The 288,358-nt window shown below is 38.5% G+C and overlaps 5 protein-coding genes across 12 annotated transcripts in view; 3 read left to right on the top strand and 2 right to left on the bottom strand.

The window, feature by feature from the left end:
• ablim1b (actin binding LIM protein 1b) overlaps positions 1 to 61,761 on the bottom strand; it is a 65,567-nt gene extending 3,806 nt beyond the window's left edge. The window contains exons 1-26 of one of the 2 annotated variants that reach the window (XR_013795788.1): positions 61,487 to 61,761; positions 42,035 to 42,169; positions 29,927 to 30,110; positions 29,279 to 29,388; positions 24,905 to 25,031; positions 24,637 to 24,730; positions 16,037 to 16,124; positions 15,184 to 15,242; positions 14,730 to 14,858; positions 13,678 to 13,722; positions 12,022 to 12,099; positions 11,367 to 11,525; positions 8,494 to 8,538; positions 7,903 to 7,941; positions 6,532 to 6,567; positions 6,287 to 6,416; positions 5,974 to 6,066; positions 5,650 to 5,664; positions 4,283 to 4,375; positions 3,958 to 4,005; positions 2,425 to 2,571; positions 1,916 to 2,001; positions 1,687 to 1,810; positions 1,537 to 1,595; positions 488 to 548; positions 1 to 380 (exon numbers count right to left, since the gene is read on the bottom strand). The exon at positions 1 to 380 is cut by the window's left edge and continues 77 nt beyond it. Coding sequence is in view for 1 of the 2 variants with exons in the window: in XM_079596218.1 (XP_079452344.1) it covers positions 483 to 548; positions 1,537 to 1,595; positions 1,687 to 1,810; positions 1,916 to 2,001; positions 2,425 to 2,571; positions 3,958 to 4,005; positions 4,283 to 4,375; positions 5,650 to 5,664; positions 5,974 to 6,066; positions 6,287 to 6,416; positions 6,532 to 6,567; positions 7,903 to 7,941; positions 8,494 to 8,538; positions 11,367 to 11,525; positions 12,022 to 12,099; positions 13,678 to 13,722; positions 14,730 to 14,858; positions 15,184 to 15,242; positions 16,037 to 16,124; positions 24,637 to 24,730; positions 24,905 to 25,031; positions 29,279 to 29,388; positions 29,927 to 30,110; positions 42,035 to 42,169; positions 61,487 to 61,733 (2,436 nt within the window). In the remaining variant the exon portion in view is untranslated. Of the gene's footprint in view, positions 381 to 482; positions 549 to 1,536; positions 1,596 to 1,686; positions 1,811 to 1,915; positions 2,002 to 2,424; positions 2,572 to 3,957; positions 4,006 to 4,282; positions 4,376 to 5,649; positions 5,665 to 5,973; positions 6,067 to 6,286; positions 6,417 to 6,531; positions 6,568 to 7,902; positions 7,942 to 8,493; positions 8,539 to 11,366; positions 11,526 to 12,021; positions 12,100 to 13,677; positions 13,723 to 14,729; positions 14,859 to 15,183; positions 15,243 to 16,036; positions 16,125 to 24,636; positions 24,731 to 24,904; positions 25,032 to 29,278; positions 29,389 to 29,926; positions 30,111 to 42,034; positions 42,170 to 61,486 lie in introns of both variants that reach the window. The other variant, XM_079596218.1, reaches the window with a different exon arrangement.
• A 21,709-nt stretch (positions 61,762 to 83,470) lies between these two features.
• Positions 83,471 to 88,204, top strand: trub1 (TruB pseudouridine (psi) synthase family member 1). 3 transcript variants are annotated; one of them, XM_079596221.1, is made up of 9 exons: positions 83,471 to 83,596; positions 84,611 to 84,890; positions 85,034 to 85,132; positions 85,382 to 85,437; positions 85,538 to 85,619; positions 85,707 to 85,779; positions 85,880 to 86,019; positions 86,589 to 86,645; positions 86,782 to 88,204. In XM_079596221.1, the coding sequence occupies exons 2-9, from the start codon at positions 84,755 to 84,757 to the stop codon at positions 87,012 to 87,014; spliced, it is 876 nt and encodes a 291-aa protein (XP_079452347.1). In that variant the 5' UTR covers positions 83,471 to 83,596; positions 84,611 to 84,754; the 3' UTR covers positions 87,015 to 88,204. The 3 variants fall into 3 exon arrangements, with proteins under 3 accessions (XP_079452347.1, XP_079452346.1, XP_079452345.1); XM_079596220.1 differs by lacking the exon at positions 83,471 to 83,596 and adding an exon at positions 84,235 to 84,396; XM_079596219.1 differs by lacking the exon at positions 83,471 to 83,596 and adding an exon at positions 84,289 to 84,376.
• A 1,853-nt stretch (positions 88,205 to 90,057) lies between these two features.
• On the top strand, positions 90,058 to 177,050 carry atrnl1b (attractin-like 1b). The gene is made up of 29 exons (XM_079595268.1): positions 90,058 to 91,182; positions 99,497 to 99,580; positions 99,861 to 99,974; positions 101,154 to 101,282; positions 101,525 to 101,733; positions 103,511 to 103,685; positions 104,127 to 104,214; positions 105,051 to 105,306; positions 105,850 to 106,033; positions 106,145 to 106,299; positions 107,223 to 107,307; positions 107,402 to 107,613; positions 109,016 to 109,134; positions 109,234 to 109,366; positions 110,405 to 110,592; positions 112,436 to 112,649; positions 112,767 to 112,955; positions 116,133 to 116,351; positions 117,305 to 117,442; positions 119,301 to 119,394; positions 124,327 to 124,379; positions 127,629 to 127,723; positions 128,007 to 128,085; positions 131,124 to 131,281; positions 137,465 to 137,526; positions 146,079 to 146,157; positions 162,404 to 162,511; positions 171,443 to 171,557; positions 174,879 to 177,050. The coding sequence occupies exons 1-29, from the start codon at positions 90,947 to 90,949 to the stop codon at positions 175,001 to 175,003; spliced, it is 4,095 nt and encodes a 1,364-aa protein (XP_079451394.1). The 5' UTR covers positions 90,058 to 90,946; the 3' UTR covers positions 175,004 to 177,050.
• Positions 177,051 to 185,237: 8,187 nt separating this feature from the next.
• Positions 185,238 to 214,080, bottom strand: gfra1b (gdnf family receptor alpha 1b). Of its 2 annotated transcripts, XM_079595362.1 has the most exons (9): positions 213,566 to 214,080; positions 212,880 to 213,188; positions 212,565 to 212,648; positions 195,041 to 195,392; positions 194,700 to 194,809; positions 193,304 to 193,438; positions 190,267 to 190,466; positions 187,467 to 187,508; positions 185,238 to 186,497 (listed from the first exon to the last, which is right to left on the bottom strand). In XM_079595362.1, exons 1-9 carry the CDS (start codon positions 213,624 to 213,626, stop codon positions 186,357 to 186,359), a joined length of 1,434 nt encoding a protein of 477 aa, XP_079451488.1. In that variant the 5' UTR covers positions 213,627 to 214,080; the 3' UTR covers positions 185,238 to 186,356. The 2 variants fall into 2 exon arrangements, with proteins under 2 accessions (XP_079451488.1, XP_079451487.1); XM_079595361.1 differs by lacking the exon at positions 187,467 to 187,508 and having other exon boundaries at positions 185,244 to 186,497; positions 213,566 to 214,025.
• Positions 214,081 to 282,478: 68,398 nt separating this feature from the next.
• nrg3b (neuregulin 3b) overlaps positions 282,479 to 288,358 on the top strand; it is a 136,966-nt gene continuing 131,086 nt past the window's right edge. For 2 of the 4 annotated variants that reach the window (XR_013795576.1, XM_079594432.1), the window contains exon 1: positions 282,799 to 284,601. Coding sequence is in view for 3 of the 4 variants with exons in the window: in XM_079594432.1 (XP_079450558.1) it covers positions 283,758 to 284,601 (844 nt within the window). In the remaining variant the exon portion in view is untranslated. Of the gene's footprint in view, positions 284,602 to 288,358 lie in introns of all 4 variants that reach the window. The other 2 variants (XM_079594433.1, XM_079594431.1) reach the window with 2 other exon arrangements.

Raw genomic sequence — 288,358 nt, forward strand, 5'->3', positions numbered from 1 at the left:
ATAGAACAGAACACATACACGTGATGCGAATGATAAGAAAAGAAAGCAGAAACTGTTTTCAGGAACTCAGAACCATGGGAAATAGTCTGAATCTAATTCCTAACAGCTATCAAATTATCTCGAGGGAGGTGGAAACTCAACTATTCATGTGACGTGTTCTTAAGGGTGTGTGTGTGTGTGGGGGGGGCTTTCAACATATCAAACCCTTGACTGTGCTCTTGACTTTCCCCATGGCAATGGCTCAAACTCAGACACAAGCATAGCAAATGAGGGCATGAGTGCCATTCCGGTTACATGTAGCATGATTTGACTTCCATATGTGCATGACTGCAGATGCACATGCTCAGTAAACACTGCATGTCAGTCACATACCTTGAAATCTGTATGAATCAGAAAGAGACAAAGTTCCCAAATATTACTATATTATTAGAATAGCTTTTTTTTCAGTTGTTAGATGTGTTTTCAGTATTAAAACATCGCACTTTACCTCTTTGTCCTCCACACACGTCCCCATAACTGTTATACTGAGAGAGTTCTGTAGACTGGGGCTGGAAGCACAGACAAGATGCGCTTCAGTTTATGTTACACTGGCTGATATGACCATTTATTCTACACGCTCAAGTGTTACAAAACAGAGGGTTGTAGAAATAATTCACTGATATTTCACACACTTTGTGTGTACATTTTTTAAATGAGAGAAACATTATCTTACAAATTAAATCACATATTAAGATATATATTTTTTTAGTTTTTGAATGAAGACTCTTACTGTATGCTCACCAAGGCTGCATTTATTTGATCAAAAATACAGTAAAAATGTTTTTAATAATATTGTGAAATATTATTACAATTTAAGATAATGGTTTTCTTTTTTGATATATTTTAAAATGAAATTCCTGTGATGGTAAAGCTTTCAGCTTTTCAGCAGCCGTCAGTGTCACATGATCCTTCAGAAATCATTCTAATATGCTGACAACAGTTTTTGCACCTTAATATTTTTGTGGAAACTGTGATACATTTTTCTTTGATGTATAGAAAGTGTAATGAACTGCATTTACTTGAAATATAAATCTTTTGAAACATTATAAATGTATTTACTGTACCCTTTTGATCAGTTTAATGCATCCTTGCTGAATAAAAGTATTAATTAATTTACTTTTCTTTAAATCTTACCCCACACTTTTGAATTGTAGTGTATCATGGTTTCCACAAAAACATTAAGCAACATAAACTGTAACATCAACATTGATAATAATGAATATCATAAGGATAATAATAGAAATGTTTCTTGAGCAGCAAATCAGCATATTAGAATGATTTCTGAAGGATCATGTGACACTAAATACTGGAGTAATGATGCTGAAAATTCAGCTTTTTATCACCACAGGAATAAAATACATTTTAATAAAATTCCACAATATTGCTGATTTTACCGCATTTTATTTTCAAATCAATGCAGCCTGTGGTGAGTCTTGGGTAGTTTTGCATCCATATATTAAATAAAAGTAAATAACAGAATGAATGGCTAAGACTTACCCGATGGAGGCCATTTCGTCCGTATCCTGGCAGGGATGATGTTTTAACGGTTTGGGAGTCTACAGTAGAGGACACAATTCTTTTTTTAGACTGATGCCGGAGTAAAGCTTTATTTGTTGTGCTTGCTTTCAAAGTTATGTGGCATTTTACCTGTGGTACAGTTAGCGTATTGGGAGTCAAAGCGCTGGGCGGTCACACTTCGTACATATTTCTCTCTGTTCATCTCCTTTTCCATCTCCTCCTTCAGAATGAGCTTCCCAAGTCCAGACTGGATCTGCAGTTAAATACAAGACTTAAAATAAGAATCTCATTTTGAATCTCAAGTAAATGTATCCTGATTTAATGTAAATCGATGTAAAAGTATTAATACGCTCTTGACCTTGCTGAGATGTTCCTCCTGAAGTTGTCTGCGTTTCAGTTGCTCGTCCTCTTCTTCGTCCCGTGACGAACTCCTCCCATCTGAGCCTGTACGTCCCAGGAAAGGATTTTCAAATAAAACCATAAAGAAGGAAATAAAAAAAATTAAGATGATTGCAATATTGTAAACAAAAATGACAGCATGAGTTAAATAAATTATAATATAAAAACAAATCATGAATAAAAATAACAATAAAAACGTGATCAGATTGAGTGGTGTAATGATTTGTTGATTGGAAACGTATTGGATTTTTTAGCGTTGGCAAATCTATCTACTGTATAGCGTTCTTTGGATTTACTATCACCACAACTGGGTCTAGCCAGACGGAAATAAATTTACCAGCAGGAATCCAAGAGTTCTCAATATACATTGTTTTCGAGAGCATTCACAAAAGGCTTCCATTAGTTGTTGGTTGCTGTAGGGTTTTATTTGTGCCGTTGGGCCAGGAGGAGGCAGCAGCAGGACCGTACCTAAAGCAGCGAGGGACGGCGGACACGGCCAGTAGTCGGTCTCGATCTTTGCGGTTTCGTCTGGCCGAGGGGCGTGGGCCGCAGGGAACTTGGATGATTTGATGATGTCATCAGCGGACTTGCTTTGGGCTGCCAGGGCAGCTGAATCTGAATCGGTATTTTGGGGGAACTGCACTATCAGTGACGGCCTCTCAAAGGGTTTTAATAAGTGCAGTGCTGGACAATCAGTTCAAAGCATGACATTTCAGGATTTTTATATTTAAACATGTACATAAATATTACAAACATTTTTAAATATATATTTTTTCATTTCTTGCTCGTTTTTTCATAAAAAAATAAAATAAAAAAAATTCAGAGACAGTATCAAATGCTTTGAATGTCAATGGCCAGTACTGCATCTTATAAAGGACTGTATAAAGTGGATAGAGCACACATGCTTCTGTTTGCATGTTTATAGATTTTTATAATGTTAAGCAAGCAGAAAATGTAGATATATAATCTGTATTTTGAAACCAGTAAATGGCACAACTGTTCAAATGGTACCATTCAGTTTATTGAAACTAGCTTGATGTGTAGATTTACAGAGTATGCAAGATAGAGACCAAAGCAGAGTCATCTGAGGTGCCAGTGCATTTGTTATGGGATCTGGCAGGCTGTAACTCCATGCAGTTAAAAGGCAGAATCAAAGTTTTACGGCGGCTGTTAAAGAAGATAGTATTTTGGTTTCTTGTTGTGAGCGAGTCAGTTGTGAGGAAGCAATAAAGAAAGAAAAAGACTCAGAGATGAAAGAAAAGTTTATGATATCAAATGGTACTTACATGTGAACATGTGATGTGATCATAGCATCATTACCAAAAATTAATGGATGGATGGAGTCAACACACATAAACAAACATATATAAATAATAAAAATAACAGTCAGAAATAATGCTTGCGCACACACCATATTGACTGTCACCAAAATGTTTTACGGGATAGATTAGATAGATAGATTAGATAGATAGATAGATAGATAGATAGATAGATAGATAGATAGAGAGATAGATAGAGAGATAGATAGAGAGATAGATGGATGAATCGATGGAAACACAGATGACTGACAGATAGATAGATAGATGGATGGATGGATGGAAAGACAGATGACTGACAGATAGATAGATAGATAGATGGATAGATAGATGGATGGATGGAAAGACAGATGACTGACAGATAGATAGATAGATAGATGGATAGATAGATGGATGGATGGAAAGACAGATGACTGACAGATAGATAGATAGATAGATAGATAGATAGATAGATAGATGGATGGATGGAAAGACAGATGACTGACAGATAGATAGATAGATAGATAGATAGATAGATAGATAGATAGATAGATAGATAGATGGATGGATGGATGGATGGATGGAAAGACAGATGACGGATGGATGGATGGATGGATAGATAGATAGATAGATAGATAGATAGATAGATAGATAGATAGATAGATAGATAGATAGATAGATAGATAGATAAATAAAACAACCATACCATGCTGTTTGTAGATTGGTGGTTTTCTATACATGTTAATGCCTTGGTCTGTAAATTAGAAAATAAAAATCTATTTTTTAATGCAGTCACAAATAAGATGCTCCAATCAACCAGTTATGATAATGATTTGGGGAAAAGCAAGCCGTATGTGGCAGTACATGTACTCAGCATAAGATGTCATTAAGATCTACCATTAAAACAATAAATAGATAAAAGCATAAATGCATCATGGGGGGGAGAAAGATTTAAATTAAAGAATGGAGGGGAAGAGACAGAGCAGGAAAAACTCTAGAGAAGAAAAAAGAGATGATGCTCCAGCTCCTACCTGGGATGTGGAAATGTTTAGGGGTCAGAGAGAGGGTCGGGGTGGCCGGCCGAGAGGAAAGGGGAGAACTCCGGCCACTGGATGGCTCAGTGCCTCCAAACAAGAAGAGCAGAATAAGCGGGAGAAAGAAAAGAACAAAAACAAAAGAAGAAAAGAAAGAGAGAATAATGCCGGAATAAATCTTCACTGACGGAAAGATGGAAAAACAGAAAAGGGCTTCAACAGAGAGGTGACAGAGAGACGGATTGGACCAGCGTGGGACGGCCCCACGAAAGAGAACAGGTTTTGAAGGACAGACAGATTGGAAAGAGAGGAATGGTTTAGGAAATCAGCATGCAAATACTTCACAGTCAAGAACATGGTATCATTCACCAGCACAGTCGTAAGGTACACATAACATTCACACTGTTAGGAAGCCGTTGTGTCTGATGGTAATATGACTGAATATCCTTCAGGGCGGTTGCCTATGAGGAAACTAATGTAAGCATGCGACATATACACGTTCCAAAAAATAGCGGGCTGCCTACATAGACAGCATTTTAAGGCATCACATGTGCTCTCCTGCTGTTATAAAAAGGTAGGAATCTATGTTGCCCTTCACGGAGAAGGCAATCCCACAATGCACTCCAAATAGCTCCTTAAGTTCAAAATGGTGAAAAAAGCAAGAGAAATGTTGACTCTAAATGTATAGTATATATTATAATTGTATTTATTCAATACTAAAGTGATTTGATAAAAAATATTAATTAAAAATGGACTATGTTTTGCAATAATAAAAAAAGAATGGTAACACTTTACAATAATGGTTTGTTTGTTTGTTTATGCTAGTTCACAGTGACAACTTTTGATTTTAAAAATGTATTAGTGAATGTTGAAATTTAATGATGATAATAATACTTATTGTTATTTTTATTGCTTTTATTATTATTCATTTTTATGCAATTATCAAATTTTCTTGACAGATTTGAATATTTACTCATCTACCAACTTGCCTATGATATATTTAGCATGTCTGTCAGTAATATATTTTCAGGACAATCAAGCATATCCTCGATAACAACAATAATAATACCGGTAATAATAATAACCAGAATGACTAAATTCCATTTCGGTTAGGATGCCACCTTAGTAGACAGCTGCCTATGTAGGCACGAAACTGCAAGGCAGCTCACTAGATTTTGGAACAGAGTTATTAGTATAAGAGTATTAGTGATGTCACAGTGACTTGGTTTAATGTTGGTTAATTGACAAATGAATCGAATTCTGAATAGTCAAAACAAAGGACCAGCATGCATCTGAACTTCCACGGGCACCAAATCGCTCTACACAGTCAACAACAGCCACGAAGCCACGAAGCCAAGACATACCTATGCAGAAAGAATCTGTGGAGAGGACAGAGGGACATACACACATGAGCATGTGATTAGTAAACTGTGCATTAGCTTCAGTTGCATCTACAAATGCAGCCCTTGACCTCATAAGAGCGCCATTCAAGCATTTCCAAGACTTGTGAATTCCTCAAACAGAGCCGCCAAAAGCACAGCTTTACAAGCTAAAAAAATCAATCATCACATTCAAGACATTTCAGCAGGCCTGAATCAGAGGAGGGAGGTGGATGTGTGTCTACAGAACGATACTGAAAACTGAGAACGAGGCGAAGAGGTCGGGCAACCGGGGTGGAGAGGCCTTACCTTTGTTATGGGGGAGGAAGTGATGTCGGAAGGGGGAGGTAGGGCGCGTGTCGCTGTTGCTGGAGCGCAAAGAGGAGCAGAGCTTCAGCATTCCTGCCAGCCGCTCAGGGAAGAGGAACGGAGGAGTAGAACGAAGGGAGAAAAAGAGGATGGAAGGAGCACACATGAGCAGAGGAGGAAGGAAAAAAAAAGCTCAGGAGGAAACGGAAAGCAAGAAAAGGCCACGCGAGGCCAAAATGTGGCGATTTCGCTTATCCGTACACTCTGCTGGAATCCTACGGAGGCAGGATTGGGAATGGTTCATTTGACTCACCTGGTCTGTGGAAGTGCTGGGGAGACTTGGATAGAGGGGGTATGTAGTTATGGCGGTGGTAGACCGGAGAGCCGATGGAGCCCTGACTGGTGGATCTCTGAATGATGCGTTCCCTCATGTCATAGCAACCCTACCGCACACACAACATCACATATGGGAAGGTTCAACATATACACGTTCACATTTCTAAATGTATGGTTTAATGACATGTACTATAGGCTCTACTCAATGAACTAGCCTCTAACCTCAGCAGATGGAGTGGGAGACAGTGTCCTCGGAGACTGAAACAGAACAGGAACAAGAGCTCTATGTAAGGATGCATCAGAATAAGCACTAAAAGCTGGAGAGGAGACTCTATGCTGGATAGAGCAGGCCAGAAAAGCAAAAAATGTTGGATTAGGAACAGGAAGTTAAATCATGCCTACTGTTGGTATACTTCTTAAGGTCTGTGTGGCTTTGTATATTTGGTAAGTTGTTAGATATGAGTGAATATCACAAAACTTAAAAGAACAAAATAAGAAATTAGATGCATTACATACACAAATGAACTTATTTAAATAAAATTATTCATTTAATAATAATTATTATAAGATATTATATATGTAGTATCATAGTATAAGTAGCCTACCATTCAAAAGTTTGGGGTATGTAAGATTTTTTAAAATGTTTTAGTCTCCTATGCGTTTATTTGATCAAAAATACAATAAAAACAGCACTATTGTGAATTATTATTTACATTTAAAAAACAGTTTTCTGTATTTTACAGGTATTTTCCTGTAAAAGCAAAACTGAATATTCAGCAGTCATTACTCCAGTCTTCAGTGTCACAAGATCCTTCAGAAATCATTTTTAGTATTCTGATTCTGAGCTTTTCCCAGAGTTGATGCAATTTATGACTTTTCTTTCTATTGCCAATGTTGAAGGAAATTGTCCTGCGTAATTGTTCTGTGTTTTCAGTCCCAAAAGAACAGCATTTATTTAAAATATAGGCTACTTTTTATAATATTGCAATTTGAAACAAGTCATTACTGTCACTTTTGATCAATTTAAAGCATCCTTGTTGAATAAAAATAATATTAATTTCTTTCAAAGCATTACTGACCCCAAACTTTCGAACACACACACACACCCGTACACGCACGCACACACACACACACACACACACACACACACACACACACACACACACACACACACACACACACACACACACACACACACACACACACACACACACACACACACACACACACACACACACACACACACACACACACACACACACACACACACACACACACACACACACAATATCTTAATAACTTTCTTTAAACAATATGTAATTTCCTTGTTATGATTTGGGAAATTTCTTTGTGAGATTCACCCAGCTGTAGCAAGGATAAAGACAGACAGTAAGACAAACAAGACAAGCATTACAAACATAAGCACACACTCCAACAGGACACTCTTGCTTCTTTGTAGCCATTAATTATACAGAGGACTTCTTCCCGTGCTCAAGGGGCAGCTGAAGGTCAGTACCATCTCCATCAAAAGCACATTTGGAGAGAGAGAGAAGTGCGGTGTCAGGGTTCGGAGGGAGGTCACTGAAAACTTACTGTTTCTGCTGACAGTGAGGAGGGGTCTTGTGGCAGGGTCTGGGAATGTGGACACAGAATTACAATCACTAAAAATAACGTATTATGTCATACGTCATGGAAACAGTTGCGTTTTCTGTGACCCTGCATGCAGTGCATGATGTTTAAAATGAAATGAATGTGATGAAGGAATCGCACAGAAGCGCTTGCAGTGTTTGTCTTGGATGTTAGATGCTGTCTATGTCTAATGTCACGATAAAGCCTGAATTGATACTTGACACAGATCAGTTAATTGAGAATAAGACTGCATCTACATTGCCATGGCACATATAGAAGCTTCTTCAGTTTTCCACTGGGTTTTTGAGTACACACTTCAAGTGACTGTCACTTGCAAAGTCTACTTACTTAGAGAGGAGCTATTCAGATGAGACTGAGAGAACAGACAACAGCCAGTGAGATGAGTGAAACTAGGTGTGAGAGGCATTATATATTCATGCTTATTAGATCAGGTTAGGTTTTATAAATCAATATGTTAGTTGTGTTCTTATTAGTTTGGGTTGGTAATCCACAAACTAACTGGTCATGTCTTATTTCTATCCTGCTTCCACTTACTGTGGCTCTGCCTCTGGGAGGGCTGCCACCTGAGGCTTTGACAGGCTGTAGGGGAGGAAAGGGTTGAGTTTGGTTACTCTAAAAGCTTCTCAGTGACTCAAGAAAACATTACGCATTAAAGGAATATTCTTGGTCATTTTTAACTGGTCGGTTACCACAGGTAATGTTGTTAACAGTAATACACTTACAATGAAAGGCTAGCTGGCTAGTGGGTCGCACTACAAAAAAAAATACACTACTGTGCTTTTTCGAAAGTATAACTTGATGTGTTAGCTTAAAACTAGTGTGATAGAATTGCTTGCTTCCTTTCTGTGGAGTTATAGCTGCTATCATTCATGTCAAATCAAACTCATGTCATGAGTGTATAACCGGGGACTCGAACCAGCGTCTCTGGCATGGGAGGCGGGCACGCTAACAAGGATGCTAAAGGAGTCTCTAGCGTCAGTCGCCTCTTGAGATTAGAGGAGTGAGGTTTAACTGCACAGCTCTCGCTATCTGGCCTCCGTTACACTCAGCCCCCTAAACCTCACTCCCATCCGGGTCACGGCACCAATGCAACATTTCCGGTCCTATACTCGCCCCAGTCCGACCTACATTTCCGGCATGGGAGCTAGGCATGCTAACAAGGAGCCTAAGACTGCAGTCTCAGTCGCTAGTCTGCCTCTTGCTCTCACTAGCTGGCCTCTGTTACATGAACAGCTAATAAAGCAAACCCCGCTACTTTTGCTAAACCTGTATGTGGGTCTTGTTTTCCAGTGAATTTATACTTATTTTGTATTTTAAAACAGAATAAAATATTTGTCATTGGGGTAGGAAAAACACTAGTCCCATTTGGGTTAGTAAGACTTTTTATTTATTTTGAAAGAAATTAAAACTTTTATTGATGCAATGATGCATTAAATTGATCAAAAGCGTTAGGTATAGTGTAACGATACCCTCATGTCACGATTTGATACATATCACGATACTGAGCTCACGATACAATATTATTGCGACACTCATATGACATATAAGACATATGATAAAACGTTACACTCACTAGATATATTTTAAATAATTTAGGCCACTTTTTACAGGTAACATAAGACATTTGGCATTATCAGGAGGACCCACAAATATTCCCCCATTGCATTAGTATACATTATATGTAACATCATAACATTTTATATAGTGGTTTAATGTAGTAATGACACTAAAGTTCTGAAAACGTGATTTTTTTTTCTCATACAGTGAATTTTATTTTGGGTGAACTGTGCACAATAAATATTGACACTATCCACAAAACATTTTGTTGCATTTTTGTATTGCGATATATTGTGACACGATCTGATTCTGAAGCATCATGTGACAATGAAGACTAGAGTAAGACTCAGCTTGGCAACACAAAAATAAATTACATTTTAAAATTAAAATAGAAAACTGTTATTTTAAATTGTAATATGATTTCAAAATATTATTGTATTTTTACATACCAAATAAATGCATACCAAATGAGAGCCTGAGATACTTCTTTCTAAAACGTTTTATATACCATCCCAAACTTTTGAACGGTAGAGTAAATGCTACGAATTATTATTATTTTTTTTTTTGGTAGTGCATAACCAGATTTTCCAACACCTAAATAAGTAGTCCCAACTCATAAGGACGATTTAGGCAACTTTAAACTTTATAGTAAAAAAAAAAAAAACATTTTTGAGTTAAGTATTGATTCAAGTAAGTGCTAACAACAATGTGAGCTTCATATTTCTGCTAAAAACACTTTGACCCACTTGCTTGATAGGCTTCCATTGTAAATATTTGACTGTAAATGCATTTCCGGTTTGTTTATACACAGTCAAAGACATGTCTAAATTATTGTATGTGGTAATCAAACACTGATGCAGGTGAAACCCCTCCAGGAATATTCCTTTAACATGCATCTTCACCACCATAGACTGTCTGAAATATTGATTATGGTCATTAGGGGGCGCTGCGACACTGCTATCTCTACACAGAGAATGCGCACAGGCGTTTTCAGGTACAGAAGAGCAATGTTTAATAGACAATGGGAACCCAAGAGCAGTCACAGAGAATAAATAAAAAAACACATCTCTCATACATTCTTTTCATGCATAGACATAGCTAACATGTTGACAGGAATACATGCAATGTACATGATCACATACAGAGAAATGAGCAAAAGCACACACTTGCTCACATCTGCTCTGTCCGCGGCCTGAGAGCCTCAACCAATAGTGCTTTTTGGAAAACTAATAGAATAATGGGGTCAGAGAGCTATTATGGTTACTGTGACAAAGTAGGGATCTGAGGATGGGACGGTATTATCACCACTATGGAGCATTGGCAGGGTTGGGTCATAGGGGTAGTCTGGTAGTGTTTGGGCCAGATGGCTAAGGTGGCCTAAACCCAAGTGCAGGTTTGATAATGGAAACTAGACCAGTGGCTCTCAAACAGGGGGTCGGGGCCCACTAGGGGGCCTCAGCAAACTTCCAAGGAGGCTGAAGGATGACTTTAAAATATTGAAATGAATAAATGATTATTACTATATTCAAATAATCAAACTAAATTGTAATGCTAAAAATAAAGACTAGACCGTTCACATCTCCAAATTGAAGAACAGGAATGCTTAATGTATAGAGCATGGCTGTTCAAACATTTTTAGGCAGGTACACTGTCTGATTTGAGGTAAAATGGCTTGAGTTTCATTTTTATGAAAGCCACACCTAGTCCAAAAAAATATGAGAATATATATAAACATAAATCTGTGACATCATGTCTACTCAGCCATATAGTGGCTATATCTATCATTTTAGGTCATAATAGCACATTGTTTGTTAATCAGAAAGACACTAAAAGTTTACGATTCAGATTACCTCTCCGGGGCTGTGCCTTCCTTGTCTTTCCATGGTGGAGGAGGTGGAATGGAGAGACTCATAGGATATCATGTCTGGACGCTCTATGTCATAAATGGCCTTGACTCTGGGAATGGCTGCTAGGTCCTTGTAATCAATAATCTCATTGTCTACTTTTGCCTGGAGGAAGGAGAGGATGAGGGACAGGGGAAGGGGACACATAGGTGGAGAAACACAGGGAGAAAAGGTGTTGATGAGGAAGAGGTCAGGGCACACAGGTCAAAGGTCATCCACATCACATCCAACCAAAGCTACAGCTCTCACAAAGGTCATCACACGGGGTAAATGCACACTGTGGAAAGATGAACGCTGTTGTTGGAGGCATGCTTATGTGGAAAGCTTTACATTTGCTTAACAGACTTTCAGTGTTAATGTAAATGATCCTCTAAATCCGTTTACATGCAAAAACGAAGCTACAGATGTCAAATACAAGGCGAAGGCAAAGAGTGGAGAGAAGATGAAGGAAACTCCTGTGCTTTTCCTGCATGTCCAGGAGTTTTTATTTTTTATTTTTTTACATTGACCCTGAAGTATACCAGCATCAGAATCCGTTGTGGACTGAGTGATATGGAACAGACTCAGGAAACGATTGTGGGCGCCGTTGAGTGGGACTCACATAGATGGTGTGACCTGGAGATCCAGGTATGCTCGAGCCAGGTCTCGAACAGATACTCTCAGACGATGACCTTGTGGGCTGCGGGAGAACGAGATGTTGTATTAGCAATAAGCTGAAGATAACAGACACACATATTCCTGAACACACTCATAGATGCCAGTGCGTATAGCTTAGCTACAAATGAGCATTTTGTCATCAGTCACTCACACTCATGTCCTTCGAAAACTGTATGACTTTTTCCATGGAACACAAAAGGACAAGGTCTGAAGAATGTTCACGCTGCTCTTTTTCATACAGTGAAAGTGAATGGGGACCAGTCTTTTAAGCTCCAAAAGAGCACCGTAAAAGCATTGTAAAGTAACTCTATACACTATATGCACTATATTGTAAGTCTTCTGAAGTCATACAATAGCTTTGTGAGAGGATAGTTATTCTTAAAATCTTGCTGGTCATCTTTCACTTTCATTGTATTGAAAAGTGCAGCTTGGACATAGAGCTAAATATCTCTGTTTGTGTTCCATACAGGAAATAACCTACAGTATGTAAAAGACTATATACTTTAAAGGAATGTTCTTATGTCTCATTTGAAAAATGTATTGTTTTTGGAAACTTGATTGCATGTTAATCGCAATTAAATGAAAATGTATTGTAGTTTAAATGTATATTAAATGCTGAACTTAAGTAGTACATGATTGTGTGTAATTTCATAATTACTTCTATTTTCTTTGAAACATGGTTAAAGTGTACTGCCAAATGAACTGACAGCTAAAATATACTTAAATGTAATTTCTATTGAAACTTTAATTTCAACACTACAGTTGAAATTATAATCAATGCTTTAAAATGTTACACGTTACACATTAAAATAAGTGTACTTCTTTAAAGCATGATAAAAGATTATTAAAACTGAGTTAAAATGTAAATCTTTTAATTTCACATTATTACAAAGTGCACTTTTTGTGACAAAATAATATCTTTGGCCTTTTATTTCATTAATATTATATTATATATATATAACGTTACATGCAAGTACGGTCTTTTTTTAAATACACAGTTTTATAAATTAAGCACAATTATGAGCACTTCTTTTTCACATAGGAAGTCGTACTGGTTTCAAAAGAGACGGAGGAGTATACATAACGAGAGAAACTGATGACAACATTTTTATTTTGTGAAGTAAGCACATTCTTGAGCTTTCATTCAGCACAAATTAGAAAACCACCGGATTTCCAGCTCATATTGCCTCAACCAATGCAAGCCTTCCCAAGATGCATTAGGTTTCATATCATACAATCAGTGCAGCCAGTGCAGCCAATCCCTCAGATATGGACTCTTGGTCAAATGTCACCAAAAATACCCAAATTGGACGACCTTTAGGAACAGTTTTCCGTTTGAGAGACCAGTTATGCTACACGTTGAGATGAGCTCATATCTGAGACCGTTCTGCATTAGGAGTCTAACAGCCGTCATTCCTGTAATGGTGAATGCAGCCCTGGAGGGCTTGAGCCACATGCCTGCAGCGGTGAAAAGCGTAATGATTCACACACAGGCTGTTAAGGGGCAGAAAACCCTCTGCTGGTCGGTGACTGCAAACGCAAGAGCTGCGAAACACATTCGGGGTTCCCCCACTCTGCTGCCAGAAGCAGAATACAGTACCTGCCTTTCTGATTGGTGCAGAGAGGTTACTGAGGGTGGGAGGGGCTGTGAAGGGAGGAAAAGGATATGACATCACACTCAACAAAACACTTGAATCATTCACCTTAGCCAGCGGCCATCTAACTCAAGCACATCCATAGTCATCTACTCGCAGCCTTGCTTGCTATCCTATGCATGCGGGCAGATCCTAATTTCAGGTTTTGTGGGATATAAGGTTATTTTTGTGAAATTACAACAACTCCATGAGGATTATGACCTAACTTACAGTAGGAGAGAGCAAGCATATTCTTATGTGTGCTGGTTCACTCTGGCGGAGGGGTGTATTGGAATATTATTTTGGAATACCAAATTTTGGAATATTTTTTTTTTCATGTTTTTGAAAGAAGTTTCTTATACTCATCAATGCTGTATTAATTTGATCAAAATACAGTAAGAACAGTAATATTATTAAATATTATTACAATTTAAAGAACTGCTTTCTATTTGAATGTATTTTCAAATAAAATGTATTTCTTTGATGGAAAAGCTGAATTTTTAGCAGCAATAACTTCAGTTTTCAGTCACAATTATTATCAATTGTTAGTGGTGTTCAATTACTTGACACATTTTTAATCATAATTTTTAGATAAATAAATAAAGTAAAAAAAATGCATGTATTTAATTTTATTTGTAACATTGTAAATGTTAAATTCAATGCACCCTTTCTGAATAAAACTATTAATTTTCCACCAAAGGAATAAAGTGCATTTGAAAATACATTAAAATAGAAAATTGTTATTTTAAATTCTAATGATATTTTATAATATTACCATTTTACTGTATTTTTGTTCAAATAAACACAGCCTTTGTAAGGATGAGAGACTTCCTTCAAAAACATTAAAACATTTGAATTATTCCAAACGTTTGACTGGTAGTGCAAGTTAACTAATATGAAGCTAATAAAACACACAGCAGTTCAGTCTTGCTTCGGAGTGAAGCAGGACGGTTGGAGGGAGCTGTGTTAGCTGGAAGCATTGCAGTTTGGAGGGAGTGCAGAGCAGAAGACTGCAAACCTCACGACTGCCCAGGGGACGCCGGCCCAGTTGAGACAGAGAGCCACCTGGGCCCCGGCTCTGAATCTGAGACTGGGGGTAATAGATATCAAACGGACTGGGTTTTCCTTTAGGATGTTGCCAAGCTGCCTAAGGAGGAGAATCACAACAAAATGGACAAAATACTCATCGACAAACACACACATACACTCTCTTTTAGTGATTCAGACGCTTCGGCAAGAGCACCTGAGCCGCAATTTTAACCTTGGAGTCACTGGGGGAAGTTTTGAAAAGAATGTGTGCATTTCAAACTCAAACATTTCCCAGGGGTTCGTAGACTGTTGTTTCTGGGATGTAGATGTTGTTTCTGGGAACAATATGAGGGAGGAGCTCAGCTAAGTTTTCTCTTCCAGAGAGAGAGAGACAGACAGGGCTGGCTGACTGACAGTAAGTGTTTAGAAAGATAGATACTCACTCTGTACTTCTCTTCCACTCTACTGTTGTTCTTACAGTCTGGATGCCATACTGTAGAACCTTTGGGAGATAGAAATCAAGACAAAATATGAGGGTGGGGTATATCAGAATTATATTACCACATGATTTCCCCCTATATTACAAATGGAACATTCCAACACTTTTTCCTAATTTGTATACACATTGTAGTGTGATCTCATTCATCCAGCTCAACCAGTCAACCCTGTCATCAAAAGATCAAACAAATATTTGTTCCTTAATTTATTGGGGAATAATACTATTTTTATTTTATGTTTTCTTTTTTTTTTGTTAAAACATCAAAATAAGTATTTAGACAGAATTATGGCAACAGGTGAACAGAAAATAAACATAGCTCGACTTTCAACCCTGTTACCACAGTTCTATCATAAATCTATCATAAATATATAATTTTCCTTCATTTATAGGGAAAATAAATATATAAATAACTATTTTATTTTATGTAGCTAAAATAACAAAATCAATTGTATTTAGACATGTCCCAAAATATGGGAACAGGTTTGCAAAAAAAAAGAAAAAAAAGAAAAAAAAAGAAAACATGAACAATGAAAAAAAAAATGAAAACAACTTAGTTTGACTTCAACTTCCACCCTGTTACCAGTTAACATAAGAAAACATTTCCTTAATATATGGGAAAATGAAATATATAACTACTATCTTATTTGATTTGATTGATATTTTACTAAAATAACAAAATAGCTGTATCTACCCTAGTTCCAAGAGTTTCAAGGGTCATTTTGTAGACTTTTTCATGGAAAGTTCCAGCAATGCTTCAATCCTCTGCACTAAATGTAGCATGAAAGATGTGTGCTCACCCTGTAGGTACATCTCCTCTCCCTCCGTGAACATTTGATTGCACCTGCTGCATCGTGCACAGCTCGGATGGTAGTGCTTATCTCCTGCCTGTGAGGGGCAAAGGTCGACATTCAGAGGTCAACAGATTTCACGAGAAAAAACATTCAGTGAGACATACTGGGCAAAACAGACTGGAATACATATTCCTTAACATCTGTGGCAAAGCGAAACAGTCTGTGGGGTGTGCTGTCATTTCATTGCACTTCACTTATTTTAAAAGAAGGCGTGTGTGTTCTCAATGAATGAAGCTCTGTTAAGATCTACAGAGTCACTGTTTGCACAGGACACTATCCCATATTACCACATAAAAATACCCTCCTGACCTTCGGATGCTTCCAGGTCAAGAGAACAATACCAGCATAAAGACATTCACAATTTCACACATACACGCTGGCTTGACTTACACACATTAATGAAGATTTTATTTGATAGTTTTAGACAGCTGTGTAATGTTGCATACGGGATATCACCCTGCTCAACATTTCAGATGCACATGCGCTAACCACCGCAACACGGTCCGTCAGCCACAGCTATGAGCTGGAATGCTGATATCGGAGAGCTGGGCGGTTCACTAGGGAGCATATGGAAGGGCTGAGAAACACTGCAGTCTGTCAGTCTTTTCACTTCTGGAAGGTCATTCTCAACCACAAGCAGAAACATTGAAAGATGATCACACGGAGCCCCTCTTAGGCTAAGATTGAGGGGGTTCAGATACTGGTAGATATACACTACTGTTCAAAATTTTGGGGTCAGTAAGATTTTTTATTCAAAGAAACTGAAGGGTTAGTTCACCCAAAAATGTAAACTGTCATTAATTACTAAGACTTTCAGTTATCTTCAGAACACACATCTGAGAGCTTTCTGTCCCTCCATTAACCGAACTACGCAACTACTTACAAGGTAGTAAAGACATCATTAAAGTAATCATTGTAATTCCAGGGGTTTAACCTCAATTTTATGAAGTGACCAAGTGCTTTGTTTGTGAAAAACAAACAAACATAATTGACCACTTTATTTACAAAATATGAATCTTCAACATACGTTCACATAACACGCATGCGTGAAAATGTTTTGTAGATAAAGTGGGAATTTTTTATTTTCTTCTCTCAAACAAAGCACTCGCGTCATTTCATAAAATTGAGGTTAAACCACTGGAGTCACATGGGTTACGGTATTTTATTGCATTGATATTGCATTTCTGTCAACAGATCCTCCTAAATATTACACAATGAACCTTTAAATTAAACTGTAATAATATTTCAAAATATTTTTTTTTACCGTATTTTCGATCAAATAAATGCAGCCTTAGTGAGCACAGGAGACATATTTCAAAAACATTCAATAAAATTTTACCAGCCCTGAACTTTTGAATGGTAGTGTAAACAGTATACCAGTCATAGCTCAAGGTACTGTACATTCCACATAATATTCATATGATTGTGTATGTGTGTGAGATCATCACGCTAGGTCATGTAGCACACAGCTGTAAGTCATCTGCAGTACTGTTTCATCATTCTGCTGCTTTCAGTTAGCTCAGGGAATGCTGATGAGCCCTGCAGTTCTGACATCTCTCTCTCTCTCTCTCTCTCTCTCTCTCTCTCTCTCTCAAACACTTTTTTCCCTTTTTGATTTCCTTGTCTGTTATTTATTCTCTCTTTCTTTATTGCTTTCACTCCTTAAAAGCATAGTTTACAACACATTTTATATACTTTATTTGATTCCACATTACAAGTTAATTTCATTAGGAATCAAATTTTTTGAATAGTCCAACAGATTGACACAGGTCAGCACATTGCTAAAAGATTAAGCAGTTCTAAGGATACAGAAAGCATCGCCTTTTCCACACACACATGCTTCCTATAATGGAAGAGATGGAACAGTACTTTGCCAGTTGTTTGGCCCTTGTCTTAGCAATCCCCCCAATGCAAAGTCCGCGGACCGCTAGCCTGTGTACATGACCTAGACTACCGAACACCAGCACAATAAGACGACATTTATACCCAAGGTTCTCAATGGTTGTTATCAATGACTGATACTTTAGAGTCTTAGAACAGTACGAATCCTCCATAAATAAGTCAAATGCACATGACACTTCAAATAGTGTCACTCTTTTTCCATTCTGAGAGATGTTAATGATATCTGGTGTATTAGCCAACCCTACGAAAGTGTTTGTAGGCGAGTTAAACCAGTCACATTGCACAGTAGTGTGTTTAAAAATCTGCTCATCACCCACACAGGGAATCTGAGCAGCAATGAGGTCCACAAGTCTATCATGTCGGGCGATATATAGTCCTTTAAATGATGGGCAACTGTTCATGATGTGAGCTACTGACTCGAGGTGTTGAGGGGGGTCATGCAGCATGCAGAGGGGCGAGTGTGTGGAGGGAAACCACACTGATAAGTTGTATTTTGTAGGAAGCACTTGCAGGCGTGCTTTTACGCAGAAAGTCAGGATCTCCTCACTGATGCTGGCATTGGTATAGATGGTGTGTGATACAGAGTGGTCAGCACAGTGGAGTTTTGCCAACTTTCCCTGGAGTTTCAGACCGGACCAGTACTCCATATTTTGGGCTCTTTGAGTAGATAAGAGGGTTTGCCTTGATGTTCTGGGCTGGAGCAGGAGAACAGTGTTGTTATGGTGCAGTCTAGCCTCCACGATGACAGATGGGTCCTCTACGACCGCATCAGAGACCTCTACAGGCAGGCAGTGCGAGGTCCACTTCAGGTCAGTGCCAGTCCTCCAGCATAAGTCGTGTGTTCACACACACACACACACACACACACACACACACACACACACACACACACACACACACACACACACACACACACACACACACACACACACACACACACACACACACACACACACACACACACACACACACACACACACACACACACACACACACACACACACACACACACACACACACACACACACACACACACACACACACACACACACACACACACACACACACACACACACACACACAATATATAATTTACTGAACCTCATGTTATTCAAAACCTTTCTTTCTTCTGTGGAACACACACACAAAAAAAATGTTTAAAGAATATTTTGAACTCTCTTTTCCATATAATGAGAGTGAATGAGCAGTGGATCTTTTTTTGACACCAAACGTCATTGATTCTCGCATTTATCATGGCCAAATGATACTGACCCAATATTTCATAATTCACAAATTAAATTACAATATTTTATCACACAAATATATTGATGGACTTCAGATAAATTGGAATATATTGTTGGACTACTTTTATAACATTTTTATGGTGCATTTTGTAGCTTAACCCTCACCAAAATATCTCCCTCTGTTTCATAGAAAAAAGAACAATAAAAAGGCTTGGAAAGACATGAGTGAAATTATTAATTCCCACTCAAAAAAATGTGCTCTTTTACTCTTTTCTGCTCTTTTATAAAATGAATATCATACATTCACAGGAGGTACACTGCACCAAAAAACCTAAAGCTTTGTTTATCTTGCTTATCATACAGGCACACAATTCAATTGTTTTGTTGTTCCTCTATCAGCTGGAGCTCTGCACGCTGAAGAGGGAGTCGCCCATTTGGCTCCTCTGAGGGGAAACATCCCATGGTCCTCGGCTGTCTTGAACTATGAGGCAATGCAGCTGAAACGCATGATTTCACACAGATGTGACCCCTCGGCTCCCGGGTCTCCTTGCCATGGCAACAAGGCCATGCAACAGTTTTCCAGTCAACAAACCAGAGTGACAACATGTTCTACCTCTCTGAGTAGCGCTCTGTCAGAGAGAGACGGCTGCCAGTCGTTTCCTATTGCATCACAAGAAGCAAACACAGAAAACATAGAGCACCGAACTCTGGGGCCAAGAACAGTCCACGCCTCTACTTCAGCCCAGATGGACGGGTGTGGACAGAAGACAGAGCCAGAGAGAGGGAGGAACACAGGGATAAAGAGAAAACAGCAAGGGGAATAACGACTGAGGGACGCAAAGGAGAAAGGAAAGAGAGAAAGTGCTTGGATTTAGAACTATTATTTTAGATGGGATGTTGATGTGTGACTGACTTTACTAGGTTTATTATTTATTACAACTTAAAATTCAACATTAAAGTAAGAAAAAAATTGTTGTTTCAACTTAAAAAAGTATGTGTTCGTGCTTGACTTAAAATATTAAGTTTAGTTAACTTCGGTTCAGTTTAGTTAGTTATCTCAACAAATTTTAAGTTGTTATAACAAAAAATAAAAAATGTGTGTTGTTTATCAATCTTAACCAGCAAGACTTTATTAATCTATTAATTGAGCAATATATAGGTGTAAATTTAAGATTTATGTATTTGAATTGCATATAAAATTTCCATCCATTTGGATTACACAGTTTTAACGAACTAGCGCATCGCATTTGTCAGTCATACAAAAATGAAACGTTTAAGAAAGATGTCATTAGTACTAATAAATACACACCAGGTTTATATATTTATCATCAATAAATCCAATTGTTATGTACAGGTATCTCATACATTTTGACTAATTGATTATTGTTAAATAAATTGTTAAATTGGGTTTCACAATTAACAAATTTATGCTGATTCTAAGCTATTTGAATAAAACATTTTCAAAATATGATTATTTCAATAAAATAAAATAGTTAATAATAAACTATGCCATGATTTTAGTGCAGAAATATGTTCTGTTTCATTTATGTATGACTGACAAATATACATCACATGAACTTTATTAGTTCGTTGATGTTAAAATGATTTAGGTTATATGCTACTCAAATACATAAATCATAAATTTAGGCCTAAACATTTTTTCAGTGTGCATCAAAAGCAACATGCTGAAAAACAATGAAATAAAAATATAATAGCAGCTTAAGTGGCCTTTCACACAGAACGCATTTTACCGTTACACTGCACTACGTTTTTATATTTTTTCCACTGTAAACGTGCTAGACGGTCTTTAACCGTTGCGCTCGCGTCTTTTGCAGTGTCTCGTGTATGACACCCGGCATTCTAAAAACACAGCGCTCAAGTTAAAAGTAGTTCAACTTTTGAAAAACTCTAGATCGTGTGTGTATGAATGCCAGTAAGAGTCATTTATCTGTATTCAGTAACATAGCCCAGTATTGTGTTGCCAGACTCACAGTATGTATTGTTGTGTATGTTCTCCCTCAGCTGAACTAAAACACTTCACTCTACAAACCTGCCCAGTGAGGGAAGAGTCAGACCAGTGAATCTGACAAGGTGCAGTTTGCTGAGATATTGGATACTATTACAGCTTACAGCAAACAGAAAAACTAAACTCTCCAAAAAAGACCCAACAGTCACAAAGCGCAAAAAAAAAGACAAAAAGAGAACATCCAAAAGAAAAAGAACAACACAAATGAGATGTCTTTGATATAACGATTATTTTGCCTAGACAGCAATGAGATGAAATGGAGACCAAATAAAACTTTACTTGAGTTTCTCAGATAATTCTATATACCATTGCAATTTAATGTCTCTAAAGGTTCAGAAAAGATCACAAATTGTGCTCATTTAATACTTGTGAAAAAAAGTTTGGGATCAAGTAAGATTTTTAAATGTTTTTTTTAAAGAAGTGTCTAATGCTCACCAAGAATGCATCTGTATGATCAAAAATACAGGAAGAACAGTACTATTATAAAATATTATTACAATTTAAAATAACTACTTTCTATTCATATATATTGTAAAATGTAACTTATTCCTGTGATGTCAAATCTGAATTTTCAGCATTATTATGTCAGTCTTCAGTGTCACATGATCCTTCAGAAATAATTCTAATATGCTGATTTGGTGCACAAAACATTTATTATTATTATTATTATCAACGTTGAATCAGTTGTGCTGCTTAGTATTTTTGTGAAAAACTTGATACATTTATTTCAGGATACTGTGTTGCAAATACACAGTTCAAAAGAAGGCTTTTATTTAAAACAGAATTGTCTTTACTGTCACTTTTGATGAATTTAATGCATCCTTGCAGTAAATAAGTATAAAAAAAGTATAAAAGTATTTTGAGTCTGCACTCAAAAGTCAGTCAGAACTCTTCACATAAAATTCTTCTGTAAAAAATTATGTGAGCTATGCTATCCATATTCATTTGATAGCTATGCAGTCCTACTCTGTCATCTATTTTTATTTCTCATTTTTAGAAAAAATCTCTGAGAAAAAGTCACCTAAATTAAGCACAACTGAGAACTCCAACCTCTGAGCAATTTCCCTCAGGGCATCTGGTACTGGTACACTTTGTGTGTGTGTGTGTGTGTGTGTGTGTGTGTGTGTGTGTGTGTGTGTGTGTGTGTGTGTGTGTGGTGAGATAATGCAGGGCCAGCTGGTGCGGCAGACTTGTCATTTTCAGATAGTCTCATTAGACACTTATTGGTGAGGTTTAATGAGAGTGAAACTTCACTGCAGTTAAATAACTTATCCACGGTTGACATATAGAAGCTGACAGCCCGGAGTAATCTAATAGCATGTGTGACTGTCTGTTCCCAACACAAATGTTTAATAGTACAGAAAACAAACTGCTGACTGCAAAGTCTCGATTCTAGACATAACCAAAGCTAAAATAACAGCGTTCCACAGCAATATTTATAAGCGCTATTCGTCCCTCATTAAATCTGAATGGCCTCCCTGGCACAAACGCGATGCCATCTGCACACCAGCGGCATCTGTTGCTTTCAACATCACACTGAGATTCTACACATATCTGCCTGGATTTTTATAGATGGCGAGCTGGTTTTGATCTCCTACGGTCACACATGCATAAGTGCACTTCCTTTCCACCATCTGCGGCTGCACAGATCCCCATAAATACAACTAGTCTACTTGAGTGTATACTGTAAGTGCAAACAGACTGTGTGTGATAGAGGACAGATGAGAACCAGTAACTAATAGACTGTTGACAGGTCAGTATAATCAGGATGACAAAGCTTGACCGTGATCACCTAAACAGTAAAGAAAAAGGCTCTGAAGTATACACTGTTGATAAACACCATTAACACGCTTATATTACATGCAGCTCCTAAAACTGTGAACACACATCATGACATAACTGCAAACATGTTTGTCAAGTGCTTTAAAAAATTAGAAAACCGTCTTAAAGAGTTTAGGAAGTTTACCTCTGGCAGGCTGCTCGTGTGGCACCCCAGACCTGCGACCTTGCAGTTAAAATCACTTTTGTCACTTACAAGAGTATTCCTATATTCCCCTTCAGTTCCTTACGTTTCCCCTTTGACTTTTCTTGAGAATTTTCCTAAATTCCCCCCCCCAGCACACCCCTCTCTATCTCACTCCAATCCCAACCTATCAGAGGGGCCCGGCCTCAAAGGGGCCGTCCCGCGTACAATAGCTGGGCGGGGTCTTGGAATCCACCCATCAGCGCTGCTTTGCTCTATTCCCCGCGGGGTTTGTGTCGGCTCTAAAATGTTTGATGAATAGCGCAATGATGTAAGTTCAGCTGTGTTCGTGATTGTTGAGATTTGTGTGTGTGTGTGGACGGGGGTCAGACTAACGACTCCACTCTTAGGGGATCCAGATGTTTAGTGGGAACGGATGTGTAAGATTCTGAAACACTGACACATACCGACATGACACCGAACAGGAAAGAAAAAAAAAATCCACAAGAGAACATTGTTAATATCCGTAAGGCAAGAAAAATCACAATAGTGATCTCATTAATATCTCAAATGTTTCTTTTACACAGCAATAGGAGAGCGAATTGAGTCTTCAGCTCTTCTGATTTTTCTCCTGAGTGAAAAAATAACACGTCTCCTCTAGATTATCAGAAAAAACTGTTTCAAACTGTACTTAAGATTTCCCAAGATACCAAAGTCTGCAAACAAGAGTTCAATATGAACTAAAAAGTTTCTTATCAAATTCTTCCGAAACCAAATGATGTGATCCACATTCATTTTATAGTTCTATACTGTAACAAGCATACTAAGCAGCACAACTGTTTTGAACATTGATGATAAATGTTTATTGAGCACCAAATCAGCATATTATAATATTTTCTGAAGGATCATGTGACACTTTTTAAAATAATTACATTTAAAAATATATTCAAATAGACAATTATTTTAAATTGTGAAAATATTTCACAATATTAATGTTTTTACTGTATTTTTGATCAAATAAATGCAGCTCTGATGAGCATAAGAGAGAGAGAAAAAATGTAATGGTAGTGTATTTCTCGGTAGGAAATTGAATGAGAAGCATCTATGATTTCATATTTAAATCATAAATGAAATCTACTTTAAGTCTCCAGAGCAATGAAAGAACTACATCTAATGAAAAAGATCTACTGGCTTTAAACAGTCAACAAATCATTCAAAAATCTATAGGTACATCTTTTAATAATATACAAAAATATATTTTTTATAATAATTTAGAATTATATTTTTAATCAATACTAGGTAAAGTCTAAATAGATTTATAATCAACATTTCTATTGCTTTATACACAATACATTATTATGAAATGGGACATTTATAATTCTCAGTCAATATACGCATACTCAAAACTCACCTCCAAAACTTTCCCCGTGATAAACTGATGACAGGCCTCACACTGCACGCCAAAATGGATCTGGTAGTCTTTCTCGCAGTACGGAGAACCATCCCTTAAAAGAGAGGGAAGGGCAGGAAGAAAGATTTATGCTTTTACTGTATTCTATTTCACCTCAATGAAACCAGGATAAAAATTGAATGCTATTAGAAAAGAAGACAGATCAGAGAGGGGGAATTATAGAGGCACGAGATGGCGAAAGATAAAAAATAATGAAGGCATAGCTCACTTGCTGATGTACTCCCCGCTCAGCACTTTCCCACAGGCCTTGCACTTGAAGCAGCCGAGGTGCCACTGTCTGTCCAAGGCCAGAAGAGCCTGGCCATTCTTTATATCCCTGCCACATCCCGCACAGTCTGTAAGAGAACACACACAGATCCGCCTGATCACACACACGTACTGAAGAGCAGCCTGAAAATGACACGCATCTTGATGAGAAAGAGGACAAGACATATTAAAGAGCTCCTTTTTTACTGTAGTTTATCATGTAATTAACTCGCAATTGGTAGTCACAAGCAGCCTTAGATATTTGATGTACTGCTTTACATTGTGGTCTTTTAGTATCATTTATATAGTACTGAAATTCGACATGAATTTTTTTTTTTGCAATAGTCATTTCTATCCTATTGTGATGTAGTATATCTGAGTAAAATAGCTTCTCAAGCTACAAATGTAGGATGGGACTTTATTATTATTATGGGACTTTTATTTTGTCCACCGAGAATTGATTGGATTGTTGGATTATTGTGGTTTGCTATTGCCATGTCATCAGAGAAGAGAAGAGAGGAGAGGAGAGGAGAGGAGAGGAGAGGAGAGGAGAGGAGAGGAGAGGAGAGGAGAGGAGAAGAGAAGAGAAGAGAAGAGAAGAGTCGTTGAGGGATGGGAAGTTATTTTGATAAAAGATTACAAGGGCAAATTAATTTTAATAAAATAATTATGTGCAAGGCTAAATCAATATATACTATACTATATACAATAAATACTGCAATATTCCATTAAAGTATTTCAGTTTTCATTTGACTTAATTTTACATTTTAGTTATTTATTTTAGTAATTTATCATTTTTATTTAAATAATTCTATTTACAGAATAGTTTTTAATTAAATAAAGACAAATATATATTTTTTTACACATTTCCATTAATAGTAAAATTCCATTAAATTGAATCGAATAATCCTCATGTAAAAAATATGTAAGGATTATTTAATTAAAATATGCAAGGATTATTCAATTCTATTTGATAGAATTTTACTATTAACTGAAATGCGTAGGCTAAATCTTGAAAAAAGGCTCATTATTTTTTTGAGTGTAGCTTTCATTTATTTTTTATTTCATTTGACTACTTTTATCATTCAACAAGGTAACATTTCAAATTTTCAATGTTTTTTTAAGTTTAGGTTCTTCATCTAATATTCATATTTTATTTCAGCTAAGATGTAATTTTCAAAATCGATTTTTATAGTTTTAGTTAATGATAACAATGGTACACAGTAGAGAAGCAGACATATTTAGATGCAAATGCCATGCAATGAATGGCATGCATAAACATTTTTTATACTTTTTGGGGCCAACAAACAATTCCCTCCACTAGATGTCAGTGTTAAACAAAAAACTCTCCTTTAGTTTGAGGCCTGTTGATTAAAAACCTCCAGCACTGATTATTCAAGCTTTTAAAAGTGATTTCAAGCAAATAATATCCATAAAAATTCATGCAGCGATCATCATTATATTGCATGACTCATGGAATAAGGTACAACAAGGACATTTCCATCCTCCCTCCACATGTGAGGGAATTTAGTTAATACATGTGTAACGTTTGTAAAAGGTTGAGGGATAAAAATAGCTCAGGGTTGTCATCTTCTATTTATGTTCTTTGGCTGAAATCCCAAAAGGTTTTTAAAAAAACGTAGGGGCGGATGTGGCGGGGTGGGGAGCTCCCAGACGCTGCTGATGTTGCTCCAGGCACAATGGCAACCATTGACAGTGAGGAGAGTATATAATGCACTGCATCTAGTGCTCTAATGCATCATTTAAGCCTTCTCAACCTCCACTTGCACTGTGTGTGCTACAGAGAGACAGAGAGTGTGTGTGTGTGTGTGCAAGAATATGTGTGAAGAGAAAGAGAAGGGCACGTTTCAAAGAGACCTGTGTTCAATCCACCTGTCATGAGGTTTATCAAACCCTCAGTGCAGATTTTTAGAAGTGTCATGTGCTAAAAGCTTTGTGGGGTTTGCCAAAGCAGCGCTACTATTGCTCGAACAAACAGTGCCTTCCAAAAAACGAAACACTTATCCTGGCTAAAGACTTTCATCAGCCTTAAATCATTTCCTGGGGCTCGTGAATGACAAATGATCAGCCGAGCATGACACAAAGAGATATTCAGCAGTGTTCCTGTGTGTGTGTACAGATGCGTGTACATATAGGGGTGGGACAGAAAGATAACTGAGAAAGAGTGAAAGAAAGAGGAACTGCATTGACACATGGGAAGATCATGAACGTGAATAAAACAAATAAAATGCATGATTGTGACTAAACTATTATCTGATTAATATCTTAAAACATCAGATTTATGCATTGTTGTACATTGTTGTGATGTCTAAATTCAATTGCAGCATGTAAAACAATAAATTGGACTTTTTAGTGATTTGCCTTTAATTTATTTAAACAAAGTACTATATCATTTTTAATGTAAACTGTTTTTGGTTATCTGCCATTTCAATATTGTTGCACCCATATATTTGTATATAATATGTATACATGGTCGGTAAGAGTTTTTAATGTTTTTGAAAGTCTCTTATGCGTACCAAGGCTGCATTTATTTGATCAAAAATACAATAATATCAGCAATATTTTAAAATATTACAACAAATAAAAATAACTAAAATAACGTCAATTTTCTGAAAATATTCCCATGATGGTGAAGCTGAATTGTCAGCAGCCAATACTGTATTGTAAATGTCACATGATCCAGATTATTCTAATATGCTGATTTACTTTTGTTATGTTGAAAATGGATACATTTTTTCCCTTTTCCCTTCTTTGATGAATAGAAAGTTTAAAACATAAAGCGTAAAACATGTCTTTATATACTGTCACTTTTGGTCAAATTAATTTGTCCTTGAAATAGAAGTATCTCAAACTTTTGAAAGGCACTCTGCCCCCTTTTCCCACCGAAGCAAAAGTCTACAAAATGTTTTCTCAATCAACAAAATCCCATGACGCAATGCTTACAATTACATCAATTCGCTCCTCTGCAACACAGCAGCTATTCATTGCTAAATTGCTTCTGTAATTGTCCATCACCTGATGTTGTTACATAACAATGATTCCCTGCATTATGACAATTTGATTCTAATGACTAGAGCCATTTACTATAAGAAAACCCTGAGCCTCAGGAAATCGGCACATTCTGTCAAATCTGTCAGTATCCATCAGTCTAGAATGTGTCAGGAAGCGGAAGGTCAGAGAATGCAAGTGAGAGAGAATGGGTCACCCAGCAGGCACAGCAGCGCTCTGAGCGTTTTCATTGGCTCTGAGCCTCCCTCATTCTCTGCGCTTGTCTGCTTGACTCCAGGGGCCCCGGAGCTTAAATTACACCAAGAGGACCCCTAATCTACCGGAAGAGGATGAAGAACTTCCTCTAAGTGAGATAAAAGAGTGAGAGAAATCAAAGAGAGAAACATATATAAGGAGATCAGCTTTTCCCTGGTTGACAGCACAGGAATTGGTCACCTGTCAACTCAAGTAACCCTAGACGAGTCTGAAAAGAAGAAGGGAATCTTATTGAAATGCTATTTCAGAATAAATATTTGCCTGTGTAAAAGCCATCATAGTGCTAGGGTGCTGTGGATGGTTGTCAGGACATTCCTATGTGGTTGATAATGTAGAGCACATACATCTGTGGTGGCTATTAGGGTGTTGCTATGTGGTTTCCAATGTATTTTGAGTGGATTACAGACCTTATGTAGCTCCGCCCCTTTTCAGCACTGTGCTCAATGTGTTCCTCCTGTTTTCACAGAATGAAGCTAAGATCTTATGGATTAATGAATGATACAGCTCTCCCGGAATACTGACATTTATGACATCCGATTCAAACATTACAATGCCCCAGATAACTTTCATTAACTCTACAATAAGTAAGTAAACCCGCTTTACTAGCTAATTACTCTTTGACAGCGATGCCATAGAAATATAAAAGAACATCCAATAAACAACCGATGGATTGAACCAAGACCCAGCCCTACATTTTTTTTTCTTTGTAATAGTCAATTTCACAATACGAAAGAAAAAGAGTTACTTTGAGAATTTTGACTTCAGTTTTTCCAAAATGCTTCACAGCATTGTTCCTGCTTTTCTAAATAGTGGATTTAGATGCAGAAAAAACCCCCAAGGCATTTAACTTCTGGTGGGATGAAGAGACAGTGAGCTTCCAGATAGCTATGACCTTGAATCCTGAGGGGTATAAGGCCTGTCAACACATGCAAACACTACACAATCTAACACATCTATAAAAGCGGGATGATTGTGGCAAGCTGAAATCTGAGTAGGACACTAAAACATAACCATTAAGCACAAACACACGTGTGTGGGAGAGCAAACTCACTGCTAGATGTGCTGATGTCTTTGGGAGTTGGGGACACTGGCTGGACGCAGTGCTGGCAGAGACAGTCTTTTCCATTAAACGTGACTCGATCACCAGCGGGAAACGGCCGTCTGGCAACAGAAGATAGATGAGAAGATGACATTTAGGTATATACACTACCATTCAATTTATTTTTTTTAGTAACAGTAAACTATGGAAGCATGTTTCCGCCACAGAATAAAACATTTTAAAAGATAATTGCAACTTTTTATCTCACAATTGCGACTTTATATCACGCAATTCTGACTTTATATCTCGCAATTCTGAGAATTGGATGATATAGTCCTAATTGTGTGTTATAAAGTCAGACATGCGAGATATAAACTCACAATTGCATGTTATAAAGTCAGAACTGCGAGATATAAACTCGGAATTGCGAGAAATAAACTTGCAATTCTGACTTTTTTTCTCGCAATTCTGACATCTTTTCTCAGAATTGTTTATATCTCACAATGCTGACTTCCTAACACGCAATTGCGACTTTTTATCATGCAATTCCGACTTTATATCTCCCAATTGCGTGTTATATGATATGTGTATATGACACAAAGTTAAATGATATATCTTTTAACATAGGGCCTGAAATGGGCCTGCTTTCATGTAACTTACTTGCAAACAGTGCAAACAAAACATGTGGGGTGGTAGGTCTTCCCGAGGGCAGTGACCACCTCTCCTTCAACAAAGTCTCCGCAGCCATTACAGCGAGTGCCATGAAGCCTCTGGTAGTCCAGTGTGCATAGATACTCCCCGTTCTTCATGAAGAAACCACCTTGGGCCAGGTCACAACCGCACACTGAATGTACAAAAACAGAGAAATAGGAAATTAGAATATATCGTTTAAAGGGTCATAAAACCCCAAAACTAATTTTTTGAAATGTTATCAGATGTGCAGATCATCAATGAAAGAAACAATAGAACTCATTACTGGTATGTTTATTATTCAGAGTTATTTCATTCTTCCGGAGGGTTTAAAAAGCAAAAAGCGTGCTCGCGCAGACCGAACAGTGTATGACATCAAAATATCGCCATAGCGATTAGAATGCAGACAGCACTGTATGTTTTCGAATCGCTCTCGCGGTACTTCACCGCGGTACTCACGGTACGTCATACACCAGTCTGAGATTGGCTGCGTCCAAAATCACATACTTTCTTGAGTCTTTTTTTTAAATATGAAATGTGAACGACTAGGATAAAACAGGGGGGTTTCATGACACTTTAATGAGATCTTACAGTGCAAAACACTCTTGAGTGAAATCTGAAACACTGTTAAATCAGACGTTCAAAATAAATGACACTTAGTTTGGCTCTCATTGAGTGTTGAAACACAACCCAGTAGTTGTGTTACACTACTAGTGCATCTTTTGCACAGAGATTTACACATCTTGGCTGCCAGCAAACACAAGGTCAGGGGGCTTATGCTCATCTTGGCCAGTGTGTCTGAGGACAACGGCGTATAAAGAGAGAGTTTGGTTCGCTGAAGATTTCCTGAGCTTTCAAGATGATTTCAAGACTCTGGCACAAGTTCAGACACTTTATATAGGTCCGCGTGAATAGGTGTGTTGGGTCTGTGTCCTCTTGGCAAGCGTCACACATGCCAGATCTGTCTGAAAGCTCCTTGGCAGGCGGGACTGATATTTAACAGCTTGTTTAGCGTCACACGATACCCCCTTCTCAACAAGCCCCCTTTTCTCTCACTTCCTCTCGTTCCTTCTTTCTCTCTCTATCTGTTTTTCTCTATCCTCCAACATTCCGACCTGTAAAACTATAAGGGCCACAATGTTTTTCACCATTTTATGCAGTTTACATTTGGAAATTATGGACAAAAGGAGAAGAAACATCATATGATGCAGACCACATTCTCACACCACTGCTAAAATATTTACTTAAAGTACCCCTTGATATTATTTAATAATTTAACACCACATTCGCCTGTTCACAGTTCTCTGATGTCAGTTAATGATCACATGACTTGCAGGTATTATTTTAATTGATATTTTTATGATTTAATTAATGATTATCTTTTCATTAAAGCGCATGTGAGCAACCTTCTGAATCATTATACCTCCCAGTTTCATGAACTTTATGAATGCGTGACCTTTAGAACTAGATATATCATCTGCAGGAATAACAAAAACAATTGAACACATATTAGTATACATCTCTTGACAAATACAGCACGGCTGATAATAACATAGCTCAGTAGATTCATTCCAGTCTTTGCCAAATTAATAAACTGACTTAAAATTGTCATTTGTTGTTCTAAAATGTTATTTGTACTCCCATCTCCACATTTGTTATATAACATATCTTTTGCTTCATTGAATCTGTCTTCTGGCTTGGGAAGATTAGGTCCACTCAGGCAAATGGGACAAGCAGGTGGCTGTGGCGACAGTAGTGATTAGCAGTAGAGAGAGAGAGCCAGTGCCCAAATTGTGTCTGGCATTTGGGTAACCTTCACTGACAGGGTACAGAATGCCAGGATGCCAGTTTAGAAAATGTCATACGCATTAATGTTGATCAACGCACATCTTGTAACTACAGACCACAGGGACACAACAACTGCAATTCGCTTCACTACTATCCTGGGCCGTGTGCAATCATATATTTTCAAGTTGTGTTGTCCTATCCCATCTAACAGGGGACGTCCTCAAGACTTTAGCTAAGGTTCTAGCAGAGTTCTGAACAAATGTTTTTTCAAAAGTTAGCACAAAAATATTTTCTGAAACGTTTCAGTTTTTTAAAAATGGTACTATTTCTTTAAGACTGTTCAGAGAACATTCAAAAGTAATGTTTGCAAAATTATAAAAGGGAATGTTCACACATAACCAAGAAAAAAAAAAGTGTTTAAAATTTAAAAGAACTACGGTATGTTTTGAATGTTCAGAAAACATTCAGAAATAAGGTTTTTATAACTTAAAGCTGCAGTCCGTCGTTTTTCCTCTTTGTCGCCATCTCTGTTAGAAATCTGCAATTGCAGTTATTCGCGGAATTATTAACTGTGCGTGGGTAGTAAATCGGCATGAAACAGCGCGGATGAACACAATGTATTGAGGAGAACCTGTCGCGTCGCTGTGGATACTGTACTGTCATCAGCAATGTCAGAGTATACCTTTTGAAAGTGTCAACATTAGAGTTTTCATCGGTAAATGTCATCTGAACAAGTAAGTAACATTCACTTTTGTTCTGACCAAATTCGGGGGGTGGGGGGAAGCATTGCAGTAACGTTAGGCTATATCATGCTGATTAAATCTAACGATTGCTTATATCACGTCAAAACGTGAAAAATATATTTTTTCTGTAGCCACTCTGAAGTCCGAAGTCTTTGGGTTTTACAACTGGTGAATCTCCAGTTGTCACTGGTGATTGTCGCTTTAAACTTTCGGGATCCGCCATACCAAGTGCTAAGCTAAATCCTATGGCTAAATCTCCACCATCATCCACACACGGTAGCCGGGGACTCCTTCTCTATGTGTACAGAAGTGACGTAATGACGCAAAGACATGCTCGAAATTCCCGCGGAAATCCACCAGTACCACTGGAATTAAAATCATTATTACAAGATTACCGTTTTGAATCGAGGTAAGGCAAGCAGATCGTTTTGAACACTGGATGGTTACGTTTTTTTTCAAAAATGTCTTTTTTGATATTTTTAAACCCAAAAAAGTGCCGGACTGCAGCTTTAATGAGAACATTAGCAAAACGTTTAAAAAAATGTTTTCGTTAGCTGGGATCTTAAGACTAGAACAGAACAGTCAAATTCTAGAAAAAGGCTTATTATTTGATCATTTTTGTCATGCTTTGCTAAACGTGGTGTGTGAAAGAGCACAATGAAGAAGATTAACATTAAAATACTTTATTAAAGGAAGACGTACCTAACCAAACTCAGTGTTAGCATAAATGACAACCGACAGCAAGACAAAAGAGCAAAGTATACTTCACTTTTTATGCGTATTGGCATACCAATTTGGTGCATTACCACCACCAACTGTTTGGGGTGTGGAGCTTCAATGCGGATTTAGACGCTTATATATAAATTTTTTTTATTCTTGGTTGTTCTTAATATTCTTTATGTCTAAAACACAGATAGATTTATACTGGGAGAAAACAAAAAGAACTAATAGCCAACAGCTGAAACCAATGATTAATCAAATTAGTAACCATGGTGACAAATTAATGAACTAACTCAGGCAGAGAGAGACGTGAAAACAAAGTCCAAGCACAATGGAACTGTTACAATTTTAACTAGATTATAATAGATTGTTGTTGGGTTTTTTTCATAGTTGCAGCGTGGTCTAAAGATGGAATAACACAACTTTTTTTGTTAAGAAAATATTTACTTAAAAAAGTAAAAGGGCACTCGATCGGGCACCTGAGCAGCTGGCTCACAGCACAGCCTACTGGTCAAAACTAGTACCAGTGAAATGGCTTGTATATCTGCTTCATCAAGACTATCCTCACTGCAGCCTGTAGTGCAATGACATTTTGGATTAAATCCAATACACTTGGACGCGTGATGCCCCCCCAAACCAGTTGAGTGCAAACTCCGCCCCGCAGCTGATTCAAAACATTTCATTATTGATGTCAATCACAGTCCTGATTGCCAACACAATGCTACAACTAATACTATCCCCTAACCTATCCTACACCCTAACCTTAACCTGGTTTTGAAACAACAAAACAAAACAAAATCACCTGTCCACAACGTATTGGATTTAATCCAGCGAGTACATCTAGGCGACATCTGCTAGGAGTAATTACAGGGGCTGGAGTGACTGGGAATTCAACAGTGTGTGTGAGGGTGTGCAAGTGATGAACAATGACGCAAGTGTAATGACGCTTTTGAATTTCTGTCAGAACCTTCCTCAAAAGAACAGCCTGTTAACTCCTCCCCGAACAAACATCCATCCACACTCTCAATCACTGAGCCAACTCCTCCATCCACACACTCTGTCTTACTACCTCCGTATGAATGGACACCGGAAAAAAAAGCTATTCATTAACTAATGAAAATATTTCAGAAGAGCAGGGACATTTGATTCAGTTCAAATGTGACTTTTTTCAGTTCAGATTCTATCATGTCAGTCCAGATAATTCGACAAAAAGAGCCTCAGAAACAAAGCCAAGTTGCAATCCGCACAGACTGCAGAAGCGTAGAAAGTCCCGGGTTTCCCATACACTATATGCAGACATCAAACAAGCTTTCACAGACTTCATCTATATTTTAATGAGTTTCCCAGCATGCTGCTTTCTCCCTGCACTTTAGTGGGTAGCAGCCTTTCAGCATGGGTTTCCTCTACACTTTGTTTGAGACTTATTCTAGTTTCTCCTGCACAGAGAGACGTCTCTCCCTGAAATATAGCAGCAGTGGGATGTTATAGGGAAACACAGTCATCACTTTCTCTGTTGAGTCTTTTCTCATCTTTTTACCATGATGTCGTTTTATACTTCATTTTTACGCACTTAATCCCTCTGTGAGATCAGCCAGTGGAGCAGAAAAAAATTATTCCCAAACAAGAACCCTGGCAGCATGAAAGGTCTCTTGGCATGAGTCTGAATGTGAAACTACAACACCATTGTTATGAAAAAGAAAGGTTATCATTTTGTACACCAGGCCTGTCCAGCCTCATTACCAGAATACTGAATATGAGGGAGAGAGTTAAAAGAATATTTCAGACAAAAACGCCATTCATTAAACAAGTAACAATGCATGATTTGTGAGTATCTTTACAATGAATAGGTTGATCCGGTTCACAAAACAGTCTGAATTATTTATTCATAAATTGGACAGATCAGTGTTTTAAAGTCAACATGAAACCAAAATTGGCAATTCTCGTTTTTTTTTTTTTTTTACATATGGCTTGTGAAGATCATACTGACCAGTTTTATTATGTTTGTATTATGTTTTTAAAGCTCCTTTCCCCATTCTGTGTAATTGCATGGAGAAACAATCAGTACTTTTTTTTTTTTTTTTTAATTCTATTTTTGAGTTCCACAGAAGAAAATCATATGGGTTTGGAGTAAATGATGACAGAGTTCATTTTTGATGAACTATTCCTTTAACAAACTCCACTGAGCTATATGGAGATCATAAACATCGATAAGTTGCACTCATTTATTCACTTATATTGCTGAGCCGTCCTAATTGAAGACGTGGCGTGACTTTCTGTATTGACAGAGTGAGCGGATCCTAATGGCAAGACATCATTCATGCCTCTTGTGTCGAGGTGTGTATGTACATTGAGCAAAGCTGCAAAATAAAATGCAGAGATCGTTAAAATGACCGCTGAGTCTACATAACACTAATGTATGATTCGCCTGGGACTGGAATTCTGAGTCTGACCTCAGCAAGGAATGCAGGTGGTATACTGAAATTATTTAAACCCTTAAACACATATGTTTCAGATCAATTTCCCATGAGGTACTGTAAGGGTGACTCATATAGTTTGCGTGGCAGTGCACAGCCAATTTAATAAAGTGCACCGGACAGTATGAAAAATTCATGACAGCTAGAAAAATGTCAACTTTATAAAATTGAAAAATAAAAGAAAATGGTGTATATTGTTACAAATGCAATTTTTTTGGTTTCGTTTCACAATATAGCCACCAACCGTTACATATATACACTACCATTCCAAAGTTTTGGGTCAAGAAGATTTTCTTTTAAAGAAATTTAAAGGGATAGTTCACCCCAAACTGAACATTTTGTCATCACTTACTCACCCTCAAGTTGTTCCAAATCTGTTTAGAGTTTCTTTCTTCTGTTGAACACAAAAGAAGACATTATAAAGAATGTTGGTAATCAAACTTGGTAAAATTCCATAGTAGGAAAAAAAAATTCTATGGAAGTCAATGTCTACTGTCAACTGTCAGGTTACCAACATTCTTTAAAATGTTTTCTTTTCTGTTCAACAGAAGAAAGAAACACAAAGTTTTGGAACAACATAAGGGTGAGTAAATGATAACAACATTTTCATTTTAGGATGAACTATCCCTTTAATACGATGCATTAAATTGATCAAGTGTGACAGTTGTCACATCAGAGAAAAGAAGAAGAAAGCTAAATGTAAAACTCAAAATAATCGTATACTCATGAGTCACAGAATTATCAAAACCATGAACAAAACAACCACCCAGGGCCTGTGTCAAGGGGTGGTGGGTTGTGTGTCTGGGGGGGTGGGGGGGTAGCCTCCCCTATGATGATCTGAAGACCACCCTGCGATGATCCTTTTTACAATGCCAACTTGAATCTTGAAATATCTAACAACATTTCAGACATTTGATAGCCAGATAAATCACATAGCTCATAGCTTTTGCAAAAAAAAAAAAAAAAATCGACTCTGAGAATGAAACTGTTATGCTAAATCACTCATTTTCAAACAGAACAGCCTATTTTCTAAAATAATTTCTTAGGATGACCTCTGGTTGAACTGATCGTTGGTCCCAGTCCCAGCTGCATGTGTGAAGCCATAGTATTACAGGGTTCGGTCTGACATTACAGGACTAGTTTCAGGCACACGTCACGGCATAATAGTTCGTGTTTTGTATCCGAGGCAACTTGCTGACTTAATGCTGGGTTTAGAGAGAGCCGTAAATTATTTGTTGCTTTCATGATGGCTTACTGTGTTATGAGTTATAATGGCTTTTATGAGTGTCCACTTCAGAGACTGACAGAGAAAGATTGGGTGGGAGATGTGGCCGAGGGTGTGTGTGTGTGTGTACGGTTGCATAAACTAGAGAGGTTGTTTTACATGACAACTGTTTGGTAAATAGAAGGAGCGGAAGGAGTATTTGTGTGTATGAGTCTGGGTGGTTGGTAATGTGTGTCTTTGACAGTGACAGGTGCCAGAAAAATCCTCTCCACACTATTTAAGTAAGGACTGCCTGAACTTCTCTGGCTCCACATTTGTCTAAACAAAGAATCTCATTAGCACTTACCACACACAGATACACACACAACAGATTTCTAAATATTCACCACAGGATGACCTTGCTCTTCCTGTTGCTAAAACATACTCTGTTAAACTCTTAAAGCTATAATACAAATTAAACACAAGTTAAGCTCAACTTATTATTAAAAAAATATTATTTAAATTAACTAAACTCTTAGTTTGTAAAAACAACAAAAACCAGTTGACAGGCTATGCACTTACACTGAAATCTATGGGAAGATTTTACTATATGTCTGAAGCTAAAATGTTAAGCTCAGTTTTTTTATAGTGCATATTCTTTCAGTAAAAAGTAAAAAATATTTGATCTGTAAAGTCTAAATCCTCTTTTTGAGAATGATTTCTAAAGATGAATGTGACACTGAACGCTGGAGTAATAGGTGACAGGAATAAATTCAATTGTATTTGTAATAATATTTCACAATATTACTGTTCAACAGTATTTGTAATCAAACAAATGCAGCCTTGATGATCATGAGACAATTAAAAATCTTACCAACCCCACAAATTTAAACGATGATGTGAAGGCCTATTCACACTTATAACTATAACAATAAAGATCTAGTTCTGAATTTTTTTCTAAATATAAAAGAATAGCAGAGTCCACACCACAACTATAATGGCACAGAGAAGCGTCATCATTGGAATCACTTTAAAAAAAAAAATGTTTCCCCCAGCAGATTAATGATAACAACACTGACAGCCAATCAGAATCCATCTTGCTTTAAAGAACTCAAGCATTTAAAGCGGCAGATGTCAAACTGTAGCAAGCGCTTAGAATAAGCAGAATGATATTGTCCTCCGGTGTAAACTCTAATATAGTTATCATTCTTAACAAAAAATAACAAAAAATTGCATCTTACTCTTTAAATACTACAAATACAACAGAAAAAAATACTATTTGAAATAGTGTGATATTTGTATTGCCACTCTTATACTTAGACTTTTATTGATGAATCTAAAATTTTCCTTTAGCATTAGACTTTCAATTCTGCTTACTCATTTCTTTAACTGCATCCACGGAATTAGTGATTCACTTTCCTCCAATTCAATAGGAACAATTTTACATGATCTGGTTCTCGCAGAGAAAAACTCATAAACCGAGAGCAATAAAACCAGCAGTAACTTCATCAAAGCATAAATAAAATGCTCAAATGCATAAATCGAATCAGTTGCGTTGAGGTCAGCCAGTGACATCATCTTCTTGGCTGTGAGAATGACATCCTGAAATGACATGTTTAGGCACGTAACCCTTGACCCCCGAGGGGCGTCTGCCACTCCTCATTAATGCAAACCCACAGCTGTGGAGTGACTGGCACACACACACACACACACACACAAGCACACATGTTCACAGACAGACTGGCGGTCTCTAAAGAGGTGTGTGCGGACCCCTCCTCTGCCGTCTTATCCTCCCAATGGGGATCAGCAGAGCTATTTCCAGCATTGCAGCGCTTTAACAGCTCCTGGAGACTATGCCTGAAATAGCACACACAGGCTCTCTGACTGACACAGCATTCACACACAGAGCTGAGCGAGAGAAGGAGAGGGAGGGAGAATGTGCAGAAAGACAGTGTGAGACATGGAGAGGAATATAAAGTGATCACCGAAGAGAAAAGAGGGGGGGAGCGGAGCAGTATATGTTGACTGCACATGCTCACTGTAATGGTTTAAGTGAGCCTGCTTAAAGAGAACAAATGAAACTAATAGAGCAAAGCAAGGCTCATTAGCTTACAACCGAGCTGTAAAGCCACTGCATCTTCTATTGTCAGAGTTCAGGTATTGGCAGGTCACCCCAGCAGAAGCACTCCTGCCAGGTGTCCACAGAGAAAGGCACTGTATGCAACAGTCTGAATCCCGCTTTCTAGGAAAGGAACTGATTCAAGACAGGATATCCATTAGATTATGGATTCCTTGTAAGTGGACAAGTCACTGGCCTGCTTAACCTGAGCCCTTGTGCTGCCCTCTTCTGTTTTTAAGAACTACATTGCTAGTAAAGACTAATATAGAACGTATTACTGTTAATCCATCGACTAACATAATCTAACAATGAGAAGTACATTTTTCAGCATGTATTAACCTTTATTCATGTTAGCTCACATTAACTAATATTAAGATTGAATCGTAAAAATGATGAGATTAGCATTCATAAATTCTGTAGAAGTATTGTTCGTTCTTAGTTCATGTTAACTAATATAGTTAACTACTGTTAACAAATGAAACATTACTGTAAATGTAAAAGTCTTGTTCTATATTTGACAATCTAGGAAAGATTAGGGATTAATACGACTCATTATCTATTCAGGAAAACTTAAAAATTATGTGATGACACTTTGAGTATGTACTGTATAATGGTGATGAATGATTACAATAGTCATACGGCATGATAGTCACATGGTACTCAAAATGTACAGTGTTGCCCAAAAGTCTGAGACCATTTGTGAAAATGTTTCTTTATTGCATTTTACTGCAAAAACATTTACTGGTATGGCAAATGAGTCTACTATATTAGCATCAGTTTGAGTGAAAAGTTGAATGAAACAATCAACAGGAATTTCAGAATGTATTTAGTTTGTCCATCTTTTGCTTCAATGACAGCAGCACTCGAGCTGCTTGAACTCCACAAGTATGTGTAAAATCGGATGATCGTGTTCTCCAGCATGATTTGAGGATCTTGAGTTTAATAGCAAGAACATCTGACCGCACAAGCAAAGTCACCTGATCTTTATCACGAATTTGATTATTTGATTAGTGACCTAAAAATAGTGCAGAATCTAATTTCTTATTCATTTTACATAAGTTTCTTTGTTTACATTTATCCAAGTCCAAAATGCTAAACTTTTCTATCTACAAAATTAGGTTTAAACGAGATTCTGAATCCCATATTTTCAATGACAGATTTTAGACCTCCCATTGTTCTTCAAATAATACCATACAAGTGAAATACCATGTGACAGATGTTTGTGTGAATTAACACTGGGCCCCTTTTTTATTCCATCTGTCCATCTGTGCTTTTAAATGAATTCTTGTGATGATTCATATACTTGCATAGAAAATGCATACAAATCAGATTTTTTTTAAAAATCCAATCTTCAGGACTTAATGTCTGCACTGTCATTTTGCAAGTGAGGAAATCTGATCTGTTTGTTCAGACAGGGTCACCAATATCCAATGTCTCTGCTTTTAGTTGCTATAGTAATGATGTAAGTTTCTGCTCATATGCTCATCATATTTCACTGTGGCGCTGATCTCACAAGGTACTCGAGAGAATGTAAAAGACAGAGATTATTCTGTCTAAATCACTGATTTGTTCTTAAAATAAAAGCTAAATTATCCTTAAAAGCTACTGTAATTGAAAAAGAAAGAAAGAAAGAAAGGCTGTGTTCAAAATCTCCCACTATACCCTCATTCACTATTCCCTACATTACTCCATTAATATAGAAAGAGTGAATGAAAACGAGTGAGTGAATTCATTCAGCGCAATTGTCACATAGTATTATGGGTATTCTCTAGCTGTTGAGTGTACATCAGTTTTACACTCGTTATTACGGTGCATTATGGGATTGAATGAGTGAACTCGATGATGCCCACTATGGTTTCGGACACCACTACAAATGGCTGTCCCCTCAAATAGATCCCTATTTAAGGGTATAGGGGCCAATTTCGGACACAGCCCTTGTTTTAGGAGACTAATGCGGCGTCTACGATTAGTGACTAATGCGGGACTACAGGTGAAGTGAATTGCTCAGGTGAGATTAAAGAAGAAAACCTGGAGAGACCTCAGCTTCAGAGAGCTTTTCAAAGCTGCAGGAGCTTATGGATGCACTGACAATTACTGTCAAGACCCCTCATACAGTGTTTTTACAGCCAGACACAGACACCTGGTATTATGGTTGCCATGGCAATGACATTCAAACAGCTGAAGACAGTTATCTATCAACATAGTAGTTACACATATTGAAGTGCTGCACATTAATCAGGAATTCAGAAACTGACCGTTATTCTTTGGTACATTGAGTGCTGTCTTCCACGTGAGCAAAGGCATATTGAGTGATTGAGCTCTCTGTGTGGTTTCCAGGAGGAAATGAGTTGTCTGCTCTTTGAGACTGGCAACACGCCACCACATAAACCTCACATTCTGTTATACGACCTGAGGGTCAATCCATATAGAGCGCGAAGAATGAAAATAAGCTTTTAGACAGAGAACCACACACAACTGAACTGAATAAAGAGGGTCAGAACTTCAACCATAACAGACCAAAAAGAAAGTGTGATGACAAACTATATCTACTTCTTGACAACACCGTCTGCCTATCGTTTCAAGCAGGACTCACCAAGAAGTTCAGTCACAGATTTTCCATCATTCCTGCCAAATCATGTCAGTAAAGCAGGTATAAACAAAGAAGACCACAGAAGACTGGGTAAAGAGTGAGAGGCCCATTTAATCAAATTACCGTGGTAGTGATACAGCTTTGGACTAACTTTGGTTTCATTCATCGGGTAATATAGTTCTGAGTTCCTCTTTATTCAACCCCACAGCCATCTGCCTTATCAGAGCCAGCTTTGTTCATCTATCCTTTGGTCACATATTTGACTGGGATGAAGCAATGTCTAAATGTAATTACATTACTTTCCTTAATAACACTCCGGCTAAAAGGAATTTGATGCTACTATACTCACAGTTATTCTTGACTTGAGAAATGAGCCAACAAAAGATTTCACATTATTTTTAAACAGATTAACATGCCAATGAGTGGTAAATAAATCTTACCTTTGCATGTGAAACATTTTATATGGAAGTGCTTGGATTGCACCCGGAGAACCTCTCCCTTGCATGGCTCCCCACACTTATAGCACTGGATAACCAGTTTTCCTGGTGGATGGTGCGATTCCTGAGGATGGGCCACTGTTAAGGAACACAGAGACATAGGTTAGCAAAGGCCTCCCTTTTATATAAAGCAGACGATGCTGATAAAGAGGATAGTATTATGTCATATAATGAGTTTCAAACCCAAAACAATAACATCACAACCGACATTAGCAAGTATATAAACAACTGATGTATGGCTAACTAAAAGACAATAAAACCTAGTACAACTTACAACTTTACTAAAAAAATAACTAGTAATTTGATCATGACTGAAAACTGGCCAGTGATGGATTCACATAAACATTCAACAAATCTGTAAATGCTAATGCTAATCTTAGAATAAGTTGACAAAACTCCATCACAAACAGACCATTTTAACGCTTTACAATGAGGTCTCATTTGTTAACATTAGTTAATGCATTAACAATGATAAATACATTATAAATGTAAATATCACCAGGCCCAGATGGTGTCTCACCAGCCTGTCTAAAAACCTGTGCTGTCCAGCTGGCCTTCATCTTCTCACAGATCTTCAGCAGATCGCTGGAGTTGTGCAAAGTCCCTTCCTGCTTCAAACGCTCCACCATCAGCCCATCATGGACTAAATGACTACAGACCTGTCACTCTCACGTCTGAGGTCATGAAGTAATTTGAAAGATTGGTGTTAGCCTACCAGTTACATTACAGGACAATACAGGACCCATTATAGGAACTGCATTATAACCTGCAACATCTGGACAAACCAAGGACTTGGCTTGCGAGGATCCTGTTTGTGGACCTCGGCCTTCAAGAGCATCATCCCAGCACTCCTCCAGACTAAGTTAACCCAGCTCTCTGTTCCTAGCTCTATTTGTCAGTGGATCACCAGCTTTCTGACAGATAGGCAACTATTAGTGAGAATGGGGAAATTCTCATCCAACACCTGGGCACCACCATCTCTCAGGACCTGAAGTAGGGACAATCATATTTGCTCTTTGGCAAAAAAAGGGGCCTAGCAGGGGTTGTACTTCGCCAGCTGAAGAAGTTCAATCTGCCACAGGTGCTGCTGATGCAGTTCTACTCTGCAGTCATTAAGTCTGTCCTCTGCACTTCCATAACTGTCTGGTTTGGCTCAGCTACAAACTCAGACATCAAAAGACTACAGAGGACGGTTCGGACTGCTGAGAGGATTATTGGTGCTCCCCCTGCCCTACCCTCCAAGAACTGTATACATCCAGAGTGAGGAAAAGGGCTCAGAAGAGTCTGGATCCCTCTCATCCAAGTCACTTTCTTTTTGAACTGTTGCCGTCCGGCCGACGCTACAGAGCACTGAGCACTAGAACAGCCAGGCACAAGAAAAGTTTCTTCCCCCATTAATCTACCCTATGAACAATTAAATGTTCTCCCCCCCCCCCCACTGTGCAATGATAAATATGTGCAATGTCACTTATATTTATTTGACAATAACCTAACTCTTTTATTCCATTCCCTGTAAATTATATTATATTCTAGCACACCTGAAAAAAGTATAGCTAATTATAAGGGTGATCATTTACACACTCTGAACTCTCTAGGGCAGGATGAGACAGGGGAGCATCCAGGAGAAACAATTTCTCTTTCTCTTTAATCCCCGAAAGGTTGCAGATTTTTATTCACGTTGGGCCCGACCCCCTCATCTTTATCCAGGTCCCTAAGCAGGTCAGCCTGGTATGCCAAGAGTATAGTGAGCAGGCATGCACCTGCCTGACCCGCTGGTATATAAGCCTTGCCCACCAAAGATGATGTTGTTCTACAGGGCTTGGTGGGGGTCTTGAGGGACAATGCAGCCTCAGAGGAGAGATAGCATGCCAGCGTCTCTTCAACCCTGGGCATCGTCCCATAGCCATGATCCTTCATCCCCACGATCAGTTGCATAGTTTGAATAGTTGGAAATCGTGGGGCTATAGACGCGAGAGCAGAATGGCTTAATCCAGGACCTCCACACACCTCATGGACCAGGACTGAAATAGTTGCACACCTGCTTCAGACACAATCACAACGCAGCATGGAGTTCCCTCAAAAGGGAACCAATTACTGTAGTTATCAGTGCGAGAAGATTGACTGACATACAAGTGAAAAAAAAAAGCTATAAATGTTTAGAAAATAGGTACAGGGTAAGGTATAGTTCATCCAAAAATTAAAACTCTGTCATCATTTAATCACTTTCATGTCATTTCAAACTGGTATGACTTTCTTTCTTCTGCAGAACACAAAAGAAGATATTCTGAAAAATTTTGATAACCTCTAAGAGTATAATAATTAAATCATTATTAAAATGGCAACAGTTTAAACATTTTGTAATGTCTAACTACATTTCACAAAGCAAATGGCACTGTTATAAAAAACTGAAACCTTAATTGTTTTGATAATTGGCTGCACTGTTCCTACATATAAGCCCTGCTGCAATTTCCCTAGTTGACTTTCATTAAAAAGCAATAAACATGCATGTAGATGCACAAACTAATAAACATGAGGCTGAACCTCAACTAGGCAGCATTTCATAATGCTTGCAACTGGCCAGAAAGTGTTTCAACGGGCCAATGCCCGCATTTCGGGTGCTATCACACAGTGAGTGGGTGTGAGAGGAGTGTTAGTAGGTGTTTGGAGGTTTTTTTGGAGTGATCTGTAGGACAAGCTGGCTGCCACGCAGTGGTTATCACAGCCACACGGAGAGGTGCTCGCACTCTCTCGCACGAGTCATGTTGTTTACATTTCTGTACTGCTCATCACAAGTGTCATTTAGAGTCGGAACAGTTGCATAATGAAGGTCATGAGTCATTTGTGCTTCGCTGTTAACTAACTTTTGACATGTTAGCCTGCGGACACAACCGCCAAAAACCGCACTATTCCTTTAAAACAAACACCAAACAGACATTTGTCACGACACACACAGGAAAAGGTAAGATCCAAAAGCAGTTTATTAGGGAAATCCGTACTCACAATCCAGCCAGGCAAATGGTCAAAATCCAGTAAATCAATCCGACAAGACAAGAACAAGTAACAGGAACGGAAGTGTGGGGACATTAAACAAGGACTCCGTGACAAACACTGAAACTGACAGGGTATATATACACAAGTACTAACGAGGTGACGAGAGACAGCTGAAGGAAATGTACAATCAGTGACAGACAGGATTATGGGAAGTGTAGTGAAAATGCCTAGACACCGTGAAAACTGAGACCTCTAATGTTAAACCCAGGGAACCACCAGACACTGTGACATAACCTCCCCTCTACGGAGCGGCTACCAGACGCTCCAAGACCACAAGAAACAAACAAAACAAGAGTCCAGGCGGGAGGTGGAAAGGCGGAGGATCAGGGGGTGGGATGGGGGGCCAGGTCCATGGAGGGGAACAGGAACAAGGGGGAACGGCTTAAGCGGCGGCCAGGGCGAAGCAGACAATCCATCGGGCGGCCAGGGCGAAGCAGACAGTCCATCGGGCGGCCAGGGCGAAGCAGACAGTCCATCGGGCGGCCAGGGCGGTGAAGACCCCTCGGGCGGCCAGGGCGGTGAAGACCCCTCGGGCGGCCAGGGCGGTGAAGACCCCTCGGGCGGCCAGGGCGGTGAAGACCCCTCGGGCGGCCAGGGCGGTGAAGACCCCTCGGGCGGCCAGGGCGGTGAAGACCCCTCGGGCGGCCAGGGCGGTGAAGACCCCTCGGGCGGCCACGGCGGTGAAGACCCCTCGGGCGGCCACGGCGGTGAAGACCCCTCGGGCGGCCACGGCGGTGAAGACCCCTCGGGCGGCCACGGCGGTGAAGACCCCTCGGGCGGCCACGGCGGTGAAGACCCCTCGGGCGGCCACGGCGGTGAAGACCCCTCGGGCGGCCACGGCGGTGAAGACCCCTCGGGCGGCCACGGCGGTGAAGACCCCTCGGGCGGCCACGGCGGAGACGACCAGGGTGAAGACGACCACTCGGGCGGCCATGGCGGTGAAGACCAAGGCGGGACAGGGACAGACCCTGGCTCAGGAACTGGAACAGGAACTGCAACAGACACCACCGGCTCAGGAACTGCAACAGTCACCACCGGCTCAGGAACTGCAACAGACACCACCGGCTCAGGAACTGCAACAGACAGCGGCTCAGGAACTGCAACAGACACCACCGGCTCAGGAACTGCAACAGTCACCACCGGCTCAGGAACTGCAACAGACACCACCGGCTCAGGAACTGCAACAGACACCACCGGCTCAGGAACTGCAACAGACACCACCGGCTCAGGAACTGCAACAGACACCACCGGCTCAGGAACTGCAACAGACACCACCGGCTCAGGAACTGCAACAGACACCACCGGCTCAGGAACTGCAACAGACACCACCGGCTCAGGAACTGCAACAGACACCACCGGCTCAGGAACTGCAACAGACACCACCGGCTCAGGAACTGCAACAGACAGCGGCTCAGACACCGGCTCAGGAACCAGGGCGAGTAACTGGGACGGTCCCGGCAAGGCGAGCAGCTCGGGCGGGGCCGGCAGGGCGAGCAGCTCGGGCGGGGCCGGCAGGGCGAGCAGCTCGGGCGGGGCCGGCAGGGCGAGCAGCTCGGGCGGGGCCGGCAGGGCGAGCAGCTCGGGCGGGGCCGGCAGGGCGAGCAGCTCGGGCGGGGCCGGCAGGGCGAGCAGCTCGGGCGGGGCCGGCAGGGCGAGCAGCTTGGGCGGCGCGGCAAGGATGGCAGTTACCTCCGGGCTGGTCTCTGGGTTAGAACCCACCAGACGACCCGATGAAGAGGCTCCTCTCCTTCTCCTCCTCCGTCTCCGGACCACCGAAATCGGAACAGCAGACACTGGCTCCGACTCAGGAACAGCAGACACTGGCTCCGACTCAGGAACAGCAGACACTGGCTCCGACTCAGGAACAGCAGACACTGGCTCCGACTCAGGAACAGCAGACACTGGCTCCGACTCAGGAACAGCAGACACTGGCTCCGACTCAGGAACAGCAGACACTGGCTCCGACTCAGGAACAGCAGACACTGGCTCCGACTCAGGAACAGCAGACACTGACACTGGCTCCGACTCAGGAACAGCAGACACTGGCTCCGACTCAGGAACAGCAGACACTGGCTCCGACTCAGGAACAGCAGACACTGGCTCCGACTCAGGAACAGCAGACACTGGCTCCGACTCAGGAACAGCAGACACTGGCTCCGACTCAGGAACAGCAGACACTGGCTCCGACTCAGGAACAGCAGACACTGGCTCCGACTCAGGAACAGCAGACACTGGCTCCGACTCAGGGACTGGAACAGACACGGGCACCGGCTCAGGCTCGGCAGGCGTGACGTGAAGCTCAGGCTCTAGCTCAGCAGTCTCAGCGGAGGGAGATTCTGGCCTGGCGGTCTGGGAAATAGATAGCACTGAGACTTGTGAAAATCTCAGACTATAGGCTGCTCGGACTGATCTCAGTGGCTGATGGGCCAGCTTGGACACCAGTCCATTCCACCCTTGGATGGTTCCAATGGGAGTGATTGTGCTGGCTGATGGTGCGATCTGCGATGGGCCACGCTCCGCGGCCGACGGAGACATTGGCTCGGCGATGGACATCCTGTCCGGGAACACAGGTGCAGGGTCAGTCCTCCCATCAGGAGACGCAGGCATATCCCACTGACTACGATGACGAAGATAATCTGTGAACCCCCAAAAGTCCAGAATTTCCAGCCCCTTCAATTCCCACTGAGGCAAAGGGTCATCCAGACAGACATTGAATAAATCCTTCAATGCTGCCTCATTGTAGTCCATACCTCTAGAGAGTGTCCAAAAAGTCTGAGCCAGACAATCCACCGTCTGGCCCTGCTGGCGTAGGGCCATCAAATCTTGGACTCGTCCCCTCCTCTCCTTCTCCGTCTTGGGGGAAGAGATACGAAACCCCATAATGCTGGATCTTTAATGTGACGGAGTCCTTCTGTCACGACACACACAGGAAAAGGTAAGATCCAAAAGCAGTTTATTAGGGAAATCCGTACTCACAATCCAGCCAGGCAAATGGTCAAAATCCAGTAAATCAATCCGACAAGACAAGAACAAGTAACAGGAACGGAAGTGTGGGGACATTAAACAAGGACTCCGTGACAAACACTGAAACTGACAGGGTATATATACACAAGTACTAACGAGGTGACGAGAGACAGCTGAAGGAAATGTACAATCAGTGACAGACAGGATTATGGGAAGTGTAGTGAAAATGCCTAGACACCGTGAAAACTGAGACCTCTAATGTTAAACCCAGGGAACCACCAGACACTGTGACAACATTAAAACAATCAAGTACACTCTTTAGTTGTTTATAATCTTGATAATTACATGCCCTGAAGGAGAGCACACGTCCCACACACAGTCAGAAATGAGTGAGCTGTGTGCTAAAACTCACAATACTTCAATTGGTTTTCTTCAGAATCTCTGTGTTTATGTGCTGTTTCACGGCCTCACTGTAGCATATTTGTTCAAGGTCATCAGGCCAAGAAGTTGTCCACTCAAAGCTGCTGTTCTAAACCTGGCGGCAAGTTAATTTGAACGAAAAGATCTCTGAACCTTTCAGAGTGGTTTCTCATTAGCGTGACTATGAATATTTCCCCTCACTCACGCTATCCCTGCTCCTTCAGACATTTACTACTACTCTTAAAATCACAGGAGCCCATACTCTTTCCTCTCTCTCCAGAATGACACCTCTCCACTTTATATCACTCTTTCCCTATTGGAGAGTTAACGCATGCCTCTCTAATCTAATCGCTGGCCACTTGAAAGGCTTGAGCAAGATTAACAGGAAAGAATCTCCCTCCCACCGTAACTCGCCACTCTTTATCAGGCCATAAACGTACATAATATTGCCACACAAAAGTGTCTCCACAAGCTAAACCACTTTGGGGACTTTCTATGAGAAGTGTTGTATATTATATATAAAATTCATATCATATTTCTATTATGAATTTTTGTTATTATTCCCATGTACGTTTATATAGACATCATATGTACAACCAGTTGGTCAATAGAATTATTTAAATCTTGCAATGGTTTCCAGTTAATTTTGAATCAGACATAACAGAAAAATGAATGAGTGAGTCTAATTCAAATCGTTAAATCACAAGCGAACTTACGTTAAAAAGTAGCATTCCTAAGAGTAATTTGATCATGAATCTGACATCAAGGCATGTGGTTTCCGCAAAAAACACAACTGCACACTCTAAAGCCGCGGCCGCACTAGACTTTGGACACACAAAATATTCTACGGACGTGATGTGACGTCACTCTGCTGAGTCTTTTTAAAAACAAATGTAACATACAAACTGTAAAAATATATCCTATAATTTTATCACCCTCAAGCCATCCTAGGTGTATATATGACTTTCTTCTTTCAAACAAACACAATCCGAGTTATATTAAAAAAATATCCTGGCTCTTCCGAGCTTTATAATGTGAGTGAATAGTAACTGAGATTTTGAAGCTCAAAGAAGCACATCCATCCATCATAAAAGTAATCCATATACAGCTCCATGGAATTAATAAAGGCCTTCTGAAGCGAAGAGATGTGTTTTTGTAAGAAAAATATCCATATCTATAACTTTATAAACTATAATCACTGGCTTCCGGTGAAGCCCATATACATGTCTAGTTCTGGCAGAAGAGTGACCTTAAAAAATAATAAAATGTGATAATAAAAAACGCACACAAAACATTACTGACATTTGTGGTAATTTTAATCACAGTATGGAGCCCTGATATGTGGCATAAAGTAAAGAAATGGATGGCGTCCCTTATTATCTCTCTGCTGAAGTTGCCATGCATGACAAAAATGTCCCCTTTGTCTGGACGAGTTGGTGAGCAAGCAACTAATCAGTAACGACAAGATTCTGCCAGGGTTTTGTGCTCAAGAATGTTCCTACCGGCCCTCGAAACTGAAGCACAGGATTTTGTCTTAAACTAGCCCCCCCAACCCGAGACAGCTGTTGCTATAGTAACCAGCTCTACCAGGGCGGCAACAGTATAACACCGGGAGCTTATACGGTGGAACCCCAGAGTGAAGCCGCAATGTCAACAGACAACGCCAAGCCAACAATGTACTGTCTTGTTTCAATCATGCAGATGGACTAAACTAGGAGAGTTTCCTAACATATGCTGTAACTAATACAACAGCTCACACTGTAGCTATATTAAGCAGACACACAAAAGGCACATTTGGACTCTGCTACAGTATGTGTTCTCTGCTTTCAGCCAAAGGCAGAGTCTGCTACCACTACTGTCACGCTCCACGCAGATGTGAGGGAATGTAGGCAGGTGGTGAAGAACAGCACAGCTAAACACTGAGGCATCCTGAAACACACACACGAGGAGCCTCATTCATGAAACATGTGCAAGACTTATTAATATGTAAATTGTCAACAAAACCATCCTTGCATAAACTGTTACATGCAATATATAGTGTATATATATATATTTAAAAAAAAACAGTACACAGAAATGTGATTGGCTCGTTATTTTATGGATCAGATAAAAAATCTTATATTACCCTCATGGCACGCTATAAGTACACCTAGACATCACAGCATTGCAATGTACATTGTACAGTAAAAAAAGTGATATTCATTTTTAGATTTGTTAAAGATTACATTTACTGTTACTACATGATTAGTGTTTTTAAAAGATGAACTTGACCACAAATGTAATCTGAATGCACAAATAAATATCCAATATTTTTTTTTCTTTTTTAAAATATTTTTTAAATGTAATTTATTCCTGTGGTGACAGCGCTGAATTTTCAGCAACCATTATTCCAGTCTATAGTGTCACATGACCCTTCAGAAATCATTATAACTTAATTTTAGTGCTCAAGAAATATCTCTTATTATTATGTTTTATACAGTTCAACAGTGCTGATTAAAATATTTTTCAGGATTCTTTGATAAATAGAGAGTACTAAAGAACAGCTTTTATAACAATGTAAAAGTCGTTCCTGTCACTTTTGATCAAGTTAGCATGTCCTTGATGAATAAAAGTACTATTATTTCTGTCAGGAACACTATCGTAATATGATTGACAATTAGCATAGTTTGGATTGGCGGTATGGTTCCGTTCTGGGCGAGAACTCCCTGCGCATCCATGCAGCCTAGCGTGGGTAAGAGCAGGCAGAGCAGCAATAACCCCCCTTAGAGTAAAGAACCGGATCAGAACCAACATGAATGTATGCAAATATATTTAATTCAAGATTTTAAAGTACACCATAATTCGAGAATTGATTCTGATTCAAGGGGAATCAGAATGCCAAATCCTGACTGGGCGAGAGGAGGAGCTGGGGATGGAGGAGGGTAATTCGCTCCTGAGAAACGCGATGGCTGCTGTTAAATTAATACTGAAGGAGCTTATATATGTATACGGTGATAGGCGTCGCATTCCTATAGGTAGATGTGGATCAGCTGATTCGAGCTTGACTAACGTGACCTGCCAGAACGCTACGCTTGATTATTATTATTGTTAACCTTACTAAACCCAAACTTATGATAACAGTGGTGTCTATCCAATAAACAGCTTCAAATTATGTAATAATCAAAACAGTAAAACTAATATTATTAAAAACAGGCAGTACTGATTCTTAATTCTGATTGGTGTGTGATTGGATGAGCCACATTCAAAGTCCGTGTACAATAGCAGATATCTACATCAAAATAATATTATATTATTTAGTACAGTAAGTTATGACATGGCGGCAGATATTTCTACCACAGTATAACAAAATCTGACATGGTATATTCTGTCATACCATAGTACTGTGCAAAACCTAATGAAAACACTGAACCACAGTGATTTAATGTATCTGTCCATTAATGCACACAGATACATATGAACACATTTAGAAAGCTTATGATGGTGTTAAGTAGAGTTAAACACTGAATTATTCCAGGCTGTGTAACTGGATAGGGTTATTCAGTCCTGAGGCAAAAGGGTTTTTTGAGCTGAACTGGCGTTCTGACTCAGAATGAGTGTGTGTTTGTGTGTGAATCGTGTGAGTCAATGTTTTACTCCTCACCACTGCCTCCAGTAGCCATTTTCAAACCACACAGACTGATACATTCCTCCTACAAGTCAGACTATAAAGGTCTAAACCTCTTTTCATCTGAGAGACTGTTTCACCTCTACTTTTAGGACTTTTGAGTTTAACCTTAAGACAAACCCTGCACTAATCGCAGTATTAGCTCACCTCTCAACTCAATACGCTGACTCCTGATGACCTTCTGTGCTTTGGCCAAGTACAAACGACCGGTCAATCCGCATATGTCAGGGTTGGATACTAAAGCGAGCTTGTTTTAGACAGACGATTGCTATTGGCTACAGGTAATGCATTCAAGGTGAAATACTCATTCCTCACAATCATTTTGTATTAGATTGATATTATATTTGTATTGTGATGAGCATCTGGCTCCCCTCCAGTCATCGTCATGCCAGCCCTCACATTGCTGGCCCACGTCCAGCCTCACAAACAGGGTCTGTGGCCAAGAGGAGGGGCAAGAAAACGAAACAGTGTTGCCAGCACCTGATGAATATTGTCTCCAATGACTACTGCCATAAATTCATTTTACAATATATAGACATAGAACAGATTTCCTAATGCATGTGCACCCCATTCTCTAGGACCGAGAAATACATACTATAGTCAGTTTGTTTTTATGGAAGTGTTTAAAACAAAATTCACTTCTGTTCAAAAGTTTAGGTTGGTGAGATGGTTTCTTATGTGTCTCTTATGTTCAAAAAGGCTGCATTTATTTGATCAAAAATACAGTAAAAACAGTAATTTTGAGAAATATTATTTAATATTTTGATAATATGTTATTATTAAAGAACTGTTTTCTATTTTAATTTATTTCAAAGAGTAATTGATTTCTGTGAATTTTCAGCATCATTACTCCAGTCTTCAGTGTCACATGATCCTTCAGAAATCATTCTTTTATGCTGATTAGGTGCTCGAGAAACTTCACAGTTGAAAACAAAACTTCATATCTTTGTGGAAATCATGATATATATATATATATTTAAGAATACTTTAATGAATAGAAAGTTCAAAAGAACAACATTTATTTGAAATAGAAATATTTTGTAACATTAGAAATGTCTTTACTGTCACTTTTGGTCAATTTAATACGTTCTTGCTAAACAAACGTTTTTTTTTTTTTTAAGTCTTACTGACCCCAAACTTTTAAAAGGTAGTGTATGCCTTAGAAAGTGTCACTGCACAATGATTGAAATTAGTACATTTTGCCAGGTATCATGTATTGCTCTAGTGCAATATTATCAGTATTATTCATCATATTTTAGCTGTGGAAACCTTTGCTGAATCTGATGAAGATCGATATATATATCCTAATATATAATCTCATAGTTTCAGTCAGCAATGTGTCATATACTGGGCCTTTGGGTTATGTGCATGGGAATCAATCCCCTTAGACTGAATTAAATTATTTTACCTGAAATTAAATAAGCAAAACAAAGACTGCAGCAGACTTATATATTTATATGTGTGATTCAACAACAGTGGTGGGCATTTTTATTGCTTATTTAATTAAATTAAAAAGCAAATAACATGCTAACTAGGGGGTCTCAGCCCCTCAAGCCACTCTACCACAACATGGACCAGGTAAAGAATGAACTGATATGTTAAATCAATGCTAACCGTCAAAACAGATAGACAGTATATATCTAATGGATATAAACCTTATTCAAAATTTTGACAGGTTAAGATATTATTATTATTAAGGATTAAAGTTATAAATTCTCGGTGGCATGCTCTCCTAAAGCTAACTTAGCATGCAAGCAAAGGACACATAACTTTATGCAAATGTGATATGCATATCTGTACAGACAGAGATCAGTGACTGATGTAATGTACATATATAATAGCCAAGGGATAATTTCAGGCTATTTCCAAAGAACATAAAATTCATCCAACCAAATGTTGGGACACACCGACACAAAAATAATTGACTGACATTAAATGCCTTTTTTGCCATTGAATGCAGTGTAACTGAAAATAAAGTGATTTTTTGCACACTATTGAGTATTTCCTTTAATAATGGTTATAAATGATAAAAATGACCACCGTGAAGTACCAGTGGACAAGTACCAGTTAAAATGAATACAAACTTGATTGAAATCTAATGAAATCTAATTTGCATGAAGGGGTAGATCACATTTACATCCAAATGGTATTTACACACAACGGCACCCAAACTGTAGCTTCTTCAAAGCCTATATTACCAAAGTTTATGTCGATAAATACGTTTATAGCATTTAAGATCAATGTGCTCTGTGGGCAAAAAAATTGGCTAAAAGACTGAAATTATTTTTGGAGCTTCGCTTCTGCTATGTAGCAGATATTATAATAACATGTTGCTTATGCATACAGTGAATACTAGCTATAGCCCTTTAATATGGGTAGTGAGATAAATATGTGCAGTCAGAAACAGTCGGCAATGTCTTTTGTCTGTCTTTGGCAAACTATCATTATCCTAAAATATCTTGTCCTAAAATACAGGTCTACAAAAACGGCATATCCATTCCTCTGGTACAGAGTAACTATGTAATGTACCATAGCACATTTTTTTAGACCAACGGGCCCATTTACAATCATGTGAAGCTCTCCTTGACCATTTATGGAAAGGTTATCAGAGTTATGTGCCTTTGACGTGAGTCCAACTGAGCATTCTCATATAACCGCTGATAGTACAGAGACTGAGGGTATGCAAGCAAATGTTGAGAGGAGTTTGGTTGTATACAGTATGTGTGTGAATGTGATTTCATTGCAAGTCAGGCCCAGATACTTCTCAGCTGCATGCATGGAGGAAATGGATCATTTGTATTTTTGGGACAGTGGAGACAGAGATTGGCCACAACTTTAATGAAAGTTGAAAATAGAATACACTCAAAATTGTAGGTCTTCTTCAGTTTTTCTGATAAATAAAGTCTGCAGTGGTTAAATTACAAAAGAAACATACAACTGTGTAGTTTAATATTTTATTAATTATTATAATGAATTCATATAATAATTCTTATAATACATTTAAAATCATGTAAATAACATTAATATATTATTGAAATTATTAAACAATATTTTCAAATGATATTGCGGGATAATATTAAATAATATTTAGGTCTGGTCTCAATGTGAATGCAATGAGAACATGAATCTGTAGACACATCTATTATGTATTATAGTATGTATTATTGTTTTTAATGGTTTAATAATTACTATTACAGTACAATAATTAGCTTAAATTCAAAAATATGTATATATTATATTTTAAATAATATTAATGTGTTATTTAAAATATGTTCTACTATGTCTATTATAGTTTTGTTTGTGAGCTTGTGGCACAGAATAAATGTTTAAAAGACTCTACACATGCATGTATGAATGCACCAACGTACACTTGTTTGTGTGTGAATACAGGTGTGTGAAGTGGGATTGCAGTGTGTTGTGCTGTGATTCACACGGGGTACGGCCTCAGCAACAAACCAGTCATCGCTCGGTTGCCATGGCTACAGCGATAGGCTAAATGCATTATTGAGTTCATTCTCTCTCAGTCTCTCTCTGTTCTCATCTCTCTTTCCCTCGCTCCCCCTCCCTCATCCTGCGCAGACCGCTATTAGCTTTTACTAAACCATGGTCTACTTTTCAAAACACACGCACACCTCTGGCACGGAACACCCTTTACCTCTGTCTCCGAGCCGTGACAAGGGCTTTCTTCGGGAAACAACCCCATTTCCTGAGAAATCCCAAACAGGAACGCACTGTGCACTGCCTGCATTCTGTAAATAATTCAATAGCCTGCTAAATTCCTACATAGTATTACACAACATCGCTGGGGGAAACTGTGCCATCTGAAGTCACTTTTGTTGGATAACAGTCTGTTTTCTGTCCTGTATTGGGTGTTTTCACTGTATTGTTTAAATCAGGCAGTTTGGTCCTGAGCGAACATGTTAATGAAGCATTTAAGATTCACCAGATGTTCCTGCTATAATGCGGCTTCCCTCATCAGATAACTTCTGAAGTTACTGCCACCCACTTTGTATTCGCAAAAAATTCTGCACAAACCAGTCAGACAGTTATGCATATTCACACACATTTACCATCATGCATTCTAATGCACTTGCGTCAATGAATAGTTAGTATTCATTGTATATTTTTTATGCTAGAATATGTGCCAGATCATACAAATGGTGATACCTAAACACACAAATGTCTATTAAATGGTCTTCTGAATAATAAAAAACACACATTACGTTTGTACAGCACAATGTGCAGCCCGCATGCTGAGCAGCGAATTAGAGGTAAAGTAATTGCCATCAATACCAACCCAAGACACACACACACACACACACACACACACACACACACACACACACACACACACACACACACACACACACACACACACACACACACACACACACACACACACACACACACACACACACTACAATCTATGATTACATGTGTTAAATGAACTGCAAGCTTTAGAACAACAAACAAATACAAAAACAAAAGCGTTATAATTTTTTACACCAGTTTGTGGTCGACCGAGTTTTTTTCAACGCCCAATATACAGATATCTGGAGAGCAGGGTGGCTAATATGCAAAGGAAATACTGGTTTAATTAATAAATAAATTGTACACAATATATACACGAAATTAACTAAAAAGTGCACTATTTATTGTTTTACAAGTAATTTACACAATGTATACTCAAAATTAATAAAAAATATTGAAAACGAAATAAAATGCTTTCAGTTACACTTAGTTTACATATAGGAAATGTGCATTACTGTATTATTTACAAAATATATACTCAACATTAACTTAAATAACATGCAGTATTTAGTTTTACACATTTTCGTAAAACAACAACAACAACAACAACAAAAATAAACAGAAAAGGCTCACTATCCATTTTTTTATACACTTAATTTACACATTTATTATATATATATATATAAATAAAAATAAAATAAAAACGCACAATGTCCATTGACAATATTGTCAGTAGATTTCCAAACTAATATTAGGCGGAATATTATTTCTGTTGCAAAATCAACCAAGCACAGTTACCGATAATCTCAAGACAGCCAAAGGGCGACCAATTAAACAACCCTTCCGATACTAGCTTATCACCAATACCACTATGATCCCTTCTTTTTCATACACCGCAATCCTTCTAAAACACCAAACTGCCCTCCCTAGTCCCTACATCCAACATGCACACAAATCTCCCACACGCTGGCCTGGTTTTCTCCCTCTGCATGAGCTCTCTCTCTCCTGGTCCCCACCCAGTGCTGTGCAAAGCCATGCTACCTTTCTCCTTCACCATGACCATTGGCTCCTCAGTGTCTGCTGGAGCTCTGACGAGGAGGATCTTCCTCGGCTTCTCCTGCTTTATTCCCCCACTGAATCCAAAACGTGAGGAGGAGACGACGGAAGAAAGAGCGAGAGAGAGAAAGAGAGAGAGAGAGATAGCAAGGCAACGGCAAGATGACAGCAGAGGAACGGACAGAAAGGAGCTTGCACTCTCAAACTAAGCAGCCGCTCAGCAACTGCTGGCTTGGTCTTCGTTTCTCAAGCCCCCCCCCCCCCCCCCCCCCCCCTCCCCTCATACACACGCATACCGTGTGTATGTGTGTGTGTGTTTGTGGACTCTGCCCTGGCTCTTCTGAAATAACCAGGTTGCAGCTGCCGTGTGTGACAAATGCAGATTCCACAGCCGTAATCCCTCCCAGTCTGAGACACCACCTTAAATTCCTCAAACAGAGATGGAGGGGATAGACGACGGGCACATGTGATTCGTATATACTGCACATATCTATCCCTTCCTGTTCTCGCTCTCTCTCACACACACACATACTGTCTCCCTCCCATTGTTCATCACATGCTCTGATGAGCTGTGTTTACTTCAGTGAAGTGCTGACTGCTGCTTTTACCCCTCAAACCTGGTTGTTGTGAATGAATTAGCAGGAAAATAACGCCTGTTCATTGACCCATGTATCTATCAGATAATACAGTAACACTTTTGAACTGAAGGGTGACATGGTACGAGAAACAAAACAAAGTTGCTGGTCTTTGAGGGATCAGTCTCTCTTCGGGCTATCCGCACGTCATGCCGGTAGATTATAGGATTACTAGGCCGACAATTGAATCGGGGAGTTTATTGAGAGGCGTAATTAATATTCACACTGGTGCAGTGGCGTCACTAAGGGGCAACATGTACTGTACTGAGAGAATTGGGCTGCTCTGACAAATTACCCAGAAGCCTTGGTGCTCACAGAAAAGTTGTTTACGTATACATTTATTTAGCTCCCTATGTTGTATGCGACTGAGACGTAACACTACCGTTCAAACGTTTTGGGCTCAGCAATATGTTTTATTGTTTTTGAAAGAAGTCTGTAATGCTGCATTTATTTGATCAAAAATGCAGAAATAATTCTAATAAGCTGATTTGGTGATCAAGAAAAAATTCTTATTATTATCAAAGGTGAAAATGGTTGTTCTGCTTAATATTTTGGTGGACACTAAAAACTGAATTAATTTGAAATAGAAATCTTGTGTAACATTGTAAAGGTATTTGTCTCATTTGTGTCCTTGCTGAATGAAATATTATTATACTTTTTTTTTAAGTTACTTAACCCAAACTTTTGAACGGTAGTGTGTTTTATCTTTGGATTTAAATGCATGGGTGTTTCTAACTACAAAACTACAAGCACTCTTAAGATCGTGAGGTCGATTTATATATATATTATATTTAAAGTATTTATTTTTTAAATATATATTTTATTATTTTACTCTTGTCCCAAAACCCAGTTTTTCTAAAAAATGTATTTAAATATATATATTTTTTACGCTATAATAATCTAACCAAACTGTGAAATAACTGTGTAAAGTATGACTGTCCCTCAGTTCATTTCCAAACAAAACTGTAATTTAGTCAAATTATACAAAATAAAAAGTTAAAACAATATTTAAATGTATGTATTTAGGACATATGCTAGCTACAAAATTAGCCTCATCAAGACAAAAGACTGGCATATTTTCCAAAACTGTAATTTCCTCCAGAGAAGGTTATCAAACACAATACATAATCTGAGATATGATAATTCAGAAATTGCACCTGTTGGTGAAAAATAATAATCTGACATTGTTAGCAGACCAATTAGTCCACAGAGCCAAATTTGTCGATATCTTAAGAAACACCCATATATGGGTTGCTATGGTTAAAGGAGATTAGCTGAATTTTAAATGAGGGGAGGATGTGTGTCTGCTGGGTGTCAGCATGGGGACGGCCCAAACAGCAGGTGTTGAATAAATAGAGGAACTTGAATTCTATATCATTAGAAAGAAGAAAACAGCTGAATCTTTTGTCACCAAGTGAGAGAAAAGAGAAGAAACAGAGCCAAAGCAACAAGGATACATAGAGCACTGCCATTATTATCCATTTATATGTGCAATGGAATGGGATTTTATACTTTCAAAGCTAGCTTGCTACTGCTAGCCTCTACAAAATTGCCTACCCTATTATAGACATTAAATAAAAGCGAATAACAGTGTATAAACTACTACGGTGTTATTGGGGGGAGTGGGGGCGGGGGGGAGGGGGGGGGGGGGGTAGCGTGTTTCTATGTGGTTCCTAACCTCTTCTGTATGGTTACAAGAGTGTTTCGATGATTTTTCCCACCAGTTTAAGGTGAACAACAAATTGCAATTGGATTTATGTAATGTAGCTGGAGCACAGTAATGCTATGGAAAAGCAGCAAATGTCAGTGGAATAACGGTATGATACTTTTGGTTTTGGCAAAAGGGTATATGATTTCCCCTTCCTGGGGGGCTACACAGGGGGGATCCAGTCTTTCTCTTGCCTCGGCTGTGAATGATTGATTGGTTGAGTGAAGCCACAATTACTATGCACTGGTTTCTTTCCATGAGCCGGCACTCTCTGAGAACAACCGCCAAACATTAACAGTCAGGCTTACACATCCATTTGAATCTCTGCAGATGAGGAACCCCTCTCCAATCTCTCAGATCAATTCAAAACTATTCCAAATATACAGCACAGCACACATTTCCTTCCAAAAAGCCACACAACAACCCAGTATCACCACATACTGTATGTCAGCATCATCTAGAAATCACTGCATTATGCAAGCATACAATGAACATCCTGACAATAACTCATTTATATAGCCAATATTCTAGAAAATAAGTGTTGCAAAAACATCTGCAGAATGTTGTTGTAACATTTTAGAGCCATATTGCAGATTAAATTACATATTCAAGATGAAAATGCACATGATATGTGTTTGCTAAGACACAAGTGACATCCAAAGACAGTAATTTGTAATTTGTTTGCTACTCTGGGATGCAATGGCAAACCCACTGAAATCTACATTATGACTCATTTACAATACCAGCAGGGCATTTTACGGGGTGTAAGGATGAGTTATTGTATAAAAAGAGACCACAGCAGACTAATGGAAAGATTTGTCAGGAATGTGTCCAGCGTTTCAGACATAATCCTGCCAGCGGGATAGTGCTGTGATCCAGCTCAGACTTTAGATTAGCCTCACATCCCACTGCCTTATAAACACAAATACCAGCATTTCTGTTGATCTCTTCAATTATATTGCTTACAAATATGCAAACTTTTTTGGCTATATGCTATCCGAAATTCTGCACCTCTACAGATCTCACTTGTGGACTTGGAACTTCTGCTCGGCTACAATCTAACATTTTCCTTGACAGAAATATTCCTTTGGAAGCTATAAAGGCTTTTTTTGGCCATTAAAGTTCAACAAAAATATCTTAAATAATTTCACTGCAAAAAAAAAGAAAGAATTTATATATATATATATATATATATATATATATATATATATCTTGTTATTTAAACATATATAAAACAAAATAATTTTTCTACAAATAAAATGATGTACATCCTAAAATTAAGTTGTACTAAATACAGAATAAATAAAATAAAATAAATCTAACCAATATAGTATTTTTTGTTTATGCTTGAAAAATAGTGAGGTTCAATTTCAACCAAGACCAAAGTTAAGATTATCTTTCAAATTATCTTAACATTTTCACGACAAATAAAATTACATGAACAAAATTACATGTACATACTAAAATGAATTTAATCATAAATATATTCATTTGAAATTAATTACATTTTGTACTAAATACAAGATAAAATAAAATCTTAATAAAATAAAAATAAAATAAAAAGACAGTTGCAAATTGAAATACGTTCTGTGATAGCAAATGAGTCTAGCATAAATCCAGCATCTCTACTCTCTATCCTCCCTTACCGGGTCCCATGTCAAGAGGTGCCATTTTCTCCAGGATGACATACTCGTTAGGGTTAAGAAAGGGCAGCTGCTCCATCATGGACTGTTTGGGAATGAGGTAGAGCACCTCGGCCACATTCCCATCTTCAATAATGGACATTCTCCGAACTGAGTTCTTGCGCTTCACCCGGTCCAGGACCACAGAGTCGTCGCTGCGGCTCGTGCCGCACAGTTTGCCAAAGCTGTTAAGATTGGGTAAGTTGGGCATGGCGGTACCCTCAGCTCACTACGACGAGCTACAGAATGAAGTGAGAGGAGATAACATAAAAAATCGGCTGGTCACACAATAGTGTGTTGTGTTGAACAACTGAACCCCAGGTACAAGATTAAACGACCAGATCGCAAGGGTTTATTTGTGTTGTTGGTGAAGCAGCACTGAGCCCCTGCTGTGAGCTCCTTCCTGGTTTACTTAAGAAGATTACGGCCGATGTATTTTTAGTGTTTATCTTCACTAGAAAAGGAAAAAGAACACCTGCATCAGACAGTCCGAGTCATGATATTATCACCAGATAACCTGCAGATGAAAGTTACAATATCAAAAACAAACGCATCACAGCCTAATCCTCTGTGATTGGATGCATCTTCTAAAAGATTGTAAAGTTTTACATTGACTGGCATTGCAGCCGTATATTGCAGTTTAAATCGTATCTAAATCAAATCAGGTGACTGGCTTTCACTGAGTCTTTTACGTAATACAAGGCAAGGCATCAACGTCCTTATGCTGGAAATACTAGGAAATAAAACACAATAATGCATCGGCTTGATTAAACTGACATTTCTTATTAAAATAAAGATCCTCTTTAACCAAACATGCCTTCATCCGAGCTCAAAAACCCACGCCGAACAAGCGTCTGTCCGCATTTAAACTGGCATGTCACCAAAGCTGCTGAAGGGGACCTTGTCTGTGGTACTTTTAGAATCATAAACCCTGTTGCCGTGTCTGATGCGCAGACGCTTACTCACGTCTATGTTTATGTGTGCGCCAATTATTTTGCAAGACCATAAGGTTATATCAAAATGCCAATTGTCATTGAGGTTGTTACAATGGTCATTTATTTAAATGATCGCATCACCAGAAAGTTTGCGATAGGCTAGTTGTTTGTTCCAAACATTGAAATCAAAGTTTATGATTCCTAACTCTCTCTCTCTAACACACACACACACACACACACACACACACACACACACACACACACACACACACACACACACACACACACACACACACACACACACACACACACACACACACACACACACACACACACACACACACACACACACACACACACACACACACACACAACACAACAAAGAAACGCATACAACACACATTTACACACACTTTAGTTCATGGCAGCACTGAACTGAGAACAGGATGTGAATTACAGGGGCGTTTGGGGAGTCTGACCCCAAATTTGTGGCTTTTAGTCCATGTTTGTTAGCTTTGAGGTCGTTTATATGATTGTTGTATACTCCTAAATATTGACAGACACAGATACATTTTAGAATATATAAACATTTAAAATTTGTCTCTCTTCTCTATGGAAGCAGGGCAAAAATATTGATGGCCCATATTGCACTACACAGATTTTTGTCCAATCAAATGTTCTCAAGGATAAGCATGTCATACTAGCGAGTTAAAATGAAATGTACCATTCATACATGCACACTAATATCAACATATCAATTAAACAGTGGTGTGCTGCCATTCAGCCAGTCATTCACACTAAGTCAGTCATATTCACAAAAAGCTACTCAAATTCATTTAAAATGTTCGCGTTCGCTAGTCAAATTTGTGTGTTTCCCCAAAAACGTTGTATTCTCATGAAAAACGTTTGCACTCCCCCAAGAAACATTGCATTCTCTTGAAAAAGTATTCCTGGGAAACGTGTGCTAAATTGTATAAGCATTCAAATATATTCTCCTTCCACCTCATAATGTTTCTATTAGCGGTTTTGTGTTTGCAAATCATCATAGGGTAAAGCACTGGAAGAACATTTTTCCATCAGATTTTTTCTTGTTAATAAATATGACCTTGTTAAAGTATCTTGGTAAACTAGATCTGCTACACACACTGCTGTTGCAGAGCAAGTATGGATTTGCTACTGCCAACAGATACACAGACACATTGCTGTTAGCATGTAAGATGCTGCTGCATGAATAGGCCTACATAAATTCAGATCTAGACAGGTGGAGCTGGGGGAGGTAGAGGGCTTCAGAGGAAGTCTGATCTACAGCAAACACTGAACCAGACTATTTAAATATTGAGCAAGCAGAATCAGCTTTTGCCGTATAGTGATGTGATTGCTAGCAGATTGCATGTAAAGGACCTGGACCAATATTTCATGACTAAATATATAATTTGCACACTAGGATGTCACAGCAGTTACATAAATCATCACTGTGGATTAAAAATAACATTACTACACAGACTGCTAATGGAAGACATAGAGCGAACATGACCAGATATGCTGCGTGTCACAACGTTGTTGGCTCTCATGTGATACTATCATTCATTCCAATTTCTGTGACAGCTCATTTTTCACTTAAAGCTTTTTATCTAAATCTCCTCACCGGGGCATTGTGCATTAAGATAATAACTGTGGAATTACAGATGCAGCTCGCCAGTGCCTTGTGTGATCCAGGTGGAGGTTATGTGAGCAAGGACTCGGGAGACAATGGAATATATAATGACTGTTAATGATAGAGTACAATCCAGGAAGTGCCCAGGCCACCTATGTCTATGTCGCCTTATAGGGAAGTCACATAATCACCACTTTAGCATGAGGGAGATAGTCTACGGGCCAAAAAGCCTTTGTCAGCTGTGCTAAAGCACACTTATCATAGACTCATGACCATAGAAACAATCTGAAAAGTGTGTGTCGGGGCACTTTAAAGGTGCAGTGTGTAATTTCAGCGAGACTAGCGGCTATGATTATCTCACAGAATGTTCTGGGGCAAAGGTAATGCCTACACCCAACCACACACACTCAAAATGTATTGCTATAGTTTGTTTTGCTATACTTGTGAGGACATTCCATAGGCGTGGTTTTTATACTGTACAAACTGTATATTCTATCCCCTTACACTGCCCCTATCCCTAAACCAATCACAAGAAACATTCTGCATTTAATTTTTTTTTACAAGACATTGTTTTTTAAGCTATTTGAATAAGGACTCATTAAATGTCCTCATAAACCACGTTTAAGTTGTAATACCAGTGTAACACATGTCATTATACAAATTTGTGTCCTCATAAATCACATAAACAAGAGCACACACACACACACACACATACTCTCTACAAGACAATATTAAGCTCCACATGGTCTATTTTAAGATAAGGAAACTGCCATGATCTCAGTGATGGCTTAAAACACATAGACAAAACTATTTAAATTAATCCAATTTTAGATTAGCAGCAGTACGGCATTCAAACAAAAATAAGTTTCCATAATTTGAGTATTTAAATCCTTTCATGTTACAAGCGCTCAAATGCTTGAAATGCCTCACATGGCAGAGCAGAGAGGCAGATTAAGTCCTGCTGACATGATTTCGCAGTGTTGTCATTCAGTCTCTGCTGTGCTGAACAACACCACGGTGTATCCATTACCTCTGTCACACCCTTCACAGTCCCTCACATGAAGGTTAAACCAATACACAGCTATGAGACAAATCTGGGCGAGAGGTGAAGAAGTGAATGCTAAACTCTAATCATCTTTCTTTTTCCTTCATTCTTAGGTAATATGCTTTTGGCTTTTATAATACAGCAAAGGTTTTTACGCTGGAGGTCAAATGTAAGAAAACGTCTCGGGTTACGACTGTAACCCTTGTTCCCTGAGGAGGGAACGAGACACTGCGTCGTTGAAAACGACTCTTTGGGGACGCTCCCTAAGCGTACGCCTCTGAAGTATGAATGAAACTAATCCAATCCTGATTGGTGTTGCGTCGTGACGTAACATGTGACGGCATAACCGGATGCATAAAAGTGTCGCCGGCGCACACACACATTAGCCTCGCGATGAAGCAAGCCGCTCCCAGGCGTTAAGGGGCGTGGCAAGACGACGCAGTGTCTCGTTCCCTCCTCAGGGAACAAGGGTTACAGTCGTAACCCGAGACGTTCCCTTTCGTAGGGAACTCGCACTGCGTCGTTGAAAACGACTCTTTGGGGAACGAATACCCACTAGGCCACGCACCGAAAAAGCCTGTCCTAGAGTGAAGTTGATCTCAGGCACTTAAGCTAGGACGAGAGCACTCGTGCGCCAGACGCACTAAGGAGGTGAAGACAATAAAACCTGATGAAAATGTGCAGGGTAGCCCAACCGGCTGCCTCACAGATCTCCTGGAGGGGCATTCCCGAACGGAGGGCCCTAGAGGACGCCATGCCTCTGTTAAAATGAGCCCTTACGGCCAAAGGTGAAGGCAAATTGCGCACCTTGTAGGCCTACTTATGGTTTGTTTGGATGCCGGGAGCCCCTTATTAGGTGACCCAAAACACACTAACAGTAGGTCCGACCTCCTCGAAGAAGAGGACCCCTCAAGGTAAATACTTGGAACCCTGACTGGCAGAGCAAAGGAACCTCTCTTCTTCTGCCGACACATGAGGTGGAGGATGAAATGCTCGCAGGACCATGGACCTAGCCATGTTAGAATGCACTTAAGGCACATAGCCGGGTCTCGGGTGCAGGATGGCCTTAACTCTGCCGGGGGCAAAACCCCAAGCAAGCTGGCGTTAGTGCCAGGGCTTGGAGATCTCCCACTCTCTTAATAATTTTAAGAAACAGCTAAGAGAAAGGCTATCTTGAACGTGAGGTCCTAGGCGAAGCAGACTGGAGGGATTCGAAGGGAGCCAGGGATAGCCCTTCGAGAACCACCACCAGGTCCCAGGAAGGACCTGACCTCCATGTACCATGGAGAAATAGTATGACCCGTTGGTGCCTCCCCAAAGGCCCATCACTCAGTGGTGCATGGACCGCCGAACTGGCAGCCACGTACACCTTGAGTGTGGACGGGGAGAGACCCGCAGAGAAACGATCTTGAAGAAACTCCAGAACTGAAGCCACTGGGCAGTTAACTGGATCTAACTCATGTTCTCTACTCCAAGTGGAAAAACCTACCACTTGAGGCCATATAATCTCATAGTAGACGGAGCCCTAGAGCTAAGTATGGTTTTGACCATCCCAGCTGATAGACCGGCATCTAGGTACTGGACCCCCTCAGGGGCCAGACCCACAATCTCCACAGCTCCGGGCGAGGGTGGAATATTGTGCCCTCCGCCTGAGACAACAGATCCCTCCTCAGAGGAATCTGCCACGGCGGAGCTATCAGAAGTGAAAATATGTCTGAAAACCATACTTGGGCCGGCCACAACGGGGCTATCAGAAGAAGACTGATGCCCTCCTGACGGACCCTCTCCAGGACTCCCGGGAGCAGAGCGATCGGGGGAAAAGCATACAGGCGAAGCCTCAGCCAAGCCTGTACCATGGCATCCAACCCCAGTGGGGCTGGATGAGTGAGGGAGAACCAAAGTGGACAGTGGGACGTCTCTCGAGACGCAAACAGATCCACTTCCATTGGTCCAACCTCTGCCATATCAACTTCACCACCTCTGGGTGAAGTCTCCATTCCCCGGGCCTCAGCCCCTGCCTCGACAGGATGTCTGCTCCCTGATTCTGAACCCTCGGGACATATATTGCTCTAATAGATAATAATTTCCCCTGGGACCATAGATTAATCTGATGCGCCAGTCTGGATAGAGGGCGCGATCTGAGTCCCCCTTGTCGGTTCAGATAAATTGATGTCTGGGAGGAAGCTCCTCGGAGCCCTGAACACAGCCAACATCTCTAGGCAAAATATATGCCAAACATGTTGATGGTTCTGCCACAGACCCCTGGCAAAGCGGCCATCCATGACCGCGCACACGCCAGTGAAGGAGGCGCCTGTCGAAACGGTTTTCCGGCGACATGACGCTGCTAACACTGGCCCTTGGGACAGGAACCAAGGTTTCTTCCATATTAATTAGGGAAACGAAGGCATCGGCGCGTAACCCTGATTGTTCGGAACGGATTCCCCCTTGGGGAAATCCCCTTGGCTATCAGCCACCACTGAAGGAGCCTCATGTGTAGAAGGTCCAAAAGGTATTATGTTGGACACAGCTGCCATGAGGCCCAGCAGTCTTAGAAATTGCTTTACAGTGATGGCCTGGCCTAGCTTTATCCCGGATGCCATGGCCCAGATGGACTCGATACACGCGGAAGACATATGTGCCCACATTGTATCTGAGTTCCATACCACGCCCAGAAACGTAGTTTTCTGAGCTGGTACCAACACGCTTTTCTTCGTGTTGAGTCTCACCCTCAAGCTCGGGAATACGGCCAAGGACGACATCTCGATGCCGAACTGCCATTGCTCGAGACTGAGCCAGAATGGGCCAGTCGTCGATTCAATTAAGTGTGAGGATGTCCTGAAGCCTCAGTAGGACCAGAGCTGCATCCATACACTTGGAGCTTTTGTGAGGGGAGAGTGCTAGGCCAAACGGAAGAACCCGAATTTGGTACGCTTCGCCCCCGAAAGCGAACCTCAGGAACCTCCTGTATATTGGAAGGATGGAGCACGGAAGTATGCGTCTTTTAGACCTATCGTGATAAACCAGTCCTCGGACCTGATTTGATTCACGATGAGCATCTTGAACCTGAAGCTCCTCAGAGAACGATTTAAGTGACTCAGATCTAAAATCGGCAGGAACCCTCCATCCTTCTTTGGAACTATAAAGTACCGGCTGAGAAATCCGGACTCCCTGTCTGGAGGAGGAACCCATCATATGGCCTCTCTGACCAGTAAAGAGTATACTTTTTGTTCCATCACCCAATCCTGCTTATACGCAGGACCCATGCAGATATGTTGGGTAAGCGTTTGACACGCTTCAACAAAATCTATTACAGGAACCAGCCCCTTGAGGCTGGTTTCGGGTATTCTTTGAGCATTGTTCTCGACCCCCTGAAGCAGATGACCGGCAGGGATTAGTCGAGACCGATTTTGTAACCATAGTCAATGCCCTTTTTCAAGCTTTTTGGAGCGAACACAACAGTATGCGTTCGCTGGAAACTGATGTGGCCCGAAGCGTCTTGGACGGCGGGCAACCACATAGTTTTCCTGAGGGCTCCGCTGTGAGAACAACCAGTTGCTCTACAACGGGGGGGGGAGGGAAAGGGTCTAATTTTTATTTCAGGTAGAACCTCTTTCCTGAAGCCCTCTTGCCTGAAGGACGGCCCTCAGGTCATCCTTCTGATCAAAAGAGCGAGATAAATTTATCTGTTGCCAAACTCCAGAGGGAGGGGCTCTAGAGGAAGGAGTGGGGTTTATCCCATGACTTAGATAATTATACAAGTCAGGAAAAATAAATAAATAAATAAAAATGGTAAGCTCCGGCGCTGATGTTGTGATTGTTGCTGCAGGAAGTGTTCACTTATTTCCTTTCTGAGTTATTTATTAAGCGCTTCCTGTCTAACATGTGGCCAGTTAATTTTCATCTGGCCACAGCACGGATCACAACACGCTATTAAGCCTCGATGTTGAAGATTTTTTATTTTAACATCGGGTGCTTGTCATGGGCAGAAGAAGCCGCATCGCGGGCTTAGAACCATTCGAATGAGAAAGTGCCGCAGCAGTCTCACTCTCATCAGCAAAATTCATATTTTATTTTTTATTTTATTTACGAACCCCACGACCTGAGTCGCGGACCTGAACAACGGAGAACGTGAGCTGGCGAGTCTAATTCACGTTCATCCGCCTCGATGCTGAACACACCCACTCCCTCAGAAGCAGATAGTTCAAACATCAGGTTCTCATCACGGGCAGAAGAAGCCGCAGCGCGGGCTTCTGCACCATGAACGGGAGCCCCAGAACCTTTAAATAGGGAATGAGAAAGTGCCGCAGCAGTCTCATTCTCATCTGCAAGATCCTATCGCGAACCCCGCGATCTGATTCGCCGCGCGCGAGCTGTGTGAATTTAACTCACGCTCACCCGCCTTAATGCTGAACACATCCACTCCCTCAGAAGTGTATAGTTCAAACATCATGTTCTCATCACGGGCAGAAGAAGCCGCAGCGCGGGCTTCTGCACCATGAAAGGGAGCCACAGAACCTTCAAATAGGGAATGAGAATGTGCCGCAGCAGTCTCATTCTCATTGGCAAGATCCCCGTGAACCCCGCGATCTGAGTCGACGCGCCGCCTCAACGGACGCGGGACCCGAACCGCGGGGAACGCGAGCTGGTGAATTTAACTCACGCTCCTCCGGCCGCCTCGATGCTGAACACATCCACTCCCTCGGAAGCAGATAGTTCAAACATCGAGGTCTCGTCACGGGCAGAAGAAGCCGCAGCGCGGGCTTCTGCACCATGAACGAGAGCCTTAGAACCTTCAGATGAAGAATGAGAAAGTGCCGCAGCAGTCTCATCCTCATCTGCAAGATCCCTTTGCGAACCCCGCGATCTGAGTCACCGCGCCGCCTCAACGGACGCGGGACTGAACCACGGGGAACGCGAGCGCAGTACTGATAGGGAGTGTTTCAGAGATCACAGACAGCCCCCTCGAGAGCTGCCCGTGCGTGTTACACTCCAAAACAATTCACACACAACTGATGCGTGTCCCCACTCGTAATATATTTAGGGCAGGGGTGCACACATCTAATGAATTGCTCACTCGCCATAATAAAGTGACTGGATCAGACAGACAACACCAAATAAGACAGACAAAAACAGAGAGCGCTTGCTGAAGAGCGAAAGCTAATGTGTGTGTGCGCCGGCGACACTTTTATGCATCCGGTTATGCCGTCACATGTTACGTCACGACGCAACACCAATCAGGATTGGATTAGTTTCATTCATACTTCAGAGGCGTACGCTTAGGGAGCGTCCCCAAAGAGTCGTTTTCAACGACGCAGTGCGAGTTCCCTACGAAAGGGAACTAAATTTTCCTCTACACTTTAGAACTTTCATTAACATTTATAAACATTATTGTAGCATATAATGCATATTATTATGAAATTATTTAGATTTGTCAATTTTCATTCACATTTTTGTCTACGTAACTAGACTGTAGTTATAAAACAGATTAAACATATTTAGATACAAAATTTGATATTTCATAGTTTTAAAGAAGATTATGTTTTATATATGAATTGTATATATTTATAAATATATGTTTTATATATTTATATATAGAATATTAATTATTTACACTGTTCCATAGTTTGGGATTAGTATGTTAAAGATTTTGTTATGCTCACCAAGGCTGCATTTATTTGAATATAAATACAGTAATGTCAGATATTACTAGAATTTTAAATAACAGTTTTCTATTTTAACATATTTAAAATGTTATTTATTCCAGTGATGGAAAAACTGGATTTTCAGGAAAAAAAAATCTTCTAGTAATTAATCCATCCATATTAATTGTCCATGTTATCAACAAGCCAAGAAGACCAGTATCCAGTATTGAATATATAATGTATATCATTATCAATCAAACATCAAAATAATGCAAATCTGTTCTATGTACAGTATACTTACTATGTATACTTACTGTGTACTGAAAACACAATACTGATCTTGGCTTTTTGGTAACATGGACAATTCGTATCACTGACAGAACACCAGTATTATCTGCAAGTTAAACTTTTTTTTTTTTTAAATAAAGTATGAAGTATGAAATATAAAGGCACTGACTGCATTAAGCTGCACATATTATATCATGTTCAGTCAACCTTGTGCAATGTGTGTGTCCACCCTATGGCCTATTACACATATGTTCTGATCCAGGCAAGGTCAACACAATCAAGCAACTAATCTGCACAGAGAAGTGCACAGGCGCTTGTCCACACACACTTGGAAGCTGGACCTCCTTAACAATGCTACCGGTCCGTCAAATGGGGCGTAGTTCTGGATTGGTCCTCTTTTTGGAGGAAGGTTATTAAACCACGCACGGCTGGTCGTTGGACAAAACATCAAACAATCCTCCTTTTCATCACCACTCGGGCCCACATTTCATTGCATAACATTTCTCCATGTGGCGTATAGAATTTCTCATGGCAAGAGTGAATCACTTCATAGATGAATGCAGGCAATGTAAAGTGCATCATGACAACGAGCGCCGGCATTATATAACGTCTCTACTATTCACAATGCATTGAAATCTCAGTCTCTCTATTTTGAGACTCAAATGCAGTCATCAAAATCCTTAGATGCACAAGTATCACTATATATGCCTATATGAATTGCGGAGCCATGCAAATCTGATTAAATACATTAATATGATAGAGTAAGATCATGATGCCACAGATAATACAATGTCACAGATCACTATTTTCCAGAGAAAATTTCAAATGAAATTTTTCATATTCAGATGAAATTACAAAAATTAAGAATGTTTTAAGAGGATATTTTGAGCCATCTATGATCAATGAAAAACATTAAGGTATACTATAAGATAGTTAGGCCAGGCTAAAAATGCAACACTCAAAAGGGGATCCCTGCTGCATTTCTATATCCACTAAGAGGTCCTTAGTGTGAAGATGGCAAAGGCCCCAGGTCTATGTTAAGTTCTAGGCTGTGAAATTTTGTGTGTTGCTCCACCTAGCTGCACTATTGAAAAGTGCAAGAAAAAGAACTTGTTACACATGAAACCCTGGGCCAAAAACACAGCAAATCTAATCCAATCACACACAGTCCACTGCACACCATGGCAATTACCAGCTCAAGATCCACTTCACAGCGTGAAGTATAAGCATGCACACCATAAAAAGGACACACACAAGCTAACAGTGCAGTTATCATAAGCCCAATATCGCAAGTACGGTTTCATAAACTTAACATTTAGATGTCTTATCATAATTTGACGCGTCCTTATTTATGTGACCTAAAAACATTCAAATATGGTGCGGTGGTTTATGTCTCAAGCATAACGAATGAAGTCAAAAACATTGGAGTACAACATCTGTTTTTTTTTTCTGGTTGTGTGACCCTAATTCAACATCCCTGAAGGAATTTCACTCCAGAAGAATTGTGTGGTTGAGTTCAAGAAATGTAAGAGACAGACACATCCATCTTCGTTGAGAAATCTAGAACAAGGTGCTTTTGACATTTTACGACATGGATCTAGACATGTTTCCACACACTGTGAGGATTAGGCGAGCGCATCCCTGCTTTGTTTCTCACACACACGCTTGCGAACAGATGCACGCTCTCCAGGAGCAATAAAGGTGAAGTGTTATGTTCAGCTCCACCCACTGGCTGTCAAGACACTGAACCTGATTAAACAGACTCATCGTGAAACGCCCTACGACACAGTAGGCATGTGCCACATCTGCTCCGTGGTTCAAAATGCAAAAACACACACACTTACGAACACCCACAGAGAGAGACTGTGAGAAAGTCGAATCAACCTAGCATTAAATGTTACACTTGAGACTGAGAGTAACAACTAAACGTCCTGCTCTTTGTCTTCAATAACTGGCTGTGCTCATTGGACTCACTTGAAGAGGAAATGTTGGGGAAATTCTTTCATGATGTTGTAATCCTTTCCAGTTAAGAGGAGTTTTTTTTTTTTTTTTTTTCTCTGTATTTTACGTGAAGCTGGTTTGAGTTATATTCCTGGCGATTATGGTCTACCACGCAAACAGACCGGCCCGCGATATCAGAGGTTGCTCGGAAACATTGTGGGGGTGTTTGTTTGTTTGGACGACCTTCAGACCTTGAGCCAACATCAGAATCAAACCTTAAGAGCCCTCGCACCCCTTAAGAGAGTCCCATTACAAAACCACGAGCACCAGAGCAAACGGCACCAAAGTCTCTGAGGAGAACAAGGTGCAAGCAAGCAAGACAAAAACAAATCTAACACTGTGTCCTAACCAGTTGCGATACCACAAGCAACAAGCGAAGCTCTTACCATTTACAAATTATTTATTTATATTATTTAGTGTCACATTAATTTTTTAAACAAGCTTTAAATGTGTCTAGCCAATGTATTTGTCACTTTGAAAAGTGATTTATTCATTTACATTTTTTTTAAAAAATACATTGATAATTGATTCCTTCAGTTTATCCATAAAGGGATAGTTCACCCAAAAATTAAACATCTGTCATAATTTACTCACCCTCAAGTTGTTCCAAACCTGTATGGATTTCTTTCTCCTGCTGAACACAAAATAAGTTATTCGGAAGAGTATGGGGAACCAAACAGTTTATGGACCCCATTGACTTCCATAGTACGGAAAACTCATGGAAGTCAATGGGGCACATCAACTGCTTGGTTATTTAAATTCTTCAAAATATCTTATTTTGTGTTCAGCAGAAGAAAGAAACTCATACAGGAATGGAATAACTTGAGGGTGAGTAAATGATGACACAATTTTCATCTTTGGGTGATAAATTCTCTACATTCGCTAGTTTGGAAAAAATTTTTTTTATAAAAATATATTTTTTTAACCTCTTGCCACTTTATTACTTTGTGCCTGTTTAGAACACCATATAAAAGCATCCAATTGTGTCTGTAATGTGTCTTAACATTTGAGCATTATGCTTTTAATGGGTTCCTAACTCAAAAATCTACATTGCTGCTAAAAGCGGTGTTTATAAAACTGCTTATAATGTTTACAGTGTTTATAAAAACGTATAATATTGTGTGCAGAATATATAGTGAGTGTGACAGAGAAGAGAAAGCTCTCTCAGCGTTTAATAACACAAAGAGATTGCATGTTAGCTGCAGCTCTAAAATGATGTCATGTAGCCATTGGCGATGGCCTTGTCGCATGCAAAGCACTATTTATCCGCTGTCATGCTCTCCTTTCACTAATGTAAGCATAACATTAGCCGACTATCAGATCTGCAGATTTGAAAAGCAGATACATAGATAATACAAAATTTGTAAAGGATTTTGTAAGCATATCGCTTAGTTGTGCTTGGAGTAAATTGTTTCATTTGTGATGACAAAATTAAATATGCCAAGTGTGTTTAGTGTTTTGTTATTCACTCATATTTAAAATATACAAATATATATATAAATTAGGATCATTAAATCAAATACCCTCTCCTGACATCACTTTTGGCCATATAATCATTTTTTTTTCTTATTTTAAATATGATCAAATTCAGTAGTAAAACATATTTATCACGTTAACTTCCCTGGACCCCAGTTTAAAAAGCCCCTGGCTTATGGCCTATATTCATTAACCCTTATAGACCCGGGACGTCGTTCACTTCCCTTCCTCTCATCAACCAACTTAGTATTCCTCAATATATACTCAAAGATTACGAGTTAGATATAGATCCAGGTCGCTAAAGACCCGAATATGTAATAATGACTGGCATAAATTCATGCATTTAAGGGATAAAAGGTCATATAATGAAAATGAAGGGTTAAAAAGAAGGTGAAAATGGTCAAATCTGATGAAAAAATCTTTAATAACATTATAAGTGGACTTCAAGGAGAAAAATTTAAAAAAAAAATGACCCATTTAAAAAAAAAAGCCCTGACTGTGCCATGTCAGTGTGCATCATTCAGACAGGCCTGATCATCCTCTGAGCTGGCGGGTTAAAATAACTCATCCAGACACCGCAAGCAAGTGAAAATGCCTTGACAAATGCTCCAAATATCTCAAATTTGGCTTTAGGAGATTCCCCTGAGCACTAGCTGTGGTATCACTGTATCAGAAGGTCAGTTTCTATATCCTGCGGGTTGACAGAATGCTGGGTAAACACGAGAGTCCAAAACAGTGCTAGAAACACACAGGGCACTGGCCTGGGGAACAAAACGGATGCTACTGTTTCAGTAATGTCTGATCCTGTTAGGAGTCCGTGTGCTGCTCCTGAGCCACAGCCTGTAGAGCTGTTATTAATGCAACTGTGCCCGGCTAAGATGTAATTAATGTGATTGCTTCTGCTCTTACTGCAGGTGGTCTTCCTGGATGCAGCAATACTGCTGTGACCTTATAGATGACCTACAAACACACTTTACCAGGAAAACTGCAAACATTGTGTTCAATATTGCTCAAAGGATTACAAGATCTTGCCAGTCTAATCAGATTCTGTCTTCGGTTTATCCTAAGTGGACGTCCATGCATCAATATTTATAAGTGGATCAATTAGGAGTACAGGATTATTACTGAGTTTGTCCTAAGGCTGTTGAACTTAGAGTTCCTGTTCCTGAACATTATAACCTTGACGTTGTACAAGTACAATGCATTTTACACGCACAAAAGCCTCTCCTGAAAGACGAAGGCATTCCCATTTTGTCCGGACAATCTGTTGTTTATGGATCACAACTTATTTGTAGTTGTGTTTTCTATTAACAGTTCCAATAATACGTTTTACGTAGTTGCTTTAAACGAAGTGCAAAGTTTCCCTCCGCTAGTCTGCTAACTAACTTACAGTATTGTAGTCTTTACTTTAGCTTTTAAAAGCTCTTGCTTTTGTGAGACTGTTATCCGCCCCTTAGGAAAATTATCCATGATTTTGTGATCGATTACTGTTTGTATTACCATAGTTTTCTGACAAATATGATTAAATGCTGGATAACATCATGTCTATAAGAAAATTACAACAACAATAAAAAACATACCACTCTGAAATTTGCACACACTTTGACTTTCCATTGACTTATGGTTTTAGTACTGAGTTAATTACACTTTCTATCATTCTAACCTCAGAAACATTTAATTTTATTAATCCATTTTCCTCACAGTGAAGATTTTCTCAGGTTTTACTGTCTTTGTGCGGACCCCAACACATGTAGTCAAAATCGGACACATAGAGTCAGACACAAAAAAGTAAAAAAGTTGGCTCCTTCAATATTTTCACAAGGTCACTAACAAGAGGCAAGGAGGCAAAAAAGGATCAAATACACTATGGCTTTTGTGATTAATATTTTTTTACTACAGTGTAAATCATAAGGATCCTTTGTTTTGAGAGGGATCTGTAGGTTTACTTTTAGCCACATCTTTTACAATAACACAGGAAATAATTGGGACAAAAGTCGGCAGGTAGCCAGTAATATCAGCAGCCCTTTCTCCCACTGGTCTGTGACTGGACTTCTGTCCACAGAGAGAGATAAACTAAAGGAAATCGAACTGGCTCTGTCATGAAACAGGCCTCAGGAAAATGTGGCCTGATACATTTGAGAAAACTCCATGTAAGATAAATTCCCAATTGAAGCTGAGCATTTATTCTGTAGGCTCTCAAGCGGCTGTGGAGCTGAGCGCAGATGAAGCATTCATCAGGATGGCTTTTTTTTTTTTTTTTTAGCGCAGAAGCACAGAATCAGCAGCCCACGGGGAATACAGAGCTCAGGAGTGTGTGGTCAGCTGGAATCAGAATGATGGGTTCCATCTGGTCCTCACACACCTGCCTATATATATATATATATATATTCATATTAAATATATACAAAAATTTAAACAGATTTTATAACGTACTTTAAAATGTATTACAATGTATTTTGCATTCTGCAACATTTTATGAAATATTTGTGACAGATCATATGACTGAAAAAAAAAAGGTCAGATGTTCTTGCTTCTACCAAAGCACAAGATGCCCATTGGAGCATTCTCAAATCAGGCTAAATTTACACAATAATTTAAAATTTATTTTTTGTAGCAAAAGGGTTTTTCATTTTCAGATGTCTAACTGGATAGATAGAGTGACGGACGGACAGGCAGACAGACAGACAGACAGACAGACAGGCAGATGTGTACAAACACAATCTGAGTTATATTAAAAAAATATCCTGACTCTTCCAAGCTTTATAATGGGAGTGAATAGTACCTTAGATTTTGAAGCCCAAAAAAGCGCATTAATCCATCATAAAAGTAATCCATGCGGCTCCAAGGGGTTAATAAAGATCGTCTGAAGTGAAGCCATGGGTTTTTGTAAGAAAAGTATCCATATTTATAACTTTATAAACTATAATCACTGGGTTCTGGTAACGACTGTACGCGAGTCGAGTTCCGGCGGCGGAAGAGACCTCTGACCCAACGCATGACGTATTGACGGACGCGAAATAAAACAAACACCGGTCATGAATTAGAAGTCTAAACCAATCATTTTTTACACAGAAATGTAGAGGGCCTTCAGAAGGCCTTTATTAACCCCCTGGAGCCACATGGATTACTTTTATGACGGATGGATGCGCTTTTTTGGGCTTCAAAATGTAAGGTACCATTCTCTCCCACTATAAAGCTTGGAAGAGCCAGGATATTTTTAGTATAACTCCGATTGTGTTCGGCTGAAAGAAGAAAGTCATATACACCTAGGATGGCTTGAGGGTGAGTAAATTCATTTTCGGGTGAACTAACCTTTTAAATGTCAATGAAATATTTCGTGCTGTCTTTCTTCATAGAATTATTTATAAAACTGCTGGTGTTTTTGGCTAGAGTGCATTGAGATGTCAGTCTCCACTGCTACACGAGGCCTGGACTAAATCAAACGGAGGTTATCTTATAAGCACATGGTGGTGTAGAACATGTCTAAAACAAAGCCCACTGAACTGAACACATGGGAATGTTTCTAACTCTCATTCCCCTGGCTCCTGCCCAGCTCCTGCCATTGTTTTAGGGGCAGCTTGATGTGACTTCATACAGGATCTCAGTGGAACCTCTAAACAATATGCACCTCACCAACCCTCACAAGTGGAATGGACATAGAAAGAGGAACAAATGCAAAATGCCAAAGTACGCGTCCTACATGGGTTCATTGAGTTTGAGATGGTGACATAACCCAGGACCGCAAGTTCAAGTCCTGCCACTGGTTCTTCCATCACCCCTTCCCCCTCTCCACTTGACCAGCTCATCCAAAGAGAAGTGACATCCTAGTTATAGGAATGTAGTGGGTCCGGGCTCTGCCGGCTGAGGGCGGCTTGGGAACAGAGAGAGGCAGAGGGGCAGCTTCCTGGTGGGATCAAGCTTAATTAAGCCTAGAACAACAATTAAAGCCCTGTGGCTTTCATGAGGCTGAAACCCCAGCAATCAGCAAGCATGCTCCACTTCCCCTGGTCATTCTAACTGTGGCAGGTCTGCAGAGCATTGCACCACCAAGTCCACACAAAGAAACAGAGCCAACGGCTAAAGGTCAGCATCTTGCCGTTCAAAGACTTAAAATAAGAATAAGATTAAGGCTTCGTAAACATCCAATTTTTAAACTTTTACATTTGGACAGTTTTTGTACATCAAAATTTTGATGACCAGTAGGTCTTGAATCAAGTGAGTCATTGAATCATTTTGTCAACCGATTCATTCAAAACCATTGATTCATTGAGAATAAAAACTACTGCTGCGTCCCGATTCGCATACTAACCGTCCTAAATAGTATCCGAAATTTGAAATGAGTATTCCAAAGATACCCAGATGGTCTACTTTTCCAGTTAGAATCCAAAGTGCAGATCCGTGCACACTCTAACAGCTTATATTGCCCACAACCCATTCGATTCGGATTCCATTAGAACTACAAACAAATAAAAAGTGTTAAGATATTTATTCAATGTTATACACATTATATTTCATCAGCAACGACATTGTAACTTTTGTAAAGATATGTTTGGTTTGCTGATGATACATTAGATTCTAGAGAGCATTTGATTGGACAGAAGTCCGTGGTGATGTAATAAAAATCTGTGATCCATTTTAGCGGAAGTGAAAGACTAAGTTTTGAATGCTTATATCTCCTAAATGCAAATTTTGTTTTTGTTTTGTAACCAGCTTATTCATAACCTTAAGGCTAACATATTCATGCTAAAAGCTAAAAAACTTACATTTTGATTTCAGGAGGCCTTTAACTTTAACTAAATACATGAGGAGAGCTCACCGCATGAAAGACCCACGACTGGAAGATCAACGTGCTAATGTATTCTTCTCCGAATTGGTAGGAAATTTAATTAAATTGATTGATTGATTGACAAGGCAGTGACAGGATATGTAACTAAGCGACAGAAAGGTCGCTAAAGACACAATTATCACAAAGTAGCTTCACTCAAACACTCAACACATCTGCTACACTCAAAAGAATGTACTTTTTCGTTTTCATTAAATTTACTTATTTATATAATATATAATATTTGTATTTAGTCACTATTGCTGTGGTTCGATATTCAAAGCTAGCACAAGAACAAGAGGACTGCCGTTGGTTATTTGATCATAAAGTAGAGACTCGAATACCAAAATAATGTTGCATGAACAAGACAGTTTGAGAGTCAACGTTAAGTCTGTCAATCCCAAACATTCAATGGTGTAGCATGTGATAAAGATTATTGAATGACTCACCCAAAATACTGATTCATTCATGAACAAAACGGCACTGTAAATGATCATTTTCATTTTTCCGTACACATCATTTTTTGACATCTTTAAACAAAATAACTTCCCCTCCCTCTTGCAACGACATCTCTTCTCTTTTCTGATGACGTGTTTTTCGGTGAGGGTAGGACAACTTCACATGAGATCATCACAGCAATAGCAAACCACAACAATCCAACGATCCAATTGACCCTTCGCAGGGAGCTTGATTGACAGGTGATCTGACTAATCATACTTCGCCATCCGCCATTTTGTCCGACAAAGCAGTCAGGAGAGTTATTAATATGGGAGGATTGATTACCCCATTGGCAGATATTTTTTCTTGGTTTAAGCATGAGGTCACTAAACTTTGTTTAATGTTTCAGAAAAAAAGACTAAGGGCCAGATTTACTAAACATGGCAAATTAGCGTGAGAGCGCAATTGACCGCGATCTGTCACGACACATTAAAGAGCCACAAAACGGTATTTATTGTTTAAATTTCTTTTAAAAAATTACCAAATTTGAAACGTGAGACTTTGTTTAATGTTTAATTACAAAATTAACCTGGTCTGTCCTGTCTGTCAGCGTGTTGTCAGTCTCCTCTCTGCTCCGCGATGTATTTTTCACTGCGTGAGAACATGGTGTGGCGTGAGAGCGGCGTAACTTGTCGGGCACAGCGACAGTAACTAAGGGGGGCAGGTCTTTGCGAACGGTCTATTGACTGCCGATGGACAAAATCAAGAAGAAAAGACTATCTCACCTTCATTTTCATTCCCGACTTGAACCACTTGTTCACAGAACTGTTGCATAAAAGCTTCATAGAAGTGCCATATCGCAAAAACAGTACATCCTAGGCTAGTTATTTGCAGGATCCACTTATTTATCTTAATTGACTGTTTTGAAGCTATGTGCAAGAATGATTCATACTATTAATACAGCGAATGCAATTCTGACTAAACTCGAGTGAATGAGCAGGGCACAAAGAAAGTGTAGCAGTGAGCTGGACAGCAGGAATTATGATGTGTCATCCCGCTGAAGTTAAGTGATTGTGTTTCTGTGTGTGAGGCAAAGCTAAACAGTGTAGGTTCTATTGCAGCAAAACTACAAGTGCTCTGGCGTCCATCCTCCTCACCCCATCAAGAGACAAGTCTCAGAGTCTGACAGCCACTTAAAGCAATGATAAGAGACATATCTTACAGGGGAATGGATGACCTGAATTTGGACAGTGATAAATAGAGCACACCTCTCACAATCCTCAGTCTAATCAGTCTGGAAATAACTCACAAGTTATAATTTAGTTTCATAATTTAGAATGATTTGAGAAACACACTAGCATGAGGTTGTTTTTCCTTCTCAAAAACTCTGAATAAGGCGGTCACAAATTCATTCCTGGGGAATTTATGTTAGGGCTGTTGGGAAAGAAAACAGTGGTATCACTGCTCTGATGAAAAAAACCCCAAAGAAAAGCAAGTCTTGAGAGATTCTATACTCGCTGGATGTTGTTGGAGACGATTTACTTTTCAGATTCTCACACTGATTTCAGCTGACAGGTTTAACTGGGCTTCCCTAGGGGCCGACAATGATCTTGGTTCTGAGAAATGGAGATACAGGGAAAGAGAGAAAATGTACCATGGATATATGAACCCGTTAGTATTTACTCGTTTGTTCTTTTGAATAAGGGAGATCGGAGCCGTCACACTTTTTACACCAGTGAATATCTATATAGTTACATACCTTAAAGTTACAAAAAAGTCATTGAATATGTCCACCATTATTGGCCAAAGAAAAATGTACAGTTCTTTTAACAGACGTGACAACGTGCCCCATAGCAGGGCAATTTCTTTGCGATTAAGCCACAATTGAACTTGCCATTGAAGAAGCTTCTCAGCTAAAACTAAACGGCAAACAATTATAGAATGCAAAACAATTAATGAAATACAAACATTTTCATTACAAATTTGTGCAATTGTAGGCCTACATTTTTAACACAAAAATTTAAATATAATGAAATACAGCCCTTCTGAAAACCTCCCTGTGTGACAACTAGCGCCCAGTCTCCCATGCACTCTTTCTCGGTCAAACAAATTCCATACTTTTGCAGATGTTTGGTGTTATAACTGCACTCACTGATTAAAATTAAATTACTGGACACCTTGCTGATCTCAAGTGCAAAGGTTAAAACAGACTATATTACCCCTGGCTACTAGGGGTTATGGGGGCATGGTAAGAAAAACATGGACTAGCACTTGCAAGACAGCGGTATGAATGGGGCTTCACCAAAAATGCAACCGTCTGAAAGCAAACTCAAGACCAAAGTTAAACTCTCTTCCAGCCCTGTCTGATGCCAAAAACCACCACAGAACTATACAGACGCATTCTGCATCTAATTCAGTTTTAAGTATGGCAGTTTTGGTCATTTAGATTTTGGCCTATTTCAAAAAGAGGACTACAAGCTAATAATAACTGTACCATTTTGAAGAAGAAGCATCATTCTTGAGAACAACTATACAACTAAAAAAAAAAACTATATGAACTATCACTGGCCAGTGGTAATGGCATTTATCCACTGCTTCTCTGGTCACACTCAAGTCACAAAAGTTAAATGAATAATGTTGCAACACTTTTTAAGAATAATTTAGTGGACATGCAACTTTTTAAACACATGCTGTAATTATAGCATGGTAGAGGCTTCTGACTGTGGCTCGTGGCAGCAGTATCCTGATTCTTTAAATAGACTAGGCACCACAAATCATCTGCAGTGCTTGCGGTGAGTCTAATTGAAGTCCAGAAACCATTTGAACTGTCAGTGTCAAAGCAAGAATAATAAAAAGAAGCATTCAGTGGGCGTAAACACAGCATAATCTCGCATGACGCTGATATGAAAGGAAGAGCATCCAATGCTGAGAGGCAAAATGCTAATAATACAGTCTAATGGGCATCTTGCTTGGTTTCTTCTCTGTGTACTTTCTTGAACTCAAGGTAATTGCTGTCTTTAACTCTTGTTTTCTTCAGGTCATTTTTAAGTCTGTAAAAATACGCAATAAATACCACGTCCCCATTATAATTAATCAGCACACATATCAATATGAAATTGTAGGAATCAAAGTTTGATGACAAATGTTATCAAATATATTATACAGGTGCTAATATAGTAACTAATGTTCTTATTCTTTATAATGCGCAGCTTAATAATGTTTTTATTTTTTTATAAGTTATATGATACTGGCTGCATGTAGCATTAGTTTAACTCAGGTTGAGTGTGTTTTCAGTAGCCTAAACATATGCAAAAACAGACAGGTGAAGAGAGAGACGTGACAGTCTCACTGCGTCCCAAGTTCAGAAGTGGCTTAATGTTCAGCAGAAACAAACGTTTCAAACGGTTTTATATCGACCTTTCTTGAGTAGGCAACATATGAATACAATTTTGTCCTCACAAATGAAAATGAGACTTTAAAACTACATAAAAACTGGTTACCTCTCGTTGACATGATGCAGTAGGAAAAGCTGTGGATTTTCTTCCTGAAATAATGATGGTCGGCAATGTGCCTTTCGGATCAAAATAGGCTATAGTCCTCCGACTTCAGATAAACAGAAGGTGTGCGAGCTCTGTGTCCGTGAGCAGCGGAGCAGCTCGTGCGCTCGGCATCAGTGATCACCACCACAGCACGAGACGAGGCGAGGCGAGAGAATAACGGGAACCAGAGGCACACAATGGGCGTGTCCTGTGTGATGGACCGACTGCTGCACGGTATGTGGCTTCAGTTTGAGCTGAAGCAGAACATATTTTGAATAGCCACTGCTGTTTTTGAATATTGTTTTACTGACTTTAATCATTTGTAATGGGTTATATATAAGTTTTATAGGCATTTTATACATTTTCGACATTCTTTTCGACGATAGCCTAAATGTCACTGTGGTCAAGATCACATGCTGGTTAATTACACTAGACCTACGAATCTCATTAAAAAACAAACAAACAAACAAACAAACAAACAAACAAACATAATAATTAAAACAACTACAACGACGTAATAACAATAGCCCTAAGCCAAGATAAAAATAGCCTAGTCTATAAGAGATTTTTCTTAAATTCTGTAATATTGAACACAGAATTCAATATATTCTGTTCTTGTTTATCCTATCTAAAAACTGATACAGTAGCCTATATAGTGGTTAAATATCGCCATCATGTGGTAATTTAATATTTTACTGTGTCTATAAATTATAAGTAGGCCTCAGACCTATTAATAATTGACGATACACTGCTAGATTTTCCCCCCAATACGAGTTAGTAAAATACGAAGGGCAAAAATCTTTATAGACCCAAAGAAGCAGAAAATTAGGCTACATATTTTATGGAGAAGGCCCAGTTTTCCCTGCATGCGCGCACGCAGGCAGCACGCGATGTGATATGTAGTCAGCCGCAACTGATCTAGAGTCAGTTTTCGTAGATTTACATGCGGCTATGGGAATCAGATCCTGGCATTTGCAGTCCGTCCGGGGCAGGAATCAGTACGCAGTGGATTGAGTGAGATATTTCGATCTGAGGTCAAAAATAAAATAGGCTACTTCTTTTATATGCCTCTCTATTTGGAGGCGTCGTAATAGTCCTCGCGCCTGCAAGTTAAAAGAGTTTGCAGGAATATGCTCGATTATTTGTGCTGCAGCTGGGTTTTTGTCTGGGATATCATTGATTGAAATGTACTCCGGCAATATCAGCAATTGCAATTCTAACTGAGTGTTCTTTAATGTCTATTTGAAGGTGCTTACCAGAAACAGGTCAAAGATGACACAAACACAAACGATCTGCTGCTGATGTCGTCGGTCACTCTTGAAAGAACTACAAATACCGACACGTGAATGACGTCATCATTTTGCGCCGCGAAAAATCAAGAACAAAACAAGCATGGCTGGTGTGTCAACTTTACAGAACGGTTCATTATCCAAACTGCAGTCTCTGAATGGTATATTTGCCATCTATAAGAAAGAGGGTCCCACCTCAGCTGACGTGTTAAACGCACTGAAGAAGGCGCTTTTAAAAGGTAGGTGCGTATTTATGTTTTTGGACATCTTGTGTTGTTGTGATACATCCAGTTCATGTCACTCCTCTGTATTTGGGGATAAGATAGTCATAAGACAATTATCAGAATACTTTTTATTGTATAACGAGTTTATTCTTACACAGAGGCAGGTGTTGCAAATCCCAACCCTCGGAAAAGGAAGAAGCAACCTTTAAAAATTGGCCATGGCGGCACCCTGGACAGCAATGCTTCTGGCGTACTTGGTAAATATTATATAATCAAGTATCTTCTTCCGTTGTGAAACATGCAACAAATAAAAAAATACACCTAGAGCACCTATGAAGTCGAAGCAGCTGTTTTCACAGAAATGACGTATAAGAAAATATATGTCTTGTTGAAAAAGTGTATTTAGGATGTTTTCTTTCTAGTTTTTCTACTAGTCATATTACATAATATACAAAACAATATGATGTAATATAAAATATATACATCTTAAAAATAATGTTTTGCAGTGGTTGGAATTGGTGAAGGAACAAAGATGCTCACCACTATGCTTGCAGGATCAAAGGTAAGCATTTTCTGGGTTACATTTTGTTTACATGTCTTTCTACACTTGTCATTCCCATCTTTGATTACTGTTACATTTAATTCTATGGCATTTTTCATAGAAATACAGAGCTGTTGGAGAATTAGGCAAAGCAACTGACACTCTTGACGTCACTGGAAATGTTGTTGAAGAGAAGAGTTATGGTAAGAATCGTAATTTTGTGGCTGTTATGAGGGAATGTATCTAACAGAAGTCAATGTATAAAGCTAAGTAATAGGTTTTTTTTCCAGATCACATCACAAAAGAGGCTTTTGAGGAGAAACTGAAGCAGTTTACGGGTGAAATTATGCAGGTTCCACCTCTGTAAGTCAATTCATTCTGCTTGATATATAAAACACTCCTCATTGAGGTCTGAAAGAGTTGTTTCTTGATCTCATAGACATTCTGATATTTGCATTTAAAGATATTCAGCACTGAAGAAGGATGGCAAGCGCATGTCTGTCCTTCTCAAGCAAGGTCAAGAGGTTGAGGCTAAACCTGCACGTCCAGTTACAGTGTACAGTCTCTCTTTACAAGACTTCAGCCCCCCACTTTTCACCCTAGGTTAGTCATTTGGAAATATTTGATTGATTGTAGTACATGTATGTACTTTCTTATACACATAGCAATTCCATAACTACAGTATTTTAAGTCAGCATGAAACAGAAGTTGGATAGTGTTTTCTTCCATATTTTGATATGCGAGTGAAACAACTTCTCGAACAAGAATAATTGGACTTGATTTTGTCCATTGGGAACTGATTGGATCGTTGTGTTTTGCTATTGCTGTGATCTCTGATCTATTGATGTGAGTGACTGACAAGTTGCCCCGTCCTCATGCCAGTAAACGCATCAGAGAAGAGAACAGCTGTCACTGCAAGAGGGAGGGGATGTTATTTTGATTACAGATTGAGGACAAATGAAAAAAAAAATGTGCATGAATAAATCATTTATAATAAAAACTGCAGTATTCCATTAAAAATAAGAATTATACATTTTTATTTCATTATATTCATGACTTTAAGAGAGTTTTTTGAATATATTTTGTTGATAAAAAAAAATCATTTTATGTCATGCTAATCAGCCTGATTTAAACCTTTTCTTTTAATTTAAATGTACTATTTGCATTTACAGATGTGGAGTGTGGAGGCGGGTTTTATGTCAGAAGTCTGGTTGATGATCTGGCCAAAGGTAGAACTCTAAAGATTTTTTTATTCCTACATCCTAAATCATTTTTAATATTACAAAATGTTAATATTCCCCTCAAATGTTCATAAATGTTCTTAACTTGACATTTACTGTATAATCTTGAGTTTTACCCCTGCAGGTCTGTTGTCCTGTGCTCACATTAAAGAACTGTCCCGGACGAAGCAGGGTCAATTCACATTGGAAGAACACGCATTGAAGGAAGAATGTTGGACGTTGGCAGATATATCACAGGCTCTGCAGCCCTGCCCAAAGCCATCAGGGCAACAAAAGAATGCCAAGAAAGAAAAATCAAAGCAAACGCCTGGCCCATCTGAATCTAAGGGTGATGATGGAGATCACAACAGTGACTAAAGGTGATGAAATTGCCCATCTGATATACAAATGACATTCTCAGTGAGAGAATTGTAGGAAACTGCCTGGTCCGCTCTGATTCGATCTGGTCTCATTCAAATCCCTGTGCATCCATTTGCATGGCCATATATGGTTCTTGTAAATATGGATAAAACAGGTGGTGTCAATGTGTTGAAGTTGATGAAATTTTCTACAGTGCAAAAACCATTATCAAAGCCATTTTTGTTTTGTTATATTGTTTCAATTAAAAAAAAATACTAGTCCTTATGGTACCAAAATAAATAAATGATCATTATTTAGATTTTCAGATTAAGTTAAAGCTGCACTGATATCGTTTTGACAAACACCAGTTGGCACTCATTATTTAACTATGTAAGCCCAAAAGTGATGTAAGTACTAGGCTTTTCTTTTCTTTATATTGTTTTCATCACATATTGACAAGCTATTAAAGTTGATAGCGGGTTAGTGCGTCTTTTCACTTAATGAAAAATATATATATATTCTTGAAAATACAGTTATTTTGGTTTGCTAATAAATAAAATCTCATTTAATGTGTTTGTTCTGGGTCCAGCAAATGTTCCATTCTTATACATGATGTTTTCATGTTAGGTACAAAATTGAAAATCAAAGCAATATTTTTAATAGAAAATGTGACATGGAGTATTGCAAAGATTTTGATGTGTTGGGAAATAGCAATAAATTATTGATGCTATTTTCAGCATCATTACTCCAGTGTTCAGTGTATTTCACAGTTGAAAACAGTTCAGTACCTCTAATGTTTTTTGTTTTTTTTGGACACCATGATACATATTTTTCAGAACTATGTGATGAATATAAAGTTCAATAGAACAACGCTAATTCTGTTTATTGATATAGAAATCCTTTGTAACAATGTAAAAGTCTTTATTGTCACTTTTGATCAATAGAATGCATAATTGCTGAATGAAAGTATTAATTTCCTTTTTAAAAAATCTTAGAATACTGTCAAAAGTTTTTTCATTTTTAATAGTATTTTTATGTTCCTATCCATAAGGGAAAGTAATAATTTAGTGTTTTTGTAATTGTACACCTAAACCAAACCTAAACACATTAATAAAAATGTATAATTAAAATTGATTTCAGATTGGAAAGAAATATGCACCATTACACACACTGAGATTTATCTAAAGCAATATGATCATAGTCTCTTGCCGAATTGACAAATCTGTTTTTAGACTGTTTTTATGTTCGCAATGAGTGTACTTGGATACTAATCCTTCTTAGTCAGGGATTAAGATTCAACTCCTCTGCTCCCAGACTCTTGTCCACCCATACTTTAACCGCTTTAAGAACAAAGAGAAATCATGAGAAACCACTGTGTGAAATACAAACCCCACCTCCTCAGAGTCAATACAGACATCTGCATTGCCAAGGATTAACTAATAATGAATTACCTTCTGCTCATAATATAATTTTTCACTATAGCCATTGAACAGATGAAGAACATAAGAATGTAACAGTGCATTATAGCGCTGACTTAAGAAACAGAGCTGTGTCATAGCATGAGTAGCTTTCATTCACAGAGAACAGTACAGCTATACCGTATATTTAAAGGTTTACCACCTGGGGGCACTATAGTGCTTGGCTTATAGAAGGATTTATGGCATGCCTGAAGTGCAGGGCAATCGATCGTAAATCACCTGTGTTTTTGCACTTGACAATACATTATTTTACTATAGCGGGTCACTGGACAGTTGTGCCACATGTGCTCTCTGACAGGCCGGGACATGCATGTGCAGTTAATGTGGTGATCAGCTAATAGCCTGAGGATCTGATTCTTTCATTCCTGAAGGTCTGAGGATAAAGTGTCATGTTGCTCAGTGGGGCCATGAAAGAATGTAGAGCAGTGAATGTGTGAGGCAGCAATGTTCATAGACAGGAATATTGTGTAAATGTGAAAGTTAACATTTCTGCACATATTAAATAGGTGAAGCACATCAAATTAATATTGTTTATGATAAAGTGTTAAATGCCGTTCTTTTTACTTTAAATGTGCTTTTTAGCTTAATAGCATGGATACCCTTGTATTTTAACCACACAGCTCTCTTCCTAAAGTCAGCGATATAATGCAGTGTTACATTCTTCTGTTATTCATCTGTTCAGTGCCTGACTGAATGGGGCTGTTGTGACGGGAATTATGTAAAAAGAGAAGTCTGAGGTGTGAGAATCATCGCAAGAGGCAGTAATTATCTGTGGAATATCAAATTCCCAGCTGAATTGTGTGTTTTATTATGTGCATGTATAACAACTGGCAGATTTACAGTCGCATGAATATGTTATATATTTTTTTCATGGTGAAAATAAGACCCACCCTAGTATCTACACACGCACGCACGCACACGCACACACACACACACACACACACACACACACACACACACACACACACACACACACACACACACACACACACACACACACACACACACACACACACACACACACACACACACACACACACAAAAGATGGTTATCACACTGCATGAGATACATCCATGCTTTTTATTGCTTATATGCAATATCATATGTTTGTGGTACACCTAAACGCTTAAGAGAAGAACAAAGTCCATATTTAAGATGGAGGGAATCTGGGTCATAAAATCTAGTTAGTGGGGATGTAGAATCCTAATTTAGAATTAGGATGAAGTAGGCTACTCATTTAGCAAAGTGTTAGCAACATACGTTTTTACATTTAGTGCACTCAATATACTGGAGCATACGGGACTGTCCTTAGCAATTGTTACATTGTAGGTAAAATTAATAATCTTGTATCTTAGAAGTGCTTGCCATCTTGTTGTCTTGACTGGCTGTCAATGTTCCACATAATATACAATACAATCAACTTTATTTACATTGGAAATGTATGTTGGGGTTTCACACATTTCCTGAAAAATATTACACAATGCTTCTCAAGTACTGCAATGGACATTCTTAATGATGCACACACAGTTCCTCTGTCTCTTTAAATGTATCCCCTTCCCATTGCGCATGCGCGGACATCTCCGTGTTGAGTTTGCTCCAACCTGAGGAGCAGCCAGCCAGCGCGAGCTGCTCGTACTATGGGAGATTAAACGGTGGTCGAGGGGGCCAAAATTCGCACGCTGAGGGGTTTTCGGCGACCTGGGACGAAGAGGATATATATCTATATTGAGGGGCGACACTTTTGTCAAGGAGTTTATCACGTTGAGCCTAAGAAATAGCGAACAAAATGCGGATAACGGATAGTTGCCCAGGTTTTCCAAATCCCTCAGCGCAACGGACAACAGCAGAAACAACATCCATGTTACTCACTGCTGCGATCATAAAGGATGCCTTTTCCTCAGAAGCCTTCTCCATTTAGCTTGTTTTCACGTGGCATATGAACGTTTAGCCACGAAAAGCTCAAGGTTTGAAGGCTTGAAAGCACACCAGCAGTGTATTTGAGCAGCCAGCTGAATGTTTACGCTTTAAAATGGCTGCGGACGGGATCAGAATAAGACCGTTGAATAATATGATGCTTTAAAACTGGAAATACCCCATCTCTTGAGTTATGGTAATGATCTGTGAGGAAAGGTTTTTTTCAATGTTATGGGGAATTATTTTCCAGCCCTGTAACTGCAGGAGGTAACGTAGGAAATTCCTGCTCTTGTTCAGAAACACAATGAGGCGAGACAGTTGATTTAATATGTCTGTGTTTATGCTGATTTTATCTTATCACGCTCGGATCTGGAGGATTTCCTTTAAACGATTGCCTGCATTTCGGGATACGATCGCTGATGTTTAAGGAGTATTCATGATCTATAAGTGAACGGTTCCCCCTGCTGTTATAATTGAAACAATCTGGCCACCAGCAAGCACTGAAGGAAGGCCCTAAGATATTGATACCCAATTCAACAGGGCAGCATCCTTAAACCATGAATGCTGGGAAGAGGATGCTCAGACCTGAGCTGTTTCTGGTCAGACAGAGACTGCAGGGCATGCAGAGATATTTATGGCTCTGTGTGCTGTTCTCCCTGGTGCTGATATCAGACTGCTCTCCATCTAAACCCTGTGAGAAGAACTGTCTGTCAGGCAGGTGTGTGAACGGATCTTGTGTCTGTGATCGTGGATGGGTTGGTGACCAATGTCAACACTGCCAGGGAAGATTCAAGTGAGTATTTACTAAATCATTTAAGAGCATTAAATGAGGCATTTGTACCGGTTTTTAACTCTGGAAAACAGGGAAACATGATTGTTTTAAATAGGCAACATATATGTGATTTCTTTAATAGCTATTTTATTAAAATAACAAAGTTTTGTTATTGTAATTCTTTGGAACAAAGTTTTATTGTATGTTACTGATTGCTGGATTTTCATATTCTAGATAACTTGAAAGGGATTTTTCACACATGCACACCATCTGGTTAAAAACTGATATTAATATTTGCATTTGTTGTTTACACTTACTTTTACACACTGTTGTATATTTGTATTTTTTTTAAAATATTTTTTTTAAATAATTGTACAAACATGATCTGATGAGCGTTTTCAAACATTTACTATTGTCATTATTAATTCTGTGTTTTTTGTCTTCAAAAAAGGATGTCAAAGTTACTCTGGGCAGACATGATTTAGTTTTAAACGATCGTAGTGTGACAGCTGTATGATAAATGAAACTCTTGAACAAAGCTCCTGCACTCCTGTATCTTAAAATAGCATCCCGCTCTCATTGGGTGCAACAAAGATCTCCCTCTTCACTCCATCTTAGAAGCAGCTGAGAGGATGCTATTGGCATTTATAAGTGCTGTCACTCAAACTAAACTTCATACTGACACCCGGCCCTGTGTGACGATGGTTGAACGCAACAATAGCTGGATGAAAGGAAGTGGTCTCCGTTGATGCTTGGCCATTGTTTGCCTTTAATGCTGGTCCAGGTGACCAGGAAATACTAGGAAGACCAGGGAGTTAAATGACATTGTCATACTGCCCATTAGCTCTTGCTCCACGAGATGCATGAACAACAAAGGCTGTCACATAGACAAATAACAGTAAGTTGTTATAAAGATTGTCTGAATGGATACACGGGATATAAATTGTGCCTGGTGCACACCACTCTATTGTTTTGAACATGGCTTGCATGTTCAGATGTTGTTTATGAGGATGCAGAATTATTAATGAGATGTGTTAGGTTTCAGGCTCATAAACAACAATCTCCTTGCCATGATAGTGCTTTAATAATGTATAGAGACCGGTCTGTGTCTGTTCAAAGTTAAAATATAGCAACCTGCCTTGAAACTATGAATAAGTCTTTTAATTTATTTCTTGGGGGGGAAAAACACTTAAATGGACATATTGATCAAAGTGAAATATTAGCCATGTTTTTTCAATACCAATTATCAATGTCTAACCAATGAGACGTTCATTTTCAAATAGAGTCAACTTTGTGGTTAAAAGTTGGTGCTTGGGAAATTTCTAGAGCAGTAACTATGACGTTGCCTAAACTTCTTCTTGCTTAGAGATTGGTGGGGTTTCTGTGGTTGTGCCATCTAATGATGTAACTTCCTTCAGTTATTTTCCTGTATTGAAGTGGATTTAGACTGAAGATGAAACTACGTTAGTTTAAATTCCTGCAGATTATACTTAAAGTTATAGCAATTGCATATATATATATTTTGTAAAACATATATATATAAAATTGATTATGAAAATGTTTAAATGTTTTTCAAATTTGGTTGGTTTTGTCCTTAAATTATTATATAATAATTATAATAATATATTGTCTGTGTAAATAATTTTGAGTACTTTATAGTGCAATTATCTCCTATACTTGAGGTGCAATGGCTGTGTACCGGTACATGGCTTTTTTTTATATAACCTGTCATGTAGGTTTAGTTTCTCTTGAAATCTTTATAATAATTTGAGGATAGTTGAGGGGTTTGTGGTTATGCAATAGTTGCAACTCTGGTGGCTTTCTTAGTTGCACAGGTTAAATTATGATGCATGTCGGTGGAAGTTAACAAAATCATTGATGTAAAAAATGCAAAGGTGTAAAGAGTACCTGAAAACCAAGTAAAAGTACAGATGGATTCCATCATTGCTGTCAGGTGTGCCATGGAGATTTTTAAGAATATATCCTCATATCTCTATATTTCGTTTTCGTCGTTTTGTTTTATTTTATTTTTTTAAAAGCATTGCAATGCTATTGGTCATTATTCATGCCTTTACAAATAATTAACTTTTATGTCACAGTGTTTATTTGAGAAATATAAGGTTTTCTGCCTGACAGCAATGATATGTAGCCTAAATTTGTTTTATAATCACCAATAACATCATATAGCTTCCTAATCCTATATGACCGTATTGTTTCAACCTGACTTAAGCTGAAGTTTTACCTTAAACTAGCCTACTTTTAACATAATATCCAGTTTTAATATGCCCATTTCAAACAATTTCATTATTTTAGTGCTAAGTAGTGTCGTGGGATTTTTTTATGTGCGTGGCAAGAAAAAGGTTGGGATACACTGGCCTAAGGTCATTAGGCTATAATCACAATCTTAAGTAAATGTTAGCAAAACAAAGAGTCGCTCGCTGGATATATTTATGTGATAAATTCGATTGGGATCGACATCTTGAATAATAATGAAGATCTCACTATCTTCCATAATCATCTCTGCTGTAATGTTCTGTCTGTGTGTTTCAATACTAGAAAGTAGGCTATTCACTTTCTAGTAGAGAGGCGTCCTGATAAGCGTACGAGGAACCTGATTGGTTAAGCACAAAACAGGCCTAAACCTTTTTTTTCTTAATAATAAAAAAAAACTGTCTTTCAGAGTACTTTTATGTTTCAACAAAAGTGCTGAGATGGGTTGATTACTGATTTCCCAAACAGATTCTAGGCTATGTGTGTTTCAGACGTGTCACATAACAGAGTTTTGTCACATCCAAAACGTTGGTTTTTCCTCATTATACTTTACACAATTTTTTTTATATTTTAAACATTGATATTTGAATGTTCAGTTAAGACCCCTTCATCATGTTGATATCAATATTTATTAGGGGTGTCACGATTCTCCAAATCCTCGATTCGATTACATTTTCGATTCTAAGGTCACAGTTCGATTCGATTCTCGGTTTTTACTTTTTTTTTTTTAAAGCACAGGTTGCTATGCCATTTTTAGACCAAACTTTTATGCATAATATCTGACCTTTGTTCGCAATGTACCACACTACATTGTCAAATTTTAAACATTTATTAAGAACATAATGTAACAATACTTATATCTTCAGTCAATTGGAAACTTAAGCAAAATAACCTGCGATCTAGTTTCTCTTTTGTAACTGCAGTCTTCTTCACAGAAGATGACATTCAAGTTCACAACAAAACAAACAAACAAACAAACAGTTTAACAGATAAATCTATGCGTCGCGCAGAGCCACGTCTTTAAAATTATAACACTTTATTCTCTGAGTGTACACACACAAACACACACACACACACCGGCGGCGCCATTCGCCGTCTGTCCGCGGCGCCAGCAACGGCTCAGGACCTTGTTCAAAATTAATCCTGCCGCACCAGAGAGCGCCATTCACATAGTTTTATATTAGCCTACATTTATTATAAATGAATACATTTTATTTACATTTATTTGTCTCAAATCGTCGTTATGACTTTGCTGCAATATACATGTTTAACATTCATTTACAGAAATCAGCTGGTTGAATGAAAATGGCTGATGTTATCGGATTTTCAGGATACATTCAGTTAACGGACGCTCTCTGAGATAAAGTGCAGACTAAGCAACGTTGTACAGTAGCCTCATAAGATAGACATGATCTTAATTCCATAATGTCCTTAAACATAATATTGCAGGCCACATGAAAGTGCGCGTCCGGTGTACGATACCTCGAGTTGTCATAGACGCGCCGCGGCGCTTCTCGACCGGTGTGTGCGATACCTCGAGTTGTCAAAGACGCGGCGCTTCTTGTCCGGTGTGTGCGTGACTCGCAGCATTTCAACACGCGTTTTTTTCTGCTTGACAAGCCGACCGAACGTGACATGGGGGCGTGGCAGCATCGACGATTCCATTTTTTAATTCGATGATCGAGATTGTGACTTAATTTCGATCGATTTCGATTTAAAATCGAAATCGTGACACCCTTAATATTTATACATTAGACATAAAAGTTCACAGACTTTAAAGAAAATGTACAGTCTTCTGAAAATTATTGACTTCCATATTATTCCATTTCATAGTATAAAAAAATTATGATTTGGTTATTCTTCAAAATATCTTCTTTTGTGTTCAGAAGAAAGAAATTCATACAGGTTTGGAACAACTTGAGGGAACGTAGGCTAAATGATGACATACTTTTTTGGCGGAACTGTCTCTAGTAACTAATTACATTTACTCAGATACTTTACATCACTGATAAAATAAAATACAAGAAAAATTACTTTTTCTTGTATTATTTTTCTTTTCTTGTTTTTAACCTTTTCACCCTCTTCATTTTTGAAACGGTCCTGCTGTGATAAATGCATTTTCAAAGTACAAATATTATATTTAGTATCTCCATCAATATGAAGTCATACAAGATGAATGCATAATAATTATAAAATAATTAACTAAATGTTTTCAAATGGTTTTAGAATGAGTATAATATTTAACACCACAGGACGTGTCAGTTTCCCAAACGTACGGCAACTACCCCTGAGAACATCTGAGATATGTCTGTGGTGTCTAGACTGCTGTAAAGTTGTTGGTGAAATGACTTGGTATTTGGATTAAGCAAAGCCCGTCGACATGATCTGTGCACTATTTTTAGCTTGATCTTTATAGATGACTATCTGAGGTGCTATGTAAGCTACATCATCTTCATCAAACAAGCCTCAGATTGCTTGACTTAGGCCAAACTCAATTTTTACCTTGTTTTAATTTCATGTGCTCATGTTTTTTGAAAGGCTGCTATAATTATATTATATATAAGTCAGTATAAGAGTAAGTTACTATTAATTTCCAACATATCTCAGTTTCTTTTCATTTTCCTGTAATAGCTTTTAGTTTCCAGTTTATATAGATTACCATTCAGGATCAAGCTAATGTGCTATATTGGTAAAATGTAGGCTGGGCAAAGGTGAGTCCACTGGAGGCAACATATGAAATATTCAGTCATGTAATACTGAGCGCTCAGTCATTCACCCACTGTGTGGATGCTTGCCCTGTATCACACTTCACCCAAACATCCCGGACAATAACAAGAAGTGTTTAAATCCTATGAAATAGTGCTTCCACTTTGTCATTAAAAGTGTCTTGCAGCTGTTAGTCACTTTCTCAACTTGTGAATAGATCTTGCTGTTGTACATTTGATCTTGCTTGCTCAGTGTGAGGGTAAATATAGCTCAGTGTTTTTGATCGAATCGTAAGTCGAATGCGGTAGAATCACTTTTACACGTTTAGAATGCTAATATATTCCTGATCTGTAGGTAAACGGTTGTTCAGTGGAGAAAATACGGGCTAGATGATACCACGACTTTAAATAAATGAACAGACCTAAATTGTTTAGCAGTCCTATCCTAGTGTCCTTGCCTCCACAATCAAACTGACAAAACAGCTTTCCTGTTGCACAACAGCTAAACGAACAAGTGGTGGGAGGCAACACACCGACGACAGGAAGGCGAGGGCTGTGAGGATAGGCACGTTCAGGAAGTGATCGGCAGATATCAGTGGACTCTTATTCAGGTGGCAGGAAACGGGGCTTGAGTTAGCTGACAAAGAGGCCCTCTCTAATTGGACTTCGCCAAGTGTCAACATTTGATTATGGCTGACTATAGTACTGAGTTGTACCTTTCAGACCCTATTTACCTTCAGCGCACAAGTCTTTATAATCTTGCTTTGGCATTTCTGCAGATCTTTATGTGTGGTAACTCCCTTCCCGTCCTCTGAATGCCTAAGGCCAGCCTTTGAGCGAGGCTGAGTGAACCTTGTCCGGTGGTGGTTTCAAAGCCGTTGGGATTGCCTAGGTATTAGTCCTGCCTGTTCGTGGATGTATTTGCTTTGGAACCGGGCTATTAAAGATGCATGAAAACCTGGTGAATATTTTAAATGTTGACTCACCTACAGTTGCCTTTTTTGCCTCTCTTCTGGGCCGCTGAGTGTGTTCCCACACAAAGAATCATCCCTCTCGCCAGCATTCAGCCTGAGGGGTGTCCTCCCCGGCACAGGAAGTGGTGCACCGTGATTACTGTTTTTAACCGCTCTTAAAATCTCACTGTCTGATTATAGAGAACACGGAGTGGAGAAATAGCTTGTTAATAGGCTACGATTTAACTTGCAGCAAGAATGTTGCAAGCCAAGAATGCTTGGTTTTTAGAGTTCACATTAGGTTGGCTATATGTCACATAGGCTAGGCCTACATTTTGTTATGAGGAAAATGAGGAATGATTCACAGACTGAAAGAACTTATTATCAAAAATCAATGATGACTTGTTTTCACTTTGCTGTGCACAGATGAATATCATTTATGAATTTAGGTTTTATTGACAGATTTACAGAGTTTTGATATGTTCAGACTAGCACCCTAAAACTTTTTTAATATGTCATATGAAAAGTGAGATTCTGGACAAAATCAGAATCTTTATAATTCTGTGATGATTTTGCATGGATAAGGGAACACAAACTATTAAAGTATATTTTATAAAAATTCAAAACAGAAAAATGTATAATCCGTCTAAAGCGTGTTCTAATTGGTCTGTTGTGATGTGATTCAAATTAATACTTTTATTCAGCAAGAATGCATTTTGATTCAAAAGTGACATTAAAGACTTTTTATATTTTCACAAATATTCACAAACATCAATATTGTTACAAAAAAAAAATTATATTTCTTTCTATTTATCAAAGAATTATGGGAAAAAAAACATCATGATTTCCACAAAAATATTAAGCAGCACAACTGTTTTCACCATTGATAATAAGAAATGTTTCTTATCCTAAAAAATAATAATAAAAAAACGTTAGCCTATTTAATGGTGGCAATATTTCACTGTTTTTACTGTATTTTTGATCAAATAAATGCAGTCTTGGTGTGCTTATGAGACTTCTAACTTTTGAATAGTGTATAGCTATTTAAAGTAATAAGAAATAGTCATTGCTTTAAATAATTGCTTCAATAAGTGAATTCATTTGCGCCAAGAAATAAAAAGAATTTGTTGACATTGTCCAAAAACCCCACTTTGCCTAGACTGATTCCCAACTTTTGATGGGCATTATGTTGTGACCTCATTGAAAACTAAATTAAGCCAAAAAAATTTGTTTCGAGAAACCTTCTTGTATTAATCATAATTCTGATATGATGTGATGTAATACTTTATTTGGATCTAATATCCGCTGTAATGGAAAATTCACAAAATGAACTTTTTAGCCTTCCATAAAAGGTAGATGATAAAATATACAGTACCAGTCAGCTAGATTGTTGATACAGGAAGTTAAAAGTCTAGGAAGAAACACATTTGTCAACGTGAGGAAGAGACAGATTTAATTACATTAAACATTAAAAGAAATGAACGGATAAATATACAGACAGGCAAACGCGCACTCAATGACATTCTCTTGTGCGCTGTTGTCAGGGACATGAATGAGAATTAATGAGCTGATTCAATTACTGTGCAGAATTACAAAACTGCGACTTGATAGACGGATAGCGAGCATCTCCAGTTTTATCAGTAGAGAATAGCAGTTAATGAACCTGCATGTCTTTTACATTTTATTCCGAATGTACTAATCACCATGTATACAGGAATATTTCTTTAGGTGCAGTTCCATTTGGCATAGAAATGACACATTTTACTTTTAAGTATCATAGTAATGCTAAGATATCATGTGAATATTGATGCGTGTTGGCTGGCTTCCTCTACTCCAAGATGCTAGTGCAACCCCAGCTCGGTTCTCTTAAAGATGAGCGGGACAGAAGCTCTCGGCAATGTCACTTAGATTGATGACCTTGTAGAATTCAGCCAGAGAAGTGTTTGGCTTTTGCGAGCCGCAATAACGTGTTCAATTAAAAGTGTGTCTGTTGGATATTGAGGTCATTGTTTAGAACGACGCATCCCTTTAAGTCGGCATCTACAAACAATAGGCCTTGTCTGGGCAAACAATGCCGCCAGCTTGATGCGGTTAATGTGGTCCGTGACACAGACAGGCCCTGAGTGTTCCATGATGATGCAATATGGATCCAAGCGCTGTCACTCCATGGGCCGATGGCTCTGTTGCAGTCCGGAGGGAGAGGCGACTGATTGGTTAGGCCTGTGTCATGATCATGAGCACATTTACAGCAGTGAATCATTGTGGGTCTGCTCCCACACAAGCCTGTGTCAATAAGTAACCACAGAAACCATATTCATCGTTGTGCATAGTTGCACTTCTTTTCTCACGCATCACATTGTTCTGTTTTGATTGGATGTGAACGGCAACTCTGATCTTATTTTTCAGGTTGACTGAGCCGTCTGGGTACCTAACAGATGGCCCCATCAACTACAAGTACAAAACAAAGTGCACCTGGCTGATTGAGGGCTAGTAAGTGTTATTCTGTCATCCTCTCTCTTTCTCACCAGAGTTCGGTTTTTGTTGTGCCCACACTTCTCTCTTGCATAACTCCCTATTTAAATAGACTTCAGCAGCCCTTACAAGGGTGTTTTCTTCTGTGTTGGGTTACCAGAAAAGGCTTGGACGAGCGCATTCCGCCTTGCACCCTTCAGACTTGGCAGAAATGAGTCTGCTGTAATATGTTCTCATAATGGATTATGCAGCCAGCAACACATTCTTAAGCATTATGTCATCACCTTTGTTTTTGCAGCCCAAACGCAGTCCTGAGGTTACGGTTTAACCATTTTGCGACCGAATGTAGCTGGGACCACATGTACGTCTATGATGGAGACTCTATTTATGCTCCCTTAGTTGCTGTCTTCAGGTTAGTGTGTTTTCTAAAACTGAAAACGTTTTTTTTTTGGTGCGATGTACCCCCTTCCTAAAATATAATTGCAGCTATGTATCATGCATAAACACTAAATGTATACTGTGTGAGAGAAATATTGAATGTGTTTTTATAAAGACAACATGCTGTTTTAACAATTACTATAAATAATTGGATTTTATATTGTCACTAAACTAATGCCAAAGGCAATTATCAAAATATTAGATGTTTATTTTGTATTAATTTGACAGAATTTCTGTACACGAATGTTAGATCTACACCATACTGTTCAATTTTATGACTTTTTTTTAGCAAGCATGCATTAAATTGATCAAAACAGTGACAGTAAGATCAGTAATTAATACTGTTCTTTTGAATTTAATTGCTCTTTATTTGTAATTGTTATAAATAACAACGAAATAACATCAGAGAATCCTACAGTATAAAGTACAAACTACCAGACAGATACATAAAAAATATTGTCCATATGAAAGAAATAAAATAAAAACTTTCTATTTATCAACTAATCCTGAAGTCTCGGTTTTCTCAAAATATTTAGCAGCTCTACTGTTTTCAACATTGATAATAATAAGATATGTTTCTTGAGCACCAAATTTGGCATATTAGAATGATTTCCGAAGGATCATGTGACACTGAAGACTTGAGTAATGCTGAAAATTCTGCGTTTCCCATAACATGAATAAATTACCTTTTAAAAAGATATCATTACAATTCAAAATAAGTTAATTTTTTAATTTAAATATATCACAGTATTACTCTTTTTTTTTTCTGTATTTTTGCAGCCTAGACTACTTTCAAAAACATATACAATCTTACCCAAACATTATTTGTAAAACACGTTTCATGATAAACTTCAAAGCACTAGGTATGTTAAGAAATTATTGCATAAAACTAAAAATATTTAAGTCAACATGTTAACTTTGAAAGCCCTAAAAATCGATTTTGTAAAGTATTTTCCTTTCCACATTTTTGGTGGAGCCCATAGCACTCCTTTGCACCTCTTCTGAACTCTTCTGGAAGTTGAAAACCGCATTCCTAGAGTCACACAGGAAAATGACACTTTACTGCATAACAAATGGAATAAGTTACTGCTTTTAAGGAAGATTGAGGGAACATTTCCTAACCAGCTTCTATTTTTTTGTAATTGCCTCACAGTGGTCTCATTGTCCCTGAACTGAAAGGGAACGAGACCGTCCCTGAAGTGGAGACCAACTCAGGCTACGCACTCCTGCACTTTTTTAGCGACGCTGCCTACAACCTGACGGGATTTGAAATCTTCTACTCGTGAGTATTCAGCCACGCTGGGACAACAGAGTTAATGCAAGCCTGCTGATTTGGTCTAATGTTAATATCTCAACACGTATTCACACAGAGGTCTTAATTTTATCGCCTCTCTGATTGTTTTATTCTCAGTCTAATCACAGTCAATATACCCTCCCCCATTTCAGGTTTCCCTTAGTACATCTGTGTATGAACTTCCCCATTTTTTTTTTTGCTTTTTACTACCTTCTTTCTTCCCTCGACAGAATCAACTCATGTCCAAATAACTGCTCCAGCCACGGGAAGTGCACCTCGGGGAACTCGATAGCGAGCCGTGTGTATTGTGAATGCGATAAGTACTGGAAGGGTGAGGCCTGTGACATCCCGTATTGCAGGAACAACTGTGGCAGCCCCGATCACGGCTACTGTGACCTCACCGGGGAAAAGCTGTGCGTGTGCAATGACAGCTGGCAAGGTACTACTCACTTCCACTCCTCTCCTGTATTCTACAGGATGCTGTGAAAATCCGAGACCTTTCCAGTTTCATGTTCCCAACAGAGCATTGAGTCTCAGGCGTTTTTTTGTTGTTATGTGGGTTGTCTCCCCCTGGTGTTGATTTTTGTAATAGTGCGTCTGTCACCTCTGCATCACTGCAGCATCCTCATCAGGCTTTTGGCACAATGTCACAAAATGTCAAAGCGTGATAAAGCATTGACATCAGGATGCCTTAAGGTTAATTTAATGAGTCTTTCTAGCCAACTTCTCACCAAGCCTCATGTGAGATGACACATGAGATGTGAATGTCCATAGTAATGACTATGAGAAGCTGCCGGACCTGCTCTGTTTAGGTCATCCATTCATAAGATAAAATATAATTAAATGGATAGGTTACCTATCAGGGGTTCCCAAACTTTTTGGTCAACTGAACCCCTTAAGGCCAATTCACACAGCACCGGCAACCGATCAGCAGACAATCACCAGATTACAGTACGTCACTTTTCAGACATTCTCTAACCTGACAAGCACCAATTCGGCATATTCAATCGGCGAAAACAAGCTTCCGACCACCTTCTGGCACACTGATCCGACAAAACCTGACGAAGTGTCTGTTGCCGTCTGCCGGCACAGTATGAATTGGTCTTTAGACATAAAATGTCAGGGGTACTTCAAATAAATATTTTAAGTTAATAGGACACTCGCATGTCCATGGTTCTCTGATGTTGGTTAATAGTAACATGACATGCTAATAAACAGATATATCATCTTTTTTTTAGTACATGTTTTAGATTATTTTTATATTGGGTTAATTGTAGTAACACTACTACTACTAATATTAATGATAATAATGAATACTATATAATTAATTCTATAAATGTATAACTTGTAAATTACAGTTGTCCTGTGAAATAAAGAATAATAATATTTGATAATTAGAATAATTTTATTAAATGTTGAAGTTGCAATGGGGGTTATGTGCAACAAACTTCCGTATTGTGTAAAACGGGTTGTGTCGCTTCCAGTTCAGTGTCTTTTGTATTTTCTTCGTTAAATATAGAGCCATTTTAACTAAGATACCTTCAAAGGAGCGAGCGAGATGAGCAGAACCGATTGCATATGCAGATTGATATCTAAAAGTTGTTTTATTTTTCTTCTTCTCACTAACAATAGTGAGAATATAACGGGTACAATAAAAGGAACTAGCCAGGTTCGCTGAATACCTTAAAAAGGCCATAGATATATGCGCCAGTTCGTACTGCCTTTAACACTTTTCTCTGACAAGCGGTCAGAACAAGGCTTGCTTTCCTGTTTGTTCATGTGATGTTCGGAGTAAAGCCTATACTCATTTTTATTTCTTAAATTCTTCACTATTAAAGCTTTTATTTTGGCAGAATACTGGTGAAATGCTGTAAACTCCTATCCACAGAAATGTTGGAAATTATGGGAGTGTGTAAATAAAGTGAACCTAGCACTCATTTTATTGCACGTTAAACTCATGCATACAGAGATTGAATTCATCATGAGAAGCAGCATTTACTCTGAACCGAGCTGCTCTGATGTTGACAACACTGTAAACTGCATGTTATTTTGATTAATTGTCCACCTATATTTATTTTCATTTTATATGCATTTTAATTTACAAGCTTCTCAACCCCCTGCAGTTCCCTCGTGAACCCCCAGAGGTCTGCGAAGCCCCATGGATGCTCTGCCTTAGATTATTGTACAAGCGCTTTAGCTGTCTTTCTTTTTCTCAGGTCCAGACTGCTCGCTAACAGTGCCCTCCACGGAGTCTTACTGGATCATGCCCACAGTGAAGCCTTTTGGAGCATCGCTGGGAAGAGCATCCCATAAGACGGTTGTGCAGGAAAAGGTCATGTGGGTCGTCGGTGGCTACACGTTTAACTACAGCAACTTTCAGATGATTCTAAAGTAAGTGGTAGTTCAGAGCGCTGTGTAGGCCTGCAGTATAACCCAGTTCATGTTATTCACAAGGCTTATTTGCATATGCGATTCCATACAATGACAATAATCCAAAAATAAAACCGCAGTAATTATAATTATACTAATGATATATCAACGTGAGCCTGTGGTAGGAGGAGAGTTTGATTAATCTGTCAGTTTGAGGGTAAAAGCTGTGAGTCTGAATATTTTCAGAGGGAAATCTTTGTATAGGGAGCATTAGTGACGTTGTGGATATGGATATGATATTTCAGTCAAAACTCGGACTGTGACTTCTTGTGCTAACTACTGGAATAATGGGTAATTTGTTTAATTCTGAAGTCACCACAGTCTGGAAAATGTTTTTTCCACTTTAGATATGTAAATGAACTTGTGTTAGGGTGTTAACAAATTAGTTTCTTTGCTTTTCAGTTATAAGCTTGAAAGTGGCATCTGGAATACTGTACCCATCAGTAGCGGACCCCTGCCGAGATACGGACACTCCCTGGCACTATATCGGGTAACATAAGTGTTAACAATATTTTGTCTTTAAGATAAATGGCTGTAATCCATTGATTCTGAAAAATCCGCTTTTTTTTATCACAGGAACAAATTACATTTTAAATTGTATTAAAATAGAAAACATACATTTTAAATTGTAATATTGTTTAACAATATTACAGTTTTTATTATATTTTTTAATCACATTAATTCACCCTTGTTGAACATCAGAGAGTTCTTTCAAAAACATTTTTTTTAAATACCTTTGAACAGGAGTGTAAATGCTCTTATGTATTTATTTAATTAGTTTTTTGTCAGGGACAATGTACAAAATACATTAATCTTACGAAAAGATGTTTTGTACCCGAGTTAGCAAATGCTAATTTCCATTTGCAGTCCCCGGGCAGGTGCACACAATATTAAAACATTACATTACAAATAACTGTCAGTAGCACTAACAAATACATGCAATATTAGTTAAACAATGATCATTTAAAACTAATCAGATGTTTAAATGAAAAACTAATAAAAAAAAAAATCACAGCCTAAAAAATATACAACATAATCAAAAACATTTTTTTCAATATTACATTTGTAGACTTTAAGTGTGCTGATGCTGACACAGCTGGTTATCGAGGATGTATTTCTTTAAGTTTCGAGATAAATTATTCAGACCTACATACAATAATTTAAGTCTCTGGCCACCAGTATAAAGAAAATATACAAAACCGAATTAAATGTAAGATATTGATCACATGCATTAACACATTAGTTTAGGCAGCCCTAGCTGAAAGAAATGTATATTTACCAGTAGATTCAAAATTTCTTGTAACTTCTTAAATCTTTTTCTTTCAGGATGACATCTATATGTTTGGAGGCAAGTTGGAGATGGGTGCCAGTAACGTAACAGATGAGCTGTGGGTGTTTAACATACCCGTCATGACGTGGTCGCAGAAGTTCCCCAGTGTGCCAGCCCATGGGCAGGTCTACGCTGTGGAAGGCCACTCCGCCCATATAGTCGAGCTGGATAACGGTGAGGTGGTGATGGTGGTCATCTTCGGCTACTCCTCCATCTACAGCTACATCAGCAATGTTCAGGAGTACAACATCAGTGAGTGACTGACTATGGTGTATTTGATTAGAATGTAAAGGTTCTGCAAGTACCCAAAAATTCTGGGTTGTACACAGTGTTATTATAGTGTTTAGTAATATTTTGAAATGGATTTTATTTTTTATACTGATTCCATTTTACTTTTAGTTTGTTTAATTTGATGCACATTTGTCATTTTTATTATTTTTTATTTATTTATTTCAGTTCGACTAATTTTCAGTTAGGTCTTTTTTTAGTTTTTAATTTAAAGGAACATAATGCATTCAGAGACTCCGTGTCTCTCAGTCTGAAGCATTTTAACAATCTGTACCTTTTTTAATCATGTTAAACTCTTGGATCAGGGCATCATCTTTATGTTCTCAAGTGATCTTACAAGTGTTGTGAACTCTTACACCAAACCATATTCTATTAGGATGAGGGAACTCATTGTTATTCCACTCATTGTACCGAAACATGCTTAACGTGTTTAACGTTTAAAGAAAATCCTTGACTTAAAGGTGCACTTTTTAATGTTAAAGTAAGTTATTTTGTTTCTGTGCACAGGGACGAACACTTGGCTGGTGCCAGAGACTAGAGGAGCGGTCGCTCAGGGTGGTTATGGCCATAGCAGTGTGTACGACAGCGGTAGCAAGAGCGTGTACGTCCACGGAGGCTACAAATCTCTCCCAGCAAACAAATACGGCCTGGTGGATGATCTTTACCGCTATGAGGTTCAGACTCGCACCTGGTAAGAGTGCACATAGATATTCAAGGGAAAAAAACTGTAGAGGAACAGGCTATAGTTCAGTTAGTTTCAGTTTTGGTGCATCAGTTTGATGTTGTTTGTTGTGTGTCACAGGACGATTCTTAGGGAAAGCGGTTACCCGCGTTACCTGCATTCCTCTGTGCTGCTGGGAGGAACTATACTCATCTTTGGAGGAAATACCCACAATGACACGTCTCTTAGCAATGGAGCCAAGTGTTTCTCTGCTGACTTTCTCGCCTATGACATTGGTTTGTGCTGGTACTTTGCTACACCTTTGAGATACACTGCTGTTGAAAAGTTGGAGGTCTGTAAGATTTTTAATGTTTTTGAAGGATATTTCCTTCTGCTCGCCAAAAGGGATGGGTTCCAAAACCTGATATTAAATGAGCCCCGGGGCTAAATAATGAAAGACTGCAGTATCGATAAGCTCTTACGTTATCGGTTCTGCTGTCGCTACTGGAGAAATTAAGAAAATACACTTACTATTTATTATTATCGATACCCATCCCCTACTCTAAAAGGCTGCATTTATATGATAAAAAAATACAGTAAAATAAATGTAGTTTGAAAATGTAGTAAAAAAAAAAAAATTCTCTGAAGAACTGACCTGAAGAAAAAAAGTCTTCAGTTATCATTATTATCAATGTTGAAAACAGTTGTGCTACTTAATATTTTTGTGGATATTTTAGGATTCTTCGATAAATATTTTAGGATTCTTCGATAAACTTTTATTTGAAATATATATATTTTTTATAATGATGTAAAAGTCTTTTACTGTCACTTTTGATCAAATTAATATATCCTTGCTGAAGTATTGTTAAAAAAAAAAAAACGTGTTGACCCCCAATTTTTTAACGGTAGTGTACAGTTGTCAGTATTTCCACATAGAAAGCCAAATAAATATCAGATAATTTTAAAAATTGTGTTCAGCTAATTTTTTATTATAATTAATAAAGTCCATGGAGATTCCCTTCAGGAAAATACATTTTAGATGTATTGCTATGTTCTAAAATATTAATATATTGCATAGTGATTTCAGATTTATGAGCAATCATTCCTAAACTGGTTAGCAGTCCGAATCAAACCAGTTTAATTGAAAAGGGCATGAAAAAAGTAATTTACAATAATTTGGTCAAATTGTTATATTTTACATGTGCCTTTTTTCTTACAGCGTGTGACGAGTGGAAGGTCCTTCCCAAACCAAACTTGCATAGAGACGTGAATCGCTTTGGACATACAGCAGTTACCAGTAATGGGTGAGAACCCCCCCATCTCCCACCCCCCACACACACACACTCTCTCAAAAAGTTTTTTGTCTACTCAACTGTCTTTCTCTTTTTCTCTTTCTAGATCCATGTATGTGTTTGGGGGTTTCTCTAGCGTTCTTCTGAATGACGTACTGATCTACAGGCCGCCCAGCTGCGAGGCCTTCCTGGGTCAGGAGCGTTGTGAGGCTGCAGGCCCTGGCGTGCGCTGCGTTTGGAAAGGGGTCCGCTGCGTTTCCTGGGAGCCCAGCTTCACTAACAGTGCTACACCTGCTCCATTCTGCCCTGCCAAAGCTGGTAGGTATCTGGAAGAGGGTTAGAAGCTGCCACCCTCAGCTAAAACATTTTCTACCATGCCTAAGCCAAGAAATCAGTCTTGTGTGTATTGATCTAAGCCCTTGGGTTTGTCTGCTACATTATGCACTGGCTGTGTTAATGAGAGAGTAATGGAGGGGGCACAAGCTGTCTGAAACAGACGCAGAGGACAGTTTCCCACAGCCCTCCTCTGCTCTGCAGGACTGCCAGTCTGTTTGATCTTTTGCCACATGTCAGAAAACAACCAACCACACAAAACCAGCCAGAATTTAGTCTTTGAGAGTGAGTGTGTGGACCTCCTGCCAATGCAGTATTTGGATTTGTTTTGTTTGATTTGAAATTCAAACCTGAGGTCTTGAGAGGTGCATGCTGGGATAATCCCTGGCAGCACTGGCCTGGTTTGTGTTGCGTGTGTGTCTCAGTGTTTTCTTCACCCCTGTCTGCCATGGGAAAAATGTGAACCTGCAGTCTAAATTAAATCGTGTGCGATAAAGACTGTGTAATATGAATTTGAAATAACGCCAAGACGCTGGTAGCACTCATGTTGTCAGATTTCTGAATGAATTACGCTTATGATCAGTCAAAAAGACTTGATAAATCAGTCACTGAAATAAAAGTAAGTGTAAGTGTTGTTCTACTTAAGGTTGGTGAAACTTAAATGAGTAACAATAAAATAAAATCTTATTAAATAAATTAATCCTAAACTTAGTGTTATAATAAAGGATTTTTTATTGTTTTGTATTTTTCAACAAACTATAAATTAAATATTAAAAACATAAAAAATTGGAGAAGGGCCTGTGAGATAAACGGGTTTTCTCACTGCAAAAGCAGAGCTTGTTGTAATCACTGGAATTGTTTTTGGAGAGACAGCCATTAATATTATCCAACAAGGACGCATTAATCGATCAAATGTGACGGAAATGTTATGTAACAATGTAAAAGTCTTTACTGTTTCAACTAATTGTGCAGGAATTTTTGCTGAGGTGTGTGTGGGAGAGAACTTTTTAAGTCCAAGGACCGGGAAGCAAATGTTTCTGTAGTGAATTAAGGACATGGAGACACTCTTAATTATTGAATAAAGGATTGTCAAAGCAGAGAGGCGTAGAACAGAGGCTTCTTTGATCTTTTACTTAAGTCCCACTGTCTGAAGTCATGCGATTAGGAATGGAAGCTGTTTGAAGTGCAAAATGTTTCTCTTCTACTTTGGTTAAAGGTCTGATATGAGAGTTGGCTTTGGAAGAGTTTAGATGTCTCTCTAGATTAATGTATGCCTCATAACTGTTGGATATTAATACTTAAGACTGTCTTTTTTTGCACTAAACTCTTCTGATCTTAATCTCAGCCTTTCTTCTTTGTTTTTTTTTCCGATCTGTCTCTGCTCTAGCCACGGTGGATGAGAGATGTTACCGCTTCTCAGACTGCACCAGCTGTACCGCCAACACTAATGGATGTCAGTGGTGTGACAGCAAGAAATGCATCTCAGCTCTCAGTAACTGCACTGCTGTAAGTTGGCCTGCAGAGGGCATCAATGCTACACTTCACAACTCAATGTGCCTGTAGTCCTGTGTTTGTTGAAAACTCTTTTGACTTTCTTTTTACTAGACTGTAAAGAATTTCACCAACTGTCCAATCAGGAATGAGCAGATTTGCAGTAAGATGGCCAACTGCAAGAGCTGCTCTCTCAACCTCAGCTGCCAATGGGATCCTCAGCAGCAGGAATGCCACACCCTTCCTGGTAAGAACGGCAGAGGATGGTGGGAGAGATTTTTTTTATTTTTATTTTGTGAACAGAGACTGATGGTTATTGGGCTTGTCAAGCATTTCTGTCCCGATTTCTTCGATGGCAGGGTCTATGGGCGGGTAAATGTATAGATCTTTCGATCTAATGGACAAAACAAGGTTGCGCAATTTATATATAAACGTGCCCCAGAGACAACGGGCAGGGCAGCTTTTGTTTCTGCTCTGACAGCCACAAGATCACGCCGAATGCGATGTGCTTGTTAGAAATCAGAAATCAAAGTTTAAATCCCATCTGGCTAGCTTGCTTCCCATAATGTTTACGTGTTAGGTCAGTAGGCGGAGAGTAGGCAGTGTTTTGTGGCTGTCCGAATACATTCGACCACATGAGCGTTTACACTACGAAAGCTATCTGGTCGAATTTGGTTTTCCACTACCTCTGAAAGTGGTCGAAAGTGGGCAAGCTCAAAAAGTTTTAAACCCCGTTTACACCTGCATTTAGCGTCGTCCACTTGTGATCAAATCGACCAAACGCATCTTAATATCAGGTTTAAATGGGGCCTTTGTGTCAGGAGTTTACCTTAAAAGGTTGTCTAGACAGGAAGGTCACTAGTTTTTTGAATCAGAGCCTTTTTTCTGCAGATTTAGAGACACCCCTTTTACCTCTTCTATTTTTGTTGTGTAATTTCATTTTGGTTGTACTTGAATTTGTGGCTGTTGTGCTCCTTTGTAAATTTTGACCTGAAGAAACTTGACAATCAGGATACCTTTTGTCTTCTTTGAATTGTAAATTTGCTGAATGATTCATTCTGATTGTGCTTGGCATTTATCGCTATGGAAATTTCTTTAACCGGCCACTTTACTTAAATTAGCTATTGGCCCTTTTAGAGCTTCACTTGGTTCTAAAGAGTCATTTTCATCATGTTAAGAGCTCTCCTGCTGTCTCTGAAGAGCAGAGATCAAACGAGAAATAGAAAAAATATGAGGCTTGAGATAAAAGTACCTGATTCCTCGACATCTCATGATCTCTCTGTAGCCCAGCTGTGTGGAGACGGTTGGAGCAATGTTGGGGAGGCCTGTCTTCAGATCAATTCCAGCAGGGAGAGCTATGACAATGCTCAGCACTACTGCAAGAACCTGGAGGGAAACATCGCCTCCCTTACCACAGCCAAGCAGGTGGACTTTGTGCTGGACGAACTGCAGAAATACCAGCTGAAGGGAAAGGTTTGTGTCTGCTCATATGTACACTACCATTTAGAAGTTTGGACCTACATTCTCGTTCCTTATCAATATTTTCCACATTCTAGAAGTAAAGTCATCAAAACTATGAAATAATACAAATAAAAGTATGAGAATCATGTAGTGACCAAAAAAATGGCAAGCAAATCAATGCTATCTTATATTTAGCCTCTTCAAAGGAGCCAGCCTTTTCCTAGATTGCAGCTCTCCACACGTTGGTCATCATTCTCTCAACCAACTTCCACCTGGAATGCTTTTAAAACAGTATTTTAGGAGTTCAAATGTATGCTGACCACTTGTTGGATTATTTTCTTTCACTATGTGATCCAACTCACTCATTTGTTGTATTAAAATGGTAGTTTTGTAAAGAAAATCATAATAAAGCCCTACTCGGACGGTAAATATTTCTCATGTGGACGTCTGTAAAAAATACATTTGCATTGCACCTCAATGATAAAACATTCAGATGGCGATTTATTCACGGTGAATGAACTAGCTTTGTGATCCTATGAATCCGGGAACACGCTGCTCACATGGTTATTCACATGATTGTCTGCTGTAAATAAAATGTCTCATGCTTGGAATAATAAGGAAAATAATATCCTATTTATTATTTGATAAAAAAAATATTTTGTTTAAAAATAGGAAGATGGACACACTATAGTTGAAATGCTGTTCTGTCTTGCATTTTATCTCAAAATGATGTCACTTTAAAAATGTGGAAATTAACAGAAATAAGTTAATGCAGCCTCTTATTTACATGAAATAAAAAGTTGCTGGGTTTATATATATATATATATATATATATAATATTTTAAAATTGGTATTTCATATCTGTTGCTGCATGGTTGCATAATGGTCCATTTCAAATCTTTACATGCTTTTCTTCTCTTTCTCCTTTTTGTTCTTAACAGCTTCCACTCGCTGAGGTGAAGCGGTGATGAAATATTGTTCTTGTAAATACTTTCCAACATTTCAATAATAAAAGTGTACATCTTTAAAAAACATTAAAATGGCAGCGAAGCGCAACAGTTATCGTACGGTGTTCAGTGGTCAAAAAAGATTTAAACAGTGAATTTTGATCTCCTCTTGTAAACTCAGTGATGTGGATTCGGACGGCAGTTCAATTATCACACGACCTTGGTGTTTGTCAAAACACAGTAGGTAATTCAACCAGGGATTTTTATGCGGGTGGTGGCAGAAAAACACTGACATTCTGGATTTGGATGGCAATAAAATCACCAACTAGACCCTGTAAATGTTGAAAATACTGTATGACCCCATGAGAAACAATTACCGTCCAAATAGGGCTATAGACACAATCCAAGTCTTTTATCATTTAGTTAGAAAAAAAAAGAAGTAAGATCAGTGTGTCCAAATTTTATACTGGCTTTTTCACTATACCGTTCAAAAGTTTGGATCACTTTTTGTAAAAAAGTCTCAAACTCACCAAGGCTGCATTTATTTGATCAGAAACCGTAATATTGTGAAATATTATTACACTTTAACATGTTGATTTTGTGCTTAAGAAGCATTTATTGTTGTTGAAAACAATTGTGCTGTTTAATTGTTCAGAAGAACAGCATTTATTTGAAATAGAAATGTTTTTTAACATTATACAATCTTTACTTTTGCTCAATTTGAGGCATCATTGCTTAAAGTAATAATTAAAAACAAAATAAAAAATCGGAACTGACCTCAAACTTTTGAATGGTAGTGTATACTCACATTCTATTAACATGATCATGATAGATGCATCCTCTCTTCAAAATAGTTTAGTCCCTAATTTTGTTAACTTTTTCTGTGAATCATTGCGTTTGTCCTGCAGAAACTGTCCCCGTGGGTTGGCCTGAGGAAGATCAACGTGTCATACTGGGGCTGGGAGGACATGTCTTCCTTCACTAACACCTCTCTGCAGTGGCTGCCCGGTGAGCCCAATGACTCAGGCTTCTGTGCTTACCTGGAAAGAGCTCAGGTGTCTGGCCTCAGGGCCAATCCCTGCACGGCCAACACAGACGGCCTCATCTGTGAGAAACCAGTCGGTGAGTACCAATTCCATTCTCCTATTCCCTTTATTTTTTTAGTGAGGGCTTGGAAATGTGCCCATATACATAAGCATTCCCTGTTCAGTAACCTCATGCATATTTCCTCTTCTGCAGTGAGCCCGAATCAGAACGCCCGCCCTTGTAAGATGCCCTGCTCACTGCGCACCACCTGTGAGAACTGCACCAGCCAGGCCATGGAGTGCATGTGGTGTGGAAGCACCAAACGCTGTGTGGACTCCAATGCCTACGTCATCTCCTTTCCCTACGGCCAGTGTCTGGAGTGGCAGACGGGAGACTGTTTGTGTGAGTGTCCTTATTTACATATAGTGCCCATCACCTCTTGTAAATAGCCCCAGAGAGAATCTATGGTCTTTTTTTTTCAGTTTTCAGCCCTGACTTTCAGGGGAAAAGGAACTGAACGCATTAAAATGTGTTAAATGTACTATTATTGGTATCACAATGTATTAGCCAAAATATATACAAAATGAACCTACAAGTGGTAGTAAAATAAATATATATATTTTTTTAGTAAGGATGCATTACATTGATCAAAAGTGACAGTAAAGACATTTATAATGTTACAAAAGATTTCCATTTCAAATAAATGCTGTTCTTTTGAACTTTCTATTCATTAAAGGAAGTAAACAAAAACTGTTTTCACAAAATATTAAACAGCACAACTGTTTTCAACATTGATAATAATAAGAAATATTTCTTGAGCTCTTAATCAGCATATTAAAAAAGGATTTCCAAAGGATCACATGACACTGAAGACTGATGCTGAAAATTCAGCTTTGCTATCACAGAAATGAATTACATTGAAACAATTTTTTTTTAAATAAATAACAATTATTCTATTTTATTATTACTATAACAATTATTATATCTGTTTTTTGCTGTATTTTTGCTCAAATAAATGCTGCCTTGCTTTGTACAATAGACTTCATTTAAAGTTTTGGTAGTGCATGTTTTTAAATAATGAATTGTTAATTGTTTAATAGTTAATTTTCTTTTTAGGAATATTTGGGGATTTGAACTGATGGTGGGAAATGTTGTATGTTGGAATGAAACTGAATTAGAGTCATGAAGCCCTTAGCCTTGTTTCTTGGAAGGGTTTCAGCGTGAGTATTCTCTTCCCAGTGATGAGAAAGTTGCTCTGCGGAGCCTTTCAGAGAAAGATACAACCAATCAGTGCCTGTCAGCAGCCTTGATTGTGTGGGTTCTTCATCTCTATCAGATCTGTTGTTTCATCCCATTAGCTGAACTGCTTGGCCTCTGATCCGCCTGTAATGTGCAATTAGTGTTTCAATTTGTCTGCCTAAGCATTCGCTCTTCCCTCTCGGCTGTTCAAGAATGGATTCTTATGGCACGTGTCGGCACGCCAAGTGATAGAAACTTTAAGGAAAACGTGATGGTGAGCGACATTAGGTGGGAATGTTCTGCAGGGAATATTAAAGTGTTGGTTCACCCAAAAATTACAATTTGAATGAAACTTTCGTTCATCTTTGGAACACAAATTAAGATATTTTTTATGAAATCTGAGAGCTTTCTGTCCCTCTAATGACAGTCTACACAATTACCACTTTCAAGCCCCAGAAAGGTAGTAAAGACATCATTAAAGTAATCCATGTGGCTCCAGTGGTTTAACCTCAATTTTATGAATAATAAAATAAAATTTTAGAACAAAAAAAAGTTTGAAAGTTTGCTTTTATTTAGTTCACATCTCTGTGTATTCTGTGTTATGCCAAGTTATGTTTGTCCTTGGGACTTGAGGCTTTAAGTGCTCATAATGTCTTATTTCACCCTGGCTATCAGATGGTGAGGTAAGGTACAGTCTCCTGACTGTAGTGTGTTTTTATGACAGGCTTAGACTTACTGATAGAACTTCCATTATGCTCAGTCTGATGGAAAATGAATTAAAAGCTCTCTCCGGCAGAAAGAGGTGGTACTAGTCTGCAAATCTGTCTGGCTGAGGAAACCTTTTTGTCACCAAAATGTATCGCTCCGTCCAAGTGATGGTTACTTAACGTTTCAACTGCTCCACAATAAGCCCTGGCCTGTGTCAGTGCCATTTTAAAGATCTATTTCTGCTTCATGTTTTTTTTTCTTTTTCTCTTCAGGGTGCTTTGTCTCTGTCGGTGCATGCCTGGATGAGTTTGACTCATACTTGTGAAGGTGTACATTTTTGCGCGACAGTGATTTGCACCGGGATCTGGGGAGCTTGTGTGTGTCGACCCTATATTGTATCAGTCTGATATATTCGCTCTTAAATCTGGCGGGTGCTGCCACTGTTCTGTTGGGCTGAAGGGCATTTGTTTATAGTCGGTTTGTACCATGTCCTTGTCGCACTGCCGGAGATAATATATTTGACTATTTGTCCTACATCTCTCTTGCATGACTCTCTCCGCAATTGCCAGCGACACTTCAAATGTAATTTGTGACAATTACACTTCAGATAAATTTTTTCCAAAGATGATTTCTGTCATTTTAGCAAGTGTTGGTTTTTCTAATCGGTATGTTTTTTTTCCGTAAGTTGTGTGATGCTATAAAGACGGGCTGGACTTTGATACCGTGGCTCCACCTCGCACTCACTACTGAGCAGACTCGGGCTCCAAATGACATCATCATTACAAGGTGTCAACAGCCATTTCTGGGACATTTTAGCTTGATTTTTAAACAGTAGAAGGAAGTAGAGTCAGAGACATGTCATCCATCTTTATTTACAGTCAATAAGGATTATGAAGACAAAAAATGTTTTCTTTGTAGCAATATTCACCAATGAATTGCACACAATAGTCCAGAAAGTATCTAAATGGTCTCCATTTTGATGTGACTTTAAAACCAGTCATATCTGCTGGCTGAACTGCCATCTCTTTTTTTTTTTTTCATTTGCGGGATGCCAATCAATTTACGTCTTTGAACGTGACCCTTTATTTAAATCAGCAGGGATGCATTTTTTTCCCGCCAGAGACTTCTTATCTGTTCTCAACGCCTAACCCGTCTAGACATTTCCTCACCCCTAAACAAAGGATTTTTATTGCATGCCGAATTAAATCATATGTTGCTGTTGAGGATCTGTCAGCTCCTGCAGTTGAAAATCTATGAATTCCTGCCAGCGATAATGACTAACATTGTGCTTTTCCATTGTTATTGCTGCCATCGTGTTGACCCTGAACACACTTTGTGTGTAATGCTTGTTGTGTGGTCTGAGATCCTAAGAGTGTGATTTGGCTGCCAGGGTGGTGGATCAAACCGAAAGAGGCTGACGCATATGGCTCTGACGTGCTCTTTTGACAGAGTGAACTTTCTGGTGGTATTTGAGAGCATATTACTCAGTCAGTGGAATGATATGCCCCATGGGAGCTTAAAAAAAGTATAATTTTAAGCATGTCTTTGCTGTTTCTCATTGTTTATTTCCTCAGAATCTACTGGCTTTATTCTCTTTGGCCTCTCATCTCACTCTATTCTCTGTCATTCCAGCTCAGAACTGCTCTGGTTTGCGTACTTGCGGTCTGTGTTTGGAGCAGCCTGACTGCGGCTGGTGTGGAGACCCTAGTAACACCGGCCGAGGGCAGTGCATGGAGGGTTCGTATCGCGGACCCATGAAGAGCCCCTCCAAACAAAGCCAAGACATGGTCCTGGAGACGGGGCTCTGTCCAAAAGATCGTGGCTTTGAGTGGGCCTTCATCCAGTGCCCTGGTGAGAGCCACAAACATTCAAACAATCACACGCACACTTGACCTTTAAAGAGCAAATGTTCCACAAGGGGGTTTCAAACTGCGGCCCAGGGACCCCCAGAAGGCACAAAGGGGTGCTGGGTGATCTTTGAAAAACTTTTTATTTAAAAAAAAAAATACTGATTTTTTTTGTTTTGTTTAGGCCTGTTAAAGTTAACGTGTACATTTAATACATTAAATATGTTTAGCTGGACAGTAAATGATAAGTGATAAATGTACTATTTTATTCTGTTTTCTAAAGATTGACCAGAAATTGTGAGATCAAGGTGACAGTCATCTTTCTTTTTTTTTTTTAACTAACAAGTATACATATTGTTTTGTGGTATACACTACCATTCAACAGTCTGTAATAATTTTTAAAGAAACAAATAGTTATTTTATTAAACTGAAAGTGACAGAATTTTTTTTTAAGATAACGTTAAGATAAACTTAAACTTATTTGAAATAGTTTGCCATTCATCAAAGAATACTGAAAAAATCATTACAGTTTCCCACAAAAATAGTAGCACAACCGGTTTCAACATTGATAAAGAAATGTTACTTGCACCAAATTGAATTACTGTTTTTACTTTTTGAAAAAACATTACAAATATTATCAACTTAAATCTTATCTTATCTTTCTTTATGTATTTATTATTATTTGATTATTATTATTGCTTTCATTGACAATATAAAAACACTTTTTTTTGTCTTTACACAATTTTTACACAGTATAAATGGGTTTTTAGAAATGAAAATGTATAGTTGCCTTCATATTTTTAGGAAAGGGGTCCTTGGCATAAAGAGTTTGAATGCTTCTATATTGGTTTTTTTTATTCTATAGTTCATATAACACACTGAGAGTCATCTCTGACATCAGTACTACAAAATCCAAATGCTTGAGTTTTTCCTGAACAACCAACTTTTATCTTCCAGCATGCCAGTGTAATGGTCACAGTACATGTGTGAACAGCAGCGTGTGCGAGCAGTGCCGTAACCTCACCACCGGCCTTCACTGCGAAACGTGCTTGCCCGGTTACCACGGAGACCCAACCAATGGCGGAAAGTGCCAAGGTGAGATTTTTTGCACCTTCTACTGACAGGGCATTTTGATATTCCATGCGGCCTAGTAACAGAGAAAAGAACTCGCTGTGAAATGAGTTTTGAGGTCATAGAGGTGGTTGCATTCACAATGTTTTTTTCCTCTTTTGCCCCGGAGATGTCAGTTTACAGCATTGCCCACTGATCCTACGTGAAACAGGATATGCTGTCATAGACCATTATGCTCTCAGATATGAGCCAACACCCCCACCAGGAGTTTAACACTAAGAACTAGTGGTTAAAAATTCTAAAATTGTGGTCTTTAGAGACACTTTAGGGACCGTAAACTATCTTTTAATGTTTTATTTACAGCATATGTTTGTATGAAAATGGAAATGTTGTGTTCCTCCGATGTTTTCGTGAAATGTTGCCCAAGGCCTCCTTTACTTTAATACTTGATGGCATGTCAGTTCGAAAAACTGCACCCTGCAAACCCTAGACATTCTCATATTTCCCATATTCTTGAGAAATATGATATTCATATTCCTTCTTAAAAGGTGAGCAACTTACAAAAGGCATTCTTACACACATCAGCATAAACCTTTTGAAATACAACCTACAGGATGCTGGGGATTAGAGACGGCATAGAATTGGTCCTATACGTGCTGTCATGTATGTTTAGTTTGGAAGACAAAAGCCTGTCAGAGCCCAATAATCTACAACGATGTTAGCGCAGCGTGTAGAGTGTGTAGAATCAAAGCTTATTTTAGAAATAATTATGGTCTACTGCTCAAAAAAATGCGGAAATAGATTTCACTACAGATGTGGCACAGTACAGATGTGGCTGTGGGACTTAAAGTCAGTGTTCTTTGTCAGTGGCAAGAATCTTCTGAACGCAGATGAAGCTTGTTTGTGGTGTTTCAGAACTGGTGCTTTTAGCTCGTACTACTAAATTTACTCCCCAATCCAAAAGGACCACTTGCAAAAACTTCCAAAATCCCTCAAATGCTATTTGCAATATTGCCAATATATTGTTCAGCAAGCTAAGCCTTCTAAGCCTGCTCAGCATGTTGATGTTAAAATATGTGTCAACCGTTTAGTGTCAGAAAGTAACACTTTTTTTGGTAACACTTTACTATAAGGTCTTAAAATTAATGTATTAACTAACATGAACTAGCAATGAGCTATACATTTGTCAAAGTATTTTTATTAATATTTGTTAATGTTACTTGGTAGGGCTGTGACGGCTTCTCGTGCCATGAGTATAACTCTTTTAATATGTTTCTAAATGGATGTTTTAGTTTCTGCTTGGCCTGGATTATGTAATAGTCTTATTTTCCTGTGCACATAGAATGAAAATAATCTCCATTCTTTTTGTTTGTTGACCTCTGATTCAAGGTTCATCATTTATTATTTTGATATCCATCATTGATGTAGCCTGGGGATTGTAACCTAATGTTCTCATTTCATGTAATGCAGCCAAACTCACTTCTCGAAGAACAAAATGTGAGAACAGAGAGAGACCACATATGAGCTGATCCCACTGCGGTTTTTAACTACTTTGACCTCAAGTTTAGATCCAACAGATACACCTATGTTATAGACTGTAGTCGATTTAGTCAGTTGTATTTTAATTTATTTGATATATTTATTATTATGTGGTGTGGTGTCACAGAAGTATCCCTAGAGGTGCTCTATTGTAGCATTTAATAATGCATTAGATAAAAAGAGGTCATTCCGTATTGAGATCAAGCTATTTCCTTAAATTGTTTATGTTCTCACACACTGTTTCTCTTTCTTTCTTTCCTCCTTCTGTTAATCTTTATCTCCCTCTGTATATTTCTAATCTTCCCATTTTTGTCTGGTTCCTTCTCACCTTTTCCTCTTCTAGCCTGTAAATGTAATGGCCATGCCAACGTGTGCCAGGTGCTGACGGGGAAATGCTTTTGTACCACCAAGGGTATCAAAGGCGACCAATGCCAGCTGTAAGTACATCTTCTTCATACACCTCTAAATGAGGGCTAATAAATACTAATATTATGATTATTGTAATTATAATTTCAATATTTGAAGCTATGAAGTCCCCTTCATTCCATTTATCTTGACTGTGTCCTCACAATTTGGGGTTATCTGCAGACGCAGCACATTTTGTCTGCTTGTGTGCACACACTTTAATAGCACTAATGGAGGTGGAAGTGAGGTGTGGGAGTGTGCTGGCATCAGTTTGTGACTGTTAGAGAGTCCGTTCATCTTTGAGAATAATGAAACTCAAGTGCTTCACTCACTGCATTGTTGTATGTACATGCAAAAATTCGAAAGAGTGGGTTGACCAGTCATGCTTATTTAGGAGACGTGGGTGAGAACTGAATTTCCCACTCAGATGCTTCAGTTATAGAAACAGAAGCAGCTTGAAATCCGGGCTGCTGTGTTGCATTCAGGGCTGCAGAGCGGAGGGTGTTAGTGCCTTTGTTTTGTTCTTTTAGCAGCAAAATGCTTTGTTCTCGGCTGACGTGTAACTTTGGGATATGAAGAGGTGTGCAGCTCATGGAAGGTGTCACTTGATCTTTTAACAGCGCAGGAAACGGGAAACTGTGACTTTATGCCTGCAGGTCTCTTTTCACATTGTATTATTTGCCACCACAGCACAATTTCATCATAAACTAAACGACAGCTGTACACCTTCGTAAGGTAATGACTCAGGAGGAGAAGGCACCATGGAAAGCATTGTTCATTTGATTTTTTTTTTTTTTCCCTTTTCTTTACTGGTCCCATTGTTAACCGTAACTGAATGATGTTCTGTTAATTTTTCTTGCACAGTGCATAAAGCATTCCTAGCAAATGAAGCATCTGCACAGCACATGCAACGTCATAATTAAATCTACTAAAAAATGATGTCCAGTATAGTCCGATGAACTGGTTATTTTTAGGAAATCATAGTGTAACCTGTGAAATCCAATTCCAGTAAAAGTTACTCTTATAAGTTGGTTCTTTTTAGTGAATCAAAAACATAGTGTGACCAACAGAGTCCGATTGTCAAACAAGTGACTTGGTTTTCTAATTAGTAAATCAAAAGCATAGAATGTGACCATTGTGAGTAGTCTGATTCTTAAACAAGTGGCTATTATGAGCTCTTTTTGTGTGTGAATCAAATACACACAGCAGTGTTGCTTGAACAAATGAAGTAAACACTGATGTCAAAAGGACCTCACGCTGCATCAAAAGCTGTTGTGAGAAAACATCTTTTAACTTGGCGTTCTGATGTGTCTGGTGTCTATAGTGGTGGTTGTGGGCTCGGAGGGTTCTATCTCTCACACACACTATTGTTTTCAGCGTGTGTGCATACCGGTAGATGCTTGTTTTTAATTGTGTGTAGCCCAATCAGGCCAAGCCAGGTCCATTGATGATGTATTCAAGCGTGTCTTCATCACAAGGACAAATGAGTGCACAGGCAGCATTTGAGACAGCCGTTACCGCTTCCTGTTTATTCCTCTCCTTCTCACTCTGTTCTCTCACCTTCATTACTCAGATCGGACAGATGCCATTACCCGTCCTACATAATGAGGTCCATAATGAAGCACCGAGACTATTTTTGTCACGCACAAACACTATCACGCTCAAAATGGTTGATTAAAGACTAGGGGTCGTATTCACAAAACATCTTAAGGCTAAAAGTAGCTCCTAACTTGCTGATTTTGGAGAAACTCTTGGCTGTGTTCGTCCTAATTTTAGGACTCTTTTAGGAAATTTTGTGGGCAGACTTCTCTCTATACCTTAGTAAAAGTTGGACTTTGCAGCTTTTTGAATAGGTTTTAAGAGGAAAATCTTAGCTAAGAACGTACCGCTATTTAGGAGAACTCTTAGTGGCAAGATAAAATGTTTTGTGAATACGGCCCCTGATGTGCTGCAGTGATCGCTCGCTGGCCCCCACTTTAGCGAGCTGACATTGTGAAAGAGCAATTCAAAGTTTCCTTTCACAGTCCTGAGTGGGACTTCAGAGCGACGAGAATGCGTCACTTTCCTTCTCGATCAGAGGACAGCTCAACAAGAGATATTTGAAAAGATACACATGATTAAAGAAAGAAAATTGATACAATTTGAAGCAAAAGCATGCTTGATTACTGCAGAGTCCATCATCATCATGATAGAGTGTCATGGAGTGTGTTGTGTATGCTGTGGCACTTCATGTGCGACCCAAATGGGGATCAAATTATGGCACTACAGAGAGCGAGTGCATTAAAGCATGCACAGCATGTAGGTGTGCTCTCACTGGAGATTAAATTAAGATACTGAGAGTAAGAGTGCATTATGTTTCATTGCCCTCACGGAGTACATTGTGTGTATGCGGGCATGAGCGTTGGAAACCTCTTCTTCTGATTTGCAGTGTATGGGTGAGAGAGAGAATAGTCATTTCTGAAATGTCATCCAGATTAAAGGCTAGGGGACTGATATGCAGAGGTTTTAAAATGCCTGTGGTGCGGTTTGTCCTGTGTCCTCTGTACCGTGGTAAAAGTGTACTCTACCTTGTCCTCTCGTATTTATTACCAACTCTCTGAAAAAATATGAATGCTTCAGCTGTGTATGATAAAGTTGGATCCCCGCAAGCTAAGGGCAAATATATTTACAGTATGAGATGGAGGTCAGTGTATATTTGACTGTGAGATTAGTGTACTTAAAGAGGTGGAGCCTGTATGTGTAATGCTTAAAACAGTAGAGCATGTCAATTTACTTCATTTCAGTCAAACGTGTAATTATTTGGATTTTCATATCCTTGGTCACACGGTCTATGAATCAGACTGTTTCAGGCCTAATATCAATGTTCAAAAATGAATAAGCGCAATTCGTAGGGTATGCTATGGTCACCGAGAAGTGGAAAACAAACCACAATTCCAAAAAAAAACAAAAAACGAATTTATTAACGCAATGGAAAGACTAAAAACAAATTAACCAGTTAGAAAACGCAATAATTCCGAAAACAAAATAACAAATCAGAAAACACATCGACAAATCTGAAAACAAATCCGAAAACACAACGACAAGTCAGACAAAACGGAAAAGGTAGGTTTATGTGGCGAATGGAATACTGACCGCTGATTGGATGAGACATCTGTCAATCAAGACATGCAGAAAGTACAGCAGACTGCGGCAGAAGAAAGTCAATTCGCGTGTGCTACTTTTGCTTGTGGCAAAAATGGGCTTTCATGTCTAAGAGTTAATTGTGAATCGGACTGTTTGTTTTTGCATGATACTTGTGTGAAAAACTCAATAGAACGTTTTTTTGTTGTTGTTTTTTTGCCATAATTTTGTCACATTCAGTACAGACTCTAAAGCTAAATTTGGCTGGACCTTACAATTGTAATGCATTTGCATACTTATATAAAACATTTTATGGCCGAAATACATGTGAACTGGGTTCATTGCATTAGATTAGCTCCAAAGTAACTATACCAGAGCCCGGCATTTACTATTACATCACTGTATTTACTCCTTAAGAGTGGCTTTAATGATTAATCGCATTCGCACTTCAGATATGTTTACGGGACAATGGAGTGAATTGAAAGTAAATTCCCTCTGTAGAAAATAAGTTGTGAGATTGTTGTGAGGAGAGAGAGTTATGCTCTCAAATGAATGCAGACTCTAATTGGACCAACAGTTTCTGGCTCAGAAGAGCAACAAGATGTGTAATCTGCTTAGGCTGGTGCTGAGCTGGGCCGACAGCGCTGTGTTAATTGTTTAGCGTGTTTGAGATTGAGGTAGAGGAAGCTTTGGGCTGTCTCCTGGCGCTCTCTAATGAAGCTCTGGAAATAAAGAACCCCGAGAACAGAGTGGAATTACATAATCTGCCTTAGTATGGAAAGGGACAAAGATACCGCAGGCACCACACAAAGTCAAAACACACAAAAATTATTCAGCTTTTACTGTTAATTTAACACCATTTTTCCATTTAGAGGTCAACAAGAACCGTTGTTAAAAATGTTAGAATGTAGCGATATGCTAATGTACTCCGGCAGTTTACATTTATGCATTTAGCAGACGTTTTTATCCAAAGCGACTTACAAAGGAGGGAAAAAAAAACCAATTTGTCAAGGAGCCAACAATATTCATATAATGCAATGCCATTTTTATTTGACAACTAGAAAAGGAAACTCAATTTCATGGGTTTGATATATGAAAACAGCTGTAGGTTTGTTTTTCATATGTAGTGAGTAACATAGATGATTCCTATTGAAGTCGAAATGCAACGGAACCAGCAACACATTTCTTCTTTCATATATTGTGACACATCCGAGTGTAAAATAAAATCAGGGCGGGGACTTGATTCTTTGCATTGGTTGTTGATTGATTTTTGAGGTGTACTTGTTGCAACTGAAAAAATGTAAGCAGATGAAAGCTAGGGTATTTAAGCGGACCAAATGATTGGAGAAGTCCTGTTTGCATCATAAAGGAGAAGTCTGAAGTTTTCACCGGAAGCTCCAGTTATGGCATTTTGATTAAACATTACAAGTTCAAAAATATTTGAACGTGCATTTAGAAAATGAATAGGGAGAATTTTAATTTCATGCTGACTTTAACATCACAGATGCAATAAATAACACAGTTAATCAGGATATGCAAAATAACATATTTACAAAATCACTTATGCGGTAGGTTGTCTGTCTTAAGACTTAAAAATATATTTTTTCTTTCTGTTTTGTTTTTTTTAAATTGAGTTACAAACTTTTTTCTTGTTTCACAGTCCAGAACCTCAAAAGTGTAAATGTGTTACTTGAATGCATTTTAAGTCGCTTTGAATAAAAGCAGTTGCTAAGTGCATAAAATATAAATGTTATGACAAATGCATGTTCAGATTCATGCATCAGATGTTGCATGGTCTCATTACTGATGTGTTTCATCTGTTATTTTTTTTATCCCCTCTACAGATGTGATTCAGAAAACCGTTACCTTGGCAACCCTCTTCGTGGAACCTGTTACTGTGAGTATGCTCTATTTGAGCTCTGACCTTAAAGTAATCCTGTTGTACCTTGAAAATTCATCTGACTCTGTAGGCACTTTCAAACTCAGAGGCTGTCTGTAGTCTGCCATTTAATGAAATTAGATTTAGGGGGCTTAAGATGCCTGGATAAAATTGCTATGAGCTGATGCACAACCACACGACAAGATAAAAGTGGTGGATGAGACATTCTGATTTGTCAGAAATCAAAAAGTAGATGTAGATCTCTTGAACATCTCAGAAGATCTGCAGCAAACCATGTTGAAGTCTGTGTTTGCAGAGCTCAAATGCGCAGCACTAGGGGGCAGTCTTGTTGTATATCAGAAACGGCATGATCCCTGTATATACATTGGTGTTTCTCTCTTTCCCTTTTTTGCAATTAATATCAGCAGTCATCATGGAGTCTGAAAAGGCTAAATGCAGTCAGTAGTGTTTAGGAGATGAAATTTCACTCCGTTTGCAAATCCTGCCAGCATTATCCCCATTGTCATCAATCAGGATTAAATAAAGCCTTCAATTTATCAATCAATTTCCATCCACTCTGCTCCCTCTGCGTCTGTTAGATGGAGCGCGTATGCTCGCAGGCTTCCGGCTCAATCGCTGTTTAGAAGAAAACTGTATCGCCCGGCCGTATTTTCTCAAATAGTGTCCTGTAGGGGGAAGTGTTGCTGGAGAGTGGGCCGCAGGCGACAATATAAGACTGGTGAGAGTGTCAAACCCTGTCAGAGTGAGTAAGCGAATGATTCGAACTAATTAAAGACACAAGCAGAAGTTGAGCAGAAGTAGACAGTGTGAGCTCGCTTTCTCACACATGGAAGGTTTGACTTGTGCATTTCCTGAGGCACTAGCAAGCAAGTTCAGTGTGTTCTGTCAGTGTTACTTGACTCACCCTCAAAGGAGATTGATCTTGTTAAAACAGTCCTCCAGACCCACTAAGACCTCTTGATCATGCGAAATCTTCTCAGGCTGGTTTAATCCCACACTATGCAGGGTGATCAGCCCACCATGTATTCCCAATATAACTGCAGTGGGCAGTGTCTTTAATCACCTGAGTGGAGTTCATTTCCATTTCAACATTACAATATTCTAGTACCGTAGTTGATTCATTAGATTCTGGTCTACTCTAGAACACTTAAGCCAATGCACAAGACAGAAGATTGTCGTGCTTGCTGTCAAAAGAGACCACAAACCTTTTCTCCCATGTTTTTTGTACCCTGCTCATGGGTACTCACTGTTCTGCAGAGTTTAGCTGCAACCCAAATCAAACACACCTGAACCAGCTAATCCAGGTCTTCAGGATCGCTTGAAAAATCACCAGCAGTTTGAGTTGAAAATTGGAAATAAACGTTGCTGGTTGCACTGCGTCCAAAATCGCATACTCTCTTGAGTAGGTACTACATTTTGAAACGTACTTCACCACCATTAAAAAAGTACAGTCTATATAGTATTAAATTGACATATAACATTCGCCATGTCGTCAATATCATGTGACCTGCCGGCGTCAGTTGCGTCACTTCACTGCTATTCACAAATCCTCTCCCGTGGCCTCATGGGATAGTAAAATGTCCATTGAATGCGCACTTCAGAATCTAAGCTGAAGTAGTAAGTCACCCGGGTACTTTTCGCCTACTGTTTTTCGAATATATACTACTATGTATTTGGACATACTACTCTGTTGGTGTAAGTTTTTTCACATACTATAATTGTAGGGAAGAATTTGATTTCGGACACTGCGTGAAGAGTCTGTTTGAACTGTTCACCCAAAAATAACAATTCCATAATTTACTCACCCTCCTGTCAGTTCCAAACCTGTATGACTTTCTTTTTTGGAACATAAAATAAGATATTTTGGAAAGATAAACAATGTTAACCAAAACTGCTTGGTTATAAACATTCTTCAAAATATCTTCATTTGAGTTCTACAAAAGAAAGAGGGAAGGACAGGTTTGGAATGACATGAGGGTAAGTTTTTTTGTTTTGTTTAGATGGATTATCTTTTTAAATGTTTGTTTGAGAGAATGAATTTTGAGACTGTAGCAACAGTCAGGAGAATGATCATGTAATTGACAGCAAGTCTGCGATTGGTTGTGGAAAGTCTTCACAATAGACGAGAACATGACAGAGAACGTGTCACATAATTTGTGATGATTTGTGCAGGATGACAAGCTTCTGTCTTGTAGTGAGCGTTTGGACTTAAATGTCATATACCAAGTTTTTCCTATTCTCTTTTAATAACTTGCAACTTTGTGGCTGACATCACTTTCAGAACAGCTGTCTGAGTTATGAAACTCACTGACATTCACTTTAGCTTCACCATTCTGTTTCATTTTTGGAATAAAATCCAGCATATATCACCTTAATGGTTTAAGAGCAAGCTGGGGGATGGTTCAAGTTTAGTCACCTATAAATAGTTGCATCTAAAACAAATGTTGAAAGCGGCAGCATTCCTTCTAGGCGGATGATTTAAAGGAAAGGGCTGATTCTCATAGTAGTTGATTTGCAGATCAGCACTGTTCGGTGCATGAAGGCAACATGATCTTTCAAGCAAAAATCTAGGAAATGAGTGAAACTATGGTGCTTTCATGTCACATCTGAATTGATTAAAAGCTTATAAAGACATCTTTCAAATTGATGGGGAGTGAAAGAGATGTTTACAGTGCCATATTGTGATTCACACAAACAGCTGTTCTCTGTGAGATGCCTGTGGCAGCATTCAGTCATTTAACAGCCCAGGAGATAAGAAAACAATCCAGACATTTCTATGTCTTTGAAATGGTGCTTTAAAGAGATGTCAGGACCTTGAGAAAGACTAAACCTACTCCACCTTACTGTGCTTCTTTCTGAATAATCTGGAATTCGCAGTTTAGTCTTACACTTTTAAAACTTTAGCTCTAGTTCTGGGTAAAGTTAACAAGTTCTTTAATGTAACTAAGAAGCCTAGATTTTAAATACTTGTAGATGTCTTAAAAACAATTGAGCTTAATCAGAGTGTATGCTTATTAAAGCAATGACACACTCTGAAAGGGAGGTATTCATTTAGTGCAATTAAAGTGACTGGTGATTCATGTAGCTCTTCAAAGTAGCCCTCTTATTTCAAGAGTGAATGCGCACCACTCTTTCTTTCGTGATGTTCCTTAAATGGAAAGTTTCCATTAACATGACAGAATTGCATTGTGTGGTTCATGATTGTATAAAATGCGATAATTAACAATAGGGTTTTGTTTTGAACAGATAACTTGCTGATTGATTACCAGTTCACCTTCAGTCTTCTTCAAGAAGATGACCAGCACTACACTGCCATTAACTTCATGGCCACTCCTGAACAGGTCAGTCACAATTTACTTATCTGAGAACAGAAGAAGCTTCATCAATTTCATAAATGTCATAGTTCCCCCAAAAATCTATCATTTACTCTGTGTGTCTTTTAAAACATATACGTATTATGACTTTCTTTTGTGAACAAAAATAAATAAAAAATATTGGAGAATGTCCAAGCCAATGGTGATCACTTTTATGGGTCAGATGAGTTTGAAGCCATACTGCTATAAAATCACCTGAAAAATAGTTATTTTACAGACATCACCTTTGTTTTCTCTTTTCATTTTATAGACCAGCAAGAACTTGGACATGTCCATTAATGCCTCAAACAATTTCAATCTGAACATCACTTGGTCAGTTGGGTCAACAGGTACTGATTGCTATTTCCCTCTGTTGAATATTTGCTTCTGTTTTAATCGTTCTTGGTTTTGTAGTAAACTGTTAGTTGAGCAAATCTTCCCTTTTTAAAAAAAAAACAGGCTGTCAGTGCACACAGAATACTGTTTCAAGAAACGTTTTTTATCAAGTTGGACTATTTTTAATTTGACAGCATTTGACACTTGTAATAGGACACTCAAAAAAGAGACTTTTTAAACTTAAGAGATGGTTTTGCCCTGAAATTTTTGAATAGCTGTCAGCAGGGTCCGAAATTAACTTTTTGGCTCACCTGCCACGGGGACTGGTAGATGAAAAAATCCACCAGCCAAGCATATTTTTTACCGGCCAAAATAATAAAACAGCCTTTTTGTGTCACATATACTTTAATTTCAGTACATTTAATTGAGATAATAAGGTATTATGTTGAATACAAACATAAAAAATTGTCCAGAGCAAAATTTGAAATGTATAATAAATAAATAAAATCTATATATTATTTTAAACAGTATCTGAAGACAAACATTAACCTAATGTTACAGAGCCATAAGAAAGCATGGAGCTCTCAATGTCAGCATCAGCGGGCCTATTATTTTACTGTATTTACACAATTATTTTGAGGTAAACCAAAAGCTTAACCAAATCCCAGAAATAACCAATACTGGCCCTCGTCTGCTAAATAGTCTTTAAAAACTACATACAAAAACACTAGTCTAGCTATAGGAGGAAAAACATTAAGGCGGGCGTACACGGTGCGATTTTTGCGTCATGTTATTTTTTATAGCTCTGAACAATCTGATTATCCCGGCAGCTAGGACATCCCACACGATTTGTGTCAACACAGAAAACATTTAATCACTGGATACTAGTTTTTTCGTTTATTTAAAGTGTGGTTTATGTCAGCTGAATGTGCGGAACGCTTTTCATAGTAGAAGGTGTTTTAGCACAATTCACACCCAGCGGTAATTCAGGAAAAAAATATATCCGAATGCTCCACAAGAAACTATGGTCTTCCGACCTTTTACCATCGTGTCGATTTATTTTGATTAATATGTGCCAGGAAGAGAGAGCAAGACAGCGCTTAGGAGACGGTGAAGCCTTTATACTTTCGCCTGGCTCCACTGAGAGAGAGAGAGCGCGCGCGCGACCGGGGCTCGCGCTCTCTCTCTCTGCTCGTTCTTCAGTTAAACATGCGCCCTGTCACACGCGCAGCAGTTCGTCTACATTCGGCTACTCACCGATCAGATAAGACTATGGCGGGACAAACATTTTATTAAAAACATTTTATTACATTACTATTTTGGTATGAACATTCACCCGCCAGTGTGGCGGATAGCCTTTTGAGATTTACTCGCCAAACGGAAAATCTACCCGCATTTGGCGCTTGGCGGGTGTTAATTTCGGACCCTGGCTGTCAGCACATAAAATTGATCAAAAGTGACTGTAAAGACATTTAGCATTTAAAAAAAGATTTCTATTTCAAATCAATATGTTCTTTGTTTCCACAAAGCTACTAAGCAGCACAACTGGTTTCAACATAATGTTATAGAATATATTAAGATAATATTAAGAAACATATAGATAATATAAACAGAGCAATTCCAATAGGGTCCTCACACCATCGGTGCTCGGGCCCTAATTACGAAATCACCAAATCAGCATAATGATTTTTTTTATGGGTCATATGACCCTGAGCAAGAGTAATGGCTGCTGAAAATTCAGCTTTGCCATCACAGGAATAAATTACATTTTGAAACACAAAATTAAAATGTTTTAAATTGTAATGTTTCACAATATTACTGTTTTTTGATCAAATAAGTGCAGCCGTTCTGAGCATTAGAGACTTCTTTCATAAACATAAAAAAAAATTGTACAAACCTCAAAGTTTTAAATGGTAGTGTAAACAGGTCATCCTTAGTAGTCGGTCAATTGGATGTACAATGCCTAGTCGACCGTCGTGATGCAATCTTTCTTTGCATAATATCGTAATGGTTCTGATACACAGATGCTAATGCATTCTGGTTTGACCGCAGTTTGTTCCTGGGTGTATTGGGTATTTTTGCAATAGACAGACACTCAAGGACGTCACCATTATCCTCTATTGTTTATTTCTGTAATCACCTTTTCGTCCAAATAGTCACCAGCCAATTTTTTTAATGTGACTTTGACATTCTTGCTCCTCTTTAACAGGTTCACCCCTCTCCTCCTCGACCTCCCGGCTCCCCTCAATTAATATTTGGAGTGGTGTCTTTCTGTTTAAAGACACTCTCCCCTGGGAAGGGCTTCTAACAATAGTCTAGCGTGCGGCTCTGAATTCTGGGGCTGCGGCGTCTTCAGGAGCACTGAACGATTTCAATTAAGATAAACATTGCCACGTAGTGGCATTTGGGATGTCATTTTGAGGGCTTTGTTTCATAGTGCTGGTTTGGAATGACGATTGGTGAGACTTAAGAGTTTCACTGGAGGACTTCAGAAAAGTTTAAAAAGTCCTGATAAAATAGGACAAAGGCTGCTTTTCTTTTCAACTCCCACAAGTAATTTTTGTTACATTATGGTTTTATACCATGTTTCCCATATGTTTAAAAAAGATAATGAAATTGTCACGCTCAGACGTTGATTTAAAACTAATTTTCTCCCTGAATAAAACATATCAACAAACAACTAAACCAGTGCATACGGTCAGCCTAGTTGATTACTGGTGCAATTCATTGCATTTGCATTGCTCTCATTCGCCCTTATTTAATAGCTCATAAAGCATTAAGTGGCAGTCACACTAAATTTGAACCATGCAAAATTATTTCAGACCCCACTATAAATATAGGTAAAGAAAATTTATGGACAAACATTTTTGCTCCCTATAAATGTACAAGTCTATGCGTGTCTAAAAATAGAAGTCAATGGAATATAAAGTGTAGCGTGAATGACCCTTTATGGTCAATGCCTTAATTATGAGAAGTTATGAGGTGTATCAAATATAATTTATGAATGCCTCTTTTATTCGAGTTGATCTATTGCATTCTTTTCCCCTTACAGCTGGGACCATCTCTGGGGAAGAGATCCCCATCGTGTCCAAGACTAACATCAAAGAGTACAGAGACAGTTTCTCTTGTGAGAAATTCAGTTTTCACAGCAACCCCAACATAACCTTCTATGTGTATGTCAGCAACTTCTCATGGCCAATCAAAATACAGGTGAGGACACATTTTGACCAGTTACAGTATGTTAAATTAAGCAATTTTTGTTTTGTTTTGAGTAAAGCAGGAAACACCCATCTCCTTTGTGAAATGGAAATCCACAAATACAAATGTTTCTAAAAAAGATCCAGCGGTCCTTGATATGGAAATCAATTATTCAGTTATGCACTAGAACAAGTTTGCATCTTATGGTCCATAAAATTGAATCAGCTGTTAAGTGGCAATGTGTTACGTTGCCAGATGCCTAGACGACGGACATGAAATGACATTGCTGGAGTAATGTGCAGACTGATGCTATCTATCATGGAAAAACATTTATGTTGAATCTACTCTGGTACATCACCCTTAAAATGAACGATGTTTGGAGTCTTTATTGCTTGCAATCAAACTGAAGGAGAGATATACATACGTTGTTACAGGTAGTTTGGTTTTAGAAGGAAAAAAAAGATCTTGTCAATATGAAAATTTATTGACCTCCATTTAAAACCTACATTCATTAAAATTGGGTCTTTATGTGTTCCTTAAGATGCTGACTATACACTCCCATTCAAAAAGAAGTTAATACTTTATTCAGCAAGGATGCATTAAATTGATTTAAAGTCACTGTAAAGACAATTGTACTTATTTTCAACTCTTTTGTCAAAGAATTTAAAAAAATGATTACGGTTTTCACAACAATAGTTGGTTTTCAAATTGATAACAATGAGAAATGTCTCTTGAGCACCAAATCAGCATTTTAGAAAGATTTCTGAAGGATCATGTGATGCTGAAGACGGCTGAAAATTCATCTTTGCCGTCACAGAAATAAATTGCATTTTAAAATGTATGAAATAGAAAACAGTTATTTTTAATTGTAATAATATTTCCTGAATATTACGATCAAATAAATGCAGCATTAGTATGATTAATTTTAAAAAACAAAAAATCAACAAAGTTTGTGGGAGTGCTGATTACTTTATATGTATATAGTGTGACCATTGAGACTTGTGCTTTGTGTGTGCTGGAAGCTTTAGGGAATGCACTACTACTGAGGCTCATCCACACTGACAGTCCCCTCCCTTTCTCTGTCCTCTGAAAACTGCTTTGAGCGTGCTTCCCAACGCTCGATGACATCAGCATTGCATTATATGAGTGTATGGCTGGCCTTAATCAAATGCTGTGTGGTGGAAGAGTTAGATCCCCAGCACCGTGGATCAGACATAGATGTGATCTGGCACTATGAACTCACACCTCAGCTGTGACTCTGGTCTTAAAGACATAATACTCCAGTGTGAAATGTCTTCACTTGGAGTTTTTATGACACATGGACTCCATCACAGAACATATGTAACCTAACCATTACCTTTCATTGAGCTCTTCTTGGGTTTCTTAGATGCTTACTTGAAGTTAATCTGGAATTATGTATGATATAGATAACTTTTTGGGATCAGTATGATTGTTTACATTGCAAATCAGGTTTATTGGCAAAATTCGTGGACTTTCAGCTGTTTGCAATGAACAAAACACAAAAATAATTTAATTGGCACAACAAATGTTTTAAGTGGTTTCCCCAAATTTAACAAAACATGCAACTTTTAATGACTTCTGCGTTCTCAAAATTATTCCACCCCTTCATGGCAAACATCTTTAGTACTTATTAGAACACCCATTTGCTGTTATAACCTTCTGCAAACGAGATGTACAACCAGACACCAGCCTCTGGCAACGTTTCTGAGGAATCTTAGTCCATTCCTCATGAGCAATGGCCTCCAGTTCAGTAATATTCTTGGGTTTGCGACTTTGCGTGCTTGCGTCTTCAAATCCCACCAGAGATTTTTTGTGGGGTTCAAGTCTAGCAATTCTTCTGCAACCAAGCACCTGTTGGAAGGTCCAATGACGCCCAAGCTTCAGCGTCCTCACTGACGGCATTCTCCTAGGATTTCCTGATACTTCAATGAATCCATCTTGCCCTTCACACACTGCAGGTTTCCAGTGCCAGAGCATCACCACCATGCTTAACTGTAGGCAGTGTTCTTTTCAGCATATGCTTCATTCTTCTTCCTCCAGACATACCGCTGATCCATAGAGTCGAAAAGTTCCAGTCCTACAGAACAGAAACCCAAAACTTCTGTGGCTTATTTATATGATTTTGAGCAAATCGGAGCCGACTTTTCTTGTGCTTTTGGGTCAGTTGTGGTGTATGTCTTGGAATAATGCCATTTAAACCACATGCGTTTAGTACACGCATTACTGTGCAAGCTGAAACCTCAGTGCCTGTTGCCACCAAGTCTTGCTGCAGGTCTTTTGCAGTCACTCCAGGGTTTTTCTGAACCTGGCTTCTCAGAAATCTGTTTGCGGCCAATAATAGCTTCTTTTTTCTGCCCCGTCCAGGTTGTGTAACCAGTGTAGCCATATTTCTAACATGCAGTCAAAAGTTACACTCATCAAACCCAGATATTTCAGATATTTCATGTGTTCTAGCTCTAACTAATCTCTAACTAATGAAGCCCAGTCTTTCCCCTACCATTTTGTTTTTTGCCATTATATTTTTATTATATTTATTAATATTTTGAATTAGTTTTTGTTGTTTTTAAATGTTACTTTATCATAATTCATACTTTTTTATATATATATATAAATACATTTCATTTTTTTTTTTTGTATATCAACTTAAACAAAAAAAATGGTTTGGAATTGCACTGTATAAATGATCGTTGTTCAGGTCAACTTGATATATCTATTTGATTATATATAGATTTTATACCAATAATGAAAAATCAGCTGATAATAATAACAAAAAGTACTAGGACTCTGACACAAAGGATTTTTTTATCAGCCTGTTGTGGTCATTATTTTACAGTAAGGGCCAGCTGACTGGATATTGTCCTTTCAAATTTTCCAAAACGTATGCAAAAAATAATATTTACATTTATTTGTATGTACTTTCCATTATGGTCAGTCTGTCAAGCAAGTTATTGTGTATCACTTTATACAGATTTACCAAACTTTAGATAAGATCTTTAGCTGTGCTAGTGGTGGGAAATTACAGTTTACTGCGATAAACAAATATTGAATGATTGTGCTCATAATATTACCTTTAAATAAAAAGAAAATCATTGTATCATTTGCAGATAGATAGACAGAGCAGGGCATGTTAGTCTACAATCTACATACTTATGTCACTGGTAGTTGGTTCACACTGGGCAATGTACGCTCCTCCTGCCCCTGATGTCTTTCCCTAAATGACCAGTCTCTGAAGGAAAAAGTAATAACCTTCTATATTGGTAATAAAATATATTACACGGAATATGATAAACACTTATAGCAGTCCTTTAGAGGGTTCGATGTTGAGCAGGTTTCTGTGCCTAGTGAAGCTATTTATTAAAAAAATCCACCTCAATAAAGGAAGATTTCATCTGGTCGATATCCATATGGTTTATAAAGATAACCACCACAAATCCTCTCAACCTTTCTGTCGTTCATTACCGTTCGCCAGCTGTGCACCGAGACGCTCAGATACTGCACGTCATTTGTTGTTGGGACTATCTCCAACAGCGAGAATGCACCTAATATTGATCTGCATTCATTCCTCTGTTCCTCTATCACGTATGAGATGAGTTCCTTTGATAAGGTTCATTTATTTACGTTGGTCTCACAGACCTTCATCTCGGTTGAGCTGTGTTCATGCAGTAATAGTTTTCTATTAGATTTCCCAAAAGCAGAGTCACTTATTTACCATGGCGATGCATCATTAAATCAAACGGACCCCCGTGACACGGTGAGCTCGCTCTCCTCTTGATGTTTATGATCAGAAAGTGTGATCAGCATTTATTAGCTTACCGAGGAAATTGGGATTGTGAAACTATGCACATATGAGGACCCCGACCCCTCTGAAAGCATCAGATATTAGATATGGAGAATTGAAGTGCTCTTGTTGTGCAGGAAACCCAATCTGACAAAACATTACTGCTGCTTAACTGTCGCATTGTCTCATGGGTCGGTGTGAGGTCAGCCAGTATGAACAAGATAAGTAATCCATTCTAGGCATATATATATGTGCATGTTTTATTTAATTTATTTGTTACAATCCGTAAATAAAACTGTTCAGTGAAAGTAGTTAAATACAGGATAAATTAAGCCTTTTCAACCCAGAAAAATTATTCAATTGAATGGATTTTTTGTAGTCGTGTTGCATACATTTAAATTAGCTTTGTTATGGTTAATGAAAATAGGAGAAAATATGAAATCAGGCTGTCTGTACATATACACCACCATGCAACATATGCCATTTGCTGTTTTTTTAGTGTATTAACATTATTATGTATTAAAATATGAAGTAATATATTTATATATCATCATAGAACATGACTAGGTTTGGACACAACTTGAATAATGAGCTACTTGATGCTCTCACAATGGTTTCCTCTGTCCTCTTTATACAGTATGTTTCAAAATGCTCATTAGGATAATTTTCCTGACAGTCCTGTCTAGATTTCAGATGCTTTGTTAGTGGTTATTCATTCTACAGCATGATGAACAATAACTATACAGGGTGGTTTAAGTCCTTACAATTCATACAATTATCTAATATATTATAATTAATGAAAATTAGAATAACTATGATAAAAGGGATTCTTTCAGCTGTATAATATAGACTTATTGACAGACATTTTTTTGTAACATGCACAAGATAATGTATGTACAGTAATAAAGCCGTAATTTGACTCTTGATAGCTGATGAACGGAGATCGTCAATAGACATTTTTCTTAGTTTTCGTTAATAAAATAACTAATACAAACCTGTTTGTCAGGTGCCATTATAACACACTGATAGATATCAAAAATATCATAGATATATGTTTCTGAATTTTTGTAAATGCAAATAATGTTACTGATCAGATATGCAGTATTAAGAATTATTTTAGATGTACTCTGCATATGATTTACAATGTCTAAATGACCTATTCGGTAGAGTTAACATGTTGTCCATGTGGTGCTTCCACAGCATTATTTATGGCACAACAAGGTATGGTCTCAGTGGGAGCAATGACTTAACCGGGCAGATGTAGGGGCTGCACAACTGCTCTTTTCAATCCAAGCATCTTACTTGCTTGTCTTTGGGGACAAAAATGGTTCAGCCTTAATGGAGTGTTAAAGCTTTCTCCAGCGCTGTCTTTAGCCCCAGCCGTGTTCCTGTGACAACGACTTAATGAAATGAATGGGTTCTCCAAAGGACCTGCCCCGCTCTGCCATTGTTGCATTATTCATCTGGTGAGTCAGGGTGACTTACAAATTCGTACATTTAGAACATTAATCTGTTTATTTTTGCTGGGTATATTTATCCAAGTAGTTATTCTCCTTGCCTTACGGGAGGCTGGGAGAACACATTTTCTTGACACTGTGAACCCTTGAACAACTTTTCAAAAAAGTGTGTTGATGCTTAGTTAATGGCTCTGCAGTATTCGCTGCCAAACCCATGATGTCTCATATCATTCAAACACAGTGTCTTCTGAAGCTTGGCAAATAATGTAGCTTGTCTGCTGATTCATGTAGCATATCGATATGAAATCTCTGAATAAAACATCTTTGACTTAAACAAGTTGAGTGGCCAGAATAAAAACTCATAAGCATAAGCAGCACAAAACATATTCTGATCCCACTTTATATTACCGGTAGGTGTCTTTACAATATCAATTTAAATATTAGTACATAGTATTTAAAGACACTTAATATAAAGTGGGACACATATTCTTACTCTCTCCAGAATGCAAATCTACCACTGGTCATCTTAAAGCTTCCCTGTGTGCAGAAATCCAGCCCATTTAAACGTGCAAATATGGACTTTTCTTCCACAGTGTCATTAAATCCCTTCTTTGCCATGTTGAGCTACACCTGTGCATTTAATGTAAGCCACAATCCCAGAAGGCAAACATTTGGCATGTGTGTAATGCCTGAGGGATGTCAGCTCAGATAACCATGAACAGCCATTATTGCCTCCATTTAACAATTAGAGGGGACAAGGAAAAAGAAAAAATGATGTACGTGATGGCCCCTCAAGCTAAAAAATCTGTTGTGACATTATCTCTTGCGAAGGACCCTAGCCGCAAGCAAAGGTCTTCATCATCTTTTCAGGTAAAGAGCTGTTCTTTGGTAACCTGTCACCCCATCATTTATCTCTCTTTTGCTTTTGTCCCCTCACAGATCGCCTTCTCTCAGCACAACAGCATTATGGACCTGGTGCAGTTCTTTGTGACGTTTTTCAGGTGAGTGCTTGTGCCGTCTTTGTTCCTTCTGCATTTCAAAGGAGTGATGTAATTCCGAAGTTGATCGTAACAACATCTTTCACCTGTTGAGCCAACGTATAATCATATAGTGACAGCCTGCCCGGGTTGGATTCCTCAACAGCCAATGTATTTAATGCCTTTTCCCTTTACTGATTACTGAGCCAGTGCTGAGAGCGCTCTTTAGGCCAAGAGGAAATGAGACCTAATTGCTTTTAGTGTCCTCCAGCTCTACCTATTTGCTTAAAGGGGACCTATTATGCCCCTTTTCACAAAATGCACAATTAGTCTCTGATGTCCCCAGAGTGTGTATGTAAAGTTTTAGCTCAAAATACCCAACAGATAATTTTTTACAGCATGTTTAAATTGTCACTTTTTTGTGCCCTTTAAATGCAAATGACCTGCTGCTGCACGGGACAGGGGGCGGAGCCTCACGAGCTCGCGCTCAGTGTCAGAACAATCTTATCTCTCGGAATGATGATAATTTCGAGTCAGAAACTCTCAGTAACTGTTAATTTCGACCCGGAGTCGGACAATAATGCCTGCAGAGTCAGAGAATATATGCTGTATGGAGATGGAACAGGTATAGTTTAGTTTAATTACGGTTAACGTATTTGTCATCTGCTTGTATGTATCCACTTTTAATACAAGCCTGCTGTAGCAGACCCCGTCCGAATGATGGCCAAAAATGTAGAGATGCACCGATTACAATTTTCTTGGCCGATTCCGATTTCCGATATTTCATTGAGTTTGACCTGCCGATACCGATTTTAGCCGATTCAGATTTCATGTTTTCTAACCACTTTACAGCACACACAAATATTTATTTTCTATCTTTTCTTTAATAGAACATTTTGTGAACAGATAATCGCTATAAAATAGAACTATATAAATTACTTCTGATGTGGGAATTAAAAGTGAATTAAACATAGTTAGACATGCAAAATGTGCATTTTAGGCACTTTTTGTGTGAAATCATATTTATTTTGTCCATCAAAAGTGTGCTTTCACTTTAATTGAGCGTGAGCAGTGCAGTAATAATACTCTCTGCGCCGAATCCCCCGCTTCACTGCTTGCGTTCTGCTCGCGGTGTGAATGCAGTCATTGATAACATGCATGGCGAAAAAAATACACGCTGCTCACGCGCCGCTCACGCTTGCGGTGTGTAACGGCCATAACTCACAAGGTTTCCTACATGTGCGTTCCGTGTGCACGTGTGATGCTGATGTTGCGCAATGTTAATCATGCGCAGCCTGAGTGCATTTGACCGGCAATTAAATCACTTGAAAATCGGCCAATTCCGGTCACCAGCCGATCAATCGGTGCATCTCTACTGATGAGTTTAATAAAATTTATCATACATCACACAATGAAGCGTCAGTTTTACCCCAGAAAATCACCGTAAGAGCTGAGTAAACGCAGTATAAGAAGTGCGTAAGTACATAAATGAATTTCGGTAGAGTTAGGGAGCATTTTAGCAGTCTTCAACTGCCAACACACATTTATGTTCAAACAGCATGCAAAAGTGAATTTTGCATAATAGGTCCCCTTTAAACTACCGTATATATTCAAGTTTTTTAAAGGGGTCCTGACATGAGAAACCAAATTTGCCTTGATCTTTTGGTATATAAGAGGTCTTTGTACCATTAAAACGTCCTGCAAGTTTCATAGCTTCAAATAAACAAATAATTTATTTAATCAAGCTCTAAATACAGCTCGTTCTGGATCCATGGTAAGAAGTGACGTCACGGTACGAAGTGACGTACCAGCGTTTGCATATGACCGCCTCCAGCGCAAGGCAAATACGCTTTAAGCGCAAGACAACTACGCTCATTTCGTATCATTGTCGCGCCCGCGCGCTGCGCGCCTCACAAGCGTTCAGTCGACGGACAGCGAGGTCTGTGTACAGGGAAATTACGATGCCACGCAGATGTGCTGTTCCTGGCTGTGGACAAACAACATCTTTGAATACTGCGAAAGATCCAGTCGTCAGGGAAAAATGGATGCACTTTATTTTTTGCGGACGTCTCAGTCACGGCAGTGTTAGTTTAAGCGTTTGTTCTATACATTTGAAGGATGATTGTTTTGAGAACAAATCCCAAAATGATGCTGGCTTTGCCAGAAAACTGTTGCTCAAAGATAAGTCCGTGCCGACTATTCTGGGCTCAACAACGACGACGCAAACTGTAAGTAATGTATTTAAAACTTTAAACTACTTTTTAAATACGCCGAATCCGCAAATGTTCTGGCTGGGGGCGTTAATAATTGATGCATAGGCACTGACGTTAGCCAATCATAACAGTGGGCGTTAACACTGAACTCTTAAAGGGGAAACACCCCCAAAACAGACTGTTTGAATCAGAGGATGAGAAACAGGGTGGGAAAGGGTCATAAATCACTACATTTAAAAAGTTTTTTGTAAAAAAAACTATAGTAATACTATAATTGTACCAAAGGGAACATAATAATACAATAAAAAAAAACATGTCATGACCCCTTTAAAATGATCTAATTGAGACAATAAGGCCCATTGTCAATAGTATAATAATAGTGTAGCGAAGCATGCTCACACAGAAGTAACTTTCAAACCAAGCAGCTTTCTCTTGGTCAACATGGTGAATTTTCAAGACCAACATGAGCGAAATCAGCATGGTCCTCACTCAAAACTCCCCTTTATGCGGATACCTATAGAAATGGCTGGATTTTGCACATGATGTGACTGCACATATAAGCTGCATGAAACGGTTTACCTTGCTTATATTGTATATTAGCTGTCGCTTTATCTTTAAAAAAATTTTTGCATAAGGTAATTTGATATCAAGGAACCAACTGGAAACAAGGGAGGGAAACCATGTGATTGAAGAGGTTCAACTTGACAACTTGATCATTTTTTGATTGAGTTCACACAAATTTCAGTCTGGTTCTTTCACAAAGCTGTCATATGACTTCAGAAAACTTATGTTGCTTTTGAATCTTTTTTGAAACTTGAAAGCTTTCATCCCCCCTTAATTGTAATTGCATGAAAAAAAGAAACCAGCACTTTCTTCAGAATTTTTCCTTTTTCGTGAAGTGCAGGAGAAATACATTCATATGAGATTGGACCAAATTGAGGGTTACTAGACAATGACAGCATTTTCAGTTTTGGCTGAACGAGATGAGACAAAACACAATTGAAAGTGAACTTTTGATAATGCTGTCACGCAATGCTTCATGCAGAACTGCTCAGCTCCTTCCTCCAAATGAGGTGTCATTGCCACAAGGTAGATCTGTCATCCTGATTTGTTAATTTCTGTGCAGTTTCTTGATTTGTCATTAAATGCACACCTGTTCCCATTGTGTCTTGTTAGATTTGTCTATAAAGGCCGTCTCTCTCTCTGAATGGTCAATCTCTTGCTGCTGCCGCTCCCTCTGGTGCTTGTCCTGGATTCAGATCATTGTCCTGGATTAGACAGCCCCTCTGGAAGCTGGTGTCACACACTGATGCACTCCGACACGGGGTCAACTTGTTCTCCAAACAGTCATGTTATACAGCTTGCTTGTTTCTGACTGCCTGTGCAATCAGTTTAACTAGTTAGCTTCAAGCGTGCCTTAGTGTGTGTAGTGTGACATCCACACTGGCAGCGTAAGCAGACTGGAATTAATCCGTTATTTTAAGAAAGCTTGGCACTTCATTCTGGAAATTCAGTCTGCTAAATTCAAACCTATATAACTTCAGAAGAACCAGACTCAAATGTTTAGACCTTTCACCAACATAATTTATTCAGATATGAGTGAAGAAAGAAGAATGAGTGAATGAGAAACTGTCAGGCGTTGAGAACCGTTCTGTCATCTGGGAAGTTCAAATGCTGTTGTATGTTGCTCACGTATCATACAGGAAATTGCACCAGCTTCAGCGCGCCTTCCCTTGGCGTCTGGAAGCAATAGGTGAGAAGAAGCATATAGTTGATTTCAAATGCTTCAGTGGATGCGTAGTTGGCAGATTACTTGTTTTAACCCCGTGAATTGCTGTGGAAAATGTGCCATGACAAGGTGTGGTGCAACTGTCAAATAGGATAAACTGTCAAACAATGATTTTCATTTTTTTAAGCATTCATCCATCTTGTTCACCCGCACATACACTACCGTTAATTTGAAGTCAGTGTGTTTTTTTGTGTGTATATACAGTATATATAAAAATTAATACTTTTATTCAGCAAGGACACATTACATTTATCAGAAGTGATGGTAAAGACATTTATAATAAATAATTCTGCTCTTTTGAAAATATATATATTTTAAATGTATCATGGTTACCATAAAAATCTTAATTAGCACAACTGTTTTTAACATCGATAATAATAAGAAATGTTCCTTGAGCATTTGAGAAATTCAGCTTTGCCATCACAGGAATACGTTACATTAAAAAAAAAATTTTTATTTTAAATTGTTTACAATTTAATATTTCACAACATTATTGTTTTTATGGTATTTTTGATCAAAAGTATATGGAAGCCCATTTCTGCCACTTATGCTCTGGTAAGTCATAAATATGACCCAAAAAGTCTAAATAATAGCATGCTAAGTCATACTGTATAATGAGATGAGAAGTCAAAATTATCACTTTAAAAGCTAGGCTATAACTATGACAAAAAGTCAAAACTAATTAGTCATCGACTAATTTCATAATATTTCATCATTTTGACTTTATGTGATCATTTCAACTTTTTAAAGTCATAATTTCAATTTAGTTTCCCGTTATCACAGAGAATGCTTAAACCTATTCCCAGGCTAACTGAAAGTAAAAAGCACTGACATACTGTATCTTAAAACATGCCAGTGCCATTATTTTGTCATAAGAGATAAACCAGTAATGTTTTAAAGTCATACTTTTGACTTTTCATTTCCTAATGACTTAGGGATTTACTAACAGTTTGCGCCAACGCAAACCCTCTTTTGGCGTTTAAAAAAATACTGTCAGGATTTACTGAAGACAAGCAATGGAAAAAAAGCGTGGACTGTTATTTTTGCGGCTGACATTTAGGATTTTCCTTTCAAATGCAATATTTCTGGGAGGAGAGAATTTAAATGAATCATGCAACGTGATTTACTAAGGTTTGTGCTAGTCAATTGACTGGTTTTTATTTAATGCCCAAAAAAGCATGTCTTAAGCCACTTGCTTAAGCACCTGCACCATTGTCCTAATGGAATGCGTTGGTCATTATAGAAATGATCTGGCTGTGTCAGTGTTCATTAATATGTGCATTGTCTGTAAATCACCCGTAGAACTTTCCACTCCCATCTGCGCTTTTATGGGATTGTGGTTATTTGCCCTGTTTAGTAAATCTGACCCTTACTATTTTATAATTTACATTTTTAAGCTCATAATTGACTTAGTATGTCATAATTGTGACTTTTTATGTCATAATAATGATATACCAGAGCATTTTTTTCTTCTATGTGGCAAAAATTGGCTTCCTTAAAGGCATCTTTCTGTCAGAAAGTTTAACTCTTTCAAAAAAAAAAAAAATTCTGCCATCAGTGCATGGGAAGTAGCGTTCAGCAGGATTTAGTTCTGTCAATCAAGTGCTTCCTCAATGAGCATTTCCCTGATTTTATCAGTGTGATTTCCACTTTATTTCCACAGAGTGAGATAGCCAAACTCATGACAGCTGGAATCAAGACTAGCCTCAGGCAGATTCTGTTCCATTACCAGTGCAGCTAGAGCGATGCCTAACGTACAAACCTGATGTATCTAGACATTCCTGATAATATTAACTTTCTAGCTATTACAATCCAAAAAAAAAAAAAAAGACCCTCTCTGTAAAAGGGCTCTGCAGGGGTGTGTTGAAAATGTATTGTTGATTAAGAACCTGTCAGTGTGCAACCTGAAATTAGAGCAGTTAACATGAGCAATAGCGAAATGCATTTCCACCCTGCGAATGGCTTTTTAACAGTCTCTTTGTTAAATGCAAGATAATGCATTTGGTTCAATTCATGCAATCCATTTGCTTTTATTTAATATCTAGCACATGCTGTTCAGTCTTCAGGGTTTGACATGAGTACTTCCTCTCCCAGGTTTGCTGTGGCTGTCTCTTTTTTTTATCCATTCTGCACGTAGATTGCTTCATTCAGATGAGATGTGCCTCTTGATGTCTGCGTTTGCGAAATCACCAAAAACGTCCTTCAAATGATTTCATTTCCCAGACATTTGCTCATTTACATGGAGCTCAGTGAATCAGCAAACTGTAATGCAGAGTGATCTGACTACGAGTTCAACTAAACATCAGTTCTAAGAGAGGTGTCACGCCGCTCGATCGTCCTCTAGATCCTCCTCTCACTGTAATGAGACGGTCAGGGATGCCAGGAAGGCTAAAAGTGGGTGCTTAAATGGCAGAAAATGAAATCATCAGGGGGTGACAGTGTCATTTTTGCCTCGTTTGGTCTTGATGATGTCAGTGGTGCTTTATGAGACCGAAGCAAACTCACCTGGCCTATGGGGAATGATCGTCACCTTCATTACATAGGTTGTATCTCCTAGTTCTTTTTCTGTTAGCTGATTTTATTTTTGTATTTCCTTATTTATAGTCGAATTGCAGTGTTGCAGAACATGTGGACTGCACCATAAGAAGAAAAATCTATGCAGTTATCTATGCAGATATTGTAAATAGCACCTGCATTTTGCCCTAAAACCTGGAAAGGTTTCCTGAAGTGACTCCTGAAATGGGTTCAATACAAGGCTGCTTATCTAAATTGCGTCTAATTAGCTAAATAACACTTTAGTTCACAGTTTAATCTTTAATTTTTGTTCTGGATCTTTTCAGCTTCTGCAAGTGAGAAAAAAAACCTTCTCCAAGTCAGTGGAGTGGTGTGTTTTTTCTTCTTCTTTTTGGATCAGTGGAAGCATATGTAACTTAGGATGCACCTTTTTATCATTGTTTAGCAGGCGGCTTTTTAATTCTTTCTCCCAGCTTGTTCCAGACCTTTCATACCATCCTCTGCTTTTGTTGGTCCCTGGATACCTTCTTAATTTTCTCACATATTTACTCAACCGCCACATGTACCACCACATGAGGGGCGAGAACCTTTAATTGCTTTATTTTTCGTATTAATTCGGTTTCCAGGTGGAACCGCAGAGGGGATTAAGTCCTGTTTACTGCCTGCAATGTACCGGATGAAAGGCTTCGATCTGAAGGGGGATTTCTCCCGCACTGCTACTTAATCGAGCCATTCAAGTTTCTCTCTTCCCCATTCGTCTCCAATTTGCCATTATCTTCAAACAAACCTAAGATGGCGTGCTTTTGAAAGCATTAGAAGGATTTCATTTTTTTTTTCACAACTTTTTTCATCTATGCAAACTGAATTAATTTCACACAGAGATGTTTATGAATGCTCACATATATCCGTGAATACAGTAAGCAAAAGCAATTTCCCTACAAATCACGACTCTGGTGTCAGCCCGGTTATAAGATTTGTCTTTTGATTCACAGACCCTAGCACTTGACTGAGATGAGCATATTTCTCAGCTTGACCACTGGAAAGCCTTCTGCAATTTCAGAGATGCTGACATTTATCAGTGCATGATCTTATGTCCATTTACTTTAATCTTTTAAAATGGGATTATCTGAGAAATTCAGTCTAGATGCTCGGTAAAATCTTTTTAATGTTAGTCAAGACATTTGTCAACTCAACTGTCATGTTCTCATTATTGGTGGCTACTATATGGAATATTACAAAAACCAAACTAGGAAGGAAGTAGCCAGTAGGAAAAACTTAAATCGTATATCTATCACTGATATACAGTACCTCAATGAATAAATCCTACCTTATTAACACATTTAAATGCTTTGTTTCCCAGCACCCACAACCCCAAATAAGCCATGGCAATTTCATTGTCGAATTGTTCTTGATAAGATTGCTGAAAATGCAAATTAAGAAATGTTCTTACTTAATCACATTTTTTTAAATGACTAAACAATAGTTTCACAATATGTTTTTTGAAAATCGAGTGTTTTTATCCAGTGATAATGTTCGCATTTGCCATCTGTTGAATGGTATAAACATACATTTGTCAAAAAACTTGCTTAAGAAGACATGAAATGAGAAGAAAGTGTTGCATAAAGAAAGTCATTGTTTTTTAATGCAAAATGTTAGTGATTTGTAGGGATGGGCCATATGACCCAAATATCACTCCGTATGAATAATTTAATCACTGTAACATTATACCATGATTATAGTTATTTTTTCAAACTAATCATTTTTTCTTTTATTACAACTTGATGGATGCAAACCAAAGGATTATTCATAACAAATAAATGAGCAATCTGACATCAAACGTCTCATATCAGTAAAATGAACAAGTAGTTTCAGAGTTTAATTCTAATTGAATAAAATAGTTGATAGTTGCACAGATATTGCAGATCTACTGCAATATAAACAGAATAGCAGATTATTTTCCAGTTATCGTCATACTGCCCAATCCCTAGTGATGTGATGATATCTCTGAAATTTCTACATCACGTTTAATCTTTCCATTCCTTCATTTCTTCATCCTACAGCTGTTTTCTGTCCCTTTTGCTGGTAGCTGCAGTGGTGTGGAAGATCAAGCAGACCTGCTGGGCCTCCAGGCGACGAGAGGTATGTCACAAAACAGAAGAGACATAAAGCGCTTCACAGTACAAGAATATAAACATATATCTGATCTTTGTGTCAAATTCCTTGAAATGTCAAAATTGCCAAATATCTGCTGATTTATTGTTTTGTCTGATATATCGGTATATGGAATCACTTGACACTGTGGTAAGTCTGTTTTCCGTTTTGCGGATTTTCCTTCTTATGGAATGTGATTAGACACGCTTTAGACATGCGTATAAAGCCTTGTCAGCCACATGAAACGGCTCTGCAGAATCCACTGCTTACAAACATGCCCATCTTCCTAATTAGGGGCCCTTATGAGCCAATTAGCTCTGACAAGAGTTATCTAATGCAGTTTAGAGCAAACTGAACAATAAGCGCAGCAGATGTCTGCGCATCAAGGAGAGAGATGCCATACTTCCACTAGTTCTCTTGCCTTTCTTATCATCGTGGCAGATTTAGAGGAGTTTTGAAGGGGTTTCAGGGACTAGGATTCAGATAATGAGCCTATTCGCTACATACAAATTCATGAGAATGATTGGCCAATGACGTAGTGCCTGTAATGCGTTTATTCCATTTTAGTGGACAGAATTGGCATTGATAATCAGGAAGGTTGTTCTTTTTTGTTTCTGTCCTAATTGATGTATGGAAATAAACGAGCAATGATTGCAACGATCCAAAGCTATATTCATCTAAAGAATTAAATCCAATAATGCGTGATGGGGCAGATGGGCCTCCACCATTAATATTCGGCTCACTGCAGCGCTGCACTCCACAGGTTCAGATTATCTGTTTGTTTCTGCCCTCAAGTACTCTCAAAAAAGCTTTTATCTTTTAATTTAAAATGATTGAAAAGTTTGAGGAGGCACTCTAGAAAAATAATTGCTTCTGAAAATGTGTTTTCTTCTTTTTTTGTCTTGATCAAGAAAGAGCCTGGATGACGGGCACCTCATTTTGCCACCAATCATGTGACAAGGTCGAAGCTCGAGATTAAGACAAAAATGAACCTAACAGGGATTTTTCTGTGCTTTTCCATTGCATTCAGAGGCATCTTTGGAAGAGGAAGTGCAACTTCCGTTTGTATGATCGTAGCCGAAGAAGCTGTATTCCTCTCATTTGAACGCCTTTTGTCCTGACTGACATATTGAAAGACATGAGTTGAAAGCAGAGGACGTGTTTATAACTGCCATTATGCAAATGTTCTCCACTACACTGATTTTGGCTGAGAGATCAAACAAGGGAATATCTAAAAAGCAGCAGTGCTCAACACAAATCAGAGTGCTTGCCTTTGAGTTCTTTCAGTGCAACGTTTCCCTGAAAATTCTAGAGAACGTCTCATTGTCATCTGCCCGGATATTTGCACTGTTGCATTTGCCTTATTTTGGTTTTAGTTACAGCTCTAAAACGGTCTCTTGTGTTGAAGTGCAGTGCTTCCAAATCTGGTTAAAATCATCCAATTAGTGCTTAACCTCATGCATCGTGCGATTTATTTTATCTCTCAACAAAATGTATCGTACTTTGGCAATCATGCTATGTAATCTTTCTCTCTCTCTTCAGGGTTTGTACAAGGTGCTTAAAGTACTTGAGTTTTACTTTTTTAAATGTAAGTCCTGGAAAACCCTTGAAAACAGCAATAGTTATGAAAAGGTACTTTAAAAGTGCATGAATTATTGAAAGACAATTTATGTAAAATTAGTGTTTATTCACGCAAAATGAATACTGCAGCACATCTGAGATATATATATATATATATATATATATATATATATATATATATATATATATATATATATAGCCATTTCACATGGCTATGAGCATGATATTTCTCTCTCTCTCTCTCTCTCTCTCTCTCTCTCTCTCTCTCTCTCTCTCTCTCTCTCTCTCTCTCTCTCTCTCTCTCTCTCTCTCTCTCTCTCTCTCTCTCTCTCTCTCTCTCTCTCTCTCTCTCTCTCTCTCTCTCTCTCTCTCTCTCTCTCTCTCTCTCTCTCTCTCTCTCTCTCTCTCTCTCTCTCTCTCTCTCTCTCTCTCTCTCTCTGTGTGTGTGTGTATTTATGTACTGCAATATGTTGCATAACTTCAAGGGATAGTTTACCCAAAAATAACAAATTTGTCATAATTTACTCACCCTCAAGTTGTTCCAAACCAAACAAAAATTCATACAGGTTTGGAACAACTCGAGGGTGAGTAAATGATGATTTTTTTTTTTTTGAGTGAAATATCCCTTTCATATTTTACCCACATTTCTTTTCAGGAAAATCCCCAGCATTCTCATTGCTTTTCTGTAGTGTTGTTGGCCTGTCTTGTCCATCAGCGATGTATCTTTATATGGTATAGACTTAGCATGCTCAAAGCTACCACCCTCCTGAGCCGAGGATGGTTTGGCCATTGTCTTCAAAAGACAAATTGGCCTTGTGAAACCACATAGTGTGACATAGTGGTATGACGATTTCAGATCAAGACTAAGTATGGCAGATCTGAAAAATGTATCCTAGCTTATGTTTAGTGGAGGGAGAAATGTGTTCCATGTCTCTGATTTGATTCATCACAGTGATGGTATGACGTGTTTAGCCCTGATGTTAAGTGATTATGTTGAGCAGATGCATTAGAGGACTGGCGTCTGATGCCGGAGGGCTTGATAATGGTGTTTTGCATTTACCGCAGTGGAACATTACACGGGTAGAGTCACTTATGCCGTTGTCTTCTAGACCTGTGGGTAGGATTGCATTTGTGTAGGTGATTATCGGTTCTGTCGTGTGAAATTCCAGAAATGTCCCACAACTCGTAATTTTTCATTGAGGTTGCAGCAGTCTCTCTGTCTGCGATTATTGCTCTGTCTGATGATACAACAGATCAGTCTTTAGAAAACAAGGCATCTGTTGTTTTTTGCAGATGAAATATTTATCTTGCCTTTTTGGAGAATGACATATCAACAGCCTGGTTTCTTATAGCTAGAAATTAGACAGTGGGAGGGAAGATTACAAAAAGTGCAATTAAACGGTCTTATCTCTGCTCTCCAGTGAGCAACACAAACAGGTTTGGCTATGGGCATTGCCCTCGTCCGCCCTCGTGTTTTATGATTTATCTTATTGAAAAAAAACCTTCCCCACTGTTCGGACCGATGACTGCAAACCCCATGCTGAAATGAAAAATTAAATGAACAAGACGGAACAGGGGTGATTAAGAATAATGAAACCGTGTCGTCCTGAGTTATTGAATTTCGTCTAACACGCAGTCTCATCCAGTGCTATTCTGAGTGCCTGAAGAGGAGCGGATATACTCATAATGAAGGTTACATGCCCCTGCTGTGCTCTATCACGCAATAATTTAGGCAATGGGATGTTTTAATTGATTTGGGCAAAACTGCAAATGAATAGTTCCTGAGTAGGAAGAGAATGTCTGGTGACTCTTGTCTGATTAGTTAACAAGATTTGATCGTTTCTAACGCAGGACAGGCATAAGGTTGGGACGTTTGGATAAAACATAGGCTTTGTTCTGGAAAGAGTCTTGTGGCTGGTGTTTTAGGCCAGGCTGACCTGTCTGTAGGAGCACATTTGATAGGTTCTGCTGCACCAGTGCTAGAGTGGCTCTGTACCATTTTTAGGAGAACGGATGACAGATGTCTGCGCTAAATGTCAGTGTAGAGCAGGAGGAATGACTTCTGTGAAACAGACGGCGGGGGCATTGACATTTCACAGTGCAATGCCATACTCATAGTCATATAGCATGCACACATAAAAACTTAGATGCAACAGTGTTGCTTTAAATGTACATCTTTGTCATGATACAGTCATTTTTAAGTCAGTTAATTGTTTGGTCTTAAATAATTATTTTTGGATTAAATTTAAAGGACTGCAAGTAAAAACTTCCAGGTTTACAGCAGCGATGAGGGTCAAGTAACGTCCACACCAGATGCAAAAGCTGGTGGAGCTTAAAACATGGTACCTTTTGCCCAAGATGATTTGTGATTGCATGCCTTGTTTTTTGTATTTTAGGGGATAATTTTGGTACCTTTTGGACTACCTTTTGGAAAATCAATAAGTGAATGTTTATTTTGGTAGTATGACACAGCTTCAACCTTTTAACAGGCACTTTTTCTGTCAGAAGCATTGGTCACAAATGGGGCTTTTACGGCACGACCATTACGAACAACATGTCTAGAATGTTTGTGTGCAATATTTGGAGAATTATGGAGAAGCTGCCTTGGGCTTTGCTTATCAGAGTGACCTTTGTATAAGACTTATATACAGCACACGCACACATATATGTGTATATATACTGTATATGTGTGTGTTGTATAGGTTAAATGATAATTGTTATTGTAGTTACTGTCATTTGGGAGTAGTTGGTTATTGAACACTTTTGAAATGTGCAAATATTTTAAAAGCCATCCAAATTGTGGTGTTTAAACCAAGTTTCAAGTTTAATTATTTTATAAAGCATATTTAAAATAGCCACAAGACTGACCAAAGTGCTGTAATAGACAACTAAATACAGATCCTAAATATACACACTTTAATACACACAAATATATAAAATACACATTTAAGATAAATGTGTTATATATATATATATATGTATATATGTATATATTTTGAAGACCAGAGTAATTGTAAAGGATTAGCACAGTAGTGTTAAAAAATAAAATGTACACCTATGTGACTTCGGTGGCCTTGTGACTGTTGATATCTGCATCTATTTTAGGCTGCTATAGACAGGATAAATTTATGTAGTCAGTATTATATTTCAGGCCTGCTGAGTGCATGCTTTTGTTTTTCTGGGAGTATCCATTATTATGAAAAATGGAGAAGTTATGATAAAAGTTTTTATCTCTGCGATAGGGCCATGTGTTATAAAGAAGGCTTCTCTTTTCAAGGGCATCAGCAAACTTCAGGCAAAGGGAACCACGAGTTTTATCCTTTTTAATGTTAATTAAAGGTCATATCAGCCCCAATATAAACCAGTCTGGCTGGCCCACAGCCCGAGATGTGGTTTTAAGAGTGTGCAACCAAGTGAAAGAGAAACTCCGCTATTGGTCTGCAGGATGGTGGCTGTACTCTTTATCTAATGTTGAGTTTTTAATGGCTTGAAGTAATGATCATTCATTAATGATTGTTTGGTGGGTTATAGAAATTAAGCATGTCAATGATATAATAATTGGCTTTTAACTATAGATATTTTAAAAGCTAGACGTCATCAACTATGCTATAATTATACTGAGCCTTATTACTTAGCTTAATGAATGAGGTAGAATCCTGTGTGACACAAATTGGTAAGGAAAGGACACATTATGCAGAGAGAGAGAGAGATGGAGATGGAATCAGGGCAGCATGGACGCATCAGCTCCTTCGTCAGTCTTGCAGAAAAGCAGTTCTGATCAGTCTGCAAAAAATATTTCTGCCCATAATGAGTCTTGCAAACGGCCGCAACCATTTGTGACTCTGAACACAGAGGCACTGCTTCCACTTCATTCATCACACGCTCACAAGGGAACCTTTAGTCTATGACAAATACTCACCCTCACTTTTCAAGTTCAGCTGTGGGACTCCCACAGAGTTCGTTAAATCACAAGTTCGCACAAACCAATGTGTGCAAATGATACATGAATTGCTCAGAAAGATGCAGCAGTGTTCGCTGAAAAAGTGGATCAATGCAGAGTTTAAAGTTGAACTGTTGAATTAATGATATCAAAGCAAAGACTTGCGAATCAGTGATCTGGAGCTGAATACCAATTTTTTTTTCAATGTTTAGTTAAAATCGGATGTTCACTTTGTCTAGTGAAAGAAGGTCATGCCTCCTATCTTCTTGCCTGTTGTCTGTGTAGCTGGATACATTTTGCAGCACTAGGGGTGGCAAATGCTCAATCTTTTCAGGTAAATGTAATCTTTCCCAGTCCAGAATATTTCGATTCATTTCAGACAAGACTACATGTAGTAATAGAAAGCAAAATAGTATTGCAAATTATTATTATTGTTGTATTAAATATTACACATTATATTATATAAAAGGCCACCCATTATGAAAGTATGCGGTATAAGAAAGAGTCTGGCACTGGATGAGACTGGCGTTCAATGGCAGACTAGTGGTGTATCTAGGCATGAAGAGTAATAAGAAGGCAGGAGATCAGAACACCATTGAGGTACTGGGCTTTTTAAGTAGAAGTATAGACAGGTAACAAGTGCAGCAAGTATCATATCGGACTGATGCGATCATATTTTCTGGACCTGGTTAGAACTCTGGCTGCAGTGTTTTAAACAAACTCTAGATTATTTATGGAGACAATCAGGCATCCAGCCAGAAGTGCATTACAATAATCAGGTCACAAAGTTATGAATGCATGAACTGCATCAAGAAATATTCTGTGACTTGGGTGTTTCTGAGGTGGAAAAGGCAGTGAGGTGCTCAGTGGGTAACACGCTTTGCAGCAAACCAAAATTCCTTAAGGGAAGTACAAGCTGCCAATTTTAAGGGATATTTCCTAGAGAGCTGGAAGAGTTAATAATATTTAACAAAGGGTCAGATTGCAGCATGTTTCGCTCATGGATGCCGTTTGAGATACAGCAGCAGTTGATTACACATGTCCAATTTTCTTTCTAATATTCTCTATCTTTTCAGTGAGGAAAGTAATTGCTGCTGTATTAAAGTAGATTATAATTCAATAAATGCAGTTTCTAATAAATCTGGCTACTGTGCTGGACAGATACCTTTTATTCTCTATGAGTCTGATAATGTATGCTAATCTGGCTTTTTATAGGCATTGCTTATAGACCTTATGTCGCTCCGCCCCTTTTCAGCTCTGCGCTCGTTGTGTTCTGTCTTCCAGTTTGTATTTCCACAACATGAAATTAAGATCGTACGGATTAATTAGTGAACTGCTCATTTTAAAATCTCCCCGGTCTACTTACATTTGTTAATAAGTAAATCCACTTCACCAGCTAATTACTCTTTGACAGCGATGCCATAGAAATATACAGAACTACTGCAAAAACAGAAGTTTATCTAAAGTTGCCTGCATGCTTGTTTCTCAGGTGCGTAAGTTTTATAGCTGGAAACTGTCATTTTCAGCATTTTTGAAAACAACCAGGTTGTTTTTCCTCTATCTTGACTCTCAACAACACATTTTCTATTAAGAGAGACTGTTTATAGTACACTACCCACTTTTTACTCTTCTAACATCTTTTAGAGCTGCATGATTAATCGTTAAAAGATTGCGATCTCGATTCAAACACCCACACAATCTCATTCCTAATGGCAACGATTCGCCTGTCTATTAAACCTTTGACAAAATCACACTGGAACATTTCATTCTGCGTTTGTCCTGCCGCTGACCTAGCCTGGTCCTACCAGACTCTTGTACATTTCAATTGTAGAGAGTCTGGCCTCTCTCCATTGACAAGCGTTTACTTCCTAGGCGGGTACTCTGTTGAAGTTTAAAACTATTGGATCTGCCCAGAGCCACTCTGGATCTGCCATTACCAATCGCTAACTTTAAGTCGTGACAAAACTTCAACTCAAACTAGCGCACAACCTCAACGTCATCATTCTCTGCCACTCCCTCTGTTCGCTTATTGGACCCGTAAAGAATTAAAAGAATACACTGGAAACCCAGACGACGTACTGAAGGAAAATTAAAATTGAGCGGAAGTACGTAGGAGGGCGGAGCCAGGCTACCGCTGACCTAGAGAGAGCCGTAATCATATAGGTAACAGACCAGGTAACTTTTCGGTTACTTTTGATATTAAACAAAGTCTCACCTTTCAAATTTGGTCATTTTTGTTAAGAAATTGAAACAATAAATACAGTTTTCTGGCTCTTTTATGTGTCTGACAGGTCGCTGTAGAGCCTCAGTTAAAGCTGCTCGTGAACCGATCATCTCTTCCTTCTAATTAATTTATAGCATCAAATAAACATGAATGAACATAAGAAGGAATGTTGTTTTAACCACGGAAAGGCGTCAGTACACTCTGCTTTTCAAGTTCAAATCCTCCCATGTTAATCTACTAACTCTCCTGACTGCTTTTTTGGACAAAATGGCGGATGGCGAAGTGTGATTGGTCAGAACATCTGTCAATCAAGCTTCCTGCGAAGGGTCAATTGAATGTAATTGAACGCCCCTGATCTACATATTTGGTAAAACTTACAGATCAATGTCCAACTCAATTCTGAGCCAATGAGAGTGACATGTCATTTGAGCAGTCAATCCAAAGGTCTTTGTGGAATAACCGATTTGCGCCAGTTTCATAATCCATATTCTGAAGAGCCAATCAGGTCATTGATGTTCCTCAGGATGAACTGGCCACATGGGTCTACAATGCAGAAGTGATTCTGAGTGGATTGCCTTAATTGTACCCTTTAACATGAGCAAATCATCAGGGTAAAACATTATAGGCTTGGCTGGAGACATTTGTGAATTGTCAGTCCGTGCATTTGTATCGGTATGCTTTGACAAGTCATTTTTACTAGGTCCTTTTGTTCCCAGTCTGAAAACTTTTCTTTCCGTGTCATTTGTCTGGGCAAATTTCCCTGCTTCGTTCAAGACCTCATTTCCTGTTATGATCGGCTGTAATTAATTTGCTGCATTTGAGAGTTGCTTAATTTACATAATTTCTTTAAATTGAGTTATTGCAAGTTAGGCGCCAACAAATCTTTGCCAGTCTGAATGCATTTACTCATGCTAGGCTTGTTGATTGAGTACATAATTGCAATTAATAGTTAACATAATTAATTGCTTTCTATGTTTATGTATAATAGTTATTTTTGATCAGCTAAGCATCCACAGCGTTTTGAATTTGACAGTGAATTTTCTCCATCAACTGAACACTATATATATATATATATATATATATATATATATATATATATATATATATATATATATATATTACTGTTAAAACTGTGGAGACTTTTTTTGTTTAATCAAACGGCATTAGAACAGATTATACACAGGAGGAGAGTTAATAACATAGTCCATAATTCATGAAGGTCCAGGCTTTGAAGCTCTTGATTGTTCTTTGCTCTTTTTCTTATGAATATTTACAATAGTTATTCCATAGTTTAATTGTGGCATTTGTAATTATAAGACATAAAACCACACAAGACCATGGGTGGCTCCTCATTCCCTCGGTCACGCCAGTGTAGGGAAAATGTAAGATTTATGTAGTTTTATTATATAAAATAAACATCTTTCTATTTGTTAGTCTTAATTTCTTTCTAAGGAAGTTATCTAGATAATATCACAATCATTTTGTAATTATTGAGCAATAATTTCTTGTGCATGTGTATACATTTGTGTGCATCCACCATTGTCATTGTGTGGTTGCAGAAAGATGAATAAAAGCAGGATCTAACCGCAGCAGTTTACTCTATAAACTTTTTTTTTTTTTTTTTTAAATCAAACTAACAGAAAGTCAGGAGTTCAGAATATGTATATAAACGGAGGAAACAGAAAGGGAAACATAATAAATTGAATGGAAAAACAAGCTAAGAGTCCAACTCAGACATAAAATGACAACAATACAGACATACCAAATATAATAATTATAATAATTATAAATTAATAGGTGTTTTAGTAAACTTAGCCTTAACTATGACTCAGAATGGTGGTCCTCTTATATAGTATCTGAAGTGTTTCATCAGGGTGATATGGGTTTGTCTTTTTTTTTTTGAAAAAAAAAAAATTCCATTAAATTTTCGTATTTATGGCCAAAATGGCTTTGAGAGTTTTAGCCCTTGTTTAATGTCTAACAGGAAAGTCCTAATGCTATAAAGCAGGTTTAGCATGAAGCCTATGGTAAAAATCGATGAACAATCAATCTCAATTTCACATCAGTGAGGTTTTCACTGTACTACCCTGGAGCAAGGTTTTAAGAGCATTTCAAAGAATAATAAAACAAATTTGACCTTAACTCTAGTCTAAACCCCTGCAATTTTGTGTGTGTGCCTTCCCGTGTTCAGCTTGGTTTATAGGATCAAGCAAAACATTGCAATTATAGGTCTGGATTTAAAATAAAAAATAAAAAAACTGAACTAAAAATGTGTCATAGTTGAAAAGGGCAGCTGCATCCTCGAGTGTGTGGGACATGGATGCATCTATGTATATCTCAGTGATGGACCGGCTTTGTCTTGCATAATTGTTATGGAGATGCCAGCGATGTAGTAAAGGCAGTGGGCATGATGAATAATAGCAGGTGATGGAGAGAGATGGATAAATTGCAGATGGTGCTTTTTGGCTGTCAACAAAGCCGGCCTGTTTTCTGAGAGAAGATCTATTAGCGCAAATGAGAGCATGCCACAGCTCTCTCCCTTTCTGCCATGCTCTCTCACGCCATCTCCCTTTTGCTCTCTCCCTGTCATGCTTTGTCATTTTATTTTCTCAGTTCCTCTCCTCACTCTCTCACCCATACATGTGCAAACACACACTAGCCTAAGGGGATAAAAGAAAGCAAATAGCTTCAAATCAATATTTAAATGAAGATATAATTAACGGACTCATAAATGTGTAGATGTTTCACCCCCAGAAAGGGGCCATTCTGGTGCAAATGTCATCCGTGTTTGATGAAAGTGCAGCTTTACAACGAAATCAACAAGCTCTGCAGGCAGAATTAACTTTTTATCCTGCTCTTTTGTGACTGAAATCAATCTCTTGTTAAATTATTTACAATCCCCTTTATAGTCCCTGTCCCAAATGGCACACTTTGCTTTTCACACTTGAAATAGTTAACCCTAGGTCATTCTAAACCCCAGTAAACGGAATCCTGGTTATCTTGCTTCACGTTTTACACGGCTCATCATTTACCACGTTTTACACTGCTCGTCATTTACCACGTTTTACACTGCTCATCATTTACCACGTTTTACACTGCTCATCATTTACAGGACAATTAATCCTAAATTCCTGAACTCTGACACAACAAATATGCAAATAAGCACATTTAACCCAGTGTAGTTGATTGGATGAATGAAGTATGCGACCTGTTTACACAATAGCATTGCTCATGCTATTTATATACTATTTAATTTACTCTGAATGGACATTTCGGACTATTAAGGTATGAATGAAACGGCCTCTTCTGAAAGAGCTTTAACATTCTAACACTGCATCGTTTCACACTGTAACGCGGGTTTAACACACCTCCACAGCAGGGTTTCATAACCCTGGGTAAAAAGCGGTGCTACCCCCGCTTCTAAATCACAAGTGTGAAATGTTTTAAACACCGCATTTTACCCCGGGTAAAGGAACGAGTATAACCCAGGGTTAAGCCCAGTGTGAAAAGCACATTAATGTACACTTGCAGCCCTGTGGACTTGCAATGGCCGGTGCTTGCTTGTGTCTGTTAAGTCTACTAGAGGGTACCGTAGGGTGTCCCGTGTCATTTTAGGTTTCAGAAGGGTGCTTATCAGCGTCCCCTTTGCGGTGTGCACTTTTACTGAGCCCGCACTGCAGCAGACTTCTACCCAACAAAGCGCCATTGTCTGTTCGGGACAGGGCCATAGATTTTAGATGCAGCTTACTTGTTTATTATATCACTGTGAAGCTGCTTTGATACAATCTGTATTGTAAAAAGCGCTATATAAATAAAGGTGACTTGACTTTATTGTGTATACTTGCTTCCATAGTCTGATAATGCAATAAATATTTTTGCTTGTAATGTTTAATATGTGTTCATAATGATTCACAATAAGAGGCGAATCAACACAAGCAAGCGTTTTATTTATTTATTTATTTATTATTACTATTACTTTTATTATTATCATCATTGCTTTGTATACAATTTTCTGAGTTCGAAATTGGTACCTGATTAAATGAGTCCAGGAAAAATACAGTACATTCTGCATTTGCTTTGCACTTGGCTCGCTTATATTTGTTTTTTTAATGACCTACGAGTAAGTTGTTATAAAAGTGAAAGCACCAGCGCAATATAGATTATAAAGCTTTGACACATGTACTTTGGATGTACAGTATAAATCCGAGTGCATTTTGGGCATTAAGAGTAAACTACAAATGAATGAAATTGTTTACTCAGAACTTGCACACCAAAGGCTTTACCCCATATATATAGTGCCCTGCTCTATACCGACTGATTTTGAACACCCCAAAACGTTTAGTTCACTTTTCAATCTAGTATAGCTCTCTAGTATCTCTCCTTTCATCTCACACACACACACACACACACACACACACACACACACACACACACTTAGTTATGCAGGTTTGGTGTCACTAACGTTTGGCAGAGATGATCAGATCGTATTGTCAAGAGAAACCCTGACGTGAGGAGTGTGCTCGGCTTTGATAATTTCATTATAAACGTGGTCGCGGTGGGATCAGCCATAACAGTTCTCAAGTGGTGATTAATAGAAAAGATAATGAGTGATTAATTACCGTGGTGCCATCAGGGCCCATTTATGCGGAAGTCATTGAAGAGACCTCTTTGTGTCAGTGCTGAAGAGACACCCCCACAGAGACAGCACTGTCGGTCTGATATGTGCACCGTCAAGGACGTCGCCACCTTCCTGCATTTTTTGTTTGTCGTGGATACAGGAAGAAGTTTATTCTGTGATTTCTGAGGTTGAAGTGACTTTTCAGATTCTTGTGTTCGGTGATATGGTGTTATTGGCCCAATAATCATCTGTTTAAAACACTTTAGAGAACTTATTCATCTGAATGCCTCTTTTAACAGACTGTTGATATTTCATTATGCATTTATTTTGTTGCATATCACAGATGACTTATTTGAATTGGCAAATTCCAGAATCGTTTCAAAGCGCTCTCCTTCACGGTCATTTTTGTGGATGAGTTTTGAGGATTTGTTGCAGTGGTTGAAGATTCATGGTTTTGAAAGCAATTCAGTAAAGCTTTGAAGTCTGTGTTGTCGTTGTTAGATTAGTTGTATTAGCATGTAGAAAGCTGGCAGAAGACTGAGTAGTACCGGTACATGCGTACATAGGTATTTAATGTGCACTTCAGTTCATCGAGTGCAATGCTTCTTAGTTTCCCTCCTTTTAACCATCAGTCACTTTTGAGTACTATAATTAAGGCACTTAAAGGCAAGTACCAGTGTTCCCATTTTACGTGTTCTTTTTGTAGGGAATTATATATAAAGTGAAGTACTGCCATTTACCACTACATTTTTATCTTCACTGTTTTTAACTTTTTTTTTTTTATCTCCGCTATGTTTTTTACTTTTTTATTTAAGATAACCATTTACAGTGTCCTTGCTGATTTGAAAAAAAAGGTTGCTTTGTGGTTCCAGCTAATATTTTTATCAGCCATGTTGTTTGTTGTTGCATGTGCAACACTAACACAACACTGAAAACGCTAATGCTCTATAGAGGTACCATTCAAAAGTTTGTGCTTTTTTTATGTTTTTAATTCTTTTTGCTCACCAAGGCTGTGTTTGTTTAATGTAAAATGCAGTAAAAACAGTAATATTGTTAACATAATATTTGTATTTATTCTCTCGATTTTCAGCAGCCATTAGGCTATGTTCACACTTAGCGTCTTTTTTCAAACTGCCAGCGTCTGTTCTACATTAGAACCCTATGGAGTAAACCGTTTTTTCAAAAAAGTCCTGAGCGCTTTTTTAAACGCCACCGCCGGCGTCTTTTTCTGCAGCTCAGAGCGTCTTTTAAAGTTGAAAAAAGTTTAACTTTTCTGAAAAGAACGCCCTACGTCAAGCGCCTTTTTGACAGCTGACCAATGACAAGCGAGTAGCGAGACCTGTCGTTTCCATAACAACAAGAAAAATGGACACGGTGCCGGTAGAAAAACTAATCGTCCTTGTTTCGGAGCACAAGGAGCTGTTTGATATGAGTACACAACTCTATCATAACATACATCACAAAGAGGCTGTGTGGGCACACTACTGTTGCAGCTGTTGTTATAGCAACAAAAGACGCGCTCGGCTGCTATTTGTAACCGAACGCGCAGCGTTTTTTTTTTTTTTGCTAAAAAAACGCCGTTGTTAACTTTTTTTTGTCAAAAAAGACGCTAAGTGTGAATGTAGCCTTACTCCAGTCTTCAGTGTCACATGATCCTCTAGAAATCTTTCTAGTACCGGTATGCTGATTTGGTGCTCAATAAACATTTCGTATTATTATCAATGTTGAAACTCTTGCATTTTTTTTTTTGTGGAAAACCTGATTTTTTTCATTGAAATAGAAAGTTCAAAAGAACAGCATTTATTTTAAATATAAATCTGATATAGACCTTCTCTTAAAGACATTATAAAGGTTTTACTGCAACTTTTGATCAATTTAAGGTTTTACTGCAACTTTTGATCAATTTAATGCGCCCTTACTAAATAAAATTATTTAAAAAAAAAACATACTGACCCCAAACTTTTAAATGGTAGTGTTATTAACATCAATGAGATAAAATGTAAAGAAACTGAAAATAAAGTTGCTGTTTTTCCCCGTCTGTCACCAGTGGTGATTCAGTTTTAAATTGCCGCAAATTATTTCATAATTTTTTATTAAAGTAGCCTATATTGGTCTTATTATTATTATTATTATTATTAGTTTTTCATCTGCAGAACCCTATACTATCTGAAATTACGCGACTGCCTTTTGTGCAAAGCAATACTGTAAATGAATTTTCTGCTGTTCGGTTTCCTAATATAAAATCCACATACGTGTGTGTGTGTGGACACCGGCATGTTTGTCAGGACGTGGACATAGTGCAGAATTGCTGTGAAACCAGGCAAGTGACAGTACCTCAGCAGTTGTCTTTCTTTCGTCACCGTTATGTGGAACAATTAGAGTTTAAAGCAGCACGCTTTCCTTTGTCACAAATCCAATAGCAATCATCCTCGTCCTTGGTACCCAAATCAGCCCACATTTAGATATTGATTGACTGCTGATGAGGACCACTCCATGTTTTTGTGTGTGTGGGTTTTCACTATTGATTCTCCAGCGATGATAGAGGCATCACCTGCATCTCTCTGAGAGAAGCTGATTTGGAGTGTTCACATAAGTAAAATGTCTTTCAAAGTTTGTCTCCAGGGCAAAAGCTTTCTCTCTAATTGTTTTCCTACACACCTGCTGAAGTGTTGTTCATTATTGTTTGATGTTATTGTTGGTAATGAAAAGCAGTGAGAAATTTAAACAGGGATTTGAGGTCTTATTAGGATGCCTATTGAACGTTTCACTGATAAAGTATGTTAATTGTTCTCTGTGGAATTCTCTAATATGAAGGCAACTGGCATAGTACCGTGTGATTGAACACTCTGTATTGCAGTGTATTGATCTTTTGTACCCGTGTCAACCGCAAATACTCATGAATGCTCACTCTCTTTCACTCGGTGACATCTACACATTCTGATTACAGATGAGAAGTTGGTATTGATAAATATATTGATGTCACCTTGAGAAGTACTTCTGACTTGGTGTCATCTCCTGTATGCACAAGCAAGGAAAATTGTGCACCATGTGCACATGATAGATAAACTATGTCCATCAAAGAGACAAAATAAGCAGTGTGCCATCGGTTATGGATGGGATTTTGTATGAAGGTTGTGAATCCTGCTTTTAGGGCAGTCAGCCAGTCAGTTGCATGGAGAAATTACAGGGAATGCATCATTAATTAAACTCCACCACTGGAATACTGATGCTCACGCAATCAATGGCAGCATAATTGCTTGTCATGCATGTTGTGGCAAGAGAAATTTCCTTCCAATCTTTGCAGACATTTGATTAGCCAGGTCCTCCAAACTTTTTTATATGGAACAAATGAATTATTCAACCACCTGTTTCTGTCTGTGCTGGAAAACAGCCAGTGTGCTGTCAATGGCCTCTCTCTCTTTCTCTCTTTTTTTTGCTTCATTCTGCTTTGCACTTTCGCCTCTTGCATTTTGGTAATCTTTTTCCTCATCTCAAACACATCAGAATCCCTGCATACTGCCTCGTGTGTGTGTGTGTGTGTGTGTGTGTGTGTGTGTGTGTGTGTGTGTGTGTGTGTGTGTGTGTGTGTGTGTGTGTGTGTGTGTGTGTGTGTGTGTGTGTGTGTGTGTGTGTGTGTGTGTGTGTGTGTCCAGAGGTGCTTTTAGTTTTCCTTCTCTCAATAAATATGTCACTTAACTTTCTCTGAGTCATGTCACTCATGCTGTCAGTCACCACTATTAGCCCTAAATCAAAGATTTTGACAAAGAAAACTGACGACTTAGATTTGTAACCACTATTTATATAGAGATATTTACTAATGTATCATACTTCTCTTCCCTCTTTCTTTCATCTCTTACTCTTCCTGCTACAGCAACTGATGAGGGAAAGGCAGCAGATGGCCAGTCGCCCTTTTGCATCGGTCGCGGTGACACTGGAAGTTGGCGGAACTCAAGTAGAACTGCTTCAGGGTGGAATCGAGGTTAGTTTCACCTTTTGAATTTGGTATCCACCCGATTAGGTTTTATAGTTTACAAAAATTCTCAATATTTGCATAATGACATACAAATCAGGTACATCGTTAATATTAAAATGAGTTTTATGCGTTTTTTTATTTAGACATTTAGTTTCCTAAAAACGAATTATTGCATTCTTTTTGCAGTCACAAGCCACTAGAAAATATTTCGAATTTAAGCTACATTAGTGTGTTTTTTTCGTAAAAGTCATTTTAGAGCTAAATGTAAACACACACACATACACACAAATACATATATATATATATATAGTTAGATAATGCGAAATAATAATGCGATATTTTTTCAACATTGAGTGTGTGTATTATGTACCTAACCTTTAAAATCAACTTAACAAGGTTTACAGTCTAAATAATGAGCAGTGCCAGGCAGAAACTGTTTGCCGTTTGACAGCTCTAATTTAAGAGCATCGGGATTCATGGTTGTTACACAACAGACACGCACACAGACCTGTGAGCGCAGATGTACCTGCCGCACAGCAGAGACGTTGAAAACGCACGTCCAGCAGCACTTGATGTGCCTCTCCAGAATCCATTAGTGTAGAGTGGAGTGGTGCTCAGTGAGCATTATGGGCTGTGGGAGGACACGCCACAAATGAAGAGAGCAGAAAACAACATACTCGTCAATCCTCCAGCTGAACGCTGTTCAAAATAGATCTTTTTAAACAAACTTCAGCTTCACTCTTATCAGCATATGGCTCTCATTTACGGGGACATCAGCCTTGTGAAAAGCGACACTTAAGTCCAGTGAAATTGCGTCCACAAGCCAGCTGTTGAGAGTAGAAGTTTTTGTGAACAGAAGTTGTTTTGATAGTCAACATTTTGGCTTCACATAGTACAGTAACCGGATATGCAGTTTTTAGTTTTTCTTATAGCATATTGTATGGCAAGAGAGTCTGCAACATTTGCAACAGCGCACATCCTTTTCTAAAATGCTGTTGTTTCTCATCACTTTTTAAGTTCTGTCACCTTTGTAGTAGAAGGAGAGATACCCTTTGATACTGGATTCCTGTTGTTCTCTTCTCAGCCTCTCGAAGGCTTAATTTCGACCAGCGCAAATCTCCCAAGCAGTTGCCACTAACAGAGTCTCAAGAGACCCGTTATGAGCCGGCCCGCCACCTTTTACAGCTGCCTGTTTCAACTTGTTCCCTCAAAGCTTTGATCGCAATAGCATTTCAAGTTTGTATTCAAAATTAGCCAGGGAATATTTTTATGAAACTCAAAACAAATACTCAGTAGCATTCTCTGCAGTTTTGTCCACAGTGGCTTTCTGAGATTTTCTTCTACATGCCTCTCTACAAATGTTTGTTTATTATTTCTAGCTTATGGGACAACTTAGTATGTAATCCTTAAACATATATTTAGGTTTAGTGTTATAGCATATGTGTCGCCTCATGTTGTTCTTCCCCAGCTCTCATCATGTGTTCAGTGATCAACATTGACACTTCTTGGAGTCTATTGAGGCAGATCCAGATGTTGGCCCCACTTTGCTAGGATCTGGCAGCAGCTGAAGGTGAAAGGAGGGAAATGAGAGCAATTCTGTTCTATAAAGGTTAATGAGACAGCATCTGGTGCTGTTGAATTGTTTAGCATAACCTGCTAATAAAAAAAAGAGGACAACCCAGACGGCTCAGCACAGTAATATGTGTCTGTAGCTATGCTTCTGTCTGTAGTTATCACAGATTAGCTCACCCAAGACTAATGTTAATAGCAAAAAAGTCTGTTTGAGCCATTAACTGTGCAGTAGCTGTGACATTTTTTTGGTGTGCATTATTATTGATAGAAAAAGAGAGGCATGATAGGAAATTTTGAGTGGAAAAAGGGATTAGAACATGGATTTGCACCCACTTCTCCAGTTTGAGTGCCACAGCTCAATACTGTATGTCTGAAGCACGTGCATACCACTAAGCCTCAGTTCAGACATCTAAAAGCCTTAAACCTTTTCGTTTCAAATCTATATAAACGTTTATTATTTTTTTACCATAGAATCAAAGTCAGTGGGGTCCAATATTTTTTTAGACCCCTTTGACTTTCATTTATGAGAAACCATTTTTTTTTTTTTTTGCTATATTATTCATAGTATAATTGAAGAAATGTTTGGAAATAATGGGTAGACAGAAAAAAAACCCCATGAAATTTAACATAAAACTAAAAAAACTAGCTCCGGCAGAGAACTTTACCATAAAAAATTATGGTAGCAACATGCTAATTTGGAAGCATTTAACTTACATTTACAGTAAAAAAAAAAGAACGTTTTTTATTAACTGGTGTATAATTTATTTATTAACATGCTTTATAATACGCCGACAACCAAGAAAGCCACACGTAGAATCAAAGCTCAACGCAAGTAGCTTTTCCACAAGCTGAGGTAAAAAACTAATATTTAGACAGTGTACACAGTGTTATGCATACAAATACAGAACACCATGGTAACACTAAAATAATGCAATAAACATTCATTTAAAAATATAAGATATGACATAAAACTCTAATGTACAAAACTGAAGAAAAAAATAACTAAAAAGAGACCATCAATTGTAAAGTGGCACAAAGGGAATTATTGTAATGTAAATTGACTTGATTTTGTTTTGTTTTTACTGTAAATTATAAGATGACTTGTTCTTTTTCACTTCCAAAAACTAAATTTAACAGTATTTTACAGTAAAATTACATTAAATGTCCCAGTTATATTTATAACAGTTTTTCCTCCGTATTTCGTAGCATTTTTAGTTAAACTAATCAGTTTTTTACAGTGCAAGCTGGGAATGGGATGTTCGTTGTCCCACATGGTATTTGATATATAATGACAGGAAATGCTGCTTTCTGTAATCTCTACAGGGTCAGTTTGGGTCTGCCACAGGTCGTGTTAAGACTGCTCTGTCTGTGCGTTAGGCTGGGATGGTCTGTGTTGGGCTCAACTGGACTGGAGAAACAATGGTTGTGCGTTGAGGTCAGCAGAAGTGCATTATGAAGCCAATGTGAGGCCAGCCCATTTAAAATGGTGCAGATGACACAGATGCTGCTCCGCCACCATGGCCAGCGCAAAACATATGGGCCCGTTAACAGTTGCAGAGTATGATGGATGGGGGCTGTCACCAGGCAACAAAGAGAGGGCCATTTAAATTATACTGTGTATGTAGCCGTTCTTGTGTTTGAGAGTGCTCAATAGTGAACTCTTATCTACAGACCAGCGCTCATGCTCCCTGTCACTGCAAATGCTCCGATTAGCCATGCAAATGAGATGCTTCACCGTCTGTTAAAAGCTGGAGAAACGTATAGATGAAGAGGATTGTCGTCTTGCTTTATGGCTTGGTTTGCAATGCATTTCCATCTTCATTCTCTGCTGCTTAATACTCACAGCAGCAGTAGCAGCTTATCAGCGTCATCTTCAGCAGCAGCGATATTATGATACATATTTTTAAATGCGTATAGAGATGAACACAACAGAGGAAATTAGAGATGGGTGGAATAAAGATACCAAAATAATGAAACGAGGTATCGAATGTGGTCATAAGTTGGTCACATTAAGAAGATACAAGGTGGAAAAACAGTGAATGAAATATGTACAGGATAAAGCAAGTAAACAGAAAGTGTCAGACATGTTGGCGAGACCTGAAGGTAAGGCCCATAAAGTGTCTAATTAGAATGTGGCGCTGAGCTGTTTTCATCAGGTTAGTCAATGCATGCGAGTAGGATGGAGTTGGCCCTCAATTAGATGTAAATCAGCAAGGCTGTATGAGAGACTTCTGTTTGCTGGCTAGTTCATGGTTTTTATAGCCTTTCTTGTTTTCTCCTGAGACAAAATGGGCAAGTCTCTCGTGTACATTACATTGGGTGTTTCTCAAAACCAAGAATGCAAAGAATGGACTTGTGTTCTTGGGGAGAACGCTCTTGCTAGTTGTACTTGGAAGAATGAACTCACAAGGTGACGAGCACACAGAACGCAAAAACGCCGGTAAAAGGCAATGGTCTCTTGACTGTGGGGTAAAACGAGTCTGTGAGCAGACTGGTCGGTTGGCTCGCTAGCTAACTTATCACCCGCAGGCTCTTATGGAGATCCTCACTTCCGAAAACGTTTGAGCACATTTTCAATTCGGCATACATTTTCGTAAAAATGCCAATATTTGAAATCTACACATTTGATTTCTCGCATCAAATGTTCTCAGAAGTGAATTTAGTGATGAAATAGGGAACGAAATTGTAGAAAAATGACTTTCTGTATTGACCTGCCTCTTTTTCCTCGAAATCCGAAATGAATGCTGGGATATTTCTGCCGTTAAGTTCACACAGGTTACCAACCAATGCATCCTCGGTAAAATGGACTTGTCAAGAACACTTCCAGGATTTTTAACCGTTCTTGCCAAAATGCAAACGTGTGTATTGGGACAGTACTTGGGCCACAAAAGATGACGTTTCACAAGAACACAAGTACAGACAAGAACACAGATTGAGAAAGGCCCATTTTCTGGATTTATCCTTCACATGATCCTTCAGAAAACATTATAATATGCTGATTTGGTGCTCAAGATTTTTTTTTTTTATCATCAATGTTGAAAGCAGTTGTGCTGCTCAATATGTTTGTGGAAACTGTGAAGCATTATTTTCAGGATTCTTTGATGAATAGATAGTTCAGAAGAACAGCATGTATTTAAAATGGAACTCTTGATCAAATTAACATTGGAACTCAACATTATAAATGTATTTACTGTCACTTTTGATTAATTTAATGTGTCCTTGGTGAATAAAATGATGAAAATTTTGTATTGACCTGAAACTTTATATTCATAATACTATGGTCTTACATACAATATAGTATAGTGACTAGAAATTAATATCCAAGCACAGCTCTTCCCAAAAAGCCCCAACATTTAAGGTAACATTCATGTCTGTAGTGCAAACTGTGTGAGTTATGGATTTATGAAAACCTCTTAAATCACCTACTCCAGTGCATCTTTGCAGCACGTGTGCTATAATGTAATCCGCTGTAATCTCGGTTTAAAAAGTAAATAAAACTTAGCTTAGCTTGCTAGTAGGGCTCTAAACTGTATTGTCATTCATTAACTGTGTTATGGCAACGCTCCCTAAATGGTCTGCAATTGGATTACTCTAATCTGTATGGTGCAAGACTGATATCACTGAATCCAAAAGCATAAAGAATGAGAGTAAGCATATGAAAATGGATTCGTCTGATCATTTGGAGATCTTGTTAGGTGAATACATTGAATGCACAGTCCCCACAAACTCATAACAGATTAATGAGAATCTTTTAGGGTCATTTTGTGATAGTTTTTTATACGATTAATGTTTTATAGATAGACATCTTACTTATTTTTTTTATACAATTGTATACACAAAAGACTGCATAATAAAATTACATTTTATTCTAAACTAAAATAGTTTTTTTTTTTTTTTTCATTCAAATTAGCTATTTGTTTTACCGCTATCAATTTATTTTATTTTATTTTTAGTCAGTCATTTTTGCATTTTTTATCATTTTCAAAAAAAATAACGTAACGTTTGATTACGTTATTTTACATGTGCAGCAATGCTTCAATCGTTCTTTTGTTTCTTTTATTGTTTCTGCTGCTTCTTCGCCTGTGTTTTGATCCGGAGATTCTGTACTCTTTCAGAATATGTGTAATAGCGCCCCATGGACACCCATGGATTTCCGGAAAATTCTATAAATGGCTGGGAAGCGTTGTGTCATAAATAATGAAGAAAAAAAAAATAATAATAGTATTTCTGCACCCAAAGAAAAAAACAAATATTAAAATTATTAATGTTACAAAGCTTTCTAACTTAAATGCCAGAGAAAAGCATAATTTTCAAAGTACTTTTTATGTGTGAGGAAGTAGTCACTCCTTTGAGCAAGAGTCTATTGTAATGTATGTTTGGGTGTGAAATTGAAATGGATCTTTATATAATGCATAACTACCAAGCTCAGACAATAGCAGTGGCCAGAAATGGATACTTAAGTGTGGGGATGAAAATGGAGATGTGTAATTAAGTGTGATATTTAGCATGAATCACTTGATTGGTGTGTTTTGCCAGAAATAATTAGGTTTGCTGTGTCATTCAAAAGCAAGAGGATGAATTTGTGTATGATGGGCAGATTTAAGAGTCTTGAGGCCGCTGTCAAACCATTAGCAGTTCCTGTTTGTGCTGTCTGTCACATGATAAATAGGTTGCTCTGTGGTGGATTAGAGACTAGACCCCGATAGTCTGGCTAGCAGAACAAATACTTGTATTGACATCCATTCTTTATGGTTTCTCTTTACTCCATGGTGTGAACTCAGCCTTGTCCTTAAGATACAAGTAGGTCTTTTGCAAGGGAAGTATATATCTTCACATACTGATTTTGATAAAGAAATAGCATGCAGTGTGAGGGAGAGAAAATAAAGAGGCAAAACAGTGATATTCTGCACACGGAGGAATGAGGGAGCTAGAAGGGAAGCTAGACACCCCTTGCCACCCCCTGTCACTCAGAAACAATGGCTTTGAACTTTTTAAGTGCAGCACAAGTGGCCTCTTTTCCTCTCAAAGAGACAGATATTGCTCTGATAACAGCCTCTGTTCGCGGGGCTTGATGGACATCACTTTCAGCGCAGGCTTAATTTGACCTTTCACAAGCCCCTCCATGCCTGTGCCACCACGTTCCATGAGTTTTCTCACAAAATGAGAGAGTGATGGGTATAGGGCTGTCACGAACTACTTTTTGTTGTGCGATATATTGCACCAAAATTAATTGGGATAAATGATATTATTGTAATTTTCAGACCATTTTATGCCATTGATTACATTGACAATATAATAGCATAATGCAAGTACACTCTTTCAAAGAACGTTTTATTCTTATTCTATTCAATATTTTATAAATTTTGATATTGGAATCGGAATGCGAAAAAATATATCCTAAATAATTGAAACAAATAAATAATAAATACACTTTTGTTAACAAAAAAGTGCAAGGTACAAGAACTAGATCTAACCAAAGTTAACTAAAACAAAGTAACATGTTTAACAAAGTCAGTTTAAAGTGTCTCACACACAGGCACAGATGCATCAACAGGCCATTTCTGATGCCAGATCCGTTTTTTTAATTGTTAGGCAGATTCCGAGAAAGGAACACCAACATGTTTACCTTGTGGCGCTTAAGGCAGGATCTTTCTTGGGTAACAATGTTACCACCTGTGGTGGATGGTTATGTTTTAGGTGAGATTTTAGGTTAGTTGTGTTGCCTCTTTTCGTTGCCGCTGTTTTAAAAACAAAGTCAACATACCGGCTCGTTCATGTTAATTGGCTCCCCTCTCTCATTCGGCTTAAAGCCAAAATGTTCCCACACCGGAGCTGAAGATTGCGGCTTTGAAGTCCATGTTGGACTTTTTCTTACTAACTGGCTGTAGATGTGTGTGTGTGTGTGTGACGCTGCCTGAGCCCCGCCTCCGACACATAGAGCAGACAAGATGACAGCGCGATCGACTAAAATGTTTGTGACATTCATTTTAATGTAACAATAAATATTTTCATTATTTTTAATTATAAAAAAATTATCAGTCACAATATATCGCTGCACCAAAAATGATCGCGCTCATTTCCATATCGTGCGATAAGTCGATATATTGACTATCGTGACAGGCCTAGTGATTCATTTTAAAACTGAACACAGGTTGGGATTTGGAACACAGGTTTGGATATTTTAATCCAAAAATCTTTCTTATTGTTCCGTTAAACTGGAAAATAGATAGGCAGATCTGGATGGTCTGTTTGGTTCTGTGACGCAATAGGACACACACACACACACACAAAACATTTTAATGATCTGCAGATCAATCCAAAGCCACATAGAGCTCATTTAAATGTCTGCTGTATGCTTCAATAATTGTCATAATTATATTGAGGTGGGAAAGAGCCAGGTTTGTATTAAACATTCCTGCTTTAGAGAAAGGTACCTTAGGGTAACTTTGTTGGTTTGACGTCTGGCGTTTAATTCCGATTATAGGCTCCATGAGGACCGTTCTTGGCAGAAAATATTAGTTGGCGTCTGTTCCCTTTTTTGTGCCTTTCAAATTTTTTTTACACGCATTTTGGCAACTGGGGTAAGATATTAAAGCGTCATTTTGTGGAGAGCCATTGGCTGCCAAAGTCTGTGATCTTGCAGCACGCTCTTGGAAGAGCTCTTGAAGAGGCACTCTCTTTAAATGGTGAATAAAGCCACTCTATAGCTGAGTCAGTTTGTGTTGGAGGGCCAGAGATGAGAGTGTATTAATGAGCTATGGGAATCTTAAAAGACAATGCCCCATACACAAAACATTTTTATTCAATGACAGAGACATTTATGACTCCCTTTATCATTAAAACGCATAAAACAATCAACAAGTCTTTTTAGAAAGGCATTCATATGCATGCGAGTGGACCAATGCTCTGCATTTTAGCTGAATAATCTGTAATGTGAGATAAAAGATGACATTTTAAAATCACTGCGATTTGCCTGTGGCTTCTTTCCTCCTCATTCCACTATGCTGCATCAGAGACTCGCTGATGCGTACTTCTATCCAGAGCAGCGTTTATAGGAACAGAGAGCGGGTGCTGCTACACGACCCGAGTTGGTAGTCGACAACCTCAAATGTCACATTTTCTCTGTGTGCGCGTGCATGGTGTGAACTTTGAAAGTGGCTTGTTTTGAGTCTTTGAGTTTTCAGGGTAGGTGATTTTGTTACTGAGATGATCACGATGTGAATTTTTCTTTTTCTGTCGACGTGCGAGAGACATCCTACAATGTCATCTCACACAGAGCACTGTGACATTTGTGACTGATGGTGATGTGTTGAGGAGGCGGCTTGTTACAGATGACACATTTCCTCTCCTCTGATCTCTCCACAGGGACCGCCCAAGCCAGTGGCCGTGGAACCCTGTTCTGGGGGTAAAGCAGCAGTGCTCACAGTGCTCTTGTGTCTCCCACGAGGAGCATCTGGTGTTCCTCCACCCGGCCAGTCAGGTCAGTATTTTTGAAAAGTGTCTTAAAACGTGTCCCCACTTTACATGTAATTGTTTTACATGTAGCCTTCCTGAAGCTCACACTGCAGAGCATGGTGCTAGCAACCCCAAGGTAATGGGTTCGATTTTTAGAGAATGCATTCATTTATCAGCTGTATAGCTTTAATTCAATGTAATTCACCATTTTGGGAATGCTACAGATGAATTTAAGCATCACAATATTATAATGTACAGTATGAAAATAGGATACAGCGGTATTACATTATTAGTGTTTTAGAAGATTGTCACTTTTAAATAAGCAATACTTACAGCCAATGTAGTCTAAATGTCACAATTAAGGAAATTAACATGCTCAAATATCCAATGTCTATACTGATATATTCTATACTGATAAAAAAGACCTTTAATATCTGCAGAAAACTGATATCATACGCATGCATTGTGCATCCCTAATGTGCATGCATGTTCTTTGGCACTTGTATTATCCTCCTGGTAATTTTATCCCTAGCATAAAATTTGACTGAAATTGAAAACTTTGACATGGTACAGGCAGCTTCTCCGTTAATGTGTTACACCGAATTATCATGCCCACTGCGCGCTTATGTTGCAGTCTGGTTCATTCCCCATGTGAGAATTAATTTCATGCAGGAAGTCCGAGAACTTCTCCAGTGTTTCCCCTGGTGGTCTGATGTAAGTTTGTCTGTGACTGCCGGTCAATATCCCCTTACACCACTATGACTAACCCCAGTCTGAACGTCTCCGGTCTATAGCCTGAATAAAACCGATCTACCAGTCTGTTACAGCTTATTGGACCAAGAAAATCGAGTAGGCATTGTACCTCTCAGTGTCCTTGACTTTGAGACAAAGGATTGTCATGTTCCCGTGAACACCAAACAAATGTAAAACAAAAAATAATCAATACAATAATGATGGTGTCCAGTTTCTGTCTTTTTTTCCCCACATCTTTGTCATTCACCTTCAACTGGCAGCACCTTTTCGGAGAGCTTGTACTGATGTATAACACGCGCACATATTTAGACAATAGTGCTTTAAAAGCCATGTCAGCTTGAGGTCTGTCTCATAGACCCCTGTCTGGCTTTAAGAGCTACAGAGAAAGAAGTTTGGGTTGAGAAAAAAAAAAACCTTTTACCCCTCCCCTTCTCAGCAGGCCTGTCAGTCAACATGCTCTTTTATGGGACCTTGTCCCTTTAAGCTTGACTTTCTCCCCAGGAACTTGACTGATATGAAGAAAAAAAAGAAAAACACTTTTGTTTCAGTAAAGCTTCTCTAATAGCTCATCTTTTGTTTGACAAGCACAGAAGCAACAAATAACAGCACATAAAAACAACAACTGATATGCACAGAGTATTTTTGGTGATATCTGAAGAAAGTTGAATCTGTCGTGTAATTTCATGGCACTGAAAACTTTAGAGTGGCTGCTTGCTGGGCTGTTGAAGTTTGTCTCGCGCACTTTTGGAAAGAGGTACATCAGATAGAGGGAAATGAAAGGAGAGAGAGACTGAAGGGGAAAAAAATGTTGAGACTGTTCTGAATCAACAAAGAATATTTTTGGAGAGAAGCACAGGAGCTTTGCGCACAGATGTCTCTGTCGTCAAAGAGCTTTGTTTTAGTTTGTCTTTTTGGAAGTTCCACAGCAGGGTGGATGTGTAGGTGTTTTCCTGCTAGGATAAAACGGTGCATCACCTTCACAGAGCAGACCAATCGGTGTTTGACTGATGTAGGAGTTTGGAGCAGAGAAGGCTGCTTTTGTCAGCTGTCACCCTGCTCTGTCTGCATGTCTACCTGGTGTGATGCGAGTATGATCCTGAAAACATGGTGCCTTTTTTCTCTAAAACAGCCTCCCACTCAACCTAGCGCTTGGACATGATAATGAACTCAGCAAGCAGACAGACGCAGGTTTTAACCATATTGATTATTTTCACAGATACTATGAGATTTCCTTGATGCTGAAGGTCTGAATAAAATCAACTGAATTTTTGTTGATTATGTGATCAAATAAGACCACCTTTTTTTCAGTGGGAAAACATACATGTCCGGCCTTTTATAATATGGAATAATTTTTTCTATGTGACAAAATGTGGATATGCGTGCAGTCCAGTATTGGATTTCATTTCATTTCCAGACCAAGTTTGTAAGATTACCCAGTAAGCATGGCTGATGATTAAATGTGGGCGGTGATTGCTTTATGTTCTTAAAGATATCTGCACATGTTTTTTGTTTTGTTTAAGATTCAGATTCCCCAGTAAGCACTGTTTATGAGGGAGTGTGATCATTTCTTAACGTTTGGGTTTTCAACATCTGAAATACAAACATTTCTGAACAAGCCATTTTTGCAGCTCAGCTTCAGCTCAGTTAAATGCTTTATTTTTCTTTGTAGATTATATTTTTTTTGAGTTCCCAAAATCCTCATGATCTGACACTGCTGACCCACCATTACTGGCTCATGTCCAGTCCTTTTCTAACTGAATAAGTAGTAAGTTCATGCATATCCAGCTCTAAAAGCACTAGGGCAGTAGGCGTACACTGCGCTCTTCAATCCCAAGGACTGTTCTGTTGACAGACATGTAGTTTTCACATTCCTCCCTGCAGGCCAGGTGTTATGGGTACTAAATCGATGTAGGGCAGTGTGTAACTGTCTGAGGCTCAGGTTGTTCTTGGATGTAAATCGTCTTCGCCTGAACGCTTGAAGCTCCGGCTTTTCACCAATGTGCTGAATTCAATTCCTTTTGCCCTGGCCTGTCTGAAGTAATGAATTGTTCCCCTCCGATAATTGTATTGCTTCAATAGCAGGGAGGGAGCAGTGCCAGACTAGCACAGAAGTGGCCGTTGTGTTTGTAGGATGATTTGTGAGATGCTGCTTTGAAAAATGGCTTTGGGGTTGCAGCCATGGTTTTGACCACAGCAGTCCGTGACGGAATCTTGGCACAAAACGTAGGGGTGCTGCGAGTCGGGTTCACTTCAAACCCCCGTACTAGAATGAGAGAAAAGTGGTCACAGAATATGAGAAACGTATGCTGCTTGAAACCGATGACCTTGACATTGAACAAGGAGTGGCTTCTGAGTCTTCCGAGGCATGAGTGGAAATGTTTCTTTATGCATGAACAGTCAGGAACCCGTCTTTTAAAATGAACGAGCTGATATTTGTTCTTTTGAAAGAGATAGCTTCAAGTTACCATTGTCCCTTTTTTAAATAACTTTGCTTTGACATGTAAATGAACCTTTTTTTGCTTTTGAAACCTCTCGGTGAGTATGTGCTTCTCCTCTCTGACCCTCGGCTTGCTTTGTTGTGTGTTGTCTGCAGGTATAGCCATCGCCAGCGCTCTTATCGACACGTCCCAGCAGAAGCCCATGGACTTCAAAGAGAAAAGCCAAGGCTTGAAGAACCGCAAAGCTCTGCCTCCCGCTCACCAGGGCACCTGTGTTTGAATCGTCTGCGGCCTCGGTGGGCTGTCCTTTACCAGAGCGACCTCCTCTCTTGTGCTGCTTCAGGCAGACGGCGGCCTAGAGCGGCCCCATGTGAGGGGATTATTTAGGTGACAGAGGCGCCCTCAATTTCCACTCCACATACACCTCATCTCTCCGCGTCAATTGAACATCGTCAATAGATCTCGTCCGTCTCGAATGACCTTGCCATCACCACCTGCTCCAACTCAAGAATCACTTTACCAGTTCGACTCCATCCGAATCCAATCAACAGGTGGCTTCTTGATTCACCCAACTCTGGGTGCCATTGAGTCCTTTCCCTTAGTCATTTTGGTCTTCTCAAGGCCTTCTGAATGTTGAGGGCCTCTCCAATAGTCTCCCATCTGCTTCACACCAAGCACAGATGTGCCTCTAGCATGGTTTGTACATTTGGACCAGAGTGTCTTGTTAAGTCAGAAGCAGCGTTCTAGTAGTCTAGGGACGGTCGCCGAATTCGTGTACGGGTCGAACAGCTCACCTCTTTGTATGCTCGCAAACTAGACTTACGTTTTTGCTCAATTTTTAGCTATTTTGACTTTTTTGTTTAAGAGATGGACTATAGAAATGTTTGCCATGGCGTGGAAGCTATCTGTTGTGTAAGCTAATGACGTTCTGCTGCTGGTAGCCTCATGCTTGGTAAACTCATGTTAGGAATGGATCAAATCCGTCTTTAGATAGATAGATAGGTTTCACACATTTCATACTTATGCTCTTCTTGTGAAGACTCTGCATGGACCATTCACACTATGCTTGAAAACAGTTTGTGGGTTGTGTGTCACATGAAGCGCGTCTTCGTGTCTTGAAATATTGCTGACCGTTAGCTGCAGTGTAACGCTCCATAATATAGAGGAGCCAGCTGGTTTGGGAGAAACCAAGTGTCATTTGTAAATCACAGAGAGAAGTCGGTCTTTAGGTGAGGGGTGAAATCGCGCCTCGCTGACCTGACAAACCGGGAGAATTTACGCCAGAAAGGCCGCATTGCAACGGGTGTATAGTATTGTTAAGGAAATGCTAGGGAACCCTAGAAAAGCCGATTATCTTCTTTATTTTTATTGTCGTTTTGCAACGGTACAGGTTTAAATGAGCTGTGACTCATTACTTTGCAGTAACGCTTCATCTCTTTATAATGAACTTTTGTATACTTAAGTTTCACATATTGTGAATGTCAACCGAGGGAGAACGTTTTGAGGAGACCAGCACGTGAGAGTGGATTTAGACTGTTCATACACTCAAGTACTGTGTCCTCAAACAATGGGCTTTCTCAAAACAGGTTTCTATTCCCCACACAACTGGATCTTCTGAATCTGATTAACCCACCACTAGGACTGAGTCTGAGCCCTCCGTGGGTAAAACAGGAGATGTGTTTTCCTCTCTGTGGCAACAGCAAAAGGTGTACAGCAACCTACTCCTCACTTGTTTGCTTTAGATGGACTTGAATATGTGAATCTAATGTGAATTGCTCTTTTTCTCTTCATGTAGCTACAGTACTTCAATGTTTTTGTTTGTATTTTTTGCCGGTTTTAATAAAGGATATTAAAGGTCAATAGGTATTTTAGGGCCGCCCGCTGTACATGACGGTGATGAGAAATAATCATGTCTTTTACAATGTTTGTGGAAAAAAAGAAATGTTGAATTGTTTTTGTAACTAATTGATTCCTGTGTAATACCTCTGTGATTTGATTCTTTGGTCACACATGTAACTAACTCGATTCATATTAGTGTCTGTTTTTAGGGCTAGATTTAAACCGAAGCTGCTCATTTAGATTATTCTGGGCATTTTTGAACTTTTCAGGTCATGATGTGTTTAGGAATTTAGTTTCAGAGCTATTTTTTATCGTGGAAGTGAGTAAGAGATTGTCACGCAGGAATTCTACAGACTGATTACACAGGAATCATCTCACTGTAACTGAGAAAAAAAAAACAGATTCATTCATCCCTCAGTGCATATCATTAATCCTCATTGTATTTTAAAGATGAATGGAAAAATAAAACACTTGAATATTCAGAAGTCCATGGATCATTCCAGCGCCTATGAATATGAAAAGCTCATTTCACAGCTTTCACAAAATCAATCATTTGGTGGCTCTCGCAAGGGCTCATTGCTGTTAGCAAGTACTCCGATGTTAATGTGCCTGTCGGCACAAAATATGCACAAAAAATGAATACATTTATTACTTCGTGTCCTTCAGGTGTATAACTAGTTAGTCTATCTGTAGATTTATGTCCTCCAAAACACTTGAATTAAGTATTTTCCTTTCTGATCACCAAGGCATTACCAAGACAATGTAATGTATTGAAGAACCATTTTATTTCCATTTCAGAGAAGCCCCTATTACTCTCAGAACTGCTGAGGCAAGAAAACATGCCTATGAATGGTTTACCTATCCTGAAACGTTTTTCTGATCTGATTTGAGCCCGTTATCCCTGACATGAAAGCAAATATCTCTGTTCTGTAATATGGTTATAGTGGCCCATTATTTTACCACAGTCAAGGGGTGTTAGGCAACGATGTGGAGTGGATTGCCTAAAAGCTAATGTTTTGAGTGCTTTTGCTTTTATACAGTGGCAGTGGTAGTAATATGTCAAAGACACCAATGTTCATTTGATACAGTTCACCCACCAAGTAGTTTATTAAACTAACTGTACGTTATTTGTTATTGCCGAGCAACATAACAATCAAAGAGAGATCGGTCAAAATAAAATAATTAAATTACAGCTTCGCTAAGATCCGCGATATAGTAGCAGCAATATTCTGTTATTTTAGGGACTATTTACTTTAATGATAATAATAATTTATTACATTTATATAGTGCTTTTCTCAGTGCTTTCTTAGTCTTTAGAGTTATATTAATACATGCTTATTAATATAACATTTTGATATAATTGTTATATTTATATATTAAAGAGAGATGTTAACTGTTTTATAAAAGCAATATTGCAATACTTGTATACTGTATATTCACATATAGCAGTGTTGTTAATGTTAACTAAACCTTAAAGCAAAATAATAATCCGTAATTCAAATAAAGCTGAAATAAAAAATGTAGCATGAAAAATTTATGAAACTTACTAAAATTATAAGTAAATATTAGCATAACTATGTTTGTTGAAATACTAAAATTAAAACCAAAATAAAAATAATTTAAAGTTATATATAGATATTAAAAAATGACAAAAAAATAAAATAGTAATACAAAAACAACACCTTATAGCACAGCCACTCTTGCCTTATAGGCAGCTTAAATATTAAAAGAATCGTTCTAACATCTGATTGGACTGGCTGTATTAAAGTGCAACCATAAACAATGTTCGCTTAGGCTATTAATTATTGGCAAAAAAAAGGTTTGTCATCAATAAATTAAACTGTTGAACATTGGTGTCGTTTATCAATGGGCCTTTGCCACCACCAAATAATTAGCCCCAAATTTTTTCCACTGTTAATGGGACTCTTTTTCTACGGTATACAATCAATGACTGTAAAGATGAAGCACAACCCCTTGTGACGTATTGTATTGCTTTATATCGAACGGCCTGAAATGCAGTTCATCCAATTAGAATTTAGAGCTGTAATGGTTTTGTAATACTACATTTTCTAACCCAAATTAGGGTTGATGCATGATGTGCAATGAATATTATAGATCCCTGAAGGTTGTACTGTTTCATATGTACGCACCATCTATCCGTCCACCTCGCTGTGACAGTCACCAGACCCGGCTAGTCGCTCAGTCTGCTCAGGTATAGATGCACACAGCCTGACATAGACGGAATGAGCTGTCACAGCTGACTAATGCCCATAAAGACACTCAGGAGAGACGAATGGATAACTCACTGCAGATCTCCGTGTGTATGTGTGTTTTTCCAGGAGACAACCGTAACATCATTCCATGTATCGAAGGCAGTGATGGATAAGCCTGGCTTGTTTTTGCATTTCCCATGTCAAAGAGTTCCTCACTGTCTTCTGGAAACCTCTTCAATGCCGAGCCAACACACATTAGTCTCTGGTTAGCGCTGTTTGAACTCGTGATAACATTTAAATTTGCGATTGGCTGCAATCAATGTCAAAGTGATGACTGCATGGTGACTGTTAAAAGAAATGTAAAATCACCAAACGATCAATTTTCCTCCCTCCGCCCGTTTTTCACCGGATCCCCTCCTTTAATAATAATGAGCGAGACGTGCCATTTCCGTATGGATGAATCTGTCAATATCAGCCGTATAAGTCGTGGAGTGTGTATCCGGTGAGGTCGTATATCTCTGGGTGTGTCAGAGGATGAGTGCTATGAGAGATGCCTCGTGCCTTTATTGCTTTTAGTTGGCAGGAAATGCCCAGTGTAAATCAAGGTGTCTGGCACTAACATTAAGAGATATTAATGAGAGTGCGGCCTGTTGGTAATACAGGAGGTGAGAGAGAGAATGAGCGATGGTTATGGATAAATCAGTCATCCTTATGTTATGACGTCTGTAACATCGAGATCTGCAGAGTTTTACTCGCACTGGCGAATGCTTCTCTGGGACACGTTATGTTAGAAGGAATAGTTTTATTTTTCTCTATTAACAAGTTAGCACTTCCAGTTCGATTTGTCCTGAAGTCAATGGGTTTTTTGGTTAAATACAAAAAAAAAAAAAAAAGGTCTTCAGAAAGAATTGCCTGGTGACGTAGAAGTCTTGCGACTGTGGCAGTTCGTTTATAGTTTACCACTTTACTGCTGGCGATTGTATAGGCTTTAAAATTCATAAATGTTGTGTTCATTTGTGAAGATTTTGATAAACAAATGTGTAAGAATCATAAACTTTTGTTGGTCTCAGACCTTATTTTCTGTTAACCCAAAAGCCAGTGGAAAAATCCTATTGGCTTTTTGTCAAAGGAACCGGTTTTTGTCCATCATGGTAATCTTCACAAATGAACGCAACTCTTTCAGTCTTTGTTTAAAAACATTAATCCCTGAAAGTTTGAGTTAGAAGTGTTTGCAAGTGTGCAATTATAATCGTGGCTGTGAAAGCGGACTATTGAGTAGATACGTTTTTCTGTTCGGCGGATGACGTTTAATGTCTCCGACAATCTCTTTAGTCCCGTTTAGCCACTTGTTAGCAGCCTTTTTCAAGACAAGTAAAATATTTTTTAGGGGGTATTACGAATGTATTTTATGTCGTATAATAAAATGTGGAAATATATTGAGTTTGTGTTAACCACAGACCTTATTTCAGGCATTTAGCCAAAAACCCATTGACTTCAAGATGAAGGAACCGGAATTGCTAAAACACATTTCAGGGGTTTTGGCCTACAAAAATGTGGCATCTCTGCACCCCTCTAATTGGTGGGTCCTCTGGGTGGAAACAAGGTGGGTTCACGCCATGTCGGAATTACCGTAATTATGAAATTCTGACTTGTAGCCTAAAAGATAAATAGAGATAAATCCCACAGTAATTATATCGGTAATGTAAAGTCAGGTGGTCATCACCTAGAATATTATTTCCATTTCTAATAGGAAGATGGACTATGTAATAACTGGAATGTCTTGCCCCATAGACTTCCAAGGTAAGTGCATTACTCTACATGTGACTTGTTTTTATAAACTGAGTAACAAGTCTAATATTCATTTCCCGTTTATTGTAATGAACCCATAGCAGCGTTAAAGCCTTTATGTATGTTCTAGGTTTAGAACTGTCCATATGAAATGGCATTTTTCTCTGGGTCAAACCTGACAGTTTGTGTGGTTTAGTCTCCTAGTGTGCGTCTCAATCAGCTCCCTAGGGGTACTTTTAAGGATAGTAAGGACCGTGGCTCACTACACAGTGGGACACTGATGGTGACATGACAACGTCCTCCTTGTACAACATCACTACTGGTATAGTACTGCTACTTTTTTTTTGTTATTTAAAGTACTTTATGATAAATACTTTAATAAATATAACTGCAACAATTAATTATAAATGTTAGCTAGATTATGTTCAGTACCTGTCTTACGATATATGTTTATGCTGAAATATAATTAAATAACAGTTTGTTTTTATTCAAAAACATCTATCGTGTGTCATTGTGTGGTGAGCTTGCGCAATTTATGTTTTGTGTTTCAGAATTTCCATTAAGGGAACATAGTGAGCAGTGATGCTCCCTGGTTTTCACGGTGCATTATGGGACATTTAGGGAGAGAATGGCCGCCGACTTAATCAGTGCCCTGACTACTGACCTAGGGAGCTGATCGAGACGCACCCAGCGTTTTCTCACAAGTGAAATATGTATGTATTTAATCCGTGTTTCCCTTGGATTCTCTCTCTTTCAGGAGAACATCTTCTGTGCAGGATGGCATGTGATGTGTGCATGGCTTATTGCAGTCTTTTGTTCCATCTTGTTTTCCTGTGGCTATTTTCAAGGCCTTTTTATTTGAACTTTTTGAATTAATCAGCAGGCACAAACCCTTTATGGAATTGCATGTCTGAAATCCCGCTGACCCTGCAGAAGACGTGAATACTCCCTCTGAATTGTCACCCTATGGCATTATTTCCCTTCTGATGTCGGGTAATTTTGTTTCTGCTTGATTGCAAATTGCACAGACAGAGCTCATCTGGTCACAAAGCTGATGCTTGTCTTTCTAGATTCAAGACCCCTTTAAAGAAAGCAGCCACATGGCACTGAAGACTGCAGAAACCAGACATTATGCCTAATTGCCTTGGGTAATAACAAAGAGCCTCCTATCTTCGGCTTCCCCTCAGCTGTCCTATGAGTCATGTCCCTGTCCCATCTCAGTGTCTCTCTGCCCGCTTCCGTCTTCCCTTTGCTTTCAAGCTATGAAATGGCCCATGCATAATAGTAATGTACAGCATGTCGACTCCATGCTGGGCATAGGTCTGCCCTTTCACCTTTACGCCTTCACATATGAAACAAGACCACAGTAACCACAGACATTAGACTATAATTCTCATTCTAAAGGTCAAAGTTCAAAGATCGAAAGGGACGAGCTGCACATCTTAGCAAACAACATGAAATGCAATGAATTCACTCTTCAAACTCTTGTATTCTAGGTTTAGTGTGCAGAACTTTATGGTCTCGCATCTTTTTGATGTTTATCAATGAGTCAAATCACTAACCTACTGTATTACTGTGCCCTTCTGTAGCTTCAAAGGAAATCAATAACAAACAGCCCATGAATCCCTGAAATTGACCACAAATAAAAGAAATGTCTAGACATAAGCTTAGAAGTGGGCCTGCAATGGCAAAAGAGTTTTTCAAATGATGTTCTCAGGGAAAAAAAAAGAGCGACGTTGCAGGCCCCAAGGTCAAGGGGGAGGTAATTAGATACGAGTTCCTCTCTGACAGCGGACAGTACACACTGATTACATTGTTCCATATCTTCTGTGCCTCTCTTTTATTTGAGTAACACAATTATTTTACTCTTTCACTGAGGTTAGCGTGTGGCTGTGCTTGTTGTGCACAAAGGACCTATTCTAAGGTATTTTTTAATCAGCCTGGCTTTCTTATTCCAAAATTATCTGAAACAGGCCAGACACCCAGCTCATAAAATTCATTTATTTGATACCGTGATATTTGCTTTTCATTCTTTCTTCACAGCTCATATTGTCCTTGATGCAAATCTGCGATACTCCGCAATTACAATGGCGCGCTCTGATCCCTTTCTTTCAAACAGACTCCACAGCCACTGACGCTCCGCTTGAGTGATTATTAAATCTTGCCTCTCAGCGTTCCTTGTTTCCTACCATGCATATTTCTTAGAAATTCACTTTTTTCCCAATGTGACACCGCTAATAAATCCTCGACCAATCTTTTGGACACATGTTCAATCATCATGTCTGAAGCGGTGTCTGGTGTTAAGAAACACCACGTCCTGGTACAGCATGTTGAGTGAGTGCTAGGTGTACTGGGTTGCGTCCTTGTGTGTTATTGTCCCGGGGAGAGGGTGGACTGATGTGATCAGACTGACAATCATGTCCCCATTATCGCTTAATCCTGCCTGCTAGGAGTGAAAGTTAATCCAGCCTGATAAGATGGCCAAGAACAGTCAGGTAACTGCACTGACTTCTGCACCTCTTCTATTAGTTAATTCACTTAATTCAAATTTCGGTAACACTTTATTTTGATTGTCCACATTAGACATTCTACTAACTATAAATGCAGTTTTATGTCAGCTACCTGTCATTAGAGTAATAGAAGACTCTCTGATTAATATCTGCGATTGTCCCCCAACAGACATTATTCTGACTCTGAGTAACTTTGCATGTTCATGTCAACATATTTTACTAACCGTCTACTATTAACAGTCTACTAATACTCTTATTAGCATTAGTTGACACGTTGTTGCAAATGAATGAGAGTTAGCTGACGTAGTTGCAAAGTTTCTTGTAGTTAGTAAAATGTCTGAAGTTGACTATCAAAATAAAGTGAAACCTCATTGTCATTTTGTGTTTGTTTCCTAATACATTAAAGTGCCCCTATTATGCTATTTTAAAGGTTTTTGAGGTTCTTCTACAATAGGTTTATATGCAAGGTAAAAAAAAACACACTTTAATTTTATTATACTCAGGCATAAAGAGGCATCACCTCTTTTCCCTGTGTCTCGATAAAGGATTTGGTTGCTTTAAACCCCTCCTTTCTGAGAGCTTGCTCTTCTCTGATTGGTCAGACGGCCCAGTCTGTTTTGATTGGTCGACCTCTTACAGTGCGTGTCTAAAACAAAATTTCAGCTCGTGAGGCTTCCTCAGCGCTTGTATACACAGTGATATGAAGAGTAACGATGGCGTTGTTTTCCGTATCAATTCGAGTCGCACTCCTCATCCTTTGCAAGAGTGTGCAAAGTGGGTTTGTTTTCACAGCACATAAAACAGTGTCTTCTTGACATGTTGACAACACTTCCTGGCCTCAGCTACAACTGCAGTGTTTGAGGGCGGGTTCAAATAGACAATGTTTGTAGGCAGCCAATAAAAAGACCAGTCTGGTATTGTGCAAAAGTAATACAAATGATGGAAGTAAGACTGGAATTACTGACAACTTATTTCAGGCAGTTCAAAATCAGTGCGTTGTTTTGGGAGACAATAACTCCATTTGTTGTGCACTTTGGTCTTTGAAACGTTTACATTCACATTCATAAAGAGCCATTACACACTAGGTATTATATGTGAAAAAGCACAATGGGGTCACTTTAATGTGTTACCTTGCAACTTGAATTGTACAAAATGTGTTTGTATATATAGACATTAACATTAGATAAAATTACTGCAAAAGTATCGTTAATATAAAATGTATTTGATGCCACTAACCCATGTTCTGTTTTGCTGCTTTTTGTCAATTATTTAAGGACCGCTATGGTTAGTGACTTTTGAGTCATCAGTCAAACTGACAGCATTTCACTAAACCACGAGAGCTTTTTATGGCTTTCTGTTCATGTGTCGAGTTTAATGTTGCTAAGTGTAAAACGTATGACTATTTTGGCATGTGAAAGACACACTGGCACAGTGAATCGAATGGGGCTAATCCATAGAAGCAGACATTCAGTTTATGTTCTATTTTGGTAATGAGAATCCAAGAGGGTTTCGATTATAGTCTTTACACATTTACTGACACTGACAGCATGTTGTGTTTAGTACTTAATGGCACAGTCTGCCAGGCGCACACTTCAGTGTTGAATACTTTCAAACTCAGGGGTTTTAACACTTTTTTTTGATGCCACAACCCTCCGAATATGATGAATCCCCTAAGATGATTCCTCTTCCTAAAAATATTAAAAACCATAAGAGTAAAATATTTACTCTATTAAGTTTTCACTGTGTATATAGGTACACTTGTTGTACACACCAAAGCTACATTTATTTGATCCAAAATACAGTAAAAACAGCTATATTGTGAAATATTCAAATTAAAAATATAATTTTCTGTTGTCATATATTTTGAAATATAGTTTTTTATGGCAAAGCTGAACTTTCAGCAGCCATTACTGCAGTCTTCAGTGCATCATTGATATGAAGTAGAAATATTTTTTTAACACTATTTACTTTCACTTTTGATCAATTTAATGCACCCTTGCTGAATAAAAGTATTAATTTCATTAAAACTTTTGAACAATAGTGTGTGTGCGTGCGTGCGTGTGAGTGTGTGTGTGTGTGTTAGTATTTACACTATTGAAAACCTGTTCTAGTTCACACATTTTATCGTGCATCGAACTTAAAAAATAAAAATAAGACAGAAGTTAAAAGGCCATCTTTAGTTTGTTTAATGTAAGTTTCTCTTTGCTCTTGGATGTCTTACAGCCCTGATCTATATACGTTTATATATATATTCTTTTTACAGCTAACCAGTACAACAACAATGCAGAAATGATACTTGGAAAGCACTTCTTTTAGATGAGCGAAAGAAACCGTTCTCACTGAATGTACATACGGCACATTTGACATATACTGGACTGTGGTATCAACCCTCGTAATTACTTCAGAATTTCATCACTAAAACTTCAGTCATATTTCACACAACAGAGGTGATACAATAGCTAGATTAGAAATCAACTTTGAGAAGCAGAATGTGGAAATTGTAAACAAAGATGGTATTTACAAGTAAATATCCAGGATAATGGCAAATCCCCAAATGGTGCTAAGCTCTCATCCTTGCAGTGTGTTTAACTGGAGAGGAAGGTAACTAAAATAGATCCAGAAACTAAAAAAAATAAAAAAAACTGCCTGTGTTTTGACGTGATAAAGTGTCGTATCTTTCCTGATTTTCGTTTCCCATACCGTATCATCTAAGCTGGGGCACTGCCACTTTTTTAGGGAAAATGGAGTTTGTAGGTCCTAACAAGGGACAGGAGCAGCAGGTTTTGCTGATAAGCCTTCAAAAATACTGTGCATTGCTTGACACTGTTCCGAGTATTAGTTGGAGTCTGCAGGCTTTCCTGTGGCATCCGCTCAGAGAAAATACATGATCAACTGCAGCACCCTATGCAGAAGCTTCATCAATCTTTAATTGTCAGAAGTGGTTCTGGCATCTCCATGCATCTTTGTATTTTCAACCAGGTCTTGCTGTGATGGTCAAAAAAATCGCAGAGTTTGGGCGACACCTGTTTGCAGAAAGTCTTCGCAACAGAAGTAATCCTAGATTACCTTCCACTGATGCGCAAATACAGTATGTCCGTGTTTTGTCCGTTATCTCCGATAAGTGATGAAGAAAAGCAGGTGGATCAAGAATAGTTTCATCACAGCGAAACACCACACCGCGCACAGAAGAACCACTTGCGGAAAAACAAACTCAAAATACAACATTTTTGTATGGTACAGAGGCGGCGGCAGCAGCAGTCCGTCGGGTCTGATCGGCGAGCGGCTATAATGTCTGTGAGGCTGTGAGATGCCCAAGAATTGAGACCAGAGACAGCAAGAGAACAGTCCAGTCCATCAGGCAGGCAGCACTAGTTGAGCTCCGAGAGATTGCATTAAACCTACTGGGGTCATTCAGCTGCGGATCCTGCGGAGAAAGTCATGTTTTCATATTGTTAGCCATTCTGTTCTTGTTGAAGCAGTTCGCAGGTTTTTTCATAACGTGCATAGCATGGAAGCCCATTTAAGCCCGAGTAAAAAATAAAGTTATAATATGAGGAAAAGGACACACATCTCTTTAATTCTTAAAATCACCACTTTATATCTCACAATTCAGACTTTATTTGTGATTATTGCGATTATCTTACAACTGCAGGTCACAGGTACGTAAGAAAGTCGCAATTACGAATAATAGTCACAATAACAAGATATAAAATCAACTAAATTGTCTCATAAGGACTTAACTTGACTTGATACAAAGTTGCAATTAAGTAACCTTTATTTAAATAGAGCTTTATAAAATACAGATTGTTTCAGGTAAATTATGCAAACAGTTCATTTTCTAAGATGAACAGCAGCTCTAAAGAAAATAGTGTCATTGTTCAGCTGAAGTTCAGTATTGATTCAGTTCTGTTGTACGGATCATCATTTATTAAATTAGTTTATTTGATAAAGCAGTTCTGCAGAAAACATTGATGCCATCATCCAGCTTAGTTCAGTTGTCGCCCAAAAGTGTTGATGCAGTCAAATCAAATATTGTTGAATAGCTTGTAATTGTGACTGTATTTCTCATAATTTGGGACTTAACATATCTTTCAATGTAAAAGTTGTTTAATAATTAGCTGTTTTATTCTGAGGTGGAAACTGGCTTTCATATCTTGGTATACCTCTATATGGAATGGAATCATAAGGTCTGTTCACACAAAGCATGTCTTGCATTCTAAAACAGCTTGATATGCATTATAAACAATGCTCACGGAACGCAATATTTATGATTGCATTTGCAATGACGTCCACTTAGTGCATGATTACATAAACAAAAAATGCCCAGAATGCATCGTGTGAAAAGGCCCCAACTAATTGGACAATCCTATGTGAGTAGAAATGTAGTTCTTACCACGCAAACATCCAGAGTAGCATTACTTTTCAGTTTCTGAGCCTATAAAGAAAGAGAGAAAGAGGCCAGCTGAAATACGGGCTGAAAGTCAATTACTTGCAAGAAGCTCTTCAAGGTTTTGTGTTATAAACCATGAAGCATTTCCATCCAGTAACCCTTTAAACTGAGTCCGGCGCGATCTAAGTCAAGCACAGCTTCAATAAAGCACTGATTCACTACGGCAAATAGAGGTCATACGGTATTGGCCTCTGAGTGAGATGTAATGTTATGATAATGAGCCCTGCAGCCCACACACAAACACCACGCGTATACAGCGCTGTAGCCAAAGAGCACTCTCTAAGGCCCCGCGTCTTTCCAATCAATGTGCTGTGTGTGTGTGTGTTTCATTGTGTGCAGGAGGGCAGTGTGTCTGCATTAATATGTGACACACCAATATATTTTAATATTCAGTAACATGAGACTCTGCTCTGCTATCCAGTTTCCCACATCCACACACATACACACACACTTAGGTTGGTTTGTTGGAACGATGAAGTGATTCTCCAGAGAATCTGGAATATAATAAAGGTGCCGCACAATGGAGAGAGAATGGAGCTAATTCTTGCGAAAAGCATTGTGGGATAGAATGATTAATAGCCTTCCTGGAAGTCTATCTGACAAAAGAAACTTTGTCTACTAATAAATCATGATATTGTTATTACTCCAATATGATGAATTGTTGAGCTATATCTGCTGGAGTGTATCTGGTGTTCTGTATTTGGACTCTATTATAAACTGCAAAAAAAAAAAAAAATCCAAATTAAATATCAGTTAAGCTTCTGCATCTGTAGTATGAAAGAAAATAAGTGAAAAAAGGGGGTTTATCAGAGGGATCAAATATGAAGCTTGTATTTTGACAGCATTCAGCATTCAAAACATTCAGTTTGATAAGATTTTAGGTGGAGCTTCAGTTATAAGTTCTTTAAACCCAATGAAAAACATACAACCATGCTTAATAACTTCCTAAAAATTAAATATTAACTTTGAAAAAAGCCCAGATGAATGCAGTATTTCTGACGATGCACCGTGACATTTTAAAGTTTTTAGTCTAATAATATTATTATTAAATAATACAATTATTATTATTATTTTTAACAGAGTGCATTTTGTGTTTTTTTTTCTCCTTATTTTAGTGTTGAATATTATCTTTGTCTTTTTTTTTTTTTTTAGCTATTCACTGATAAAAATTATTTTGTGGTGAAGTAAATACTACAGAAAAAAACAATGTAATTTACATGAAAAAGTGAGTTCAGGCAAGAATTTAAAAACTAAATAAATTCTATATTAGTACTCAATTCAATCATGTAGAAATGAAAGCGTAAATATCAACGTTATAAAATTTTGTAAAATTACTCAACTTTTCTGATACTGGTGTTCCCATCATGCACTGAGACTTGAATAATTAATGAGGTTGATTTTTCACTGTTTTCCAGCTGTATTTACACTGTTTTATCATTGCTTTTGTTGTTCGAATTAGTAACTTGCCATTTTGTGTCATTTGGAGTTCATTTTCTACTCAAAATTACACATTCAAACACAAAAACTATCCATCAAATGTTACCGTAGTTGTGTATTGTGTACCAAGTATTTAGTTCTCTGCGTTCACACACACAACTTCTGAAATGTAGATATGGTGTCAGTCTCACACAATATCTATTGTATTAATAACTTTATATTCATTAAATAAGCATATACTTTAAAAGTGTGGTTTAATTCAATGTTATCTTGTTTGAGTGAAATGTATTGCACATGAAACTTCAACTAAATAGATATTACTCAACCTTTTATTAGCCAAGTAAACATTCATTATATTCTTTGTTACTTTCACTTAACTTAGTTAAGTAGCGTTTACTTAATTCCATGTGAAATTTACTTATAAAATATGCGTGTGAAATTTACTTAAAACATATTCGTGCAAAAACTTGCCAAAGACAAATTAAGTACATTTTACTTATTGTCTTTTTCAGTGTAGGTAACAATATCTATATTTTAAAATACAAATAATGAATAATATATATTGAATGAAAATAAATGACTTTTTTTAATTCAGTGAAAGAGAAAAGCAAAAATGCCTTAGAACAATAGTGCATTTAAAAGTGTCGGTTATACTTTGATATAAAGTGTTGCTGTACAGTACACTTGCCCCATAGACTGTTTTAGAGACATGCCAGTCTTGAAGTCAGATGCACAGATGATATGTGCCGATATGTTTCCCTCAGAGAGACTGTATAGGTGGGTATAACCTGCTTAAGGGTGTTCCTCGTGTTAATATGCCAGCCAATTAGCTCTGACGTGACAGCTCTGGCAGTTTGATGTATCTCATTTCTACCCAGAGGCCCTATGTGTGTGTGTTATCACTGCAACAGCCCACACCCATCAATCAAAAGTAAACCTTCACCGAGTCTCGAAAAATGAAAGTCATCGTATGCCAAGCAAAGCCTGAAAGCATCCAAACACGCTGCCAGCTGTTTATAAAGTTGATGTAGTCTGTGCATCTTTAACCATCTGAGTGAGCCAGCGGCAACATGTCTGACTGACAGCTGTCATTCACCATCAGAGATAGTCAATATGGTGGTTTAAAAGGCGATCGCAAAAAAAAAAAAAAAAAAAGATCGGGTGTCCATTTTACACAGCCATTTTCCCTGCACTTTCCTAATCAACTTTATTTCTGATGACCTTCAGAAACTAGGATGTACATTTCAGTGAATTTCTGTCAGTGTGTCTTTTACTGTAAATATAGTGTGTTGATTGTTCTCAATACCTGCAGGCTTCCACAGAAGCTGTATAGATGGTCCGCATTACTGTCCAGCTCATTGGTGTGCGATGGGTCATCCAGTGTGTTGGACGTCCTGTCCCGTCCTCTCTGTGGAGTGTAAGGGTCAGGTGGAGTGGACATGATGGGTGGCTGGGGTTGCCACACACCAACATCTGTGCCATTACCAAACGCCTGGATGGCATTGCCTGTATAACGCAGGAATGAAGAGAAAAACTTTTAGTATATATAAGTATATTGTTTTTTTTTGTTTTTTTCAAATAGTGAGTTGGAAGTTGAATTGAATTAGCCAGACCTCACAGGAAGAGGAAATTTAACATTTGCAAATAATAAAAAATGTATGCAATGTTACAATGACTAAATAATCATAAATTTTCACTAATTGTGATTTAGTCCCTGATATATACACAACATATTTTTTCCCTCAAAACTAAATGCATAATTTTATTATAAAACAACACAGATCGGATTACATTTCATTTCATTGCATTCTGATTTAAATAAATAAAATAAATAATCAGAAAAAAGTATTACTAGAAGTACTAGAAATGTGAACTAAAATAAGTTGTATTTGAAGTTCTTCATCTAATATGTTTTATTTTATATCAGCTTTATTACTTTTAATAGTTGATGTTAATAACAACACTGTTCAGAAACTGAATTTCCAATAGTCATTCTCACCCTGTTTAAAATAGAGTTGACACCGACACGCCGCTATCTGCAACATTTTTGAAATAAGAGCTTCTTTCTTAATTCCTTAACACTGTGGCAGATGAATCCTGATAAAGAGGCACTTAGCCTCCGTGTGGAAGTGCAGTAAGACCTCCACTTACTCTGAAGTTTCTGGGACCTTTCCAGTGATAAAATGAGGGAGGCCATTATGACTCAACTGTCTTTTTTAAATGACTTTATTCTCAAGAGCACTTTTGACTTCAGAGTCTGTTATTTACCTCACGCCACAGCGGGCTAAAGGGCAAGTGGGAGATTATTGATGAGTACTCAGATAAAGAAAAGGCTGCTTGTGTATTAAGTACCATCTATTAACAGAGAAGAGCTAGCCTTATTATTGAGCGAGTGTTGAGTTTCTCTTAAGGCTTGCAAGCTGACTCTGTGTCTTAAGGGTTAAGGATTCATAAAGCCCCATTCTACATTCTCCATTACTGTATTATTGCTCCTTAAAGGGATAGTTCACCCAAAAATGAAAATTCTGTTATCATTTACTCACCCTCAAGTTGTCCCAAACCTGTATGAATTTCTTTCTTCTGCTGAACACAAAAGAAGATATTTTGAAGAATGTCTGAAACCAAACATTTGAACATAAAAAAATACTATGGAAGTCAATGGGGCCCATTAAATGTTTGGTTATCGACGTTCTTCAAAATATCTTCTTTTGTGTTCAGCAGAAGAAAGAAATTTGTACAGGTTTGGAACCATCACTTTAAGATTGCATTGCTCTCATAAGAATGAATGTGTATTCAAAGCATAACTGAGATATTATAGAGATTTAAAGGACAGATTTTTTAGATGTTGTCAGATTGTATAATATGACCCTTGGGAGATCTTGGGTCAGAGCCAAGGCACACTGTTGACATCAATTGTACATTATGTTTTAGCAGACTTTCATCTGTCTGAGCGAAAGAGGGAGTATTGAGTATCATATTGCGTCATACAAGATAATATTCATTCTCTCACTCTCTTTCACACATCTTTAGTTACTATGAGTTGCTCTTATAGGTTGATTATTAGATGGACGTCATATGAGTGCCCAGATTCAGAGGCTAATAAAATGACCGTTGGTTTATTTATGACTGATTTATTACTTGTAATCTAATATGATTGAGATTTAGTTGATTATTTTTTTTGCATTGATTTGTTTTTAAAGGGATACTTTACCCAAAATCATAATTTAGTCACGTTGATCCAAATATTACTTTTTTCTTCTGTGGAACACACACACACACACACACACACACACACACACACACACACACACACACACACACACACACACACACACACACACAAAGATCGAACCCCAACATTGGACCCCATTAACTAAAATTAGAATTTTTTTTAAATAATTTTTTTTCAAAATATTAATTTTATGTTCCACAGAAGAAAAGCAGAAATTCAGGTTTTGAATGACATGAGTGTGAATAAATGACAAAATAATTTTTACTTTTGGGTGAACTATCTCTTTAAGAATCGGAACTGCTGATGTTGTCTAAAAAGCACTGGTATTGGTACCTGCTAACTACTTTTAAAACTAACTAAACTGATTAATATCAAAAATAAGTGATGTGTCCATTAGGTCTGGCAGTGTAAATGCTTCCTAATAAACCTGCCACTATCTATAATATCAGTACTGGGACTATTGTCATATACAAATAATGGCACATGTTCATTACAAACATTTTGCTGATACTATCTCATGCTGTTTGAACTGACTAACGTCTTATTGGACATTCAGTCTTTTCTCTTTCCCTCCATCTCTCTCTCTCTATACGTAAACACAAAAGCACACATATGAGGACGTGTCAGATATGAGGTGTGGATGTGTGTCGGCTATATCACCCGGGCTGTCATCCTAAAGGCCACTGTCTCATGTAGACAAATCCTCCTTCTCATCTGCTCTCTCTCTAGCTCCCTGTGTTCAGTTCATCTATCTAAATGGATGTTTTTGAATAACTCCCTGACAAAATAATGCATGCTTTCCGTACTCTTCCAGGCCCATGGACACCTGAGTAATGCTTTATTGCCTTTTTATGTCAATCCCCCCTCTCAGCCGCCCCGTTTAAGAGGGATTTCTCTGTCTCTCGGCCGTCAGACTGCCCTGAACCGCACAGCAACACAAATGGCAGAGATCAGATTTACTGGTGCAGACTGTGAATGATCATGAAGACGCAACGGAGCAGAATTCAACTTTAGAGTCAGTGTTGATGGGCAAATCCTGTCAGTCAGAGCATAACGCCATGTAACCAATGATACAGAGTAGCAGCAGGAGCTGGGAATGAAGTCTACTCACGGAGACAACGGTTGTTGGTGAAAAGCTCGGTAAACTTGTCACACTCTGCTTTTCCGTTTCCGCTGTTGCTGCAGTCACACCAAGGAGACACACTGATGCCGGGGGCACGGAGGTAGTTAGGGGTCATCACCGTACCTGTTACATATACCAAGGGTCAAAATGCAAAGGTCATTTGTGTTGAAACCAAAGACAATATGTCACAGATCAGAAGATCATGTACTTTCAAAAGCGAAATATACAGTCGCCCCAAACATTTGGACACTTAGAAGTTTACAGGTGAAACTCAAAAATTTTGAATATCGCGCCAAAGTTTATTTATTTCAGTAATTCAACTTAAAAGGTGAAACTAATATATTATATAGCTTCATTACATGCAAAGTGAGATATTTCAAGCCTTTATTTGTTATAATTTTGATGATTATGGCTTACAGCTCAAATTCAAAATTTGAATATTATGAAAAAGTTTTCATAGCTGTAAGATTTTAACAAAATTATAACAAATAAAGGCTTGAAATATCTCACTTTGCATGTAATGAGTCTATATAATATATTAGTTTCACCTTTTATGTTGAATTACTGTAATAAATGAACTCACCTGTATATATGAAAGTAATTTCATTGGATAGAAAATATTAAACCATGAGGCATCTTCAACAATTAGCATCTATTTATCAAAGAATCCTGAAAAAATGTGTCACAGTTTCCACAAAAACTTTAGGCAGGACAACTATTGACAACATTGATTATAATAAGACATTTTTCTTAAACACCAAATCAGCATCAAATAAACGCAGCGTTGGTGAGCATAAGGGATTAAAAAAAAAAAAAAAAAACTTTTGAACAGTATTCTATAGCTTTGTTTTATCATTTAAAACCTAACAAACTTTTTGTGAAATGTTTTGCTTTAACTGTGCTTGACCTATATTTCATTAAAATAAATAAAACTTGCCTTGAAATTCGTATCTAATGCAATGACATTCATATGTTTTTAAGTGTGACCCAATAAACAAATATTTTTGGGGGTATATGCAAATATATATGCATGATATCTCTGCATTAACGAGAGATGTGTTAAGCTTAAAATAATGCAGTAATGTTATTATATTAAAGTTATTTTAGTGTAACACAGTAACCTCATAGGGCAGTTGTGTGGATGATGATCACTTAAAAAAAACTTGGCTTGTTAAACCATGGGAAACCATTCCCACCATGGCTTGTTAAAAATCAATTGATTCATTGCACTCTAAGTTACTGTCATAAAAAAAAAATACTATGGTAATAAAAAAAAATGATTACTTTAGTGTTACCATAAGACACCATCACTGCACCACAATACTGTAATGCCACAATACATTTTTGTAAGGGGTAAGACACAGTGTAAATGTTCTTAACTTACCAATGAGACCTGAATATGCCAGCAGACAGTCTGCATAGTTTTCCTTCAGACATCCTGAAATGGAGCGCGCCTCAGGTTGACAGTTGCTGAGAAAGTCAGCTAAACGAGATCTAAAAATAAAAATAAATATATGCAGTAATGAACAAGAGTCCACAGAATATATCTCCTCATTAAACAAACTCAGCACACAAGTGACAGTCCGGCAGTCTTATGACTATCGTCCTCTCTTCTCAGACGCCATCTACCCCTTCTATGGATGAATAATGAATTCGCTGAAAAGTGTAGTGAACATTCAAGCACTTTTCTCCTTGACGTGTAAAACAAGCTGTCTTTCGTCCTACCTGCAGATGTAGTTGGTCTTGCAGGAGGCTTGCAAGGAGAGACAGTTGGGTTTTTCCTTGTCCTCGTATGAGCAGGCCGGCACGATGGTCTGACGCCTGCGCTCGGAGCAAGCCGAGTGGTCACCGGAGGGGCAGGAGCAGTAAAGCATGCCGTAACTGTGCTTCGCTGGGACCTTGTCGAAGAACTGCCGCAGGGCCTTGTGGCACTTGCGCTTGTTGCACACCTCAGTAGTCGAGACTCGACTGGTGCAGGGGCTGATGTAGAAGGAGCGATACTTCTTACATGTGTCATTCAGGTTGCAGGCCTTGGCGGCGTTCAGGCAGTTGTTGTCTTTCGTGAAGGCCGCCTCACCTATGCGGGAAGAGATTTAGAGGGAGAGTTACGAACACTACTGGCTGATTTTACTGATGCGAGCGCTGTAAATGTCAAAGAACACTTGCTGAGAGTGGGGCAACTGTTGACCTTTTAGGACGACTGTGAACGTCCTCTGGCTGAGGCCGTGCCGTACGGCATTCACAGGACTAGAGGTCATGTGTCAGATGTGGTATGTATGAGAGTAACTATACTGCTGATTAACATTCAGGAAGATGACAGTTTGCTCATAGTGTATTTAAAGATGAAGTGTGTTAAATGAGTGATATGTAGAGACAACTGTAACTGTAAGTAAGCCATTTGTTGGTTGATTACACCGAAAAGGGTAAACACTATGTCTCTGTGGCATTTTCAAAGCATTACTTCTGTTTGTTTGAGCTTGCACACATAGCAACAGTGGCTCAACCAATGGCTTGAGTTTGGGGTGGGGCTATGTGTTTGACCAGCCAATGGCAGAGTGTTGAGGAAACCTTTTTGAAAACAGTAACTATTCTTATTGGTCATGCACATAATTTAAACCTAATATATATATAGGCCTATACACTACCGCTCAAAAGTTTTTTATTTAAATGTTTTTGAAAGAAGTCTCTTACTCACCAAGGCTGCATTTGTTTGATCAAAATACAGCAAACAGTAATGTTGTGAAGTATTATTACAACTTAAAATAACTGTTTTCTATTTTAATATATTTTTAAAAGTAATTTATGCTTGTGATAACAAAGCTGAATCCAGTCTTAAGTGTCACATGATCCTTCAGAAATCATTATAATATGCAAATTTTCGGCTCAAGAAATAGTTTTCTTAAATTATTATTTTCAATGTTTAAAAGTTGTGCTGCTTAATAATAATAATTTACAGGATTCTTTGATTTATGAAAAAAATTCAAAAGAACAACATTTATTTAATTTTTTTATTACTACTTTTTGTCACTTCTGGTGATCCTTTAAAAAAAACCTAAACTTTTGAATGGTAATTACTGTGTACTTTACTAAATATACCAGATAAGAGTTCATCAAAACATCACCAGTTTGGTCTAGTCTAGTGTGTCTGAAAATAAAATCACATGAAGGTTTTATTTTCTCACTCGTTTCTTTCTCAGTTTCTTCAACAGATCCCACACAAAATGCCACAAGCAGACCAATTTCTAGTTCTTTTCATTGTACTTCCTACAAAGAATTAGACAATTAGACAAGCATCTAAACATGGTTTAAAATAAGTTTTATTTGTGTTACGTTTGAATCTTTTGCCTGAAGAACTTCTCTCAGTGTCGCACTTTTCCTTTTGTCTCCCTCTTCTCGAACTACACAGCGTTTGAGACTCTCGAGCAAACAACCTCGGGTAAATCCTTCACTCTCACTCGCAAGGATAAGTTCACAACCCTGAAAACTGTGTTTGCCTTTCCTCTCGCTTTTCTAAGCTGTCTGTTTGCTTTAACAGACTTTCATATAAGACATATGCCGTCAGATTCTTTAGCCACGTAAAAGAAAGAACGTTAACACTGTATATTGTGTTTATCGTTATTAAATAAAACTTTGATGATATGGGTGATATAAGACTACACTGAGTTCATTTTGCAAGACTGATCAGCTGAATGTGCATTATGCATGAAGTGGACAGTAACAAAGTACACTTGTTGAGTATCTGTACTTTACTTGAGTATTATTTTTTCTGGAAACTTTTACTTTAACTTCACTACATTTGAAAGACAAATATCGTACTTTTTACTCCATTACATTTCTGTCCAGGTCCTTGAGTAGAGAGTAGTAACGTCAGGGATGATTTTGGTTGCAGGGGTTGCTTTTTGGTTGGAAATGAAAGTTGGGTTGACGTCAGAACTCGACTGATGTTGGTTTCTGACGTCAACCGATTTTCAACCACAATACAACGTCTGTCCAACGTTGGAGATTAACGTCAATCTGACATTGGATTCTGACATCAATATGATTTTAATTTTCAACGTTGGGTTTGGTCTTCTAAATGCGAATTTTGTCATTGTTTTGGAGCACACTAGCTTATAGATAACAGTAACATTCATACTAAAAGCCAAAAATGGGAACAGCCATTTGGGTGTCCGAAACCATTGTGGACGTTATTGAGTACACTTATTCAATCCCACTACTGGAACTGTGTTATAGAAATACATGTGATATCAGATATCAGAGGCATAAGGTACTGTAAGTAGGCTATTACATGCAACAATGCAACAATAACAAAACAATGCATTGACACTTACTTTTATACTTAAGTACTTTTAAAAATGAGTACTTCTGTACTTTTACTTAAGTAAACATCGGTCTTTACAACTTTTACTTGTAACGGAGTAATATTTGACCAGTAGTATCTGTACTTTTACTCAAGTAAGGAAGTTGTGTACTTTGTCCTCCTCCGGCATTATGCTGCTAATTGCAGAATAAATAAATGGACATAATAAAATTGATAAGAAAGAGACAGCATAGTGCTACAAGAGAAATTAAACAAGGAAATTGGTTCCCAAATGGTCAGTTATAATGTTTAGCAAACTGTATATTTATAATATATATATATATATATATATTCATATAATATAAAATATTGAATAATTATGGAAAAATGACTTGCAGATCGCAATTGACCAATCAGAATCAAGTATCCAGTGAGCCGTGTATTAAGTGAGGTTATTCTTCTTTCCTCTAATGATGACTCAGTGTTCTCTCCTCCTCGGCTTCCCGCTTCAGTAACTCAACTTTTTTTTAGATGGGCTGCAGCTCTTGCATGTGCATGGAACGCTGCATTTTGCAATTATGTGTTTTGATGAGGAATTTGTGCTTATTGTGGACTCCTGTGACATGGTAAGATGTGATTAAATTTGAACGCAACCTAGTTCCTTAAGGTTAATCACCTATTACAAAAACCATTACTTACGTTTGACAAGCACGTTGACATGAAGCTCAAGGTTTAATTGTTGATTAGAAGTTGCAGTCATGTGGACAGGTTCTGCAACATGTCATAGTCTATAAAGATAACCCATATCCTCTTGTGAGACACTGATCCTGAGCAGAATTTATAGACATAATGCAATAGATATTTATTATGGTACATCATTAAAATAATGGCTTTGGATGGTTCACCCAAAAATGAAAATTAGCCCATGATTTACTCACCCTCAAGTGTATATGACATTCTTCTTTCAGAAGAATACAATTAGAGTTAAAAAAATGCCCTGGCTCTTCCAAGCATTATAATGGCAGTGAATGACCGTTTCTGTTTTGAAGTCCATACAAGTCTATCTATCCATCATAAAAGTGCATCTCTCCATCATAAAAGTGCATCTATCCATCATAAAAGTCTATCTATCCATCATAAAAGTGCATCTATCCATCATAAAAGTGCATCTATCCATCATAAAAGTCTATCTATCCATCATAAAAGTGCATCTATCCATCATAAAAGTGCATCTATCCATCATAAAAGTGCATCTATCCATCATAAAAGTCTATCTATCCATCATAAAAGTGCATCTATCCATCATAAAAGTGCATCTATCCATCATAAAAGTGCATCTATCCATCATAAAAGTCTATCTATCCATCATAAAAGTGCATCTATCCATCATAAAAGTCTATCTATCCATCATAAAAGTGCATCTATCCATCATAAAAGTGCATCTATCCATCATAAAAGTGCATCTATCAATCATAAAAGTGCATCTATCCATCATAAAAGTGCATCTATCCATCATAAAAGTCTATCTATCCATCATAAAAGTGCATCTATCCATCATAAAAGTGCATCTATCCATCATAAAAGTCTATCTATCCATCATAAAAGTGCATCTATCCATCATAAAAGTGCATCTATCCATCATAAAAGTGCATCTATCCATCATAAAAGTCTATCTATCCATCATAAAAGTGCATCTATCCATCATAAAAGTGCATCTATCCATCATAAAAGTGCATCTATCCATCATAAAAGTCTATCTATCCATCATAAAAGTGCATCTATCCATCATAAAAGTGCATCTGTCCATCATAAAAGTCTATCTATCCATCATAAAAGTGCATCTATCCATCATAAAAGTGCATCTATCCATCATAAAAGTCTATCTATCCATCATAAAAGTGCATCTATCCATCATAAAAGTGCATCTATCCATCATAAAAGTGCATCTATCCATCATAAAAGTGCATCTATCCATCATAAAAGTGCATCTATCCATCATAAAAGTGCATCTATCCATCATAAAAGTGCATCTATCCATCATAAAAGTGCTCCACACTGCTCTGGGGGGTTAATAAAGGCCTTCTGAAGCATGAGTTTGTGTAAGAAAAATATTCATATTTAACACGTTGCAAAGTAAAATTGGTTTGATATAAAACAACATTAAAACCCCATGCTATTGTCATACTCATATCCATAGTAATGTCATGGTATTTTGTTAGTGCTGTGACTGTGTGTGTAATAATGACCTCAGCTTTCGTTCCCCAGCGTTAAAGGCTGAGAGTACACCTCAGAGAACTCCAGTGTGTGTGTGTGTGTGTGTGTGTGTGTGTGTGTGTGTGTGTGTGTGTGTGTGTGTGTGTGTGTGTGTGTGTGTGTGTGCGTGTGCGTGTGCGTGTGTGTGTGTGTGTGTGTCTGTGTCTGTGTCTGTGTGTGTGTGTGTGTGTGTGTGTGTGTGTGTGTGTGTGTGTGTGTGTGTGTGTGTGTGCGTGTGCGTGTGCGTCCGTGCGTGTGTGTGTGTGTCTGTGTGTGTGTGTGTGTTGATGTGGCCTCGTGTTCTGCAGGCAGCAGAGCGCTCTGTTGTTTATTGCTCTTTGGGCGCAGGAATAATAAGTGAGCTCTTCTTTAAGTGGCCTGAGAGATTGAGAGTGCTGATGGCAGAGACCTGGAGCTTTTCTGCCGGATGCTTAATAATCTCCAACTCTTCCAATCCAATAAAAACACATGCCACTGCAGCAAATCAAATCATATGAGGACTCAGAATCCATAATTGATCTCCCACTCTCTCTTGCTCTGTGTCTACCACTGTCTCATTCTGCCCATCTCCACATTCTCGCTCTCATCTGCCTTTTTATCTTTCTTTTTATTCCCTAAACTTTACTTTTTTATTTTTCCTTCCTTCCTTCCATTCTTCCTTGCTTCCTTCCTTCCTTATTCCTGCCTTTCTTCTTTCATTTTCTTTCTTTCTTTCTTTCTTTCTTTCTTTCTTTCTTTCTTTCTTTCTTTCTTTCTTTCTTTCTTTCTTTCTTTCTTTCTTTCTTTCTTTCTTTCTTTCTTCCTTCCTTTCTTTCTTTCTTTCTTTCTTTCTTTCTTTCTTTCTTTCTTTCTTTCCTTCCGTCATCATTTTTTCTTCATTCCTTTCTTCCTATCTTTTTCTTTCCTTAGTTCATTCCTGGCTTTATTTATATATTACCTTCCTTACTTTCTTTCTTTCTTTCTTTCTTTCTTTCTTTCTTTCTTTCTTTCTTTCTTTCTTATTTCCATTATCCTTCCACTGTTTCTTCTTTCTTTTTTCTTCATTCCTTTCTTCTTTTTTCTTCCTTCCATCAACCCTTTCTTCATGGCTTTATTTACTACCCTCCTTCCTTGCTTTCTGCCTTTCTTTTTACTCCTTTTCTGTTTTTCTTTCTATCTTCCTCCTACCTTCCTGCCTTGCTTCTTTCTTTTTCCTGTCTTCTTCCTGCCTTCCTTCCTTCCTTCCTTTATGGCTTTATTTATATCTTTCTTTTTCTGCCTTTTCTTTCTGCCTTTCTTTCCTTTCTTACACCCTCCTTACTCTGTTCCTTCTTAAAAAAATTCTTCATTCCTTTTTTCCCCCAAATCAGATTTTTTTTCTTCCTTCAATTAATCCTTTATGGCTTTATTTATTTATGTATTTATTACCTTCTTTCATTGCTTTCTGTCTTTCCTTTTGCCAAAATAACAAAAATAGGCTACCAAATAATTAACAATTCTCATCTATTCATTTTACATGACATACATTATTTTTAATGTATGTCAACAACTGTCTTGATTTTTTGCGGTTGTGTATTTTAGAAGGAACGCCTGAAACCCTTCATTTGATACTTCAATGAAACATGAACTGAGAACCCCATTAAGTCTCATGAGCTTTGAAAGAGCAATTCAATTTCTCGTTGCGTAGTTCAAAGTATATGGTGATTCTTCTTAGAAATGAAGCTAATGAATCCATTGGACTGGAACCTTCTATCAATTAATGAAATTGCAGTTGCAGCACAATGAGGGTTTGTTACGAGATGAGCCCTCGCTGACCATCTCTGGGCTCTTTAATAAAGAGAGAACTGCTAGTTAAACAACACTGCGAGCTCCGCAAAAGACTATCCGCTTAAACTGCTGTCCTGGGACATTTAATGGCCCTCTTAAGTGATGTCTGCCGATGACTGAACTCTGGAGCGCACTTTAAGGGAATTAGCCAGTCCAATTGATATTTGAAAATATCCAGTGGATGTGGAGTCTATTGATTTATTGATGAGTGTCATTTACCCAAAAGGAATTAATAAACACACTGATCCATGTATGTTTACAGAGCTGATCCATCTGGAGCTGATGCAGCTCTGCTCGAAAAGACCGGCAGTTTGAGGCATCGATCAAACGACTGACGATGTGAAAAGGAAATTTACATTAGCGGACTTCTCTCCAGAGTTCATGCCCTCAAATATCATCAAGATATCGGCACTCTTCTCAAACACTCTTTCAATTAACTCTCTATGAATGCGTAGTCCTTCCAAACAAGTACGGTTTAGTATGTTACTTCATCAAACTGCCACATTTTTTTACTGAGCATGTTGAAAATATTTTAAGATTGAAATAGAGATTGTAAAATGCTGACTCCTAACAGCCTGAGGTAATGGACACTTTACTCAGTTCCCGACATAGATTAGTATGATCTCAAATAATTACCCGAGCCAGAGGGATTTGGGGGTCATTGATACGCCAGTGAGTGAAATTCCAGCGATGGCTTGGAGATTTACCCTATTATTGTAGCGGTGACAATGAAGGGAGTCACATTACTGCTAGATGTTTGACTGTGTGTTTTGGGAGCTTGCTAAAGAGAGTAAATGATGACTAGGGGCTGTATGTGTGTGTGTGGGTGTGTGTGTGGCTGTGCATGTCCAACCACCAAGCAATTACACTGCATAAAATCTCATGAGTGTAATTAATAAAGAGTACAGCGTTGATGGCTTTCAATCCAGAAAAAAAAAATCAATGTCTAATAAGACATAAAACTGGTATTTGATGTTTTACCATCAACAACTGCCAAGTAATTTCCCTCTGGGGCTCTGCCTTCAATTTACATACATTAGCAGTAAAACATACAAGCCACTATATATTAATCTGTGAGAAATGGAGCCAAGACTGAGGCATTAATAAATTGAGAATGAAAAAGCGATGTACGCGGGGTGTAAAATGAACACTCACTGAGTGCCAAATGCAAGTCAAAATTTGCCTTTGGCAGCTAAATAATACGAGATGCTCGATTTAACTTGAATAAAAAAAGAATGATTATCTGACCTTCACTGACGTGAGAGATTCAAGTCAAAGACATACAGCTGTTGCGACTCAAATGTCCTGTAACAATTTTTACCTTCATGAGATTATCTAGAAAAAGTGTTTATTTATATGTGGAGTGAGCTAGCATTTAAATATGTGTATATTTGCTGTTACAAATATGCAAGAGGGAAAAAATGCTAAATAATACAACAATATTATTAAAAAATAATAATTGTATCATTATTATTATTAGTAGTAGTAATTAAAATGATAACTAATATTGTATTATTATAATTAATATTATAATTTTTGTCCATATGACAGTGCTTTTTTTGTGCTTTTTTCCCCCTTATGTACATGATATCTTCCCCTTATGTATATGATGATATGAATGATGTGAATTACACATTGGGCATGGTTGTTATAAATATGCAAGGTAAAAAAGAAAGAAGCTAAGTACCAGAGATATATGGAACATGTTATAATAATAATAATTTAATAATAATGATAGTAAAATAATAACTGGTTACACTTTATTTTGTTACAGTGTAATTATATATTTAAGTACTGAGTAATATTAAGCAACTACATGTACTTACTATAGGGTTAGGGTAGGATTAGTATTTGGATTTGTTTGAGGGTTGCATATTAGTTGCATGCAATTATGCATAATTTACTGTTATTACTATGGTAAGTACATGTAATATATGTAACAAGGACACTGTAAAATACAGTGTTACCTAATAATTTAATAATAATATGAAGGATTATGATGCAAAATACTTTCTATTATTTCATAATTACTATTAAATATTATTGGTCCTTATGACAGTGGTATTGTGAGCTACCCTCCCCCTTGTATAATTTTAAGGCTGGTAAATATTTTTCTCAATTCATCTGACATCGAAGTGGACAGCAAATCATCCTTGTATTTATTGACTTTAAGCATTTGACTGTATCCACTGGCCAGCCTTATGGAAGACACTGGAGACCAAATTAGTTCAAGATCATTCAACTCTTCCAAGCATCCATAATAGATCAGCTAGCCAAATACGGATCCGGAACGAATGATCAAAGGAGTTTACAATCAAGTCTGGAGTTCGTCAAGGGGACATCGTCTCCCTGTTGTTATTTAACGCCATCAAGGCTTTCCAGGGCATGTGTGGAGTCCAGTCTGATATCACTCTTTAACAGATCTAATGTTTGCAGACGACAGCGCCAATTCTGTAGCTACGGATATAGTCGCATCGCTCATTCATATGCCTTGAAAATCAATGCAGACAAAACCAAAGCGATGGCAAAGGGGTCACAGGTCATTGTCTACCTAGAGAGCACAAAAACAGATCCAGGAATTTCGATACTTAGGGTCGCTGTAGTCCAGGAGAAGAAAGTGGCATCCACTGTAGAGGTTTGGACAGCAGCGGCATTCCCTTAGGATGTACAAAATTAATTTCATCCTTTTGTGCCACACCTCCTTCTCAACTCCCTTTGTCCACTGATCATTGTGAAATGACAGTATTTAACAGCAGCACAGTATCACTAAAGCATCCTCCAAATCAGACTTGTTTGGGCATGCATGTAGATTTTTGAATGGCTAAGGAGTCAGAGAAAAGGAGTCAAAGTAAGCTAGAGAGATGCGATAAATCCACTGATGAATGCAGGCACGCTCTTAAAAGAGAGGGAGGGGGTGGTTGCGTTCTACTCCCATTCACATTCCCACAATATTGGAGTCAGGAAATGATAACTATAGGCTTCATACATCACAAACACTGAAGCACACATCCACAGCGGGGGATCAGTCCTCAGGAACTGACAGCATAGAGCTGTCAACCCAACCCCATTAGAATAAAGGATTTCCTCTTTCTCTCGCTAGGCTTCTCTCCAAAAATCCAATCCAAAGGATTTGTATTATATAAGTTTGACAGCCTTTACACTCTCACGGCCTATTCAGTCTATATACTCTTCTGCTGTGGGTGTGGGTGTTCAAGTCTTTCTCTCTCTGTGTGTGTGTGTGTGTGTGTGTGGGGGTCATTGTATTGTCCTTAATCTCAGCCCTGACAGATGACGTGACTTTGGGTGACCTGGTCACGCGGTACTGCAGTGAAAGCACTTTATGATCGGTTGAAAAAGAAAAACACAGACAGCGGTGTCACTTCCTGATACAGCATCAGATATAAACAGCGTCTGATGTGAAAATATGAACAGTCATGCTGTATTATGCAGCGCTCTGCTTTTGACCTGTTTAATGACGTGTAGTTAATAGTGCTAATCGTTTCTTATGAAAAGGGCAATGACACACAGATACAGCTTTATGAATTATGACCATCGCAGCCCATCTAGTTGATTCAGAACATATCATGTCCCTTTCATACATGAATGCAATTGTGGAGTGATATTTATGTAACTGCTTTCAATTGAAACCCACATTCTTTTTGTAGGGAGAAATTAATTGCTTTGAGTAAATACACTGATAGTTTAACTAAGGCTGAGAGTGGATTTGAAAACGAATTGATTCGTTGATTCTGAGGCATTGATTCATTGCCTCGATCACTGCTACAGATCACATATATATATGTGTGATATAACAGAGATTTTGAATGATCCTCATTGAATCTTTTTGATTATATTCACCAACAAGAGCAATTTAGATTCACACACTGATTATATCATTACACCGACCATAGGTGTCGACCAGTGAGTGTGATTTTGTGTAATTCAGATTCGTTCAAGAATCATTCATGACAGAAACACCACAACAATACTAATTTAAAATAGTTTTTTTTTTGGTAACACTTTACAATAAGGTTCATTAGTTGACATTAATTAATGTATTAACTAACATGATCTAACAATGAGCAGTACATTTGTTACTGTATTTGTTAATCTTTGTTAGCGTTAATAAAAAATACAGCTTGTTCATTGTTTGTTCACGTGAGTTCACAGATTTTAATAAAGTATTGGTAAATGTTGAAATTAACATTAACAAAGATGAATAAATGCTGTATAAGTGCAATTCATTATTAGTTCATGCAAACTAATGTAGTCAACTAATGTTAACTAATGAACCTTATTGTAAAGTGTTACCTTTTTTTAACAGCTATAATCATAACGGGGTTAAAAGGGGTAAGGCATTTCAAATGAAAGGCAAATCAAATCAAATTTGGCTAGACTGAATGCTTACTAAGAAAAAGTTGATTTATCTCATGGTACTTTATTATTAAGAGAACGATTATCAATCATAATCATGTACGTTTTACTTTATATTGCACTGTTGAGATCTCAGTTTGCCTCATTTCCTTTAAGATTGGAATCAGAATCGATTTCAAAAATGGACAAAATCAAAATGTTATTAAAGTATTTATTTTATGTTGCTGCGGAGTGTTTTAGGCCTTTCCTCTATATTTCCCCTTTTTGTACACACTTGACAGAGTTATTGATGCTGAATGATTTGTAATCAACCATCCAGACATTTGTAATTACCCAACGCTTATGAGCTGTACACAACACAGCACGCACACGCTTTAAATGTCAGTTTTGCCTCCAGCAATCATCAAGCTGTTTACGTGTTCTCCGACGAGGCCGACATCTTTCTCATAGCGTGAGATGAGGATTTGAGACATTTGTTTTGTGTGTGCCTCGGTGTTTACATGCTCATCCCATAGCAGAGTCTTATTATATAATGTGGAAACCAGTCTATTTCTATACAAACATAAAAAGCTCTCTCTCTTTCTGTTTGCCTCTCACTGTCTTTTCCTTCCTCAGGCTGTGTGTGGCAGCTGGTTGGGATTCATGAACCGTATACGGCCCTGGCATCCATGTCAATGATGTGAAATGAGATTGGAAATCAAATTGCACTTCCAAACAATAACTGCTGACAGGGACATTTTTTCATATTTAATAACCTCTTCCTCTCTTATAGGCTTTTTGCGATTCGTGCCAATGAAGGTCTGAAGTGATTTTCTTAAAACAGACCGTGGCAATACAAATGAACATTACGCATATGAATTTCAAACTGAATGTTTAAAACAATGACAGGATTTTTAGTCATTACAGAGACAGTGGAATTATGGATCAAAACCAAAACTAAGTAAAACTGCATCCAGCAATAAATTAGCCAGGGACCGACATTAAAGGCCTTATTAAAAATATATATGTAGAAACACTGAAAAGATTTTAATTTAGTATTCATCAGATTCCTTTATAATTACCCCATTTCTTCTTTCAATAGACTCTCTCTGTCTGTTTCATATTTAATCAAACTATTTTTTGGATGAGCGGCGTGACTGAATACAACCAAATTTATTCATCTAATGAAAGGAAGCAGACCGTCTTGCATGAGAAGGGGACATGGTCCTTCTGACCTCAATGCATATCAGTTCTCTTTGAGGACAGGGCCACATGGGACTTGTTACTACATTCTGGACCAGCCCGAGGGTGTGAATAATTCAGATGGCCCGGGACAGCCTCAGTTCGGCGTGTGAGAGAAATAGACGCCACTGTATCTCAATCTCTCCTTCCTGTGAGACGGTGCGCTTGTAAGGGTGTCAGAAACAGGGATGTGCACTTCATTTCCATACTTGAATGATGAAATATGGCGTTTTTAACACGTGACCCAAACCGAAATCATACATTCAGCTTTTCCATCGCAGTAATACTATTGTAATGCATTAATGTTGCATTACCGTTTTTAGTATTTTTGATCCAATAAATGCAGTGAGTAATACTGATGTCAATCAAATGTCAAGGCATGTCAAAAATGATTTGATATCAAATGCTATCCAAAAAATGTTTTGCTCATTTTTGACACGACTTGACATTTGATTGTGAGTAGCCCTTATAGCGAGAGAAATGAACGGCCATTTGTGATCACTCCATTATTGACAATCCTGCGGACCAATGCAGGAACATGAAAAAAAGCCACAGAACAAGATTCATCTGTCTAAAATGATTGCAAAACATTATATCTGTTTTAGACTTCACTATTTGAAGAGATTCTGTCACTCAGATGTCATTCTAATCTTGTATGGATGATGTGGAACACAGTTTGAAGCTGAGCCATAACCACCTAGACATTGAGGGGGACAAGTTCCCCCCAATAATTAGAAATGGCCAAATTGCGAATTCCAGCGTGATTGTTTAGTTTTAGCGGCAAAAGAGTGCGTGGTAAGAAGCAAGTAAGCATTTAATATCTGACTGCTGTTTTACATCAGGGACCGATTGAAGTGATGCAAACTACTCAACTCTTCAATAAAATTTCACCGCTTTGAATTGAAAATATGCTACAATTCTATTGTAGTCATTCATAACAATCTATTTGACGAGACAAAAAAAAGTTTTACATAAGAGGGAATGTGTGCACAATTAGGCCAATAACTTATTTTACAAACCGTTCTTATTTCTTTATTTCCTTAAATCCATTTTAATCCGCTAATAATGTATTTTCTTTAAATAAGAAGACCCCCTCTCAACATCATTGACTTTCAAGGTATAGAGAAAAAAAAACACTTTTACATTATTACATTATTTTTCACAAACAAGAAAAAAATGTTTGGACATGAGTGGAGTAAATAATGACATAATTTTAATTTTTGGCCAAACCATCCCTTTAATTTTCCCTACGGTTCATTTATTTATCAATCCGACGCTGTCTGCCGTTCTCTGTCTTCATTGCTCCAGCTCCTCACTGATCAGGTGGCACAACTCTCGCTCTACAGTGACAGCGTGATCATTCTTCTTCTCTCATGACCGCTTTCTTTATTGATTTATGGAAAGGACCCGTTTTAATTCAAGCATTTCCAGGCGAATGTATTCCACTGGTTATTTGGTATGAATGTCTCATGATTAATGGCACAATACACAGGTTTCTTTTGCCACAGCACTGATAGACAAAGAAAGAGCCATATGGCCAGCCATGAAGTGCTGGTTAGATAGATGTCTACTACATACTGTCTTCAACAATGGCCATTTAAAGTTGTATTTCAAATGAAGTTAATTATTATAATAATTAATATAATATTGTTCCAAACCTGTATGTCTTTCTTTTTTTTCTGTGTAACGGGAGAGAAGACATTTTTTCGGTGTTGTTTTGGACTCCATTGAAATTCATTGGATGCACAAAAGAAGAAAGAAAGTCATACAGGTTTGGAACGATGTGAAGGTGAGTAAATGATGACAGAGTGTTCATTTTTGGGTAAACATCCATTCCCAACTGTGGAGAGCCTAATAAGTTTTGTAACATCACTAATTGGCCTGCCTACTGGCAACCATTGTACAATTCTGCCTAACCCTTTCGGCTACCTTTTCACTAAACAGGGCATGTCTTTCCTCCTACACATGGCTGATTTCCCCCCTTCCTTTTTCTTGTGATCCCACGGCTCAAGAGGATCTGTTACAAAAGCTTCAGGGTGTGGCATCAAATAAAGAGGGAGAAAAGTGCCTGCACAGCATACTGCATACAGACGCATTCTGAACAAAGACTCAGTTCTGACAATACCAATTTAACTGAGTCATCTAAGAGGCATCCAGCCTCTCATAAACATGACGTAAAACCTGCATAGTTATCCGATCCGTTTGACTGCTATTACCTCAATGATGCATCTTTATGGAGAATATAAGTTTGTTTTATAAGTTTGAAACGCTAAGATGGAGAGTGAACTGTCTTGCTCAGCAATTATTAGACGCTTAATGCGGCCATTCATATTGATCTCAGTTATGTTTCTGACAGGAAGTGTAAGCTTAACACGTTTACTGAAACACGGGCGTTTTTGCATTAGAGCCCTGGACAGCTACAATTTGATGACCAGGCATTTCTGTTAGTCAGGACTATGAAAAGGGTTTGAGAAAGCTGATACTCTGTTGACTACAGTATGTTTCGGTCTCTTTGCTTGGCATTGTGTTTCTCATAAGTATATTTTGTACAGACATGACTGACTTCAATGCTGTGCACCGGACACATTCACAAGTCTATGCCACAGACAGAGTCTAAGGGAACTCTTCAGTCTTTCACAGTCTAAGCTAAACTTGGATGTTTAAGTCATTTAAACATAAATTAGATTATACTGACTGACTTAAAATAATTAGTTGAATCTTGTATAAATAAGTTGAAAGTTCCTTAACTGATTTTGTAAAAACATATGTTGTCATAGCTTATTGATCATACTTTTTTTTTTTTTTTTTTTACAGTGCATCTCGAAGTTAGTAGAAAAAAGTAGTAGTAATAACAAAATGCTTGCTGTTCCTTCTTTGAAGGTCACTTTGAATAAAAACATCTTCTAAATGGCTAAATGTAAATATAATCACTTTCAGTCAAGTCTTAAGTTCGTTTTTTATAAGTCTAAATCACGGTTTATGTGTGACTCAAGGCTGGTTCACACTGCCCCAACAAACACTAACATTTCAAACTGTGAACATGATTTCACCAAGTACAACATGTTCCTGGAACAACATTCCAATCAACCAACAAATCAGATTTGAGGGACAAGTTTACAGTTTATATCAACTTTAGGCTTACAACCAGATGCTTCTCAGTGTTATTCGCCTATCGTCATTTCCCTCTGATTTTAGGGAAAAGTTATGGACATGGTATAGGGAAAGGGATATGGCTAGGACTACATTTTCGGATAGGAATGTTGTTCCAGGATCAATCAAATATGTTGCTGCATCCGGGAACAGGTCTTACTTGGCACAATCACAGTGACCCAAAAGGAACACATGAAGTTTGCTGCTGCATTTACAGTATGTAAACATAAACTCACACTGACTGACAACACTGATCAAACAAAGCACAACATCCATTGAAATTTGGTGCTTGTTGGCACTGTGTGAACGAGGCTCAGACGCGAGTATCCATTTCTGCTTTGAAAAGCCATAAAACACCCACACAATGTGTTGGAAAGAGATGTCCCACTGAGAGTAAGAGATTAGGGTCAGTTATTATTGGGGTCCTGCATGTGGGCTGATTCAGTGGTTCATGACCATACATAAATATAAAGATACTTTACTCACAAGACACACCAACCAAACAGCGGTTGTTGTTGTTGTTTTTTATGGGGGGGGGGGGGGGGGATATTGTACAGTGCATTTTAGGCACTGTACAAGTAACTTACTATAATTCTCTCCACATTATTCTGTTGCAATGGGTCTGGTGCCATTCTTGGTTAATGCAGTGGATGCAGAGTTCATACAGATTCATTAGGCCTGCATAACCCAGACATTGCACCACCTCAAGAACAATGGCCGTATTGGCCATGTAGGAATCTGGCACAGCAGCTCTGAGTCTCTCAACCAAATCAGTTTTTATTGAAGCTGCACTGGCAGCAGCCATAAACATCCTGCTCACTCCTGTAGAGACCAGCTGTGAATTATTATAGGTGTTGCTGGACGTGCCATAACCGGTGCACTTTTTCCATATTTTTCTGGTACACATTTCTTCTTCTTCAAGGAATTGCTTTAGATATGAGAGGAATAAGTAAAGAGACTCATTAAGAGATTAATATTAATTTGCATTTTGCATTAAAATATAAATAATTCAAATGAATGTCTCTCTCTCTCTCTCTCTCTCTCTCTCTCTCTCTCTCTCTCTCTCTCTCTCTCTGATGTACAACACCTGTAGTCTGCCACCACAAATGCACAAGCAGTCAACACACATACTTGGATCCACAGCAAACCACAAGACAAAGACAAGCCTGTGATGTGCATGATTAAAGTATCTACAACTGTTGAAACCAGTACATTTAAGCTTATTTTTATATTTAAGCATTGATTAGCGCTTCAGGAAAGAACAAGGCTGCGATTTCAGAAGCTGCGTTTCTCGTACGGCTTTATTGATTTGAAGTGAGAGGGAAATGAAAGGGGAGAGCCGAGCGTCTCTCTACATCCCATGTACTTTCATGTGATGCCATGTAATTGAGTTTATGTAAACTCAAATGAACAATTTACTCAATACTGAAAATCATGTATAAAAACAAATTTTCACAGGTTTTCTTTTCCAATAGTTGTTTGTTTGTTTTAATGCATAGTATTTCACTCTTAGCATGGTGACATAATGTCAAACGCTATTGAAATCAATTGCTAGTCGAGTCTCAAAATGGGTGCGGAGTACTGTTTGTGTCCCGCATGGAGGTGCCATACGCAGTCACCAATGAGTTTCAATGATGGTTAGAATGCTGCCCATGTAGGCAGTTGGCAGCTGGGCAGCTCACTAGGTTTTGGAACAGACCTACTGTCTGTCACCATGGAGATTTACAGCAAAACTTCTGCAGTCAAACAGCTCAGATTGAGAGATGCAGTCAGTCATCTTCAACACCAGCAGATCTCACAGTAGTTGAACAGGGGAGGAACAGCGCCATCTACAGTGCATAACTATACCTTCTCCATCCAGCATCACTTGTTCTGTTAGTCCTCTATATAGGAATGCATTAGGCACTGACTCTTTTCCAAGGACATCACTGAAGCCTGTTCACTCAAATCTCTAAAATCCATTACAAAGCACACACTCATAAATTACAGACACAGGCAGGTCGTTCATAAGCCAACCACGCACTTTTATCCGGACGTGCGCATAGGCCTATACCTTAGACATATGTACATTATGCATATGTTTAGAATCAACAGACAAAACAAAAAGCTGGCAAGTGTGAGGTGGAGATATAACATCAGACGTACCTGATATGATGGGAGCCAGACGAAAAATATCAGACAGACGGCTGTTTACTGGCTCATATGGCGAGTCCTCCAGCAAATCATTGGCTGGAAGATAAACCGTCAAAGTAAGCTAATGTAGTAGAAATAATAATTTAGCAAGTCAGAATTCAAACTGTTTGCATGCACCATTCTTAGAACCAGAAGTTTTAACTTTATCCATATTAAACGCATGGTTAACCGCAGCATAATGCATTTCCAAGACTAAAAAAAGGGGTCTACAGAGCATGATCATTTTTAATTCTGTTCAACTGTGGTGTTGCGCATGGCTCTGCTCACCCTGTAAACTCTGGTATATACTCCAGAAGATGCGCAGACAGTTCTTCTCTTTCTTCATTCCTCTCCTACACTTGCAGTCGTACAGAGGACTCTGTTTCATAGACTCTATGGCGTTCCGACACTCGTCCTGCGCCTCGGGTTCAGCCAGCATGCTGAAGTTACTGGCTCTCCCGGCCACACACTGTCTCATGGTTCGGTACTTAGTGCTGCAGATGTACTTCGCCAAACACTGTTCATGAGCCCTAACGCAGTCCACTCGAACCGAACGAGACTGTGCGATCGCATCTGCCTTTGAGAAGAGCACTAGATCTGTGCAGGGAAAAGACAAAGTTACAGATGTGAATAAGGCAGAATGGTAAAACTGTCACAGTTTGGCTTTTACTACGATTTTCTAATGTGCATTATTATGGTAATAGCACTTACCTAGTTAGTGGACCCCATTTAAACAAATAGAGACAACTTATATAAAAGATAAAACACTTTTTTATCAAACATATAGCCTACATTTATCTGTTTCAAGGTTTAGAAATACTAATACTAATAGGATATTATAATAGCCTACTCATCATTATTAAACTACAAAAAAAAAGATATGCATCTCTGAATTACAATATTATATATATTTGTGTGTAGTTGTTGCAGATTTAAGCGCAAACAAATATTGGAACACATGCATAGCAACTTACCAAGGACAGGCAACATTATCCAAAAAGTTACGAATATCATCGTCGCTTTATTCAGATCCATTCAGAGAGCAGGGAAACTGGTTAAATACGAAATAGAAGAATTTCCACAGTAAATCCATTGCGCGCCAGCTGCGCACTGGTGCAAGTGGTGAGGAACAAGTGATCAGACATCATACACATCCGGACAGACTCCGACAAGCGCTCAGTGCTGCTCTGCTGGACACACCCCGCGACAAGAGAATACAAAAACAGTACTAAGAGTTAAAATTCATATATATTTCGATAAAACACTAATATCTTGGCATTGCGATATGCATATTTATCCTTTTGATATCTTCTTCATCATATCTTCAGCAATCGATCAATTTCTTAAACGTTTTCTTATAAAAATGCACATAAAATGAACATTCCAATATCAGTAAAAGTTCACGTCAGTCCACATTTAATGTCAAATATGAGTGCTGTTGCGCGCTCAGTTGACCGACGATATGCAGGTCGAAGTACGCGCACTCTGTGAGAAGACACTGCGCATGTGCTCAGATCTCTGGAGAAGGTCAGTCCTTTTGGATCAGTTGGACAGTGAATTCGCTGATTAGGCACCATTAAGCACTTTACTTAATAAGAATTATACAAGGACTGTCCAAGCAGAAATGGAATCCACTTTGCGATCCATATCTGACACCGTGCGAGATAATTTTTTTATTTTTCCTTGCAACAATTTATGTCCGTTTTTTGGCCACTCTTGACGTTATTCCTATGAATTAGACATTGTAAATTAAATACTAACCATTTTGTGCAAATATTTTTATGAATAGGCCTAATAATAAATAATGACTAAGCCTTATTTTTTTCATCGTTGTATACCGACCGGCTGTAGCTGTGGTTACCTCAGGTGAAAGAGTCTAATTAGCACACTCTAATCAGAATATATATACACTCTGTAAAAAGAACACACACTTTTAAGACCGCCAACATTTTTATCCTCCTCAGTTTTGCGTAATATAGCCTACTGCATAAGAGTAAGTATGACGTCATCCAACACTAAGAGTTTGCTTACTGTTCGCATCCACATTTAGTCTGCCACCTGTAACTCTTTCCTTTTCTTCATTTAAGTGTCTCATATGATCATAAAACCCTTTATGACGTTTTATTTCTTGATTGTATGGAGAGCATGAGCGCCACCTGTTTACTAAAGATAAGCATGACAGTTGCCCTTTCAAATCAATGAAGCAGAAGAATATAAATGAATACATTTTCACTCGTTATCATTTGCATATAGAATCCATTTTAATGTTTTATTACTTTTATAATAATATTTGTTTATAATGGCCTATTTGTTTAATTAATTTCCTCAGAAATACTGTTTTAATTGACTGCTACATAAAGAAATCATGAGTAATTTGTGAATCAATAAACAATCAAAACCAAGCATTCACATACATTTCCGGACATACCACATCTGCCATGTTGCCATGGTGTCTTAATGCAGTGTTTTGTGCTAGTGACTTTTATATTTCTCTGGTTGATCCATAAACATTGATTAATGATGCCTTTGTCCATATCATATCCTGGTTGCTCCTCACTTGTTAACAAGCTTCATTCCACTGAAATCAAACCAAAAATCAATTTCCTCTGTTTAATGAAACTTTCAACAAAAATGAAGAATTAATTACACAAACCAAAATCATTCGCTAGCAATTGCTTGACATGTTATAAACCAGTCAGACTAATGAGATTGCATAGGCATCCTGAACTGGTTCAGAAACTCGATACGTGATCAATACTCACCTTTAGGTTGGGTACGAAAGACTAACCAGGAAATGAGCTCTGTTGGCTTTATTGTCAGTTAATCAAAGACATTGCTGGATACCAATAGATAATGTGAATTACAGCATTGCACAAATGATGCAACATTGATCCAGTGATTCTGCAGACAATTAACTTGGCATGAAACCTACAATAAATCCATCCGAGAGACATAATACTAAAACATTTCCTGAATGGTATTTGCTTTCTCTAATTGATTATTCTTTTACATTCCATTACCTTCATCATGTGTATAAATATAACACTGGCAAATAGTTTAAGGATAATAAAAATGAATGATTGTTTTGGTAATGATGCCATGTAAATTGGGTGTTTGTTAATAACTTTCTGAGAGCAAAAATATCAGCTACTGTATATAGGAGATCGATTGCTGTAACAGAAGAAATGTTTTGTAATGCAAGCATAGGGGCCTACTGTAGCATAAGGGCTCTGTTATGAAGATTTCAATGTATGTGTTTGTGTGAAGAGCATGGGTTAAAGGGGTGGTAAAATGTCATTTTCACAAGATGTAAAATAAATCTCTGATGTCTCCAGAGTGTGTGTTTGAAGTTTTAGCACAAAATACCCCACATATATTTTATAAAGCATGTTAAAGTTGTCACTTTTTGAGGGTTTGCAAAAACGCACCGTTTTGTGCCTGGCCCTTTAAATGCAAATGAGCTGCTGCAGAGGGCGGAGCTTCAAGAGCTAGTGTGTGTTAGCAGCTTTGATTACCTCACGCAGACACACTAAAATGACAGAAACTGTTCTGTCTTTAATGTTAAAACGGAGTCAGACAAAGATGGAGAGACTCAAGAAGAAGTGACAACATGTAGAATGGAACAGGACGTCTCTGAATGGTTAGTTGATGAATTTATGTTGCTGATGTGGAGTTAACTATCTTCAATTAGGATATTCTGTCATGGTAATATAAATCACTCGTATAGGAACTGTTGTGAGATGCACACAGAGTGACTTTCTATTGCACGTGATAAGATGGATGCTATAAAGTTTGAGCTGACTCACAGTACTCTTAAACAACAACTTTTCCTCTTCTCAACCAAGCGGCAACCTCCCTGTCTCTCTCTTCAAACCAACACGGAAGTGAATTAAACGGCAATTCATCGACTGACCGCTTGAGGCTGGCTACAGAAGTGAGTCAAATCTGTATCTCCCCCATGTTAAAATGCCCAACTTTACAGCAGAAAAAACATGTTTGGTTCCTGGTTCTCTATGTGGCTTTGGTCTATACAGCTAATTTTGCCCTTCATAACAACTGTGAGGGGGGTGAATTTTTGTAACTCATCCGTTTAGTTGATTAATATTTAAAGTTCTGCACAATTAAGGGTGTGTCCACTTTTGAGTGACAGGTGGATTGCCGCTGATGTCACTACTATTCGTTTGTCTGCTGTTAGCCGTCACTTCACCTCAGCAAATTCCAGCTGCTGAACTTGCCATCTCTGCCGGGTTTGTGCTTTTTTTCGGGATTATTCCATATAATTTAATACACCCATTACTTCGCCCACGCCTTTGGATTCCGCTGTTGTCGTCGAGTAAGTTATCGTTCGTGAGAACAACCAGCGCTGTATTTCAGTTGTTTTCCTCTGTGAACATGCACTATTATGTATGACAATTTCGTTGCTTTTTGGATTTTTCAGATTTAAAAACGTCTATAGATACTAAACCAAACTAAAGACTAAACTTGTTCTGCGGTAGGCCTACCGTTGCTCTGGAACAGATTATAACATGCTTATGTGCCGTCAGATGAAATCCTGCAGGTGTCTGTATTTCTCCGTCCATGCAATAAATGCACATCCTTGAATGAGCGCGGATTTCTAGCGCATTTACTTGAACTTCATAGGTAATATATCTATGGTTTGACCCATTTGAGATACGGCCAAAATCAGAATTTAAAATGGACTGAATAATAAAGCTCTCTACGAACTTGACGAGCGATGCCGTGCTGACGGACCATAGACTGTAAAAAAGAGTGACTGACATGTAGGCTATGCACATAAATCACGGTCACACACACACACACTCTCAGAGTAATATTGTAAGTTACTGCATAATACATTTTCAACTAGCAGAATAGCTGTACAGAATCACGATACATAGTCTCACTTGTAGCTATGTCTTTTAACAATTATAATTTTTCAAAGGGCAAAAACAGGACCTTTTAATTGGCATTCTGATTTTAATCATCAACTGTCACTTTAGTGCGAGGCCCTGTGCAGTTGCAGACTTTGTACTGTGAGTAGCATAGCATTAGCTCCCAAGCCTGAGCTAACTCCATAACGTCGTGCTAGGTGGGCGTGGTTTCAGATAGCCAGGCTCCTCAGCTCCGCCTCTTTGCCCATATTCTGTTATCCGGGAGTGATGAGCACTAACGCGAGGCCGAGATGGCGATGGTCGGCTCCGCCCACTTTAGGCTTAAAAAATGCTCTTCAGAAACCTATGGGTGACGTCACGGACACTACGTCCATATTTTTTTACAGTCTATGTTCTCAACATGGACTGCGTGTTCCCTGGGGCGGGGTTTATGTACATTTTAGGGTTGCTGATGTCACTAACCCGGGAAGAATGTCGTGTAGTCCCTACCAGCCGTTTGTTGTATTCCTTTTCTTTAAAAGCAAATATCTTCCTTTGCTTTGAACTTTGAGCGTTGTAACTTTGCAGATGTTGTTTATGCTCAAACAGCAACATTACACACTAACTAAAGTTAGAAAAGTCAAACCATACTTTACCACCCCTTTAAACACTTGATGTGTAGATCAAGCGGTGATTGTAGTATACGGATGGCAGAGGACATGTTTGTCAGTGTATGCACTGTGCTTTAGTCCATATGTATATTCACATATAAAAAGCAGTCTCATCAAACAGAGTGCTGCTGCGCATCTCCATTTAGCTAGTGTTAAAAGGAAAATCAATGGGAGATTTGTGGCAGGAAGTATGTATATTCTCTGTAGCCTTTTCAGTCATTTAGAGGGGGAGAGGCTTGTTCGGTTTCTACCCCACAAATCTTAACCCTCGTTGGTTTGAGCCTGTAAGAACGGGGATAGCTGTAAAACTCAACCCCCAAGAATAATTCTTAAGAACGGCTCTCATTCATCACACTTAGAAACACACACAGTATGGGGGTAAGCAATATTCAGGGTCAATCGATTGAGAGTAATTTGATCCGTGTCATCTGTACAGCTAATTGATTGCCCGTTTCAAAGGCTATATTGGTGTGTAAGCGCATCCGGTCCGTGTAGAAGCCATTACGTGGTTGATCCCCATTATAATATATGAATTAGTAGAGAAAAGAAACAGCATTAATTTTCCCCTTCGGATGGCAAATCTGTGCAAACATTTGTCTTTGAACAGCTATAGGATGTAATTAAGTCACGTTTGAGGAACAGTAATTGCCGACTTTGATGGTTCCTTTTGATTACTTGATCAAAGAAAAGAAAATTGCCTCAGTTTCAGCCTGCCAGCTAATAGACTTCCACTGAAGGCCTTTGGAAACTGCTGAGATCACTGTGGCGGGTTTGATTCAGAGCACAAGGTGGATCAAACCCGACTGAAAATGACCAAGGAAGGAACTCCAATGTTGTTCAGAAAGAATTGCTTCTTTTGAGGGTTTTTCCCCCCGCCGTCTTTTGTTCCCTTTCAAAAAACCCATTGAAATAATTTCTTATTCAATAGCATTCAACACATTTTATTTAAGAGTACTCCTCTCTCAATTGAACCAAAATAAAATAATTACATGTCTCATTTACAAACTCTGGGCACTACTGACATTTCTCACAAGTGGCTTCCTTCAGTTCTCTCTCTTTAAGTGGGTGAGTAATTGCAGTGCTGAGGTTGTTAATGCAGGACAGATTCTCCCACTCAGTTTGGCCTGCTGCTCATTTTTTTTGTTTGACAATTGCCCCTCTTGTCTGCTTCCTCAGTTTGATATTAGTAGTTTCTAGACCTTCTGATATGTGACAAACATGGAAACCCATCATGTGTGTGCGGTCCAGGTAAACCTTGTGTAAAAATGGCAATATCCGAAATCCTTGGCCATTTTTTGGTCCCTATGAGGAAAACGGTCTATAATTATACCAAGTGATGTTTTGAAAATGTAAAAATTCAGAAAGTTTTCTGTGATGTGTAGATTTAGAGGCAGGTTTAGGGTTACTGGACAGAATACAGATTGTGAGGTATAGAAAACATTATGTCTATGGAATGTCCCCATAAAAGCCAACATGTGTGTGTATGTGTGTGCGTGTCTTTCTGAAGGCACTGTATTAAATTAACGTAATTTTAGCGCTGTCTTCTCTTTTTCTTTAAGAAACTGTTTATAAAAATCAATGGAATATGGCATTTAACAGTCAGAAACTAAAATGTGCTGCATATATTTATATTTCTGCTTAATTATCAGAACTAACTGATGTATTACCCACAATCACAGTGGGTAATACAGTTTCCAAAGGAAATAGGAGTCGCGTTCCCTCTAGTGGTCTAACATTACAACAACACCAAATCAACTTTGAATGATGACAAAGTATAGATTAAAAAAAGATAAATGATTAAAACAGGAAAATCAAAGTAAAAAGAGATCTACTTGCTGAATGCAAACAAATCGATTCAAATAAATATGAATACAAATGAAAATTATTTATAATTCTCTTCTCAGTGAATGGGATGTTCAATCAGCTTGCCAGTAGATGGCAATGTTGTACAGTTTGTCACATATCACACATGACGTAACAAACTCATCTACACTGTATACTCGTGGTGGATGTCTAAAACATGGTATTATCATTGTGTACTATGTCTAAAAACACAGAAATACCATGATACGTTTTCCTTTTTATGTTAGAGCAGTTTGTGAACAGGTCATACAGTCTGAGACATCTGAGAAAATGTGATTCCTCTGTCATTGCTTGTTGTGCTTTCGTTCTTGACAAAATCCAGGATTAAGTTACAGCTTGAGTGGCACAAGCCCTGAGTTTTGAAACCAGCTTTAAGAGGAGTTAAAGGCACCGCAAAGGTCAGTAAACATCCATCCTAACAGAAGCATTTAGCTCATCTGACCACTGAAAAATATGCTGTTTGCAATCTAGCCTGGGTCCAGCTAAACTGGGATAGTGAGCTGTTCAGAGAAATCCCCAGGCTTCACAAGCTCTACATAGCAATGAGTTCCACTGGACGGCGTTGCCCTTGTTTTCTTGGAAAGTGACACAAATGCATGTAATGAAAACTGCTACTGACAGTGAGAGTCTGTAAAGATTTCTTGGCACCGTTCTAATTATTTATCACTGACATTTCTGCCCCACTTTCTAGAACAACAGTTGATTGACAATGCGTGTTTTAATTGCCTCCTTATCCTCTACAAGTTATTCTGCTCCAGGCTGCGTGAACAAGAAGGGTGAAATCTGAAATCCCTCGGAGGAACGGCAGCATTAATAACAACTTGTTTCAAGACCGACTGGTAGTCGTTTTCTATTAATAAGTTTGTGTTACTCTAACACTGTTGTTGCTTATGTTACTGCAGTAATTAAATTGGAAGTTGGAAGTGACAGCGCCCACTGAGGAACAATGTTTATTCAGGTTTGTACCTTAACTGAAGTAGGGACACTAAACTCGACTGATTGTTGCGCCCACCCCGGTATCCTTAATACTCTGATTTGTATTCTTCCCACATGTTTAATTACCTCTGACATGATTGCACATATAATGTGACATGCAAGGGCAAGTGAAGGCAGATCTGTCTTTGTATTTACTGTCTTCCAGAGCATTGGGGTGGCTTTGTATTGCGCTTTGTTACCTTACTAGACAACCGCGACCGTCAATTTGATGAGGCTGTAAATGTGACCAAATGGAGGAAAAGGGGGCTATTGGAAAAGTAGCTGCTGATGCACTCGTTTCTGGTGCTGGTTTTTTATAGATGCATCCTGAGCGAGTGCAAATATAGGGATTTCACAGTAGGCCCTGGTCATTTCTGTTGACATGCCGTGGACTTAAATTTACAGAGTGTGTGAAAATTTTAAGCTTATATTACATTGTGTCCTTGACTGACTTCAAAAGGGAATATTTCAGCAGCTCAGGGAATCATAAAAAAACTGCACAAAATATTCTTGACATCACTCAGCCTGTGTGCATTTGACTATAACATTGGCCAATGGTGTTCCTTCCAATCGCGTGACTGACTACAGCAGTGCCTACACAGGGATTCTGCTTCAGATTTGGACTATTGGTCAAAAGTTTGGAATAATTAATGGTTTTAATGTTTTTTTTTTTTAAGTCTCTTATGCTCACCAAGGCTGCATTTATAATATTTCACAAAACATATTTCTATATTAACATATTTCAAAATGTGATGATAGAAGCTGAATTTTCAGTGTCACATGATCCTTGAGAAAAATTTGTTGCTCAAATATTTATCAATTATTATCGATGCTAAATGATTAATAATGGTTCTTATTATCAAGTTTGAAAACTTGCTGCTTAATATTTTTGTGGAAAACATGATACATTTTTTAAAGGATTCTTTTGTGAATAGAAAGTTCAATGAACAGAATATTTTGTAACATTATACATATTTTTACTGTCACTTTTGATAAATTTAATGCATCTTTGATAATGGTAATGTGGGTAATATATCACGTTTTCCACAAAAACATTAAGCAGCACCTCTGTTTTCAACATTGATAATAATATGAAATGTTTTGATCACCAAACCGGCATATTATGATAGGCTTGTTCGACTTGAACCGGCGCTGCACAGACCGATCAGTTTATGACATGAAAGTACCGCGAGAGCGATTGAAAAGCATACGGAGCCGTCTACTCTCTAATCGCTCTCGCGGTATTTTGATGTCATTCTCTGATCGGTCTATGCAGCGCCGGTTCAAGCCGAACAAGCCTATTTCTGAAGGATCATGTGACACTGAAGATTGAAGTACTGCTGAAAATTCAGCTTTGCTGTCACAGGAATAATTTATGTTTTAGAATATGTTCAATTGTAATAATATTTCACAATTGTCACGTGTCAGTGTTTGTTTGTATTTTCACAAGTCACATGTCTCCCTCTGTTTTCCCGCCACTCACCTGTTTCCACGGTAACCCTCATTAGTCCATCTGTCACACCTGTTTCCTCATTAGTCTTGTCAGCTGTGTCTGGTTTCCCTGATCTGTTTCCCTATGTATTTAAAGGAACACTCCACTTTTTTTGGAAATAGGCTCATTTCCCAACTCCCCTAGAGTGAAACAGTTGAGTTTTACCGTTTTCGAATCCATTCAGCCGATCTCCGGGTCTGGCGGTAGCACTTTTAGCATAGCTTAGCATAGATCATTGAATCTGATTAGACTGTTAGCATCTCTCTCAAAAAAAATGACCAAAGAGTTTCAATATTTTTCCTATTTAAAACTTGCATTCCTGCGTAATAATCAAGGAACTGTGCAGCCGTGCTGACCAGACATTTCCCTTCGTTTGTGCCCTTCGTTTCGATTCGGGATTCTGTTTGGCTACCGTGGGCTTGAGCTTCTCGTTACTCTGCCACCTACAGGTTTGGCATGCTCTTGACGGCATACACGGGTTCGTATAAACAAATTTTTTTCTGAAAACTGACAGGTGTGCACGATGTTATTTTTGAAAAACGGAGAGGGGTGAAATGTCCTTTTATGAAAATAGCCGTCCATGTGTAAACGTAGCCTAAAGATAGTCTCCAAAACGCAGTTTGAAATAGCTGGTGTTTCTGACGTCCCAAACTACTTTGTAACCAATCACGTCAATGTGTGGGAGGGCTTTAGCATGTCATTAACTATGCTGCGAAGCAGGGGAGTCTCAAGAGAAACCAGTTTATTCTAGTATATTTCTGTGAAAAGTTTGGTACATTTAGCAATATAGCGGGTGAATTATGTATATGATGTATATAACGATGTTATGATGAACTATATGTCTTTCTCCACTGAGATTCTGAGTTGTTCAAAGCATTTCTAAGGATGATGCTTTTTTTAGAAGGCAGCAGATTATTAGCTGTTTTATAACGCAGTCAAGCAAAAGGCTAATCACATTAATTACCGCTATGTCTCCGTGTATACTAAATGAAGCAAGGGTGTAGAGTTACATTCAAGCTATTTTAAGGCATGAATCATTCTTTTTCACAAGTAAAATGTTTAAATATGCAATTTTGGGGATCAAATATGAGTTTTATGGGATACAGTTATTAACTACAGGGGGGCTTTAAATGGGGGGCTTTAAATGCTAGTGACATCAGATTATTTGTTATTTGTTACACCCCAAATTTGGGGGGGGGGGTATTTTGATGAAAGATTACGAGGGCACATGATCTAAAAACGAATAATGATGTGCACTGATAAATAATTTAACAGCTACTGCTATATCTCATTAGAAAAATAAGAATTGTCCATTTTGATTTAATATTAACTTTAAATATTTCAAATACATTTGCATAGTTGCTTCTCCTCATGTGAAACAGTGAATAGTGAAACTTTATCATTATTAAATTGTATAAATATTAATTGGAATGTGTACTTGAAGCATATTTTTTCCCCCAAAGGATTTTTTTTTTCTGCCCCTGAGTATAGATCCATCATCCAGCATCCATGCACCTCCTAGAGCTTCCCAGCCTCCCCCTGCTGACTCCTGCCACCTGCCAATACGCCAGTGCCTGATTGGCAGTTGAAATGAAATAAATAATGAAAAGGAAAGGCGGGTGTAGACTTTGTCTGCAAACACTCGTCTGTACCTGCCAACTGCTGTAAGACAACAGCGGACCACAGGGGTTTAGCGTGCATGTCAATAGGTTTAGCTTGGAGCTTCTTCACTCGCAAATGTCAGAGTCGCAGACGTTTCTGTCTGTAGATGTCGCGGCCAAAGGCGGCTCTTTCATGTGGGGACCCTCTCCTGTGCAGCTCGATGCCGTTCAACTCAGTCTCTCTGTCTGAGGGAATAATGTTGCTTCTAAGGAGCCAATAGTTAGTGCTAAGTGGGAGTTTCCACGACCCAAGTGTGAGTTTACAGTGAACGCAGTATGTTTTTTTTTCACACAAACTCCAAACTCCATCTCACTCCTACAGTCACGATTCAGGAACAGAGGTAGCTGGCGTCCAACAGAGCGATGAATCCTCCTAAACACGCCCCTTCTTTGTGTGCGATCAGAGGAGAGAGAAGCAAAAGTTCAGCGAGTGGGAGTTGAAGCATGATGTCTGAGGTTAAATCAGTCTTGAGCTGAAACCGTTCGGTTTATGCCCTCTCTGCTCATCCGTTTCTATTTAGCCGGATACTGGCGGGCTCGTGTTCCTGCGAGCTGTAACTATGCAAAACATGTCAATGACTTCTGTTTCTGCAGCCTTACTGTGACAGTGGGAGAGAGGTGAGAGCATCACCATGGAAACCCACTATGGGCTTGAGTGCAAGTCAAAAACATTTATCGTCAGAGTAGCTTTCAGTGTTTTCATTGGTCTTGCAATTCTCAGTCCAAGAAAGGAATGGACCTACAGCACACACAGAGAGAGAGGAATAACATACTCTGGGCAAGTTTAATTATATAACGTAATTCATGCACAGGGGTAATTCAAAGAGCTTTACACAGGCATAATACAGAAATAAGACATTTAAAATCAATTAAGGTCATAAGGTTATTTAACTACTGTGGAAAAATAGCACAGTTGAAGAGCTGTTATGGATTCTAAAAGGTTTTATAACTTCTAAATAGGCAGTGGTTTCAGGTTAAAAATAAATAAATAATGAGTTAACCTCTATCATTTCAATTCAGACATACAGCCTGGTCTTTGAACTAGGATGACCCGAAGGTCCACTGGAATTGGACCGTGTGTTTTTTTCCAGGTCGAATTTTTATGGCCCTATGTTTAAGAATTTCTTATTTCAGCTGATGGGAGAAATTATGTAGATACTGATGTATATCAGTGTTACATCTGTCCAATTTCTCCTTGCATTAAGAGTAATTTGTGTGTAAATTGCCTCATTTGACCAGATTCTCTCCAATTTAAAATTGTCGATAGAAAACATTTTCAAAGTAAATGCTTTTGAATAGGCTTGGTACAGTCATTTATGTTCTTGAACTCTCATGCACAGGGCAATGGTGACACATAATTCTGGAATGCACAAAACACAGAATTATGTTACCGCACAGTGCACACTGTCACATATTACACATCTAAAAACTATAATTTATTTGAAGCAATCTGTAATGGTGACTGCCCCAAATGAAATTGGAAGAATTAATAAACGTAAGTTGAATAAATTGTTCGGCGCCAGACAAGTCAAAACTTGTCAAGTGAAAATACATGTATATAATCAATTTCAGTTTCCCGGTAAATAGCTCATAAACCACCGATACACAAAATGAATGCCGTCCAATACCCACAATAACACAGACTTAAATGACACATTCACAAATTGAAGGTTTTTAGCTCAAAGGTATTTAAGAAAACATAAAATAAACACAATGTTCAATTTTCAAAAAGTGTTTTTTCTCCCAAATTGCAAACAAAAAAAGCAAACAAACAGTTCCAAGGAGATTGCCTTAAGTTTAGTTCATACTTTCATTTGCTTTCAAAAAAGAGAGTCCTTGACTCACAATACATCTCAACACAAATGAATAAAGGAAGTATTTTTTTCTCAATCTTGGTTTTTCGTAAAAAAGAAAGAAAGAACACACACACACACACACACACACACACACAGCGATGTGCGGTGTGTGTGTGTGCGCAATGAGCGTGTGTGAAACACTGAACATTCAGGTCTGGAAAAGAGTTTGGAGTCTTGGCGTAGGGTTAAAAGATGATGGACACAAATGCTAGTACCTGTCTGTGTCCGGTGAAACAGCTGGAGTTATGTTGCACCAGCCAGGCAAACTTTATGATCGCACCGGTCAGCGCACACAGAGATTCCAGCAGCAAATAGCAGCGACTGGCCTTCAGGTAGCGTGTGTCTGTCCCCCATAGATAACCTGCACATTTTTACTATCTTCGCTCTACCTCTTTCGTTTCTCTCTTTCTTTTATATAATTTTCACTTTAGTTTCTCATTTGTTTCTGCCCATTTGGACGAAACGAAAGAGGAGGCGTGTTCCGGCGCAAACGGTCCCTGGCGCTATTTTGCAGTTTCAGAAAACAATTCCGCCACTGACCAGGAAAAACCTAGTCTAAAGTCAGTGGCGTGTTTCGTGTTATTCATATGCTATTTTAAGCGCGCATGCTTGGCCATAATGTAGCGTGTGCACAATGCGCATACACTTTGATTCTCTATAATCTACACAGAGGCAGCAGTTTTCATTTTTGCAAATCATACAGTATTACAAGGAAAAATATTAACACACGAGGGAAATCATTGTTGTGTCCATGAAGATGTGAAAAAATAGGCATAAATCTAGCTTACACATTTACCCAAATTATTATACGTCTGTTTAACCGAAGCTAATTTGGGTGGGTTTCTCCCATCCCCATACATTGTCACTTCTCTGTCTTTTACGGCCCTGACGAGAACGTCGGTCTCCTCGGCTGTGAACCGCTCCTGGCGTTCGCCTGGCAAACCTGCCGTTATAATAGCAATCCGCCAACAAGCGCGCCGGCTCTTAAAGGGAATGCGAGATGACGCTCTGATTTATTTCACGTTACGCCCAAACCACACCTATGAATAATGAAGCTACTTCAGACCAAACCATTTTAGATTTGCGTCGAAATGAACGAAATTACTTGAAAAAACATTCATTCACTTTGATGAACGAGATTCAAAGATCCGAGTCAGTAAAATGATACGAATTTCCCACTGCTAATGGAGACGAGGGAAACCGGAACTACATTGAACATAGGCACAAGTCCATGAAAACATAGACAATATAATGGTGACAACAATAAGCCCACAGAGTGAAATTGTCCATCCATCCAGATATGAACCCTGAGCAATAAGAGGAAAGTTTTACTCACATGTGACTTACATAAACACATTTTGGTATGCTTAAAAAATGTTGCCTTGTGAAAGCGAACTGAACCAAGAAGACATTATAACAAATTAAGTCCCTGTTTTGGAACAAAGCAAACAATCTACATGTCTGAAAAAGCCCTTAAAGTATTTTGTAGTTAACATGCTTCTTTTCTCTCGACCTGCTTATTTTGTGTGACCTCGAGTTCATTTTGCAATTTTTAGTATTGCATTAGTATTACATCCCTCTCATGGGCAACATCATTTTTGACATTTCAGTAAAAGTTAAATGCCTTTTTTTGGCCCATTTTATCTACAAAAGAAAATCTGCTTTATGCACATCTGAAAATACGGTGTTTTTCACTTCCAGCCCTTGTTAACAATTATATACCACTTATAAATGATTATATACAAAACACTAATAGTTAGTAATAAGATTGATGTGGTTTGGAATTGGAAAAATGTGCTTAGGACTTTTTTAAAATCAGAATTTCCAAGTAGCATACTCTTATTATTTCTGTCATGTGGCTCAATAAAAATAGTATGATATGTTATTCTGAATTCAACCACAGTCTACCTAACTTATCAGCTCATTAGTAGAGACTGAATTGGATGTGTCCGATAAGGGCACAAATGGTAAGGGTAACAAATCTTCCAGGACTGATGTGAAAACCCCCTGAACTAGGCGATCTAAAAATCTGTCCACCTAAAGCTCGCTCATGTTGAAGTTGAGCTACCAAGAAGCCGGGAGGAAAGTGTAAGTAAAAGTAATCATACTAATTTACATATGATTATCAATGCATTATAGAATTTTGTGCTGCATAAGGTTATCGCATTGACAGATATGTTGTAATAGGCAATGTTAGGGCTCTTATTCGACTTATTTTCCTTTGTCAGTATTAACTGTATTACTGTAGGCTGCTGTGTTCGGTCTTTAACCAAGTATGCTGATGAACTAATTCACTTACAAAAGTTTATGCGTTTGTGAGTAACGGCTCACAAGTAGGCCTACACAAGTCCACCTGTTCACCAGGAAAATACTTGACCAGTCTATCACTGTGTACATGTGTTTTGATGCCCAGTAAACAAAAGATATAACAAAAAAAAAAATTGTTGAACATTTCTGTTAAATTCTGCTGATTTTGTTGTGACCAAGGTCATCTAACTGGCTCATATAAACGAGGTTTGTCGAAATTGCAAGAATTTGTGATAGTATTGGGTTTAAAATTGTGTTTGTAGCATAGGCTTATGTTGTTGTGTGTTGTGTAAGGTGTTGTGAATGTAATGTTGCATTCAATAAGGCAATGCTATTTAGAAAGGTACTGTGGTGTTCTGAAATGAGGCGGCAAAGTACTCACTGTTTTTTTCTTACAACTACATAAACAGTAAAATGAATGTTCAATGTGCATTTTATTTGCTAACTGATGTTCAGCTTTTCTTTTTTCATAGTCAACTTATTTTCAAATCCTCAGTCATCAAAACTCAGTAAACACTGCAGTTTTATGATTGTCACAGACACAGGGATGCACCTTTTCAATTCACTAACTCGTTGCTCACTAAATACCCCTCACGTATTATGTTTTAAGTAATTTCAAGTGAATTTGACGTGATATAAAGCGGTGATATCCTAGTGGTTGAGTTCATTACTTCATTTTGAATTAGTCTTCCCATTAGGCTATATCCATTCAGAACGATTTGCAGATACAGAACATGCAAGAGGTGGGATTTTTTTAGAAAAACGAGTGATTTATACTTCACATTTCGTAATATTGGCATTTTTCTTTTTGTTATGTGGAATATTTTCTTGTTTTTTTTTAGTGCCTCCACTGATGCCTTTAGAAATCTAACGTTACATTTGCAGCGTAATGTAGTTAGTCCTGTCTTGCGAGTTAGTTAGCCTGTTGAAATCAGTGTGTGGGACAGTTATATACAAAGCATCTCCTCAGCAGTACTTCATTATACTGCATTAATGCAATTTCTGCATTTAATGCAATTGATTTGTAAGCAAATGACCAATTAGCAAAGTGGACGAATGACATGCAGCTGAATAGACAGTGAATGGGAAGGAAGAAAGATTCTGTACTGAGAAGTGAAAAGTCATGGGGAACTGTTAGTACATGACTGTTGGCGATGCAGAAGGCAGGAGCGTGTGGGCTTCAGAGATGAGTTATCAGTTCTCGCTACAATGAAATAAGAACCTGAGGCAGGTATTTAAGTAGTTTGAGAGATGTGCTCAGGATCTAAGGGGGCCAGGAGTAACCCCTTTTTTTGTCATCTACAATCAGAAAGGAGCACCTCTGAGTCCCCGTCATCTCTCAGTAAGTGGGTTATGTAGGGTACTGGGTATTTTGAGCCTCCTTGGCGTATCCTCCAAAGAGATGAATAATGTAAAATGGGCTGACTGCACTGCATACTAAGTTGTCAAAACCAGCCTCTTGCAGCTCTTTGGCTGCTGTGATGTGACATGTTTGGTAAATGCTATAAACCCCTCTTGAATTCTTTAAAATCGGAAAATACATGCCGAGTCGTCTTTATTTTAGTGTGACTTTCAGCTTTGTTTGATCTTTACGTTTGACTGCAGTGTGACCTAGTCGCTTTAGCGTGTGTTTTGCAGGAGCCAGCTTAGTATTCGTGGCAATACCTCTGTTTCTTGAATCGAGACCGAGCAACGTTTTTATTTGAAACATTAACCATTGGCTGAGTTGGCCTTCATCACTTGCTGTAACACCATCCATGGCTGAAATAACAAGGCTAGGGGGTGCATTTGACAACAGATGCATGCTTTAATGTGTCTTGGAGAGAGCGAGAGGGCCAGACGGAAGGCTGAATAGCACAAGGTGACAGAACAAAGATGGCGCGCTGCACATTTTGTGCCAAGAATTACCCTGAAGAAAGGATGAGGTCAAATTTGCCCAGCGTGCATCCTACCTAAGTGTTGCAGTACCACAAAATGACACAAAATTGCATCCTGTATTTTCCCTCTGGCCGTCAGGTCTTATATTGTCCAAAATGTTTTGTGATGGATCAATAATGGCATCATGGGTACAATGTCATGCAAGTTCAAGTGAAGGGTTTCCTTCGACTGACTGCCCGCAGCTTCGCTATTGACTCAGAGCGTAACAACTTCCTGACCCCCCCCACACATGTCACATTAGTGTCACCTCGCTGTCTCCGTTAGGATGCCACAAGCATTCCTCTGACTGTGATTGGATGACACAGGGTTTAATGAGCCAATTGGAAGGGTTATTGTCACCCTCTGACTTCTTAATCTGGAGATGGAATATTAGCATAATTTCAGAACGTGCTGTTTAACCTATTTCACCTTTAATAGCCGTAGCTTTCTCCTTTTATTTGGTGTTATTATAATGAGAGTGCATTGCTCACAGCTCATTAGCCTTTGCTGACATTATCTCACATAGGAGGGCCTTGAGCAAACAGGGTGCAATCAGGCGACATTCCCAAATACACAAAGCCCCTGTAAATCCAACTGGCAGCCTTGCGCTGCGATATGAAAGAGCAGCTTCCAGAGCACACAGTCAGACTAATGTGTGGTAATTCAATAGTCAAGATCTATAGGTGTTGTGATTTGCATATTGTATGCATTAAAGTGAGGACTGGATTGCAAAACTCGATATGGCGTGGGAACAGGGGGGGAGATATAAAAGTATACACACTAATACACACACACACACACACACACACACCAGTCATAGCGAGCAGTCAAAAAAAGAGCAGAGCACCAAGTCTATATAGTTTTCCTAAAATAAGAGTACACTTTTTTTGTCACACTTTTGCTGCATTATTCTAGTAGTTAACCTGAAAGGAAAACTCAATAAAATACATTTACACTACAACCGCTATAGCGCCTCTTGTGAGAACAGCTGAGAATGCAATATGTATTTGTAATATACATATATATATATATATATATATATATATATATATATATATATATATATAAATAATAATTAGCTAGCACTAGCACTGATATCGAAATATTGGCTTCTTAACTTGAAAAGATTTTCCGATTTTTTTATTTCAGAACTCTGAGGAGATCAACATATGATGTACTATGACACAAGACTAGCTTGGCACAAAGTCATTACAGTGTGTGCAGCCTTCCAAGCTTGTCTTTACACTACCTTCAAATGTCAATCATCAAGTTTAGATCAACACACTCTACTCAACACTCTGATGGTATATGACATATGGCGCATTCAACGCATTTCCCTCACTTATATTTGCAGCTAATATGCTGTTAGCGCTGTTAAGATTGATGGGTATGCTTATCTTGGAGTGGTGCCTGGTATGAAAATGGTTTGGGTGCGAGTCGAGAGAAGTGCGAATGGCGTGATGGAGAGAATCCCCCCCCCCCCCCTCCCTTATCAGAACGATTAATTAGAGCCCTTGTAAGTGGTGTGTTGAGCACTAGTGGAAAAACATATTATAAATCAGCTATCTTCCATAATTTGGTTAGAAATGCTAGCAATTACTGCACAGATGTGCACAATATGGAAATTTTACATCAATTAACTATTCAGTTGATGGGATTCACTCACCAAATTAAGTGAGAGAGTGTATAATGTCAATGGCAATCTGGACGTCCTTTTAATAGTGTTAATAGCTGGGAGCAGCTTGTTGTCTCAGTACAAGCTGGAGAGGCTGTAGTGTACTTCATCACTCAATCCCGCTCAAGTCTGGAGCCAGGGACGCATGAATAAGAAACGAGAGCTGGCTGCTGCTGTCTTCCAGAGCAGTTGTGCACGGTAGGCGTGTGTATAATGTGCCTATAGTGTTTGTAGAGGGAAATCTGGACCCCTGAATTCTCATTTGAGCTAAAACATTGAGACCGCGCCAAAGATCTGTTCTGTGCTTGACATATTCTATTCGCTTTGGATTTGATCGGATGTTGGGAAGACATTCAAAATGTTCAGAGACAATCTGGCTTTTTCATGAGACTTCTAACATCTGTTTGAATGTGTTTTTACATAATGCATCTGCGTGTCCACAGGGATTCCCCCCTCGCGCGCATATTCAGCTCTCATTCAAGCTGTCAGACTTCTCTGAACAATTCAATGCGAGTACATTTAAGGACACCCTAACTATGTGGGAGCAACTGTTTGTGGATCAAAAAATTGACATGTTTGTTTGACTGCCAGCCTTTCCGGTTCTTTCTGTCTGGTTGAAGTTTCTCTTAAATTAAGTTAATGGTCTGCCTGTCCCTCTAGTCCAATGTTTCAGGGAGTTAATGAAAGGCTAATAATTAATTGCATCATAAAATGTAAAATAAAAAATAAAAAGGGCTGCACAATTAATCGGGATAACACTGAAATTGCGATTTTGCCCATAGGCAAATATTTAGTGTGATGCTCTGCCTCTTTCATGGTAAAATGGCGCACGTGTTCATTTACATGCAAGCAGCTGCTTATGAAAGCATGTTTTCAGCATTTTATAAGATTTGGAACAGAAAGCATATATAAAGCATATATATTTGGAACGGAAGAATTAGAAGAAAGAACAAAACAGTACCAAATAAACGGGGAAAACAGGAAGGGGTGATGATCTAGTCTAATAAACAAGTCCAAAGCTGAAAGTTTAAGGGCATTTCTGTCTGATTGAAGAGATTTTACTTTATTTTACTAGATTTTATTTTAAATCATTCTTCCATCAATTGCAATACTGTTTAATCTTTAAACATTTATGGAACGTATATATAAAAAAGAAAGCATATATATCTGTAAGTAGTTTTCCACCAAAATAAAGGTTTTGAACATTTGAAAGTAAATAATTTGACATATTAATATTGTAATTATTATATATTTCTTATTTTAAAGTTCTATTGTATTATTACAATATATATGTCTGTCTTTTTATAATTATAGTTCAAATGTAAAAATGTAACATTTTCTTATGATATAGAATCACAACACATGACAAAATAATACATCTTGTATTTGTTTCACCAAATTGTGCACTATATAATTAAAACAATCAAAATAAAAAGATTACATATATTATCTTTACCTGCATGCCATGTGATCATGTGACAGAGCATGTTGGTTAATGCAAATGCAACATGCAAATGTTGTTAAATTAGTAAACTTAAAATATCAGGGGTACTTCAAGAACTTGTTTTATGTCAAAGGGGTTAGCTGTCCATGTGTGTAGCTGGTGTGGGAGAATAAATGTTAACTGTAAACTGTCGCTGGGTGTCTATGTCGCTTTTGTAAACAGCATTTACAGTAATTAGAGATTACAATTAGAACACAAAGACTCCGGCTCCTACTGTTGAGCTACCAACAATTAAAAAAAACCACAACCTTTGCATCCACCTTCTGCTGATGAGGCAGCTAATGATGGAAGGCTAAATGTGCGCATGAATCACCAGCGGCAGGTGCACATTATAGCATTACCTCGCTCTATCTTTCTGACTCTAGGGTGTAATTATGTCAATCACCGTGCGGCTAACGAACATGGGGCTCATCTTAGAATGTCTCATCCCTGTGCTGATGATGCTTGTTTTGAGTGAGGAACCGTTTGACTGTTTGCTGTACCGGTGGGAGTGAGGATACAGATTCATTAGCATGTTTGTGATGAGAATGGTTGCTTTGCCATCGGGGGGGATGGGATCTAAGGTGCTGTAACAGATGGCATGGAAATGTAATGAGTGATGGGAAATGCGAGTGCTGGAATGTCTAAACCAATGCCTTAGCAACAGCTCTACCGACCGGTTTTATGTTTTTTTTTTTTTTTTTTTTTTTTTTGGCTTTGTGAAAACGATGCTTTGTGTTGTGTGAAATGCATATGTGTGGGTGGTTGGCTGCGAGTGAGATATGGGGTCTGGCAGTGGGATCTGTACAAATGAGCTCCAGACACTCACTATCGACACGGCAATGTTTTTGGTTGTAACCTAGCAACAACATATTTGGGGTTAAATGGCAAATATAACTTCAACAGACCTATCTTGCAACTCTTCCATTTCTAAATCAGTCACTCTCCCGGCTAAAGTGGACTTCATTTGTCCCCCTCTCTCTTTCCATTAGTCCCGAAGTACATCCTTCCCGTCCACCCCATGACGGCACGTCACCTCCTCGGCACCCAGCATGCCTCATCTTAGCACCATCGCTAGTCTTTTTCCTGCTCGTATATCACCATAAATCTCACTCTTGGCACAGGGAGGAGGCATGGGTCAGAAATCAGACTGAGAGAATCATGCCCAGAGGAGAGATGAAATGAAAAAATCTTTCTATCCTTTCACGCTCCTCATGCACTTAGTGCTAGACTAGTTCTCCCTCCAGGCTGTATCCCAGAGTAAGCATCCTCTGACTTAATTTATGCCTGAAGACACCCAAGACAGCATATTCTTAAAACCCCTTTATATCAGAAAATGTCCTGATAGAAACATAAAGGCTTCACCCTCCGTCACGAAAGCTTTTTGAGGCCTTACAATTATTAGGCCGGCTTTGCGGAGGCTACCGCTGCAGCTTTAGGGATAAGCTGCTTGCTTGTTTATAAAATATTGAGATCTAACAAATAATTATAGAGTGGTGACAATGCTGTCTTTTAGTGCGCGGTTTTCGTGGAAATGTAGACAAATTGATTTAGCTAAAGTCGAAAATGCATTTTTCATCTAGTCAGTAGATAAAAACATGCGGTTCGGAGGTGTCACGGTTCACATTATGGTTATTAATCACTGTCAACTTCAGGATCTTGCTTGTGCCAAATGTCAGGTGTTGCTGTTTTCAACATAAAACATTTCTGGAGCCAAAAACTCTTATGTTGCTCTGGCCCAGTGGAAATTATTCACCCAAAATCATTTGATAATGGAATTAATTTATGAACCGAAATATATGCAAAGTGCATGCATAGTCAGTGCCATGATTCATTTGTCACACAGTAATGCTGAAAGACTGCAGTTATACTATTTATATAGAAAAAAACCTAAATGTTAAGTTGCTAGTTTATGGTCATGTCAAACTGTGCCGCATTGAAGCAGAGTTTTGCCAGGCTTAGGTTGTGTGTCACAAGCTGGGAGGCAATGGCCCAAACAGCCTGATAGCTCTCCGCTCAAGTAACACAGCCCCTGTGTGCTATCCGCGTGCACATTAGGAGCTCGGGGTTCAGAGGAGGCCAGTCGTAACAGATCTTGAACTCGCTCCCTGGAGGAAAACAATGAGTGATACTGCCCTGAGGAGCGCCGCAAGCCCCAGCCAACAGAGTCAGAGAGGAGAGAGAATAGACAGAGTGCCTAGAGGAAAATAATTTGGCGTAGAGGTTAGACATCAGGTATGTTTCAGGTATGTTTCAGTTACGTATCATCTTAAAAAATTTTTTTCTAAAAAAAGCTTTCTATAAATAAAAAAGACAGCGGACATGTTGACTACTTTTAAAGTTCAATTGCAAACTGCAATATACCTGCGTTGTACTTGCAGTTCACAGGGGTAGGGTACTTTGTACGGTGTGTGTGTCTGGATGACCATGTCAAACCCAAGAAAAAACGCATATGAAATAATTTGATGAGTAATTTTTTTTTCCAAAAAAGTATTCTCGTCACTTGATAAACTTGATAAAAGGTACAATGTGTAAGAATTGTGTAATAAAATATCCAAAAATCACTTGCACAGTGTGATATATTTTCCTGCAGTTGTGTACGTACAATATCACAAAAGTTCCCAAAGATTTTTAATTTCAGAGAAATTCCCATTTTAAATAATTGGCCGTCCCAGAATCCATGCCTGTCACTGACGTAACATCCGCGTTATCCCTGGTTTCCGTTCGACGACAGACGTGTACAACTGCGTAGTGCGTAAAGTTCAAACATTATGGACCATGGCAAGCAGACTTTGGGAAAACAGGAGAACTAAAACGAGGATCAATATCAGTGTGGCGTTTTCGAGATGCCGAGAGCTCCACGTCTGTGACAAACTTCGACTTGACAGAGCTTTGCGAGTCACGACTTACGCGAGGTACGCGCTCTTACATACTATATTAGACAGGTGAGCAAATGTACGTAAAACTAATCAATGTTATATAATTCAACATGATGAAATGTTAGAATATGATCTGTATGTTATTCTAATGTTGATCTAGCTTACTGCTAGTCTAACACAGAATAATTATAACATTCAACACACTTAAATGCAGTTTAGTATGATAGTGTGTAGAACAAGTGAAACAGCGCTGTGTTACCTCAAAAGTTTAATTGATCTAATAAACTGACCTGTGTGAGTAGTAATTCAGCACTTGCGGGTAGTTCGGTAGAATAAAATGTCCTTATTCCTTTATATCCGCGAGGCTCGCGGGACTCGTGTGTGTGCGCTGATATCTGTCTCTTATTAGCAATCGCGCCCTGCTTCATACCACAGTCATGATAAAAACATCAATGTATTTATTCATCCATAAACATTATTAGATCCATCGGCTTGACGACAAGTTCCATTATTCCGCAGGAAATTTTGCGTCATCATCAACCTACGCCTTTGTTATTGTAAGAGGTTAGCGACCCCTAGCGGCGAATAAAATTACATATTGTATCTTTAAGGTTGAGCCACTGTAGTCACTTGGACTATTTTAACAATGTTTTTATTAACTTTCTGGGCTGATAAGTTTAAATTATAATAGAAGTGAGACAGCTCTCAGATTTAATAAAAAATATCTTAATTTGTGTTCCGAAGATGAACGAAAGTCTTACGGGGTTGGAACAACACAAGGGTGAGTAATTACTGACAGAATTTTCATTTTTGGGTGAACTAACCCTTTAAAAGTTCTTACTCTTCTCAGTTGTACAATTTAAACAAATTACCAAACAAGACAAATGGGAGATGCCAAAGGACTGCATATAGCTGCTATCCATTCAGAATTATGAAACACACCAAAATACAAATGAAAAATAAAAATATTCTGAATGTGTGGAAACTGATCTGAAGGCATCAGTGAACAGTTCCTCTGTTAGAACAAGCAATCGTGTCTGTGTTTGGAGAGTCTGATGCCTATGTGTACAAAACACCACTATTCCTCACAAACTTCTCCAAAACACGCTTCTTCGTCGAGCATCCGTTATAAAATCAGTACATTAATTTTGACAACTACATGAATATATTGAACTTTGTTCATGCAGAAAAATGATGTTATAGCAAACAGTGAGCCGAGAGCGCACATACTGTACACAGTTTGTTTGCGCATCAATAATAACGGACTTGCGCATGCCTAATGTACAACTCCTGTATGTCACTGTAATCATCATTACCTTCATTACAATCGTCATGCATCAAACTTGTAGTTTGCGTATCCTATATTCATGAAGCAGTTGGGTTTTTTGAGCCACTGTTCAGTCTTTATTTCACACAGCGTGATGAGAAACGCCTCGGGCTGCTCTGAAACAAACAAATGCGTACGAGAGAGGTAGTGCTTTGTAAATGTTTTAATTGAACGTATTAATAATAAAATCAAATAATATATTTAAGTTATCTCACCCCCCCCCCCCCCCCACACACACACACCGTGGAGGATCACTAAGCCCCCCCAGTTGAGAACCACTGCCATAAGTAATTAGTTTACACTTGAGTCAGACTATACTATTTATAGTGCGTATTCATCACCCTCTGTGTAAAGATGGCAGGCGAACGCTGTCACAGTCAGTGAGATGGACATCATGGCCTCTCATTAAAGAAGGGATCTCTCCCACTCATCTCTGAGGCACAGTGCTTTCACACTGCTTTAGCTGGTTTGTCACATGTGTTATCTCCATGGGACCGAAGCTCAGCGATCACCAGGCCGTTTTTGGTAGCGCAGGCGTTTCAATATGCTTTAAAGTAGAAAAATGAATGTGGTTCTGAAGAGTGGGTTGAATAAATGTTTTAAGCTCAAATAGTTCAGGATTCATATTATCTTGATGTCAGTTAATACTTGTTTTTTCCCCATCGTGTAAATCCAGTGGGCATTGGACTGTGAATTCCTAATAAAGCTCTCGCTTTAATGGTGTGACGTGAATATCGGGCAGTGCAAATTAATTCCACAGCTGCTTCTCTTGCTAAACGTCGAAAAGGCAAGTGGGAGATAAAGTTTAGAACAAACAGGCAGTGTCCACTGATCTAGTCATTTATCACCATGAGGAATCATTTCATTTCATAGCTGGAGGAGGAGAGCAAGAAACATGGCGTCATCCCAAAGGCGTCGCTTTTTCACACAGAAACCTTTGCTGTTGTCAGGCGATAAATGAAAAGCGGAGCTTTTATTATGTTTGCAAAGCACTTCACAACCTGGGGGATGTTTTTTTCCCCACCTCTTTTAAGGGTTTTATAATCAATTGATAGCTCAAAGATCAGTAAACACCTGGAAACATATCTCCCGAGCGTCTGCGGGTGTGTGTATGCTTTTACTCGTGGCAGTATGACCAATCTGTCCTTATTTGACTAAGCAAATATTGCAATGTGCTGCGGTGATAAAGCTAAATGAAGACTGTGAATCAGAATGCAGCCTGGCTGGTCATTTGTATCCCTGCTCCCCTGACCTGAATTAAATCCTGACAGAGAGAGGAGGAAGAGAGAGGTCATTACAGAGTCTTCTCATTCAGCACTGTTCATATGGCTTAGCTTATCTCCTGTAGGCCTGCCTCTGAGCCGCTGTGTACTGTATTTCTAAGAGCGAAATAAAGAAATAAGGTGCAAACACATCAAACAACTTCCTCTCTTGTGTCCTCACCTGAAGGATACAGGGCCAGTGCAGAGTATTAACCCAATTTTGAATAAAAATAATGTATATTATTTAGATGTATTACAAGAAAGAAATTATTTTTAACCATTTTACCCCTTTTATTGATACAAGAGAAGAGGGAGCGGGAGAAAACACAAGCTGAATTCAGACTTGATACACATGAGCAGCATGGTGCACATTTACCATTATGCAGGGAAAACAAATATTGCAATTTAACCTGTCCATTCAAAAGTAGTGTTCTGACGATATCAGTGACCCGCGCATTCACTCTTAAAGTGACAGCAGCCTATAAACCTGCTGTTTGTCATTAATGTCAATCAAACAACAAAAGAGAGACAATCTCTCTCTGTAACTTTAATAAGAATACATGTATATTTAATTGAAACAGTGAAGACTATGCTGTGTTTTTTGTACATTTGATTACTTTATAAAATGTACCGGTATGTAGTATTTCTTATGTCTAGTGCTTGAAGTTTATCAGGTAGGTCTACTTCATTTGTGTCTTTGTTCTATTGTAGTATTTTTTGGCCTACTGCTTGTAATTAGTTTCTTTGCTCTAATGTTCAAATATTGAACATATTCGAACATCGAACAATTTTGATCATATATTTGGCACCTTCATCAAAAATATCTTTATTTGTCTTCCGAAGATGAACAAAAGTCTTACGGGTTTGGAAAGACATGAGGGTGAGTAATTAATGAAAGAATTTCCATTTTTGGATGAACTAACCCTTTAAATACAGATTAATCCTTAATAAAGCTACTTAAGTTATTCAGTCAAGCAGTGAGTGATTTTCTCTTTGTCTTCTTTGCAGGTTTAGGCTGCTGTCACTTTAAGAGCTGCACTGGTTTAATATATTGATACACATCTTATTTTCTCCCAACTTTTTACGCTCACTTAAGACGTGATTGACTGTGTTTGCGGCATTTTGTATTTGACCATTTAGGCCCACACCTGAAATTCAAAGTAGCTATACTTTGCTCACCCACGTTCAACTCCATTTCCCGGTGCACATAGAAAGCCGCCAGGGGAAAAGTGTCTCTTTCGCGGCTTAAAAGCCTTTTCACACTGAACACGATTTTGGCGCACGAATAATTCGTGCGATGGTTTTATTTTTTGATCAGCGGTTTGTGCAATGAGTGCTTCCACACCGAACGGGAATGTGCTGTGGCGAAAAAACTACTTTTATTTTTTCCGCTTCGATGTCGATTTTTTTTTACTTTTGCGGGGACAGAAAAGGCTTTAGCCAATCACATACAGTGGATTGTTTATTTGATTGCATGTAAACGTAGCCCTGATGATTTTAGAACAGCTCACCTTAAGCAGACTGCCAGACGCTGCTCCGAACCGATTGGTTCCCTGAAGTTTGTGGTTTGTCTCGTCAGATGCGGTGGCACTGTCTGAAGGAGCTCCTCAAATTGTCCCACAGACATCCAAAAGTAAGTGCGGAAGGTGGAATGTGAAGTTTTGGAATGTGAAGCTTTGAACGTCGCAAATTCACGTCGCGGCTGATGTGAATGGTTTTGACGCAAACTATTCACACGCGAACTATTCGGTTTTTCATTTCGCTTTTTCGTTACAATAATCGTTTTACCTCAATTATCTTGTTTTGTATGATTGTTGGAAGCCAAAATTGAAATAGAACATTTATTACAATTAATTGCACAGCCCTACTAATTGATTATTACTGATTTCTGGTTCATTATGATTCCAGGACCTCCTTGGCTCAGTGTGTGGCACTTGTTTTCTCATGCTTAGCCCACAGCCCTGACATGTTTGGATGTTGAACTGTTCATTACTGTCTCATTATTCTTTATAATGCTAACTGGATATAAAACATGTAGCCTACAGCTGATGCTATTGAGATTGTAAAAAAATCAAATGATTTGGTGCAGTGCTCTCTTGCCTGCAGTGTGCACTACTCACTCTTCTCAATACAGCACAATTCAGTTAGCGTGTAAAAACAATGCATTGTATTGATTCTGCAATGCAATTTATTTTGTAATGGCCGAATGTAAGTGCTTTTTGGAGAAGGATTCTAACATCTGAATTTCCTTGATACCTCCTTCCTGTAAAGGATGTCCTATAGATTTCTGCTAAGTTAAAATTGTATAACAGTCACTAATAAATCAATCCATTCTCCTTGAAAAATCGAAAGAGTCAAAAAGCTGATAAATCCATATACATTTATGTTTGCATCTCAATGAGTAATGGGGCTGTTATGAATATTCTCCACTGCATGATGTGAAAACAGATTTATCATAATTTGCGTCCTTGGGAATAAGATGTAGGTCCCTCTTCTAATCGTACACATTCATGTCAACACAAACAAGAATGATTTGTGCTGACATGAATGTGTACTATTACATTATTCAATCTTGTATAAAGAGTTCAACAGAGCCGGTGCTTTGTTTTTGTTTTTTTTATTACATTTTTTCAGAGTGAGGCCAAGTAAATATTGTCCTCAAGGCTCTTATTCCACATAAACGCTGCCCTTCAACTAGAAAGCCCTCATAACATGAATGTCTTTCATATCAGCCGGTTGTTGGGCGCCTGCATCAAATCGATGAGGCCATCAGAGTTGAAGCCTGCAGGAGGCCTCTGTTTAAAGGCCAGAATCGTGAGCACAGGCCTAGCATTTTTCAGACCCCCCTCTTTCCCAGAATGCCACCTTTTAGGAGTGATCCATCATCCTCATTAAAGCATGTGAGTAATTGAGGTTTTTGGCGAATGATCTCCTCCTGTGGTTTCGTGACGTTTCTTTTCGCTAATGGTTATATTTTGTTCTGGTGCTTGTTAGCAGCTTTAATAGTCTGCACATCATGTAAATATTGTGCATTATGCATTACATTTCATCATACTGCAAAAGTGCATAACTGTTAACTGCTTAAAATTATGGCCAAATCTATTTTCTTTTGTACAATTTTTTGCACATCATTTATGCACTTTTTGCCATGGCCGATTTTGTCCCCTCCAGTTTAAAAAAAAATGCAGCTGCAATTTTGGTTTGCTGATTCCTAAACTCAAAACAGTGCTGGACAAATGCATCATACTTTAACATTTGTTTGGCGCACACATTTATCCACTGACCTACAAAATGTCAGAACTGAGAGTGACTGATATAGGGAGGAAGTTATCAAATTAAATATGTAATGAGTTCATTTTAGTACTCTAGGTCAGCAGGAATGATTGCTCCCTCAACTCACTGTCAACAAAAATAACTAGAAATTATTGATTAAATGAACATTTCTAATCATTATGTTATTATTGACCTTTCAGTTTTGACTCAGAAATGTGCAATACTTATAAGCGACATCTTACCGCACAGGCTATCTATTTTTACAACTGTTAAAAACCAAGACAAAGTGAAGCTCGTGAGAGTTATCTGGTCTACATGCACTTTCGTAATATAGGCCTGGTTTCACAGACATGACTATTTTAAGCCAGGATTAGGCCTTAGTTCAATTAGGACATTTAAGATAGATTTTAGAAACATGGCTTAGAAAAAAACATTACTGGTGTGTACATTTTGAGACAAAACAATGGCACGGACATATTTTAAGATATGTCCGTCACTGCAAGGTGCTTTCAGTTAAAACATCTCAAACATGCATTTTAGCCGGGGACTAGCCTTAAGCCTTCTCTGTGAAAACGGGAGATAGTGTGAAAAGTCTAACAGTCACGAAATTCTCTGTCGAGCTTTTCCAGTGATTGCTTTTTAGCAAGCAATTGTAACACTGAATTTCTTTAACCACAAACAAGCTAGAGTGTTGACATTATGCTCAGTAGAGTTCCCTTTCTGCCTGAGGAAAAGTAGAATGATCGCACCATTTTGTGTGAAATTGTCAACAAGAAAAACACTTGTGTTTTAGAGAGGTGATTTTTATGCCCAATATTTTTCTTTTTGTTTATAAAATTGTTTAAAGTTGTTTAAAAAGTAATGTGAATGACAGAAATAACGATGCAATATATATTTTTAACATTGACATTTGAATAATGAGCATTATTGATATAGGCTGAAAATTGTTCTTGACTGAAACAGCAGCCAAATAATAATAATAATTATTATTATTATCAGTGGTATATTGCTTAGGCGTGCATTTATTTTACATACAGTTTTTAACTGTTACAATTGTCTCCAACCAGTCTCCACTACTAGCCTGGCTACGTACTAGAATTAGCCTTGAATTAGCCTCCTACGTACTTCCGCTCAATTTAAATTTTCCGTCAGTACTACGTCTGGGCTTGCGGTATATTCTTGGGTTTTCTCCGATCAATTTTGTCCCCTCTAACGAAGAACCAAACATTAGCGATTGGTAATGCCAGATCCAGAGTGGCTCTGGGCAGATCCAATAGTTTTAAACTTCTACAGAGTACCCTCCTTCAAGGAAGTTAACGCTTGTCAATGGAGAGTGGCAAGACTCTCTTTACAAATGAAATGTACGAGAGTCTGGTAGGACCAGGCTACTCCACTACTGCATACTGGATATAAATTAAAAATGTGGTCCGATCAACATTTCCTCAGTAGACTCTCCCCATGTAACAGCTGGCTTGTTATTTTTAACCAAAATTCAAACACCCCCCTGATCTAAATAGCCTGGACGCAGCGTATTGGAAACAGATTTGTTCAGCTGATAAGTCTTGCATAGATGAGCTGCCTCCACTCCCCTCAGCCATGAAAATGTTAGTAAATGTTTCATTAGCTTAGAATGCAGTTTTAGGGCTCCTGTCTCAGCAGTTTTCAGGTGAAATCCCAATGCATGGAATAAAACCATGTTTGATTAATTTCCTTTAAGTTCATGGAGTGTAATCGTAAGAAAAAGCTGCACCTTTTTAATGAGCTACAATATTTGAATGTATTGAATATAAAGATTTTTCATACAGCCATCGCCTAGTGGTTTTTATGCTTATAGAATGACAGGAGAGCGATTTAGTTGCAGTTTATGTTTGTTTGACCCTACTGTGGTACGCGATCCTGGATCTTGGCCTTGTAGGAGCCCAGTGCACAGTGCATATCATTGATTTTCGGGTTTTTAAGCGAGAATTCTTTTGATGAATCATAATTGCATAATTGAGGGAGTTGGACTCCTCCCTAGGTCGCATAAGTCTGCTTCGCAGCTCATTTGCATTCACAATTGATTTAGTCACGCATAAATCTTCCTCTCTTTCTCTTCTCGCGGCCCTCTCTCTCCATCCCTCCTGCTGACACCTTGCCAACAGCTCAATAGCTTTTCCATTTTAATGATTTGTGGAAGTAGAACAAACATTGACCTTATTTGATCCTTTGGAAACGTACGGCATCACTGGGGTTGGGTGTTTGCTCTATTTATGAGTCTGAAGTTGCATATGTCACATAGTAATCTATAATCCCATTAAATGGATCACGCCAATCATTCCCCTCGCCATGTGTCTGACTGACTCACAGGGAGCCCCTGGCAGAATTTAAGCTGCCTGCGGATTGGAGTAGGGTGGTGTTTTGAAGAGCCCTGCTGTTGCCGTGCAACTGTGTGGTCTCGACCTGAAAAGAGGGCGAAGGCTTATCACTCCACCCTTGTGATCCTAGTGCCACCCCTATCTGTCTCCGAGTGGCTGCATTACTTCTCTCTCCACTGTGAGCTGCCATCGATCACCTCTCTACGGTATAGCACTCTGAAATATTTCAGAATCTCAGCTGCGCCGAAACGTTCTCTTGCCAACCTCATATCTCCTCGCTCCATCTTAAACACGTGTCATAAATTCCCTGACGGTGATAATGCGATTTAGAGTCAGAGATGGGTTTTTTTTTTCATCTCCACCCTGGATGGAAAAATAAAATAAAGTGTGTAATTGCATAGTCATGCCCACTCTCTTATCTCCAGCCCCACGATCTCCGAGCAGAGGTGAAAGCTCCCCAGATTGATGGACGCAGAATAGAGCTCATTCATAGGTAATCCGCTGATAAGGAAGAGCTGCGTTTCTGGCAAATGAAAACACAGTGTCGATTTAATGAAATTCCTTGCGTGTGTGCTTCCGCTATCTCCTCTTCATCGCAGTGCTCTCAAAGTTGAATTCCCCACATAGCCAAAGAGTGCGCAAATCAAAGCCTGCAAATTGCAGCAAGTTCAACAACAGCTCTTTACAGGAGGTATGTAGGCAGGTAATTCAGCTTCTCACTGGGTGCACTGCATTTCAAAAAAAAAAAAAGAAGAGAGAATGAAAAAGGATTATTGATCTTGGAGGAAAGTGCTAAACAGAAGCTCAATGTCTAACGTATGATATTTCTTTATCCACTGCTGACAGCAACAGTTACAATCATGAGTACCCAGTTCAATGACAAATAAGAGTGACTTAAAAAAAAATTATGTAAAATGTATTGGTTTGAATTCATGAATTTGACAAAATTTGACAATTTTTTTTTCAATTCAATGACTAAAAATGCAATGTGGTGTATAATCAATTTTGAATTGATTAATACATTTTGAAAGTGTATACTGTATAGCCTATATTGTGCTATATATTTACATAAATAATTTCATATAATTACTATTCCAAATATTTTTTTATATATAAAAATATGATATATAAGATGTATAAACAGTAAAACTGCAGTACTTCACTGTACTAATTTGAGAAATAATGATAGTCAAACTATTTTCATGAATGTACTTCTTATCGACTTTTTTCAAATTTACATATCATTATGAGATGACTTTATGCCCGCCCCCCCCAAAAAAAATATTTTGTTATAAGTTATTTTTTGTTCTAAAATTAAACCTATTCATCATAGAATACTTGTATTCAGTTTTAGATGTCTGTGAGTATGTAGGAATTGCTTTTGTCTATGTAATTTTTTTAAAGTAGAATTAATAGAGATATTTTTGTTATGCATTTATTGCCTCACAATGGGCCTCATTATCAATATAACATAGAAACGAGCGCATACCTCATCTTAGGGTTCACATGTGATTTATGAAACATTTGTATGCTGACAATTCCATCGTACGAATGATCGTACGTTGATAAATGTGGCGACTGAAAACAATCGTCATTTGAATATCACGGCCCTAAAAATTCACGGTTTAGAAGCCTTGCCCCTATACAACATGGAGAAACGTAACCCGGCCAAGAAGAGAAATCTCATGAAATAGAACTCCAAAAACACCTGTTAACCTCATAATTGCAAACAATTGTATTAATTTACAGTATATGTATATATAAAAAAATACGTACAGTAGCCTAGCTAGCTATGGATTATATATTAAACTATAAAATAATACACAAATTAGGCTATAGTGGCTTTCATTATAAATAACATACAAACATCAAGCCAAAATGAATTTATTTAAAAGTGAAACTGTACGGCACTGGGTTCACATCTCTCATTCTGCAAGAATACAAATATTTTCCCATATTTGCCACTTAACGTTTTGTTGCTAAATGATTTATTATGCAAACAAGGCATTGTATTTAACTTGTGTTCCAATATCTACGTAAAACAGCGTCCTTCACAAGTGCTCAAAAAATGTGTTTGGGCGCTGGGCACGCTGATTTTACAGCTGACCATTTCAATTTAGCAGTGTAACTTTTATGTTTGGTTGACTGGATTAATTTTTGTTTGATGATGAATGGCTGAAATGTCAAGTTAGCAACACTATGTTGTGTGTGCCTGCGTGATCAGATGGATTTAATAAAGGTATAAAGAAAACTATCATGTTCTGTTTATGCTGTTATATTTGCGCATATAAAGCTAAAGCCCTGGGGAAAAAATGGGTCACAGACACCCATCTATTCTAATTAATTTAATTTTAATTTGACATTCTAATCTTAACGTTTAATGATCGATTGAGCTTCGTTTGTCGGTCAGGAGAAAATGCTCTCATTTTAAATCTCCACCAGATTTACTATGCTGCACGCAAGTTCACGCTAGGTCAGAAACTTGCGTACACGAGCTGAGAGCCGACGTGAGATTTGATCGTAGTCACCGCTTACATCCATATTGATAAATGCCAAGTTTTGCGTGTAAACGGCCGTTTTCTGTCGTACGTTCGTTTCATAAACGAGTGCCAGTGTCCTTCTTTAGCTAGATCACATGACCTACATAGTGATAAGATGGCCTTACGTTGCTCTTAGCCTGTCCAATCAAGAGATTGTGTCATATCTTTCTGCAGCTGTATTGATTATGTTCATGATAATACACTCCTATTCTGGGCCCCAGTAGAAGGGTCAATACCATCTTCGGTAGCAGTGAGGAGAAAATGAGAGTCTACTGTATATCCCAGGGTGAGGAGGTGTTCGGCTTCTCCTTCGTCTTGGCTACTTGATTGAAGACAAGATCAGAAGCTCTGGAAAGAGTGTCTGTATTAGAGGCCTCTGATGTTTGATGTTGCAGGTCTGCTGGGTTTTCATAAAAGAGGCTCTGCACATGCATTGTAACAAGTCCGTCTGGGCTCCGTCGTACAGCCCCAGTCATTGGCATTTCATTCTAAATAAACAGTTTAATTTAATCTCACATTTGGAGTTGCAGGTTGTGCTTCCCATCAAAATTTCCTCACCCTCTTGAATATAAATAGGCTTTTTAACTCGAGCTCAATACAAATATAATGCTTTGGGTGTTATCTTCATGCTGTGGTAGATATCAATTAGGTGAACCAGGCATGTAATTGATTTTCACCCTGTTACCTCTGCATCGGTAACCTTTGACGCAATGATAGTAGTCTGGTCCTTTTTGAGCCTAATTTATCTCAAACCGTGCACAGATTTACTACTTTCCCTCCAACTTTAGGGCACTTTACCTGGGGTAATGGACACAATGCATTCTGAACCGTTCTTTAGTGTCGGGGGACAAACCAGCATGCGGTTTTCTTTTCCCTGCTAGCACAAAAGTAATTTTGGAAGGTGAGTTGCAAGATGGCCACAGGGTCAGGTGAGTCGGACAGATGATGGAGAGTTCAGCTAGCATGATGAAAAACAGCCCTGCAAAAATATTGGAACAAAGAAAACATAAACCATGCTGATATGCTCAACACTGACATTTACACTTATGTTGCTGCGATGTCATTTTACTCCGTTGCTCAAGTGCTTTTCGAGCAATGGTCAGAGGTTGCAGAGGGGACTTCGGACGGCCGGATGTATTTCTGACCAGTTAAGCACAGTGGTATTAGAAATAATAGGCTAAGTGCACCGCTAGAAGGGTCAACTATCAGGCGACTGCCAAAAGCTGGAGTTTTTATGACGCTGGGGATATCTTTTCATAAGCCCTACTGAGAGCAGTGTTTCAGCTTGGATGAATTTAATGTGTTTTATCAGCCTTTCGGAAAGCTGTTTATCAACTCTTGTTTTTCCCCATACAAGTCTAAAATGCAGAAAATTAGATTTCACACAAGTTCACACAACAGCGATTCCAGACGTGCAAACGCGATAACAGGCAAAAGAAAGCACAGATAGTCTGCTTGATAAATGTGACAGCCTTCGACTCCCATTCGATCACATCAGGCGTCAGCGAGGAGGATACATACACACATAAACCTTATCCAGGTGCGGATCAATAAAAAGCCAATAAGCTTTATTAGCCTGCATACATGTCTAAGAGGAAGACTATAAAAGAGAGAATCAAACCCGAGTGAAGAAGCCTGGGGAGAAAAGAGACAGGAGAGATAAATATGCCTGCAGTCTCTCTCTTCCTCTGCCTTAATTTGCTGTCATTATAACCTATTGGGGGTTTGCTCTTGGCAATAAAGAGAGAGAAGACAGACAATTTTGCTGTCAGCCCCCCAGCACAGTAATTTGATTTGTAGCTCCAGCAGATCATGGAGTTTAGACTGAGTCAGTGGTGCTCTGTGTTTCAAGGTTACTGTGGGAGGCCTGCTTAATCTCCTACGGAGAGCTGCATCTCATCTTCCACTCTTCAAATGCTTGCATTCTGTCCTTCTAGTCTTACTCTCCACTTCTGCTATCGTGTTTACACACACAATTCAACAGAGCCGTCCTGAGTGGCACTTGCCTCCCTCTGAGATCTTCCAAATCACTACAATAAAGAAAGACAGACTGCTGCAAACAAAGCCACAGAAGCTGACTTTAAACACTTGGATAATGAACGTCAGGAAGTCATTGCTCATTTTGTGATTTTCAATTACTCTATTTAAAAGAACAGCTTGGAATTTCCAGAATGGTCCACGCTAGTTTATGCTGGTTTGGTGCTGGTCTGGCCGGTCTATTTGTTGTTCTGTCTTTCTATTTGTTGTTCTGTCTTTCTATCTGTTGGTCTGTCTTTCTTTTTGTCCTTCTATCTATCTACCTGCCTGTCGTTCCGTCTGTCTTTCCGTCCACCCATCTTTACTTTTCCAAAGCTTTTAGACAAGGCTTTGTCAAGCCCACATTCAATGTTTTTTTCTTAAGGCAAGCTCACACTACACAACGCTTAGCTGGATTTCGCTGTTGCGGACAGATTTCCAAGGTCTGTGACAAAACGGCCAAATCTGTGCTCTTTGCGGTCACCAAAGCTCATTCGCTTGTAACAAAAAAAAAAATCTTTAGTTTTTACAAATGTAAAATTGGTAGCTGTGGTTGCAATTTTAAAAATAATTTTGTAATTATTTGTTAAACAAAAAAAATACTGTAAGAATACTTACATTTTTAGATTTACTTTAAGCAATGCAAGCATTTTAAGGGTATTTATAAAAAAAAATCCTGTTGTTTTTACAGAAATAAAATCTGCCAGAGTGTTTGCCATAGTTATTCAGTAAAATATACAGAACTTTACTGTTTTAAACTACGTTTTGGTATAAAACTGCATAAAAACGTCCCTTTTCAGCTGAATTTAAATTAAGAACCCAATGAAAACATGCCTTTTGAATAATTTATTACTCAAAGCAGTGAACAAAAACATCTGTCATTTCTCAACATGAAAATGTGTAATATGTAGTGTACTCTGTTTATAAACAATACAATAGATAGCATATGACAGGTTAATGATGATCTTATTGGAACTGAAGAGGACAGGTGGAGGGAAAGAGATGGAAGGAAAAAAAAATAGAGAAAGAGAGGGCAAGTGTCATGAAACTGCACATGGAACAGACAGTGGTGATCCAAACGCAGGCTTTATTATGAGGAGAATCCAGAGACGGGTACAAGGAAACCGGCAGGGGTCAAAACCAGGTAAGCTGTCCAAACAAACATCAAATCCATGCAGGGATAAGGCAAATGGGAAACAGGCAGATAAACAGGAAACTGGAACAAGGCTAGGTAAAACAGTCAGACACATACAATACTCAGCCATAGTACCAAGGGCCACTCAGGCTTAAGACAGGTGCGCTAACCAAGATAATAAAACACAGGTGCATAAAATCGATCATAATCAGTCCAGGGTAAAACATAATGGAAACAAACTAGGAAGGAGTGCCCCCCAGAGGTTCAAGCAGGCACTCCAGCCGCAGATCGTCACATAACCCCCCCTCTAAGGAGCGGCTTCCAGACGCTCCAAAAACGATCCAGGCGGGGGGCAGAGCGAAGGCAATCCTGGGGGAGGGACGGAGGGCCAGGCCCGTGCAGGGGCACGCGACCAGGACACAGGCAAGGCGGGCCTGGGCCGTGGAGCGTGGGCGACCAGGGCGGAGCAGGGCGTGCCGACGGCCAGGGCGGAGCAGGGCGTGCCGACGGCCAGGGCGGAGCAGACTCAGAAGGGAGCACAGGGCTGGACAGGACCAGTGACATGGTAAGCTCAGGCGAAGGTGGTCGTGCAAAGGTCCATGTAGGCGCCGCCTCCATGGCCCTCACAGGGTACCTACGGCCCCCCCCAAAAAAATACTTGGGGAAATCTAAAGCTAAAGCCTCCGGGCTTGAAACCGCCACTGGAAAAGGCTCCCGAAGCTTGAGAGGCGCAGGTAAGGCGAGGCGCAGAGGCGGGGCCGGCAGGACGAGGAGTCTGGGAACGACCTCCGGAGCCTGGCGAGCCAAACGAGTCCTCCTCTTCCTTCTGCGACGGCGCTTCACTGGGCTTGATTCATTCGCTTGGCTTGACTCATTCGCTTGGCTTGACTCACTCACTTGGCTAGATTCACTACTGGACGTACTTGACTCGGCACTTGACTCGGCACTTGACTCGGCACTTGACTCGGCTGGCACGCGCTCAAACTCAGTAGAAAACTCTTGAGGCAGGAATACAACGGAGCTCACGTGAAGTGTCAGAACGCCGGGATTCACATGTTGCGTGGATACGGCGGACCCTTTACGAAGCGCAGGTTCAACTGGGCTTTCATGTAGCGCAAACTTGACGGAGCACGTGTGAAGCGCTGGTTCACCGGGAGACAATTGATGCGTGGATTCAGTGGGTACCTTGTACAATGGCGAATCGTCGAGTTTTCTGTGAAGCAAAAGTTCCAAAAAATCCACAGTAAAAAGCGAACCGCTCATGGAAAGGGCCAGGTCAATATATTGGGTAAGAGTCCAGCTTGAACTCGGAAACGGTATAGCAGAGCCGAGCGGTTCAGACAGTCCTCCCCGAAAGAACATCATTAAACAGAAATCATCTAAGTAGGACTGACGAGAGAGCTTCAAAAAATCTGTCACAAAAACCATGAGAGGACGTTCTCCTTGACGGAGGCTTACGATCTGCGCTGTGGGATCCATCACGAGGTCAGTCTCTCTCCCGCTGGATCCGTAGTGGCTCAGTATTCTGTCATGAAACTACACATGGAACAGACAGTGGTGATCCAAACGCAGGCTTTATTACGAGGAGAATCCAGAGACAGGTACAAGGAAACCGGCAGGGGTCAAAACCAGGTAAGCAGTCCAAACAAACATCAAATCCATGCAGGGATAAGGCAAACGGGAAACCGGGAACAGGCAGATAAACAGGGAACCGAAACACTAGAATACAAGGAAACTGGAACAAGGCTAGGTAAAACAGTCAGACACATACAATACTCAGCCATGGTACCAAGGGCCACTCAGGCTTAAGACAGGTGCGCTAACCAAGATAATAAAACACAGGTGCATAAAATCAATCATAATCAGTCCAGGGTAAAACATAATGGAAACAAACTAGGAAGGAGTGCCCCCCAGAGGTTCAAGCAGGCACTCCAGCCGCAGATCGTCACAGCAAGAAAGAGGAAAATACTTTTCTCTGTAAACGGTTAAAAACAATTAGGGGGGATTTACTGTATGAATAAAAGAATGAATTTTTAACACCCATTAAGGATTACTGCATTTCCTTATTAGAATAAATGAAAAAAATACCAATATCTACAAACAAGCTCTTCAAATTGAGGTACAGGAATGCAAATCAGAAAATATAAGAACAATAAAACTCTGTAACAGTTGTATAGAAAATTGTCTGTTACAATTTCGTCTGAAAAATGATCTTTCTTCTTAATATTGAAGAACTGGACATAGGAGCTGAAACAAACACTTCAAGCTGGAAGTGTGGCACATCATTACATGTCATAAATCTTACTGACTTCACTCCATATTCAGAGTTTAGGCATCATGCCACTCATGATCTGTAAGTTTTCGAATCAAGGTAAGGACTCTTGGGTTCACGTGGAGATGGGATGTGTTTGTTTGTTTCTTGAGAAAGAAGAAAAACAGGCGACTGTATCAATTATGAAATAGCTTCATTAACAGAAACAATAACTTCACATTCTTCTTTATTCAAGCTATAAATAATTAAATATTTGAAGTATTAAAGTGATCATGAATAGAGAAATCAAATTGTACTTTATCTTTTGACATTGGTCATTGTACTATACAAACATCCTGTAAGCTTCAGAACTTAAAACTTCGTCATTAGTCAAAAAACAGCTTTTATTGAATCCAATCTCAGGAAAGGACTCGTTTTGGATTTTGTCACATTATGACGTGATAATGCGACGAAAAACCTCCTCTGCAGAGTCAGATCACCGCCTACTTCCATCATTGTGTCTTTGGCTCTGCCCACTGGACTAAAAATAACATTAAGATCCAAAGGTTCCTATAGGAAAGGGGTTATTTATTTTCAGCTATATGTGAATGGCAGAGGATTATTTATTTGTTCGTAACATTTCACTGTGGATTCTGTGGTAAATCAGTCGCAATTTTTTGCGTAGGTTTTGCAAACAGCTAATCCGCCAATCACTGCGGATGGTATACACGGAAAAATCTCGTAATCACTTGCGTGAATTTATGTGAGAGAACTTTTTTTTTAAATCAGTTGGTCGGGACTTCCTCTTGACAAGATGTAGTTTGTGCACCTCATCATCAGCATACAGTAGTGTTGTGTAGTATGCACACTGCTATGACAAGACGACGACAGACATGAAACCTGTTGTGTAGTGTGAGCACCACAGCAATTCAGATAGTCTTTCATTCGTGAGAGCTTTAGCAAACTTAACATTTCTAGTTAAGAATGACATTCTTTCATTTTATTTCAATTCATATTAACTTTGCTTCCATACATTCGAAAGGAGCCACTCCACGGACTTGCATACATGCCCCATGATATCCTCTCTACATTAAATAACTAGCAGTAGAGAAGGTAATGGTCTACTACCTCCGAAGCTTGTGACTGCTAATCCAGCAGGTGCTATAACTGGTTTTTAGCTGTGTTACCAGGCCACACAGTCTGCACGGTGATATTGCAAAATTGCAAGGTGAGCTGATATTTATCCAGACTGTGACTGAATCATATCTCAGCGAAGCCATCAGCATGTTCAAGGAAGAACCTCCATTGTGCAAAATGTCAAAGTGTGGGAGGATCATCTGCACATGCACAATGCCACACAGACACACATACATTCTCGAACCACATAGAAATGTCGCCCATATGTTTGCTAGCTATATGAATGAGCGCACAGACCACAAGCAGGATTTGATGTTAAGGGCTTACAGAAGGACGTTGTAACTTTATTCAAATTCCACACCCGACTCGGGCTTTTGAGCAATTCACACAAAAGAGAGTGAATCATCTGTCATAATAAATGGCTTAAAGCTCAAGCTGGAAATAAATAAAGACATGGGGGGGAAAAAGCTGTTTTTTTTTCTTTCTTCTGTTCGTAATTGCTGAATGGTAATGTTTTGTTTGAGCCAGGGAGTTTGTGTGAGTGTTGAATAGTGGTTGGCCAGGTGAAGGTTGAGTCGGTCGAGGTGAATACAGCTCGGCTGGGGGGCGGATGCAGTTCAAGCTGCTCTGTGTGGCGGCAGGGAGGGCTCTGATGAAGATGCCTAGATAAAGACTCTGCTGGTATGGCCACTAATGTGAGTCATTACTCAGTGGCACTCTGCTCCTGTTCTCCTGTCTTATTGAGAAAATTACTTCTCGCGGCATGTGAAGAAACAGCTAGGAGGACAAAAGGGATACCTCATGCAAAACAGTGTTGTTTCTTTTGTAACAAGTCGAGAAAGTAATTCTCAATGCACATTGGCTAAAGGAATAAAACTTGTGGTTATTTCACGGCTGGTTATTTAAGTTTTAACCAATTTGTATAGTGTAATTGTTTTGTAAGGTCTATAGGAATCTAATGGAGGTCTGAGCAGTGCACTTGTCTGATCAGACAAGAGTGAAAATCAATTACTTTTTCATTCTCCTTCCAAACTTATCAATTTGAGAAGGGTGAATCGGTGCAGAACTCACATGGTTGTCCAAGGACATGTCCTTTAGTACGTCTGTGTGTGTGTGTGTGTGTGTGTGTGTGTGTGATATGTTTGTTTGTTTGTTAGCAAGCACAACACACAAATGCATAGAAAATGCTGCTTTTTATTTTATGTTGGTCTTGACACTGACAGGGCAAAGAAGCTGTAAAATTGTGATGAGAAAATAAAGCAGCAGCCTTGGATTGAGATGAAGGACATTAAAACCTTAAATGCCCAGTAATTCCTCCCCGACATTCATCCCCCCCTTATTCAGAAATGTTTTACACTATAAATGAATCGTACTTTTGAGAAATATATTTTAAAATCATATCAGCAGTCTAATAAAAACTGTTTTATGTCACATGGAGCAGTTTGCCTGGTATTGACATGACTCAATTGATCTGGGTAATTGACCCCTGTCTGAAATGAATAATGCAGAAAAGAAAGATCTGTCAAAAATAGATGCATTCCTGCTTTTAGGTGTCTAAGATGACATAAATGTGAACCTTTAAATAAAGATGAAAGACTTCAGCTATCAATAGCTTTAAACACATGCTTAAAATGATCATGTGATCTCTGTTGTTTGCTAACCGTGTCCTCCTAACTAAACGTGCCGCGACACGTGATAAAAGACACGTGACAATTCTAATTTAGAAACGGTTTCTAAACTCCAAGTGTGACAATGATATTATCAGGTACTGTTTATGTGCTTTATTTAATGTTAAAAGCGTGTAATGTGATTTTGAATATATTTTAGTGCTGCCAGCTTTCTAGCTGTAAAAGCAACAATGGATAATTCACCTCAGATTAAACAAATTAAACAAATGGAAACAAGAACGTTCAAACTGTGAACAAACAAGTGTATTATTTGACAAGAATATTTTAGTAACTCAGTAGCCTATGTATTTGAATAATGTTTAAATGGTGGAATATTTGTGAATTTGATTATGTACTTATCCATTTTGTTATACGATTGCCGTCAAGATTACTCTCTGGTGCTGTGCACTTGCCGCAAAAGCCCGCCCACACGCTGTTCTGATTGGCTGTGGGTTTTGATTGATTTTTACGCATCTCGCAGTCGCGTCACGTCTAGTGTGGACAGACAAATCATTTGTCGCTGGAATCTTATCGCATCGCGTCAGGACATGGTGTTATGCTGCATTCATGCCATGTTGTAATTTCCGTAAATAAATCTTTTTGAATCACTCTTGCAGAACTTTGATGTCATACACTGATTGGTCAAGTCGAACACACCTTTAATCTGATCAGGTGGTACAGCGCCCACATGGTACAAGTCATAGCTCTCAGAACATTATGAGTTTACTTGCAATTACAAGTTCAGCAAACACGTGAAGGCTTTTTACAGTTCAGAATAGTTACGGTGACGTAGTGTGAACGCACTTTACACTCAGGGTCTACTACCAAATAGAGATGCTCAAAAGTCAAGCCTTGTTTACTTTGTTGTTTTGGAAGATAAACATTTGGGGAAAATATCCTCTGTGTCCCACAGTGCCCAACTACAAAAACAATGACATCTGTACCATCGAGGGTACCATATGGTTTAAATGACCCTCTAATTGAAAGGATGTGTTCACTCTGTAGAACAAGTCTCTACATCTAACCCTCCCCTACATGCACGCATACAGACTTTTGAAACCGGTATTAGCAAGGAATTCTCAGGGATGCAATGTCACTAAGACAGGGATTCTCAAACTTTTTGTCAGCCAGACCTAATATTTTTCTAAGTACCCCCTGATATTTTAAGTTAATATTTAAATAATTTAATAATACATTTCCATATTCATGGTTATCCATTGTTGGTTAATGATCATGTGATATATAGGCAAGCAAATATAAAAAAAATTGTAGTGTTTTTATTCACAAATATTTTATTGATTTTCATTTGACATTTTTATGATTTATTTTATTATTAGCTTTTCATTTGCTTTTCAGAGTGCTGGTGATATAAATGACCACTAATGTGATAAAGTTGGGTACTGTGAAAAAGTATGAATGCCTCAAAAGCTATTTAATCAATGTCAGTGTAGATGAAGCTTTAGATTTGAAGCAAACATGATTTGGCAGATTTATGAGCACTTTGAACAGTTTGTACCACTTCAAATGTTTTTTGTTTTGTTTTGTTTTTTACTTGTTTTATGGTAGTTGTGAGGGCATTTCTCAATTTCGGCCCTTACAAGCACAGGGGCATGTTTAATGAACATGAACTAACATTAACTAACAATGAAACAGTTGTTTTTTTATTAACCAATGTTGACAAATATTGATAAATACTGCAACAAATTTATTGCTCATTTTTAGTTAATGCATTAACTAACGGGACATTTTTGTAAAATGTTCTATGCATTTATATTTAAAATAAAACTTTTTTAATAAATTTTTTGTAAAATGAGCACATACCCAAATGGATGTATTACTCAAAACACTCTTCTTAATGATTGTTTCTAACGTCTTAATGATTGTTTTTAATGTGTTGTTTAATTACTGATTTAATTATTTCCGAGATAAATGCAATTGGTATGATAATAAATATAAAAAACAGGAAATGAGAAAACCCACAGCAGCCTCAGATGAGATACAAATGAGATAAGTCAGCAATAAGCAGTGCTTGTGGTGCTCTGAGGATAGCAATGCATTTTATGAAAGCTTTCCTTTTTAAGTAGTAGAAGCTACAGTAAAAGAGTGCTTCACCCTTGAAGAAAGTAAAGTCGATCATCTCCACATGAGCAGGAGAGCACATTGACTGAGTACTGAGGTATATTTGAAAGTGAGTGAATGATACAACATCATTCTCAGGGATTCTCAGGAAGCTAGCTTTTACGTTTGGGAGATGGAACTTGAATTGATTTAGTCACTTGTTCTGCCGCATTGACCACCACCCTGCTGTTTTTTTCCTCAACTACTCCAATCAATGTTAGCATATGTAAGGAATGTACTGAGAGACAGATATCTGTTACTATTATCTGTTAGACAGTTATTTGCTAATAGTGATTCACTGCATTTGTGAACAGTAAACAGAATAACAAAGACAGCAGGCCTGTATACAGTGCGGGTAAAAACAGTCATTGTTTGTCCTCCCACAGGCTGTGTTGCACATCTTTGTGTGCTCTGGAGCTCTGAATAGCATGTGTGTGTCTATGGAAATGTGTGAGATGGGCATTTCCTCCAAGGAGGCAAGGGTGGCAGTGCCTCCTTGAAAAATTGGATGGGATGATGATAGTCCATAATCCATATTACAAAACTAAAACAATGCAAATGGTACCAAAATATGACATTAAAAAGTGTATAAATCACTTGTTTTTTTGAGAGTCTGCATGTCTCGTGCTTCCCCCCATTGACTTTTAACAGAGCCTCTCAAGCGTGCTGTGGAATGAATGGGGGAAAGTCACGTAAGAGGCAGTGCATACTTCGCGCTATGATTGGATATGTTTGTCTCTTATCAGAAGTAACAGATCATAAAGCTCTTTTGCGAATATTGAATGGGAGGCACTACAAATAATCTTTGATGTAGGAAAAAAACGCAGATCTGGCAACCCTTGCTTGAACTACGGGGTGATTCAGGGTCAAATAAAGTCTGCATTAACTTCGCTATTTTTTAACTGTTAAAACACTGTCACTTAAACTTGCACTAAATTCAACACAAGATGGGTTTTCTTCATACACATTATAAGTTGCAGTCTGACACGTTTTTCCACACCCTTTTGATTGACAGAACATAATTGGCACTGATGATCGACTGTTTTTAAACAATCAGCCGATACAGCTTTAATCATACAGATTATTGGCTGATACATTGGTGTATCTCTAATAATTGCACTGTAAAAATCTATAATTGCATTGGAACAAATCTATAATTACATTGTAACAAACATATTACACTAACAAATGTACAATTACACTGTAGCAAATGTCTAATTTCACTGTAAAAAAGTATAATTACACTGTTAAATATCTAATTACACTGTAACAAATGTATTATTGCATTGTAATAAATGTATTAATAAACTTTAACAAACATATTATTACACTGTAACACATGTATTATTACATTGTAATAAAGATAAATAAACTGCAACAAACTTATTATTACACTGTAACAAACTTATTATTACACTGTAACAAACTTATTATTACACTGTGACAAATGTATTACATTGTAGCAAATGTATTACACGTAAAAAAATATATAAATGTATATATATATATATATATATATATATATATATATATATATATATATATATATTATAATTACTCTATAACAACTGTATAATTACACTGTAACATGTATTACAATAAAATGTATAATTACAATAAAAATGTATAATTACACTCCCAAATGAATTAGAATGGTTTTAGTCTAAATAAAAGGCTAGTAGTATTGCTAAATGAGTTAATGTGATTTTATGTACAATAACATAGTAACCTAGTAAAAATAAAATAATAAATCAAGTGTGCAAAAGTAAGTCACTGTGCAATGGCCAACTACTTATGTCATATGCAAATATACAATCTTTTTCTAAATAAGAACCAACCTCAAAAGGCGGTTTCACTGTGTAGGTGAAAACATGGTGTATCTGTATAGTTTGATTTGATTTTAATATGTTCCTTTGTTAAAACCAAACCTACGCCTTTGTAATCCACACAGGGCTTTGTTTCATGAGCCGAACAATTTAGTTTGGAGATCATTTGTATTCAGACTCTTTCATAAAGCTTTCAGTTTTTGTGGATTTTAAATTGAGAATCACAATGGCTGGATGGGTTTCATCAAGTGTATTCAGTGCTTGAGACTCATAATTTAGTCATTTTCAATGCGAGAATTTTCTGTAACACCAAAACACAGATGAAAGATGAAACCTCAATTTTCATTCAGCAGATGAAACATGAATTCTCAAGGGAAACCTTCATGCTTCTGTCCTACATTAATTCTGCATGTATGGCCGCTCTCATATAGGCAGTGTTTTATGATGCTAGAGAAACATCTTTTTCATGATTACCAGCTATAGCAGGCTTTGGGTTTTCTTAAGTGCATTGACTACTACAGTACATACATTAAGACTAAAGATAAAAGATAAAAAACACTTTTTTTGCGCTTTGGTTAGAAAGCAGCCGTGAGAGTAATGATTTAGCCCTATTGATAATTTGTGCATGTATGAATGCTAAAAAGCTAAATGACAGAAATCACTCATAGTTTGAAGATTATTTCATTGAGTACAAAACTTATTAACATCAGTGTTATCACAGCTGGGTCCACTCACTCACACACAGTGTGCAATTAGCGTAATATGTGGTGTACCGACTGCAGTTGTGTGCGACTCATTCTGCTGCTAACACTTTAGCACTCATGGTAATAGTAGTGATTTTCAGTGAGGAGAGAAAAGTTAAATTAAATGAGAGACGGTTAATAAAACTCAAAAAGCCAGGTGACTCTGACTGATTTCAGATTTCTCTATTTGCTAATTAGTTTTTTTGTGTGTGTCTTTCATCTTTATTTGATAGTAAAGATCATATTGGTTTACCCCACAATAATTCTCCTCTCAAACTCATTGTTTAAATGTCTTGCCATATTGTCTGAGCTTTTAGTGAAATTTTCTTAGTGTTCAGTTTGAAGTCTTTTTGAATTCAGCAGTAGCTCAAAAGGGGCATTGGTTTTAGACAGTTTTGGACTCACAGTTTTGAGCTGTCTATACCTGTCAGGCATATCCAGCTAAGTTAGACATAAGAGCACAGTCCTGCGTGTGAATCTTTTGAAGAGTTTCCTTTTATCCCCCCATTAGGGTATACAGATCAAGACCTCAGGAACTCCATGAACTCATTGCAAGTCAGTATTATTTCATTGCACTTCATCTATATGTGTGAAGTATAAACAGATGTGCTCAAACACGCTTTGTTTTTAGTAGGCCCATACTCTCTGCTGTGTTCTGACATTTATATTGCCACAGGGAGCCACTTTCCCCCCGGGCCCTGCAATATCTGATGTCTGTTTGCAGTTATTCAAAGACTACTTTTTTGAATAACTTAGAATATTTTGATAGTAAAATATATTCTACACTAGGGCTAGAGTTGAAAATATTGATTTCTGAATTTTAATTGATTCTCAATAGATACTAAAGCTATTTAAATGGTTTCCATTAATTAAAATAATGCTGTAATAAAATATAATTGTAAGATGTTAAAGTTAAATTGAAATAATACAATCAATAGTATATAAATAATACTAATATAACACTGGTTTGGTAAACCAAACAAATTTTTTTTTTAATTATTCTATATAATTTAGGGTTCATTCACACTTGGTTTGATAGCTTGGTCCAAACCAGATTTCGATTGCTCCACCTTGCCGCGTTGGTCTCTGTTCACGCTATATTATTTAGGTCCGAACAAAGCTACTCTTGCATCATCAAGCTGCAGTCGCGTACCCATGTTGCTAGGTAGCGGCTTTGAAGGAGAAGGCACCAAAATGGATAGAGTTGTACGCATCTCTGTCTGCCGCGAATGTACTGCAAATGTTCTAAAGAACTCGGGAGTCCATTTCTGCTTAAGGCGAGCAGATATGAGATATACATTCTCTCTACTTGTGTGTCAGTCACGCTTGTCAGGAGAGTGACTGAGAACACATGCAAACACAGTTTTGTGGAACCATACATAATTTCTGTGATTAGTACGATAGCGTTCATATTATCAGCAAACCATACCGGAGTTCACCGGAACCGTACCCCAGACCACCCTTTTTAGGCACACTCTGGTGCGGTTTGCAGGTGCGCACTCGAGTTTGGAAAACAGCGGTTATATCATCCAAACGAACCGAACTCTGACTTCAATTGAACTCGGTTGCGAACCAAAAGTGCTAGTGTGAAAGCATCTTTGGTGGATTCTGATTCATTTAGACATCTTATTTATATTTTTAAATAGATATTTAGACATGCAGGAGGTACAATTAAAGCATGTGGTTAAGTGATTAAAACAGGTAATCAAAATATAATTACATTTTTTAAGTGCTTGATGAATGCATAACGAATTATCATATTATGCACTTTTCATTTTTAGCATTAATAGTCAACTTAAAGCAATTATATTCATGTACAGTTAAAATTGATAACCTTTTAGTTGGATGATACCTGTGTCTGAAATTGCCCCTATAGGGCACTATTTGAGGGGACAGCCATTTGTAGTGTGTCCGAAACCATATAGTGGACGTTATCGAGAGCACTCATTCAATTCCACAATGCACCACAACACTGAGTAAACAACCCATGTACGTTCAACGGCTAGAGAATACCCATAATGCACTGTGACAGTTGTGCCAAAATAATTCCCGTGCCTCACCAGAAGATGCACAGCTGACTCATCCATCCATCCATTTTCCAAACCGCTGGTCTAATGTGGGTACAGCGTAATATCATACAGAAATTGATTATTAAATTGTTTCATTAAGGCTTATAAATGCTAGTTTCCATGATAGAATTCAAGTTCAGTCTTTTCATTACTACTGGAGCTGCCAGTTTGCTAAACACAATCTATGCAAAAGCCGTAGCCCATACCACGCACTCAGTGTCCGAATTCACTCGTTTCACCCCTTCAAGTGGACTATATTAGTGGAGCAATGCAGGGAATAGTGAAATAGTCCATTTCGAACACAGGCCTTGTGTCCACGTGCTTCCAAATGTGATGGTGGTCTAGTAGTCAGAGTTTCTCCAAATCTGGGACACAGGATAAATACATATGCAGGGAGTTGACTCCTGAGGGATCTCGGTAGGAGCTGGGCAGGTCATGGATGTGGCGTTCAGAGTTGTTCAGTGCTGCAGCTGCTTTCTCAGGGACTCGTCGTAGTATTTCTCGTCGAAATCTCTCGCTCTGTACTATAAGCCTCCATCACAGAGGTAAGCTGTGACTTGAAATCAGAGCTCTGCAGTGTCACACATTTGATGCCCTGTGAGTGTTTGGCGTCTAAGCTCCTGCGTTAGGATGTTGAAATTCTGAGACGTGGTTGAGCAATGGCTGAGTCAGAGGGGCTGGCGCGTATGGTTTTTGGGAAGGCTGACGTTGGACAGTTTGAGGCTGAGGACTTAGAAGACAAATAGTGCTGTTTGTTTCAGCCTGTTCTCAGTTACATGCAGATTTTATGTAAGGAATTATAGTTTTTGTTCACCCAAAGTCAACTATACTCTTCAGACTGGTATGATAATGATTTAAAGTGCGAGTTTTAGATCATATAGGCCAGAATCGAGCAGAGCGGAGGACCTTCGTTGCTGCCCTACATGCCAGAGGGCATCATACTACTGCCAAAACCGTATTTTTTTTAAGCGACAATCGGGATGTCCGTTGCCCTCTCTATTATGCTTTATACTGTAAGCACAGCTACATTCATATGTGGTTTGAAATCCTGTTCAAATCGCATTTCTGGAAATCCGTTTCAGTCTGACAGCTCTGATCGGATTTGTGACTTTCTTACGACAAACGTAAACATCAGACATTGTTATAGGAAACATGCTGAACATCGCTGCAGAAACAAGGTTGTGTTGTTGCATTACGGAGACATGTTTTGAAACCGGCGGAGACGACAGCACAGAATAAAGCCGCCATACCAGTATCCTATAAATTTCTGCCGCTACCTCAAAAGACACCAGCGCGGCGGCTACACATTGTCATGTAAATAAGACAACATCTGTATTGCAAACTCCTCCATGTTGCGGTTGTTGTTGTTTTTAGGCGTATACCAATGCAATGTCAGTGCCATAGAAACCAATGCAGATGTTCCTGAAAACCAAAAAGCGCCACGGGACACACAAATCGAATCTGAACAGTTGCGATACACAAAGTGGACAGTCAATACTTTTAGGTGAGATTCCAATCGGATGGAGAAATAATCCGATTTGGACTGACAGTGTGCTCATCATAGCCTCAGTTATATTCTGTTTATTGTCTTGTGTTGAAGTTTCGTCCTGGTGATTCTCTGTATCATTTCCTGGTGTTTATTATGTAATTTCATCCTTCTTCTGTGTGAAGCATCTTGAGGATTATCAAGCCAAGCCACCGCGTGACAGTTATACTGTTTACATTTTAGCAATTTTACCACTAAGTACCTTTTTAAACAAATGTTTCCAGCATTATGCAAGTAACTTTTTACAACTAGCTTGAAATGAGATGATGCTGATCCTAAACAAATGAAGGCCAGGCATCATTAAATATGAACTCTTGAGAGTAACTGCAGAGTTTAAATAAATCTAAATAAATTGCTTTTAAATACTTGTCCAAAAGTTAAGACCAAAATATAGCTTCTAAGATGTGTAAGATTCTTTGCAGAACTTATACATTTAGAGTAAGCTTATTTTATCCTTATAGTGTGCAGGCCTTTTTTGTGCAATTTTTGCTGTTTTGGATTAGTGTGGCATATGCACCTAGCTGTCACAATCTCACTCCGTTTGGACTTTGTTACTCTTTGTACTTTTCCCCTGTTGAGTTTGTTGTCATGGTTGTTAATTTGATTTTATCATTCAGGTCAGGTGTGTCATTAATTATCCATGTTTGCATGTATACTTAAGTTCTTCTGTTTCTGTTCTGTCGGGTCTTGTTTATGTTCGATGTGTTGTATAATGTTTTCTTTGTGCGGATTATTGCCTATGGATTTATTAAAAACTGCCTTTTGCATTCATCATTGTGTTTGTGAGCGTTCTACAACACAATCTGTGACAGAAGACGCAACCTAGATGTGATTATGCCACGTGTTACATTGAGTGTTTCGCGTGTTTTTTTTGTGTGTGTTTCCCCGTTTTTTGGATTTACTTTTCTTTCCTCCCATCGGCCCCTCAGCGACAACTACGCTCCAAAGATGAACGAAAGTCCATGGCAAGCTTGATCAAGGTTTAGCAGGTCCGTCTAATCTAGTCTAGCTAATCTGTCATCTAGATCAAATTGGACCAGGTAATGACTATGAATGGTGCCCTCAGAAAGGGATGGTACCACTATTTTATAAAGAGACTATGTTTCAGAGGAGCATTTTTATTTTCGAGTACTTTTGACATTCAATCCGATCTAAATGAGCCAAAAAAGAAAAAAAAGAAAAAATAAGGATTTAAAATTAATTGTATTATTATATTAAAAAACAATTAGACTGCTAATTGTGCTGTTAATAGTAAAATATGGTTTCTTACTTAAAGATTATATATTTTCTTCTTTTTTGTAGTGCCTTTTTGCACTTTGGTGTAAGTACATGCAGCTGTTGTTGCCTAAACTGTAATTCAGTGCCTCATTACAGGTGACAGATTTTACAGACACTACTCTGAGCACTCAGCGTTGAATTTTATTCATTTATACAGTTCTCCATCATGAACTGCTGTATTATTTAACACATTCATCTCACTGTGATACAAATTGTACCTCTTTCATCCAGGAGTAGCAGCCTCTCAAGGTAGCGTTTGGGGTTCATTTTGGCTAACACTTCTGTAGTCTTTTTCTGCCACAGCTGTAAACAACTATGCCAAAAAATCAAACCCTTTTCAATGATGCTTGTGTGAAACACTGTCTCATGTAGTCCAGGTCACAGTGAGGTTGTATGTCCTATATTTCTCAGTAGCACAGGTCACAGAGGCTGCAGGGAGAGTGATCGCCTTGTTAACATTAAGGATTTAAGATTTGTGACATATGTTTGTGTGTTTCTGTGTGTAATGGTGCTGCTGATGTGTGTGCGAGTTTATGTTTGTGGTAGAAGTGTGACAAACACTAGGGATGCACACTCCTGCGGCTGTGTTGTGGGCCTGCTGGGACGTGCATGTGTGAAATGCCACTTTGAATCACATTCTAATCTAATAACGCCAGCACATTCAGTCACAGAGACAGATACACAGAGAGAGGGAGACAAAGGAGACATACGAGCAGTATTGTTGTGTTTGTGTGTGTGTGTACTGCACAACATAGGACTGGTGTGTCCTCGCATGTCCTTTGGGTCTGTGTACTCAGTTTCAGAGGTTATGCTCATGGGTTTGCTAGAATATCTATCTAAAGTTATTTGTCAGGATTTTTTCTAGACATTTGTGCCAGTGTAAATGGATCAGAGCACGAAGCATCCTCACCTGCAGTACATCATTTGGCACAGCGGTTCTCAACTGGTGGGTCACAAGTACAGCAGCACGATTAAAAGTTAAAATTGTGTGATCTCGATTCAAACACCCACTGCAGTTTTTAGCGCCCTTGTTAGCGCGCCCGAGCGCTTTGAGCAGGGCGAGTAGGACTGGAGAGGTTACATTGGTGCCGTGACCCAGATGGTAGTGAGGTTTAGGGTGTGTGAATGTAAACGGAGGGAAGCTAGCGCAAGCTGTGCAGGTAAACTTCACTCCCCTGATCACAAGAGGCGCGCTGGCGACTGACGTCCTTGTTAACGCACTCGCCTCCCATGCCGGTGACCCCGGTTCGAGTCCCACTTGAAGTGGGGCAAGTAGGACCGGAGGGGTTATACTTGCATAACTCATTGTGATTTTTGTATACTTGGCCCTGATAATAGCTGCTTGCAGCTATATTTTAAATTGTTCATGTCCTACAGCTATGATGTAATGTCTACCACACCACATAAAACAGCTTGTAAACAACATGTCACATAATGTCACATTTACCTTAGGAAATCCATTCAATGTCCATAGCTCGTTAATTAGCTAGAAGTAAGCATAATGCTAAAATTATGGTCTATTCATTATGTTTTGACCTGTTAGTGATGTGTCAGTTATTTAATGCATGCTTAAATATTTTTATGACAGCCTGTTTAATGTTTTAGTTCAACACATTAGAGTGGAAATATAATTATATAATTTGAAAGTTGACATAAAAACAACTTTATGTGTAATTTAAATGTTTTGTATACAACTTTTTATTTAAATGAGAGAGATATCTAAAAAATAAATAGTAATTCAATTTAATAATTTAGGCTCTGTTGTTCATTTTTCCCTGACTAGTCTAGGGTGTCTATCCATAAGAAAAAATGTGCATGTACCTGAATTATTTCCAAATGAATCTCAATACCCAGCCTTAGTATATCCACTGTTGGACATTTTTAGTAGATAAATCACACTAGTGTAACAGTTTCCTTAAAGCTTACAGGCTAAAAGTGTCTGCAGTTGAAGAAACACCTGGGTATAAAATCAGTATTTAGCTTGAATATTTGATTTGCAAATGCTATACTTGATATTATAAATCTGTTGCATCACCTCTTCTTTTTCAGTGCCATATATCAGCATAAGGCCTACTTGACTTATTTTGTGTAAGTAGCACTTATTTATTTCTCCTCCCATAGCTAAACTTTGAGCTTAGGGTTCTGCTCCATGGACATTAATTCAATGTAAATGTGATGTACCTTCTCCGTGTATGTTACATTTCATGATGGTGATTTTTTTTATAGCAATTGCCTACTCCCAATAAGCATCACATAATTTCAAAATACATTATCACATTCCTTAAGTATAGATATACAATATAGAACGCAAGTGTATGAATCTCAGTCTGCTCTTGGAGATCAGTGTGTGGCAAGTGTAGTGAAGTGTGTGTCAAAAAAAACATTAAATGGTTGTTGACAGGGTAGAGGTCGAATCGGGAGTGGACTCTATTCAATAGAGGCTTGAGAACAGTGACACTATATAGGAAGACGCAGTGAAGTAAGTTGCAACTCTCTGAACAGTTCTTGACAGCTCCTGCTTTCTGTTATTGCAGTACTTACAGTTCAGAATTTGTGATGTTTCCTTTTAAAGGTTAAAAAACTCAAAAAAACAGAGGCACTCACACTTTTATGTAGTCTAAGGTTTTCTTTGATGCTTTTTTTTACAATATGACTTTCAGTGTCTTTGCTTGCAGAACATTCAGCCTACCAGAAGTCAGATGCATAAAGCTTGTCATCCTTCTCCCCAAATAGACCTATTTTTTTTTCTCTCCCCAGAACCACACTTTGTAATTTGTTCAGTTATTTAATAGAAATCAGCCATATACTGCACTACATAAGCAAAACACTGTAACTATGCCAACACTGGAAATGAGAAAATTTGACTTGATTGATTTTTTGATTATACATTTTCACATTCCATTTTCTCAAAATCTGAGCATAGCTAAGCCTGTCACAGAACTGAGAGACCCAATTTTGGTTATAATTCAATTTTGACGTTATAAGAGCATTTTGCTTTTGAGTATACTAATACCTACCTTTTGATAGCTTAGTTATGTCTAAAATAACCTCGGCAAGAGGCTTCGGATTGCTGCTCTCTTCCCGTATAGAGGTGTTGCTACAGCCAATAGTAATTTCAAAGAATATGGCATCATCAGAATTTCTCCAGAATATGGCAATGTTAATGTCAAGACACATTTTAAATAGATTTTGGCTATCAAATTTGATCTCTTCCTGTGGATTCTAGCCTGAAAGGTTATATGCAGTGTTTGGCATTATAAAGCAGTCTGTTAAACAACCTGACAGTCTGTTAGAACAAAACAAAAAAGAAGACATTTAAGATTCATTGTAATAGTTCAAGGTAAACCACAAAATGCTTGAGCTAATTTAGTTTAATCTATGTTCTTTTAAAACGATTAAAGTATTGCCTCTGCTTCTGATGTGGCTGATGTGTCAGCCATTAAGTGTTCCAGCTTGGATAGTTTCTAGTTTGTAATCACATAATACGACATAACTCATTTCTGTTTGAAAGTGCAGCTGCTCTTCCTTTGATTTTCACTGCTTTTGTAATTGGTCTAATTCCTACATGTTTAAATTTCAACAACAGCAAGGCCTAGTATCAAATGCATGCAACGTAATAAATGGGAGTGAGAGTAATTTTAAAAGAGGCTCAAAGTAGAATACATTTTATTCATTTAATAGCCTGAACCAGGGGTCAAGTTTTTTTTTTTTTTAACATGTTCCATTTTAACAATGTAACAAAAGCCTACTGTAAAATGCATATTGCATTATGAATAGTAATTTGGACCTCTTTAAGTTTGACCCTAAATATAATACATTGAATTCATTTAAAAGCATGGACTAGAGGTCAAGACTTCTAAGATGTTCCTTTATTTATTTATTTATCCCCCCCCCCCCGTACTCAAAAGAAAGTGAACCTTTTGATCCTGTATGACTTACTTTCTTCTGTGGAACACAATGTTTCAAAATATCTTCTGAAAGCCTGGACAATTGTTGTGTCATGTGAATGACTACAGTTTTTTTTTAAATGTTGGGTGAACTATCACTTTAATAAATGTCAATGTTTAATTTTAAGTATATTAATTAAGGGATAGTTCACCCAAACAATTTAAATCTGTCATCATTTACTCACCCTTAAGTTGTTCCAAACCTGTATGAATTTCTTTTTTTCTGCTGAACACAAAAGAAGATATTTTGATGAATATGGATAACTAAACAGTTAATGGGCTCCATTGACTTCCATAGTATGGCATTTTTTTTTTACTATGGAAGTCAATGGGGCCCATCAACTGGTTGGTTACGATATTCTTCAAAATATCTTCTTTTGCGCTCAGCAGAAGAAAGAAATTCATACAGGTTTGGAACAACATAAGGGGGAGTAAATTATGATCTTTCTATATTCAAAGGGATGGTAACATTTCACAAGATGTAAAATAAATCTCTGATGTCCCCAGAGTGTGTTTGTGAAGTTTTGCGCCTGGCCCTTTAAATGCAAATGAGCTGCTGCAGAGGGCGGGGTTTCAAGAGCTCATGTGTGTTAGCAGCTGCGATTACCTCACGCAGACACACTAAAATGACAGAAACTGTTAGTTGATGAATTTATGTAGCTGATGTGGAGTCAACTATCTTCAATTAGGATATTATTATGTCATGGTAATCTATAAATCGCTCGTATAGGAACTGTTGTGAGATGCACACAGAGTGACTTTCTATTGCATGTGAAAAAATGGATGCTAAAGTTTGAGCTGACTCACAAATGTACAACAACTTTTCCTCTTCTCAACATGGACTGCATGTTCCCGGGGGCGGGGTTTATGTACATTTTAGACTTGCTGATGTCACTAACCCGGGAGGAATGTCATGTAGTCCCTATCAGCCGTTTGTTGTAGTCCTTTTCTTTAAAAGCAAATATCTTCCTTTGCTTTGAACTTTGAGCGTTGTAACCTTGCAGATGTTGTTTATGCTCAAACAGCAACATTACACACTAACTAAAGAAAAGTGAAATCATACTTTACCACCCCTTTAACTACCCTTTAGGTATATTATAATTATATGATATGTAATTATATGGTTTACTTTTGTGTGATGAACAAATTTGGTCACAACTGTGTCTAATAACCACCGATCTAGCCATTTCGAATTTAGTCTCACGGAGCCAGACTCTTGACTATTGGCACACTCTTTGAATTATTGACTAAGTCTAGTTCACTTTGACTGACACTAGAGCGACTACATTAGTTTTGTGCCATGGCGTGGGTGTTTCTGAAATAGTCAATGCTGCAATAATTAGAAACTGATTCAAATAACTGAACTGTACAGAAAACAACAATAAATTACCGGCAAGTGTGCGTGTAGACTTTGTAATTAGACATTTTCTGTCTAAAAGTGCACATAACTCCACAGACAGTAAATAAAGCAGAACATTCAGTTCTGCCTGTGTGTACAGTTTACTTGCAACTTAGTGCTTAAAACAAAACCTTTAGTGCTCTTCAGAGATTTGACGCCACTGACCTGGCAAACTTTGGCAAATTCAGCAACTTGGCTCATGTGAATTTGTTTCCAGGTGGACTGGTGAAGAATGTGCATCATTTCTCATTAATGGCCTGTACCACATACTTTAATGTACACCATGTACATACAAGCGTTTGCACTATACTGCACTAACAGCAAAAAGCATATTCTGAAGTCTTCTCAGAGGTATGGTGCACGCCGAGAGTGTCAGTGTTGATTTCACGGGTCCATTAAGCTGTGTCTGTTCTGTTGGAGATGTCAGGGTACTACTCAGTATGCAGACTCATCCTGCTCTCCTCTTACATAAATCTTTGCTTTCTAGCTGTGCAGAATGGCTTCTGAGTCGAGAGATGATTTTTTTTTTTTTTGCCTCATCTTTGAATTCATGAGAATAATCAGTTACTGCTCTTCAAGAATGTTACTTGTTTCCCTGTTGTTTTTAGTGATTATCGAACATGTTTTCAAAATGACCTTCTCAGTGGGTTGCCTGTACAGCTACCCAACTTATCAGTTTGTTAAACCCTTATAAAATTAGACAAGCGTTCATGAACCTTGCCTAGTTTGTTATGTTCCCAAACAGCCTCTGTTTACCTTTTTGTTTACATCTTGATCTCATTCCAGTGAAAGCGGACATGCTACTATCATGCTTGTTTGTTTGTGTTGACCGCAGCCGATGGCTATTCAAACACGGCGTGTTGGTGCTGATCACGAACCGACAGGCCTGCTTTCAAAAGAATGCAAATTTCACTTGACGTCTGGTGGGAACCAGTTAGTAGACATTTATTTATCAAAATGCCTTTCGATAGTCCACTTTAGACATTCTACTAACTATAAGTAACTTTGCAACTACATGTCAACTAACTGTCATTAGAGTATTAATAGACTGTCTGCTTAATATTTGCTAACACTTTATTTTATTGGTCCCCCAACACACATTCTACTGACTATATAAGTAACTTGACAACTACAAGTCAACTTATTCCTCTAACCCGAACCCTAACATCTAACCCTAACCTAACAGTCTACTACAATCTACTAATACTCTAATGAGAGTTAGTTGACAAGTTACTTTTAGAATGTCTAAAGAGGACTATCGAAATCAAGTGTAACCCATGAGAATATCAATGACAAGATCTAGTCATATGATACAAGCATATAGCCCGTGAAGCAACCCTGAGCCGTATCTGTGTAACCGGTCCTACTGCTCCGAGCGGGATTCTAACCGGGGTCCCTGGCGTGGGAGGCGCGCGCGCTAACAAGCACGCTAAAGACACTGCCTCTAGCGTCAGTCGCTAGAGCATCTCTTGAGATCAGGGGGGGGTGAGGTTTACACACACTCTTACTGGCCTACATCCTTTACATCTGCACTAAAAACACATTCCATCTATGATAAATAGATAATTACATCTCTTTGAACATTGAATAAATGGCTTCTTTAATGCACACGGAATGGCACTGATATTAAATCACATTGCTCAGAGTATTACAGCGGCTTTAGTCGATGATCACAAAAGAACAATTTACCAGCTCCGCAGAGAAATAACGGAACCAATGCAATGCACACAGAAACATTTACAAAGGGGAACAATGGTCATTAGATTGCGAAACTGTCTTTCTGTTTATGAAATGATTCTCAGAGCGTCTCATGAATAAAATTCTTTCTTGTTGCAGCTTTTTGAAAGATTGAGTTATAGCCTTTCCCCTTCCAGATATAAGGTTCATTTATCCAAACGTAACAGCACACATCTATTCTTTTCGTATAGTGTCATTTAATGTCTTTATGAATGTTATAAACCATTGTTTGAACGTTACAAAAACATCACTAAGTATAATTAGATTCCATTAAGTTGTCTGCTGGTTGCACTTACACACACCATCGTTTGCAAGGCCTACATATTGTCATGCATGCATAGTGCCAGGACAGTGCAGGACATTTGCATTTCAAACATTTTGCATCCGAGTCGCAATTAATTATGCATTTAATTGGCATTGCTGGGACCTCTCTGTTAAACTGTGTAACATAGCACTATTTTCATCCTTTCTTTTTGATTGAAATCAGTAAAAAGAAGGCAGTAAGGTCATCTTTAGGGAGTAAACCCGGAAACCAAAAGGAGTTGTACATGCAGCAGCCCATCAAAGCTTTAGAGGACGCAGCCTTACAAATCCAATTGCTTTCTTTCGCATGGTGCAATTTCTCTCCCAAGCAAGATCTAATGAATTTTCAATAGATGAGTTGTTTGGCACAGTAGGATAATAAAAGTGATACTGTAAAAGGGCTCAAAGTCATACAGTGGAAGATTTAGAGGAGCATCGGATGTGTCGGAGAGAATGTCAGAGCTAAATCAAAGAGAATTCAACAAGAGGGTATGACCAACTGAGTCAACAGCATCTAAATGAAAATCAGTGTTGAGAGAAGACGAGGGATGGAAGGAGAGGGAAAGGGAGGGGACAGAGGGAGGGATGGAAGAGACAAATAGACTTTCCCCAACTTGGAAAGTGATAGAGCCGCCTTTCAGTGTAAGAGGGATTTATGGCCCAATGAACAAGTTCTCTAGGGAGGATCCATCCTCAGAACTATGGGCCAAAAATTCGGGTCAGCTGCACGCCGATGAGTCACTTGGGACCAGAGCCTTGTCTGTCTGTCTGTCTGTCTGTCTGTCTGTCTGTCTGTCTGTCTGTCTGTCTGTCTGTCTGTCTGTCTATCTATCTATCTATCTATCTATCTATCTATCTATCTATCTATCTATCTATCTATCTATCTATCTATCTATCTATCTATCTATCTATCTATCTATCTATCTATCTATCTATCTATCTATCTATCTATCTATCTATCTATCTATCTTGCTATTGCTGTATTTTTGTCATTCTGTTTTTCCATCTATCATTCTTTCCGTCTTTTCTATCATTCTGTATTTTTTGTCATTCTGACTTCATCTATTGTTCTTTCTGTCTTTCCATCGATCGTTTTTTCTGTCTATCCATCTATCGTTCTTTCCGTATTTCCTTCTATCGTTCTGTATTTTTGTCATTCTGTCTTTCTATCTTTCTTTCAGTCTTTCCGTCTCTCGTTCTTTTCTTCTATCATTCTGTATTTTTGTCATTCTGTCTTCTATCGTTCTGTATTTTTTTTTTCATTCTGTCTTTTCATATATTGTTTTTTCCGTCGTTCCATCTATCGTTCTGTATTTTTTGTCATTTTTTCTTTCCTTCTATCGTTCTGTATTTTTGTCACTCTGTCCTTCTTTCCTTATCTATCCATTGTTGTAGGGTTCTTTCTATTTTTAATTCTTTCAGTCTATCCATTGTTTTGTCTATATCTATCTATAATTATTTTATCTGTTGTCCTGTCATCCTTTCTCATTCTTTCTGTCTATCCTTTGTTCTATCATTCCTTTTGTCTATCATTCTTTCTATGTATTTTATTTATTCTATTCTTTCTCTGTCTCTCTGTCTATCGTTCTGTTGTTGTGTTCTGTCATTCTCTCTGTCTTTCTAACATTCTACTCTATTTATACTTTTTTTTTTCTTTCTTTTTTTAAAGAATCAGTCTGTGTGATTAATGATGATTACATCTCAGATGAAAATGCCTGACCCCTGCTGGTTATAAACGATCAGTGCTTGTTATAACCCTACAGCAGATTGTGTCCCCTCATCCATAATGTCTTCCCTGGACATCTTTGCTTCACGCTGCTCTCGCCAACACCAGCTGGGCCTCTTAGACTCTCCATAGACCACAACTTGAGAGAATCCATGTCTGTTTCTGTTCTGTACATCTGATTGTGTACACATTTTGGTGTGTGTTTATTCTGGACTGTGAGACACTCAGCGGGAATAGCCAGGCTTTTCAAGTCTAAGGTCTTGTTTCTAACCTGCATGGAGTGCTTTCTCTTGCTCTTGCTCTCTCTCTCTCTCTCTCTCTCTCTCTCTGATGCTGAAGGAGGAAAGCCCTTGTTCAAAAGGGCTACTTTTCCTATCTCTCTTTCTTAATTCAGGAGAGTGGTAATCCTTTGTGACAGGCATCTATTACAGCTGCCGTGACAATCTGTCACTCACAGCCGCCATGGTAACTGCACTGCACTCTCTGAAGATGCCCACCCGAGCGGGTTCATTGTGACATCATTAACTAAGAGGGGTCTTTGATTAAGAGCAGGGGTGTCGGAGTCAGTTCCTGGAGGGCCAGAGCCCTGCAGAGTTTAGCTTCAACCCTAAACATTTTTTTAAAAACACCTGATCAGCTAATCAATTCCTTCATGCTAATTTGAAAATTGCAGGTGTGTGTGTGTTGAAGCAGGGTTGGGACTAAACTCTGTAGGGCTGTGGCCCTCCAGGAACTGACTCCGACACCTGTGATTAAGAGGTTCCAAGTAAAAGGGACAGCGTGAACTTGTGGAGAGATAGACTCATCATTTTATATTGCTAATGTCAAGGAAATCTTTAAATATTGCACACAAAATGTATGTACTGTCCCTATATTTAAAATTACATACCACCTGTCAGTCATTATTGTAACTAATAAGCTTTCCTGTAGCTCAGTGGTAAGAGCATTGCGTTAACAACGCAAGGCTGTGGGTTCAATCCCAGGGGATTGCACATACCTATGTATAAATGTATAGGATAATGCAATGTAAGTCGCTTTGGATAAAAGCATCTGCCAAATGCATAAATGTAAATGTAAACTCCCCATATAAATGTTATTTATAACAAACTACATTTTAAAACAATTTTTGAATCCAAAATGCTAGAGTGCTGACAAGATCAAGAAGTAGAGGCCTCATTACACCTGTTTTAGCTTCACCAGTGCCTTGTTGACACATTGAATGACTCGACACCTTCATACATTGCTGATTGTTTATTAGGATTTGTTCATAGTCTGCAGTTTGAGTTGATGGGTGATATGGTAATAATATCATGTCACAATATTTTTTTCTCAGGCTGGATCACGATTCATGATCTTATCACGATTCTTTGTTTTTAAGACAATTTTTTTAAGACATTGAGAAGCACAGCCAAACTAATTTCCCTTACATTTTTTTTTTTTGCCTTACAAGGTAACAAAAGGAAAAAGAAAAACAGAACATTTAGGCCAAAGTAGGGGTGGGTGATACGACCAGAATCTTATATATCAGATATAAGAACATTATATAAGAACTTATATACCAGATATAAGAACTTATATACCAGAATGTATCTTATATATATATATATAATTTTTTTTTTTTTTTTTTTTTTACAAAGATGCAAATCATAAATAATAGGTCAAATATAATATAAGATATGAAATAAATAGTGCATTAATATTTTCTGCTACATATTTACTGTAACAGTAGCATTCAAGTAATTAAATAAATAAATGTAAAAATGAAACACTACAAACAATTTCACTGTTTGAATTAAATATGCACTGATTCTTAAAGCTACTCAAGTTATTCAGTTATTCATTTTGTTGTTTGATTACCATTGACACAGACAACAGCAGGTTTATTAGGCTGCTGTCACTTTAAAGGGGCCTTATTATTCAAAATTCACTTTAACATGGTGTTTGAACATAAATATGTCATTTGTGTACACAACCAACCTATAGGCCAATGGTAAAAATCCACTAATCCACTTTTTTTTTAATCCCCATAAATCATACGCAGTGTCTCAGAATTAAACCGTTAGCAGTTTATATACAATGTGACATCACATTGCACAGGCCCCGCCCACAACTGCTATCAGACTCTGCCCTATAGACCCTGAGTGAGCTGTTCACACAGTCCGCCATGTTTATCTCCTCCTCAGAGCATTTAACAGCAGCATTCGAGTAATGTATTTTCATTAAAGCTACTAAAGTTATTCAATCAAGAGCAGTGAGTAAGTTTCTGTTTTTCTTTTATTTTTTTCTTTATTTTTTTACAGCATATGTAGCAGTGTATTACACAATTTTCACTTCAATACAAAGATCTAATTTACACATGCGATTTCTTTACTTGATGTTTGCTAACATACATATCCGACTGTGTTTATGTGAACTTTGTGTGTTTTTGATATAACCTTGTGTGTAGGTTAAAAGTTTAAGCACAATTAGATGTGAAAGAGAACTTAGTTTAATACTCATGGGATGCGCCGTCTGGCAGCCAGCTTTCTGTGCGTGTGCTTCGGGTGTGTGCGCTCAGAAAAACATATATCAGAAGTTTTGACTGATATGGCTTTAAAATGCATACAGAAAATAAAGTTTCATGATGGTAAAGACCTGCAATGTCACGTGAGCGTGACTGCGATAGAGATGACAATCGAAACCAAACAGATGTTTTAGTTTTTGGCAGGGTATCTGAGGCACGAGCTGTACAGGCTCCGCCCTCTTCTGGAAAGCGGGGTGGGGAGCAGCAGCTCATTTGCATTTAAAGATAAATGCACGAAAACAGCATGTTTTTCCTTCCACTCAAATATGGGCATTTACAACATGTTATCATACATGATATGTGAGGTATTTTGAGCTGACACTTCACAGACACTTTCTGGGGACACCGACTTATATTACATCTTGTAAAAAGAGGCATAATAGGTCCCCTTTAGGACCGAACGCACGGATCCAATATACTGACATGCATCCGAACTGTTTACATTCACTTAAGACATTAACTACTTGTGTTTATGTAATTCTTGTGTGTATTTGACAGTTTAAGTGCAGAAAGACACGAAAGAGAACTTAGTTCAGTACTCTACTCACACTGACAGGCTTTTAGAGTGCATGCACCTCGGGTAAATGCTCCGAAAAGCTTATGTCAGAACAGTGTGTGAATAAAAAGCTTAACTAGCAAGGTGATGTGAATGTACATGATGTAATTGTACGTGATGTTGGGGACCGTGGGTGCCAGAACTGCAACTGATAAAATGTGCGGTTTAACATGATTTAAAAATTTTGATATTGCACACCCCTAGTTTGAGGTCGTTTTTTTTTTGGCATACTGTAATGTAAACCTACTGTTGTGAGCTCATGTAAAGCTGCTTTGGAATGTCCAAAAATCAGGTTTTACAAATATTTTAAAAGCTTTTAGCATTTTTTAAGTTAGCTTTTCATTAGTAAAAGTCTCTTTAGTCATAGTAATTAGCAATACTTTTTAAATTAATGAATACATCTTTATAGTTAAGAATGATTCTTTCTATATCTATATAATTCCTTTTTTAACTTTTGTTTTTATTTTTATTTTGTTACAGGTTATGTTTTGTTATCCCATTTTTTATGTTTTTATATTTTGAAGCATTTTGAGATGCATATTATGTATGAAAAGTGCTATACAGATCATTTTATTATGATAATTTGATCATTTCCAAGCCTGGGCATTTTAAACCTTGTGCATTATGTTGTATTGACAAATTCTACAGCTTTTACAAAGCTTTTCTCACCAGTGTGTTACAGAAAATGCATTATGTTTTCTCGTGTGTGTATGGAATGTGCGGGTATGTGTGAATGTGGGTGGATCTCAGTCCAGTCTCAAGTGTAATGGCAACAAAGACTCTTCCCTTTGAACAGACGGAATGTCTTCCAATCTCCTAAATGCAATTATGCTATTCTGGCAAAGCTCGAAATAAACGATGGATCCAGTTCAATTCAAGGTCAACTGCACCCAAAGATTAAGAAATGACCAGTAAGAAAGTGATTACTCAATTACACAGACTAATAAGACATTAACCCAACAAAGGATTGCGTTCCTTTAATGACTTTCTCTTTCATTTTATTTTGCCGATGGGTTTAATAATTCTCTTATAAGAGCCATTTGCTATTTAAATCCATGCGGTAACTCGCAAATAAATGTTAAGATGTATACTGGCAGTCCTGTCATTTACAATGTCTATTCCACTGGTATGGGTTTCATTTGCTCTGCAGAGGAAAAGAGATCAAATACATTGGGAATATCGTGTAAAAAGTCCGTGTCCCTTTTACTGAGGCTCAAAATCATTCAGTATTGTGCTGTGAACAATACTTTACATCTCTAAAGTGATGCTGAGTGAAGAATTGCTGTGCTCTTGAAATGTGTTATTGCCATGACATCCAGTGTTGAAGATGATGGCATGTCTTATATAAGGTGTAAATATTTGCATCCTCCACACAAGGAATTGCACCGGTGGTATCTTGTACACATCTGATGTACCTGCTTTTCTCATTCTCCCCCGTCAATCACTCGTTTGTTTCCCCCGGTTGACAAACGAAGACATCCATGTGCCCTGTTTTCTTAGTTTCACACTCTGTTCTCCCTCATCCTCACCTATCTTATTAGAAGGAGGTCCTACGTGAGGTCACCGCACATTTAATTGCCCCTGCTTCTGCAGAGACACCCCCCTCCGTCAATCAAGTGCTGTCAGAGCGTTAAACTGTCCAAATCCACCACAGGTCACACTCCCGGTGGGTGTGCGTTCACAGTCTAGTGCCCCCCAGAGGAAAGGGTTTTTATAAAGGTTGTTATTGATTGTTTGCAGAGGGATCTGCTTGAATGAGGGCTTTAACCTTCTTCTGTATTGTGTGTTTGTGTGTGTTCAGTATTTCGCAATTATGAAATATCTTAGCGTGGCAAGATGCCTGGGTTTATCTAGATTTCATGAGGCGTGTCTACAGTAAATGTAGACCGTTCTTAGCTTCTCTAACTTAATACCAAGCTTCATTGTCAAGCTAACTGTCTCTGTTGTTTGTGGTCCTCAATAGGGTGACACTGCAGAGAAGGGAAGGTTGTTTCTTCAGTATTGCAGGTTAATTTGCAGATACGTCAGTGTAGAATGTGTTTAAGCAAATCATATATCTGGTTGCCGTGACAATAACCTCACAATTTTTTTCCTGTCTCTACAGTTTCCCTTAGCAGTTTTGACAACATGAAAAACAAAATGTAACCGTTTCAACTACAAGCTGGAAGAAGCTCATCCATTTCTTTGCACAACACTTGAAAATGCAAGTAAGGCGTTTTACTTCCACTGTTAAAGTTCAATCTCCATCACTGATGTTAGATGTGGAATAACATTTTTTGGAGTGATAGTTTTATGCTGACAATTAATTTATTAAATGCTTCCAGTGAAAATGACAGACTTGGTGATGCTGCACTTCTACAACCATTTAACTTAAAGGGGAACTCCGGTCAATTTTAACATTGAGCTCAATTTTTAGTAAATTTGGAGTGCTGTCAATACAGAGAGCAACAACAAAAATCGGTGTTGCCTACACCGTGTTATCCTATTTTTAAAATTTGCACCCTATTGACTTGAATGGGGCAAATTTTAAACCTGCTTTTATTTCTCTTATCATCCTTGATGTGTCATTACAAGTGCCCAGCCATGTTGAGTGATTCCTTCAGAGTGAACACTGTGAATCTGACTGCATTAGATAAAATGATGTTATATCAGCCTGCGCACATACCTGTATTTACTTCCTGTTTTCGGTCGAAGTCCAAAGTAGTCGATTGTCGAGTTCACGTGCATAGGTTTAGTTACCTATGATCACGCGCGTGAACTCGACAATCGACTACTGTGGACTTCGACCGAAAACAGGAACTAAATACAGGTCTGTGCGCTTGTTGAATTAACATAATTTTTATGAATATCTTTCACATCTAATGCAGTCAGATTCACTCGTGTTCACTCTGCAGGAATCACTCAACATGGCTGGGCACTTGTAATGACACATCAAGGATGATAAGAGAAATAAAAGCAGGTTTAAAATTTGCCCCATTCAAGTCAATAGGGTGCAAATTTAAAAAATAGGATAACACGGTGTAGGCAACACCGATTTTTGTCGTTGTTCTCTGTATTGACAGCACTCCAAATTTACTAAAAGTTGAGCTCAATGTTAAAATTGACCGGAGTTCTCCTTTAAGGCCTGTTAAAAATGGCAGACAGGCTGAATGAAAATGTAGTTTTATTCTCTGACAGTAGGTGGTGCTTAATGAAAAACAGAAATACCCTGGGGCCTCATGTTTAAAATTGAGTAGATTTCATCCTTAAAGTGTGCGTACGCACAATATGAAGTTTTCGTACGCCAGAACCTGGGCAAAATTCCCTTTAGAAATCCTATCAGCGGAAGATTGTGTGTACATGCATCCCCACCGTCTTTTCCACAAAATAACCATATACGGAGCTTACATCACCTTGTTTTTTTATGCATATACTCATCTGCATATAATTTCCATATGCATATTTCCATCCATATGATAGCTTATTGCCGTGTTTAAAGGTATGAGATAGGCTGACTTTAAATTCTATCTGTGCAGTTATATTACATTGCTAAAAATCATTGTGTATCCTTGTCTTGTTTAAATAAAAATATTCCTCACCCACGGACAGTCAGATCGACAGAGGGTTATAAACAAAACAGTTACTTGTCAAAATACTTGGTCTAAACAGCATTATGGTAAAAATAAAACACTATAGAGCTAACCTGTATGCAACAGCGCTTTGCTTCAGGAGGTTGGGCAGAACTGACAGAATGGTTGTTTCTTACACCTGCGTTTAGCCTAAAACTCTGTATTCATATTAATCCCGTTTTAAATTAGACTAAAAACACAGAAATTTTTCAGATTTTCCATTGCGGTGTTCTCTCCGTATTTATGATTCTATGGAGCCTTTAGCCACTGCCTACAATGCGCTGGATCCTTACTGGAATCCAAAAATGACTCACTCCCACTCTTTGAATTCTTGCACATCATTACAAACAAATGTTTGCTAAGAAGTTTTTCCTATTGAGCAAGGCGCTATTTGACTCTGGTCAAACATATCCATAGTAGTCTGGTGGAAGTGGCCTTGGACGACAACATACCTATTTTGCTAAACGGAAGACAATAGCCTTGTTTGCTCTAGTTAGGTGGCACCGATTAAAAAAAAAAATTAAACCTTTCTACTGCATAGGCATCCAAGTTTTATTGAAAGCCCATTTTGCCACTGGTGAAGTGCCCCTTTAACTTCAAATTTAGGCTACATGTAAATATAAAAACCCACAGACAGTTTTTATTTATTTTGTATTATCTTATTTGCATTTGATTCTGTTGAGATATCAAGGAAACTAAATAAAACTAGAGGGAGGGACCAGGAGCGGAGCTTGTCCTTTTGGTATGTTGTCCTATTTGGTAAACTTTGCTGCAGAGCGGAAATAGATTGAAAGTGACTGGATGTTGAATAATGTTATTCCTATCATTGTTTCGGGGCTGGGTTGCGTCCTCCCACAAAAACATCAGTCTTTACCCCCTGAGTGTCCTGGTTCGAGACTTTAAAATCAAGTCTTCATAGTCTGACAGACGACTCTGTATGTCCCTATCTGTCTTCCAGAAGCCTCTCCTTATGCAGTCCCTCAGGCACTCAGGGGTGTGCCTGTGAGACGGGCGTCTGTGGGGGATTTGAACTACTTTACATGTGCTGCTCTTTCTCTTCAACTACTGCAGGATGTAATACCATAGCAATTCTTTCTTTCTTTCTTTCTTTCTTTCTTTCTTTCTTTCTTTCTTTCTTTCTTTCTTTCTTTCTTTCTTTCTTTCTTTCTTTCTTTAACAAATCTTTAACAAATCTTTAGCAAATCTTCCCTTTGCTCTTTTCTTCCCTTGGTCTGTTCTCCTTTTTATCCTTTTTATTTTATTTCCCCTTTTTCACTTTCTCCTCTCTTTTCCTCCCCTTGCTCCTTCCTTCTCTCTTTCCTTCCCACAGTCCCTCCCTCCTTCCTTTCACATTTCTTTTCCTCACTTCTACCTTCCTTCCTTCCTTCCTTCCTTCCTTCCTTCCTTCCTTCCTTCCTTCCTTCCTTCCTTCCTTCCTTCTTTCCTTCCTTCCTTCCTTCCTTCCTTCCTTCCTTCCTTCCTTCCTTCCTTCCTTCCTTCCTTCCTTCCTTCCTTCCTTCCTTCCTTCCTTCCTTCCTTCCTTCCTTCCTTCCTTCCTTCCTTCCTTCCTTCCTGTTTTCTTTCCCTGGTTCCTTTTTTAATTTCCTTTCCTGTACTTCTTTCCAATCTTAATTTTTTCTCTCCAAAACCTCCTTGCTCTTCCATGTCTGGTCACAAACAAGCTCAAGTATAGTCATTGAGCAGTTCATATTTGTCAATCTGGACATATGCAGTCAACAAAGAAGGAAAGACCAGGAAGGGAAAAGCGTGGCTGCTCAAGAAATTTATAACTAGCATCATTCAGCCCCCCACACCCAACCCCCTCTGAGACACACACACCAGAAAACACACATGCAGACACACACACTGCAGCCTCTAAGAAAAGCAGCCGCATCAGTTTTCAGAGCAGCGATCTCTCCTTTCCCCCCTCCCTTCTCTATCTCACTCTCTCACAGTCTCATGCTCACCCACTCACTCTCCCACCTTTTCTGCTTTCTCTCCGCTGCACATTCTATTGCTCTCTCTCTCTCTCTCTCTCTCTCTCTCTCTCTCTCTCTCTCTCTCTCTCTCTCTCTCTCTCTCTCTCTCTCTCTCTCTCTCTCGTTTCCGCTCTCTCTCTCCCTCTGCTTGCTTCTCTCACACTCTGTGTGCCTGTGTATCTGCCAAGGTCTGAGTCTTTCAGTGTGGGAATGTAGCAAGCTCAGAGACAGGACTGCCTTTGAATTCTGGTGCAATGACGGATGCAGGGCAGAGGCTCGGATGTGCACTGACAGAACAGGAGAACTAAGGGCAGGGATTGGGAAAAGGATCTGATGGATTTAACCCTAGCAGCCGTCTCTGCCTGATCACAGTACATCATTCTCCCGCGCTGCGCTGTTCTCTCCTGTGGGGTGGATTACCGGCTGCCTGTGTCCACTGATGCACCGCTGTAGAGACTAGAGAGAAGATCCAAGCTGCGTAGCCAGAGACGAAGTGCCGTGTCGGGGGAGAGAGACGCAGAGCTGTCCCTTGAGTGGAGCTGTGCTTCTACCGCTACCTGAGCTTCACACACAGACACTCACACACACATACAGAGGCAGGGCTGCACCAGCCACGACGACCGATGCGTTAATGCAGCTGTGAGAAAAGATCTGCAGCAGGGAGCTGCCCTCGCTCAAACAGTCACGGATTTACAAGGAAAATTTGACTACGGGCAGAACACCGACGGATCCGCAAAACTTAATTTTGTTCTATTTTTTTCGTCGCTATATATGGAGCGTCTTGGGAATTACCTTCGGTTCTACGGGAAGCTGAACTAAACAGAGGCTTGTTCCCAAAACCCACTCTTCTCCCAAACCCAGTCCTGTTCGGTTCCTTATTGAGTGTGTGTATGTGTGCGTGTGTACGTGACTATTGGTGTCTTTGGGTTTTAAGGTTTGTTTACTGTATTGTATAGAATTTATATATTTATCTGTTCATGTATATGTATATAGGCTGATGTTTGCTGTTCTATTCATGTGAGTAGTCAGTATTGCATGTATCTGTAGCTGTGGAAGAGTGTTAAATGAATATTAATGAGATGCCCAGTTTTGGCTCCCTCCCTAGCCCCCTCCGCTGCTTGCACTACTTCCTGGCTGGGCCCTGAACCCCAGAAGCATGAGTGAGAGAACAGCACTTGGGGCCACCATGGAGACCATGACCCTGGAAGAGCCCGGGGGTGAACAAGCCTCTCCCCGGGCCCCAGGGCCCCTCCGCTGTGGCCCCTGTGCCGTGTGGCCCCGCCAGCAGACCTGGCTTTGTGTTGTGCCCCTACTGATGGGCTTTGTAGGCCTGGGCCTTAGCCTGATGCTTCTAAAATGGATTGTGGTAGGATCAGTGCAGGATTATGTCCCGACTGACCTGGTGGACGCAAATCGTATCGGACAGGACCCCATTTTCCTATCTAAACCCAGTGCCCTGCCGAAGGGCTCTGATGCTACCACTTCCACTACACCCTCAGTGGCTCCGGGTTCAGCGACCCGAGCAGCTGAGGGTACAGTTACAGTTCAAAGGACTCGAATTGGGCAGTCCTCAAACCACACGGCCAGTAGCAGTAGCAGCAGTGGAGGTGGGGCGTTAGGGGGAGGGTCAGGAAACAGAGCTCCACACCTGCATAACCGTGTAGGAACGCGAGTGACCAACACTAGCACCGCCACCCGGGCCACCAATCCTGTCCAACCGGGAGCAAAGGAGGTCACCCCGCGCAGCACCACGATCCGAAAACCCAACGACGAGGGTGGGAGCAAAAACGCATCGCCTTCTTCACGGGCTGGGCCACCGAGTACAACCACCCCGAGCACGACAACCACTACGATTACGACGAGCACAACCTCCACCCAAGCGGCCCAACCAACCTCCACCCTTGCGTCCCCCTCCAAGCCCGGTCAACGCTGGAACCATGGACGCTCCTCCAAGGGCCCTTCTACCAAGCCTACTCGCCCACACCATCGCTTTAGGACGCGTAAGTGCAATCTTCTAAACATTTAGATTGTGTGCATGCATGGATGTTGATGTGTAGATATGCTAGTGTGCGTGAGCTTGCCCCATTGTGTGTGATAACATGATTTTATGAAACACCTTTTTTTCAGGTCTCATTATTTTGCTTTCCTCTAATAAAATCCCTTCCCAACTTTATGTGCATCAATATACATATTTCAGCTCTCTTCTCGGCATTACAAAAGAGGCAGTCAAGCAGTCTAATAGTGTTCGTGCTTGCTGCTGAGTTCATTAGTTCTGCATGTTAATGAGAGAGCCCTGTTTTTCATCTGTCTTTATCCTCTATATCAGGTGGACTAAGGTCTGCCCACTTGCTCTGTTTGTTTCATATCAAGAATAATGACTCTGTGTTGGAGCTTCCAATTTTTTTACCAATAGCATAAGCATGTTCACCCATTTAAAGCAGGTCTATTGTTAGAGAGAGATTTGCCTGATCTAAAGCAGATGCTCAAGGTGAGAGGAGGGGAGACAGATAGAAAGCAAAGAGGAAGTGTAGTGCTGGAGAGGGTGCTGGCTGCTCTCGTCCTGTCAGTGGAGATCAGGTCTTAGGGTGGAGATTCCATTTAGATAAGTAAAGATATGAGTACTGCAGTAGGTTTGGTAGGTAGACTTGAGGCACTGGATACACACTAAGACACTCACACAAGGAGAGTGCACGCACGCACGCACACACACACACACACACACACGCACACACACACAAGAAGAGATATATGAGATTTCCCGCTGCACATGGGAAATAGTATTTACATTGTAATCTGTGTATGTATGACTCCATGTATGTCCTTTTACATCTGTATAATACTGTCAGTACCAGTGTTAGGGTTGCTGTTTTGAAATTATAGCTGTTAGGCTACAAGCCACTCCTTATTCATTAAATCTCTAGCAGTTTGCTACATTGAGGCTACTAATCAGTCTACTTATTTTCTAATTGAATCAGACATATTTGGCCAGAACGAAAAAATAAAAGTTTTTTTTTAAATGAAAGAGCAATGGCTTATAAGGCTATAAGGATATAAGGCTTACTAAACTTATAATAACAGTAAATCAAAACTATAATGTTGGAAAATATTATTGCAATGTAAAAAAAATCTTTTTAAATATATGTAATGTATTCCCATGATGGCAAACCAGTCTTCAATGTCACATGATCTTTTTAGAAATCATTATAATATGCTCGTTTGGTGCTCAAGAAACAATTCTTTTGATCAATTTAATGCTTCATTTCTGAATAAAATTATTTAATACAGATTTCTATTTACAGCTTACCTAATTTATAGAATTGAAGTAGAAACAAAGTAATGAACAGAATAATTTAATGAAATATTCCGCAATAAATGGACATCTAAAGTGCAGTGTAGAGATTCAAACTGTTGAGTTTTTTTTTCTTTAGTCTGTTCATTCACATCATGAACCCTGAACAAACTAGTTTACTAAAATGAACCTGACTGTGCAACGCTATGAGAGATGCATATCAGGCGGGAGCATGTTTGATTGTTTCGTGTTTAGTCACACTACACAGTACTCATTGGTAAAAATAGCTTGTTACTGGAAAAGCTATGGTAATTTGAAAGAAGCCGATAGTGAGTTTGACTTCGTTATTCTCAAACACTGCTCAATTCATTAATGAATACTGAAAAGAATGTGCTATCCATATAAAATACAGGCTTGTGCTAAACGACTGAAAATTATTCTGTTTTATTAGGGAATGGGGAATTAGCATTAGTCTGCATACTAATTTGATGTACTTCTGTAATCAAATCTGCCATGTTGTTTATTTATAAAGCAAGGTGTTAAAAACAGGCCATCAATTTTGTATGTCAGCACCAATTAGCCAGCGTGGAGTTTGAATTTCATCCAGTCTTGGGACCTTAAACAGCCCTTTACAATGAATAGACAATTACAGAGGTAACTTAAATGCCATTTCACATTACTGCTCCTTCTTCCACGATAATCATATCTTGGAGATCGTGGAGAGTTTTACAGCATATTCAAATCTAAGCAGTGACCCTTGTTTATGTATTTTTATAAGGAAAACAAACAAGATCTGCATCTTTATGACCCTGGGTGACATTTTCATATGCAGTGTATACATACAGGGCCTAATCTTTTTTGCCACAAAAAAAAAAATTACCAGACATGACAAATAATAAATAAACTGGCAGTTATGACACCAACATTTTAGGTACCATACCATCCAATTTGATACCACAGCTAAAACTACTAGATTAATAAAATATACATTTAATAGCCTACATTTTTTAAAGACAAACAATTTAAAAAAGAAATTCTTTGTTGTTTGGTTAACATTAAAAACGGAGACAGTAGCATGCAGGATTATTAGGAAGCTGTTACTTTAAGACCGAATGCACGCACTGATCATGCATTTTGTGTTTGCCTTCACTTAAGACATAACCGACTATGTTTACTGGGATACTCCACGATACAGGCATTTTGTAAATTTATTTTTATATACATAATGTTGAGTGAATTTGTCTATTGAAGCGCAGGAAGGCATGAAAGAGAGCTCAACTTCGCGCACTGCTGAGAGCCCGTGGGCTTCGGGTATTAAACTTCCCACACAGCGCGTGAGTAACAAATTCCCATTCGCATGTGTTACAGCGCTTGAATATTTACATAGGAAAAGCTGAGATGATGAAGCACTGACCTGTCAACCGTACAAAGCGTCATTCACGTTTATGTTGTCACAGCATTGCATTGTAAAAAAAAAAAAAAAAAAAAAAAAATTACTGGCCAACTGGCGACTGACACCATTTCATACACTCGCCAACACCGATTTTTACTCGCATTTGCCGCTTGGTGAGTGTTCATTTTAGGCCGTGATATATACGTATAGGCTATGTGTATTTTTTCTTTCTTTCTGTAGTTATTTATACTGGAACTAAATCCGACACCCTAGTCAACAGTGAGAACATGGCAAACTGCTTGTATAAAGAGAAGCTTATGTATAATTTAATACCACACATTCTCTCTTTCTCAGTGCAGTGAATTTTCTCTTGAGCTGAAAGTGCCCTGGGGCGAATACAGATAAGGAAGGGGTGAGGGGCAAAAGAGGACCCTGACTCTAGTCTGCGGCCAGAGAAGGACGAGAAATCATGCTTTTTCGGCCGTGGTTCTTGCAAACTACATGGCTGTCTTTTTCTTTTATTAATACGTTTACATTGTCTGCTTCAGGGTCATTGCTAAAATTTACAGGACCTGTGAGAACATTTTTATGGTTTAACGGGTATACCCATAAAGCAGTGTTTCTCAAATGGTGGGTCCTGACCCAAAAATGCAAATATAAAAATTTGCAAATATACTAAATGTATATTAGTTTGGGGATAGAAAAAAATTATCTTATGCTCACCAAGTCTGCATGTATTTGATAAAAAATTTGAATATGAATAAACTTGAATATTGTGAAATATTGTGTAAAATGTAAAACAACTGCAACTTATTCCTGTGATGACACAGATGAATTATCAGCTTCCATTTCTCAGGGATGCAATTTTTCCTTATTTATATACGAATGTCCACATTTCCCGCCCTAAAGGATGACCTGTGTGAATTGCATCAATCCAAGAAAAAAAAAGAAAGAAAAAAACATGATTTAATATTATGAAGACTAAATACTCCAAGGCAATACTGTGGTGAGGTGAAACACCTTTGATTAACTGGGCTAAATCGTTAAAAACACCAGTGGACAGAAAGCCCCGATC

The sequence above is a fragment of the Phoxinus phoxinus genome, assembly GCF_949152265.1.
Source record: "Phoxinus phoxinus genome assembly, chromosome: 21".
Lineage (NCBI taxonomy): Eukaryota > Metazoa > Chordata > Actinopteri > Cypriniformes > Leuciscidae > Phoxinus > Phoxinus phoxinus.

Coding starts and splice junctions, on each gene's coding strand:
- gfra1b (XM_079595362.1), bottom strand. CDS start 213,626: ATGGATCTGAATAAAGCGACGATGATATTCGTAACTTTTTGGATAATG. Junction 195,393..212,564: donor TCTGGCTCCCATCATATCAG/GTACGTCTGATG, acceptor CTTCCCGCATAG/GTGAGGCGGCCTTCACGAAA. Junction 186,498..187,466: donor CTACTCTGGATGTTTGCGTG/GTAAGAACTACA, acceptor CTTTCTCCGCAG/GATCCGCAGCTGAATGACCC.
- trub1 (XM_079596221.1), top strand. CDS start 84,755: ATGGCTGGTGTGTCAACTTTACAGAACGGTTCATTATCCAAACTGCAG. Junction 84,891..85,033: donor GAAGAAGGCGCTTTTAAAAG/GTAGGTGCGTAT, acceptor ATTCTTACACAG/AGGCAGGTGTTGCAAATCCC. Junction 85,780..85,879: donor ATTATGCAGGTTCCACCTCT/GTAAGTCAATTC, acceptor TTGCATTTAAAG/ATATTCAGCACTGAAGAAGG.
- atrnl1b (XM_079595268.1), top strand. CDS start 90,947: ATGAATGCTGGGAAGAGGATGCTCAGACCTGAGCTGTTTCTGGTCAGA. Junction 117,443..119,300: donor CAATGGCGGAAAGTGCCAAG/GTGAGATTTTTT, acceptor TTCCTCTTCTAG/CCTGTAAATGTAATGGCCAT. Junction 162,512..171,442: donor TGCTTCAGGGTGGAATCGAG/GTTAGTTTCACC, acceptor ATCTCTCCACAG/GGACCGCCCAAGCCAGTGGC.